This window comes from Pseudophryne corroboree, chromosome 6 (genome assembly GCF_028390025.1).
Source record: "Pseudophryne corroboree isolate aPseCor3 chromosome 6, aPseCor3.hap2, whole genome shotgun sequence".
Taxonomy (NCBI): Eukaryota; Metazoa; Chordata; class Amphibia; order Anura; family Myobatrachidae; genus Pseudophryne; species Pseudophryne corroboree.
In genome coordinates this window covers 532945121-533188913 of record NC_086449.1, presented here as the reverse complement: position 1 = coordinate 533188913, position 243793 = coordinate 532945121, and the positions used below count along the sequence as shown (strand labels likewise).

The following is a 243793-nucleotide window of genomic DNA, read 5'->3' as shown; positions in this document are numbered from 1 at the left end:
ACAGTGAGCATGAGTTGTCCTATCCTGCCACAGATGAGACAGTGAGCATGCGTTGTCCTATCCTGCCACAGGTGAGACCGTGAGTTTGTATTTCCTGCCACAGGTGAGACAGTCAGCAAGCACAGATCCTTGACAAAGTGCGGTAAGCGCATGAAACATGTTTGACGGACACTATAGTGATAACAGCATTATTCCTGCACCAAATTGAGCCACCTGTGACTATAGCAGCACCCTCCAGTGATGTCATCATCCTGCACCCCACCGGACTTGGTGGGAGTGTGTAACAAGCAGTGGACGGCAAACATCAGGCTGAGGAATACCACTGCCACCATAGGGTAAGTCAGTTAGGGACAGACCATCTGCAGGACTGATGTCGCCTTCACTATTCCCAAAAAGGGCTTAAACATAGTTTTTAACCACTATTTTCTTTACAGGTGCCACTTTAACACATTTTAATATCATACAAGCGCTTGAATATTAATTTAATGCACTGTCCTATCCTGTCACAGGTGAAACAGTGAGCACGCGTTGTCCTCTCCTGATGACTGCGCAAGATAGCGCACACATTCTGCAGAAAACACAATATTCTCATTAAATAAAAGTCTGTGAAATCAAGAAGTTATAAACAATTGGAGAAAATGTTAACTAATTTCAGCTATATACAGTGAAAACTAGCTATGACATATCCACTGCAAAGGATGGGTCTAAAGAGAGGAATCTTTCTCCACATAAGTGAAGTGGCAGATGAGATATATATATATATATATATATATATATATATACACATAGATAGATAGAGAGAGAGAGAGAGATGGAGAGAGAGATATATATAGATAGATAGAGAGAGAGAGAGCGCGAGAGATGGATAGAGATAGAGAGAGATATTTTTTATTTCTTTTAATTATTAGTTTGCTTTCATCTTCTTTCCATAATGTGCCACTGCCCAGCACCTAAGAAGTACCACTGAACACACTAACACCTGATTAAAAAGGCAGGATGATGCAGTAAAATGTTACAATGAATGTTTTGCTGTTTTAGTTGACAATTTCAGTGGAGCTAGGGTGTGAATTTTCATGCACAGATGGATATTATTTACTTCAATGCACATCGTCCGGAAAACCTGCTTGCCATACAAAGCAATATAAACCAAATAAAACGATGAAAGCTAAATTTTACAGTTGGTCTTTCATTTAACTCCGTTTAAGGGCGACAGCCCTTGCAATCACTGTAGGATACGGATCTTTAAGTGAAAGTGTCCAATGTTTATCTTTCCATAAACCAATTAATAGGATTATTTTAAATTCAATAAACATTTCTTTTATGGATATTTATGTTCATTCTCCACTTTCTAAAAAGCTATGGATATTGTAATAAAATTCACAGTAGCAATAATTTTATGAGTCACAGTTGCAATCATTTTATGTAGACAAATCTTTCTTTGGTTACCCCACTTTCTTTTGTTAGGGTTGAAATAAGATGGGAACATTGATATCTGCTTAACAAGTGATGAAACAAAACACGCATTTAAGTTTTGATGCCATTTAGTATAGAGAATTATGAGGAATACATTTTGGGTGTACACTCTTAACAGTGGAAAAACATATAAAAAGAGCACACAGATGAAGTATTTGCCACAAAAACTCAATGTATCTGATCAGATAGCACAAATAGATGCATGTTCTGAAACTTAATATTAAGCAAGAAAAGCTTTGGTAGGCTAAATTAATTCAACCTCAGGCTGAGAAACTCAAGAGTCAGAATATTGTTCCAGTGTGGTGCACAGAAATCAACATTTTACAGATCCACCTTCTCATGGTTGTCACTTAAAGACAGAAATGCAGATTTGCAACTTTAAGGCAACATATGAAGGTGCGCATGCCAAGACTGGTGCAAACAGTATACTTCGCAAATGACTGTGAAATCAATTGCCAGCTGGTAAAAAGAATCCACTTGAAGGGCCTTTTAAAATCCATCAATGAAAAAACAATTAAAGGTTTGTGCACAGAGTGTTCAGCTTGGCATGAGGATACGTTCTAGGGCACATAATATATGGTCCCAGTTTTTGCAAAGAATTGCAAACAGTGTCACTGCAAAGAAAGTACACATTATGTGAAAACGACTCTTCATCATTGGAGCTGTGAACTTGGCAATTGTAGATACAAAAACCAGGATGACTGTGATTAAGGCCAGGAGTATATTTATACATTTGCCCAGAAGTACTTTGGCATTCACAGTCTCAGACTGTACAGCTAGTTGTTCTTGCTGATGGAGCTCCAGTTTAGAGACACGGGTCTGACACGATTCCAAAGCTTCCTATGAAATGAAAAAATATATATGTAGTTAAACACATGTAGGTTATTGTGTCCTGATATATTTCAACTGGAAATCAGATCCTCACATCAGTCTTAGAACAGATGAGCACAGATTCCAGTATACTTAACTAAAAGCAGATTAATAGTGGTAAACCATTTATCCTCTGCAGTTATGAACGCATATAAAAATCTATTATAAAATTGGACCACAACCGTAATGACAGGACAGAAGAGGACCAGGAACAAAGGGTAAGTATAACAGGACGGAGGTCAGGGCTGAGAGATGACATGTCAGATGTCAGGTCCATTTATGTTTATAATGAAATGCTGCTTCTTCAGAATGATATATTGCTAAACATAGAAAACAGAGAAATTAGCTGATGCACCCAATTCGCCCATACAAACAACAGCCATGCACTGTTTCTCACTGAGGTCTATACAGCTATAAGGGACCTTGTTCTATTATTTTTTCAGAACCAGCTTCCATGTGAAATAAAAATAGGGCAGTTGGTTTTCTTCTAATAATATTGCCCATTGTTGTTAAATTGTAAGCTAATACGGGGTTTCCCGTTTCTCCATCGAGTCTTATTTATTCATTGCAATTTTTACATTGGTGAAATTTTACTACATTTTAATTGTCCAAAACCATTCACCCAATTCTGCTCATATTGAAAAGGATCCACATTTTTTTTCCATGCTATAAATATCAACAATATTATTGACAAGAAGATAAGCATTGGAACAAGCATTGGTTGTTTTTCCTATAAGCTGCCAAATAGGTCAGTGTGTGCATGCCTCTCCACTGGTATGTAAATAGTGTACAGATTTTTACAGAAAAATAAATAAATGAGGCTATCAACTTGGTTTGTAGAAAAGAATCCAAATAAAATAAATTTTCATCTCAACACTACTGTAAATTGGAATCTTACATTTGTACTCATGCAGATCTTATTCAATCTACTTTGACTTCATTATATTTATTGCATTGTGAATATCTGTCTCAGTCCGCATTGTTGCCAAGAAAACATCTAATAAATATTCTAGAAAAAGCAATCTATGTACGTTATGTCAAAGTCAGAAAAATATCTCTATGCACACTACCATATTTGCACCTCACACAGGTCCGTGCTGGGCATGCGTACGCTCTCCCGTACGTGCGCATACTCACAGTCGCGGGCACCCGCAGGCGCATGGTATGCGTATTTACGGTAGAGTTTATGCGATCATAGCGTGCGACTCAATCATTACATATTTTCACTAATAATGTATTTTGTAGATCATGGTCCCTTTGATAGATTCTGAAAGTTTGGTTAATATAGAATGTTTATGAACAGAGGAATCCCTCTTTGTTTGATACGAAGGGTCAGACAGGAGTAATACAGTGGTGTTTAGTATCCATCGGAAGAATATTTAATTAGAAATATTCCGGTGTTGGTTTGAAGCAGATCAATCGCTCGTGCGAATAGTTATGGACATAAGAAGTTTATGAATATTTACTTTATTTGCACTTTATTACCCATGCGGCGGGAAACCCAGTTTCCCTCCCACCTGAGCAGTTGGAAATAGTCACAACCCACCTGTATGAATCAACCTATGACCTTTTGTTATAATGCGAAGCCGAATTCCTGTGTCCAATGAACAATGAGATTGTAGGGACCATTGAATTGTATTGTGTGTGGGGCATAAATAGGCAGGCCGACCGTATCCAGTGCACTCTCTTCAACGGTTCTCATTGCTGATAATCGGGAGCTGGATATCGAGGCGCATGCGATCGTTTCCCCTTGTGCGTAAGTTTTCTCCGTAATCATATTGTCTTACTGTGAGCCATCTCTCTCTCTCTCTCTCTCGTATTTTCCTTTAATTGTATTGTATTGTATTTCCTGTGTAGTTTATCTGGTTAGTTGGTTTATGTTATATTGTAGTGTATCATTTGTACTGTGATTCTTTTTGCAAATTATAATAGTTATAATACATATAATAGGTTTTGGACCCTAAGCCCAGGTATCTGTGCATTCTTTATAGAGTTAAGTATTCTCTGAGCGTCGGTGACGCTCAAGCAGCTTTGTAGTTAATCAGGTTACACCAGGTTGCACTTACACTCTGTCTCCACACTAAGGTATACTGTGTATCTCAGCGTTAAAAGTATAGATATAAAGGTTTAAACGTTATAAGCGTCTGCACCGCTGGTGATCTCCTCGTGGTCCCGAGCGTACGCTACGCTATAGCGAATCATCACGTTAGTCGGCAGCCAATAGCGTGCCTGCCTGTGATCACTGGGCCGTAAGCGAACGTGACGCTTGAGCGTCTCGACTACGGTTGAGCGATCGCTACACAACTTGCGTACCCTTACGGTACTTCTTACGTAGATAGCGTATAGTGTTCTTAGACCTCTTAAAGTGTTTTATATACGATAAATATTTAGCTTTATCAATTGGCGGCTCGCCCGTCCTTCACATATCTGCACTAGGTAGATCAGCAGACATTATCCCTCAGCAAAGGGCGGGAGGTTGTATCCCTCGTAGTGCTGACAGGATAAGCGTCTGCTTCGCTTAGGTAAAGAGTGCTGAAGGAATCCGGGAACCGGAGGTAAGAACAAAACGCTAGTGTCTTTTAAAACTGTTTATTTTTCTGTCTTGCGTACACACGCACGCACACATATATATATCTGCATTTCTTTTTCATTTTCGTATATCACTCTCCTGTCTGCCAGTTTTATAGTTGATAGAAGTGCAAAAAAAAAGATTTGCCGTTATTTCATAGTTTAAGAGTAAAGGTAATATAGTTAAAAGATAGACAAACACACAGTTTCGCCTGGGAGATAAGGCGAAGTCAGTGTGTTTGTGTGGTAGATGATCAAGGATCATCTACATTGATAAAAGTATAAAATTGTGTTACAGTGGATCTTTGCTTTGCGTATACGTGTCTCTAACAAAGACTTGCGTACGCAATCCAAAGGCCGACGCACGCAGCGTACGTTACGCAACGGAGCGTCCGGTTACGCCCACGTAGCTCAAGTCACGATAAGTTGATTTTTAACGCAAAGCGATAAATAACGCGAGGCGAGAAATAACGCAAGTCTATTTTTGGGTGTCCGAAATTTTAATTAACAGATCCTGCTCCTAATTGGTAACACACCTGATCTGAAGAAAAATTTCTGCGCAGAAATAGAAATAGAAACAAAAGTGTACATGTGATGAGTGAGTGTTTTTACAATTTTTAAAGGTTGAACCACAAGAAAAGTCGAGTACTCGTGAGGTACATGCGTGTAAGTGACGTGCACGGTGGCTAGGGAGGCATCTCTGGTTAAATATACAATTTTGAGCATTAGAGTATAGCAGACCAGGAGGTCATACTGTAACAAGACCAGGAGGTCGTACTGTAACAAGACCAGGAGGTCATAGCAGACCAGGAGGTCCAGGTACAGCCGTTAAGGAAGTCCGCTATACAGTTCACAGGCACAACACCGAAAAGGGTTGGTGCAACACCCATATAGGCCATATAAGCTCTGGCTGAAGGAATTCGCAGTCGTAAGTTTCGATTCCATTGGTCTTTCCGTACATAAGCTTAGTTGTTTGTGTACTAAACGACTGGACTGCACGTAAGTGTGTGCAGTAGTTAGTAATCTGACCTAATACCATTAGAGTAAAGGGGTCACAAACGCTATTTGTACACTCTAACGTGATTTGTGTAATTTTTTTTTATTTTAAGGGAAGTTTGCTGCTCACTCAGGAACTATCCAGCAACCAATAGTTACTGGAAAGAGTAAGTGTTCTTCGGATAACCCTCGCAGGTTCCAGTAAATAGAGGTTCAGGTCGCAGGGGCCCTAGGTCGAGTACGCCAGCACCATATCGGTGTGATCAGGTCGTATTGGTCGGCGTGGGCGAGTGAGTGGGGTACTCGGTAAACCGCCACCGTCAGCCTATTGTTGACATTTGGTTTTTCGTAAAGGGTTGGCTAAATAAAGCAACTCTTTCGAACTATGGGGGCCACTTGTTCAGGTAGGGGGCGATCAACCTCGGTTCGGGTTGATTCAGTGGTCCGACCAATTGGGTCGGCCAGGTACATAATGTGTGAGAAATATGGAAGTCACACAGAAACTTTATGTGATGAATGGGAGAGAATGACTGTACATGACGGGGAGAAATTCCCAAGAGTAGGTAGCTTCAGCTCAGAAGTGTTACAAAATTTAAAGGAGGAGGATATGTCTCATAAAATCAACAAAGACGAATCCAGCATTATGATTATTTACAGTTGTGGCAACAGGAAGGTGAGATACAGAGAGGTTTGGCTCAGGCGGCGGGATCTGGCTCTAACAGAAAACTGATTGCCACGGCCCCACCGCCACCATATATATCAGGAGAGAAGTTGATTGCGGAGAAAGACGCACTAAGGTGTAACACAAAATCACTTAGTAACTGTGTAAATGTTAATGATAATGTTAACCCATTAACCCATGCAAGTATTAACCCGTGCAAGTTGTACCCTGTTTTGAACTTTCCTCAGGAGTATGATCAAGAGGACGAATCGGCAACGATTTCAGCGCTCTCTCTAGCAGCCACCATAGCAGAGACCACAGTAGGCACAGCTCCACCCACGAGATTAGTAAAGGCCCCTAGCGGAGGGATAGGTGAGGTCGTATCAACTGGTAAGTACGGCACCATGCATTATGCTGAGACTATTTCACCACAGCCTGTAGAATCTACACAGAATGAGGTTGTTAGAATTACACCTGTTAGAGTAATAGCAGTGCCAAATGGGAAAACAGACGCATCAGGAGCCACTCCCATTAGGAACATTGCCATGTACACTCCATTTTCCCGAATGGAATTAAGGACCATAGTGTCTGAATTTCCTGACCCTAGAAAAGATTTAGTTGCCAGTCAAAAATACATCAGAGACTTAGGTAACACTGCAGAGCCCAACAATAAAGACTGGCAGATATTGCTGAGAGCATGTTTACCCTCAAATGTCGACGCAACTCAATTTTTAGCTGATTGCGGACTAGATCATGATGTACCTCTTACAGATGTGTACAACCAAGATAATGTGAAAAGAATAAACTTGCAGCTAAAAGTATTTCCCAGCGGTAGCTAAATGGAATAAGATATTCTCCATTAAACAGAAGGAGTCAGAGACAGCTGCAGAGTATTTTCACAGAGCATTATTAGAAATGGCAAAATACACAGGCATAGAGGACATTAAAACAGACACAAACCATCGGGAAGTAGCAGTATCGGTACTGATGGATGGTTTAAAAGAGTCATTGAAGACTAGGGTACAGACCACACAACCATGTTGGCGAGGTCTGTCTGTGGCTACTTTGAGAGAGGCTGCTATTGATCACGATAGAAACATCACCAGACACAGGGAACAACAAGGTGATAAATTAATGTCAGTAAGTATACAGGCTCTGACCACAAGGCAGCCTTTGTTTGTATCACCAAATCCTGTGGGTAAGTCAAGTATGGTTACTTGTTATTCTTGTCATAAACAGGGACACATGGCACGAGATTGTAGAGTAAAGAATCCACGAAACTCATACCAACCCCCTAGACAACGACACGACACACGACATTGGGAGCAAGGTCCGCAGAAACGGAGTTATGAGCCACATACAGGGGAAACAAAAAGATATCCCCCAAACAGAGACTGGCATGCCTCTGGTAGTTCCCAACTATCTCCCTCACAAGTAGTTGCTGCCAGCGGGATTCAGGGAGGTCACCATACCCAATAGGGGTGTGGCCATACCTGTAATCTGCAGCCAGTAAAATTAATTGCCAACCTTGGAAGTGAACCCGAGATCGCAATCAATGTAGCTGGTAAAACTTTAAACTTTCTTGTAGACACAGGGGCGGCCAAGTCAGTGATAAATTCGACAGTGGGCATGAGAACCACTGGTAGGACAATTCCAGCCATGGGAGTAACAGGAGTAGTCCAGCACTACCCTGTTAGCAAACCAGCCGAGATTACAATAGGGCCTTTGCATACCAAGCATTCCTTTTTGCTGGCTGCATCGGCACCAACCAATCTCCTGGGAAGAGACTTACTGTGTAAAATGGGGTGCGTCATTTATTGTACTCCTGAAGGTGTATTCTTGGACATACCTGAGAAACACGCTCAGGAAGTGCGAGACATGTTAGACTCCCCATCAAAATTAATGTCACATACCATTATGACAAATAGGAATCCATCCCAAATAGAAGAGATGACATCTCAGATACCAGAGTCACTTTGGACAAAAGACGGACAAGACACTGGATTAATGGCAAACGTAGCTCCAGTAGTTGTACAAGTAAAAGATGGTAGGATAGCTCCAAAAATCCCACAGTACCCTCTGAAGCCAGAGGTGGAGTTAGGAGTTTACCCAGTAATAGAGCGCTTGCTACAACAGGGCATTCTGGTAAGAACGTCCAGCACTGCTAATAGTCCCATCTTCCCTGTGAAAAAGAGTGGGGGGAGGGGTTACAGACTAGTGCAGGATCTAAGGGGGATTAACAAAATAATTGAGAGTCAGTTCCCCGTAGTGCCAAATCCAGCTGTCATCCTAATGCAAATCCCTCCCACTGCCAAATTTTTCACTGTTATTGACCTCTGCTCCGCTTTCTTTTCGGTACCTCTGCACCCTGACAGCCAATATTTGTTTGCATTCACATACAGAGGAGTCCAATACACGTGGACTCGATTACCCCAAGGTTTCATAGATAGTCCAAGTATATTTTCTCAGGCTTTGCATGATTGTTTACAGTCTTTCCAACCAGACAGTGGATCAGTATTGATACAGTATGTGGACGATTTATTACTGTGTTCAGATTCACTGGAAGCATCTCTGAAGGATACGAAACAGCTCCTGTTTCATCTTTCAGACACAGGACACAAGGTGTCCAAAGACAAGTTACAATTATGCCAAACTAAGGTAAAATATTTGGGACACTGTCTAACACAAGGACTGAGACACCTGACCGCTGATAGAATCCAAGCAATTAGAGACATGACTCTGCCACAAACCCAGCAACAGATCAGAACGTTTTTAGGAATGTGTGGGTATTGCCGTAATTGGATCCCAGGGTTTTCCATTTTGGCGTTACCTTTGCAGGAAATGGTCTCCTCAAACAAACCTGATAGGATTTCGCATACAGACGAGTCCGAAACAGCATTTGAGAGACTCAAACAGTGCCTAACGCAGGCACCAGCACTAGGTATGCCAGACTATGGGAAACCCTTTGAACTATACGGAACAGAAAGTGCTGGTTGCGCGGCAGGTGTACTAACCCAAAAACACGGTGATGCCAGCAGGCCAGTTGCATACTACAGCGCTCAGCTAGACACGGTAGCGCGATCCCTCCCCACATGCTTGCGAAGCGTTGCTGCGATAGCATTGCTAGTGACAAAAAGCGAAGATGTCGTGCTAGGCCACAACCTCACAATCCATACGCCACATTCAGTATCAGCCTTATTGAATTCTGCCCAAACCAGACACGTCTCATCAGCGAGGTTTACAAGATGGGAATTGGCACTAATGGCCCCCGTAAACATCACCATAAGGAGATGCAGTGCATTAAATCCTGCAACGTATCTCCCAGGTGTGCCTGGTCAGGCACAAAGGGTGGAAGGTGAGAGTGATGGGGAAGGAGGATTTAATACAAAGGAAGATACACATGATTGTATGGAATATTTGACCCAAAATTTTACCGCAAGGCCTGACATCAGTGACAACCCACTGGAAGATGCAGAACTCACGTTCTACACAGACGGTAGTTGCCATAGACAGTCAGACTCGGGAGACTTGTGTACTGGATACGCAGTCGTAGATGACCAAGACACCATAGAAGCGGAACCGCTAGGCCCACCTCACTCAGCCCAGGTTGCTGAACTGGTCGCCCTAACCAGAGCATGTGAATTGGCTAAGGGTAAGTCAGCCAATATCTACACCGATTCTACATACGCATTCGGGGTAGTCCATGATTTCGGAGCCCTATGGCGCCTCAGAAATTTCATGACGGCAGCTGGTACACCGGTAGCGCATGCAGCTCACATAAAAAGGCTTCTAACAGCGATACAGGAACCCGACAGAGTGGCTGTTATCAAATGTAAAGCACACACATATAGCCAAGACCCGGTATCACTTGGTAACAGCCGAGCAGACGAAGCTGCTAAGTTAGCAGCTGCTACCCCCATACAGACAGACACCACACAATTGATGGTATTTAATACCATTAACACACAGAAGTTGTGTGAAATGCAAAATTTGTGTTCCACACAGGAAAAGGCAGTCTGGAAGGCAAAGGGATGTGGCCAGGAGTCCTCAGGACTCTGGACGGATGGACATGGTAAACCAGTGGCCCCCAGAGCATATCTTCCATGTCTGGCTGAAGCAGCTCACGGGCTGACTCATCTAGGCAAGGAAGGGATGTGCAAATTGGTAAGAGCCTATTGGTGCGCCCCAGGATTCTCCTCTCATGCGAGTAAAAGAGCAATGTCATGCCTTACTTGTTTGAGAAAGAATATTGGAAAGGCAATACCTACAGAACCATCCCACATCCCACCTGCCGGCGGCCCTTTCCAGGTAATACAAATTGACTTTATACAATTACCCCCTTGTCGGAATTTGAAATATGTACTTGTTTGTATAGATGTTTTCTCAAATTGGGTCGAAGCATTTCCTGCAGCTACAAATACCGCTATGTTTACTGCTAAGAAAATTGTGCAGGAATTTGTATGTAGATATGGTATCCCTAGAATAATCGAAAGTGATAGGGGTACCCATTTTACAGGTGATGTCTTTCAAGGAATGTGTAAGTTGATGGGAATGGATAGCAAGCTGCACACTCCGTACCGTCCACAGGCGAGTGCGAAGGTCGAAAGAGTGAACAGCACTATTAAAAATAAATTGAGTAAAGTGATGGCAGAGACAGGATTGACATGGCCAGAAGCTTTACCCATTGTATTGTATAGTATCAGAACCACTCCCAGGTCCCCTCTTAATCTGTCTCCCTTTGAAATCTTGTTTGGTCGACAACCGCATGTCATGATTAACCCTCAGGATGATTTGAAATGTAACAATGAAGTGACTGTAAAGTACTTGATTAACATGAGTAAACAGTTAAGGAATCAAAATGATAATCTGAAGTTGGTGATTCCTGATCTACCTGATAGTAATTGTCATGACATTGAACCTGGGGATTATGTAATGATACGGAATTTTCTACGCTCAGGTTGCCTTATTGACAGATGGGAAGGACCATACCAGGTCTTATTGACTAGCACTACAGCATTAAAGGTTGCTGAGAGAGAGACTTGGGTCCATTCATCCCACTGCAAGAAGGTTGCTGATCCAGAGAAGTCCCGTGATAAGGACCAGACGGTAGAGGTTGTATCACTGGAGTGTCTGTTCCAGGAGGACTGAGGCGGCACCTGAGCCTTGAAGACCGAGAGCTGTTGTCGACTCCCCACTCCCTTTTATTATTTTCCTCCACTTCCCATCCCCTCTCCCTCAAATTTCTTTTTCCTCCTTCTCATTCTTCTCCGTTTCCTCCTATAAGATGGACTTGCCCCAAGAGACTGTGATCCGGATTTTCCTGTTGACCATGATGTTGACCAGAGCAGTCTGTTCCGGCGAGAGTACCATGGAGGTCGATAGAGGTTCTGGAATGGGTTCTGATGATAAAGATGGAGGCGTAGTTTTCCAGGATCAACCTAACCAACAAGCAAAGGCGAGTATCAGAAAACGATCCGATAGCATTGACCATAGAAGAAATTGTGACGGATTGTTAGCTGAGGAAAACTGTATCTGTAGGCTCTGTAACAATGTCATCGAAGATGGGTGCATTAAGAAATGCCAATCCAGTTTTAATATCCATATGGACCGGCATCCATTGAGTGACTATCACTCCTTAGTGGGTAATGTGTTAAACAAAACAGATTGTTGGGTATGCTCTCAAGTACCTCAAGGTCATAGCAAATCAGGGCTAGTACCATTTCCTTTAACGATAGGGGAGGTACTTGAGTTAAATGGTGGGAGACCGGTGGACAGGAGGTTTAATATCTCCAGCCCTCCTAGTTTGAAGCTCCACCAATACCATGTGGATAGGTCCCTATTATGTTTCAACATCTCCAATCCCAGAAAGCCGGGAAATTGGGAAGTGTCATGGAGTAACCACACCATGACCTTTTCGCATAGAGCAGATAGAATGCCTACAGATACACAGCTTGTACGCCACATAGCCAGTAGAGGAAAATCTTTCCGGTATAGGTACACCTTAGGAAATAGGATTACGAGAGTTGGAGAAGTATCACCAGGATACTGTGCACATATCGTACAACCTGATACGTGTATTAAGCAGATGGAAGAATTAGGGTTAGGAGAGTTCACCTGGAAGGTGTGTAATATGGTTATGTCCTTCTCCGTCCCATATGTTCTCCCCGATGATGCATATTTCATATGCGGGAGAAAGGCGTACAAGTGGCTTGCCCCAAACTCTGAAGGATTGTGTTATATTGGAAAAGTATTGCCTGAAGTAATGACTGTAACACATGATAAAATGAAAGACATACATCGTGGTGCCCAAGCTCCTTATACTCACACCCATTACGAGCACGTTGTTAAAAGGCACCTGATAGAGAAGACAGAGCATCCGGCCTCTGATCTGATAAGTGAATCCACCGGGATTCAATTCTTAATCGCGTTAGATTTCACCCGCACCGCTAGAGGAGTGCTAAATTATAAATACATATCGGCGCTCGCAAATTTGTTAGATAATATCACTGAAATGTATGATGACACGTTTAGATATACTGGAAGGGAACTTCAAGCTTATAAAACAGAACTGGTGCAGCATAGAATGGTTCTTAATTACCTCACAGCAGTGACAGGCGGATATTGTGTTACATTGGCAACACAGTACGGCGTGAAGTGTTGCACGTATATCACGAATAGCACCGAGGATCCGGTCGAGGTCATAGACCAAAAGATGGACGATATTCTCCAATTGAAGTGGGAATTTCGCCGAAAACACAATCTCACTCTTGCTGCTGTAGGTAATGAGCTGACTGGTTGGGTGTCATGGTTGAACCCGCGAAATTGGTTCTCCGGTTTGGGAGACTGGGCTCAAGGAGTCATAATGGATGTTGGGAAGTTTCTCCTATGTATCTTAGGTGTTGTCATATCAATTGGCTTGATATTTAGATGCGGTCAGGCTTTAATGAAGTGCAAACTAGAGATGAGCGCCTGAAATTTTTCGGGTTTTGTGTTTTGGTTTTGGGTTCGGTTCCGCGGCCGTGTTTTGGGTTCGAACGCGTTTTGGCAAAACCTCACCGAATTATTTTTGTCGGATTCGGGTGTGTTTTGGATTCGGGTGTTTTTTTCCAAAAACACTAAAAAACAGCTTAAATCATAGAATTTGGGGGTCATTTTGATCCCAAAGTATTATTAACCTCAAAAACCATAATTTACACTCATTTTCAGTCTATTCTGAATACCTCACACCTCACAATATTATTTTTAGTCCTAAAATTTGCACCGAGGTCGCTGTGTGAGTAAGATAAGCGACCCTAGTGGCCGACACAAACACCGGGCCCATCTAGGAGTGGCACTGCAGTGTCACGCAGGATGTCCCTTCCAAAAAACCCTCCCCAAACAGCACATGACGCAAAGAAAAAAAGAGGCGCAATGAGGTAGCTGTGTGAGTAAGATTAGCGACCCTAGTGGCCGACACAAACACTGGGCCCATCTAGGAGTGGCACTGCAGTGTCACGCAGGATGGCCCTTCCAAAAAACCCTCCCCAAACAGCACATGACGCAAAGAAAAAAAGAGGCGCAATGAGGTAGCTGTGTGAGTAAGATTAGCGACCCTAGTGGCCGACACAAACACCGGGCCTAAAAGGCACCTCAGGTAAACAATGGAGATGGATGGATTGGATACTAGTATACAATTATGGACGGACTGCCACGGTTAGGTGGTATAAAAAAACCACGGTTAGGTGGTATATAATACAATTATGGATGGACGGACTGCCTGCCGAGTGCCGACACAGAGGTAGCCACAGCCGTGAACTACCGCACTGTACACTGGTTGATAAAGAGATAGTAGTATACTCGTAACAACTAGTATGACGACGGTATAAAGAATGAAAAAAAAACCACGGTTAGGTGGTATATATTATAATACAATTATGGTTGGACGGACTGCCTGCCGAGTGCCGACACAGAGGTAGCCACAGCCGTGAACTACCGCACTGTACACTGGTTGATAAAGAGATAGTAGTATACTCGTAACAACTAGTATGACGACGGTATAAAGAATGAAAAAAAAACCACGGTTAGGTGGTATATATTATAATAAGAATTTACTTACCGATAATTCTATTTCTCGGAGTCCGTAGTGGATGCTGGGGTTCCTGAAAGGACCATGGGGAATAGCGGCTCCGCAGGAGACAGGGCACAAAAGTAAAGCTTTTACAGGTCAGGTGGTGTGTACTGGCTCCTCCCCCTATGACCCTCCTCCAGACTCCAGTTAGGTACTGTGCCCGGACGAGCGTACACAATAAGGGAGGCTTTTTGAATCCCGGGTAAGACTCATACCAGCCACACCAATCACACCGTACAACTTGTGATCTAAACCCAGTTAACAGTATGATAACAGAGGAGCCTCTGAAAGATGGCTTCCTAAACAATAACCCGAATTAGTTAACAATAACTATGTACAAGTATTGCAGATAATCCGCACTTGGGATGGGCGCCCAGCATCCACTACGGACTCCGAGAAATAGAATTATCGGTAAGTAAATTCTTATTTTCTCTATCGTCCTAAGTGGATGCTGGGGTTCCTGAAAGGACCATGGGGATTATACCAAAGCTCCCAAACGGGCGGGAGAGTGCGGATGACTCTGCAGCACCGAATGAGAGAACTCCAGGTCCTCCTTTGCCAGGGTATCAAATTTGTAAAAATTTACAAACGTGTTCTCCCCTGACCACGTAGCTGCTCGGCAGAGTTGTAATGCCGAGACCCCTCGGGCAGCCGCCCAAGATGAGCCCACCTTCCTTGCGGAATGGGCCTTAACAGATTTAGGCTGTGGCAGGCCTGCCACAGAATGTACAAGTTGAATTTTGTTACAAATCCAACGAGCAATCGACTGCTTAGAAGCAGGTGCACCCAACTTGTTGGGTGCATACAGTATAAACAGCGAGTCAGATTTTCTGACTCCAGCCGTCCTTTAAATGTATATTTTTAAGGCTCTGACAACGTCCAACAACTTGGAGTCCTTCAAGTCGTCTGTAGCCGCAGGCACTACAATAGGCTGGTTCAGGTGAAACGCTGATACCACCTTAGGGAGAAAATGCGGACGCGTCCGCAGCTCTGCCCTATGTCGAATGGAAAATTAAATAAGGGCTTTTATAAAACAAAGCCGCCAGTTCAGATACTCTCCCGGCCGAAGCCAGGGCCAGTAACAGTCACTTTCCATGTGAGATATTTCAAATCCACATTCTTTAGTGGTTCAAACCACTTGGATTTGAGGAAATCTAAAACTACATTTAGATCCCACGGTGCCACCTTAGGCACCACAGGAGGCTGTATATGCAGTACTCCTTTGATAAAAATCTGGACCTCAGGGACTGAGGCCAATTCTTTTTGGAAGAATATTGATAGGGCCGAAATTTGAACCTTAATAGATCCCAATTTGAGACCCATAGACAATCCTGATTGCAGGAAATGTAGGAAAACGACCCAGTTGAAATTCCTCCATCGGAGCACTCCGCTGCTCGCACCACGCAACATATTTTCGCCAAATACGGCGATAATGCTTCGCGGTGACTTCCTTCCTTGCCTTTATCAAGGGAGGAATGACTTCTTCTGGAATGCCTTTTCCTTTTAGGATCTGGCATTCAAACGCCATGCCGTCAAACGCAGCCGCGGTAAGTCTTGAAAAAGACAAGGACCCTGCTGAAGCAGGTCCCTTCTCAGAAGTAGAGGCCACGGATCGTCCGTGACCATCTCTTGAAGTTCCGGGTACCAAGTCCTTCTTGGCCAATCCGGAGCCACTAGTCTTACTCCTCTTTGCCGTATAATCCTCAATACCTTTGGTATGAGAGGCAGAGGAGGAAACACATATACCGACTGGTACACCCAAGGTGTTACCAGCGCGTCCACAGCTATTGCCTGCGGATCTCTTGACCTGGCGCAATACCTGTCCAGTGTTTTGTTGAGGCGAGACGCCATCATGTCCACCATTGGTTTTACCCAACGGTTTAATAGCATGTGGAAAACTTCTGGATGAAGTCCCCACTCTCCCGGGTGAAGGTCGTGTCTGCTGAGGAAGTCTGCTTCCCAGTTGTCCACGCCCGGGATGAATACTGCTGACAGTGCTATCACGTGATTCTCCGCCCAGCGAAGGATCCTGGCAGCTTCTGCCATTGCCCTCCTGCTTCTTGTGCCGCCCTGTCTGTTTACATGGGCGACTGCCGTGATGTTGTCCGACTGGATCAACACCGGTCTTCCTTGAAGCAGAGGTTCCGCCTGGCTTAGAGCATTGTAGATTGCTCTTAGTTCCAGAATGCTTATGTGAAGAGACTTTTTCAGGCTCGACCACACTCCCTGGAAATTTCTTCCCTGTGTGACTGCTCCCCAGCCTCTCAGGCTGGCATCCGTGGTCACCAGGATCCAATCCTGCATGCCGAATCTGCGGCCCTCCAATAGATGAGCCTCCTGCAACCACCACAGAAGGGATACCCTTGTCCTCGGCGACAGGGTTATCCGCAGGTGCATCTGAAGATGCGACCCTGACCATTTGTCCAACAGATCCCTTTGCATGGAATCTGCCGAAAGGGATTGCTTCGTAAGAAGCTACCATTTTTTCCCAGGACTCTTGTGCATTGATGTACAGACACCTTTCCTGGTTTTAGGAGGTTCCTGACCAGGTCAGATAACTCCTTGGCTTTTTCTTCGGGAAGAAAAACCTTTTTCTGAACTGTGTCCAGAATCATCCCCAGGAACAGCAGACGAGTTGTCGGCATTAATTGGGATTTTGGAATATTCAGAATCCATCCGTGCTGCTTTAGCACCTCTTGAGATAGTGCTAAACCCATCTCTAGCTGTTCTCTGGACCTTGCCCTTATTAGGAGATCGTCCAAGTATGGGATAATTAATACGCCTTTTCTTCGAAGAAGAAATATTATCTCGGCCATTACCTTTGTAAAGACCCGAGGTGCCGTGGACAAACCAAACGGCAGCGTCTGAAACTGATAGTGACAGTTTTGTACAACGAACCTGAGGTACCCCTGGTGTGAGGGGTAATTGGAACGTGGAGATACGCATCCTTGATGTCCAAGGATACCATAAAGTCCCCTTCTTCCAGGTTCGCTATCACTGCTCTGAGTGACTCCATCTTGAACTTGAACTTCTTTATGTACAGGTTCAAGGACTTCAGATTTAGAATAGGCCTTACCGAGCCATCCGGCTTCGGTACCACAAAAAAGAGTGGAATAATACCCCTTCCCTTGTTGTAGAAGAGGTACCTTGACTATCACCTGCTGAGAATACAGCTTGTGAATGGCTTCCAAAACCGTCTCCCTTTCTGAGGGGGACGTTGGTAAAGCAGACTTCAGGAAACGGCGAGGTGGCTCTGTCTCTAATTTCAACCTGTACCCCTGAGATATTATCTGCAGGATCCAGGGATTTACCTGCGAGTGAGCCCACTGCGCGCTGTAATTCTTGAGACGACCGCCTACCGCCCCCGAGTCCGCTTGCGAAGCCCCAGCGTCATGCTGAGGCTTTTGTAGAAGCCGGGGAGGGCTTCTGTTCCTGGGAAGGAGCTGCCTGTTGCTGTTTCTTCCCTCGTCCTCTGCCTCGTGGCAGATATGAATAGCCCTTTGCTCTCTTATTTTTAAAGGAACGAAAGGGCTGCGGTTGAAAGGTCGGTGCCTTTTTCTGTTGGGAAGTGACTTGAGGTAGAAAGGTGGATTTCCCGGCCGTAGCCGTGGCCACCAAATCCGATAGACCGACCCCAAATAACTCCTCTACGCATCGCCTGTCCACTGTCGTGTCCATAAAGCTCTTCTGGCCGAAATGGACATGGCACTTACCCGTGATGCCAGTGTGCAGATATCTCTCTGTGCGTCACGCATATAAAGAAATGCATCCTTTATTTGTTCTAACGACAGTAAAATATTGTCCCTGTCCAGGGTATCAATATTTTCGATCAGGGACTCTGACCAAACTACCCCAGCACTGCACATCCAGGCAGTCGCAATAGCTGGTCGTAGTATAACACCTGCATGTGTGTATATACCTTTTTGGATATTTTCCATCCTCCTATCTGATGGATCTTTAAGTGCGGCCGTCTCAGGAGAGGGTAACGCCACTTGTTTTGATAAGCGTGTTAGCGCTTTGTCCACCCTAGGAGGTGTTTCCCAGCGCTCCCTAACCTCTGGCGGGAAAGGGTATAAAGCCAATAACTTCTTTGAAATTAGCAGTTTTTTATCGGGGCACCCCACGCTTCATCACACACGTCATTTAATTCTTCTGATTCGGTAAAAACTACTGGTAGTTTTTTCACACCCCACATAATACCCTGTTTAGTGGTACCTGTAGTATCAGCTAAATGTAACATCTCCTTTATTGCCAAAATCATATAACGTGTGGCCCTACTGGAAAATACGGTTGATTCGTCACCTTCACCACCGGAATCAGTGCCTGTGTCTGGGTCTGTGTCGACCGACTGAGGCAAGGGGCGTTTTACAGCCCCTGACGGTGTTTGAGGTGCCTGGACAGGCACTAATTGAGTGTCCGGCCGCCTCATGTCGGCAAACGACTGCTTAAGCGAGTTGACGCTATCCCGTAATTCCACAAATAAAGGCATCCATTCTGGTGTCGACCCCCTAGGAGGTGACATCCTCATATTTGGCAATTGCTCCGCCTCCACACCAATAACGTCCTCATACATGTCGACACACACGTACCGACACAGCAGACACACAGGGAATGCTCTATACGAAGACAGGACCCACTAGCCCTTTGGGGAGACAGAGGGAGAGTCTGCCAGCACACACCAAAAAGCGCTATATATGACAGGGATAGCCTTATGATTAAGTGCTCCCTTATAGCTGCTTTTATATTAATATATTGCCATTTATTTTGCCCCCCCTCTCTGTTATACCCTGTTTCTGTAGTGCAGTGCAGGGGAGAGACCTGGGAGCCTTCCTGACCAGCGGAGCTGTGACAGAAAATGGCGCCGTGTGCTGAGGAGATAGGCCCCGCCCCTTTTTCGGCGGGCTCGTCTCCCGCTATTTAGTACATTTAGGCAGGGGTAAATATCTCCATATAGCCTCTGGGGCTATATGTGAGGTATTTTTAGCCTTTTTAAAGGTTTTCATTTGCCTCCCAGGGCGCCCCCCCCCCAGCGCCCTGCACCCTCAGTGACTGCCGTGTGAAGTGTGCTGAGAGGAAAATGGCGCACAGCTGCAGTGCTGTGCGCTACCTTAAGAAGACTGCAGGAGTCTTCAGCCGCCGATTCTGGACCTCTTCTTGCTTCAGCATCTGTGAGGGGGCCGGCGGCGTGGCTCCGGTGACCATCCAGGCTGTACCTGTGATCGTCCCTCTGGAGCTTCATGTCCAGTAGCCAAGAAGCCAATCCATCCTGCACGCAGGTGAGTTCACTTCTTCTTCCCTCTGTCCCTCGTTGCAGTGATCCTGTTGCCAGCAGGAATCACTGTAAAATAAAAAACCTAAGCTAAACTCTCTAAGCAGCTCTTTATGAGAGCCACCTAGAATTGCACCCTTCTCGGCCGGGCACAAAAATCTAACTGGAGTCTGGAGGAGGGTCATAGGGGGAGGAGCCAGTACACACCACCTGACCTGTAAAAGCTTTACTTTTGTGCCCTGTCTCCTGCGGAGCCGCTATTCCCCATGGTCCTTTCAGGAACCCCAGCATCCACTTAGGACGATAGAGAAAATACAATTATGGTTGGACGGACTGCCTGCCGAGTGCCGACACAGAGGTAGCCACAGCCGTGAACTACCGCACTGTACACTGGTTGATAAAGAGATAGTAGTATACTCGTAACAACTAGTATGACGACGGTATAAAGAATGAAAAAAAAACCACGGTTAGGTGGTATATATTATAATACAATTATGGATGGACGGACTGCCTGCCGAGTGCCGACACAGAGGTAGCCACAGCCGTGAACTACCGCACTGTACACTGGTTGATAAAGAGATAGTAGTATACTCGTAACAACTAGTATGACGACGGTATAAAGAATGAAAAAAAAACCACGGTTAGGTGGTATATATTATAATACAATTATGGTTGGACGGACTGCCTGCCGAGTGCCGACACAGAGGTAGCCACAGCCGTGAACTACCGCACTGTACACTGGTTGATAAAGAGATAGTAGTATACTCGTAACAACTAGTATGACGACGGTATAAAGAATGAAAAAAAAACCACGGTTAGGTGGTATATATTATAATACAATTATGGATGGACGGACTGCCTGCCGAGTGCCGACACAGAGGTAGCCACAGCCGTGAACTACCGCACTGTACACTGGTTGATAAAGAGATAGTAGTATACTCGTAACAACTAGTATGACGACGGTATAAAGAATGAAAAAAAAACCACGGTTAGGTGGTATATAATACAATTATGGTTGGACGGACTGCCTGCCGAGTGCCGACACAGAGGTAGCCACAGCCGTGAACTACCGCACTGTACACTGGTTGATAAAGAGATAGTAGTATACTCGTAACAACTAGTATGACGACGGTATAAAGAATGAAAAAAAAAACACGGTTAGGTGGTATATATTATAATACAATTATGGTTGGACGGACTGCCTGCCGAGTGCCGACACAGAGGTAGCCACAGCCGTGAACTACCGCACTGTACACTGGTTGATAAAGAGATAGTAGTATACTCGTAACAACTAGTATGACGACGGTATAAAGAATGAAAAAAAAACCACGGTTAGGTGGTATATATTATAATACAATTATGGATGGACGGACTGCCTGCCGAGTGCCGACACAGAGGTAGCCACAGCCGTGAACTACCGCACTGTACACTGGTTGATAAAGAGATAGTAGTATACTCGTAACAACTAGTATGACGACGGTATAAAGAATGAAAAAAAAACCACGGTTAGGTGGTATATAATACAATTATGGTTGGACGGACTGCCTGCCGAGTGCCGACACAGAGGTAGCCACAGCCGTGAACTACCGCACTGTACACTGGTTGATAAAGAGATAGTAGTATACTCGTAACAACTAGTATGACGACGGTATAAAGAATGAAAAAAAAAACCACGGTTAGGTGGTATATATTATAATACAATTATGGATGGACGGACTGCCTGCCGAGTGCCGACACAGAGGTAGCCACAGCCGTGAACTACCGCACTGTACTGTGTCTGCTGCTAATATAGACTGGTTGATAAAGAGATAGTATACAATACTACTAATATACTGGTGGTCAGGCACTGGTCACCACTAGTCACACTGGCAGTGGCACTCCTGCAGCAAAAGTGTGCACTGTTTAATTTTAATATAATATTATTTATCATGTACTCCTGGCTCCTGCTATAACAACCTGCAGTGCTCCCCAGTCTCCCCCACAATTATAAGCTTTATATACAATACATTGATGTGCAGCACACTGGGCTGAGCAGTGCACACAGACTGAGTCACTGTGTGACTGTGTATCGTTTTTTTCAGGCAGAGAACGGATATATTAAATAAAACAAACAACTGCACTGTCTCTGGTGGTCACTGGTCACTGTGGTCGTCAGTCACTAAACTCTGTCTGCACTCTCTTCTAATCTACAGTATCACAGCAATCTCTCTCTCTCTCTCTCTTCTAAATCTAATCTAAATGGAGAGGACGCCAGCCACGTCCTCTCCCTATCAATCTCAATGCACGTGTGAAAATGGCGGCGACGCGCGGCTCCTTATATAGAATCCGAGTCTCGCGAGAATCCGACAGCGTCATGATGACGTTCGGGCGCGCTCGGGTTAACCGAGCAAGGCGGGAAGATCCGAGTCGCTCGGACCCGTGAAAAAAAAAGTGAAGTTCGTGCGGGTTCGGATTCAAAGAAACCGAACCCGCTCATCTCTAGTGCAAACATCGTACCAGGGTAATGAGTTTGAGGAGTGAGGAAACTGTAATTAACCTGGATTTGATTTATGACCCAATGATAGAAACAATGATGTGATGAAAATGCGATTTCTACGGTCCGTTTCTTTCACCTGTTTTTCTGCTTTTCTCCAAGATAAAAAGATCCCCTTGGACGAGGAAGTTGACGAGACGCTATACAGACAACGGATAGACCAACGAAGAAGTTTTGACCACTTGAGATATGGACATTTGATGAACTTTGCCATGGATCCCCAGTTTCCCTAGAATTCTTAAACTTACGCTAGCCCAACATTTTTTTTGTAAATCTAATGGCATTGACAAAGCTTTTTGCTCACACCTAATGGGCAACACAGCGCAAAGAAGACGACTTTCAACTGATACCGAACAAAACTTCAACCGACAGATGTACATTAACCTGACATAGAATACCACCGCATTTACCGTAATTATGTCTTTTCTTCATTTCTACAACCCTCAGGTAATGACACACATAGTATAGGGAATACAGGCACAGATATCAGCAATCACATATTCCCCCATTCATGTATCATCAACTAAAATGTGCTCCCCATTTTGTTCAAAATCCGAAAAGAGCTCGGTAAAGTTTGACAGCCCATCCACAGACCCGTACCACGGGATAAGAAGGAATTCAAATGTATACTTCGCAATACCTCGAAGCTTGATTTACAACACGTACGGCACGATGATACATGACCCCCCCAAACATGGACTCATACACACATGCTTCTGCTATCTCACTAGGTCATACCCTCTTCCCACCTACTCCTCTCTCCTCCCTTACCCAACCATGGAAATGAATTAACCCCTGACATATATTTTTCTCCTTTTGAAATGTTTTAGAAGGTGGCAGTTATTATTGACTGCCAAAGGGTGGACTGTCAAAGTCAGAAAAATATCTCTATGCACACTACCATATTTGCACCTCACACAGGTCCGTGCTGCGCATGCGTACGCTCTCCCGTACGTGCGCATACTCACAGTCGCGGGCACCCACAGGCGCATGGTATGCGTATTTACGGTAGAGTTTATGCGATCATAGCGTGCGACTCAATCATTACATATTTTCACTAATAATGTATTTTGTAGATCATGGTCCCTTTGATAGATTCTGAAAGTTTGGTTAATATAGAATGTTTATGAACAGAGGAATCCCTCTTTGTTTGATACGAAGGGTCAGACAGGAGTAATACAGTGGTGTTTAGTATCCATCGGAAGAATATTTAATTAGAAATATTCCGGTGTTGGTTTGAAGCAGATCAATCGCTCGTGCGAATAGTTATGGACATAAGAAGTTTATGAACATTTACTTTATTTGCACTTTATTACCCATGCGGCGGGAAACCCAGTTTCCCTCCCACCTGAGCAGTTGGAAATAGTCACAGCCCACCTGTATGAATCAACCTATGACCTTTTGTTATAATGCGAAGCCGAATTCCTGTGTCCAATGAACAATGAGATTGTAGGGACCATTGAATTGTATTGTGTGTGGGGCATAAATAGGCAGGCCGACCGTATCCAGTGCACTCTCTTCAACGGTTCTCATTGCTGATAATCGGGAGCTGGATATCGAGGCGCATGCGATCGTTTCCCCTTGTGCGTAAGTTTTCTCCGTAATCATATTGTCTTACTGTGAGCCATCTCTCTCTCTCTCTATCTCTCTCGTATTTTCCTTTAATTGTATTGTATTGTATTTCCTGTGTAGTTTATCTGGTTAGTTGGTTTATGTTATATTGTAGTGTATCATTTGTACTGTGATTCTTTTTGCAAGTATAATAGTTATAATACATATAATAGGTTTTGGACCCTAAGCCCAGGTATCTGTGCATTCTTTATAGAGTTAAGTATTCTCTGAGCGTCGGTGACGCTCAAGCAGCTTTGTAGTTAATCAGGTTACACCAGGTTGCACTTACACTCTGTCTCCACACTAAGGTATACTGTGTATCTCAGCGTTAAAAGTATAGATATAAAGGTTTAAACGTTGTAAGCGTCTGCACCGCTGGTGATCTCCTCGTGGTCCCGAGCGTACGCTACGCTATAGCGAATCATCACGTTAGTCGGCAGCCAATAGCGTGCCTGCCTGTGATCACTGGGCCGTAAGCGAACGTGACGCTTGAGCGTCTCGACTACGGTTGAGCGATCGCTACACAACTTGCGTACCCTTACGGTACTTCTTACGTAGATAGCGTATAGTGTTCTTAGACCTCTTAAAGTGTTTTATATACGATAAATATTTAGCTTTATCAGTTAATTCATGTGCTCGTTTACCAGGCTAAACTTGGACATCATAGGAAGAGAAAAGACTATCAATTAGTTGGGATTTTAACATTTATATATAAGTGCATTTATTAACATCTACATATATGGGTGTAGTATGGTATGCCGGCTGTCGGGGTCCCAGCACACAGCATACCGGATCCGGAATCTCGACAGCGTGATGAGCACAAATTAGCCCCTTGCGGGCACGGTGAAAGCTATCTATTCTCCCTACAGGGGGGTTGTGGACCCCCAAGAGGGAGAAAAGGTCTAAGTATGCCGGGATTCCCCCGCCAGTATACTGTGCGCCGGGACCCCGACAGCCGGCAAACTGAAGACCACCAACATATATTACCCAACAAAGTTAGGTAACAGCATACTATGTATTGTAACAATTTTTTAATTTACAACAAACATTATTGGCCCCAACTGTGCCCCTAATCGCAGGCCTAAATCCATTCCACAAAAAAAAAAAAACTACAATTGCATTTCTGTACCAGTAGCACATGTGCCAGGGTTTCAATGAGGTCATTGAAATAAATAAATAAATCATTGCAGAAAGTAAATCTCTTGATCTTGTGAACAAAAACAAATAAAAAAAAGTTTACTAAAACTATATATGCACGAAGAAAGCAACTATCAGCATCGACCAATCAGAAGAGGCTTGCTAGCCTTTAGAGACAGTCCTCAGCATCACAACCTATTTGCAACTACCCTCGACAAAACTCAAACGTTATGGCTTTCTGAGGCATGTGTGTGCCTGTTTGCAATTGTGCAAACATGCTCTTACTGTACTCGGCCTATGTTAGTATGCCTCTTCCCTCTCTCTTCAGGTGGAAGCGGGTATACATCATGCAAATCTGCAGAGGCTATTTGCATGCACAAAGCTATTTTACGTACACAAACTGGCATCAGGATCTGAAGAGAAGATTCTGGTACAAAGATCTCATTCTGCATCAGCCCCATAGGAGTAGACTGCAGATCTGGTATAAAGAAATAATTATGGAAAATGCCACATTCTATCTTAGTTAATGAGGACTACAAAAAGTATATTGCTTACAATAAAAGACATACCATAGTTATCGAGGATATATACCCATATACAGCTTGCGTGCAAGGATTTGAAAACAAATTTAAAAAAGAAAGAAAAAAACCCCTACTAGATATTTACATACTGTCACGATGGATCAGGTTAGAGTACCTTACAAATAGCCATTCAACCCTATGCACAACTGTACACCCACATCTGCATTTCTAAACATGGTGGACTGACACAGGGCTTGGTAAATCATGTTAATAGTTTATTTGTAGTGGAAAAGGCATGCCTTGGTAACGCTAAATTCTATTTTATGTGATGTTTAATGGTTCTTTAAAAAATGACAGGTCCCCATCTTAACATACATTTAATAAGATACAGGCTACAAACATTTTATATTATTCATGCAGCCCATCCCATTAAATGTACAATTGCAAGGCGAACAGCTTTAGATTGAGGGTGGTAAGAGTCTTCAAACAGAGAAAAATACCACCACTCCAATACAGAAGCATTCCAAATACACTGTACATTCGCTACATACTAGTTATAGTTATCACTATACCTTTGCTGTTGACCTGACAAAATGGAGGTCATTGGTTGAGCCGATCGGATATCCAGACACATGAACTTTTGATCCGATTTTGATCAATATAAAAATAAAAAAGGCAACACAGCTTGCTATCATTGGAGTAAAAAATAAGCAAACTGGTTACCCAATCCCTTTTTCTGGGCAATGTTACACGTTAAAACGTTATTTTATTCTACAAGTAGATATCCATATTACACTTCTGAAAATTAACAAACTAAGGAATGGTAGCTATATTTCATAGTACACCATTGTCCCATGTAAAGCCATATATATAGCTTAGCATTTAAGTGAGAGTTACCTGAATATCTCTAGATCTTTCATAAGCTTGATAGGCAACCTTTTCTTCAATGCTTGCCAGATCCTGTTTTAAGTTGGTCGTCTCATGCTGGTGTAGGTCAGTCAGATCATTTAGTTGGTCTTCAAGCCTTTCATACCTTTTAAAAAGTAATTGCACATTGATTAAAGGCCTAAAATACAAGCTCCTTTTCAAGACAGGCATGTTTCAGGATCTCATCAGAAGTCATGACATTTGCAATTAAACAAAAAACCATTAAAATCAAACGTTAGAAATAATAGAACAAGTCACAGTGCTACTAAAGTGCACAGAAGTGTGGATCATTAGCTAAACCAGATTTAGGTAGATAGTCAATATGTCAACCCCATATGGTCGATATGCAATAGGTCAACAGGTCGCCTCAAAAAAAGTTGAAAACTTTTTTGGGGGGTATTCATTTTCTATGTTAAAGCACACATGACCTCAATTAGTGTACTGCTTCACTCACCACGCTTCGGGCAAGGTGTCTCGCTCCGCTACCATTGCTCTCGACACAGGTTACTATTCCCAATCTTATAGGCCCTACACACTGGGCGATAATACTCAAAGATATGAACGAGATACCGTTCATATCTTTGAGTGTGGAGGCGCCAGCAATGAACGATGCGCGGCCCCGCACTCGTTCATCACTGGTGCCCCATCGGCTGTGCATGCAGGCCAATATGGCCGATCTCGCCCATATTTGCCTGCACTTCTATGGAGCCGGGTGACGGGGGGGGGGGGGGGGGAGTGAAGAAACTTCACTCCCCCGTCGCTGTCCCACCACCGCAGGGTCGCCCGTCGGCCGTATCCGCCGTCTGGCAGCTCGGCGGCGGATCACTCAGTGTGTAGGGCTTTTTAGTCCACGTGGATGGTAAATGATAAAGAAAAGAAAAAAAAAGTTGAAAAGAAAAAAATACCCCAAACTTGTGTCAACTATACGTGTCGCCCATTTCCATGTCGACCATTTGAACCTGTCAACCTATTGATTGTCGATCATTCGGAACCCAGTGCACAGTACAGTGCATAATTATAAACAATTCTAGCTAACCACGATTACAAAATATTTATACACTTTGAGCAGATATATTTCAGCATCCAGAAATTTAATTTAGGATAATTATCTTAAAATATTTGTCGAAGGGGAAGCAGTGGACAAGTAAGCTAAATCAAAGAATATTTGTATTTCTGCAGCGGGGTACACTGTGTTCCACAGGGAAAACATTGGAGTGTAGAGATGGATCTTGATCCAGGCACCAACAGGTTAAAGCTTTAGCTGTCCTAAGATGCATTGGGGCTTCCTCTATAACCCTGCCTCCAGGCACTCAGTTTTCAGTCGGTGTCTGCAGAAGCAGGTCACTGAACACGTGGGCTGCACTGGGCAGCCCTGAAAAAGCTTTTTCTGACAGAAAATTTCTTCAAAACTGGGCTGTCAGCGCTGTATGTCAGGGTGACACTTCAGCACTGCAGCTCCATCACCTCCCAAGCGGCGTCACATACTCCCGCTGGCTCAGTTCACGGGTACTTGCGGCGGAGACGCTCCGGCTTACGCACACAGTCGCAGACACTCTCCTGGTTCGCGTGGCTGCTACGGGGAGGAGGTAAGAGGGTCCCCCAGGCGGGACCCGCCATTAAATCGCGTTCCGATCGCAGTCTAGGGAGACGGACTGCAACAATGGCGTGGACACTGTGACCGAGCAGGGACCCCACTATATCCACCAGGGCATAGGAGTACAGGTTGGATATACTAATGTCCACTTTTAATAAGACTCCACAGTACCAGGTGGTGAAAGTCCAGCATAGGGGAGCCAGCGCTTGACCTGTAGCTCATCCCCCGGGCCAGGGCACCATCTACTGCTGGTGTTCCCGCCCTGGAGCTGCCTCACACTCTCCCTCACTCCCTAACTGAGACGCTGGGTGCCATTTTCTAAAATAGATGCGACTGGTCTCCAGGACTGTAGGGCAAGGTCTCCTTTGTAAACCCGCCTGTACATCAGCGCCGTGTTTTTACAAACGCTTAAGTATTCTACATGTCGATATTCAGACAGACAGTGTTAGCTAAGAACAAGTATACCTGTGCCAGAATACTATTGTACGAGTATTTGGATATATACATCCGGTCTCAGACAGCGCATTGTTACATATTTTATATACACACATTTTTTTTTATATACACATACATACACACATTATATATATATATATATATATATATATATATATATATATATATATATATATATATATATATACATACACACACTGCTCAAAAAAATAAAGGAAACACTAAAATAAAACATCCTAGATCTGATTGAATGAAATATTCTCATTAAATACTTTGTTCTTTACATAGTTGAATGTGCAGACAACAAAATCACACAAAAATGATCAATGGAAATAAAAATGTATTAACCCATGGAGGTCTGGATTTGGAGTCGCACTCAAAATTAAAGTGGAAAAACACACTACAGGCTGATACAACTTTGATGTAATGTCCTTAAAACAAGTCAAAATGAGGCGCAGTAGTGTGTGTGTGTGGCCTCCACGTGCCTGTATGACCTCCCTACAACGCCTGGGCATACTCCTGATGAGGTGGCGGATGGTCTCCTGAGGGATCTCCTGCCAGACCTGGACTAAAGCATCCGCCAACTCCTGGACAGTCTGTGGTGTCACATATGCTCAGTGAGAACCTGCTTTCATCTGTGAAGAGCACAGGGCGCCAGTGGCAAATTTGCCAATCTTGGTGTTTTCTGGCAAATTCCAAACGTCCTGCACGGTGTTGGGCTGTAAGCACAACCCCCACCTGTGGACGTCGGGCCCACATACCACCCTCATGGAGTCTGTTTCTGATCGTTTGAGTAGACACATGCACATTTGTGGCTTGCTGGAGATCATTTTGCAGGGCTCTGGCAGTGCTCCTCCTATTCCTCCTTGCACAAAGGCGGAGGTAGCGGTACTGCTGCTGGGTTGTTGCCCTCCTACTCTCCTGTCTCCTGGTAGCGCCTCTATGCTCTGGACACTACGCTGACAGACACAGCAAACCTTCTTGCCACAGCTCGCATTGATGTGCCATCCTGGATGAGCTGCACTACCTGAGCCCCTTGTGTGGGTTGTAGACTCTGTCTCATGCTACCACTAGAGTGAAAGCACCGCCCGCCAGATTTCAAAAGTGACCAAAACATCAGGCAGAAAGCATAGGAGCTGAGAAGTAGAACTCCTCCTTTATCGGGGGTGTCTTGCTAATTGCCTATAATTCTCACCTGCTGTCTATTCAATTTGCACAACAGCATGTGAAATTGATTGTCAATCAGTGTTGCTTCCTAAGTGGACAGTTTGATTGCACAGAAGTGTGATTGACTTGGAGTTACATTGTGCTGTTTAAGTGTTCCCTTTATTTTTTTTGAGCTATATATATATATATATATATATATATATATATATATATATATATATATATAATTGGAAGAGAGTGGCACTCTCAGGACTTCATTCAGGTAAAGAAGGACACAAGTTTGTGACCGCTGTGTCCTTCTTTACCTGAATGAAGTCCTGAGAGTGCCACTCTCTTCCAGTGATATCTATGGCCGATTGACCATTTGTGGAGGCACCTGGGCATTTATGTGCTGTTTGTGAGAGTGCCGGTCCCTACACACATACATACATATATATATATAAATGTGGAAAATAATCAGCGGCACTCAGGGTCTCTTCAGTGAAAAAAGCAATGTATTAAAAAATTACTGCATTATCCAACGTTTCGGGACTGACACGTCCCTTTGTCAAAGGGACGTGTCAGTCCCTTGACAAAGGGACGTGTCAGTCCCGAAACGTTGGATATTGCAGTAATTTTTTAATACATTGCTGAAGAGACCCTGAGTGCCGCTGATTATTTTCCACATTTATGCTATTGAATTCAGTTCAGAGGGCACCAGGGCAGCTGACCATCGTTATGGGAGTGCTGGTCCAAGTGGCAGTTGTGTATGTGTATGTATGTGTAAATATATATATATATATATATATATATATATATATATATATATACACACACATACATACACACACACATATATATATATACACATATATATATACACACACCTGTGGATGTCGGGCCCTCATACCACCCTCATGGAGTCTGTTTCTGATCGTTTGAGTAGACACATGCACATTTGTGGCTTGCTGGAGGTCATTTTGCAGGGCTCTGGCAGTGCTCCTCCTGTTCCTCCTTGCACAAAGGCAGAGGTAGCGGTCCTGCTGTTGGGTTGTTGCCCTCCTACACGTCTCCTGATGTACTGGCCTGTCTCCTGGTAGCGCCTCCATGCTCTGGACACTACGCTGACAGACACAGCAAACCTTCTTGCCACAGCTCGCATTGATGTGCCATCCTGGACACACACACACATTATATATATATATATATATATATATATATATATATATACACATATACACACATATATATATATATACACACACACACACACACACTGCTCAAAAAAATAAAGGGAACACTAAAATAACACATCCTAGATCTGAATGAATTAAATATTCTTATTAAATACTTTGTTCTTTACATAGTTGAATGTGCCGACAACAAAATCACACAAAAATTATCAATGGAAATCAAATTTATTAACCCATGGAGGTCTGGATTTGGAGTCACCCTCAAAATGAAAGTGGAAAAACACACTACATGCTGATCCAACTTTGATGTAATGTCCTTAAAACAAGTCAAAATGAGGCTCAGTAGTGTGTGTGGCCTCCACGTGCCTGCATGACCTCCCTGCAACCCACACAAGTGGCTCAGGTAGTGCAGCTCATCCAGGATGGCACATCAATGCGAGCTGTGGCAAGAAGGTTTGCTGTGTCTGTCAGCGTAGTGTCCAGAGCATGGAGGCGCTACCAGGAGACAGGCCAGTACATCAGGAGACGTGTAGGAGGGCAACAACCCAACAGCAGGACCGCTACCTCTGCCTTTGTGCAAGGAGGAACAGGAGGAGCACTGCCAGAGCCCTGCAAAATGACCTCCAGCAAGCCACAAATGTGCATGTGTCTACTCAAACGATCAGAAACAGACTCCATGAGGGTGGTATGAGGGCCCGACATCCACAGGTGGGGGTTGTGCTTACAGCCCAACACCGTGCAGGACGTTTGGCATTTGCCAGAGAACACCAAGATTGGCAAATTTGCCACTGGTGCCCTGTGCTCTTCACAGATGAAAGCAGGTTCTCACTGAGCACATGTGACAGAGTCTGGAGACGCCAAGGAGAACGTTCTGCTGCCTGCAACATCCTCCAGCATGACCGGTTTGGCAGTGGGTCAGTAATGGTGTGGGGTGGCATTTCTTTGGGGGGCCGCACAGCCCTCCATGTGCTCGCCAGAGGTAGCCTGACTGCCATTAGGTACTGAGATGAGATCCTCAGACCCCTTGTGAGACCATATGCTCGTGCGGTTGGCCCTGGGTTCCTCCTAATGCAAGACAATGCTAGACTTCATGTGGCTGGAGTGTGTCAGCAGTTCCTGCAAGACGAAGGCATTGATGCTATGGACTAGCCCGCCCGTTCCCCAGACCTGAATCCAATTGAGCACATCTGGGACATCATGTCTCGCTCCATCCACTAACGCTACGTTGCACCACAGACTGTCCAGGAATTGGCGGATGCTTTAGTCCAGGTCTGGGAGGAGATCCCACAGGAGACCATCTGCCATCTCATCAGGAGCATGCCCAGGCGTTGTAGGGAGGTCATACATGCACGTGGAGGCCACACACACTACTGAGCCTCATTTTGACTTGTTTTAAGGACATTACATCAAAGTTGGATCAGCCTGCAGTGTGTTTTTCCACTTTAATTTTGAGGGTGACTCCAAATCCAGACCTCCATGGGTTAATAAATTTGATTTCCATTGATAATTTTTGTCTGATTTTGCTGTCAGCACATTCAACTATGTAAAGAACAAAGTATTTAATAAGAATATTTCATTCATTCAGATCTAGGATGTTTTATTTTAGTGTTCCCTTTATTTTTTTGAGCAGTATATTTTATATATATATATATATATATATATATATATATATATATATATATATATATATATATATATACACACATTTTTTTTTTGTTATATATAATAACCGGTAAATCTATTTCTCGTAGTCCGTAGTGGATGCTGGGACTCCGTAAGGACCGTGGGGAATAGCGGCTCCGCAGGAGACTGGGCACAACTAAGAAAGCTTTAGGACTAACTGGTGTGCACTGGCTCCTCCCACTATGACCCTCCTCCAGACCTCAGTTAGGATACTGTGCCCGGAAGAGCTGACACAATAAGGAAGGATTTTGAATCCCGGGTAAGACTCATACCAGCCACACCGTATAACTCGTGATATTATACCCAGTTAACAGTATGAACATAACAGAGCCTCTCAACAGATGGCTCAACAATAACCCTTTAGTTAACAATAACTATATACAAGTATTGCAGACAGTCCGCACTTGGGACGGGCGCCCAGCATCCACTACGGACTATGAGAAATAGATTTACCGGTGAGTAAAATCTTATTTTCTCGGACGTCCTAAGTGGATGCTGGGACTCCGTAAGGACCATGGGGATTATACCAAAGCTCCCAAACGGGCGGGAGAGTGCGGATGACTCTGCAGCACCGAATGAGAGAACTCAAGGTCCTCCTCAGCCAGGGTATCAAATTTGTAGAATTTTGCAAACGTGTTTGCCCCTGACCAAGTAGCAGCTCGGCAAAGTTGTAAAGCCGAGACCCCTCGGGCAGCCGCCCAAGAAGAGCCCACTTTCCTCGTGGAATGGGCTTTTACAGATTTAGGCTGCGGCAGGCCAGCCGCAGAATGCGCAAGCTGAATTGTGCTACAAATCCAGCGAGCAATAGTCTGCTTCGAAGCAGGAGCACCCAGTTTGTTGGGTGCATACAGGATAAATAGCGAGTCAGTCTTCCTGACTCCAGCCGTCCTGGAAACATACAATTTCAAGGACCTGACTACGTCCAGTAACTTGGAGTCCTCCAAGTCCCTAGTAGCCGCAGGCACAACAATAGGTTGGTTCAAGTGAAAAGCGGATACCACCTTAGGGAGAAACTGGGGATGAGTCCTCAATTCTGCCCTATCCATATGGAAAATCAAATAGGGGCTTTTACATGACAAAGCCGCCAATTCTGACACTCGCCTAGCCGAAGCCAAGGCCAAAAGCATGACCACTTTCCACGTGAGATATTTTAAATCCACGGTTTTAAGTGGCTCAAACCAATGTGACTTCAGGAAACCCAACACCACGTTGAGGTCCCACGGTGCCACTGGAGGCACAAAAGGAGGCTGAATATGCAGCACTCCCTTAACAAATGTCTGAACTTCAGGCAGTGAAGCCAGTTCTTTTTGGAAGAAAATCAACAGAGTCGAAATCTGGACCTTAATGGAACCCAGTTTTAGGCCCATAGTCACCCCTGACTGTAGGAAGTGCAGAAATCGACCCAGCTGAAATTCCTCCGTTGGGGCCTTCCTGGCCTCACACCACGCAACATATTTTCGCCATATGCGGTGATAATGTTGTACGGTTACATCTTTTCTAGCTTTAATGAGCGTAGGAATGACTTCCTCCGGAATACCTTTTTCTTTTAGGATCCGGTGTTCAACCGCCATGCCGACAAACGCAGCCGCGGTAAGTCTTGGAACAGACAGGGCCCCTGCAGCAGCAGGTCCTGTCTGAGCGGCAGAGGCCATGGGTCATCTGAGATCAATTCTTGAAGTTCCGGGTACCAAGCTCTTCTTGGCCAATCCGGAACAATGAGTATAGTTCTTACTCCTCTTTTCCTTATTATCCTCAGTACCTTGGGTATGAGAGGAAGAGGGGGGAACACATAAACCGACCGGTACACCCACGGTGTCACTAGAGCGTCTACAGCTATCGCCTGAGGGTCCCTTGACCGGGCGCAATATTTTTCGAGCTTTTTGTTTAGGCGGGACGCCATCATGTCCACCTGTGGCATTTCCCAACGGTTTACAATCAGTTGGAAGACTTCTGGATGAAGTCCCCACTCTCCCGGGTGGAGGTCGTGCCTGCTGAGGAAGTCTGCTTCCCAGTTGTCCACTCCCGGAATGAACACTGCTGACAGTGCTAACACGTGACTTTCCGCCCATCGGAGAATCCTTGTGGCTTCTGCCATCGCCATCCTGCTTCTTGTGCCGCCCTGTCGGTTTACATGGGCGACTGCCGTGATGTTGTCTGACTGGATCAGAACCGGCTGGTTTTGAAGCAGGGGTTTTGCCTGACTTAGGGCATTGTAAATGGCCCTCAGTTCCAGAACATTTATGTGTAGGGAAGTCTCCTGACTTGACCAAAGTCCTTAAAAGTTTCTTCCCTGTTTGACTGCCCCCCAGCCTCGAAGGCTGGCATCCGTGGTCACCAGGACCCAGTCCTGTATGCCGAATCTGCGGCCCTCTTGAAGATGAGCACTCTGCAGCCACCACAGCAGAGATACCCTGGTCCTTGGAGACAGGGTTATCAACCGATGCATCTGAAGATGCAACCCGGACCACTTGTCCAACAGGTCCCACTGAAAAGTTCTGGCATGGAACCTGCCGAATGGAATTTCTTCGTAGGAAGCTACCACCTTTCCCAGGACCCGCGTGCAGTGATGCACCGACACCTGTTTTGGTTTCAGGAGGCCTCTGACTAGAGATGACAGCTCCTTGGCTTTCTGCTCTGGGAGAAACACTTTTTTCTGGACTGTGTCCAGAATCATCCCCAGGAACAGTAGACGTGTCGCAGGAACCAGCTGTGACTTTGGAATATTTAGAATCCAACCGTGCTGGTGTAGCACCTCCTGAGATAGTGCTACGCCGACCAACAACTGCTCCCTGGACCTCGCCTTTATCAGGAGATCGTCCAAGTATGGGATAATTAAAACTCCCTTTTTTCGAAGGAGTATCGTCATTTCGGCCATTACCTTGGTAAATACCCTCGGTGCCGTGGACAGGCCGAACGGCAACGTCTGGAATTGGTAATGACAATCATGTACCACAAATCTGAGGTACTCCTGGTGAGGATGGTAAATGGGGACATGCAGGTAAGCATCCTTGATGTCCAGTGATACCATGTAATCCCCCTCTTCCAGGCTTGCAATAACCGCCCTGAGCGATTCCATCTTGAACTTGAATTTTTTTATATATGTGTTCAAGGATTTCAAATTTAAAATGGGTCTCACCGAACCGTCCGGTTTCGGTACCACAAACATTGTGGAATAGTAACCCCGTCCTTGTTGAAGTAGGGGCACCTTGACTATCACCTGCTGGGAATACAGCTTGTGAATTGCCTCTATCACAGCCTCCCTGCCTGAGGGAGTTGTTGGCAAGGCAGATTTGAGGAAACGGCGGGGGGGAAATGTCTCGAATTCCAGCCTGTACCCCTTAGATACCACTTGAAGGATCCAGGGATCTACTTGTGAGCGAGCCCACTGATTGCTGAAGTTTTTGAGACGGGCCCCCACCGTACCTGGCTCCGCCTGTTGAGCCCCAGCGTCATGCGGCGGACTTAGAAGAAGAAGCGGGGGAGGACTTTTGTTCCTGGGAACTGGCTGTATGCTGCAGCTTTTTTCCCCTACCTCTGCCTCTGGGCAGAAAGGACGCGCCTCTACCCCGCCTGCTCTTTTGGGGACGAAAGGACTGTACCTGATAATACGGTGCTTTCTTTGGTTGTGAGGGGACATGTGGTAAAAATGCTGACTTCCCAGCCGTTGCTGTGGACACTAGGTCTGAAAGACCATCCCCGAACAACTCCTCACCCTTATAAGGCAAAACTTCCATGTGCCTTTTAGAATCTGCATCACCTGTCCACTGCCGAGTCCATAACCCTCTCCTGGCAGAAATGGACAGTGCACTTATTTTAGATGCCAGCCGGCAAATATCCCTCTGTGCATCTCTCATGTATAAGACAGCGTCTTTAATATGCTCTATGTTTAGCAATATAGTGTCCCTGTCTAGGGTGTCAATGTTTTCTGACAGGGAATCTGACCACGCAGCTGCAGCACTGCACATCCATGCTGAAGCAATAGCTGGTCTCAGTATAATACCAGTGTGTGTATATATAGCCTTCAGGAGAGCCTCCTGCTTTCTATCAGCAGGTTCCTTTAGGGCGGCCGTATCCGGAGACGGTAGTGCCACCTTTTTTGATAAGCGTGTAAGCGCTTTATCCACCCTAGGGGGTGTTTCCCAACGTGACCTATCCTCTGGCGGGAAAAGGGTACGCCATTAGTAACTTTTTAGAAATTACCAATTTTTTATCTGGGCAAGCCCATGCTACTTCACACACTTCATTTAATTCTTCAGAAGGGGGAAAAACTACTGGTAGTTTTTTCTCTCCAAACATAATACCCTTTTTTGTGGTACCTGGGGTCACATCAGAAATGTGTAAAACATTTTTCATTGCCTCAATCATGTAACGAGTGGCCCTATTGGACATTACATTAGTCTCTTCGTCGTCGACACTGGTATCAGTATCCGTGTCGACATCTGTGTCTGCCATCTGAGGTAGCGGGCGTTTTAGAGCCACTGATGGCCTTTGAGACGTCTGGGCAGGCACGAGCTGAGAAGCCGGCTGTCCCGCATTTGGCATGTCATCAAATTTTTTATGTAAGGAGTTGACACTTTCACGTAATTCCTTCCACAAGTCCATCCACTCAGGTGTCTGCCCCGCAGGGGGTGACAACACATTTATAGGCATCTGCTCCGCCTCCACATAAGCCTCCTCATCAAACATGTCGACACAGCCGTACCGACACACCGCACACACACAGGGAATGCTCTGACAGGAGACAGGACCCCACAAAGCCCTTTGGGGAGACAGAGAGAGAGTATGCCAGCACACACCAGAGCGCTATATAATACAGGGATTAACTAAATTATATCCCCTTATAGCTGCTATATATGTATATTGCTCCTAAATTTAGTGCCCCCCCCTCTCTTTTTTACCCTTCTGTAGTGTAGACTGCAGGGGAGAGCCAGGGAGCTTCCTTCCAGCGGAGCTGTGAGGGAGAAATGGCGCCAGTGTGCTGAGGGAGATAGCTCCGCCCCTTTTTCCGCGGACTTCCCACTTTTTTCAGTAATTCTGGCAGGGGTAATTTATCACATATATAGCCTCTGGGGCTATATATTGTGATGATTTTGCCATGCAAGGTGTTTATATTGCTGCTCAGGGCGCCCCCCCCCCCAGCGCCCTGCACCCATCAGTGACCGCAGTGTGAGGTGTGCATGAGGAGCAATGGCGCACAGCTGCAGTGCTGTGCTCTACCTTGTGGAAGACAGGAGTCTTCTGCCGCCGATTTTCCGGATCACTTCTTGCTTCTGGCTCTGTAAGGGGGCCGGCGGCGCGGCTCCGGGACCGAACATCAAGGCCGGTTCCATGGAGCTAATGGTGTCCAGTAGCCTAAGAAGCCCAAGCTACCACCAGTTAGGTAGGTTCGCTTCTTCTCCCCTTAGTCCCTCGCTGCAGTGAGTCTGTTGCCAGGAGATCTCACTGTAAAATAAAAAACCTAAAATATACTTTCTCTCTAGGAGCTCAGGAGAGCCCCTAGTGTGCATCCAGCTCAGCCGGGCACAAGATTCTAACTGAGGTCTGGAGGAGGGTCATAGTGGGAGGAGCCAGTGCACACCAGTTAGTCCTAAAGCTTTCTTAGTTGTGCCCAGTCTCCTGCGGAGCCGCTATTCCCCATGGTCCTTACGGAGTCCCAGCATCCACTTAGGACGTCAGAGAAATATGTGTTCATATAATAATCCAATGTAATTTTGTCATGAAAATAATTATCTGCATTGCAAACGTGACTATGTGTGCCTGTATCTGCTATGTTATTTCACTACGGTGTATTCCAGATATATCTATCACTGTATACTGTACCCTAGGGGACTAGGTGCGTCTGGGTCAATATATAGTGCGTCACAGTATTTACCTATTACATGTAATCTACTGTGTACTCAGTCACATAAAACTGCTCTCTGCTGCATTTGTGTATAATGTTCAACATGTAGGGCAGTAAATCTGGGAACGCTCCTGCATTCTGCAGAGCATGCGCAACGGATTTACCTGAGGGGTCAGGCAAAACCCTATTCCAGGTCACTCTCGTGTCTCTGGGTCATCTGAGCGGGCTGCTCCCTCCTCCCTATCCAATCATCTCTCTGATATTTTATCTGAAGAGAGGGGGGGGAACATGCTGTCCTGTCAGTCCCAATATTAGGTGTTTCTGACAAATATTTTCATTTGCTAAATGATACCACTGCCCTTGTGGTTACTGGGAAACAAATCCTACTAATCACTGATGAGGATTTCCCTACTGTGGATAAACAAACTGATATGTTCACACGTCAGAGGGTAAATAAAACTCTGTTACCACAATCTGACCATTAAGTGTACATCAGACAAGACCCCTGGTCTAATCCAAGGAAGACATTCCCCCCGTCTACAACGGGCATTAGATAGATATCCTCCCCCTGCAGAGTTATATAACAAGAAGGTAATTCACTGGTAGTGAACTCATGTGTCACCCAATGGGTGTCATCCACTCTGCCTCTCACCACTGTCCCCTCACTGTAGGAACCAACAGATAAGCGTGTGGAGGGATGCCTGAAGTCTATTACTCCCTTACAGGTGTTGTACATAGACCATGATTGCATCCTCTTGGGGCTGCAAAATAGATTGATGACTGGTTCAGGCATTAGAGGAAGAGCTGGCCGAAGATATATCTGACAATGCCAGACATTACCTGTCTCACAATACCACCGCCACCTTTTTCTACACCAGGAGGCGTCCCCTGAGGCGGGTGTGTTGGATGCCAAGGTGTCTAATACGTCTGTCCTGGCTTGCCGTATTCTGTGGTTGAGGTCATGGAAGGTGGATCTGGACTTCAAAAGTCCTCGGAGGTATTCCCCTTTACTGGGGACATCTTATTTGGGGAAGACCTACTTAAAAATTGGGTCTGAATTGGCGGCTACTATGACAACCTTTCTCCCAAATGCTACTCCTTCTGCACAGAAGGCATAAGGTACCACTTTTCCATGCTTTCGGCCTTAAGGGAAAGCAAAGGTCAGGCATGCCCAAGATTGTCTCGTGCTCCCAACAACCACTAAGCCCAAGCCTAACTATCATGGGCTGCTCGTCAGCCTGCTTCTCATGACAAGCCTGCTGCATGATGGGACAGGCCTCCCTCTAGGGCAGGCCTGGCCAACCTGTGGCTCTCCAGCTGTTGTAAAACTACAAGTCCCAGCATGCCCTGCCACACTTTTGCTATTAGGGAATTCTAAAACTCTGTCAGGGCATGCTGGGACTTGTAGTTGCACAACAGCTGGAGAGCCACAGGTTGGCCAGGCCTGCTCTAGGGGATCCCCGGGTGGGGGGCTGACTTCTACGTTTCACCCAGGTCTGGTTAATGACCACTTCAGACGCATGGGTGCGAGAAGTCGTCTCTCACGGGTATGCAGTCTCTTTCAAGAGATGTCCCCCTCGCCTGTTCTGCACAACGGTTATCCCTACAGATCCGTTAAAGGCGCAAGCTCTACAGATGGTTGTGCGTTCCCTACTGGATACAGGAGTGGTAGTGCCAGTAGCTCTGTCCCAGAGTGGCAGAGGATACTACTCGACCCTGTTTCTAGTCCCCAAATCTTTCCGGACTATTCTCAAACTCAAATCACTGAACAAGTTGTGAGTGTGTCCAAGTTCCGTATGTAAACACTGCGCTCAATTGTACTGGCCATGAAACCCAGAGGCTATATGTTATCCCTGGATATACAAGATGCTTACCTGCATATGCCTATTGCCATATCGCATCAGCAATATCTGCAGCTTGCTATTGGCAACCTTCAATATCAATTCCAGGCTCTGCCGTTTGGACTGGCCACGGTCCCTCGGATCTTCACCAAGGTTATGGCCGAGATGACAGTTCATCTCCGTCATCAGGGAGTCAGAATCCTGCTGTATCGGGACTATTTGCCGATACTGGCAAACTGCCATGATGTCCTCCTCGGTCATCTACAACCGACGGTAAACTTCCTACAAGCCCACGGGTGGCTCATCAACTGGAAGAAGTCCTCGCTGGTCCCTGCTCGGAACATGGTGCACCTGGGGGCACTACTGGACACACAGTCAATGGCTGTTTCTGTCGCCAGAGAAGGACCTGAAACTTCAGGACAGAATCAGATACTTCCTTTCTCGCCCAAGAGTGTCGATACACTCAGCGATGCAAATACTAGGCCTCTTGGTGTCGGATTTCGACACGGTAGAGTACGCTCAATTCCATTCCCGCCCTCTACAGAGGTTAATCCTTTCCAAGTGGGATGGCCTGCCTCATTGGATCAGGTCTCACATGATGTCCTTGACTCCAGAGGTTCGTCTGTCGCTGACCTGGTGGCTACAGGAACAGCAGTTGAGCAGGGGCCGTCCCTTCTGGATCCCCAACTGGTTCCTACTGACTACAGACGCCAGTCTGAGGGGTTGGGGCGCGGTGTTGAAGCAACACTCTTTCCAGGGTCGGTGGACCATGGAGGAATCACTCCTCCCGATAAACATTCTTGAATTGCGGGCAGTGTTCAATGCTTAGTCTCTCGCCCTGCCTCTGTTACAGAACAGGCCTGTTCAAGTACGATCAGACAACGCCACCACGGTGGCGTACATAAATCAACATGGCGGCACTCAAAGCCGCATGGCAATGATGGAAGTGTAAAATCTTTCGATGGGCGGAATGCCATCTGCAGGCAATATCGGCAGTGTTCATTCCGGGAGTCCTCAACTGGGAAGGTGATTTCCTCAGTCGTCAGGACGTGCACGCCGGAGAGTCTTTATCAGGAAGTCTTTCAACTCCTAGTGAACAAGTGGGGCCTACCAGATGTAGACCTGATGGCGTCTCGACACAATCACAAAGTTCCGGTCTTCGGATCAAGAACCAAGGATCCTTAAGCAGCGTTCGTGGATGCACTGGCAATTCCATGGAACTTTCGGCTGCCCTACGTGTTCCCGCCAGTGTCACTCCTGCCCAGGGTACTACGGAAGTTCAAACAAGTAGGAGGAATACTACTTCTAGTCACTCCAGCATGGCCCAGACGGCATTGGTTCGCAGAACTGCAGGGTCTATCGATAGAGCATCCTCTTCTCTACTTCCTCAACGCCCAGACCTCCTCGTTCAGGGCCCTTGTGTGTATCCAGACCTGGCCAGACTGGTTTTGACGGCATGGCTCTTGAAGCTTTACTCCTGAAGGCCACAGGATTCTCCGAGGCAGTTATCCAAACTATGCTGAAGGCCCGCAAACCGGCATCTGCGCGGATTTATTAAAGGGTCTGGAATTCTTACTTCATTTGGTGTGCTGCTAAAAATTACAAGGCTTGCGAATTCAGTACTTCCAGTCTTCTGGCTTTTCTGCAACAAGGCCTGGACTTAGGCCTTCGTCTAGCCTCCCTCAAGGTTCATATCCCTGCCTTGTTGGTATGGTTTCACAGAAAAATTGTGTCCATTCTTGACGTTCATACTTTCACGGATTCAGCCTCCCTATGTCCCTCCTGTGGCTCCATGGGATCTGCCTGTTGTTCTGAATGCCCTGCAAGAGTCTCCATTTGAACCTCTTGAGTCAGTGGACCTTAAATGGCTCACGGTCAAGGTCCTGTTCCTACTGTCTATTGCCTCAGCTAGGAGAGTGTCGGACCTAAGTGCTTTGCCCTGTCGTCCACCCTTTCTGATATTTCACCGTGACCGGGCAGTTCTTAGAACTCGCCCTGGTTATTTGCCTAAGGTGGTCTTATCTTTTCACCTTAACCGAGAGATTGTGGCTCTGGCCTTCATCTCTTCTGGTTTGTCCTATAAAGAGCGGTCTTTGAAAGGGGTGGTCTTCAGTATGCCGAATGTCGGGATCCCGGCGCACAGTATACCGGTGCCGGAATCCCGACACCCGGCATACCGACAGCTATTCTCCCTCGTGGGGGTCCACGACTCCCCTGGAGGGAGAATAAAATAGCGTGGTAGCGCGCCCGCAAGGGGCTCCTTAGCGCTCGCCACACTGTTGGTATGCCGGCGGTCGGGCTCCCGGCGCCGGTATGCTGGTCGCGGGAGCCCGAGCGCCGGCATACCATACTACACCCTTTGAAAGTGGTACGGGCTCTCCGTATATATAGAGTACTGCCTCTATCAGGAGGTCAGATTCCCTTTTTGTACTTTTTGGTTTTCACAAACATACCTGGGCTGCAACTAATCAAACCTTGGCCAGATGGAATAGAATGGTGATTGCACAAGCTTATGTAGTGTTCACTCTAGGCTGTTTTAGCAGGGCGCCGCGCCCTGCCCGTTTTTTAACAGGCAAAACCCGCCCTGCCCCTTTTGCGGCGCCCTGCTAGAACAGCCGCCCGCTCCCTGCCCTCCCGGCGTGTATAGATGCCGTGCGCATGCGCGCGGCATCCATTCACGCATTGGGAGAGGGCTGGGGGAAGCCCAGCACCGACGGAGGTACTGGGCACGCCCCCAACAGTGACGTCGCCGGCCACAGACGCTCTATAGTAGCGTCTGTGGGCCGCACCGCCCCCTAAAATGACGGAGGCGTGGCCACGCCCCCTAATTTGCATGGCCGCGCCCCCATTTCGAGCGCCACATGTGCCCCCGGACTCCGGCGCCCTGCCCCATTTCACTCCTAGAGTGAACACTACTTATGCACAGGCTGGATCTCCAGCTCCTGCTGCTATTAAAGCCCATTCTACTCGATCTGTTGGACCCTCTTGGGCGGCCTGCCATGGCGCATCTGCAGAACATTTGTGCACGGCGGCTACATGGTCCCCACTGAACACGTTCATTAGGTTCTATGCCTTTGATACTTCCGCTTCCCAGGATGCTTCCTTTGGATGCCGGGTTCTCAAACCCGCTAAGGAACGTCTCCTCCCTTGAGGAAATGCTTTGGGACATCCGCAATGTTTCCCCTGTGGAACACAGTGTACCCCGCTGCAGAAAAGGAGATTTATGGTAGACTTACCATTGTTAAATCTCTTTCTGCGAGCTAGACTCCTGTCGTGAGAATGTGGTTCTATGTGACTAACATCTGCCTTCTCTTTTACCTGCTCCTGCATTGGACTGGGTAACTAAACTGAGCTCACAGTGCCTGGGGTCGGGGTTATAGAGGAGGCCCATATGTATCTTGGGACAGCTAATGCTTTAACCTGTTGGTGCCTGGATCAAGATCCATCTCTACACCCCAATGTATTCCCTGTGGAACCCAGTGTACCTCGCAGAAAGATTTAACAATGGTAAGTCAACCATAAATCTCCTTATTTACTCCATGTAGAAAAAGTGCCACATTTAATTTATCCATTAAACAGCTATTAGAAAACATGAAGATTTATTTCTTCTGAGAAAATATTTTCTTTGCATATATTTCAGCTAAATACGGCTATTAAAAATGCTGTTGATCCTTAAACAAAAGTACAGCATAGCTTTCAATAGAAGCACAGCAGTATCTTCATTTATAATTTTTGTTTAGTTTCATTTTAATGGGTCCATAAAAAGACATACAATAGACTAACTTATTTTCATCTAAGAATAACACTGACTTAGCAGAACATACTGATCAAAGGGCATAAAGACCTTTTGCTGGCAAAAACTCAGTACGTGTCCCTTTGATATGGATGACTAAAGAGTTATTCTAGTGATGGAGGGGGAGGCAGATTTTATTTATTTTTTAACATATATTACTCCAAAGCCAACATTTGTATCTCTATAGCTCATAAGCTTTTATTATTTTATTATTTATTTATGTATATTACGTGGAATTGGAATCTGAAACCAGGCAATACAGTTCTAGTTCCAAACATGTCCTGGGCCCCCCCTCACATTCTCAGCAGAGCACAGCAGGGATCTCTAGCATGAGAAGAATTACCCCGGCGGCCGAGAATCTCTTAGCTACCATGGTGGTAAAAAATGTTTTTATAAGTTGTGGCACAAAAAAGGAGTGTTATGGTAGACATACCATGGTTAACACTTTCTGCGAGGTACATTGGGTTCCACAGGGAAAACATTGGGGTGTAGCGCGGATCTTGATCCAACAAGGCTAAAGCTTCAGGCTGCCCCAGGATACATTGGGGCCTCCTCTAGAACCCTGACTCCAGGCACTGAATGTGAGGGGCCTCAGTTTCATTAACCAGTCCAATGCAGGAGCAGGCCAAGAGAGAAGGCAGATGTTAGTCATATAGAACCACATTCTACCGACAGGAGAAGGTACAGTACCAGCGGCTAATGCCATACAAACCCATAGAAGCAAGGTGCGTCAGAGTGGGTGCCCTGTGGAACCCAATGTACCTCGCAGAAAGAGTGTTAATCATTGTAAGTCTACCATAACACTCCTTTTCTGCAACACGGTACATTGGTTTCCACAGGAAAAAACATTGGGGATGTCCTAAAGCAGTTCCTCAAGGGAGGAGACGCGCCTTAGCGGATATGAGAATCCGGCGTCCAAAAGAAGCATCCTGGGAGGCAAAACTATCAAAGGCATAGAACCTAAGAAACGTGTTCACTGAGGACCACGCAGCCGCCTTGCAAAATTGTTCTGCGGACGTGCCACGATGGGCCACCCAAGAAGGTTCAACAGACTGAGTAGAATGGGATTTAATAGCAGCAGGAGCTGGGAGTCCAGACTATGCATAAGCTTGTGCAATCACCATTCTAATCCATCTGGCCAAGGTTTGCTTATTCGCAGGCCAGCCACGTTTGTGCAAACCAAACAGGACAAAAAAAGGCATCAGACTTCCTGATAGAGGCAGTCCTCTACACATAGATACGGAGAGCCCTTACCACATCCAAAGACTGCTGTTTGGAAGACAAGTCCGAAGAGATAAAAGGCCCGAACCATAATCTCTTGGTTAAGGTGAAAAGATGACACCACATTAGGCAAATAACCCGGTCGAGTTCTTAGAACTGCCCGGTCACGGTGAAATATCAGAAAGGGTGGATGACAGGACAAAGTGCCCAAGTCCAACACCCGTCTTGCAGAGACAATAGCCAGCAAAAACAGGACCTTGGCCGTGAGACATTTAAGGTCCACTGACTCAAGAGGTTCAAATGGAGACTCTTGCAGGGCATTCAGTACAACAGACAGATCCCATGGAGCCACAGGAAGGACATAGGGTGGCTGAATCCGATGGACACCCTGAGTGAAAGTATGAACATCAAGTAGAGGCACAATTTTTCTCTGAAACCATACAGACAAGGCAGACATGTGAACCTTGAGAGAGGCAGATGAAGACCTAAGTCAAGGCCTCTTTGCAGAAAATCAGAATTCTGGACGTTTTGAATCGATATGCATCATAAATCTTATCAGAACACCAGGTGAAGTAAGAATTCCAGACCCTGTATTAAATCTGGGCAGATGCCAGTTTGCAGGCCTTCAACATAGTTTGAATAACCGCCTCAGAGAATTTGTTGGCCCTCAGGAGTGACACCTCAAGAGCCACGCCATTAAAGCCAATCTGGCCAAGTCTGGGTAGAGACAAGGGCCCTGTACGAGGATGTCTGGGCTCTGAGGAAGTAGTAGGGTATTCTTTGTCGACAGACCCTGTAGGTCTGAGAACCAATGCCATCTGACACGCTGGGGCGACTACAAGTAGTACTCCTTGTTTGAACTTCCGTAGGACCCTGGGCAAGAGTGACACTGGAGGGACGGCCCCTGCTGAATTGCTGGTCCTGGAGCCCCCAGGTTAGCGACAGATGAACCTCCGGAGTCAAAGAAACCAAGAGATCTGATCAGATGAGGTAGGCCATCCCACTTAGAAAGGATTAACCTCTGTAGTGGGCAGGAATGAACTTGAGCGTACTCTACCATGTCAAAGGCCAACACCATTAGGCCAAGTACTTGCATCACCGAGTGTATTGACACTCTGGGGTGACAATGTGAGCATCGTATCCTGTCCTCAAGCTTCAGTACTTTTCTGGAAACAGAAACAGTATCTCACTGTGTGTGTCCATGGGTGCCCCCAGCTGCACCATGCTCTGAGCTGGGACCAGCTAGGGCTCCTTTCATTTGATAAGCCACCTGTGGGCTTGCAGGAAGGTTACCGTCAGTTGCAGATGACTGAGGAGGACTTTGTGGGAATTTGCCAGAATCAGCAGGTCGTCAAAATACGTCAGGATTCTAACTCCCTGGCGATGGAGGTGGGCTGTCATCACGGCCATGACCTTGGTGAAGATCCGAGGAGCCGTAGCCAGTCCCAATTTCAGAGCCCAGAATTGGTAGAAAAGGTTGCCAATAGCAAACTGCAGCAACTGTTGATGCAACATGGCAATAGGAATATGCAGGTGTGCATCCTGTATATCCAGAGATACCACATAGTCTCCGGGTTCCATAGCCAGTACAATTGAGCACAGTGTTTCCATACGGAACGTAGGCATTCTCACAAACTTGTATAAAGATTTGAGATTTAGTATAGGCTGGAAGGACCCATTGCGTTTCGGGACAGAAACAGGGTCAAGTAATAAGCTCTGCCTCTCTGTGCTGAGGTACTGCCACAATCACTCCTGCACTCAGGAGGGAACTCATCACAGTTTGTAGAGTTTGCACCTTCAATGGATCCAAAAGGAGGGCTGTAGTGCTAAACTGGCGAGGGGACGTCTCTTGAACGAGACAGCATACCTGTGAGAAAAAACTTCCCGTTTCCATGCGTCTGAAGTGGTCTTTAACCAGACCTGGGCAACTGCAGAAGTCAGCCTCCCACCCTGGGGTCCCCAAGAGGGAGGCCCGCCCTGTCATGCAGCAGGCTTGTCATGTTTTGAAGCAGGCTAACAGGCCACCCAGGATCACTTTGCCTGGGGCTTTGTGGTTGTGGGAGCACGAGTTTGTCTCGTGTATACCTGACCTTTTGCTTTCCCTTAACGAAAAGTGGATCTTATGCCTTCTGCTCAGGACGGACTAGTAGTGGGGATATAAAAGCCGTCGTAGCGGCTGCAATTCAGACACTATTTTATTTAGGTCTTCCCCCAAACAAATGTCCCCAGTGAAGTGGAGTACCTCCAATGTCTTTTTGGAGTCCAGGTCCACTTTCCACGACCTCAACCACAGCATGCGGCGAGCCAGGACAGACGTGGATGACGCCTTGGCTGCCATTACACCCGTCTCAGGGGACGCTTCCCGAACGTAATAGGTGGCGGTGGTATTGTGAGACAGCTATTGTCTGGCAATGACCAATATATCCTCGGGCAGCTCTTCCTCTAGTGCAGAGGTGGGGAACCTTTTTTCTACCAAGGGCCATTTGGATATGTATAAAATCCTTTGGGGGCCATACAAAAATTATAAACTTAAAAATTAGCCTGCCCCCCAGTAGTTATTCCCCTAGTAGTTAAGCCCCTTAGTGGTACTTGGTGTGCGCGCGCCAAAAAATGGGTGTAGCCAATTAAAATGTGACGTGATACACATATGCCCCCAATAGTGCAGTGCCACATACACATATGCCAGTGTAGTGCCAGATGCACAAATGCCCCTGCAGTGCCAGATGCACAAATGCCCCTGCAGTGCCAGATACACAAATGCCCCCCCCCCCCCCATCATCCCCACCCCACTGTGCTGCTCACCGCTGCTGCTGTGTGTCAGGGGAGGGGAGCAGAGCACAGCAGCAGTGGTGAGCAGCTTCTCAGTGCTCCATCTGGAGGCGGCGTGTGTCAGGGGTCAGGGCAGGGAGACCGCAGCTATGTCAGGCAGCGGCAGCGTGTAGGACCTCAAACCAGCCGCCGGTTCGTGAGCCAATCAGAGCTCGTGGACTGGCAGCGGCGGCTCCTGATTGGCTCACGAACCGGCGGCTAGTTTGAGATCATACCCACCGCTGCCGCCGGACATAGCTGCGCTCTCCTCCCTGCCTGACAGCTGAGACACTCCGCCACTGGACCGAGCGGCGGCGTGTCTCGCTGACATAGAGCACTGGGTGGGCCGGAACAAATGGCTTTGTGAGCCTTATACGGCCCATGGGCCGGAGGTTCCCCACCCCTGCTCTAGTGCCTGAACCCCCACTCTTCTTACAGCCCAGGAGGCTATATTTAGCCCCCTGCAAGGGAGTGTAATATTATAACTAATATATATACACACACACACACACACACACATACATACACACATACATACAAACCGTATATAGGTATAAGTAGGTGGCCATGGGCTAAATGCACCCCACCCTATGAGTGGCAGACACTGCACCCCGCGTCTGGGGTGGTGAGTGCTGTGGTTTTAGATTTGTTGAATTATATATATATATATATATATATATATATATATATATATATATATATATATATATATATATATATATACATACACATACATACATACATATACATACATATACACACACACATACATACATATACACAAAAAAGGATAATTGCGCTATATTCACAGCAGTCCAGTAACTTTTTCTAAAGAGTCCAATGGTTCCAGCTCCTGATCAATCTCTGTATAAATCCTCCGCCGCTTCCTCCAATCCACATCCCCTGACGAAGTCTCCAAGACGAAACATGTTGGAGTGGTAATCGGATGCTGGAATAATCCTTTGTCTGCTGTCCTGATCTGGTGGAGTCCTGAGCAAGGGATCGGTGAATCAGCTGTGGTCGACGGTCGCTCCCCTGGTGCTGTCCGGAAGCACTCGTGTGTGAAACATTGTGCCGCTTGTCTGATACCAAGGTGTATGTATGCAGATGCTGCTGTTAATGAAATACTTTTAACTGCTTACTTATACTCCGCGCTCCTCATTTGTTCTTTTACACACACTATATATATATATATATATATATATATATACACACACATATACACACATACATACATACATACATATATATATATATATATATATATATATATATATATATATATATATATATATACACATATATATACCAATCCAACCCGGCACTCAAAGGGACAGCGACACCTATAAATAACTTGCTGGGGTGCCCTCCATGAGAAAATGAATCCCAATATAACCAGAAAGAAGAGGCGGCACTCCCAGCGTTTTTAAAGTGCAAAAAAATCTTTAGTCAAGAACGACGTTTCGGGGGGTCTCACCCACGTCGTTCTTGACTAAAGATTTTTTTGCACTTTAAAAACGCTGGGAGTGCCGCCTCTTCTTTCTGGTTATATATATATTGCGTTTCCTGAAGACGGGGGTCCGTCCCCCGAAACGTTGAATTAAACACGGGTCGGTTTTCACTAAGTTCTTGAGACTCTGAGTGCCGCCTTCTTTCTTTGGCTGTATTGGGAGTTTTGCTCCTTGAGGAAGGCACCTGAGCATATACCCAGGTGGAGTGAGAGTGCCGGACTGCAGCGAGGAGTATATATATATATATATATATATATATATATATATATATAGTAGCTATTCTTGTGCAACTTGGGAAGCATATTAAATATGGGTACCCATATTTAATATGCTTCCCAAGTTGCACAAGAATAGTGAGAAGCCACCCGGCAGACCGATCGTGTCTGCCAGGGACTCCTTATACTATCAAGTATCCAAATATCTTGATTACTACCTTCAGCCGGTAGTGCAAGATAGAACCACTTATTTAAAAGACACGACCATGTTCTTGCAGAAACTTAAAGATTTTGGTGCCATACCAGAAGATTGCTGGTTGTGCACCATTGATGTCATAAACCTATACACGAGCATCCCTCATGATAGGGGGCTGGAGGCTGTACGAGGCTTAATTACTGATAATATGCTCTATCATGGTCCTGATGTGGAATTTTTCTTGCAACTTTTGAGATTGGTTCTAGAAAGGAATTATTTCATTTTCAATAATGAATTCTTCTTGCAAACCCGGGGTTGTGCGGTGGGAGCTTGTGTCGCACCAACCTATGCGAATGCCTTCATGTTCCTAGTTGAGAATCAATTGTTTTTTGATAGACAGGATTTCGTCCATCTTATACCCCTGTATATGAGATATATAGATGATTTGTTCCTCCTGTGGAGGGGTACTGAGGAGGCATTTATAAACATGATGTTACTGGTTAACACCAGGGACCAGCACATTAAGTTTACCTGGAATATCCAAAAAGAGAGTACACATTTTCTTGATGTAGAAGTGAAAATATGTGGTGAGGATTTCAGTACATCTATTTATCAAAAACCTACTGAGTGCAATAATATGCTTCATGCTTCCAGCCATCACCCCAGCTCACTCAAAAGAGGTCTTCCTTACTCACAATACTTGCGGGTTCACCGCATTTGCAGTGATCCCGCTGATGAAGTGAGTAAGATGGACATAATGACTAAAATATTTCTAGAAAGAGGGTATAGCAATAAAGATTTACAACTAGCTAGAACTAAGGCACTCACAGCACCAAAAGTGAAGGACATTACTTGTCATAAACCCAACAAGATGGATACCACCATGATTTGGGTGAATAATTACACAGTGTCTACCAAGAAAATAGTCAACACTGCCGAAAGGGTTTGGCCAGTAGTACAATCAGTCCCCGATCTTGCAGAATTATCTGACAGGGCCTTACTCCCTTGTTATACAAGGGGAAAGAATATCGGGGATCATGTGGTACATGCCGACATTTCTAATATGTCTACTATATATCCTGAGCATTTTATGAAAAGAAAGCCGGGCAACTACAGGTGCCTGGGTTGTACCACTTGTACTTATTTGGAGACTGGCAATTATATTAGGCACCCACATAATGGAAACCAGATTAAACTAAAACACGTATTCACATGCACTAGCAAATATGTTATCTACTGCATTAGGTGTCCCTGCAGTTTATATTATATAGGCAAGACTGTGTGCCAGTTTAAAGAACGGATGGCACAACACCGTAGTGCCATTAAGCAGATACTAGAGGGTAAGAATGTAGATCAGCCCGTAGCTAAACACTTCAAAGCATGTAATCACAGCCTATCCTCACTCCGTTACATGATGTTGGATCATGTTAAAGAAGATATCAGGGGGGGTGACAGAGGAAGAATCCTCTTGCAGCTTGAAATCAAGTGGATTCATTTACTAAACACTGTCTCTCCGCATGGATTAAATGAAATGATTTCCTTTAACCGTTTCCTGTAAGCATTATGTCCCCAGGACAGTAGTGTTGGTATTAGATCAATAATGTGAAATGTATACTTTAAACATTTGTATTGCTGTATCCATGGTGACGGTTTTTTACTTTCACTTTGCCCCAGTTACCGCACTGGCGCCGCCCGTTAATGATGACGTCAGCAGAAACACGGGACGTGTCTTTGCACGAGATTTTCACTTGGTGTTTCAGTTTCTGTATAAAGGTAAGCTCTTTTTTCTGTATTTCATTCATACCTGACGAAGGTTTATAAAAACCGAAACGTTGTATCATACCCAGGAGTGTCCGGGTCATTTATTTGAGTTAAGTCCGTGAGTGCCGCCTGCAAACAATAATATATATATATATATATATATATATATATATATATATATATATATATATATATCACAATTTCCTATTTTTTGCGCTGGGAAGAAGTAGGCTTCAACCCAATGGTGATACTTTGCTCGTAGGGATCAAAAGATGGAAAACACTAACAAAGTACCTTAGGTGCGACAATATTTATATAGTGTTATTTCACTAAATACCCTTTTAGTACTAATATCAATAACACAATACTTTAAAATGTTTATTCATATAAATGAACAGAGGGATGTAAAACCTTTACATATAAAATTACACACACACACATACATATATATATAAAATTTATATTTAAGGCATCCCTTCACACACTTATCTGTCGGTTCTTTCAGTGAAGTGACAGTGATGATGAGCAGAGTGGACGACACCATGTGGCGGGTGACTTAAGAATCCACTGGCGGTGGAATTTCACACTTGTTACACAACTCTACAGGTAGAGGGTAGCGAGCCAAGGCCTGTTTATGCAGAGGAAATTTCTTTCCTGGATAAGACCAGGGTTCCCATCTGATGTCCATGGTCAGAACTGGGTATTACAGTTTTAACCACCTTCTGCTGTTTAAACTTTTCAGTTTTCTTTGCCACAGTAGTGGAATCCACATCATAAGTGATTTGTAGGATATGCTTAAGAGCAACCACTAAGGCAGGGACATCAATCTGCAAAGGAGAATCCTCATCAGTAACACGATTCAGTGTCTGACAGGACCGTATACCTCCACCCCCCCTCTTTTGATGAAACATCAGAGAGAATTGTGGACTGTGAGGAGAAAGCAGGCCACTTGAAGGACCCAGGGACACAGGAGTGACCTGGGGATGATTTTTATCTTACCATTGACTGATTTTTCTGCAGCTGGTAAGACAGATTTTCCACCCAAAGCGGATAAACAATGGGGACAAATTGTGACTGTAGTTACACAGGTGGGCCCATAGGGGGCACTAGACATTCCAGTAGGTTGTTGAACGCAGCCCAGGTAGGCTCCAATAAATGCAGGAGCTGCGGACTGACTGGGAGATGTATGACAAATAGTACACAGACCATTATACGACACTTCCCCCTCTGGTAAATCCTTGGAGCATGCTCTGCATGATGCAGGAGCTTCCACTGATTTACTGCCCTTTCTGGTAGATATTATGCGAGAATGCAACAAATGAGCAACTTATTACGATAAAGCCAGACATAGTACAATACCTGCGAATAAATCCGGTATTATGTGACCGAGTACACAGTAGAATATACGTATTGGATAAATACTGTGTCGCACTATATTAGTGGACCCAGACGCGCCTTGCCCTTAGGATACAGAATATAGTGAGAGTTATATCTGGGAAACACAGAGTGAAACCACACAGCAGATACAGGCACACAGTCATAGGCAATGCAGAAATTATCACAATAAAGCTGCACTGTATTTAAGCCTGTGATGGGTTGTTTCAGAGTGTGTCAACGTACTTAGATGCTATGCTTCAACCTTGTATTGTTACCAATGAGAAGTACCTATTGGATACTATGGCTTTTCTTACTAAAGTTGCAAACCTTGGGGGAGATTCCTGTCGATTGTGTATTGTGTAGTATTGACATCTCCAGACTGTATACTGTAATTCCTAATGTAGAGGGATTGGCTGCTGTGCGCATATCACTGATAATCCTCTATATACTGGCTCTGATGTGGAGCTGTTCCTAGATTTGTTGGAGATGGTATTTTTAGTTTGATGGTAAAAAAATTTTTTACAGACGTCTGGGTGTGCGATGGGGTCCACTCTTGACCCATCGTACGCCAATACCTATATGTTTTCAGCAGAACAAGAAATACGTTTTGATAATCCGTGTTTTGCAGATCACATTTTATTTTTTGTTAGATACATAGCTGACTTGTTCATTGTTTGGAACAACACTCAGGAGGCATTTGTAGAGGTTATTGAAACAATTCTACTGTACACCCCATCAAATTTACATATAAGACTATTACAGAATGAACTATTTGGATGTCCTGGTGAGAGTCATGGATGGACATTTGATTACTGAATTATACCAGAAACCCACAGATAGGAACACACTTCATTCTGATAGTTTCCATCTCAAACCTTTGAAATTCGGCTTGCCCTACTCGCAATTTTTGCGAGCTGTACGGATATGCAGATATTAATACTGCTAGCCAGCATATTGATGCCATGATTAACAAATTTATTCAATGAGGATACGGTCTTAAATTATTTTTGCAAGTGAAGGAGAAGGCGTTGGGATGTGACAGGCAGGCATTACTCACAGGTAAATCTCCTGGTGGCAAGATTAAGAGTAAATGATTGCCCTGGGTGAACCACTTTAACACACATAGTGGAGTCATTTCGCATACTGCTAAAAGTTTTGGCTCATTATAGACACTGATGCTAAATTGAAATTGCAGGACACGTCCATTATGTCAGCTTACATGTGAGGTCGTAACATCAAAGACTGGGTTATGAAGACTGACATTACAGGCTGGGACAGCCTACAGAGTGAGCAGAATACCTTTTTTAACGCTCCAAAAGGGCTGCTTTAGATGTTTAAATTGCATCACATGTAGAGCACTAATTACAGGTAAATATTTCTGTAATTGAGTGGCAAGAAATATTACATTCAACACAGAGTGACGTGTACCACAAAGTTAATTATTTATTTGATCACATGCCCATGTGGCTACAACTATGTTGGCAAGACTGACCGCACGTTGCGGGAAAGGATTGCTAACGATAGATTGTCCATCAGAAACGCTTTGTCTTCAGGAGTGAGTCATCAACCTGTCGCTCGTCACTTTCTGCAGGCCAAACATAGTTTAGTATGTTTGAAATACATGATCATTGATCATGAGCCATGCAAACTCCGTGGCGGTGACAGATCGCTCACGCTTTTACAAAAAGAATCCAGATGGATTCATGAATTGCAGACTCTTGCCCCTCGAGGGCTTAATGAAACTTTAGGTCTGCACTGCTTTTTATAACTCGTCTCTTCATGGTGATGTCAGTTTGAGAACTAGACTTCGATAAACTATTCACTTCATTATTCTATTTAAATAATTTGTGCATTTATATGTGCCACTTGCTCTTATTGAATCGATTTATGTCACCTGTTGCAATCGGTTGTTACTGCTTTGTTCTCTGTCCTTTTTTCATTTACCCGCTGCAGAATCTGTTTTTAATTTATATATGTGATGTATGTTATTGGTGCTCTGGCATCTTTTAATTTTTGTATATGCACACTACGGATATGCGCTCTGCTGCTCCTGTCTGATTAGGTGTTTTGTTTTGATAGTTGTCCCCGGTTACAAGTCGAGGGGTGGTGACGTCATCAGTGGGCGTCTACAAACGCGGCCCGCACCGGAGCTGATTGCACATGGTGGGATCCTTTATAAGGTATGTGGTTTGTACATGTGTTTGTCTGATGAAGAAGTGAAATAAATACTTTGAAACGTTGCAGTAATTCTGCTCCTGTACGGATGTGTCACAGAGTGCCGCCTCCATCTACGCTGTGTTGGACCTGTTGCTACAAAAGGTACCTAGAAGGGCACCGGGTCAGTAATTGCTCTACTAAGGAGTGCTGCCACAACCTCATGTAATAAACCATATGGTAGTAGTGGTGGTAGTGTTCTCCCTGCACAACTATACCAGGGGTCTCCCGTGTGGCTGCGGCAAGCGCTGCGCCGGGTGGGTCAAACTTTCTCAGTCGTCAGGATGTGCATCCCGGCCAGTGGGGCCTCCATTCAGAAGTGTTTCAACTCCTCGTGAAAAGGTGGGGTCTTCCAGATGTGGCTCTGATGGCGTCTCGACACAATCACAAGGTTCCGGTCTTCGGAGCAAGGACAAGGGATTCTCAAGCAGTGTTCGTGGATGCGCTGGCAATGCCGTGGAGGTTTCGGCTGCCGTACGTGTTCCCTCCAGTGTCACTCCTGCCCAGGGTAATTCGGAAGTTCAAGCAAGAAAAAGGAAATCTGCTTCTCATAGCTCCAGTGTGGCCCAGACGGCACTGGTTCTCAGACCTGCAAGGCCTATCGTCAGAGCGTCCACTTCTACTTCCACAACGCCCAGACCTCCTCGTTCAGGGCCCCTGTGTCTACCAGGACCTAGCCCGGCTGTCTTTGACGGCGTGGCTCTTGAAGCATCCGTCTTAAGAGCTAAGGGTTTTTCTGAAGAGGTCATTAAAACTATGTTGCGGGCCCGGAAACCTGCCTCTACTCGGATTTACCATTGGGTCTGGCATTCCTACTTTGTTTGGTGCGCATCTAACCATTATGAAGCTTCCAAGTTTAGTACAGCCAAACTTTTGGCTTTTCTACAGCAGGGCCTAGATTTAGGCCTGCGTCTGGCCTCCCCCAAGGTTCATATTACTGCCTTGTCGGTGTGGTTTCAGAGAAAAATTGCGACTTTACCTGATGTTCATACTTTCACTCAGGGTGTGTTGCGTATCCAACCTCCCTATGTCCCGCCTGTGGCTCCTTGGGACTTGTCGGTGGTTTTGGAGGCGTTGCAGGAGCCTCCATTTTAACCTTTTGGTTCAAGCTGACCTTAAGTGGCTTTCCCTTAAGGTGGTGTTCTTGCTGGCTATTGCCTCTGCTAGAAGAGTGTCGGATTTGGGTGCCTTGTCTTGTAGTTCCCCATATCTGATTTTTCACCGTGACCAGGCGGTTCTTAGGACTCGTCCCAGATATTTACCCAAGGTGGTTTCTTCGTTCCACCTTAAATCAGGAGATTGTGGTTCCAGCTTTTGTCTCTCCTGATTTGTCTCCCAAAGAGCGGTCTTTGGATGTGGTACGGGCTCTCCGTATCTATGTGAAGAGAACTGCTTCTATTCGAAAGTCTGATTCTCTTTGTTTTATTTGGCTTTCACAAACGTGGCTGGCCTGCTTACAAGGAGACCCTGGCCAGGTGGATTAGAATGGTGATTGTGCATGCTTATGTGAAGGCTGGTCTGTCAGCTCCTGTTCACATTACGGCCCATTCTACTCAGTCTGTTGGACCTTCTTGGGCGGCCCAACGTGGTGCGACCCTTGACCAATTGTGCAAGGCGGCTACGTGGTCCTCCGGGAACACGTTCATAAGGTTCTATGCCTTCGATACTGCCGCTTCCCAGGATGCTTTCTTTGGACGCCGGGTTCTTGTGCCCGCTACAGTGCGTCACCTCCCATAAGGAACTGCTTTAGGACATCCCCATTGTCCAGACTTGTGGCACCCAGTGTACCCCGCAGCAGAAAACGAGTTTTATGGTAAGAACTTACCCTTGTTAAAACTCTTTCTGCGAGGTACACTGGGCTCCACAAGGCGCCCACCCTGACGCACTTAGCTTCTTTGGGTTGATATGGCATTAGCCGCTGACACTTCTCTTGTCGTGAGAGTGTGGTGTATGTGGCTACTAACTGTTGTCGTCTCTTTTCCTGCTACTGCATTGGGCTGGTTAACTAAACTGGGCTGGTTAACTAAACTGGGCTCCTGTGCTGGGAGGCGGGGTTATAGAGGAGACGGCGCTGTGCATTCTGGGAACAGTCAAAGATTTGACCCTGTTGGTGCCTCGGATCAAGATCCTACTCTGGGCGCCGCTGCTGGAACGGGGAGCGTGCTGGTCACAGCTGTTGCAGGCGAGTATGACAACATGGGGGGTATATAAGTGTGTTTTGTGGGTCATGGTGTATGTTGGTGTTGTCCTGAGGAAGGGGCTGAGACCCCGAAAACGTTTGACCACTTTCTGCCAATACAAGCTGCTTTTTTCTTTTATGAAGTCTCCTGAGTGCCTTTATTTGGAGAGGTGTTTGCATTTTGGGAAGTGCACCTGTAGCCATCCTTTGCCTATTTGAGTGCCGACTGACTTGGACTATAATATATATATATATATCCTCACAACATCAATAAATAAAATGATGGGGGTTTAGTTAGTGAACTGGCCAATGCACGGAAGCCTGCAAACCGCTCGCCAAGGTACCCCATCTTCATGCAGGTCCTACACTATCACAAAGTCTCAAAAATTAAAACCTGGCAACTGTATCACACATAATATACTGCACACATGCCCACTAGGTTTAATGTGTATCTGCCATGCATCTTATGGCTTTTAAAGGTACACTAGTCACCTGACACTGGCTGATAAATTACTAAGGAGCAGCTGACAGGTTTAGAACAAGTGAGATTACACAGGGGTGCATGAAAAGGCCTGCGACCACGGTTAATAAGAGTTAACCAAAGATTAACCCTGTAATATACAAACAAATCTAGAAAACCACAGCACTCGCCACCCCAGAAGCGGGGTGCAATATACTCAAGTGAATGTAAAGTCACAGCTCTGTTTACAGGGGGCTTTACATGGGAGACTTTGCCCGGCAATCCCAGAGGCCAGCTACTACTATGCTGTAAGATGGCACCCAGTGTCTGTGTGATAGTGTGATGCAACTCCGGGGCGGGAAACCTGCGAGGAGATGTAGCCCCTCCCCCGGCCACCAAGTCGAGCGCCGGCTCCCCTATGCTGGATTTCCACCTCAGGTACTAGCGAGCCTCATTAAATGGGGTATCAGTACACCCGACCTGTACTCAGACACCGTGGTGGTCTGGTGGGGTTGCTGCTCGGTGAGCAATTTGTTTCTCATGGTCTGAGTGTCCTTCAGGTACTTTTTACTAAGGAGTGGCTTCCGTCTGGCAGCTCTTCCATACAGGCCTGATTGGTGGATTGCTGCAGAGATGGTTGTCCTTCTGGAAGGTTCTCCTCTCTCCACAGAGGAATGCTGTAGCTCTGACAGAGTGACCATTGGGTTCTCGGTCACCTCAATGACTAGGGCCCTTCTCCCCCGATGACTTAGTTTAGACGGCCGGACAGCTCTAGGAAGAGTCCTGGTGGTTCTGAACTTCTTCCATTTACAGATGATGAAGGCTACTGTGCTCACTGCGACCTTCAAAGCAGCAGATATTTTTCTGTACTCTTACCCAGATTTCTGCCTTGAGACAATGCTTTCTCGGAGGTCTACAGACAATTCCTTTGACTTCATGCTTGGTTTGTGCTCAGACATGCACCGTCAAGCGTGGAACCTTATATAGACAGGTGTGTGCCTTTCCAAATCATGTCCAATCAACTGAATTTACCACAGGTGGACTCCAATTAAGCTGGAGGAACATCTCAAGGATGATCAGTGGAAACTTTTTTCACGTTGTCATTATGGGGTATTGTGTGTAGAATTTTGAGGGGAAAAATTAATTTATTCTAGTTTGGAATAAGGCTGTAACATAACAAAATGTGGAAAAAGTGAAGCGCTCTGAAAACTTTCCAGATGCACTGTACGTCCTTCTACATCTCTGCTCCGTGCGCTATAAGTTGCGAAAAGGTCTTAGCCGCAAAGTAATGTAATAGGACACGAGCAGCTTCTGCTGATTAAAATGATATGCTGCATGCCTATATTGTGTGCGACTGTATTTGCATACAAAACGCTATTATACAGTGTTTTCCTGGAAAACCCTGTAACGTGGAATTTCAGATACAGCCGCAATTATACACAGAATATAGGCATGCTGCATATCATTTTAATCAGCAAGGATGTAAGATGACACATCTGTACCCCTGTATGGACACCCACATTCCACCTCTACAGTTGTAGGTGTCGATATTTAATATAATGTATAGTCCTGAGCTACTGTATGTGTAAAGTTAGCCGCTAACTAATTTGGGGCACAGTTGTTATATGCTGATAAAGTGAGCGCTGGGTGTAACACAACAAAGCAAGTAATAATCACACATGGGATTTCAAAATTAGCAATACTTGCTTTTTCGGTTCTTCCATAGGTGTAGCCCTATGGAAGGACTGGAACATCCTTGACAAAGCGCCCTCTAGTAGGCATGAAACGCATTGGACAGAGTGCGGACAGTGCAACACTGCTTCCGCCATCAGAACAAGATCACCAGCTCCAAACATTGCGCTGCCAGAGGAGTCATCTTCAAGCATCGTGGCTACAACACACCGTCGAAGCCGGCAGCCAGGAAAAGGTAAGGAGCAAGTAGGGTAAGGTAGGGACAGCAGGCTTTGGACTATTTTCACTATACCACCAACGATAGTGAACCATAAGTACAGCACGTGCTACTAAAGTACTTCATCCATGCCAGACCGTACCCTTCCTACATCGCTCCTAAATAGAGCTGTAAATATTGCTCATCAAATATTGCTAAATACTATGTGTGATTATTTTAATGTTTTTTCTTATACTTGCCTTGTTGTGTTACACTCAGCGCTCACTTTATCAAGTAAGTGTCGATATGTTCGGAATGCATTTGACCGAGTTTTAATAACTGTCCAAAGTATGGCTAGCTTTATGTAGGCATGTGTAAAGTATAATATAGATGATAGCACACATATGTATAACAAACATGTTTAATTAACTATATATTTCAATATCTTATACACCACTAGTAATGTCTGGCGCTGATCACTAGATACACAAATGTATATATAACTGTGGATAGGTGCATATATCTAGATACACACCCACCTCACATATATACAAACCATTAATATAAAATAAGATAAATGTTTAAAAAAACACACCAATATAATCAACAAAGCAGCGAAGAATAATTGGCTTGTGGATATAGCCAACACAATCCCACCTGGTTTAAACCAGATGTAAGCTAACAAAAATTCTATATCACTCCTCGCGCTAATAGATTAATTAGAGGCAACAGGGCATGAATAACCTCAATTTGTTTATTCTTTTATGATATTATTTAATATCCATGAAATCAATCATAAAAAATACAAAAAAGACATCACACAAATTGACTTAATTAATATGCGCATATATAAAACCCCACTATAAAACCTAATATATCATAATATTAATATTAAGCATAAGAGGTGGATCATATAATTATATTGCTGTACTTGACCACAGTGGATTAATCCGATGTTTGTACAATTGATATTGTCCTTAATTTATTTGATTTCCAAATAGGACAGTCCCGTTAGATGTATTTGAGAATACTTGAACTATATAACTTGTAGTATACTATAGATGCAGTATATTACCAGTCGCTGAAATTGTCCGTATGCTTGCAAAGAGCAAGATTCTTTGTTTCGGGGAGATGTCTTAGATCCTGGAGGATGGAACAACCATGCTGAGCTCGGTGCACTGCACGCACCTGTTGTATCTTGCAGCTCCCGTTCACTGACCACTACTCGTGGCGTCCTCCGTCTCCCGCTATCTTAGCTCCAATAGGCAGTGCCCACACCTTGCAGGCTATGGGGAAGAGACCGTCCGGCTACTGGAGCTCAGCGCACCGCCGGCACCTGTCAGCTGATTGCGCTCCCGTCCTCAAGCCGCCGCATATAGCGTCCTCCTTTCTCCCGACTCTCAGCCTTAGAGCAACAACTGCACATCAACAGGAACCATCAGATAGTATCAACTGGGTCACAATTCGGGCACTTTCTCTGATGCATTTCGCTTCTAACTGAAGCTTCAATTAGAAGCGAAACGCGTCAGAGAAAGTGCCCGAATTGTGACCCAGTTGATACTATCTGATGGTTCCTGTTGATGTGCAGTTGTTGCTCTAAGGCTGAGAGTCGGGAGAAAGGAGGACGCTATATGCGGCGGCTTGAGAACGGGAGCGCAATCAGCTGACAGGTGCCGGCGGTGCGCTGAGCTCCAGTAGCCAGACGGTCTCTTCCCCATAGCCTGCAAGGTGTGGGCACTGCCTATTGGAGCTAAGATAGCGGGAGACGGAGGACGCCACGAGTAGTGGTCAGTGAACGGGAGCTGCAAGATACAACAGGTGCGTGCAGTGCACCGAGCTCAGCATGGTTGTTCCATCCTCCAGGATCTAAGACATCTCCCCGAAACAAAGAATCTTGCTCTTTGCAAGCATACGGACATTTTCAGCGACTGGTAATATACTGCATCTATAGTATACTACAAGTTATATAGTTCAAGTATTATCAAATACATCTAACGGGACTGTCCTATTTGGAAATCAAATAAATTAAGGACAATATCAATTGTACAAACATCGGATTAATCCGCTGTGGTCAAGTACAGCAATATAATTATATGATCCACCTCTTATGCTTAATATTAATATTATGATATATTAGGTTTTATAGTGGGGTTTTATATATGCGCATATTAATTAAGTCAATTTGTGTGATGTCTTTTTTGTATTTTTTATGATTGATTTCATGGATATTAAATAATATCATAAAAGAATAAACAAATTGAGGTTATTCATGCCCTGTTGCCTCTAATTAATCTATTAGCGTGAGGAGTGATATAGGATATTTCAATATCTATACAATATGTAATCATGTGTTGGTGATCGATTAACATTCGCCCAGAAACAACTGAATTCCTCCCTTTGCCTATAAAAAACAAGCGATAACAACGGACATTCTTGTGATAGAACACTATGTACAATTACACCATGTGCAAAATAAACAAAGCACCATAAAAGCCAATCAGCTTACTGGTCATTAAAACTCAAGTACATTACAAATACTGCATGAGAAATGAACCCGTACTGGAAAGATCATGAACCTCTGGGCATGGTCTTCTCAGGTGTGTGCACAGCTTACTCTGCAAAAATACACCTGCAGATATTCTAATTGTGGAACAAAAAAAAGAAGTACTTCTAGTTTTAAATATACAGATTATCAGATGAAATCTGAATTAACAATGAAAATTACACCAGTAAGGATTGTGTTTATAACCCTAAACCGACTTCCATGTCCAATACAAAGCGTATTTATAGCTTTATATGGTATTCAGAAACATGACCAAGTAACTTGCATTTCACAAGTTTCCATCTAAACAAAAAATGTGCTTCCATAGTTTAAATCAATCCGAAAGGAAAACATGTACAAAGATGAAGTCTCTGTATAGTCACTACTATTATGAGTACACCCCCCCCCCCCCACACACACACACCTTCTGAATAAGACTGTCATTTCCATGCTAATGCAATTTCATTTTCTAAAAGTACTTTTGCCTTAATACCCAATGTATCTTGCAATGCTAACATTATAGCAGCTATAAACACTACTGATACTGTATCTTTTTTTCATATTTTCATACAGTGTTGAATTAAAATTAATTTATTCAGGAATTCCTGCCACTCCTCAATGCAATACAAAATGTGCAGAAAAAAAAAAGACCACACTTCTTCATAACATATCTTTTTTAATCTTTACATTAGAAATTAAAATCCACATAGCTGACTACTATGCCTTGGATTTTTAGGATCTAAAAAACGACAATTTTTTTTTTTCAATCCGTGTTTTAGGATTTTATAGGTTTTAAAAATGTCAGTTTAGGAATTCATATGTTGTATGAAGATGAAACAAAACCACGCAACATATCATCATGTTTGAAAGGGTGCGTATTGTGTGACCGGCGGTCAGCATAGTGTCGCAGGCACCCTTTGCAGGCTCGCTGCGGGCCACGAGTGAGAATAGTTCCTGTTGGTCAGCATGCCGACCGTCAGAATTGTGAGGGTGCGGGATGTAGGGGCGTTTGAAACGTTGTGCCTTCGTAACAGATGTGCCCTGTTACCTCCTTGCAGCTTTTGCTCCCGTGATGAGCTATGCCGCAGGAAGTTGCGATCAATTCACAGGTGCAGATTTCCTATAGAAGAGAATGGATCGTGGGTGCAGGCGTAATCTTGTACCCGCGAATCTCAGGACTCGGCAGTCACGTTGCATAAGATACGCAGCAAGGCTGTAACAGGACACATCTGTATATATGAATTACATATGAAAACTTAATTGCACACATATTCACAGTAAATTTTCGAAAGTTTCCGCTTAAGCAACAGAATTTGGTCTTTATAGATTCTATCAGTCAGAATAGGTCATTTTCAGTGGTGGATTTTACCTGTGGGGTGCATAACGGCAGTCCCCACGCCACCCTTAAAATCTGCCACTTCAGTAAGCTCAGCTGAGCCAGTTGCAGTCAGTCACTCTGTGACTGCACTTGCTCAGTGGCTTAACCGTAACTTCCTATTGGAAGTGCTACCTGCCAGTCACCAGCAGGACAGGCAGTCCCATTGGGAGCGGTTTCCTCCCTTTGGGACTGCCAAACCGGGCTGCGAATAGCAGGAAGCTGGCTTCTTGTAGGAAGCCACTCCCTGTCTCATAGTCAGCCCAATCCAGCATCTATGGTCTGCATGTCGTCAGTCCCCGACGGATCAGGCAATGTGTATGCACAGCACACTGCCTGATCCGGCTTTAGATTTATCTGCAGATCAATTGATAGGTGTGTACCCAGCATTACAGTGGTTTCTGTTCCTGAATGAAGGCTCTTCTGTTTGTTTATTCTTTTCAGACATACAAGGGGAAGGGAGAGGGAGGGGTTGCAGACCTCAAATATTCACTGAAAAGTGTTAGGTGGCCCCCCAGCTGAAATAATTGCCCATCCCTGTGCTATGATCTTATAAGGCCAAAACTGAGCTTTCTAGTGTCAAAGTTTTGTGCATCATCTCACAAACACTACTGCGATATGAAGCATGGTAGTGGGAGCATAAGGCTATAGCGTTTCTTCTTCACCAACTGGAAACCTTGCTAAAATAAAGGGGCCCATTTATCAATGAGTTTTAGCTATAAAATACTGCAATAGTCTGAATACTTTAAAGGGTGAAATTCAAATCTTATCCCACTGACAGCCACTAGATGGCGCCCACATGGAGCTATTCAATTTGTAACTCTGTTCGGGTGCGATGGCTGCTGGCGTCTGCATTTCAGCTCATATTCCCCGGGTATAGCAAGCTGAAATACGCAAAAAATTACCTGTTTGGGCACCCAAACTGAAATTTTTGCGATCAAGCCTACCACTTTGGGCGCGATCAGTGTGATAACAGGACTCAATTGAATATCGCCCCAGCAATCTCTCGTCACTTTAGACTTTGGAGATTGGGCGCAATAATCAATTGGATTCCACAGATAGTTTGATGTTGACTTAAGTAGTTCTAGACACATTCTACTGAGCAGTGCTCGTCATCAGTGTCTTACCAGGGCACTAGTGCACCCTGCCGGTTTCACCTTGCCACCCCCACACGTGCCATCATAATGTCACAAAGAGGGTGCTGGGACCAAGGATCTGGGTGCATCCTAAGGATACAACAGGAGGCTCTCCAGACTGCAGTTACAGGCACTCTGCAAGCCAAATACATGCATTATCAGAACAGCAATGGTGACACCTCCACATTAGATAGTATTTGGAGTTCATCACGGGTAAGAAATACTGAATTATACCATTGTGAGGGGGATGAATACTTGAAGAATGCCTGAAGATCACTGACCAAATACTTTAAGAAAAAAGACGCAGCATTTGCATGGAGTGCTACTTCCCCCTAGGGGTGGGCAATAAGTAGTCCAACAGCTGCTGTGGGACTACACATGCCCTGCCACAGTTTTGCTATCAGGTCATTCTAAAACTGTGGCAGAGCATGCTGGGATGTGAAGTTCAACAGCAGATGGCGGGCTACTTATTGCACACCTCTTTTTAGCTGTGCAACTCACAAAGACAAATAGTTAAAAAGTCAATCGAACAATGACTTCATCCTGAAGGGCTGGGTCTATAGTTGGCAGGATGTTTTATTTTTAATTCCATCATTTTCAGATTTGATGGAACAGTGCTGACAGGGCTGCATTTGGAGTAATATTAAGTCGACATTCACAATGTCAACAATGCAATTTTCATCTAAAGGTGCGTACACCGTGGCAGATTTATCTGTCCAATCTGTCTGGTGAGAACATAATCTGGTAATGTATGGGAGCAAAGGACAATCAACCATTTTCTCCCAAACCCTAAATAATGGATTAAAACAATTGTTCGGATAAATGTGTTAAATCCAACTGATTTAATCTATTTGTTTGAACAACCCATTGTCTGTATTCCAGAGGCTGGGAGCAAATGGTCGATGGTCATTTGCTCCCATCCATTTTCAGATTTTTGTTCTCACCAGACAGATTGCACAGATAAATCTGCCAGTGTGTACAAATCTTAACAATCCCTAAACGCAGCCTAACCCTAGACATTCTGGTAATGTCAACATAGTAAATGTCGATATTCAGAACAGGACGACGATAACCTGCATTTGTTTTAACAGCTGCACAGCACATTGGATTAAAAGTGTTCACTATACATCAGAAAATATTCCTTAAAAAAATAAAAATAAAGTATGTGGATGCTGGACTGGATATTCATTAGAACAAACTTTAGACTTTAGCCAAATTGAATTCATAAAAAAAAAAAAAAAAAGAACTAACAAAACCAGTCATACTGCCGAGTAGGCTAATCTAAAATTTGCCTAGTCAATAGTCCAGCCAAAGCAAGTCACATGGAATTAAAAGGCAATACATAATAAAGTGAGCTTTATCTTTAATGTTCCCAATTTACTTTGTCGATAGGAAATAATGATATTGATACACCAGTAATTTGTAGGTCTTAAGGTTCAACTTGCGTTGAGTCACAGTACAAATAAGTCACAGATTATTACTATGTACTTATTGCGGGTCAAAGTAAACATTTCACTACGCAGCCTATTTTTATGACACTATTGGCATTACTGTATATTAAAGGTTGCATATTACTGAGTGGAGTAATATAACTGAATGCTATACAGTATAAACAGGCCTATTATTTCGGTCTTCCACTCCTAAGCAGCAGGTTGCCATGTTAGAAGAGAAGAGCTTATCCAACTTGCAGTCAGTTGAAGTGACACCTCTGCAGTCCTGATATCCAAAGATACTATGTTTTGATATAGGCAGTACTTTATAAACAAGTACAAAATTAAAACACGGTTATAGAATGTTTGTTCAGATTGAATTAATGGTGTAAATTGCTATATAAATCTTAAAGTCTCTAGCAATGGTAGGAACATAAAACCATACCTGTATTGTACCAAAATTAATTCTGCTTAGTTGCAATATATGTAAGAAAGGCTTATAGGTGGCAGTTACCTGTATCTTTCATCTTGTAAGGTTTGTGAAATAATAGCATAGTCTCTCTTAAACTGCACTTTAAGTGTCCCAATGTCTTCAGAGAGCTGAGACTGAGCCTCTCGTAGTTCTCGCAGCTCATCTAGAAACATGGCAAGATCTTGACTATAACCAGTATTTGTCCTTCCTGCATCAAATCCCTGGTTTCCATTGCTGTCTGCAGAACCGGATGTCCCACTAGAACACTCATCATCACTTACATACTTGGGTTTGGCCACTATGGTTGCACTACCACTCAGGTTCCTGGGATTGTTTTCTGGATGAAAATCATCAAGAGAATTTTTGAGATGAGCAATGTTATCAGCGCTTCCAAACTTATTACGAATTAGATTCGCAAACTCCCTTGATTTGTTGAATACAAACATAGGTGGAGTCAAAGATACGCCCGGCATACCCATTTTACAGGCGTCCACTGGTGCGTTCGGCCGAGAACTGATGTTTACATCTTTTAAAGAATGTTGCAGATCTTTCAGATTATCTTTGGAAATATCCTTCGTACTTTTGGTTGTAGCACCATTTTGCTCTATGTCCTTTAACTTTTTATGGTACTGCTCTAGTTTCTTCTGTAGCTGTGCTATCGAGTGAGCAGATTTCTGGTTCTTCTTCTCAAATACCTGTTTAATTCGACCTGCTTGCTGCTTGTCAGCGCTATTCACTAGTTTCAAGTACTCCGCCACATTGCCATCACGGGCACTTTGTTCAATTTTAATCTGCTCAGTGACTTTGAGGATTTTTTGTTTCAATCTGTCAGCAGAGAGTTTATTTTTGTGAAAGTCTAAGATGCCATCCGGTATATCAAAGTTAAGGTTGGTATCGGATCCTCCCCTTCTGATGTTTAGAGGCAAGCTGAGTGTGTTCATATCAGACCTGTCCACCTAGGAAAGAGGAGAGCACAATTTTACTTATGACTTGGAATGAATCCATCTTCAGATTTATTTGCAAATGATAGTATTTATCTTTTTGTGAATTTCATTAAACATTGTGAGGTTTAAGAAGAGATCCCATGCAGATTCTTGGATCGAATTAAAATTAACTCCATTTTATATACTTACTGCTCACTTTTAGAATCTAAAATGAATTGAGGACGTAGACATAAGTATGCAATGTTTATTTGCAAGCAGATGTGACTGGCCATTCTAATTACCATCTGTTTGCTTAACATCATTGACTGATTATATCTAGAGTATACTGGAAGATGGAAATTTATTACATAAAATGCATAGGCGAGTGTGTAACAAAAATCGGACATGCAAACTTCAAAGCAAAATACATTTTTGCCACTAGCACAAATTAATCCTGCACTAATTATATGTGAGTCCCAGGTATAATGATTATGCTTTCCTGAATATTCATTATGCGAGAAATGGGTTAAATCTGTAAAAGTACATTATTCATCAATAGCAGTAGAACGCCATGCAAATTAGTTTCTTCAATGAGATAGCTATAGCACGTACAAAAGGGCTGATTCGGAGCTGGGAATGAAGCAGGAAATGGGACTAATGCGGGCCATACATCAGGCCGCAAATTTGTGCGCAATTGCGAATGAGTTTGTGAAAGCGGTAGGAGTCTCTTATTTCTACGCGGCAGCTTCACTTGCTAACATTAGCAATCCTGTAATCTAGACAATCACACTTGCTAATGCATTAGCGTACAAACAAGAATTAAGCCCTCGGTCTGTTAGATCTGGGAAGAGTGAAACTTCTACATAGCTTACAGTAGACTCAGCAATTTAGAGCCTCTTTAAACTAGAAGCAGCAAAACCATTTGGAGGCTAGTTAGTAACCTTCTGTCTGCGGCCACAACCTACAAAGTCAAAGTTCCACATCTCTGTCCCAAATAATAAATTCACCCTCAGAAACAAAGGATCAATACAAAGCCACAGCCAGCAATTCATTACATTATAACCAAGTGTAGTAATAAAAAAAATAAAAAAATACAAATAGTTCTTTCACCTAACGCATTTTACTTCACTGAGGAGATGTGTATGGTAGTCTTTACCCACTCTCTCTCACACATTATTTAACCCTAATAGAGCACAAGAAGAAAAGAAAAAAAATCAGTGATGTGTACAGTACTATAAAGGCTTTTATAATAAGAATTTACTTACCGATAATTCTATTTCTCATAGTCCGTAGTGGATGCTGGGGACTCCGAAAGGACCATGGGGAATAGCGGCTCCGCAGGAGACTGGGCACAAAAGTAAAAAGCTTTAGGACTACCTGGTGTGCACTGGCTCCTCCCCCTATGACCCTCCTCCAAGCCTCAGTTAGGATACTGTGCCCGGACGAGCGTACACAATAAGGAAGGATTTTGAATCCCGGGTAAGACTCTTACCAGCCACACCAATCACACCGTACAACTTGTGATCTGAACCCAGTTAACAGCATGATAACAGAAGGAGCCTCTGAAAAGATGGCTCACAACAACAATAACCCGATTTTTGTAACAATAACTATGTACAAGTAATGCAGACAATCCGCACTTGGGATGGGCGCCCAGCATCCACTACGGACTATGAGAAATAGAATTATCGGTAAGTAAATTCTTATTTTCTCTAACGTCCTAGTGGATGCTGGGGACTCCGAAAGGACCATGGGGATTATACCAAAGCTCCCAAACGGGCGGGAGAGTGCGGATGACTCTGCAGCACCGAATGAGAGAACTCCAGGTCCTCCTCAGCCAGGGTATCAAATTTGTAGAATTTAGCAAACGTGTTTGCCCCTGACCAAGTAGCTGCTCGGCAAAGTTGTAAAGCCGAGACCCCTCGGGCAGCCGCCCAAGATGAGCCCACTTTCCTTGTGGAATGGGCTTTTACAGATTTTGGCTGTGGCAGGCCTGCCACAGAATGTGCAAGCTGAATTGTACTACAAATCCAACGAGCAATAGTCTGCTTAGAAGCAGGAGCACCCAGCTTGTTGGGTGCATACAGGATAAACAGCGAGTCAGATTTTCTGACTCCAGCCGTCCTGGAAACATATTTTCAGGGCCCTGACTACGTCCAGTAACTTGGAATCCTCCAAGTCCCTAGTAGCCGCAGGCACCACAATAGGCTGGTTTAAGTGAAATGCTGAAACCACCTTAGGGAGAAATTGAGGACGAGTCCTCAATTCTGCCCTGTCCGTATGAAAAATTAGGTAAGGGCTTTTATAGGATAAAGCCGCCAATTCTGAAACATGCCTGGCTGAAGCCAGGGCTAACAGCATTACCACTTTCCATGTGAGATATTTTAAGTCCACAGTGGTGAGTGGTTCAAACCAATGTGATTTTAGGAACCCCAAAACTACATTGAGATCCCAAGGTGCCACTGGAGGCACAAAAGGAGGCTGTATATGCAGTACTCCCTTGACAAACGTCTGAACTTCAGGAACAGAAGCTAGTTCTTTTTGGAAGAATATTGACAGGGCCGAAATTTGAACCTTAATGGACCCTAATTTTAGGCCCATAGACAGTCCTGTTTGCAGGAAATGCAGGAATCGACCCTCTGTAGGGGCCTTCCTGGCCTCGCACCATGCAACATATTTTCGCCAAATACGGTGATAATGTTGTACGGTCACATCCTTCCTGGCTTTGATCAGGGTAGGGATGACTTCATCCGGAATGCCTTTTTCCTTCAGGATCCGGCGTTCAACCGCCATGCCGTCAAACGCAGCCGCGGTAAGTCTTGGAAAAGACATGGTCCCTGCTGGAGCAGGTCCTTTCTTAGAGGTAGAGGCCACGGGTCTTCCGTGAGCATCTCTTGAATTTCTGGGTACCAAGTCCTTCTTGGCCAATCCGGAGCCACGAGTATAGTCTTTACTCCTCTCCTTCTTATGATTCTCGGTACTTTTGGTATGAGAGGAAGAGGAGGGAACACATACACTGACTGGTACACCCACGGTGTTACCAGAGCGTCCACAGCTATTGCCTGAGGGTCCCTTGACCTGGCGCAATATCTGTCCAGTTTTTTGTTGAGGCGGGACGCCATCATGTCCACCTTTGGTTTTTCCCAACGGTTCACAATCATGTGGAAGACTTCTGAGTGAAGTCCCCACTCCCCCGGGTGAAGATCGTGTCTGCTGAGGAAGTCTGCTTCCCAGTTGTCCACTCCCGGAATGAACACTGCTGACAGTGCTATCACATGATTTTCCGCCCAGCGAAGAATCCTTGCCACTTCCGTCATTGCCCTCCTGCTTCTTGTGCCGCCCTGTCTGTTTACGTGGGCGACTGCCGTGATGTTGTCCGACTGGATCAACACCGGCTGACCATGAAGCAGAGGTCTTGCCTGACTTAGGGCATTGTAAATGGCCCTGAGTTCCAGGATATTTATGTGAAGTGACGTTTCCATGCTTGACCACAAGCCCTGGAAATTTCTTCCCTGTGTGACTGCTCCCCAGCCCCTCAGGCTGGCATCCGTGGTCACCAGGACCCAATCCTGAATGCCGAATCTGCGGCCCTCTAGGAGATGAGCACTCTGTAACCACCACAGGAGAGACACCCTTGTCCTTGGAGACAGGGTTATCCGCTGATGCATTTGAAGATGCGATCCGGACCATTTGTCCAGCAGATCCCACTGAAAAATTCTTGCGTGGAATCTGCCGAATGGAATCGCTTCGTAAGAAGCCACCATCTTTCCCAGGACCCTTGTGCATTGATGTACTGACACTTGGCCTGGTCTTAGGAGGTTCCTGACTAGGTCGGATAACTCCCTGGCTTTCTCTTCCGGGAGAAACACCTTTTTCTGTACTGTGTCCAGAATCATTCCTAGGAACAGCAGACGTGTCGTCGGAATCAGCTGCGATTTTGGAATATTTAGAATCCATCCGTGCTGTCGTAGTACTACTTGAGAGAGTGCTACTCCGACCTCTAACTGTTCTCTGGACCTTGCCCTTATCAGGAGATCGTCCAAGTAAGGGATAATTAAGACGCCTTTTCTTCGAAGAAGAATCATCATTTCGGCCATTACCTTGGTAAAGACCCGCGGTGCCGTGGACAATCCAAACGGCAGCGTCTGAAACGGATAGTGACAGTTCTGTACCACAAACCTGAGGTACCCTTGGTGAGAAGGGCAAATTGGGACATGGAGGTAAGCATCCTTGATGTCCAGAGACACCATATAGTCCCCTTCTTCCAGGTTCGCTATCACTGCTCTGAGTGACTCCATCTTGAACTTGAACCTTTTTATGTAAGTGTTCAAGGATTTTAGATTTAAAATGGGTCTCACCGAGCCGTCCGGCTTCGGTACCACAAACAGCGTGGAATAATACCCCTTTCCCTGTTGTAGGAGGGGTACCTTGATTATCACTTGCTGGGAATACAGCTTGTGAATGGCTTCCAATACCGCCTCCCAGTCAAGGGGAGACGTTGGTAAAGCAGACTTCAGGAACCGGCGAGGGGGAGACGTCTCGAATTCCAATTTGTACCCCTGAGATACTACCTGCAGGATCCAGGGGTCCACTTGCGAGTGAGCCCACTGCGCGCTGAAATTCTTGAGACGGGCCCCCACCGTGCCTGAGTCCGCTTGTAAGGCCCCAGCGTCATGCTGAGGACTTGGCAGAAGCGGGGGAGGGCTTTTGTTCGTGGGAAGAGGCTGTCTGCTGCAGTCTTTTTCCCCTTCCTCTGCCCCGGGGCAGATATGAGTGGCCTTTTGCCCGCTTGCCCTTATGGGGACGAAAGGACTGAGCCTGAAAAGACGGTATCTTTTTCTGCTGTGAGGTGACTTGGGGTAAAAAGGTGGATTTCCCAACCGTTGTCGTGGCCACCAGGTCCGATAGACCGACCCCAAATAACTCCTCCCCTTTATACGGCAATACTTCCATATGCCGTTTGGAATCCGCATCACCTGACCACTGTCGCGTCCATAACCCTCTTCTGGCAGAAATGGACATCGCACTTACTCTTGATGCCAGAGTGCAAATATCCCTCTGTGCATCACGCATATATAGAAATGCATCCTTTAAATCATGGGTCTTCAACCTGTGGCCCTCCAGCTGCTGTGGAACTACACATCCCAGAATGCCCTGCCTCAGTTTAGCATGCCTTAATAGCAAAACTGTGGCAGGGCATGCTGGGATGTGTAGTTCCACAGCAGCTGGAGGGCCGCAGGTTGAAGACCCATGCTTTAAATGCTCTATAGTCAATAATATATTGTCCCTGTCCAGGGTATCAATATTTTCAGTCAGGGAATCCGACCAAGCCACCCCAGCACTGCACATCCAGGCTGAGGCGATTGCTGGTCGCAGTATAATACCAGTATGTGTGTATATACTTTTTAGGATATTTTCCAGCTTCCTTCAGCTGGTTCCTTGAGGGCGGCCGTATCAGGAGACGGTAACGCCACTTGTTTTGATAAGCGTGTGAGCGCCTTATCCACTCTAGGGGGTGTTTCCCAACGCGCCCTAACCTCTGGCGGGAAAGGGTATAATGCCAATAATTTTTTAGAAATTAGCAGTTTATCGGGGGAAACCCACGCTTCATCACACACCTCATTTAATTCATCTGATTCAGGAAAAACTACGGGTAGTTTTTTCACACCCCACATAATATCCTTTTTTGTGGTACTTGTAGTATCAGAAATGTTCAAAACCTCCTTCATTGCCGTGATCATGTAACGTGTGGCCCTACTGGAAAATACGTTTGTTTCCTCACCGTCAACACTGGAGTCAGTGTCCGTGTCAGTGTCTGTATCGACCTGAGGTAACGGGCGTTTTATAGCCCCTGACGGTGTTTGAGACGCCTGTACAGGTATTAACTGATTTGCCGGCTGTCTCATGTCGTCAACAGTCTTTTGTAAAGTGCCGACACTATCACGTAATTCTTTCCATAAGACCATCCAGTCAGGTGTCGACTCCCTAGGGGGTGACATCACTAACACAGGCAATTGCTCCGCCTCCACACCATTTTCCTCCTCATACATGTCGACACAGCGTACCGACACACAGCACACACACACAGGGAATGCTCTGATAGAGGACAGGACCCCACTAGCCCTTTGGGGAGACAGAGGGAGAGTTTGCCAGCACACACCAGAGCGCTATATATATACAGGGATAACCTTATATAAGTGTTTTTCCCTAATATAGCTGCTGTATATATTAATATGCCAATTTAGTGCCCCCCCCTCTCTTGTTTTACCCCGTTTCGGTAGTGCAGGACTGCAGGGGAGAGTCAGGGAGCCTTCCTCCAACGGAGCTGTGAGGAAAAAATGGCGCCAGTGTGCTGAGGAGATAGGCTCCGCCCCCTTCTCGGCGGCCTTTCTCCCGCTTTTTAATGGAAAAATTGGCAGGGGTTAAATGCATCCATATAGCCCAGAAGCTATATGTGATGTATTTTTTGCCAAAAAAAGGTTTTTTATTGCGTCTCAGGGCGCCCCCCCCCCCCCCCCAGCGCCCTGCACCCTCAGTGACCGGAGTGTGAAGTGTGCTGAGAGCAATGGCGCACAGCTGCGGTGCTGTGCGCTACCTTATTGAAGACAGGACGTCTTCTGCCGCCGATTTTCCGGACCTCTTCACTCTTCTGGCTCTGTAAGGGGGCCGGCGGCGCGGCTCCGGGACCCATCCATGGCTGGGCCTGTGATCGTCCCTCTGGAGCTAATGTCCAGTAGCCTAAGAAGCCCAATCCACTCTGCACGCAGGTGAGTTCGCTTCTTCTCCCCTTAGTCCCTCGGTGCAGTGAGCCTGTTGCCAGCAGGTCTCACTGAAAATAAAAAACCTACTTTTACACTAAGCAGCTCAGGAGAGCCCCTTAGCCTGCACCCGTCTCGTTCGGGCACAAAAATCTAACTGAGGCTTGGAGGAGGGTCATAGGGGGAGGAGTCAGTGCACACCAGGTAGTCCTAAAGCTTTTTACTTTTGTGCCCAGTCTCCTGCGGAGCCGCTATTCCCCATGGTCCTTTCGGAGTCCCCAGCATCCACTAGGACGTTAGAGAAAATAACAATAATTAATAATCCTAAAATTAGAAAGTCATAAATGTACTGACAATACTATATGATAAAATAAAATTCTAGGATCATGAAAAATTAAAAAACTGGTCTCCTTTCTTCACCAGAGCCTCTAGATGACATGGTGGATTAATCCCATGGTGAACTAGAAGCATCTGCCATAACACTTGGTGTGACATTAAAAAGGGGTGATACTTAGCACAGGACTCATGGAGACCGTGATAAGTAGCAAGCAGGGCTCTTGTTTTGAGCACTGGAAGGTGGGTGAGAATAACCATGCAAAGGAGCATGGCGTGTGAATAAGTAGTTTTCATATATGTGTATAACGGTTATAGGCTGGTATTACACCGGCATTTATAGGGGTCTATTTACTAACTCTTGTAAGCTTGTGAGCAGGGCCTTCCTACCTCTTTGTCTGTATGGTATTACCCAGTTTTGTTCTTACTGTTTTTTCTAATAGAAAAACGCATGGAATATGCGGAGCTATATAAAACACTGATGATAATAATAATAAATAATAATAATCGTCGTCGTCTTGGAGAGAGAGATAAAGTACCAGCTCCTGACTAACTGCCATCTTACAATTCATGTAATTAAAATAGGATTTGAATTACCTACCTGTGAATCCTTTTCTCGTAGTCCGCAGAGGATACTGGGGTTCCATTTAGTACCATGGGGTATAGATGGGTCCACTAGGAGCCATGGGCACTTTAAGAATTTGCTATTGTGGGCTGGCTCCTCCCTCTATGCCCCTCCTACCAGACTCAGTCTAGGAAACTGTGCCCGAGGAGACTGACATACTTTAAGAGTAGGATAGATAAAGATAGTGGCGAGATTCCGAACCAGCACACACAAACCAGAGGAAAGCTAAGCTAACCCAACTTTAAACAGGAACAGCAACAGCTGAACCAACAATACTTAACCAAGTAACAGTGCAGGAAGAATGAAGCACCGCGCGGGTGCCGAGAAAAGGATTTGCCGGTAGGTAATTAAAATCCTATTTTCTCTTACGTCCTAGAGGATACTGGGGTTACATTTAGTACCATGGGGATGTACCAAAGCTCCCAAACCGGGTGGGAGTGCGCTGAGGTTCCTGCAGAACTGATTGGCTTCTGAGGACCTTCAGTTTGGTCAAAGTATCGAACTTGTAGAACTTTGCAAACGTGTTCGAACCAGACCAAGTAGCCGCTCAGCAGAGCTGTAAAGACGAGACACCCCGGGCAGCCACCCACGAAGATCCCATCAACCTAGTAGAGTGGGCCTGTACAGATTTTGGAACCGGCAAACCTGCCGTGGAATAAGCATGCTGGATAGTGAGCCTGATCTAGCGTGCAATTGTCTGCTTTGAAGCAGGACACCCAATTTAATTGGGATCATATAGAACGAATAGCGAGTCTGATTTCTTGTGACGAGCTGTCCTCTTTACGTATTCCTTCAAAACCCTCACAACATCCAAAGACTTTGAAGTAGCGGAAGTGTCGGTGATAACCGGAACCACAATAGGTTGGTTGATGTGAAACGCAGACACCACTTTTGGAAGAAATTGCCGATGAGTTCTGAGTTCAGCTCTGTCCTCATGGAAAATTAAATAGCGGCTCTTGTGAGACAAAGCCCCCAGCTCCGTCACACATCTTGCTGAAGCAAAGGACAACAGTGTGACGGTCTTCCACGCAAGATATTTTACGTCCACTTCCTGTAATGGTTCAAACCAGTCTGATTGGAGGAACTGCAGCACCAAATTGAGATCCCAAGGTGCCTTGGGAGGCACAAAGGGAGGTTGGATGCACAGAACACCTTTCAAAAACATCTGGACCCCAGGGAGAGAAGCCAATTGTTTTTGAAAGAAAATGGACAAGTTCGAAATATGGACTTTTATGGAGTCCAGACGTAGGCCCACATCCACACCTGTCTGCAGAAAAAGAAGGAAACGTCCCAGGTGAAATTCCACCGCAGAACAAGTTCTGCTCTCACACCAAGAGACATATTAATCCCAAATACAGTGGTAATGTTTAGACGTTACCCCCTTCCTGGATTGGATCATAGTCGGGATAACTTTGTTAGGGATCCCTCTTCTGGCTAGAATCAGCCGTTCAACTTCTATGCCGTCAAATGTAGCAGTGTTAGCCTTGATAGATGAACGGGTCCTGTTGCAGAAGATCCTCGCGAAGAGGTAGAGGCCACGGATCTTCCAGGAGCAACTCCAGAAGGTTTGCGAACCAGGCCCTTCTTGGCCAGTCCAGACCAATGAGAATTGCTTGAACGCTTTCTTTTTTTATTCTTTTCAGAATTCTTGGGCTCAGCGGAAGTGGAGGGAACACGTACACCATCTGATAGACCCATGGAGTCAGAGCATCCACTGCCACTGCCTGTGGGTCTCTCGACCTGGAACAATACCGCTTGAGCTTCTTGTTGAGCCGAGAGGCCAGTGTCCACCGACATGTCAAGCACCTGAGCACTTCCGGGTGAAGGCCCCCCTCCCCCGGGTGCAGGTAGTGTCTGCTGAGGAAGTCTGCTTCCCAGTTGTCTACTCCCAGAATGAAGACCGCTGACAATGCCACTGCGTTTTTTTCTGCCCAGAGGAGAATTCCTGACACCTCTGGCATTGCTGCTCTGCTTTTCGTTCCGCCCTGTCGGTTTATGTACGTCCCTGTCATTACATTGTCCGACTGGACCTGAATGGCCCGATCGTGAAGATAAGAGGCCTGCAGAAGGGCGTTGTATATGGCCCTGAGTTCTAGAATGTTGATTGGAAGGATGACTTCCTGACTTGACCATCTTCCTTCAAACTGCACCCCCTGGGTGACTGCTCCCCAACCTCTGAGGCTTGCGTCCGTGGTTAACAGGATCCAGTCCTGAATTCCGAATCTCCGATGAGGTATAAATCTGTAGCCACCACAGAAGGGAGATCCTGGCTCTTGGCGACAGACTGATCCCCTGGTGCATGCGAGGATGCGATCCGGACCATTTGTCCAACAGATCAAGCTGGAAGGGTCTTGCGTGAAACCTTCCGTATTGAAGAGCTTCGTAAGAGGCCACCATTTTCCCCAGAAGGCGAATGCATAGATGCACCGATATCCGGGTTGGCTTCAGGACATCCCAAACCAACGACTGGATTACACTTTCTGCGACTCCATGTCCAGTATCATTCCCAGGAATGGGAGCCTCCGTGTCGGTTCTAGGTGAGATTGTGGAGGGTTCAGAAAACACCCGTGATGCTGGAGAAGTTTGGTTGAGAGACCAATGCTGTCCAGCAACCTCTCCCTGGACGGCGCCTTTATCAGAAGATCGTCCAGGTATGGAATTGTGTTCACTCCCTGCTTGTGGAGTACTAACATCATCTCTGCCATCACTTTGGTGAACACCCTCGGTACTGTGGAGAGACCAAATGGCAGGGCCTGGAACTGGTAGTGACAGTCCTGCAGTAGAAACCGTAGATAAGCCTGATGAGGCGGACAGATCGGAATGTGAAGGTACGCATCCTTGATATCCAGAGACACTAGGAATTCCCACTCCTCCAGACCTGAGATAACCGCTCTCAGAGACTCCATCTTGAACTTGAACTATTAAGAATGGGTTAAAGGACTTGAGGTTCAGGATTGGCCATACCGACTCGTCCAGTTTCAGTACAACGAACAAGTTGGAATAGTACCCCTTGTTGTGCAAATGAGGTGGAACTGGAACAATGACTTGAGTCTGTACCAGTTTTTGGATGGCCTGCTGTAAAGTTATACTTGCCTCTTGTGTAGCTGGTAATCCTGATTTGAAGAATCTGTGAGGTGGGAGCTCTTGGAACTCCAGTCTGTAGCCCTGAGAAATCAGATCTACGACCCAGGGATCCCGGCACAAACTTAACCAGATGTGACTAAAGAATTTTAGTCGGGCTCCCACCTGACAGTCCTCCAGGCATCGCGGTCCACCGTCATGCTGAAGGCTTTGGGGAAGCAGAGCCTAAGCTCCGTTCCCGAGCACCTGCAGTTGCTGGTTTTCGTGGTTTACCTCTTGTGCCTCTGTATTTTCCCTTCAATTTGGCTGTCCGAAAGGACTGTAAATTTGAAGCTGAATAAGCTTTTCTGGCTGAGGGAGAAGCGGGAGGAAGATACGTAGACTTACCCGCAGTAGCTTTGGAGATCCATTTGTCTAGTTAGTCTCCAAACAAGGTCTCTCCTGTGAATGGTAGGCCTTCCACGCCTTTCCTGGAGTCCGCATCAGCAGTCCACTGGTGTAGCCACAAGCCCCTGCGTGCTCACACTGCCATAGTGGTGGTGTGTTCATTAAGCAAACCAATCTTTTTTATGGTTTCCACCATAAAGTTCGCAGAGTCCTGTATATGCTGCAGGAGTAAAACATCCCCCCCTAGACAAGGAATCTAACCCCTCAATTAGGTTACCTGACCATTTAGCAATGGCTTTTGTGATCCACGCACATGCTATAGTGGGTCTCTGGGCCACCCTAGCAGCTTTGTACAATGGGGGTAATTCCAAGTTGATCGCAGCAGGAAATTTTGTAGCAGTTGGGCAAAACCATGTGCACTGCAGGGGAGGCAGATATAACATGTGCAGAAAGAGTTAGATTTGGGTGGGTTATTTTATTTCTGTGCAGGGTAATACTGGCTGCTTTATTTTTACACTGCAAATTAGATTGCAGATTGAACTCACCACACCCAAATCTATCTCTCTCTGCACATGTTATATCTGCCTCCTCTGCAGTGCACATGGTTTTGCCCAACTGCTAAAAAAAATTCCTGCTGCGATCAACTTGGAATTACCCCCAATGATTTGAGTGTAGTCTTAATTTTACGATCAGCCGTGTCTTTTAGGGAGGTAGCACCAGGGACAGGCAATACAATTTTCCAAGACAGCCTAGAGCAGGCATGTCCAAACTGCGGCCCTCCAGCTGTTGTGAAACTACATATACCAGCATGCCTTGACACAGTTTTGGGGTCAGAGAATGCAAAAGCTGTGTCAGGGCATGCTGGGATGTGTAGTTTCTCAACAGCTGGAGGGCCGCAGTTTGGACAGGCCTGGCCTAGAGACTGATGCGTACACTATCAGTGGATTTTCCATTTTTTTCCTATCCGCCAGAGGAAAAGGAAAAGATGAGAGCAGCCATTTAGGGATTTGAAATTTCTTACCAGGATTAACCCACGGTTCTTCAAATAGGGTATTCAATTCCTTTGACGCAGGAAAAGTGACTGAGGATTTCTTTTTTACATTAAAATAAGATTCCTCACACTCCTCTGACACCTTATCAGTAATTTGCAGAACCTCTCTGATAGCCTCTATAAGAGCCTCAATTCCCTGTGATAGTGTAGCATCCCCCTCCACCCCCACTACAAATCCAGCTCACCCTCCTCCATTTCTGACCCGTCAGAGTCAGACTGCAGGATATGGGCCAGAGATCATTTTTGCGGAGAAATGGAAGGGGATTGAGACATCTCTCTCATTGTGGGATAGCTTTGTAGAAATATTTGAGATCATTCCCTTAATGGAATTAACCCATTCTGGTGCACTGCCCTGAGTACCCAGTAGTAAGCCACCTGGTGAAGAGGAGCACTTTGCTGTACAAAAAACACAATCTTTGCCTGACATAGCGTAAATGTGACAACACACAGGAAAAGGTTAAGCACAATTAACCCACAAAGAGCTCTTCAGGGAGACACAGTTATTTGAAGCCAGCCCCCACCGCGCCCTTATCGCTAATGCCAAGCTTAGCCAGGTCGCAGACTAAGTAACCTTATAGGGGACCTAGTACACTAATAATCACTGTCCCCCCTCTCCCTCCCCCCTGCTATGACCCCCTGGTACCGCTGAGGTAATCTGGAATCTCTCCGGAGGAGCTACGCATCCCTGTCAGTCAGCGTCTGTGTCCACTGCAGAGGGAAAATGGAGCTAGTGAGCTGCTGGATCGGCTCATAGTGAAGGCCCCGCCCCTTCAATGGCACGCAGTCTTCCTGCTTTTTTTATACTGGCTGAGGTAATTTGGTGCTTAAAAATGGAGAGAATTCCGATTAAAGGCTGTTTTTTGCCAGTGTGGGTAATGTGTACATTGTACTGAGACGCAGCTGTGTACTGTGTCTGGAGACGCATTCCGCCCCAGTTAGAAGCTGTGCGTCTCCGTACCATCATGCCGCCGCCATAATGGTCGGCGACCTGCTAGCCGGGATGCCGGCTTAGTACTTACCACTCTTCATTCTTCTGGCTGTTAGGGGTGGCGGCGTGCTGCGTGAGTGTACGCTTGCTGTGGTGGGGTTTGCGAATAGTTTCCTCAGAAGCTCAGTGTCCTGTTAGCAGGGAACGGGACCATTAACCCTTCTAGGTTGGGCCATTTACCCCCCTAAGTCCCACGAAGCAGGCAGGCTTGTGCCAACCAGCCCTGCCTGAAAATAAACAAAAAATAAATGCAGAAAACTTTTCAGGAGCTTTGCTCCTCCGGGAACATTTTCTAAACGGAGTCTGGTAGGAGTGGCATAGAGGGAGGAGCCAGACCACACTATCAAATTCTTAAAGTGCCCAAGGCTCCTAGTGGACCCATCTATACCCCATGGTACTAAATGGAACCCCAGTATCCTCTAGGACATAAGAGAAATAATTTTACCTTAAGAAAATAGGATTTTAATACCTACCGGTAAATCCTTTTCTCCTAGTCCGTAGAGGATGCTGGGGTCACATCAAGAACCATGGGGTATAGACGGGATCCGCAGGAGACATGGGCACTCCCAAGACTTTCAAAGGGTGTGAACTGGCTCCTCCCTCTATGCCCCTCCCCCAGACCCCAGTTATAGGAACTGTGCCCAGGGAGACGGACATTTCGAGGAAAAGGATTTATTGTTAAACTAAGGTGAGATACATACCAGCTCACACCTCAAGCACGCCGTACAACATGGCATTCAACATAACGCAAGTAAACGGCATGAACAACGTCAGCAACAGGCTGACTAAAAACGTCACACAACATGTGTTGAAACGTAACAAAAAACTGCAGATACAGTACGCACTGGGACGGGCGCCCAGCATCCTCTACAGACTAAGAGAAAAGGATTTACCGGTAGGTATTAAAATCCTATTTTCTCATACGTCCTAGAGGATGCTGGGGTCACATCAAGAACCATGGGGTTATACCAAAGCTCTAGAACGGGCGGGAGAGTGCGGATGACTCTGCAGCACCGATTCACCAAACATGAGGTCCTCATCAGCCAGGGTATCAAACTTGTAGAACTTCGCAAAGGTGTTTGAACCCGGCCAAGTAGCCGCTCGGCAAAGTTGTAATGCCGAGACCCCCCGGGCAGCCGACCAGGACGAGCCCATCTTTCTGGAAGAATGGGCCTTCACCAATTTCGGTAACGGCAATCCAGCCGTAGAATGAGCATGCTGAATCGTATGACAGATCCAGTGCGCAATAGTCTGCTTGGAAGCAGGAGCCCCAATCTTGTTGTGAGCATACAGGACAAACAGAGCCTCCGTTTTCCTAAACTGAGCCGTTCTGGCGACATAAATTTTCAAAGCTCTGACTACATCGAGAAACTTCGATTCCAGCAAGGCGTCAGTAGCCACTGGCACCACAATAGGTTGGTTCAAGTGGAACGACGAAACCACTTTCGGCAGAAATTGCTGACGAGTCCTCAACTCTGGTCTATCTTCATGGAAGATCAAATAAGGGCTTTTGTGAGACAAGGCCGCTAATTCAGACACCCGCCTTGCGGATGCCAAGGCCAACAGAATGACGACTTTCCAAGTGAGGAATTTCAACTCTACCTTCTGTAAAAGGTTCAAACCAATGAGATTGAAGGAATTGCAACACCACGTTAAGATCCCACGGTGCCACTGGGGGCACAAAGGGAGGTTGGATGTGCAACACGCCTTTCACAAAAGTCTGAACTTCTGGAAGGGAAGCCAATTGTTTTTGGAAGAAAACCGAAAATGCTGAAATTTGTACTTTAATTGAGCCCAACTTTAGGCCCGCATCCACACCAGCTTGTAGAAAATGGAGAAAACATCCTAACTGAAATTCTTCCGTAGGAGCCTTCCTGGATTCACACCAAGACACGTATTTTCTTCAAATACGGTGGTAATGTTTAGACGTTACTCCTTTCTTGGCCTGAATAAGAGTGGGGATGACTTCCTTGGGAATACCCTTTCAGGCTAGGATTCTGCGTTCAACCGCCAAGCCGTCAAACGAAGTCGCGGTAAGTCTTGGAACACGCATGGCCCCTGCTGTAACAGATCCTCCCTCAGAGGAAGAGGCCAGGGATTTCCTATAAGTAATTCCTGAAGATCTGGATACCAAGCCCTCCTTGGCCAGTCTGGAACAATGAGGATCGCTTGAACCTTTGTTCTTCTTATGATCTTTATTACTTTTGGAACGAGTGGAAGCAGAGGAAACGCATACACCGATTGAAACACCCACGGTGTCACTAGGGCGTCCACTGCTACTGCTTGAGGGTCTCTCGACCTGAAACAATCTCTCTGAAGTTTCTTGTTGAGGTGAGACGCCATCATGTCTATTTGAGGAATTCCCCAAAGACTTGTCACTTCTGCAAAGACCTCTTGATGAAGACCCCAATCTCCTGGATGGAGATCGTGTCTGCTGAGGAAGTCTGCTTCCCAGTTGTCCACTCCTGGAATGAAGATCGCTGACAGAGCGCTTGTATGCCTTTCCGCCCAGTGGAGAACCTTTGTGGCCTCTGCCATTGCCGCTCTGCTCTTTGTTCCGCCCTGGCGGTTTATGTACGCTACTGCTGTTATGTTGTCCGACTGAATCAAGACGGGCCGATTGCGAAGAAGATGTTCCGCTTGCAAAAGGTTGTTGTAAATGGCCCTCAACTATTGAAACATTTATGTGTAGACAAATTTTCTGGCTTGACCATCTTTCCAGGAAGCTTTCCCCCCCTGTGTGACTGCCCCCCAGCCTCGGAGATTCGCATCCGTGGTCACCAAGATCCAGTCCTGGATCCCGAACCTGCGTCCCTCTAGGAGGTGAGAGCTGTGCAGCCACCACAGGAGTGAGATTCTGGTCTTGGAAGACAGGATTATCTTTCGGTGCATGTGCAGATGGGACCCGGACCACTTGTCCAACAGGTCCCACTGAAACACTCGGGCATGGAATCTGCCAAACTGAATGGCCTCGTAGGCCACCACCATCTTCCCCAGCAACCGAGTGCATTGATGGATCGATACTTTTGGTGGTTTCAGAATTTGTATGACCATGTTCTGAATTTCCAGAGCCTTTTCCACTGGAAGAAAAACTCTCTGTAATTCTGTGTCCAGAATCATTCCCAAAAACGACAGCCATCTCGTCAGAACCAACTGTGATTTTGGAAAGTTTAGGAGCCAACCATGTTGCTGCAGAATTGTCAGGGAGAGCGTAATGTTCTGCAGTAATTAGTCCCTGGATCTCGCCTCTATCAGGAGATTGTCCAAGTACGGGGTAATTGTGACTCCTTACTTGCGCAGGAGAACCATCATGTCGGCCATAACTTTGGTGAAAATCCTCGGAGCCGTGGACAGACCAAACGGCAACGTCTGAAATTGGTAATGACAATCCTGAACTGCAAACCTCAGGTAAGCCTGATGTGGAGGATAAATGGGAACATGTAAGTAGGCATCCTTTATGTCTACCGACACCATAAAATCCCCCTCCTCCAGACTGGAGATCACTGCCCAGAGAGATTCCATCTTGAATTTGAATTTTCTTAGGTAGAAATTTAGGGATTTGAGGTTCAGGATTGGTCTGACTGAGCAGTCTGGCTTCGGGACCACGAACAGGCTCGAATAAAAGCCTTCTCCCTGTTGTGACGGGGGAACCCAGACATAGGGGTCGATTCTATTCGGCAACTAATGAATAGTGCCGGGAATTAGCTCCCGACGCTATTCAATTCAGCAACTAATTACCTGCAATTGTCGGGAATTCTTCTCTCATCCCCGGGGGATGAGAAGAGAAACCCGACAAAAGTGCTGCCTCGCGGCCGGCGCGAGGCTGTTTCTGTCGGGAATCAGCCTCGCGCCGGGGAGTTAAGTCGGAGAATGCCCGTTCTCCCGACAATTCAACCTGTTTTGTCGGCGAGAACGGGCCATCGCCGACGTAACTAGTTGCTGAATTGAATAGCGTCGGGAGCTAATTCCCGGCGCTATTCATTAGTTGCCGAATAGAATCGACCCCAATGACTTTATTGTGACACAATTTTTGTATTGCGGCGCATACCACCTTCCTGTCCGGAAGAGAAGCTGGAAAGGCAGATTCGAAAAATCGGTGAGGGGGAATGTCTTGAAACTCCAGTTTGTACCCCATGGACACTATTTCTAAAACCCATGGGTCCAGGGCCGAACGAGCCCAGAACTGACTGAAGAGCTTTAGACGTGCCCCCACCGGTGCGGACTCCCGCAGAGGAACCCCAGCGTCATGCGGTGGATTTGGCAGAAGCCGGGGAGGACTTCTGCTCCTGGGAACCGGCCACGGCCGGTGATCGTTTACCTTTTCCCTTTCCTCTAGTAGCAAGGAAGGAAGACCCTCGGCCTTTTCTGTATTTATTGGGCCGCAAGGACTGCATCTGATAGTGGTGTGCTTTCTTTTGTGATGCAGGCACATAAGGTAAAAATGATGACTTACCCGCGGTAGCCGTAGATACCAAATCAGCGAGGCAGTCACCAAACAATACACCACCTTTATACGGTAGAGACTCCATAGCTTTCTTAGAATCAGCATTCCATTGATGAAGCCACAATGCTCTCCTAGCTGAGACTGCAATGGCATTGGCCCTTGATCCCAAGAGGCCAATATCCCTCGCAGCTTCCTTTAGGTAGACTGCAGCGTCCCTGATATAACCTAGTGTCAAAAGAATGCTATCCCTATACAGGGTATCTATTTCAGATGACAAGTTATCTGCCCATTTTTCGATAGCGCTACTCACCCACGCAGATGCAATGGCTGGTCTGAGTAGCGTACCTGTGGTGACATAAATGGATTTCAATGTATTTTCCTGCCTACGATCCACAGGATCCTTTAGGGCTGCCATGTCAGGGGACGGAAGAGCCACCTTTTTGGACAGCCGTGATAGAGCTTTGTACACAATGGGGGGGTGACTCCCATTTTTCCCTATCCCCAGAGGGAAATGGATACGCCACTGGAATCCTTTTGGGAAGCTGAAACTTTGTCAGGATTTTCCCAAACCTTTTCACAAAGCGTGTTCAGTTCATGAGAGGGAGGAAACGTTACCTCAGGTTTCTTTCCTTTATACATACAGACCCTAGTATCAGGAACAGTAGGGGCCTCAGTGATATGCAATACGTCTTTTATTGCCACAATCATGTACTGAACGCTCTGCCAGTTTTGGATCTAATCTGGCATCACTTAAGTCAACACTTGAGTCAGTGTCCGTGTCGGTATCCGTGTCTGCCAGCTGGGCAAATGAACGTTTTTGTGACCCAGAGGGGGTCTGGACTTATTCCATGCCTGGTTCTGAGACTCAGATTTATCTAATCTCTTATTTATCAGAGCCACATTAGCATTCAAAGCACCCAAAAAATTCACCCAATCAGGTGTCGGTAGTGCCGACAGGGTCACTCCCCCAGCCGTTTGTGTTCCTAACAGTCTCCTCCTGGGAAGAGCACTACGCCTCAGACATGCCGACACACATGCACCCAACACACACAGACACACTGGGCCTATAGGGGACAGACCCACAGTAAAGCCTGTCAGAGGGACACAGAGGGAGTTATTGCCAGCTCACACCCCAGCGCTCAATCCCAGTCTGAAACACCACTGAAAATGGTTTTATAATTAACATAATGCACCAAAATAACTGTGCCCCCCCCCCTTTTTTTACCCTGATACTTATGCAGCAGTGTGGGGAAGGACCAGCGTCTCTGCAGCCTTGTGTAGAGAAAATGGCGCCGGGCTGTGTGCTGTGAGGGCTAAGCTCCGCTCCCGTAATGGCACGCTTCAGACCCGCTCTTTGCAAATAAATTTTTATATTGGCGGGGGTACGGACAGTGCCCTGGCACTATGTCCGCTCTTGCCAGTTACTTATAGAGGTCATATATGCTGCCCAGGGCGCCGCCCCCCCCCCCCCCCCCCCCGCGCCCTGCACCCTGTAGTGCCACTGTGTGTGGGAGAATGGCGTGCAGAGTGCGAGCACTGCGGTACCTCAGAAGCCGTCACTGAAGTCTTCTTTTCTTCTTCTACTCACCTGTCTTCTGATTTCTGGCTCTGCAAGGTGGGGTGACGGCAGGCTCTAGGAACGAGCATCTAGACGTACCTAGCGATCAGACCCTCAGGAGCTAATGGTGTCCTGTAGCCAAAGAAGCAGAGCCTTTAAACTCACAGAAGTAGGTCTGACTTCTCTCCCCTAAGTCCCACGAAGCAGGGAGACTGTTGCCAGCAGTGCTCCCTGAAAATAAAAAACCTAACATAAGTATTTTTCAGAGAAACTCAGTAGAGCTCCCCAGAGTGCATCCAGTCTCACTGGGCACAGATTCTAAACTGGGGTCTGGAGGAGGGGCATAGAGGGAGGAGCCAGTTCACACCCTTTGAAAGTCTTAAAGTGCCCATGTCTCCTGCGGATCCTGTCTATACCCCATGGTTCTTGATGTGACCCCAGCATCCTCTAGGACGTATGAGAAATATAGGGGCCCATTTATCAACGAGTGATAAAAATGATGATAAATGGTCCTCCAGCCAATCAACTCCCAACTGTAATTTTTCAAATGCATGACAGGAGCTGAACACATGACATAGGTGGATTCGCTGGAGCACCATTTATCATCCACAAGGAGTTTTATTACTAAATTGATGACACCCCTCCCCCCAGACTACAAAGTTAACAAACTGTTACACCAAGTAAAAAAAAAATAAGAATTTACTTACCGATAATTCTATTTCTCGTAGTCCGTAGTGGATGCTGGGAACTCCGTAAGGACCATGGGGAATAGCGGCTCCGCAGGAGACTGGGCACAAAAGTAAAGCTTTAGGACTACCTGGTGTGCACTGGCTCCTCCCCCTATGACCCTCCTCCAAGCCTCAGTTAGGATACTGTGCCCGGACGAGCGTACACAATAAGGAAGGATTTATGAATCCCGGGTAAGACTCATACCAGCCACACCAATCACACCGTACAACCTGTGATCTGAACCCAGTTAACAGCATGATAACAGGGGAGCCTCTGGATAGATGGCTCACAACAACAATAACCCGATTTAGTTAACAATAACTATGTACAAGTATTGCAGACAATCCGCACTTGGGATGGGCGCCCAGCATCCACTACGGACTACGAGAAATAGAATTATCGGTAAGTAAATTCTTATTTTCTCTGACGTCCTAGTGGATGCTGGGAACTCCGTAAGGACCATGGGGATTATACCAAAGCTCCCAAACGGGCGGGAGAGTGCGGATGACTCTGCAGCACCGAATGAGAGAACTCCAGGTCCTCCTCAGCCAGGGTATCAAATTTGTAGAATTTAGCAAACGTATTTGCCCCTGACCAAATAGCTGCTCGGCAAAGTTGTAAAGCCGAGACCCCTCGGGCAGCCGCCCAAGATGAGCCCACCTTCCTTGTGGAATGGGCTTTTACAGATTTTGGCTGTGGCAGGCCTGCCACAGAATGTGCAAGCTGAATTGTATTACAAATCCAACGAGCAATATTCTGCTTAGAAGCAGGAGCCTCCAGCTTGTTGGGTGCATACAGGATAAACAGCGAGTCAGATTTTCTGACTCCAGCCGTCCTGGAAACATATTTTCAGGGCCCTGACTATGTTCATCAACTTGGAGTCCTCCAAGTCACTAGTAGCCGCAGGTACCACAATAGGTTGGTCCAGATGAAACGCTGAAACCACCTTAGGGAGAAAATGAGGACGAGTCCTCAATTCCGCCCTGTCTGAATGGAAGATCAGATAAGGGCTTTTACAGGATAAAGCCGCCAATTCTGACACGCGCCTGGCCTAGGCCAGGGCCAACAGCATGACCACTTTCCATGTGAGATATTTTAACTCCACCGATTCAAGTGGTTCAAACCATTGTGACTTTAGGAACCCCAAAACTACATTGAGATCCCAAGGTGCCACTGGAGGCACAAAAGGAGGCTGTATATGCAGTACCCCTTTTACAAACGTCTGAACTTCAGGAACTGAAGCTAGTTCTTTCTGGAAGAAAATTGACAGGGCCGAAATTTGAACCTTAATGGACCCCAATTTTAGGCCCATAGACACTCCTGTTTGCAGGAAATGCAGGAATCGACCTAGTTGAAATTCCTCCATCGGGGCCTTACTGGCCTCGCACCACGCAACATATTTTCGCCTAATGCGGTGATAATGCTTTGCGGTTACATCCTTCCTGGCTTTGATCAGGGTAGGGATGACTTCATCCGGAATGCCTTTTTCCTTCAGGATCCGGCGTTCAACCGCCCTACCGTCAAACGCAGCCGCGGTAAGTCTTGGAATAGATAGGGTCCTTGATGGAGCAGGTCCCTTCTTAGAGGTAGAGGCCACGGGTCCTCCGTGCGCATCTCTTGAAGTTCCGGGTACCAAGTCCTTCTTGGCCAATCCGGAGCCACGAGTATAGTTCTTACTCCCCTCCGTCTTATAATTCTCAATACTTTTGGTAAGAGAGGAAGAGGAGGGAACCCATACACTGACTGGTACACCCACGGTGTTACCAGAGCGTCCACAGCTATTGCCTGAGGGTCCCTTGACCTGGCGCAATACCTGTCTAATTTTTTGTTTAGGCGGGACGCCATCATCATGTCCACCTTTGGTTTTTCCCAACGGTTTACAATCATGTGGAAGACTTCTGCTGAGGAAGTCTGTTTCCCAGTTGTCCACTCCCGGAATGAACACTGCTGACAATGCTATCACATGATTTTCCGCCCAGCGAAAAATCCTTGCAGCTTCTCTACGTGGGCGACTGCCATGATGTTGTCCGACTGGATCAGCACCGGCTGACCTTGAAGTAGAGGTCTTGCTTGGCTTAGGGCATTGTAAATGGCCCTTAGCTCCAAGATATTTATGTGAAGTGATGTCTCCAGGCTTGACCACAAGCCCTGGAAATTTCTTCCCTGTGTGACTGCTCCCCAGCCTCGCAGGCTGGCATCCGTGGTCACCAGGACCCAGTCCTGAATGCCGAATCTACGCCCTCTAGAAGATGAGCACTCTGCAACCACCACAGGAGAGACACCCTTGTCTTTGGTGACAGGGTTATCCGCTGATGCATCTGAAGATGCGATCCGGACCACTTTTCCAGCAGGTCCCACTGGAAAGTTCTTGCGTGGAATCTGCCGAATGGAATTGCTTCGTAGGAAGCCACCATTTTTCCCAGGACCCTTGTGCACTGCTGCACTGACACTTGGCCTGGTTTTAGGAGGTTTCTGACTAGTTCGGATAACTCCCTGGCTTTCTCCTCCTGGAGAAACACCTTTTTCTGGACTGTGTCCAGGATCATCCTTAGGAATAGAAGATGTGTCGTCGGGATCAGCTGCGATATTGGAATATTAAGAATCCAACCGTGCTGCCGCAACACTACTTGAGATAGTGCTACCCCGACTACCAACCGTTCCCTGGATCTTGCCCTTATCCGGAGATCGTCCAAGTAAGGGATAATTAAAACTCCCTTCCTTCGAAGGAGTATCATCATTTCGGCCATTACTTTGGTAAAGACCCGGGGTGCCGTGGACAAACCAAACGGCAGCGTCTGAAACTGATAGTGACAGTTCTGTACCACAAACCTGAGGTACTTTTGGTGAGAAGGGTAAATTGGGACACGGAGATAAGCATCCTTGATGTCCAGAGACACCATATAATCCCCTTCTTCCAGGTTTGCCATCACCGCTCTGAGTGACTCCATCTTGAATTTGAACCTTTGTATGTAAGTGTTCAAGGATTTCAGATTTAAATTAGGTCTCACCGAGCCGTCCGGCTTCGGTACCACAAACAGCGTGGAATAATACCCCTTTCCCTGTTGTAGGAGGGGTACCTTGATTATCACCTGCTGGGAATACAGCTTGTGAATGGCTTCCCATACCGCCTCCCTGTCGGAGGGAGACGTCGGTAAAGCAGACTTTAGGAAAACGGCGAAGGGGAGACGTCTCGAATTCCAATTTGTACCCCTGAGATACCACCTGAAGGATCCAGGGGTCCCCTGTGAGTGAGCCCACTGCACGCTGAAATTTTTGAGACGGGCCCCCACCGTGCCCGAGTCCGCTTGTAAAGCCCCAGCGTCATGCAGAGGACTTGGCAGAAAACGGGAGAGGGCTTCTGTTCCTGGGAACTGGCTGTTTGCTGCAGCCTTTTTCCTCTCCCTCTGCCACGGGGCAGAAATGAGGAGCCTTTTGCCCGCTTGCCCTTATGGGGCCCAAAGGACTGCGCCTGATAATACGGCGTCTTCTTATGTTGAGAGGCTACCTGGGGTAAAAATGTGGATTTTCCAGCCGTTGCCGTGGCCACCAGGTCTGTTAGACCTACCCCAAATAACTCCTCCCTTTTATAAGGCGATACTTCCATATGCCTTTTGGAATTAGCATCACCTGACCACTGTCTTGTCCATAACCCTCTTCTGGCAGAAATGGACAGCGCACTTACTCTTGATGCCAGTCGGCAAATATCCCTCTGTGCATCACGCATATATAGAAATGCATCTTTTAAATGCTCTATAGTCAGTAATATACTGTCCCTATCTAGGGTATCAATATTGTCAGTCAGGGAATCCGACCAAGCCACCCCAGCACTGCACATCCAGGCTGAGGCAATTGCTGGTCGCAGTATCACACCCGTGTGAGTGTATATACATTTTAGGATATTTTACTGCTTTCTGTCAGCAGGTTCCTTAAGGGCGGCCGTATCCGGGGACGGTAGTGCCACCTGTTTAGACAAGCGTGTGAGCGCTTTATTCACCCTAGGGGGTGTTTCCCAACGTGCCCTATCCTCTGGCGGGAAGGGGTATGATGCTAATAACTTTTTAGGAATTAACAGTTTTTATCGGGGGAAACCCACACATCATCACACACTTCATTTAATTCCTCAGATGCAGGAAAAACTACAGGCAGTTTTTTCTCACCCAACATAATACCCTTTTTAGTGGTACTGGTATTATCAGAAATGTGTAAACACATTTTCCATAGCTTCAATCATGTAACGTGTGGCCCTACTGGAAGTCACATTCGTCTCTTAATCGTCGACACTGGAGTCAGTATCCGTGTCGGCGTCTGTATCTGCCATCTGCGGTAACGGGCGTTTTAGAGCCCCTGATGACTTTTGAGACACCTGGACAGGCACAGGCTGAGTCGCCGGCTGTCTCATGTCATCAATCTTTTGTAAAGAGCTGACTCGCATAATTCCTTCCAAAAGCTCATCCACTCAGATGTCGACTCCCTAGGGGGTGACATCTCTGTTACAGGCAATTTCTCCGCCTCATTTTCCTCCTCATACATGTCGACACAACGTACCGACACACAGCGAATGCTCTGATAGAGGACAGGACCCCAGTAGCCCTTTGGGGAGACAGAGGGAGAGTATGCCAGCACACACCAGAGCGCTATATATATATATATATATATATATATATATATATATACACATATATATACACACACACACACACACGGATAACCTTATATAAGTGTTTTTCCCCTTATAGCTGCTGTATTGTTATACTGCGCCTAATTAGTGCCCCCCTCTCTTTTTTAACCCCTTTCTGTAGTGTAGTAACTGCAGGGGAGAGCCAGGGAGCTTCCCTCCAACGGAGCTGAGAGAGAAAATGGCGCCAGTGTGCTGAGGAGATAGGCTCCGCCCCCTTCTCGGCGGCCTTTTCTCCCGTTTTTCTGTGGAATCTGGCAGGGGTTAAAATTCATCCATATAGCCCTGGGGGCTATATGTGATGTATTTTCGCCAGCCAAGGTGTTTTTATTGCTGCTCAGGGCGCCCCCCCCTAGCGCCCTGCACCCTCAGTGACCGAAGTGTGAAGTGTGCTGAGGAGCAATGGCGCACAGCTGCAGTGCTGTGCGCTACCTTGGTGAAGACAGGATGTCTTCTGCCGACGATTTTCCGGACCTCTTCTTGCTTCTGGCTCTGTAAGGGGGCCGGCGGCGCGGCTCTGGGACAGAGCTCCGAGGCTGGGCCTGTGTTCGGTCCCTCTGGAGCTAATGGTGTCCAGTAGCCTAAGAAGCCCAATCCACTCTGCACGCAGGTGAGTTCGCTTCTTCTCCCCTTAGTCCCTCGATGCAGTGAGCCTGTTGCCAGCAGGTCTCACTGAAAATAAAAAACCTAAAACTAAACTTCCACTAAGAAGCTCAGGAGAGCCCCTAGTGTGCACCCTTCTCGGCGGGGCACAAAAATCTAACGGAGGCTTGGAGGAGGGTCATAGGGGGAGGAGCCAGTGCACACCAGGTAGTCCTAAAGCTTTACTTTTGTGCCCAGTCTCCTGCGGAGCCGCTATTCCCCATGGTCCTTACGGAGTTCCCAGCATCCACTAGGACGTCAGAGAAAAGTATATATATATTTTTATTTATAGGACACAACAAAGGATCTGCTGCATGTTACAGACAAAAATAGATTACAATAACAGGATGTAAGTGACAATTATGCCTATACAATGTGTATACTTGCACATTCATAACACAACAGTCCTGCTGGCTGAAACCTGTACCTTAATAGAAAGTAGTATCAGGCAGATTGACTCAGTACCTCTGTAAGCATGGGAGAGGAGATAAAGGCAAAAGTAAAGGAAGAGAACATGCAGGTAGAAGAGAGAGTTGCTTGTTAGAGTACCTAAATCTCCTCCAAAGATGGGTGACACAGGAGAGGAATCCCCGTGCTAGGACAGAAATAAAAGATTAGGCTGACTGCTTGCCTGAAGCTTTGCAGAGTGGTGGAGAATCTTATAAGGAGAGGGGGTGAGAAACATTCATGAAAATGCTCCCAACATTATTCTGAGCTTTTGCTTCCAGAAACAAGTGTGACACAGTTCTTCCCTATTGCTTTATGCAATGTTTATTCAGTAGACTAACATCTATGCATGCGGCTGTGAGATGTAAACACCTACATCATAATCACATTCACTCAACAAGACCAGACAGGAATTGTAACGTCAAAGGTCACAAAAACAGTATCAGAACACACTGCACTTAGATACACAACCTCAGCAGCAAACAAGCATGAATGGGAGTCGCACGCAGCAGTGTCTACTAGTGGTCATCAGTCTGCGACTTTATGCAAATGCTGCTACGAGCGCCTTTTGCGTGGCCAAATGAATCGCCCACTTCTAGCATCCGTGCTTGCTGTAACACAGATTGGTGTGTCCTTATACACCACCACTGTAACATGCACCAGTACTATGGCAGGTGCAGTTTCTCCATGGCCTTCTATGTCTGCGGTTGTGTCCACTGCCCACCACTTTTCCACATTTGATACCATCCATCGCGATGGCAGCAGCAACTCTGTGTGTGCACTGTGTAACACATGAGCCGTAGAACTTTACAAAAATGTACAGATACAGTTGCACATATCGCTCAAGTACATGAACATCAGCATTGTGTGCAGCTCGGAACCAGGCCCAAAGTGTGTCTGCAAATGATTTGTAAATGTTGGCAACTCTAGTGCGATGCCAGCATTACTACAGATTGTGACGCAGGAGGTAACGGCTGTACAAAGCAGGTACTGTGAGGCAGGTAATACAATTCCTGTGCTACTATCACACAAGTCTCACATTCTGGGCCTAGTTCAGTTTCCTGACTGACAAATTCCCTGGTTTGTATTCAGCAGGGTCTAACGTGCTATATCGCGTGACTGCTCATATTACCTCATGGAAAAATGTACATACTAACAATAATGTGTAATACTGTTTCCAATAACATAGCATAATCTGGGTTTTGTGAGCCCTTTAGAAAAAAAAAAGAAAAAAGACCTTTTTGTATAAAAACATGTTTTGACAGCAGCATTTACAAATGTATTTTCTCTCTTAAAAGGTAAATTCCAGTTCACCTAGACACAAATCTTACAGTGACTTGCTTCACAGACCGCTCACAGAATTAAACATGTTCTGGGCCTACACCTTATTTGTAACTGGTGTTTGACATATCAGTGTACACCTGGTAAGTCTACATAGTCGTGCCTTGCCACCTTACTAATTATAGCTTACACAGTGTACACCTGGTAAGTCTACATAGTCGTGCCTTGCCACCTTACTAATTATAGCTTACAGATAAATACTAGATGCTACTGTCAACAGCAACATCTTAAAGGATCTGAAAATAACAGTTTGAATAGAGTATTTGATGCACTAAGAAATACCATATATCTACGTGTAATGGGCCCTACTCGCTTGTCGACCCACCGCAGATACGGCCGGCAGGCAACCTGGCGGCGGGGGGGGGGGGGGGGAGATGATGGGGGGAGTGAAGTTTCTTCACTACCCCCGTCACCTGGCTCCATAGCAGTGCATGCAAATATGAACGAGTTTGACCATACTGGCCTGCATGCATAAGCGATGGGGCACCAACGACGAACGAGCGCAGGTCCTCGCATCGTTCATCGTTGGTGCCTACACACTGAAAGATATGAACGAGTTTTCGTTCATTAATGAACGAGAACGTTCATATCGTTCAGTGTTGTCTGCCAGTGTGTAGGGCCCATAACAATATATTTTTAAGGGCTGTTCCAGAGGTGGGGGTGCAACAGTACAAAATTCGAATAAGGGAGCCACTCCAACTGCCAATAAGTCCAGGCTGCGATGTTTGGCAGCATTTGGACAGGGAGGCACTTGGTGTGGCACCCCTATTTGAATTTTGCATTGCGCTGCAGTCCCCTCTGGATCAGCCACTGGACACTATCATAAATATACCTCACTTGTTTCTGTACTTACAACAATGTATCCTTTATCCAATCTGCATCTTCCTACTAACTGTTTGTAACATCACATACTCCTATTAGTTTTTGAGCAGTGTGACTCAAGACAAACTTCGCATGTGAAAACATTCAGATATATTATTTGTTCACAGATACCCACTCACGCCATCCCTAAGGTAAGCGCAGGTAGCACACAGACCTATAATAAGTTAGCACGCACCGGGAACGGACAACCTATTGCCACCAGCAGTTACCACAGCATCAGGTCAGGATAGCAGGGTTGCGCAGAACACCCAACCCCCAAGACAATGATCTGGCTCTCCATAGGCTTTTAACAGGACCTAAGTCAGATGAACTGGATAAATTGCACAGTTACTAAGGCCCTTCCTGGGTGATGGCCCTAGTAGCTACCCTGGTCACTGGACCCAGGTTACTTTTCAGGGACCCTTTTCCACTGAGCTGCGACTTGGCAATAAAATGGGTTACTATAGCAGGGGAGAAGGGGTATTAGCACACATCTCATGCTGCTGGATATGTCCTCTCATGAGCTTTTAAACAGAAAACTGCCTGTCAAAAGTGACAAACTAGAGTAAGGGCCTGCAAAACAGTGGACGAATATCCAAATGTGGCTCTAGTATTTTCTAAACTAAAAACAATTTCCTGCAAAAAACATTTTTTTATTGTGAATTGGTGTCCCAGACATGGCTACTTTATCAGAGTCACACAGTACATTGTTAGCAGTGGATGCAGTCAAAATGCCAGCAGTCAGGATCCCGGTGTTCAGGAGACAGACGCCAGGATCCCGACAGCCGGCATACCGACACCCACCCCTAATTTGTACTCCGTTGGTGGGTCCATGCCACCAATCGAGTGTGAATAGTACCACCAGGCCCGCAGCAAGGCGTACGCAGCTAGCCCGCAAGGGGACTCGCTACATCGCTGCTGGTTTTCCGGCAGCCGGGATGCCGCTGTCTGTATACTGACAGCCGTTATCCTGTCTGCCGGTATATCATGCCGGGCCCCGTTAGCAGTTAGTATGTTCTTCATTATGGGAAGCGGCTATATAAAAATTAGCCAAGATTTCTGCTGTTAAAAAATAATGGGAAGTTAAACCATTCATGCTGATCTTAACAATTGTTCTTAAAAGCAACAAATTTATAACCAAAACACCTGCATTTATATTATGTGAAAATACAGAGAAAGTGTGTGCTACTACTAATTATTTCTACTACTTTTATTCTACTACTACTTATTCTACTAAGAAGTCACCCATTTTAACACACAAAACCAACCCATATAAAAAGATCTTTGTAAACCAAGCTGAAAGACACAAGTAGACTGAACTATATGCAGTAAAAGCTTTTGCATTTCACTAGACTGAAAAGTACATAATTATGGGTAGTCAGACAAAAGATGCTGATAAAACTATTAAAGACTTAGGGAGTCTATTTATTAACATTTTTACTAAAATAATGTGAAAAAGGTTTTTTTTCACACCCTTTTCACATTATTTTAGTATCGCCTGAATGTACTAAAGGGCATTTGGAACAGTTGTCATGAAAAACTGCTCCAAACCCTTTAATTCCCTTTTTTTTTCAGTAATCCACATCGCATTTCCCATACTTATAATGGGAAATGTGATGTGGCTAAATTTACAAAAAAAATAAAAAAAAATAAGAATTTACTTACCGATAATTCTATTTCTCATAGTCCGTAGTGGATGCTGGGACTTCCGTAAGGACCATGGGGAATAGCGGCTCCGCAGGAGACTGGGCACAAAAGTAAAAGCTTTAGACTAGCTGGTGTGCACTGGCTCCTCCCCCTATGACCCTCCTCCAAGCCTCAGTTAGGATACTGTGCCCGGACGAGCGTACATAATAAGGAAGGATTTTGAATCCCGGGTAAGACTCATACCAGCCATACCAATCACACTGTACAACCTGTGATCTGAACCCAGTTAACAGTATGATAAACGTAGGAGCCTCTGAAAAGATGGCTCACAATAAACAACCCGATTTTTTTGTAACAATAACTATATACAAGTATTGCAGACAATCCGCACTTGGGATGGGCGCCCAGCATCCACTACGGACTATGAGAAATAGAATTATCGGTAAGTAAATTCTTATTTTCTCTGACGTCCTAGTGGATGCTGGGACTTCCGTAAGGACCATGGGGATTATACCAAAGCTCCCAAACGGGCGGGAGAGTGCGGATGACTCTGCAGCACCGAATGAGAGAACTCCAGGTCCTCCTCAGCCAGGGTATCGAATTTGTAAAATATTGCAAACGTGTTTGCCCCTGACCAAGTAGCTGCTCGGCAAAGTTGTAAAGCAGAGACCCCTCGGGCAGCCGCCCAAGATGAGCCCACTTTCCTTGTGGAATGGGCTTTAACAGATTTTGGCTGTGGCAGTCCTGCCACAGAATGTGCAAGCTGAATTGTACTACAAATCCAACGAGCAATCGTCTGCTTAGAAGCAGGAGCACCCAGCTTGTTGGGTGCATACAGGATAAACAGCGAGTCAGATTTTCTGACTCCAGCCGTCCTGGAAACATATATTTTCAGGGCCCTGACTACGTCCAACAACTTGGAGTCCTCCAAGTCCCTAGTAGCCGCAGGCACCACAATAGGTTGGTTCATGTGAAACGCTGAAACCACCTTAGGAAGAAATTGAGGACGAGTCCTCAATTCTGCCATGTCTGAATGAAAAATTAGGTAAGGGCTTTTATATGACAAAGCCGCCAATTCTGAGACACGCCTGGCTGACGCCAGAGCTAACAGCATGACCACCTTCCATGTGAGATATTTTAATTCCACAGTGGTGAGTGGTTCAAACCAATGTGATTTTAGGAACCCTAAAACTACATTGAGATCCCAAGGTGCCACTGGTGGCACAAAAGGAGGCTGTATATGCAGTACCCCCTTGACAAACGTCTGAACTTCAGGCACTGAAGCCAGTTCTTTCTGGAAGATCGACAGGGCCGAAATTTGAACCTTAATGGATCCTAATTTTAGGCCCATAGACAGTCCTGCTTGCAGGAAATGCAGGAAACGACCCAGTTGAAATTCCTCTGTGGGGGCCTTCTTGGCCTCACACCACGCAACATATTTTCGCCAAATGCGGTGATAATGTTTCGCGGTTACATCCTTCCTGGCTTTGATCAGGGTAGGGATGACTTCATCTGGAATGCCTTTTTCCATCAGGATCCGGCGTTCAACCGCCATGCCGTCAAACGCAGCCGCGGTAAGTCTTGGAACAGACAAGGTCCCTGCTGGAGCAGGTCCTTTCTTAGAGGTAGAGGCCACGGGTCCTCCGTGAGCATCTCTTGCAGTTCCGGGTACCAAGTTCTTCTTGGCCAATCCGGAGCCACGAGTATAGTTCTTACTCCTCTCTTCTTATGATTCTCAGTACTTTGGGTATGAGAGGCAGAGGAGGGAACACATACACCGACTGGTACACCCACGGTGTTACCAGAGCGTCCACCGCTATTGCCTGAGGGTCCCTTGACCTGGCGCAATATCTGTCCAGTTTTTTGTTGAGACGGGACGCCATCATGTCCACCTTTGGTTTTTCCCAACGGTTTACAATCACTTGAAAAGACTTCTGGGTGAAGTCCCCACTCCCCCGGGTGGAGGTCGTGTCTGCTGAGGAAGTCTGCTTCCCAGTTGTCCACTCCCGGAATGAACACTGCTGACAGTGCCACCACATGATTTTCCGCCCAGCGAAGAATCCTTGCAGCTTCTGCCATTGCCCTCCTGCTTCTTGTGCCGCCCTGTCTGTTGACGTGGGCGACTGCCGTGATGTTGTCCGATTGGATCAATACCGACTGACCCTGAAGCAGAGACCTTGCTTGACTTAGGGCATTGTAAATGGCCCTTAGTTCCAGGATATTTATGTGAAGAGACGTTTCCATGCTTGACCACAAGCCCTGGAAATTTCTTCCCTGTGTGACTGCTCCCCAGCCTCTCAGGCTGGCATCGGTGGTCACCAGCATCCAATCCTGAATGCCGAATCTGCGGCCCTCTAGAAGATGAGCACTCTGTAACCACCACAGGAGAGACACCCTTGTCCTTGGAGATAGGGTTATCCGCTGATGCATCTGAAGATGCGATCCGGACCATTTGTCCAGCAGATCCCACTGAAAAGTTCTTGCATGGAATCTTCCGAATGGAATCGCTTCGTAAGAAGCCACCATTTTTCCCAGGACTCTCGTGCATTGATGCACTGACACTTGGCCTGGTTTTAGGAGTTTCCTGACTAGCTCGGATAACTCCTTGGCCTTCTCCTCCGGGAGAAACACCTTTTTCTGGACTGTGTCCAGAATCATCCCCAGGAACAGTAGACGTGTTGTTGGAATCAGCTGTGATTTTGGGATATTTAGGATCCACCCGTGCTGACGTAGCACTACCTGAGATAGTGCTACTCCGACCTCTAACTGTTCCCTGGGCCTTGCCCTTATCAGGAGATCGTCCAAGTAAGGGATAATTACCCCTATCCACACTCAGCTCAGGTGAAATCTTCCAGGTGTTCCTTGGTCCCCGCTGCACCCTCCGCCTACAGCATCCGACATCAGCGGCTTCAGCGCACACGCCGCCACGACCGGGTTGTGAGAGAGACGGTCCATTCCTTTCCGCTGCACAGCGTATATGGGCATTGCAGGACATTGAAGCCGAGGACGCTCGGCTCTTACCAGCCCATTTTGGAAAGGTATTGAATATCATTTTCAACTGAGGGACTTTTAATTCATTAGGATCCTACCAACACACCTGGTATTTATCAATTATCTAACAAGTGAATCACGGAACTTTTCACCCCAATAAGCTGAGTTATTACAATATACCACTAGTCCACGTCTAGTGATTGTTCTTATATATATTTATATATATTATTCACCGGTTATTTGATAATTAATCTTTTTATATGTTTTATTAATAAACATTGTTATTTTTTACGTTGGCTCTCTGTACATTATGTTCCGTTCCTGATATTCAGCGCAGCCGTTTGTTCTTTTTCTGGGATAATTAAGACGCCTTTTCTTCGAAGAAGAATCATCATTTCGGCCATTACCTTGGTAAAGACCCGTGGTGCCGTGGACAATCCAAACGGCAGCGTCTGAAACTGATAATGACAGTTTTGTACCACAAACCTGAGGTACCCTTGGTGAGAAGGGTAGATTGGGACATGGAGATAAGCATCTTTGATGTCTAGAGATACCATATAGTCCCCTTCTTCCAGGTTCGCTATCACTGCTCTGAGTGACTCCATCTTGAATTTGAACCTTTTTATGTAAGTGTTCAAGGATTTTAGATTTAAAATTGGTCTCACCGAGCCGTCCGGCTTCGGTACCACAAACAGCGTGGAATAATACCCCTTTCCCTGTTGTAGGAGGGGTACCTTGATTATCACCTGCTGGGAATACAGCTTGTGAATAGCTTCCACTACCGCCTCCCTGTCGGAGGGAGACGTTGGTAGAGCAGACTTCAGGAACCGGCGAGGGGGAGACGTCTCGAATTCCAATTTGTACCCCTGTGATACTACCTGCAGGATCCAGGGGTCCACTTGCGAGTGAGCCCACTGCGCGCTGAAATTCTTGAGACGGCCCCCCACCGTGCCTGAGTCCGCTTGTAGAGCCCCAGCGTCATGCTGAAGACTTGGCAGAAGCGGGGGAGGGCTTCTGCTCCTGGGAAGAGGCTGCCTGGTGCAGTCTTTTTCCCCTTCCTCTGCCCCGGGGCAGAAATGAGTGGCCTTTTGCCCGCTTGCCCTTATGGGGACGAAAGGACTGAGTTTGAAAAGACGGTGTCTTTTTCTGCTGAGAGGTGACCTGGGGTAAAAAGGTGGATTTTCCAGCCGTTGCCGTGGCCACCAGGTCCGATAGACCGACCCCAAATAACTCCTCCCCTTTATATGGCAATACTTCCATATGTCGTTTGGAATCCGCATCACCTGACCACTGTCGCGTCCATAACGCTCTTCTGGCAGAAATGGACATCGCACTTACTCTTGATGCCAGGGTGCAAACATCCCTCTGTGCATCTCGCATATATAGTAATGCATCCTTTAAATGCTCTATAGTTAATAATATACTGTCCCTATCCAGGGTATCAATATTTTCAGTCAGGGAATCCGACCAAGCCACTCCAGTGCTGCACATCCAGGCTGAGGCGATTGCTGGTCGCAGTATAACACCAGTATGTGTGTATATACCTTTTAGGATATTTTCCAGCCTTCTATCAGCTGGTTCCTTGAGGGCGGCCGTATCGGGAGACGGTAACGCCACTTGTTTTGATAAGCGTGTGAGCGCCTTATCTACCCTAGGAGGTGTTTCCCAACGTGCCCTAACCTCTGGCGGGAAAGGGTATAGTGCCAATAATTTATTAGAAATCAGCAGTTTATCGGGGGAAAACCACGCTTTATCACACACCTCATTTAATTAATCTGATTCAGGAAAAACTACTGGTAGTTTTTTCACACCCCACATAATACCCTTTTTTGTGGTACTTGTAGTGTCAGAAATATTCAATGCCTCCTTCATTGCCGTGATCATGTAACGTGTGGCCCTACTGGACATTACGTTTGTCTCCTCACCGTCGACACTGGATTCAGTATCCGTGTCTGGGTCTGTGTCGACCATCTGAGTTAACGGGCGTTTTAGCGCCCCTGACTGTGTCTGAGACGCCTGAACAGGCACTAATTGATTTAAACTTTTACTTCTAAGCAGCTCAGGAGAGCCACCTAGCATGCACCCTTCTCGTTCGGGCACAAAAATCTAACTGAGGCTTGGAGGAGGGTCATAGGGGAGGAGCCAGTGCACACCAGCTAGTCTAAAGCTTTTACTTTTGTGCCCAGTCTCCTGCGGAGCCGCTATTCCCCATGGTCCTTACGGAAGTCCCAGCATCCACTAGGACGTCAGAGAAATATATATAATAATGTGAAAAAATACCGCAGTGTGCCCTGTGATTATCTCGCCAGCTCAGGCAGGCGAGATCACAGGGCCCCTAGCAGAGAAAGCCGTGCGGGACCCGGCTCCAGTGATCAGCTGGGGGTCGACCGGGCAGCGGCGGTGGTAGCAGCAATGTCGGCGGGGGCGGCGCATGCGCAGCAAGTTACTGGGGTATTTTTTCCGAAAAATACCCGGATGATGCTGCAGAGTGTCATCGCAGGGCCAGAGCTTGACCACAAGCTCTGTCCCTGCATGCAATAATTGATACATCCGTGCGATGTAAGCAATTATCACAGTGCGAGTTTGGGCGATTTTATCACCTGTCATCTGCATCCTGGATGCGGATGGTGATAAATAGGCCCCTTAAAGAGTTATCAAACACAAAATTATGTCAGGCTGTAGGAGTGTAACAGCCTCTTGACAACTGCTGAGACTAGAGCAGCAAAAACAAGGTTTCATTTACACAGATTTCTCAGATCACCGAGTGACAAACAAGGGCTATAATAAAAACATTCAAAACAAAAGCATCTTGGCTCTATTTTTAAAGGTGACTTGGGAATCACCAGATAAAGCAGTAACACAAGACAAGACATCTAATTGAGCAGGCCATTTAAAAAAAAAAAAAACAAACACAATTTATCAAGGATATTTCAAACCAAACTGGTTGTTCCCTTCAGGATAAAGCCAGTATTCATTGTACATTTGGTACCGGTTGTGAAATTCATTAGGAGTGATACACAGATACTGGGAGCTTATCTACAACACAACACAGTATTGGAGGCAGTCTAAATAAATCTAAATAATAGCTGTACCTTAAAACCATTAAAATGTAAATGAAGTAGAGAGAACATGGCCTCCAGTGATAATTCTTCAAGCACTACATTACTCCATGTCCCGCAAAGTCAGTGGAAAACACAGATTAATTAGCACTACAATAATTATCCAACTGGTTTAGACAAAAATACATATTTATATCTTTCATGGAAAAGAAAAAGTATCCATAAGCCATAGTTGAGGGACCCATCACGGGGCAGATTCAATTGTTTTGGGTGTCCCATCTAAACTGGAATTTTAGATGCCTAAACAACTATCACACTTCAATTGTGTTTGAGCGCCTATGCATAGCGCACATATTGCGCCCAGACAGGGTTTACCCGCCTAAAATGACTAAACCAGTCTAAACTCCTGTTTGCATGCCCAAGGTGCCCAGTTTACACACATTTTTTCTCGCACCTCAGGAGTCTACAAGAAAATAAATGTGTCCTTCATGGCCACTAGGTGCCCAAACAGCAGAACAATTGAATTGCTGCTGCTGGGTGCCCTCTAGTGGTGGCCGCAGAAAAAAAACATTTGAATAGGCCCCAATAATGATATCCGGTAATTGCACCAGTTTATGTAGACCTAAATCAACTACTGATGTATAATAGGGATCCTATCTGTTACTCCTGTGACCTCACTTTCGATCGGGCATCTTGACACAAGTGCCAAACCTCGTCCAATAAAAACTACCAACATGTGTTGCCAAATTAATGTGAGATCCCATCACTCTGGCTGATCACCTTCTCCTGCAAAGCCATTTAATTTCACACGTAAATAAGGTTTAAAGTCTAAGCCAGTTCTATGATTAAAAAAAACATTCCAGCAGTAAAGTACCATAAGATGGTTTTATCAGCGGGAAATGCTTTTTGTTTTTCTGCTATTTTATTTTTGCAAAAAAAATAAAAAATACAATGCTGTCTCCATCTTTTGTAAGAACCAAGCTGTGCAGTATTACAGATTTTGCCAATATTTTAAGTTTCCACCAGAATGGAATATAAATGTTCGGTAAACAATGACAGAGTGTTGTACCCTGATTGTTACTAGAACTGGGCATCGAGCTGCAGCAGGAGCACCAACAGATTAAACCTGTGTGTGATAAGTAAAACTTGTACTACACAACTTAAGGTTTTCAATTTGTGCCATGCTGTTCAATGAGCTTTATAGTAATATTTCCATCTCCAAAATATTCCCAGTTTGGACCAAATCAAACACAATAAAAAAGGCGACAGTAGTAATCCATTTTCTATAAAAATAGATTTATTCAAGACTAAGGGGGATATCCTATTAGCCCCGGTAAAACATCTGATGCGAAAAACGTATGTTTTTTGCGATTTTTACACTGATTTTTTATTTTTTTTTCCATAGGCTAGCCAGAATGATCGATTGTAAAAAAAAAAAAAAAAAATGCCCTTTCTCCCGAACACACACAGGTTCAGTAAAACCTATGTCTTTTCTGTAGAAACTGACCCGTTTTCGCACGAAAACAGGGCAGTTTCTGGGGATTTGGTTTTGCAAAACCAAATATCCAATGACTGGTAAAACCTGTACCGCCCCCATCCTCCTGCTGACGACGCGGATGCTGTGTGGCCGCTGACTGAGGGAAGCCGCCGGGTGACTGCTGCTGCTGGGGATCTGTGTGCAGCGTCGCGATGACGCGGGTGCTGTGTGGTCGCTGGCTGGGGGAAGCCGCCGGATGACAGCTGCTGGGGGTGTGCGTTTGGCACCGTGCCTGTGTGTCTCACGGGCAGTCGGCGGCGGCGCGCTGCACCGGGAGCAGTCAGGAGCCGGCACCCGGTGCAGTGTCAAGTAACCCCCGATAAGCCACCGCTCGTGCTGGCTAATCGGGGGTAATAGGATAGCCCCCGGCGGGACAATTAGCCCCGGTAAATTACCGGGGCCAATTGGATATCCCCCTTAATATTATACAGTAAATATAAATGTAAAGTGTCATTGTATATTGAAAATATTTCAAACATTTTAATATATTAAATTAGCACAAAAGTAAAAAACCATTACAAAATAAAAAAATAAAAAGAAGCAGCAGCCAGACTTATTTCCAAGGTTCATTTAAAAACACTAAGTATGTACATGTTGGTATAAAGCTTAGATAAAGCACATCCACAAACATTGTTATAGAACATTTCCTCTTATTATGTAACCAGACAAATGATAATAAATTCCTGACGCCAACCGAGTAAAAGAATGCTCACAAGATTGTGACTGCACAGTGCACTCATCTAACATCAATAAAACCTTAAGGCTTGCGCCTTCCGGTCATACAGTACAAGGAGATCTTTTAAACACAGGAAAGTCTATTAAACAACATAATTCACGTGAACACCACATAATTGAAAAACAGAACATAATGTATTCTCTTTACGACTCAAGATAGGTTTTTTTGGCAAAAATATCTAAAAGAGGTCGATTCCTTTTAACTATACGAGATAAACACAACATCACAATAAATGTTGTTACACACTGTAACATAGAAACATAGAATTTGACGGCAGATAAGAACCACTTGGCCCATCTAGTCTACCCCTTTTTATTTATCCTTTAGGTAATCTCAACCCTTTTTGAACCTTAATTCTTTGTACGGATATTCATATGCTTATCCCAAGAATGTTTTAAATTACTCTACAGTCTTAGCTTCTACCACCTCTGATGGGAGGCTACTCCACTTATCCACTACCCTTTCTGTGAAGAAATGTTTCCTTAAGTTTCCCCTGAACCTGCCTGCCTCCCTCCAGTTTCAGTGTCCTCGAGTTCTAATACTTCTCTTCCTTTGAAGAATGTTTCCCTCCTGAACTTTAAAACCCTTGGTATATTTGAAAGTTTCTATCATGTCCCCCCTTTCCCTTCTCTCTGCAACAATCTGCAAAAAAAAAAAAAAAAAAAAAACACTAAAAGCCATTTATATGTTAAATCGCTGTGTGCTTTATTACTTATTCCCTTAACAGATATTGAATGCAAAATTAATAATTATTATTTTTATAGCGCTTTTCTCTAGCAGGACTCAAAGAGGCTTTACATATGTTAAAAACGTGTTACACTGTACAAAGGATTCCGAATTACTGCAAATAGAAACCCACACAAATAATTAAAACCATAAAACCAAGAGAACACAATAAGCATAGTGCCGGATTGGTTGTTGAGACAATGGCTAACACCCAATTTGTGGCAATAGTAAACCACAGTTAATTCTTTTGCAGCATACACGCAATTCAATTGTGGCGCATGCCCCCTTCTGGGCATGTATACAAATGGGTATCTATTGGAGCGATACAATAGTTGCTCTAATCAGACACCCATTATCTGTTGGCAGACAATTTTTTTCCTTGCTGCCTATGTAAGTATAAGAAGAAGAAAAAAAAAAAAAAAAAAAGTGTGAAAAGTCCGTAGTTTGGGCATCCAAAGAGTTCAAACCCGGACTTTAGGTGCCCAAACAAGAACTCTGGATGGGATTAGCCGCTTTTTTTTGGCTAAGCCCTGCCAGCGCATTAAATGCTAATGAGTGTCTTATCGAACCAACAATTAAACAGCTCTGATAGAGGGTTGGAATTGAAATGCCGGCGTTCGGGATGCTTGAAGTCACAATATAGACCGCAGCATGTTAAGTATACTTACCTTCCCCCAATGGCCACCTAACCCTAACTTCTAGCAGCCTAAACCTAACCCACCCCCCCCTCCCTGCAGCCTAACCCTAACCATCTATGGTGGTTTATAAACATAACCCCCCTCCCCGCAGTCTAAACCTAACACACACACACACACACACACACACACAGTTCGGTTTACCTTTGTGACGGACCGGGACACACACGGTTGGAGTCTCTGTGTTCGGGATTTCGGCGCTGGGCTTGTGACCCTATTCAGTATGCCGCTGTAGTGTCGGTATTTCGACTGCTGGAATCCCGACAGACAGGATCCTAACCGGATTCACCAATAGAAGCCCATCCATATAGACGCCCAATAGGGCGCACGCGCCACAACTGAACCACACCCATAATGAATGTATGCAAGTATACTAATTATTTCTTATTTTGTTTCTAGATATCCAAAACAGGTCCAAAGTTGTGTCCGGAGAGCCGGCAATGATCGTGTTTGCTCTGAAATTAAATTGTTGGCCCCTCAATGAACGGAACTGTAGGGAGTCCTTCAGTCCTTTTCATGCCTATAACCATTGTTGTGTGGGCAAGGTGGTAGTTTTCTTCCTGGCCACTAGAAGACTGCCAATTGAAGAACACAAAACAATTACAGAATTGCATCTACCTCAATTGACAGAGACCAGTCAGTCACACAATCAGGATCACCACTCCTGCCAACACATAAATATTTAATTTATACCACATATGCTATCATATGAAAGCCCCACATTTTCTAATGTGCATCACTGGCATCTAACTAACCATACAGAACATGGTGTACATGACACGTAATTACAGAGTATCAATTTTAAACTTACTCAGAGGTGAATTGATCAGTTTCACGGTGCTGAGCATGGTAGCATCAGGTGCTGTGCTTGGTATGGAAGTATTTGGAGTGGTAATTGTTATATAATCAATTCCCCTCTAGAGCAGCTCAATGGTCCTGGTGAGTAAAGGGCAGCGAGTATAATAAAAGGAAAAGGTGGTAAAAATAGGATTTTAATACCTACCGGTAAAGCCTTTTCTCTTAGTCCGTAGAGGATGCTTCAAGAACCATGGGTTATAGACGGGATCCGCAGGAGACATGGGCACACTATAAGGCTTTGAATGGGTGTATACTGGCTCCTCCCTCTATGCCCCTCCTCCAGACTCCAGTTATAGGAACTGTGCCCAGGGAGACGGACATTGAGGAAAAGGATTTATTTAATTATTTTAAACTAAGGTGTGATACATACCAGCTCACACCACTAACACGCCGTACAACATGGCATTCAACAACAACACATGCAACGGCATGACCAACAACAGTCACAGAGTGACTAAACTTAACACAACATGAGCGTAACTACAAGCAAACTGCAGATACAGCCCGCACAGGGACGGGCGCCCAGCATCCTCTACGGACTAAGAGAAAAGGATTTACCGGTAGGTATTAAAATCCTATTTTCTCATACGTCCTAGAGGATGCTGGGGATGCTTCAAGAACCATGGGGTTTATACCAAAGCTCTAGAACGGGCGGGAGAGTGCGGATGCCTCTGCAGCACCGATTGACCAAACATGAGGTCCTCCTCAGCCAGGGTATCAAACTTGTAAAACTTCGCAAAGGTGTTTGAACCCGACCAAGTAGCAGCTCGGCAAAGTTGTAACGCCGAGACTCCCCGGGTAGCCGCCCAGGATGAGCCCACCTTCCTGGTAGAATAGGCATTCACCGATTTTGGCAACGGCAATCCTGCCGTAGAATGAGCCTGCTGAATCGTATTACAAATCAAGTGCGCAATAGTCTGCTTAGAAGCAGGAGCCCCAATCTTGTTGGGAGCCCACAGGACAAACAGAGCCTCTCTCTTCCTAAACTGCGCCGTTCTGGCGACATAGATCTTCAAAGCTCTGACCACATCGAGAGACTTTGACTCCGCCAAGGCGTCAGTAGCCACTGGCACCACAATTGGCTGGTTAACATGAAATGATGAAACCCCTTTGGGCAGAAATTGCTGACGAGTTCTCAACTCCGCTCTATCAGCATGGAAAATCAAATAGGGGCTTTTGTGAGACAAAGCCGCCAACTCAGACACTCGCCTTGCAGACGCCAAGGCCAACAACATGACCACTTTCCAAGTAAGGAATTTTAACTCAACCTTGCGCAAAGGTTCAAACCAATGTGATTGCAAGAATTGCAACACCACATTAAGGTCCCATGTTGCCACTGGGGCACAAAGGGAGGTTGGATGTGCAGCACGCCTTTCACGAAGGTCTGGACTTCTGGAAGGGAGGCCAATTCTTTTTTTAAAAAGATCGATAAGGCCGAAATCTTTACTTTAATAGAGGCTAACTTTAGGCCCGCATCCACACCCGCTTGTAGGAAATGGAGCAACCGCCCCAGGTGAAATTCTTCCGTAGGAGTCTTCTTGGATTCACACCAAGACACATATTTTCTCCAAATACGGTGGTAATGCTTTGCGGTTACTTCTTTCCTAGCCTGAAGAAGTGTATGAAAGGATTTGGCGCTCAACCGCCACGCCGTCAAACGCAGTCGCGGTAAGTCCTGATACACGCACGGCCCCTGTTGTAACAGGTCCTCGCGAAGAGGAAGAGGCCAGGGATCTTCTATGAGTAAATCCTGAAGATCTGGATACCAGGCCCTTTTTGGCCAATCTGGAACAATGAGGATCGCCTGAACCCTTGTTCTTATAATTTTTATCACCTTCGGAATGAGTGGAAGTGGAGGGAACACATAGACCAACTGAAACACCCACGGTGTCACTAGGGCATCCACCGCTATCGCCTGAGGGTCCCTTGACCTGGAACAATATTTCTGAAGTTTATTGTTGAGGCGGGACGCCATCATGTCCACTTGAGGAACTCCACAACGACTTGTCACTTCTGCAAAGACCTCTTGATGAAGACCCCACTCTCCTGGATGGAGATCGTGTCTGCTGAGGAAGTCTGCTTCCCAGTTGTCCACTCCTGGAATGAAGACCGCTGCCAGAGTGCTGGCATGTCTTTCCGCCCAGCGAAGAATCTTCGTGGCCTCAGCCATCGCCGCTTTGCTCTTTGTACCGCCCTGGCAGTTTACGCCACCGCTGTCACGTTGTCTGACTGAATCAAGACCGGCAGACCTCGCGGAAGATGTTCTGCTTGCAGTATGCAGCTGTGGAAGGCTCTTCATTCCAGAATGTTTGTGTGTAGACATGCTTCCTGACTTGACCACTTTCCCGAAAGTTTCTTCCCTGTGTGACTGCTCCCCAGCCTCGGAGGCTTGCATCCGTGGTCACCAGGATCCAATCCTGAATCCCGAATCTGCATCCCCTCCAGAAGGTGAGAACTGTGCAACCACCACAGAAGGGAAATTCTGGTCCTGGGAGATAGAATTATTTTCCGGTGCATGTCCAGGTGAGACCCGGACTACTGGTCCAGCAGGTTCCACTGAAACACCCTGGCATGTCACCTGCCATACAGAATGGCCTCGTAGGCCGCCACCATCTTCCCCAGCAACCGAGTGCAGTGAAGAACTGACACCGTTGCCGGTTTCAGAATCTGTTTTACCATGTTCTGCATTTCCAAAGCATTTTCCACTGGAATAAAAACTCTGTAATTCTGTATCCAGAATCATACCGAGGAACGACAGCCTTGTCGTTGGATCCAACTGTGATTTTGGCAGATTTAGGAGCCAACCGTGTTGTTGCAGAATAGTCCGTGAAAGGGCAACATTCTTCAACAATTGCTCCTTGGACCTTGCCTTTATGAGGAGATCATCCAAGTACGGGATAATTGCGATTCCCTGCTTGCGCAGGAGAACCATCATTTCCGCCATAACTTTGGTGAAAATCCTCGGAGCCGTGGACAGCCCAAACGGCAACGTCTGAAATTGGTAATGACAATCCTGTATAGCAAATCTCAGGTAAGCCTGATGTGGAGGATATATGGGGACATGTAAGTAGGCATCTTTTATGTTGACCGACACCATAAAATCCCCCTCATCCAGACTGGAGATCCCTGCCCGTAGGGACTCCATCTTGAACTTGAATTTTTCAGAAAGAAATTCAGGGATTTTAGGTTTAGAATTGGCCTGACTGAGCCCCCCCGGCTTCGGGACCACAAACAGGCTCGAATAAAACCCTTCCCCCTGCTGAGACGGGGGTACCGTGACAATTACTTGATTTTGACACAACTTTAGTATTGCAGCACTTACTATCTCCCTGTCCGGAAGAGAAGCTGGTAAGGCCGATTTGAAAAATTGGTGAGGGGGCACGTCTTGAAACTCTAACTTGTACCTTTGGGATACTATGTCTACTATCCAAGGATCCAGGTCCGAGTGCACCCAGACCTGACTGAAAAGCCTGAGACGTGCCCCCACTGGTGCGGACTCCCGCAACGGAGCCCCAGCGTCATGCGGTGGATTTGGTAGAAGCCGGAGAGAACTTCTGCTCCTGGGAACTTGCCACAGCCTGTGACCTTTTTCCTCTTCCTCTGCCCCTCACAGCAAGGAAGGAGGACCCACGTCCTTTTTTAAATTTGTTGGGCCGAAAGGACTGCATCTGATAGTGAGGCGATTTCTTCTGCTGTGCAGGAACATAAGGTAAAAAATACGACTTACCCGCTGTAGCGTAGAGAGCACGTCAGTGAGTCCGTCACCAAACAAGACCTTACCGTTAAACGGTAAAGACTCAATCGCCTTCTTAGAATCCGCATCAGCATTCCATTGATGAATCCACAATGCTCTCCTGGCAGAGACTGCCATGGCATTGGCCCTTGATCCCAAAAGGCCAATATCCCTTACTGCTTCTTTTAAATACGCTGCAGCGTCCTTGATATGACCCAAGGTCAAAAGCACACTATCCCTGTCTAGGGAATCTACCTCCGATGACAAGTTTTCCGCCCACTTTTCAATAGCGCTATTCACCCATGCCGCAGCAACAGGGGGTCTGAGTATCGACCCTGTATTGACATAAATGAACTACAGGGTATTTTCCTGCTTACGATCCGCAGGATCCTTCGGGGCTGCCGTGTCAGGGGACGGAAGTGCTACCTTTTTGGATAAACGCAACAAAGCTTTATCTACCGTGGGAATTGACTCCCAGCTGTCCCTGTCCCCAGAGGGAAACGGATAAGCTATTGGAATTCTTTTGGGAACATGTACCCTTTTGTCGGGATTTTCCCAAGCTTTTTCAAAAAGTGCATTCAGTTCATGAGAGGAAGGAAACGTTACCGTAGGTTTCTTGCCTTTAAATATACAGACCCTCGTATCAGGAACAGCAGGGTCCTCAGTGATATGTAATACGTCTTTTATCGCCACAATCATATACTGAATACTCTTAGCCAGTTTTGGATGTAATCTGGCATCACTATAGTCGACACTGGAATCAGAGTCCGTGTCGGTATCCGTATCTGCTATTTGGGCAAATGCACGTTTCTGCGACCCCAAAGGGGTCTGGACCTGTGACAAAGCATCCTCCATGGATTTCCTCCATGTCTGGTTCTTAGACTCAGATTTATCAAACTTCTTAGCCAATTTAGTCACATTCGTATTTAAAACACTCAGGATATTGACCCAATCATCCGTCGGCGGTCCCGACACTGTCACTCTCACAAAACTGTCAGTCCCCACGCCGGGCTCCTCCTGGGAAGAGCATTCAGCCTCAGACATGTCGACATGTCAGCTCACACCCAGCTCACAGTTCTGCCAGCTCACACCCAGCGCCTATCCCGGTTCTGAAGTCAGCAATAATACTGGCCAGACCTGCTAGCGCGTTTACAATATATATAATTCACCGATTATGAGTGCCCCCCCCCCATTTTGCACCCTGTTACTTGACAGCAGTGTGGAGGATCAGGGCCAGCGTCTCTGCAGCCTTCTGTGAAGAGAAAAAATGGCGCTGGTGAGAGCTATGCGGCTAAGCCCCGCCTCCCAACATGGCACGCTTAGGTCCCGCTTGAAAAATCTTTATACTGGCGGGGGTCCCTAACAAGTGCCTGCGGCACTGTTATATTGCTTGCCAATGTATTTGCGGCCCCCCATGCTGCCCATGGCGCCCCCCTGCGCCCTGCAGTGCAGTGAACTGTGTGGGAGCGCGGTACCTCAAGCCGTCTTCTGCCGTCACTGAAGTCTTCTGATCTTCACATACTCACCTGGCTTCTATCATCAGGCTTTGTGAGGGGGGCGACGGCACGGCTCCGGGAACAAACAGCTAGGTGTACCATAGTGATCGAACCCTCTGGAGCTAATAGTGTCCAGTAGCCTAAGAGCCCCTGAACTCTAAAGAAGTAGGTCTGCTTCTCTCCCCTCACTCCCACGCTGCAGGGAGCCTGTAGCCAGCAGGTCTCCCTGAAAATAAAAAACCTAAATAAAGTCTCTCTCTGAGAAACTCAGGAGAGCTCCTCAGTGTGCCTCCAGTCTCGCTGGGCACAGATTCTAACTTGAGTCTGGAGGAGGGGCATAGAGGGAGGAGCCAGTTCACACCAATTCAAAGTCTTATAGTGTGCCCATGTCTCCTGCGGATCCAGTCTATACCCCATGGTTCTTGAAGCATCCCCAGTATCCTCTAGGACGTAAAAAAATTATGATAATTAGAGTGGGTTAATGAATAATGAAAGGATGATACTTGGAAGTTTAAAGCAACAACAACATTCGTTAATTTGATCATGGAGGATGTAGGGTTAAATATGGATGGATGAATATTCCACTGCAGCTGGTTTGTATATACTCTATGGATAAGTACGGTGTATGCATCATGCATCCACAATTCACAGTAATACTGTGCAAGAGAAGACTTCTGGCACAATTACACTACAAAGCCAGGCTTCCCTTCTTCCATCTATCGGTATTCACCGTCAGCCCCTATACTGAAATCAGCCTAGCATACTTGACTTAAAATTGAAGTATTTTATTGTATTTCATTTTATTTTAGGATCCATCATCACGCTCACCAGGCCCTGTACAGAGGATTACCCCAAAACCTCAGTAGGACAGTCCAAGACTGATTAATATCATATCTAGTTTACTAACATAGTGCACGTATGACATAATTCATAGAGTTCACTCTAGATGTGGGGTGCTGATCAGTGAGGAGTATATTTTCATTTTATAGGAAAAAATATTAGATGTAACTTATTGCTACAGCAGCGATAAATCATGTATGAAATTTTGCCTTTCAAAATTAAAATATGCCCTCCTCACTGATCATAGCCCCGCATCTAGAGTGAACTCTAATTCATCTACATTATGGGGATAATTCAAATGATGCCAATAGCGGGCATTATTTTGGATTTTGTTTCACCTGACATTTTTACGCGGCCGCGAGAACACATGGATCCAGGAACTTATCCTGGGATCCAGTGTTTTTGCACAGAAACTGGTACATTTTTCCTGCAAAAGTAAAAAAAAAAAAAAAGACTTCTCACTAAAAAATTAACTGCGGCTAATTGAATTCTCCCCTATATGTTACTATAGCATTCATGAATTGGTGCATTAAAGATGTGGTGGCAACCTGGAACCCCCTAAAACGTAGTTTTAGGCCATACAGGTTTTGGATATAGGACAATACTTTTATTTATTGTAACTTAATAACTTTTCATAATAACTTCTAGGTGTTTTGTAGAGAATAAAATAATGAATTTGGTAAACATGCCACATAAACGTGCGTTTCAAGCTTGCCAATCAAACTGTACTGAGGGTAAATAAAGCAAAGCACTGTATAGTCTGTACCTTGTACATATGATCTCCATCTACCAGTGTGCCTCCAACGGAGACTTATTTTTCGTAAGCGCCAAAAGTTTCCAAACATTTTTTTCACATTATATACACCTCATTGTGTCTGAACTGTTGCATTACAGAAAAAAAGATTCTTGGTGGAAAATCAATTATACAATACGGTTTGTAGTTGTGGTGCCTTAGAAATGAAAAAGCATGTTCCCAGTAATTATATCAGTCGAATCACTCTGAGCAAAAATAGCACATAGCTTAGCAACAAATTGGAAATCTCTACAGAGAAAGACCGTTCGAAAGCACTTTGTAAAATAAAACACACACAGTAAGCAGAACATATACTGACAATATCATTTAACACACTCCACATAAAAGCAGTCTTCAAAAGTCAGAAATGCAATCTATAAAATAAAGTGTTTATTAATTTGCATACTTATTGTGGGGACTAATTTTACTATAATTTCAAAATAATGTACATTGCAGTAAATGCTTCAGATAAAGTCCATGTATACAGCCAAATTCCTGTATCTTCTGATCTTTGATTCAATTACTATTGTTGAGACATCATATAGCATGAAAAAAGCACCAAAAGCAGTCGTCTCTGTGTAGCCCATACAGGTTACCAAATCACGGATTGGTTTTTTTATGTTGACCTTACATACTGCAACATCAAGTAACTGACCCAAATTGCAGAGTACGTAAGACCATAAAACAAGCCCAATATTAGTCTAACAGAAACTAATTATTAGGCATTTTGAAAAACACAGCCAGAACATAACGGCTATTGGTCAGTCTATGGCTATGTTACTAATACAATTATCTGGGCAGTCCACCAGATATCGACAGATCGACCAGATAATTGTACTGTCTACGTGCACAACCGAGAAGAAATATTCAATGGTTGGATATGCCTAATCCTCAAGCATGTCCATCTGATGCAATATGTTTATAGCTACAAGTTAGCCGCATTGGAGGTACACAAATATTGGAGCAGATTTATCAAAGCTTGGAGAGAGTTAAAGTAGAGGGAGCTATAGCAGCAATCAACCAGCTGCTGTCATTTTTCAAACAGGAGCCTGTAACATGACCGTTAAAAGCCGATTGGTTAGTTTTTTTTCTCACCACACTTTCATAAATCGGCCCCATTGCGTGGCCATACACTGACATATCAGTGTATGCCCATGATATCTGCTGGGGTGTCAGGCTGTCCGATAACATGTCTGTCAGTCTAACAGGAATTGTATCAGACCATGTATGCCCATCATATGCAGCCCTACTGAAACCAGGGATGATATGGCTGCTATGACTGACTGGAAGAACCACCAAATCTTATCCAATACAGCAATCCCTGGGATTGGCCTCTGTGGAGCAAGTATTAGGGGGTGGAGCTTTTCATTTTTGCCTTGCATATTTATGTTTTAGTGAAAGGATTTTTTGAAAAAGTAGCAGGAAATGTGGATAATTACTACAGCAATAACTTGTACTGCACTTTGTTTTCCAAATATCTACTGGTGGCAAACTTAAATAAACTTTCCTGTGACCATGTAATATAATCTTTTTAGTTTACTGTACAAAAGAACACACACAAAACAGAAAAAACAAATGTGACGCATGACACTTTATGACAAATGTACAAAACATTACATTTGTTGCAGTCACTGGTTTAGTTTTGAGATGTTAAGGAAATCTGTGACTCCATAAGATGTACTAGCAATGACTGAGGAATCTCCATATCCTGCAAAAGTTACCAATGACCTGAAAATCAACTTGGCATTTAAGTCTGAATCTTTAAGACAAAAGATAGTCTCCGTGCCAAGGGAAGTAAACTTCCGATGTTCCATATTTAAGAGTGCCAAATGGGCTGCGTCAGAGATTAAATTTTCCTGGTCGCGGTTCACAAAATATATTCCCAGAATGTCCTTGAAAACTGCAATGTGTATATATATATATATATATATTCCAATTAATTAAAATAAAAACCTAGAACTTCCTTAGTCCCATTTTCCAACGTCTCCATTTTTAGGCCACCATCTCCTGCAAAGCAATTTCATTTTGTGAGTAAATACGTTTTTAAGTCTAAGCCAGTAACTTTATAAAAACATACTACTTTTAAAAGAACCATGGTGAGGTTTTATCAGTGGGAATTTTTTCTGTTTTTCTGTTATTTTACTTTTTCAACAAAAAATAAAAAATGAATATAGAAGCTGCCTCCAGCTTCTCTAAAATCCAAGCTGTGCAGTATTAGAGACTTTACAAATGTTTTACGTTTCCACCAGAATGGAATATAAATGTTCCGTAAACAATGACAGAGCGTTGCACCCCCATAATGGTTTCTAGAACTGGGCATCAAGCTTTAGCAGGAGCACCAACAGACCTCCGCCTCCTTCTTTACCCAACCATGCATATGAAGAATGCACAGGGCTGGGGGGGGCGTGGCCTAGCGGGACATGGAGTAGCAGCTCAGCGTGAGTGCTCTCCGCTCTCATCAATCCGTTTGAAACATCCTGTGGGGTCCCCCCGAGCCCAACTTACCCTATCTGGTGGGGGAAGAGGCCGGGCGGCTGTGGAGCTGTAGCGGGCCGCCGGACGAGTGCTAACCGCTGGGGATCTGAGCGCCGCGTCTCCTCTCCCCTGGCCTCCTAAGATGGCGCCGTGACTTCCGGTCCCAGCTCTCCAGCACGCCCTTACAGAGTGCGCTGCGCGGGACCCGCTCACATGGGGGACTGCTGCTTTGGCCTGCCGGACCCTGCTCACCACTCTCCTACACAGACCCAGCGCTGCTGAGAGCTGTGACACCCGCGACCCCCCCCTCTCCTCCCCTGTGCTGCCTGTGTGCAACAGGGCCTGGGGCTGCCTGGGTGAACTACATAATATAGGGGTCGTGTTCCATCTCTCTGGATCCCTGCTGTACACTCCTCTGGATCTGCTCTGGACTGCTATATGGTCCTATGAGGTGCTGTGATTGTGTCCTCCTGCTTCAAGTGTGCACACATTAATATTATCCTGGGCTTTACAATCTCTGTGCAGCTGCTGGATCTTCACTGAGCTACCGATCCGGATTTATTCCAATATATCTAAAAATGGTGAAGAATCACCACAAATCTGCTGCAGCCCGGCTTGCCCAGTACTCGCATACTCCTGGAAGGCATGCAGTGACGCCGGCTGGGGGTGGGGATACCCCTCCACCGGTATCCCCCAGTCAATCATCCTCCTCTGGAGATGCTTCTGATGATGTGCTGCAAAAAGTGTTGGAAGCCCTGGCGGCTAGCGAATCCCGTCTCTCTGACAAAATAGGCCAGGTGCAGGCTGACCTGACCATAATCCATCATGATATCCAAAAAGTGAGAGAACGGGTCGGGGAAGTCGAGACCCGAACATCTACGCTGGAAGATAAGATCTCACCGCTTAGCTCCCGTGTTACTGCCATTGATGGTCAGCTGTCTGATATAAAAGGCAAGATGCTAGATATGGAAGGCAGACTGAGGAGGAATAATGTCCGCTTTGTGGGGCTCCCGGAGAAGGAGGAGGGTAATGCCCCGGAGCAATTCATTGAATCTTGGTTGAAAAATTATTTTGGGGCTGACTCCTTTACGCCTTTCTTCACAGTTGAACGGGCTCACAGAATCCCTTTCAGGCCGCTGCCACCGGGTGCGCCACCGCGCACACATAGCGAAATTTCTCCACTACAGAGATCGGGATGCTGTTCTCTCTCTGGCGCGCACTAAGGGTCCCCTGTTGTGGAACGGCTCCAAATCTCAGTGTTTCCTGACTTTGCGCTGGAGGTGCAAAAGGACCGTGCACAATTTGTTCCGATTAAAAGACGTCTCAGGGAACTTAATCTACAGTATGCAATGCTTTTTCCTTCTAGGGTGGTGGCAGAGTGAGAAACAAAATTCTTTGCTACACCTCGGGACGCTGCCCTGTGGCTGGATCGCTGGGCCCCGGCCAGGCGGGCGCTTGCTGCTGATCCTTAATGTCTGATATATCCTTATGTTTAGGCTGGTGTTTCTTGCTGATATCCACATTGCAGTATGTTACCCGGATAATGCTACGTTGCCTCTGCTAATGTTTATTTTTTCATTTCACTGATGTTTATATCTAGGGCTCGGGGTGGGGTCCCCACACTCTTAGGTGGGGGTGGGGGACCTACGCCCTTGTCTTTGGTCATTTAATTCATTGCCCTTTTATGTTGGTATAGTTTGTTTTTTCTTTGTTAAGGGGAATAGTTTATTGGGATAAGGTATGCCTCAGTTCGGGTGGGTATACAGGGAGGGGGGGCAGGACGGGAGGGATTGTATTTTGTTATTTGTTTTTTTTTTTTTTTTGTTTTTTTGTATGTGTTGCAGACGCTATGGGTTCTTTGATTTTTTGGACGTCATCTAGTGTTGGTGTTGCTGGCCTGTCGGGGATACGCGGGACCGATCATATATTTTGTTTTGTCTTGACTTATGGCCTCTAATCAACTTAAATTTCTATCCTGGAATGTCCGGGGGCTGAACGATAAAGTCAAACGTTCACTAGTGCTTCGTCACTTTAAACAATATGATGCGGATATTATTTGCCTCATGGAGACCCATCTGGTGGGGGCAAAAGGCCTGGCTCTTAAGAAACCATGGGTGGGCTGGGCATACCACTCCACCCATACGTCGCATTCGCGGGGTGTGTCAATTCTAGTCCGAAGGTCGGTCCCGTTTGTCCTTGATCAGGTCCAATTGGACCAGTGGGGCAGATATGTTTTTCTAAAATGTCAAGTGTATTCTATGTCTTTGCTTATCATGGCTGTTTATATACCGCCCCCCTATTCCCCAGAGGTTCTCAGAAAGGCAGCAGAGTTTATTTCGCTATATCCGAATGTTGCTATAGTTTGTCTTGGGGACTTCAATAACGTCATCGACCATGCTTTAGATAGAACTAGACGGTCTCCGGATGCTCCTGTGGTGTGCAGGAGGGACTTTGCGCTGCTGGTGGACAGTCTGGGCCTGGTCGATGCGTGGAGAGTCCGCCATCCTGGCATACGACAGTATACATGCTTTTCTCCTACCTACTTATCCTTCTCCAGGATAGATTTGGCCCTCACCTCTAAAGGCCTGATACCAAGGTTGATTGATGTTCAGTATGCTACCAGGGGCATATCAGATCATTCCCCGGTAAATTCTCTGTTTAGACATGGGAGATGTTAGGGGGGCACGGTTTTGGAGGTTTAATTCCTTTTGGCTGACTCAGATGGGCACCGGTGCGGAGCTGGTGGAGATGTGGGAGGCCTTCTTGCTGGAAAATCAGGGCTCGGTGTCTAACATAGTTTTATAGGATGCCTTTAAGGCATATGTCCGTGGCACCCTGATCAAGACAGTGGCTGTCTTAAAATCTGGTTATGCCCAGAATGAACGTGACTTTGAGGCAGGATGTAGGAGGCTGGAGCTTCAGTATATGGCCGATGGTCTTGACACTACGAGGGAGAGGTGGTTGCTTGCGCAGGCTGAATGGCGTGACTGCTTGGCTGATAAGGTTAAGTACCGTCTACTTTATGCCCAACACACATACTATGCAACGGGTGACAGGCCTGGTAGCTTTATGGCAACATTGGTGGGTGCGGACAGGGCATCTAATACTGTGCCTGTAATTTGTACCAATGATAATGTGACTCATTTTAATACTCCAGATATTGTGGGGGACTTAGTACATTACTATAGACGACTGTATAGCTCTGGGCTTACCCACACAGTGACGGAAATAGAGATGTATTTAGCCGATATTCCATTACCCACGCTGTCCCAGGACGCTACAACGTTTTTGGACTCCCCCTTAACGCTGACTGAGGTGGAATCTGCTGTTAACTCTTTTCCTGGAGGGAAGACCCCGGGTCTTGCTGGAATGCCCTTGGAACTTTATAAAAAACACCTAACTTTTTATGGCCCTAAACTCCTTGATATATATAATAATTTATTTGTGCAGGGTAGGTTGCCTGACTCTATGGAAGAAGCCCTAATTATAGTACTTCTTAAACCGGACAAAGACCCAACACGAGTCGAATCTTATCGTCCAATTTCCTAGTTAACAACTGACGTTAAGATCTTAGCTAAAATACTGGCGACAAGGCTCAACGCTGTGACTCTACAATTGATACATGAGGACCAATCAGGGTTCATGCCGGGCCGGTCCACTTTACCTAATCTACGTAGACTCTATACGCACCTCCAGGCCCCTTATGAGGGGTCCCACTCCTCAGCTATTGTTTCTCTGGACGCTGCTAAGGCGTTTGATTCAGTGGAGTGGGGCTTCTTGTGGGGGACATTGGACCGATTTGGTATTGGACCCATTTTTAAAAAATGGGTTCAGCTGCTTTACTCTGCACCCAAGGCTAGGGTTTCTGTTAACGGTCACATATCCTCCTCTTTCTCTCTACAAAGAGGGACGAGACAGGGTTGTCCGTTGTCCCCGATCCTATTTGCTTTGGCCATAGAGCCTTTGGCCTGTATTTAGTGTTCACTCTAGGCTGTTTTAGCAGAGCGCAGCGCCCTGCCCTTTTTTTAGCAGGCAAAACCCGCCCTGCCCCTTTTGCGGCGCCCTGCTAGAACAGCCGCCCGCTTCCTGCCCTCCCGGCGTGTATAGATGCCGTGCGCATGCGCGCGGCATCCATTCACGCATTGGGAGAGGGCTGGGGGAAGCCCAGCACCGACTGAGGTGCTGGGCACGCCCCCAACAGTTACGTCGCCGGCCACAGACGCTCTCTATAGTAGCGTCTGTGGGCCGCACCGCCCCCTAAAATGACATAGACGTGACCACGCCCCCTAATTTGCGTGGCCAGGCCCCCGTTTCGGGCGCGCGCACATGTGCCCCCGGAGTCCGGCGCCCTGCCCCTTTTCACTCCTAGAGTGAACACTAGTACTGTTAGATCCCCCTCGCGGGTGGCGGGCTTCCGGTTGGGTGGTAGGACAGACAAAATTGCTCTTTGTGCAGATGATATTCTGTTGTTTGTATCCGATTACCACTATGCCTCATATCTTGTAAGCAATTGACACTTTTGGGGGATTCTCCGGTTTGTCCATTAAATGGGACAAGTCCTGTGTCCTTCCGCATAGAGGCCCCTGTCCTGCCTGCCCCCCCGGGGACCTGCCGCTTCGCTGGGTTGACTCTTTTAAATACCTGGGGGTATGGATCACCAACCAGTCCTCGCAATTTATTTATCTGAATATACGTCCACAAATGGACTATCTACGGTCTCGTGTTAGAGTGTGGAGTAAACTGCCACTCACTGTCACGGGTAGGATAAACCTCATTAAAATGGTTGTATTACCTAAAATGCTGTATGTCCTCTAACATTCCCCTGTTTATCTCCCCCAGAGATTTGGTATCATAGATGGTCTCGTCATCACTGGTATGGTCCAACCGTAGAGCTCGGATTAAATTAGATACTCTAACTAGACCTAGGGACTCGGGTGGTCTGGCCCTTCCTAAAATTAGATTCTATTATTTAGCGGCTCAGTTATTCCACCTAATTCCTTGGATCTCCGACTCGTCTGGAGATTTACTAATCTCTACTGTATTACTAGCATCTGGACTCAATTTGTCACCCCTGCAGCTCCTACTTTGTGATAATGTTGCACTCCTTAAGATGCCGTTGGCTAAACAAGCGAGCATGGTATGGAGGCAGGTTCATTCTATGTTGGGGGGGGGGGGGATGGGATGGGAGTGCACTGGCTCCTCCCTCTATGCCCCTCCTCCAGACCTCCGTTAAAGAACTGTGCCCAGAGGAGACGGACAGTACGAGGAAAGGATTTTTGTTAATCTAAGGGCAAGATACATACCAGCCCACACCATCCACACCGTACAACTGGGAACATACGAACCAGTTAACAGTATAAAACAAAACAGCATCAGCCAGAGACTAACCAAAACTGTAACATAACCCTTATGTAAGCAATAACTATATACAAGTCTTGCAGAATTTAGTCCGCACTGGGACGGGCGCCCAGCATCCTCTACGGACTAGGAGAAAAAGATTTACCGGTAGGTTTAAAATCTTATTTTCTCTTACGTCCTAGAGAAGGTCAATAAAATGCTATCCCTATCTAGGGTGTCAATGTCAGATGACAAGTTATCTGCCCATGCTGCTATTGCGCTACATACCCATGCCAACGCTACTGCCGGTCTGAGCAAGGCCCCCGTATGTGTATAAATTGATTGTAAGGTAGTCTCCTGTCTGCGATCAGCAGGATCCTTGAGGGCTGCCGTGTCTGGAGACGGTAGCGCCACTTTTTTGGACAAGCGCGTCAAAGCCTCGTCCACCCTGGGCGAGGATTCCCACCGTAACCGGTCCTGTGCGGGGAAAGGATACGCCATAAGAATTCTCTTGGGAATCTGCAGTTTCTTGTCTGGAGTTTCCCAAGCTTTTTCAAATAAAGCGTTCAGATCATGAGATGGGGGAAAGGTTACCTCAGGTTTCTTCTCCTTAAACATGCAAACCCTCGTGTCAGGCACCGAGGGTCCTCTGTGATATGCAAAACATCTTTTATTGCAATAATCATATAATAAACACTTTTGGCCACCCTTGGGTGTAACCTCACATCATCGTAGTCGACACTGGAGTCAGAATCCGTGTCGGTATCAGGGTCTGCTACCAGGGACAGGGGACGTTTATGAGACCCTGAAGGGCCTTGTGACACAGTCAAAGCCATGGATTGACTCCCTGCTTTTTCTCTGGACTCTGCTTTGTCCAATCTTTTATGTAATAAAGACACATTTGCATTTAAAACATTCCACATATCCATCCAATCAGGCGTCGACTGTGCCGACGGAGACACCACAATCATCTGCTCTACCTCCTCCTTAGACGAGCCTTCCGCTTCAGACATGCCAACGTACACATATACAGTCCCCCAATAAGGCCCTTTGGAGAGACAGAGAGAGTATGCCAGCGCCACTGGACACTGGGACAAAATCCCAGACTGTACAGCGCTTTTATATATCAATAATACACTCGCTGCACCAAATAAATGTGCCCCACCCCTCCTTTTTGCACTCTGTACTTGTGTTCAGCGGGGGAGAGTCCGGGGAGCAGCGTGCTGTGGAGAAAATGGAGCTGGTTAGTGCTGGAGGATCAAGCTCCGCCCCCCCCTCAACGGCGGGCTTCGGTCCCGCTCAAATGCTTTATACTGGCGGGGTTTATTTAATATTCTGCCTCCGCAGTATATATATATGTAAGCCAGTGTCCCTTGAAGTTTATTATTGCTGCCCAGGGCGCCCCCCCTGCGCCCAGCACCCATACAGTGCAGTCAGTGTGTGTGAATGTGGGAGCAATGGTGCGCAGCGTTACCGCTACGCGGTACCTCAGTGAAGATCTGAAGTCTTCTGCCGCTTTTGAAGTCTTCTTTCTTCTTATACTCACCCGGCTTCTATCTTCCGGCTCTGTGAGGAGGATGGCGGCGCGGCTCTGGGACGAACAGCGAGGATGAGACCTGCGTTCCAACCCTCTGGAGCTAATGGTGTCCAGTAGCCCAAGAAGCAGAGCCTATCATTTAAGTAGGTCTGCTTCTCTCTCCTCAGTCCCACGATGCAGGGAGCCTGTTGCCAGCAGTGCTCCCTGAAAATAAAAAAAACTATTTTTCAGAGAAACTCAGTAGAGCTCCCCTGCAGTGCATCCAGTCTCCTCTGGCCACAGGATCTAACTGGGGTCTGGAGGAGGGGCATAGAGGGAAGAGCCAGTGCACACCCATCTAAAGTCTTTAGAGTGCCCATGTCTCCTGCGGAGCCCGTGTATACCCCATGGTCCTTACGGAGTCCCCAGCATCCTCTAGGACAGAGCTGGCCAAACCAGTCCTCGAGATCTACCAACAGTTCACTTTTTGCAGATCACCTAGATGGTGCTCAGGTGGAGTCATTACTAATTAAGATGTGCTGCATTCATTCCTAACTGACAATTCTACAGATCTCCAGGAGCCCTGAAAACATGAACTGTTGGTAGATCTCAAGGACCGGTTTGGCCAGCCCTGCTCTAGGACGTAAGAGAAACATTTGTTCATATTACACAGAGTCTATATCACTCCCACCAGGCTTGTTAACATAGGGGGGCGGAGTGACTCTAGGTGCCCGAAGTGCGCCTCTCCGGACGGTACCTTCTAGCATTTATTGTGAGCTTTCCCGGTGGTGCAGGACTTTTGGCGGGCGGTGACACGGTTGGTGGCCTCTACGGGACTCCCCCTTGATGTGTTTACCCCCCTTGTGTGTATCCTTGGGATTATAGATGAGGTGATATTGGATGCAAAGATATATTCTTAACTTATGCGCTTTGGTCAGAGTATTGATAGCACGCTCATGGATGGCGACTACGGGTTCTGATATTAATAAATGGATCCCGTTAGTGAACTCGGTTGTGTCCCATGAAAAGTTGGTTTATATTTCTAGGAAAGCCCCGAATAAATTTTACAAGATATGGGATAGGTGGTTATCATCTCCACTCTACCAGGGGACTTGTGTCTCTGCCCCGCATTGATATCTGGTCACTTAATGTAACAATATTGTATGAACAAATGAAAAGAAGTCAAGACAACCGTTATGTATAACTTGTAGCTGTTTGCAACTTTATGTATGTCTGTCGATGCATACAACATTCGCCGACTCTTATCTGTATACACATAGTGCATACTTATGTACTCCATGTTTTGGTTTGTCTGTCTGGAAAAATCAATAAAAACGTATTGAACTAAAAAAAAAAAAAAAAAGAAGAAGAAGAATGCACAGGGCTGTCACAAGCCCTAAGGGAGCTCTAGTTGCAACATCATTTGCCCCCCTCCCCATTTAATGTGGTGGTGACCTAACACATACTGTAGTAGAGGCAGCTTGTGTCACATGTCAGTGTCACGGTCTAGAATAACCTAAAGGAAGTGTCTAGAGTATTTACTTGTAGCACATTAAAAACGGTAAACCAATATCACCATTAGGTCATGCAGAATGATTTTTCATAATCGTGACATGGCAAATCAAAATAATCCTTCTATAAATCCATGGATCATGATGAAAACATTTAATAGCTGGCAACTATTTAACAATATATTGCCAACCAATAGAAGATGGCTTTTGCATAACGTATTGCAAAAATGACAGCCAATAGACTAGTGTGCCCCCCTTTTGCCCTACCCATACATGCTTTAAATATCTGGCAACTAGCAAATATTTTTATCGTGAGCCATGGATTAACAAAATAATTTTAATTTACCATGTGCATCGATGATGCATTTGTAGCCGAACCTATACAGTCTAAACATTAATAGGCAGTAGTCTTAGGGACACCCCAGATACAAGGTGTCAATAATATTAGTGCCAGTGTGTACAGTGCATGCTGACATACACTATGCGATACGCTCCATGAGCAATATCACATAGTGTCGTCCCCCCCATCCTTCCAGACCGCCGACATAGATCACACACACACTACGCAATATTGCAAGCGATATCACACAGGGACATTATGCCACATCCGTCCCGAACATCCAGCTTCTGACAATATAGTCAGAGTGAGCTGCATGTACAGCCGACAGTGCATCGCTCGTAGCATACACAATAGGCGATATTGTAAACCATATCGCTCAGGAGGGTAAAAATGAGCAATATGGTTTAGAAAATAGTTTCAACAGGTGACAACGAACAATAAAAAGCTTCTACATGTCCACTTAAAAAAAATATATATATATTTTTTTTTAATGACAATTTGGTCAAAACTCGCACCAAAAAGCAATAGAATACTACATTCATAATTGCTGCAAACAGTTTCTCAAAGACCAAATAAAAAACATTTCAGTTTCAATTGCAGCTAAATTTCCTGCCGTTCTGGAACTTCTGAATCAGTAGGGCAGATAATTACAGATTATTAGCATTTTTCTCTTCTTTATTACCAAATAGCCTCTGTTTCTCCTCAAGATAATCATTAAAACATGTGTGTGAATGTTATCTGGTCAAAGAAAGAAGCGTGACATCAGCCGCGCTATGTAAGCCCTAGATAACTGTGAGCCATGTAAGTGTACAGTTAGGTCAAAAATGGTCTCATCCTAAAGGATAAGACTGAAGTTATAACTTGCAAATACCAAGTATGTTTGTATGACCAAGTATGTTTGTATGAGACCTAAACTCTCGCGTACACTGGTTATTTGGACTTAGGTTTTTCGCTATAAAAACATTTAAAAAAGAAAAGAAAAAAAAACTATGCTAAGGGGAAAGCTAGAAACTATTCTGCCTTCAGGACATTTCACATTCACAAAAAACATTACGACAGCCAAAATGAGAAAAAACTAATTTTACACTGCGCCTAGATTAGCTGTGCAACATATGCGATCATTCTTTTGAAATAACTAAGAAAATAAATGAAACCTCACCTTCAAACCCAAAAAATAAAAACCTTTACATCTGCAGATGGCTGAGCCAGCATGCAGCAGATTCATCTTGGCCCCAATCTAACAGAAAGCCTACTCAGTGCTTGTGCCTTATAACATCAAGTTAGCAAGGGAAAAAAAAAAAAAAAAAAAATGAAAGTATTTGCCAAGTAAAATAAAATATTTCAAAAGTATTACTATTGTAAATGGTAACCATAGCAAAGATACAAGTTTTCCTTATGGGAAGAAAAAAATAAAAATTAATTCCTTTGTTTATTTGGCAAGTGCACAGTGTGGACAAAAGTGACGGGACACATGGCAAATAGATCAAGGAGATTTTATTGATGACATTACTTTGTTAGTCCACCACGTGCAGTGATTACTGCAGACACCCTTCTTGGCAAACTGTCCACAAGTTCCAGCAGGCGGTATGTTTTGCCATACCAACTTAAGTACAGTGACCAACTGCACTACTGAAGGTCAAGTCGGTCTAGAACGAACCAGTCATTTCAAATTCGTCCCAGATATTCTCAGTGGGGTTAAGATCTGTACGCTGAGCTGACCAGTCAATCCGGGTTACCGAATTTTCTGTATACTAGTCCAGCGTCACCTTGGAAATTTAACAGGTGGCATTGACGCCTTGATAAAAACATTTGTTGTTGCCGTAAAACTGCCACAATGTAGGGAGCACAAAGTTATCAAGTGCATCTCTATACTTCTCAGAGTTAATGTAACCACGCATTACAACTAGTGGGCCCATGGCAAACCAGCTGAAACAGCTCCACTGCATAACACCACCACCTCCATGCTTTACTGCAGGTACTCTACATTCTGGCATCAGATGTTCTCCTGCCAATCACCAAACCCAAACATATCCATCTGATGTGAAAAGTGTAAATCGTGATTTATCACTCCATAACACTCTCCACCATTGTTCCAAGGTCTAGTTTTTGCTCTCTTTACACAGTCATAAGCGCTGGGCTGCATTCTTCTTTGTGATTAGAGGTTTATGAGCAACTGCTCGCCCATAATATCCAAGTGCACAGGCCTCCCTACAAAGTGTTCTTGTCGAAACCAGCACATTAGTGGCTATTCGGAACTGGTGTGCAATGGTAGGCTTCTCACACTTATACCTCTGATCGAGCAGCCTACCATGATCCCCTTTTCAAATCTGGTTAGCGCTTTCCGGCAGAACATTTAATTAGAAATGATCTAATCTGTGCACCTCTACCCAGCTGGAGTTGCTCTGGAGGGACTGCTATTCACAGGCAGCGTGTCTGGAGGCAGGAAAATGGCGCTGAATGTGGCTGGGTCTGCTCTGAGGAGAAGCTCCGCCCCCTTAATGACGCCGTCTTCCTGCTTTTCCAAGATTATACTGGCCTGAGGATTTTCTGCTGGCTGAGAGCAAAGGACCCAGACAGGCTTTCTGGTCAGTGTAGGGCTAAGGCGCCGGCTCAGGGCGCCCCCACAGCGCCGTACCATGTACCGCTGAGCCCCCGGGGCACAGTCAGTGCTGCGCTCCCTACCCTGTAGCCGCCATCTTCACATCGGCTCCTCGTTTGCCAGGGGGCCGATAACTCACTCGCCACACTTCAGCTCTGCAAGGGGGTGGCGCAATGCTGCCGGGGTGAGCATTCCCCTGCAGCGGGGAGCGATCTAGGCTCAGACCCCGCAGGGCGGACACTACTTCCCCCCTTAGTCCCACGAAGCAGGGAGGCTGTTGCCAGCAGCCTCCCTGTAAAATAACACTCTAAAATAAACTTTACTAGAGAAACTCTGGAGAGCTCCCCTAGCTGTGACCAGCTCCTCCGGGCACATTTTCTAAACTGAGTCTGGTAGGAGTGGCATAGAGGGAGGAGCCAGTCCACACTGTTAAACTCTTAAAAGTGCCAATGGCTCCCGGTGGACCAATCTATACCCCATAGTACTAATATGGACCCCAGTATCCTCTAGGACGCAAGAGAAAGTAGGATATACAGAGAAACTGGTTTTACCAGCAGACTTCAGAACGGGGTTCATTCAATTTGCCAGCAGTCGCCGGGATTCCGACAGCTGGGATATCATACTAAACACTAACAGCAGCAAATAAAGCTGGAAGTATTTTACAGCAAAAGCACATACACAAAATGGGTCCAAAAAGAAGCAACTTCAAACAGAAGTATATACACCAGCAGTTACCAATGCGTAGACATGGCTTTTCAAGGTTAGTAACTACAATGTCCAATTACCAAATATAACACTGCAATACAGTATCTGGAAAAGGACATTAATAAATGTGAAAGTGTCATAAACCATATGACATACAATATATTAATCTTCCTCTTTAAAAAGAAACCGATGGAACAAATTAAAAATAATGCAATGCAAATATCAATTTAATAATGCAATTAGATGACTTCATATAGCAGCCATACTATAGCACATTCCAGGCGCACCCTGCTAGGAGCATGATCAGTACCCATGAGAGAAATGCCTCCGAACAGACGCATACAGATGTGTCCTCATACAGAATGTCCTGTGCGCCATATGACACAGGACGTCTGGAACGCTTCTTGTGCTGCAAACGGTTTCCTAAATTTTGTTACTTTTTTTTCAATTTACGTCTAGTGTGCTTGGCACTCAGGATTACTTTGTCACAGAGGAATTAGTATAAAGTTGCAGATTAAGCATAATGGTGTATGGCTCGGATCACTCAATCAAACATGTTTTTTGCCTGTTTAACTTGGATTGTGTACCTTATCCTCAACTTTGCATCTTACTTCCCTTATAGTGTACTAGGGATTAGTGTTTTGGTGCGGATAAGTACCAAAGTCCATGGCACGATAAACAGGGCTATTTGGCACGATTTGAGAATAGGTGTATGTGGGCACACAGGTATGTGCCTGTGCCCAGGTTATATTCAGTCGCAATTACATGAAAACACTCTTACTGCATTTGACCTATGCTTTCACGTCCCTTCTCTCTCCTTTTCCAATTAAGCATAAAGATAGAGCACATAGAAGGCTGTGACCTGTGGGTTCACTGGCGAAGAACAGGGGGCACGTTAGACTCCGCCCTTCGTTCATGCTAGTGCTGATCCAAACTGGTGGCAGAATCATCCTCTTATGCCTGAAGTGGGTGTCCAGACAAAATGCTCCCCATGATCCTTTCTGATGTATGGAAACCTGTCTGTTAATACTCAGTCTCTCTCAATTACTATGTAATTTTTCTCCAATTGCAAAGCTCTAATAATATGCTGGTGCTATATAAATATGCATTACTGCGTCACAGGTCATGGGTTTGGTTACAGCAACGATCCTAATCTGTGTAGAATTTGGATGTTCTCTCCATGTTTGCCTGAGTTTCATTCGGGTGTTCCAGTCTCCTCCCACACTCTAAACACGTAAGATACTTGGGGGGACATGTACTAAGCAGTGATAAAAGTGGAGGTGAGCCAGTGGAGAAGTTGCCCATGGCAACCAATCAGCATTGACATAACATTTATAATTTGCATACTATAAAAGTATACAGAGCAGCTGATTGGTTGCCATGGCCAACTTCTCCACTGGCTCACTTTTCCACTTTTATCACTGCTTCGTACATGTCCCCCTTGATTTCTGTGTTTCCATGTGGCAGGGACTATGCACTATAAATTCCAGTTGGGCAGGGACTGATGTATATTAATATTCTGTGTAAGCAATGCATAACCTATAGTACATAAGTGTTAATGAGTGGGGAGATTTGCATACAAGATGCACACCCAGCTTTAGGATCTTAGTATACTAGATGTTTTAGTACAAGATGCACAGAAAATAAACCTGACAGATTTGGAGTTCAACAGGATATCATCATCACATTTTGGCTAGGAACCCAGCTTAAACGTGGCTCTATTTACATAGCAAAGACTGTTCATTAAAACATTGCATATATTGACCTTAATAGTAAAAGGAATTGCTAAAAAAAAAAAAAAATTATGTAACCATCTAATCTGCCAAAACCAGTACCATATAGTAACTAATCTGTATGTGCAAATATAGTATAAAAAAAAAAAGAAGAATCAGCTTACTAAAGAAAAAAAAAAACCCACAACACTCCTTTCAACCACAACAGAAGTGAGTTTTTTTTGTTTTTTTTGCACCTATCACAAATTTTGATTGGAAAACAAAATCTATGAATTTATATAATCGCCAATTCCCCTCTGCTGGAAATAATACACTACTTGCTATGAAGATGCCCAAGTAATTAAATGCATTCCAGAAATTCAGTTTTGTCTCCAGCATCAATTAAACATTAGTCATTTAGATTCACGATTCTGGTTTATGATGCAGACTACTCACACAGCAGCATATCACAGACAAATGTGGGAATTTTTTTAACATACAGATTTTAAAACAGAATATAAAAAAAGAGTATCTTTTCTATGCTGTTGTGGATACTTCGCAGTAGGAATTGCATCTCTGATATTACTGTCAGCATGCCTAGGGCTATGTGTTAGGGGGTGCATCAGAGATAATGAAGCCTCAGGTAACAGAGTCCCAGAGAATCACAGACGCCTCCTGTAACTACATAATAGGGGAGAGGAGACTGAAGCCTGCAATAACTGCACACAGGGTTCTAATACACATAGTATAAACCACCTGTAACAGTATATCTAGATAAAGCAGTGAGGAGCGTCAAGCTGATGCCAAAGCAGAAAACATGGGTGTTAACCACCATCCCCACAGTTTATTTCCCATGCAAAGCCAGCCAAAAAAATAAGAATTTACTTACCGATAATTCTATTTCTCGGAGTCCGTAGTGGATGCTGGGGTTCCTGAAAGGACCATGGGGAATAGCGGCTCCGCAGGAGACAGGGCGCAAAAAGTAAAGCTTTAGGATCAGGTGGTGTGCACTGGCTCCTCCCCCTATGACCCTCCTCCAAGCCTCAGTTAGGATACTGTGCCCGGACGAGCGTACACAATAAGGAAGGATTTATGAATCCCGGGTAAGACTCATACCAGCCACACCAATCACACTGTACAACCTGTGATCTGAACCCAGTTAACAGTATGATAACAGCGGAGCCTCTGAAAGATGGCTCACAACAATAATAACCCGATTTTTGTAACTATGTACAAGTATTGCAGATAATCCGCACTTGGGATGGGCGCCCAGCATCCACTACGGACTCCGAGAAATAGAATTATCGGTAAGTAAATTCTTATTTTCTCTATCGTCCTAGTGGATGCTGGGGTTCCTGAAAGGACCATGGGGATTATACCAAAGCTCCCAAACGGGCGGGAGAGTGCGGATGACTCTGCAGCACCGAATGAGAGAACTCCAGGTCCTCCTTAGCCAGGTTATCAAATTTGTAGGATTTTACAAACGTGTTTGCCCCTGACTAAATAGCCGCTCGGCAAAGTTGTAAAGCCGAGACCCCTCGGGCAGCCGCCCAAGATGAGCCCACCTTCCTTGTGGAATGGGCATTTACATATTTTGGCTGTGGCAGGCCTGCCACAGAATGTGCAAGCTGAATTGTATTACACATCCAACTAGCAAAAGTCTGCTTAGAAGCAAGAGCACCCAGTTTGTTGGGTGCATACAGGATAACAGCAAGTCAGTTTTCCTGACTCCAGCCGTCCTGGAACCTATATTTTCAGGGCCCTGACCACATCTAGCAACTTGGAGTCCTCCAAGTCCCTAGTAGGCGCAAGACACCACAATAAGCTGGTTCAGGTGAAACACTGACACCACCTTAGGGAGAGAACTGGGGACGAGTCCGCAGCTCTGCCCTGTCCGAATGGACAAACAGATATGGGCTTTTTTGAGAAAAAAACCACCAATTTGACACTCGCCTGGTCCAGGCCAGGTCCAAGAGCATGTTCACTTTTCATGTGAGATGCTTCAAATCCACAGATTTGACTGGTTTTAAACCAATGTGTTTTGAGGAATCCCAGAACTACGTTGAGATCCCACAGTGCCACTGGAGGCACAAAAGGGGGTTGTATATGCAATACTCCCTTGACAAACTTCTGGACTTCAGGAACTGAAGCCAATTCTTTCTGGAAGAAAAATCGACAGGGCCGAAATTTGAACCTTAATGGACCCCAATTTGAGGCCCATAGACACTCCTGTTTGCAGGAAATGCAGGAATCGACCGAGTTGAAATTTCTTCGTGGGGCCTTCCTGGCCTCACACCACGCAACATATTTTCGCTACATGTGGTGATAATGTTGTGCGGTCACCTCCTTTCTGGCTTTGACCAGGGTAGGAATGACCTCTTCCTGAATGCCTTTTCCCTTAGGATCCGGCGTTCCACCGCCATGCCGTCAAACGCAGCTGCGGTAAGTCTTGGAACAGACATGGTACTTGCTGAAACAAGTCCCTTCTTAGCGGCAGAGGCCATAAGTCCTCTGTGAGCATCTCTTGAAGTTCCGGGTACCAAGTCCTTCTTGGCCAATCCGGAGCCATGAGTATAGTTCTTACTCCTCTACGTCTTATAATTCTCAGTACCTTAGGTATGAAAAGCAGAGGATGGAACACATACACCGACTGGTACACCCACGGTGTTACCAGAACGTCCACAGCTATTGCCTGAGGGTCTCTTAACCTGGCGCAATACCTGTCCCGTTTTTTGTTCAGACGGGACGCCATCATGTCCACCTTTGGTAATTCCCAACGGTTTACAATCATGTGGAAAACTTCCCCATGAAGTTCCCACTCTGCCGGGTGGAGGTCGTGCCTACTGAGGAAGTCTGCTTCCCAGTTTCCATTCCCGGAATGAAACACTGCTGACAGTGCTATCACATGATTTTCCGCCCAGCGAAAAGTCCTTGCAGTTTTTGCCACTGCCCTCCTGCTTCTTGTGCCGCCCTGTCTATTTACGTGGGCGACTGCCGTGATGTTTTATCCCACTGGATCAATACCGGCTGACCTTGAAGCAGAGGTCTTGCTAAGCTTAGAGCATTATAAATTTACCCTTAGCTATATTTATGTGGAGAAAAGTCTCCAGACTTGATCACACTCCCTGGAAATTTTTTTCCTTGTGTGACTGCTCCCCAGCCTCTCGGGCTGGCCTCCGTGGTCACCAACATCCAAAACTGAATGCCGAATCTGCGGCCCTCTAGAAGATGAGCACTCTGTAACCACCACAGGAGAGACACCCTTGTCCTTGGATATAGGGTTATCCGCTGATGCATCTGAAGATGCGATCCGGACCATTTGTCCAGCAGATCCCACTGAAAAGTTCCTGCATGAAATCTGCCGACTGGAATTGCTTCGAAGGAAGTCACCATTTTTTTTACCATGGCCCTTGTGCAATGATGCACTGATTTTAGGAGGTTCCTGACTAGCTCGGATAACTCCCTGGCTTTCTCTTCCGGGAGAAACACCTTTTTCTGGACTGTGTCCAGAATCATCCCTAAGCACAGGAGACTTGTTGTCGGGATCAGCTGCGATTTTGGAATATTTAGAATCCACCCCTGCTGTTGTAACAGTATCCGAGATAGTGCTACTCCGACCTCCAACTGTTCCCTGGACTTTGCCCTTATCAGGAGATCGTCCAAGTAAGGGATAATTAAGACGCCTTTTCTTCGAAGAAGAACCATCATTTCGGCCATTACCTTGGTAAAGACCCGGGGTGCCGTGGACAATCCAAACGGCAGCGTCTGAAACTGATAGTGACAGTTCTGTACCACGAACCTGAGGTATCCTTAGTGATAAGGGCAAATTTGGGACATGGAGGTAAGCATCCCTGATGTCTCGGGACACCATATAGTCCCCTTCTTCCCGGTTCGTTATCACTGCTCTGAGTGACTCCATCTTGATTTGAACCTTTGTAAGTGTTCAAATTTTTTTAGATTTAGAATAGGTCTCACCTAGCCTTCTGGCTTCAGTACCACAATATAGTGTGGAATAATACCCCTTTTCTTGTTGTAGGAGGGGTAATTTAATTATCACCTGCTGGGAATACAGCTCGTGAATTGTTTCCCATACTGCCTCCTTGTCGGAGGGAGACCTTGGTAAAGCAGACTTCAGGAGCCTGCGAAGGGGAAACGTCTCGACATTCCAATCTGTACCCCTGGGATACTACTTGTAGGATCCAGGGGTCCTGTACGGTCTCAGCGTCATGCTGAGAGCTTGTCAGAAGCGGTGGAACGCTTCTGTTCCTGGGAATGGGCTGCCTGCTGCAGTCTTCTTCCCTTTCCTCTATCCCTGGGCAGATATGACTCTTATAGGGACGAAAGGACTGAAGCTGAAAAGACGGTGTCTTTTTCTGCAGAGATGTGACTTAGGGTAAAAAACTGTGGATTTTCCAGCAGTTGCCCTGGCCACCAGGTCCGATGGACCGACCCCAAATAACTCCTCTTCCTTTATACGGCAATACACCTTTGTGCCGTTTGGAATCTGCATCACCTGACCACTGTCGTGTCCATAAACATCTTCTGGCAGATATGGACATCGCACTTACTCTTGATGCCAGAGTGCAAATATCCCTCTGTGCATCTCGCATATATAGAAATGCATCCTTTAAATGCTCTATAGTCAATAAAATACTGTCCCTGTCAAGGGTATCAATATTTTTAGTCAGGGAATCCGACCAAGCCACCCCAGCTCTGCACATCCAGGCTGAGGCGATCGCTGGTCGCAGTATAACACCAGTATGTGTGTATATATACTTTTTATGATATTTTCCAGCCTCCTGTCAGCTGGCTCCTTGAGGACGGCCCTATCTATAGACGGTACCGCCACTTGTTCTGATAAGCGTGTGAGCGCCTTATCCACCCTAAGGGGTGTTTCCCAACGCGCCCTAACTTCTGGCGGGAAAGGTTATACCGCCCATATTTTCTATCGGGGGGAACCCACGCATCATCACACACTTCATTTAATTTATCTGATTCAGGAAAAACTACGGTAGTTTTTTCACATCCCACATAATACCCTCTTTTGTGGTACTTGTAGTATCAGAAATATGTAACACCTCCTTCATTGCCCTTAACGTGTGGCCCTAATAAGGAATACGTTTGTTTATTCACCGTCGACACTGGATTCAGTGTCCCTGTCTGTGTCGACCGACTAAAGTAAACGGGCGTTTTAAAACCCCTGACGGTGTTTTTGAGACGTCTGGACCGGTACTAAATTGTTTGTCGGCCGTCTCATGTCGTCAACCGACCTTGCCGCGTGTTGACATTATCACGTAATTCCCTAAATAAGCCATCCATTCCGGTGTCGACTCCCTAGAGAGTGACATCACCATTACAGGCAATTGCTCCGCCTCCTCACCAACATCGTCCTCATACATGTCGACACACACGTACCGACACACAGCACACACACAGGGAATGCTCTGATAGAGGACAGGACCTACTAGCCCTTTGGAGAGAGACAGAGGGAGAGTTTGCCAGCACACACCAAAAACGCTATAATTATATAGGGACAACCTGATATAAGTGTTTTCCCTTATAGCATCTTTTTTATATATTTCTAACGCCAAATTAGTGCCCCCCCTCTCTGTTTTAACCCTGTTTCTGTAGTGCAGTGCAGGGGAGAGCCTGGGAGCCTTCCCTCCAGCCTTTCTGTGAGGGAAAATGGCGCTGTGTGCTGAGGAGATAGGCCCCGCCCCTTTTTCGGCGGCCTCGTCTCCCGCTCTTAACGGATTCTGGCAGGGGTTAAATATCTCCATATAGCCCCCGGAGGCTATATGTGAGGTATTTTTAGCCAAAAATAGGTTTTCATTGCCTCCCAGGGCGCCCCCCTTCCAGCGCCCTGCACCCTCAGTGACTGCCGTGTGAAGTGTGCTGAGAGGAAATGGCGCACAGCTGCAGTGCTGTGCGCTACCTTAAGAAGACTGAGGAGTCTTCATGCCGCCGATTCTGGACCTTCTTCTTGTTTCAGCATCTGCAAGGGGGCCGGCGGCGAGGCTCCGGTGACCATCCAGGCTGTACCTGTGATCGTCCCTCTGGAGCTAATGTCCAGTAGCCAAAGAAGCCAATCCATCCTGCACGCAGGTGAGTTCACTTCTTCTCCCCTAAGTCCCTCGTTGCAGTGATCCTGTTGCCAGCAGGACTCACTGTAAAATAAAAAAACCTAAGCTAAACTTTTCTAAGCAGCTCTTTAGGAGAGCCACCTAGATTGCACCCTTCTCGGCCGGGCACAAAAATCTAACTGAGGCTTGGAGGAGGGTCATAGGGGGAGGAGCCAGTGCACACCACCTGATCCTAAAGCTTTACTTTTTGTGCCCTGTCTCCTGCGGAGCCGCTATTCCCCATGGTCCTTTCAGGAACCCCAGCATCCACTAGGACGATAGAGAAATTTAATTTCTTATTTTAAATATTATATAATATAATGACCCGGATGTGAGCAAGCCATGACTGCGGGCGAAACGCGTCTTCAACTGCCTCCGATACTGCCGCTGCACCTGCACCGCCGGGACCAACAGACCTCTTAGTCCCCCCCACCCCCACAACCCTTGCCGCTAACACAGCTACCCTTTGCTGCCGTAACTGCGACCGCACGTGTACAGTGGGGATCGCGGGACCTCCAGATCCCTGCTGTTCTCATGGCCGCTGCTGCATAGACCTGCTGGGACACTTAAATACACTCCTTAATTTTCGAATGGTTATTCAAATACACTGCATTGAGCATATATAGTAACCATTCTAACATTATTACAGGGGTATGGCCAATTAACCTCTTATTTTAATCTGGTTATTGATCAGAATGGTACCTGGCCTTTATACTTAAAACCTTACAAGTGGACGGCCTACCAATCTTACAGTGTATTTCAAAGGTTGTGACCCATTTAAGTAATCAATTCTTTTGGCAGATTTCTTATACTCAATACTGTATCAAGACACAAGCAATCTATGGTGGTTGTCATTAGTTACAAGTGCAATCTGGAGTCAATTGAACTAATGTCCATCTATAATACCTATGAGTAAGGTTTCAGATTGGTCTGTTGCATCTTTTTTGTCTCATCTCTAATTCTTCCTTTGGGTATAGTACCTTTGGGCAGTATTGTATTATATTATAGCACTTATTGGCAGTAATACAATGATCTAAAACTGCTCATTAAAGATTACATCTGTTGATATCTATTCAAGACCCTCTATCCCCCCAGATCTATGAATGATCTTTAATGTGACATCTTTTTTTCTGCCTGGTTTCCTTTTCCTTTTTTCTAAACATAAATTTTTCCATATTTTTCTATAAATTTCTATGTGGACTCTCACCAGCGATTCAGAGCAATATCAGTGTCAGGGACACTTTTGCTTCTATTTACCTCTGTAACGCTGGCAGCAGATGCACCTGTTGTTGCACTATAATCTTTCTAGGTGATCTCTCATCAGTGATCCAAGAGTGGCTGCTATATTTAAGCATCTACTATCATACCACCCTATCAACGCCCGATACCGTCCGATCTCGGAAGCTAAGCAGTGGTGGGCTTGGTCAGTAGTTGGATGGGAGACCACCAGGGAATACCAAGTGTAGTACATGAACATCAGGTTCGAACAAACTCCGTGCCTAACACTGACAGCAGAATTACCACTTAATGTAACTTGCTTCCTCCTGTACATGTATCTGAACTATAAGCTGGCAATTTACCAAGACTTTGTACGTGCTCTCAGGATGCAACGGCCAGTGTCCCTAAAAACATTGGTAATTTATCTTACCCACTGAAAGGCTTTACCCTTCCGCTGCGGCAGTTCTTAGCCAATCATGTTATGTTAGCCCCCTTTTTGTGTTCTGTCCAATTAGTTATTGACTTTGGATATACACGCCCTAAATCCTTTCTTTTATATACTTTTACTAAACAAACAATAAACAGTGTGAATCTTTACTACGTGTGTTTTGCATGTGACTTGTAGCATAAGGTTTACACTCACGGACGTCTAAGAGACGATCACATCGAGGGTTAAGGAAAAGAGGAGCAATCCTTACAAGTGGGGGCTCGTCCGGGATTCAGTTGGTCGTCCCCGGACGGTAAGATAGAGAATTTATTGTCTGTCTTTGCCATACGGGATTGCGGTCATACACTGAAGCTGAATCCGTGTCAGTGTTCTGGGAACACGTGACCAAACATCTTTAATGTCTGGGACTTAAAGATACGTCTGAGAAGTGACCAGGGGTCTAAGCGCAATTCTCCAAAGACGTTAGTATCTGGGATACTTAAAATAGACCTGGGAGTCTATACATAACGTAGATTTTACCTCGATTTGATTGTCTATTATGTTATGGCCATAACAGATATTAGAGTATAAGTTTCATGTATTCAACTTGACGGGTGGTAAGTGCACGTCTGTTGAATACCCTTATAACTTTCTTGCTTCCTATCACAATACGCTGCATTTCCAAGTCCCTGTACGAGTGGTGAGTAAACGTACAGATTATTACTATCGATTGCTTGTTAAAGTACTATGCATATGATATTGTGATATTGTCAATAACTAATTAACTGGTTAGCTGATGCATGCATAGAAAGTTGTTGGAAATTGTGTTTTTACTATGGGCTCTGGTCAGAGTAAGAAAACTGTATACCCCCCTCCCCTACCCGAAGAGACATGTAAAGAATACGTGGCCCGTAATTCTACCTCTGATTATTATTTGATTGATCCCTGGGTGGATAATTTAGCAGGGTGGACAGAGAAAGCAGGACAGGACCCATTTCCACGGGAAGGCAGTAATTACCCTTTCTACATGGATATGATTAAGGGTCTTTGTTTAGGGGACAGGGAAGCCTGGCCGTGGTATGATCATGATCCACAATGGGATATGACATATATGCGGGCCGGGGGTGAGCAGTGGCTGACCATAGCGCCCTATTGGTATGATAAATCCATCAATAAGAAACAAAGGAGGATTAAAATTATCAGTTCCCAACAGCATAGAAAGGAGGAAGTGAGAAGCTGTAAATCTTTGAAAACCCTATCGCCTCCCCCTTACATTCCAATATATCCTGCTCTTACAGACACAGATCTCTTAGCAGCAGTAACCCTTTCACAACAGATGAGATCGCCTCCACCTCCACTGCTAGAAAATGCGTCCACTAGCTCTATTCCTAACGCACCAGTAACCCAGAGTTTAGATAATAGTGTAATAACCTCCCAGCCCACATCCCTTAAACAACCAGCCACCCGCCGCACAGCCGATTCCACTATCGCTGCCGAGGGCTCCTTCTCCCCCCATGTCACTCGAGGAGGAACTGAATTCTCTGACGGCGGTGAAGCTTCTTCCACCACCGTTGCCCTCCACTTACCCTTTATGACAGTGGGAGACCAAATGCTAACAAAACCCATTGAAATAGAAGATTTAGACAGGATAGTAAAACACTGTCCCAAGCCCACCATTACCCCCGATGGCTGTATATCTTATTTGCGCAAAGCTTGCAAAGGACGCAGCTATACACAAGAAGATATGAGGCTGATTATAGATGGTGTAATCGACCACTATAATGGATGGGATTGGACAAAGGTCCCTACCATCCACACACCTGCTGCACAAACTAGTGCCGCTACCTACACCCTCAACACACAGACGGGTATCGAGAATATGTGGAAGGAAATTGATGCACATATGAAGGAAGTCTTTAAATCCCGTGCTTCGTTGCCTGTCGCTGTAGCTTGTAAACAGAAACCTTCGGAGTCTGTTACTGAGTTTTGGAAAAGGTTTAAGGACTGCTGGACAGATGACGCTGGCTTACCTTTGCTTAACTCGGAAAGCTTACTCATTTCCACCTTCATTACCAACCTTCTACCTTCTGTCATAGTTTCTGTTAAGCAAAGCGTCTCTTCCTGGACTTCTGATAGTACGAAAGATTTTGAAAAACATCTATATGAGAAAGAGGCTGCAGGGTGTTTTGATGTAAAGAAACCTGCACCCACTCATAACTATCAGAACTCCAGACGCTTTGACAGACAGAACCAACCCCGCAGTCAGGGAAGATTCCAAAGACCCCAACATAAATCACCTACAGGAGACATGGCCGGCAAACGGCACACCTCCTGTTACAACTGTGGCCAGGATGGTCACTGGGCAAGAGATTGCCCCCAGCCCCCTCAGACACCTCGACAGCCTGCTCTGAATCCTGCCCCCCAACAACACCCCCGCCCACGCCATGACAACCCTCTCTCTGATCATGTACGTTTCAGAGTTGACTGGCAAGACCCCGCGCACTGACGGGGCCCGGAGGAGGGTATCCCAGCCTTTATTCAACTCACCCGTCATTGGAAAGATTCACCTCTGCTGCCACTTATTATAAATGGAAGTAAAATTCCCTTTTTAGTGGACAGCGGTGCAACAACCAGTGTTTTGTGTTCTGACCTATATGATGGTGATTTGGAAAAGACTGCTCCTTCAATGGGAATCAATGGGATACCCACCGATGCCTACCTAACCAAGGCCCTCTCTGTCTCCACAACAAAGGGGTTGCGCATGGGCAACCATAGGTTCACAGTCATACCTGAGTGCCCCATCAACCTACTAGGTAGGGACCTGCTTAGCAAACTTTCCATCTCTATTCTGCCCTCACCTACTGGTACTGGGTTGGATATTGAATCCCCTCATTTTCCAATTTGGGAAATGACTACCAACATGCCTGACCTAGCTCAAGTAAACCCCGCTCTTTGGTCAGAAGGTCCATATGACACTGGCCTAATCTCGTGCACACCATATAAGGCCAATCTCAAACCCGGCTCACAACCTGTTTATCAAAAGCAATATCCCCTCTCACCAGAAAAGATAGAAGGTCTCCGCCCCATGGTACAGCAATTCTTACAACAGGGTATTCTCAGACATATTGTATCACCATACTGTACTCCTGTGAACCCTGTTGCCAAAGCTGATGGCAGTATAAGATTTGTACAGGATCTCAGAGCGATCAATCAGTTAATTGTCCCAATTGCACCAATTGTTCCAGATGTAAACTCACTCATTTCTGCAATCCCTGCAGATGCTGCGTTCTTCTCTGTAATTGATTTGAAGAATGCCTTTTTCAGCATACCTGTAGATTCACAGACACAATTACTTTTTGCCTTTTCTTTTGAGGGTAAACAACTTACCTGGTGCAGATTACCCATGGGCTATATTGACTCACCCATTGTCTATAGCATTGTACTCCAGGCCACATTGAGGCCCTGGCAACCTCACCATGGTTCAGTCCTGCTACAGTATGCAGATGATCTGCTGCTCTGTAGTCAAACTGAGGAGGCCTGCCGAGAGGATGGTGTTTCATTACTAAACTGGCTTTGTGAATGTGGACACAAGGTGTCCAAAACAAAAATGCAATGGTGTAAAAAGCATGTTGATTACTTAGGTTTTGTGCTCACTCAGGGAGAGAGGAAAATCAGTCCACAACGCATACAGTCTGTATTGGGCCTGGTCACCCCAACTACCCAGAAGGAACTACTGTCCTTCCTGGGTATGGTAAATTACTGCAGACAGTGGATATCTGATTGCTCCTATTATGATAACATTTTGAGACAAGCCACACTGAAGGACAAACCTAAAACTGTACAATGGTCACAAGAAATGTTAACTGCATATGAAAGTTTAAAATGTATGTTGATGAAAAGTCCGGCACTTGGCCTCCCCAATTATGTACTACCTTTCCATCTATATGCAAGGGACAATTGTAAAACCATGGCGGGGGTGCTCACACAGTTTCATGGAGGGAAGTTGCGCCCTGTGGCATTTTTTTCCAAAGTCATGCCAGTGTCTGTGCAAGGTATGCCTGCCTGCCTTAGGGCTCTGGCAGCCTGTGCTATGGTTGCAGAAATGGCCACTACCCTCACTTTAGGCCACACCACAGTACTCCACACCACACATGATGTCCTGGCAATACTTAAAGGCTTACACACACAGCACATGTCTGCTCAACGCCTTAGTGGATATGAAGTACTTCTTTTGGGCAACCCTACACTTACCATCAAGTACACTGCCAGTTCTTCTGGCCCTACACCCGTTCTCAATGCCCTTTTAGGCTTGAAAGGTCCCGAGGATGAACCACCCGACCTACATGACTGTGCTGCTTCCATTGAAGCTGAAACTTCTCCCAGACTTGACATGTCTCCCGTTCCCATACCAGGCGCAGACATAATTTTTGTTGACGGCTCCTGCAGTAGGCCCAATGACAATACATACCAAGCTGGTTATGCCATTGTCACCCTCCCTGACACTGTATTGGAAGCCCTACCAATACCTTATCAGTCCGCGCAAGCTGCAGAACTCATTGCACTCACTAGAGCATGTCAGCTCTACCAAAACAAGCCTGTTACCATCTACACTGACTCCAGATACGCCCACGGTGTTGTTTATGACCATGGGGTCATTTGGCAACGCCGTGGCTTTCTCGGGGCAGATGGTAAGGGTATCTTGCATGCGCAGCTCATCTCTGATCTGTTACATGCCATTACCCTCCCTTCTGACATTGCCATTATCCACTGCAAGGCACATACTGGCGGCAAGGATAATATCTCCCTTGGCAACGCCCTTGCAGACACTACTGCTGCTAAACAAGCGGCCCTACAGCCTACTGCCCATTCTCACATGGCAGTCATGGCCCCTCCCTCCCTTGACAACGTCCATCTGCTCACTCAACTTCAAGCTGCTGCGACTAATACTGATCTCTCCGACTGGACTTACCCAATTCTGCAGAAAAATCCTAAATCAGGATTAATCTGCAAAGAGGGGAAACCCTGTATACCCCAGTCCAGTGCCCCTTTGCTCATTGCCCATTACCATGGTGTTGGTCACCATAGTAAAGCCACAACACTCCTCCTACTAACCAAGGATTTTTATGTTACTGAGGCCAAAACACTTGTGGACCAATATGTTAGCAGATGCATCACCTGCCTCAGGAAAAACCCTAACAACCCTAATAAAGCGAAACACCAGCATCTTGAATACCCCACCACCCCTTTTACACACTTACAAATTGATTTTACCCATATCCCTGGCATAGGCAAACAAGAATATGCCCTGGTCATTGTAGATATGTTCTCTCGCTGGCCAGAAGTATTCCCAACTAAGTCAGAGGATGCTAAGACAGTAGCTAGAATCCTAACACAGGAAATCATCCCGAGATGGGGATGCCCATTGCAGATAAATAGCGACAAAGGCACAGCCTTTACAGCCAAAGTCACACAGGCCCTAGTGAAGGCCTTGCAAATAGAATGGAAGTTTCACATCCCGTACCACCCGCAGAGTTCAGGGGTCGTAGAAAGAATGAATAGGACCCTCAAAGACAAACTAAGGAAGGCCACAGGAGGTACCTTCCACAAATGGAAGCAAGTCCTCCCTATCATCCTAGCCGAAATTAGGATGACCCCACAGAAAACCCTAGGGTACTCCCCTTTTGAGATATTGATGGGTAGGCCTTTTCCCACCCCATGGGCAAAAAAACCGTTGATAATACAGGAAGGAGATCTAGAACTTATAAGGGAAGAGTATGTCAGGGCCCTCATAACCAAACTTGATGAGATTGAACATGATGTTGTTTGTAAAAATCCTTTGAACCCACAGGAACCAACACATCCTTTCAAAGTTGGAGACAGAGTCGTGGTAAAAGTACTCCCAAAGAACAAGACTCCGGGAGACTTCACCTATGGTCCAGAGACAGAAGTCGTTGCTGTAACCCGAACCGCAGTCCTGACAGAAGAGAGTCCCACCTGGATCCATGCTTCCCGAGTAAAGAAAATTCCTAGACCAGACCTAGAGGAGGAAACAGGTGATTCCAGTGAGGTACGAACAGGGGCGGACAGCCCTGACCTCCCACCTAGCGAAGACAGAAGACCAGAGGAGGATGAAGAAAATGCCCCCTATCTTTACCCTGGGGACTACCTTGATAGCCCTACTGGCCCTCATTCACCTCACAACATGTGAAGTTGACATTACACACACCGACGGGGTTCCCACCTTATGGTATAATTCCTCCAACACACACGTAGCCACCTATGTCCTAGACTATTTTATGTTCCCCAAGCTTGCTGACAACAAACATTTCATACAGCAAAAAAGGAAATCAGGGATGTCCGAAACAGTTTATATCTGTGTTACTGATTCCTGGTGGGGATATAACTGTGATTCCTGGGGATCCGTGGGGTGGAACACGGGACTTGATTGGGGGTACAGACCATCAGACGCCTTAAACAGATGGAGTCAACCTGATGGAATACCCCTACTCAAGAGACTGTCTATCTTTAAGATGGAAGAAGGCCCGAATGCATACAGGTTTAGACTAAACATCCAACACCCTAGCAGAGCAGATAATGGTACCTATGTAGTTGGGATATGGTGGAAAACAGGGTACTTTAGCGCAAGACAGATCTTTTATTTATGGGATATGTTTAAACATCCAGCATACCGGTCCAGAGTCTCTCGCCAAGGTAAACCTTTAAGGCCTCATATTGCTACCTTTAAGGATATGGTAGCCATTAATAACCCCACTTTTGAAGACGTCCTAGCCATTGAAACCGGTTTCTCTGACATTAATTTCTGGCTAGAATGGATGAAGTATAATGCTGCAAAACATAATATGAGCAATTGTTACGTATGTGGCAAATCTAGGCCCCACTTAGGTACAGTACCTTTAAACATTCCTTTAGATCAAGAAGGATGCTTCTTTAGCCTATACAATGATACTAAAAATAATGATAGTCGGTGTGAAATGTGGAAGAAGGAATATCCTATATTATTAAAAATCCTAATCCCGGAAGTACCATAACCATATACCCCGGGAATTATACCTGTTATGTATCCAACACCACCAAAGGAAGGGATTTAAAACCTTTCCCACCAGGGTATTGCGCAGAAAGAAGGACAACTGTCCTAGTTAATCAAACCAGATCATTAGGCGACATCTACTATATATGCGGGGATATGAAACTTAGGATCAAATTGGATACGCCCTGGCATGGTGAGTGTGCCCTGGCCAAAGTCATAATGCCACTTCTAATGATCACCGAAGACCACCCCACTCCTTCCTCTAATTCCCCTACCCTTCGGAAGAAAAGGGCACTCCCAGGAGGTAGTTTTGACCCCCATGTATACATTGATGCTATAGGGGTCCCAAGAGGGGTTCCAAATAAGTTCAAAGCTAGAGACGAGGTAGCTGCAGGATTTGAATCTTTATTCCCTATAGTGACTGTAAACAAAAATGTAGCGTGGATTAACTATATATATTATAACCAACAAAGATTTGTTAATGATACCAAAGAGGCCCTTCTGGGAATATCTGAGCAACTAGAAGCTACTTCCCATATGACCTTCCAAAATAGGATGGCTCTGGATATGATGCTAGCAGAAAAAGGTGGTACATGCGTTTACATTAACAAAGCCGAAGGATGTTGTACCTATATCCCTGATAACACGGGGCCTAACGGTAAAGTAACATTAGCCATACAGAAACTAGAGTCATTATCAAAGGAACTCAAAAGGAACTCAGGTGTTGATAATCCATGGAGCCAATACTTCGGATGGGTTGAAAACTGGAAGCAGGCCCTTATACAAATAGGTATATTTATACTTATTACCCTTATTCTTGTTACCACTATTGTTTACTGTATTATCCCGTGCTGTAAGAAGCTCACCTCCAAAAGGTATCGATAATGCCATAATGTACAATGGTGCCCTGTCCCATACTACTGAAACTGAGGTACCCGGCCCTGAGTCATACGCCCAGTATCTAGTCCACTGGCGTGCAGAGAGACGTAAGCTTTGCAAGAATCATATAGTATAACAATAATGATTCTAAGAGGGGATTGAAAGGTTTAAAGCTCGTCTCTGCTTCAATGTCATAGAATTGCTTGTGTTATAGAACTTAATGTTCCAGCACATTTTTTGCTACTGTCTTTGTCTGTTATCTTTTTATACCGTGTGAATAACTCTTTCTATTTGGGTACACACTTGCCCATATATGCATACCCTTCCGCTGCGGCAGTTCTTAGCCAATCATGTTATGTTAGCCCCCTTTTTGTGTTCTGTCCAATTAGTTATTGACTTTGGATATACACGCCCTAAATCCTTTCTTTTATATACTTTTACTAAACAAACAATAAACAGTGTGAATCTTTACTACGTGTGTTTTGCATGTGACTTGTAGCATAAGGTTTACACTCACGGACGTCTAAGAGACGATCACATCGAGGGTTAAGGAAAAGAGGAGCAATCCTTACACCCACTATCCGAGGAGTTATTTTAGGGACCTGATATTTTCAATTTTCAATTTTAACATTTAGGAGTCATTGTTATATGTTGTTTTGTGTGTGTGTGGATACATCAGATTTATTTTAAAGAACCTAATAAAATGTGTTTAACTCACATAATTACTCTGACAACGTTGTCCTAATCTAAGAGTGCACCCAAAGAGTCTTCTTCTTTCTTTACTAGTGTTTGATAAAATTATACTCTTTGACTCAGAGTGCACCACCAGTGTGATGACATATAGGGCAATACATTGGTATCTCTAAACTGGTTTTGTAAATATCATCATCTTTATCCTTTTTGACTGGTGCTGAATCATCCTGCTGCCATTTCCAGTTATTAAAAACCTGTATACCTGTAAAGCCTTGTACAGTTTATCTTTATAAACTATTATTGTACTGAAATATTATCATCATTTATTTATATGGCGCAACAACTGTTCCGCAGTGCCTAACAAACTACATAAACAAATGAGCAAAACAAGAAAACAATGACTTACAGTACAATACGATGTAGGGTAAGTGCATGGTATATTAACATTGCTGCATCAGGGGACAGAGGGTTAGGTGCCACTGGAGTGGAAAATAGTCAAAAATAGAGAAAAACACATGAGGGTAGATGGACCTGCTCATGAGAGCTAACATTCTGTAGGAGAGGGGCAGACAGACAAGGGTGACATAGATGGGGTAGAAGTGCTAGTTATATATTAGGTACTTATTGTTCACATACATTTATTTGCCCTCAGTAAAATATTAAACTCCATTATTGTAGATGGATTACTAGATTTTACACTTCTCATCCAGTTATAGTTACATCACACACCCATTGCAATATTAATGCCTATTATGAAGGTTACCACTTACTATAAACACTGGGAGAAAACTCCCCCCGATATTAAAGGTCCATACACACTTAACGATATAATGAGCGACGTCGCTCATTTTCCCCCTCCTTGAGCGACGTCGCTCATTATATCGTTAAGTGTGTATGCCGCCAGCGACGATCGATGCGCGGCCCCGCGGGTCGGCAACGATCGTCGCTGTCGGTAGGGCATGCATGAAGGATGTGGACTGCCGTCCACGACCTTCATGCAGGGCTGGCGGGGGCGTGACGTCACTGAGCGATATGAGCGGTCATATCGCTTAGTGCGTACAGCCGGCCGCCGACTGGCCGGCCCGGGAGGGGGAGACGTTAGACGATGTCGCTCACAGAGCGACATCGTCTAATGTGTATGGGCCTTAACGGTTATAATAGCAGCCAGTTTGTTTGCAACTTTTACTTCCTTTGACAGATGGTATTTCAGTCTGACAAGACGACAGAACCAATCAATACTATAAATATAACCACATTATCCCTTTTACACACTGTCATACTATTGACCCAGCAGTAAGCAACACACTTTGCTATATATTATCACTCTGATGCAACCCTAAATAAATTGTTATAAAAGGTTTCCGCTATTACGGTTTTCATGGAGGATGCATAGATAACCACATATATTCTCGGTCACTAATTTACTTATCTTACATCAAACAATGTAATATTGAATGATTTAACCATAACACTCTAATTGTAGATGGTATATCTGGTATTATACAGTGAATAGAATAGTGGAGTTTACTGTTTATTATAATCTAACAAGCTTATTAATATTCAATGTGATCGCAGGAATGTAACACCGAAAAAAATACGAGAATCAAAGAATAGGATTGGATTACATAATAGTGATGCAATCAGAGGGGGCGTGATACTACTGTAGGTAATGATACAGCTAACAGCAACAGGCAGTCTATACGTGGAAAGAATTCTGCATACAGAAATCCACTAGTCGCGGGGTTACAGCGTGGGTAATGTAATAGCTCCAAGTACTCATCCCTGGAGCTATATACCCTCCCTCGCTTCTGATTGAATTCCCCCTATGTATCATTTTCGGTCACTAACATAGTAAAAAAAAAAAAGGAAGCATCAACAGGGTAGTAAGGCGGAAAGCTGGCCACTATGAAAGCATGAAAATGTTCCAAACCTTTCCGGTGTTATAACACATTTGCACAGGGGGTTCCAGATGATAGACAATAGGCCGACACCATATAAATCGACATGCATTAGATTGGAAGGATCAAAAAAGAGCAACATGGAAAAGGTAGACCGTACAAAAGGTCAACAGGTTGAAAAGGTCAACATGACAATGGTCGACACGATTTTATTTTTTTGAGGGGTGTGGTGGTCATGTATTTTAAACTTTGGCTTGATTTAGTGTCATCCGGAATAGTAACCTGTGGTGAACGCAGTGGTAGCAGTGCAAGCCCCCAAGCCCCCATGCCCGAAGCGTGGCAAGCCTGCAAGGGTACAGGTTTCCACTAATTGGGATCACAAATGGTTAAAGATGCACAATGACAATAAAAAATTATGTCAATATTTTGTATCTGTCCTGTGCAGAGGTGTGACTTAAAAGATACAGTCAATAGGTCGACAGGGCCAAAGGGCCGACTTGGAAAAGGCCAACAGATACAAACAGTTGACATGGAAATGATCTACAAAAGTGTTTCTTTAATTTTGTGTGTCATTTTGTATCGTTAATCGGATTCAGTATGATATGCTGGCTGTCAAGATCCCAGCTTGCAGGAGATTGACGGCGGGATCGTGACATTCGGAACACAGACAGAGTGTAGTGTGTCCGCTCACCACACTATGGTTCCCCCTCAGGATTCCGACTGCCACAGTTTCACTGGGTGTCGGGATTCTAGCGTCAGTATCCGGACAGTCGTGATACCAACAGCCAGCAAATTGAATGCCTCCCCTTTAATCATGTGTTCCCAATTAGTGGAAACAAGTACCCTTGCGGGCTCACTTCGCTCACCACGTGTCAGGCAAGGTGGTTCACTCTGCTACCACTGCGGTCACTGCAAATTACCATTCCCAATCGTATTCCACACAGATAGTAAATAAAGCAAACGTTGAAAAACCATGAACCACCCCCCACAAAAGAAAAAAAAAAGTGTCAACCACTGCCGTCAATCTTCTGTACCATCTACCTTTTCCATGTTGACCTTTTGTCCCTGTCAACATTTTAATCCACACCCCTGCACAGGACTCTTCCTTTACAGAAAATCAATGTTAAAATACAGTAATCAACATAATTACAGTAATAAACTTTCTAGTTAACCATTATTTCAAATAGTAACATTGAGCTTAATACTTAGATACAGTCATTAAATCCCTACCAGTGTAACAATGACAATAAATCAATATCACTTGGCCCATATATATTTTTAACAAAAAACAAGTAGTAAAAAAAAAAGAAAATGAGAAAATGCCTGTAATGTGCCGCCGTTTTGTAGACCTGTGTGTTCTACGTCTTAATAAATAATCTTAAGTGTCCCTTTTAGGCCATGTAAAATGTTGCAAGGAATGAGTAATGTACTACGTGTATTATTAAGTCTGTATCAGTAACTGCTGAGGTGAGAAATAAAGCATGGCACTTGTGTATTTTTGGAAGATGTGATTCAGTCTATCATCTGAATATATGCCAAGTTATCCAGAACATAATATCCTCGAGTCATCAGAAATAATATGCTGTTAATAGTCTTTCCATACTTTGTGGAGATGAACACCCATTGTGCAGTGTGTGAATGAGAACTAAAACCACCTTGCATATTCCCACAAAGCAGCATAATAGAGACATCACAGCTGAGTGACAGTAATCATCAAAAAGAATATAAAACTGATATAGACTTGTAAACCATAGGTTCACATGCAAATGAGTCAATTGGGACCTGTGCCATCCTCTTTTACTTGGGTGCTCCATGCACCTATATGTTCGAGCCTGCGGGTAGGCAGCAGTAATTGCATCCTAGCTACAGCTCATCCATCTCTACTTGGTGAATCTCCCATTATAGTGCAAACCTGCCCATGTAATCTGGCTCTAGTGTAGAATTTGGAGTGTAAGAAACATGTAACTCCTTCATTATTCTTCTAATCATCACCACCACCACTTTGGTTCAGTCCCCACAAAATTATATAAAGTAGTGCAAGCCTAATGGGGGAGACTGAAATTGTGTGTGAGTGTGTGGGGGGGATGTATCTGCCTGGCTGTATCAGCATGACACCTGCTGGACTATTACAGCTGCAGGATCTCGCTTAAAAGTGTTTTCTACCCCATAGGGAAGCGTGCACTTTTGAGCTAAAAGAGGTGCAAATCGGGACAGGCAAAGGGTGTGACTCAGGCTTCCATTGCCGCCATTTAAAAGTGGCAGCAACGGCAATTTACCCACAATTGAATTCACATGTATCTTGCACACATGCCCTACATCAGGCTTGTCCAACCCGCGGCCCGCGGGCCGCATGCGGCCCAAGTCGGCTAGTAATGCGGCCCAGGAGCTGCGCTGCAGCAGAGGGTTTTTTTGTTTTTTTTCCCGAGTACGGACACCACATGTGAGGCTGATCCGGCCCCAGCAAGTTGTCAGCACATCCTGATTGGATTGCTGCTGCTGGGACCAGCACCAGCTCACGCCCTCTCCGCTGTCAGTCACAGTGTAGCCCTCCTCCGCTGCATAGCGGCACACGTGACTGAGCAGCGCGAGAGTAGAGGAGCCCAGCAGAGAAGTTGGTTGTACAAGAACACGTGGAGCGGCGGACGGAGACGGAGGCAGCGCTGCAGGAACGGTAAGTATGTGTCTGTGCGTGTGTGTTTTTTTTTTACAGCTACAAGGGGCACAGTACATGGGCGCAGCTACAAGGGGCACAATACAAGGGGGCAGCTACAGTGCCACAACTACAAGGGGCACAGTACAAGGGGGCAGCTACAAGGGGGCAGCTACAGGGCCACAACTACAAGAGGCACAGTACAAGGGGGCATCTACAAGGGGGCAGCTACAGGGCCACAACTACAAGGGGCACAACTACAAGGGGCACAGTACAAGGGTGCAGCTACAGGGCAACAACTACAAGGGGCACAACTAGAAGGGGCACAGTACAAGGGGCACAGCTGCAGGGGCACAACTACAAGGGGCACAGTACAAGGGGGCAGCTACAAGGGGGCAGCTACAGGGCCACAACTACAAGAGGCACAGTACAAGGGGGCATCTACAAGGGGGCAGCTACAGGGCCACAACTACAAGGGGCACAACTACAAGGGGCACAGTACAAGGGTGCAGCTACAGGGCAACAACTACAAGGGGCACAACTAGAAGGGGCACAGTACAAGGGGCACAGCTGCAGGGGCACAACTACAAGGGGCACAGTAAAAGGGGGCAGCTACAAGGGACACAGTACAAGGGGTCAGCTACAGGGGCACAACTACAAGGGGCGCAGCTACAGGGGCACAACTACAAGGGGCACAGCTGCAGGGGCACAACTACAAGGGGCACAGTAAAAGGGGGCAGCTACAAGGGACACAGTACAAGGGGTCAGCTACAGGGGCACAACTACAAGGGGCGCAGCTACAAGGGCACAACTACAAGGGGCGCAGCTACAGGGGCGCAGCTACAAGGGGCGCAGCTACAGGGGCGCAGCTACAAGGGGCGCAGCTACAGGGGCACAACTACAAGGGGCGCAGCTACAGGGGCGCAGCTACAGGGGCACAGCTACAAGGGGCGCAGCTACACGGGCACAGCTACAAGGGGCACAGTACAAGGGGCACAGTACAAGGGGCGCAGCTACAGGGGCACAGCTACAAGGGGCACAGTACAAGGGGCGCAGCTACAGGGGCACAACTACAAGGGACGCAGATACAGGGGCACAGCTACAAGGGGCGCAGCTACAGGGGCACAACTACAAGGGACGCAGCTACAGGGGCACAGCTACAAGTAAGTTTAATATGTTAACTATGTTTTCTATGGTTTTTTGGGATGATCAGGTATCGTTACTGTTATTTTATTTTATGTGCGGCCCAATCTAAATTTTCATCTTCTAATGTGGCCCAGGGAAGGTGAAAGGTTGGACACCCCTGCCCTACATAGACCCACTGCATTCATAAAACATCCCTCCCTGTTCAATGCAATGAGGGGATTACACTGGATTTGCAATTAAGCCTGAGGCCACACAGTGGTCAGTGGTGGAAATTGTGAGTGGTGGGCCCACATGCAAAAATATAATTTGGTTGCCTCTCCTCCACCCCAACCCAAGTTTGCAACATGTCACACAGCAGTGGATGACAAGGAGAGGCAGGGGGAGGCAGACGGTTTCAAAAGTAAGACAAGAAGAGGCAGAGGGCAACAGCAGAATGCAGGGGGAGGCAGAGGGCAACAGGGGGTGGCACTGAGTGACAGGGGGAGTCAGTGGATGACAGGGGCACAAGCACACTGTCCTGCACGGTGATGAGAACAGGGGACATGTACCTTGGTAAGGGCAGGAAAACAGCAGCCTCTGCTCTGTCTGACAATGGCCCCCCACCCCTTGTGTTTTCCTCAGTTTGGCACTCAGTCAGGCAGACTCTGACAGTGCCAGTTACACCAGTTGTGCGCAGTCTTTAATTCACATACAGCAGTGAATCAGAACATTTTTTACAGCTATCTGTTGATTAGAGACAGTATGTGGCTGTGACCACCGGCACTGATAGGTGACAGGATTCCTCTATCAGTCTGGCACACACAAGGTCAACCCTTCCTATCTGAGGTAAGGGGCAGGTCCCTCAGGCATTGGGGCACACCCTGGTCTCTCCACTGGGCCATTCATCCGGCATTGCTAAAAATGGGGGGGCCAGGGGATAACTCATTGCTGGTCTGGGCATCAGTGGGCCCCTTAGTCCTTGTAATCCTTGGGGGCCCAGGATGTGTTAGTAACTGTCTCACCTATATAAGCAAAGTTGCTGTGAGCTTTAGACCAGATAGCATACCTACAGTTTAACACTAATTTTTGAGCGATACAGTAGGATCTGCAGTATAGTAAGGTCCCTTGCCGGGGGCTGCAGGCTTAAATGCATTGATAAATACATGAACTAAAACTCCACTGTTTATTATTGCTAGTTAATATAGTGAGTGCAGAGCCCCCGTGATTTCTATTTAAACAGTGTGGTCACATCGTGTTGCACCCCAAATCTTGCTCGTGTGCCCTCCTGGGGTGCGGCAACCCCATGTATATATACATATATATTTATTTATTTTTATTATTTTCACACACACACACACACACCGAAACCTAGCAATTCACATGTACAGTGTGAGTTCCCCACTACAAGTGGTGTACTACAAGGCAATGCTTTACTGTTCCTTATACAACTTCTAAAATAAAACTTCTAGAAATAAAATGACTATCAAATTATACTATATTTAAGATTACAGCATACTGTATGTAAATAAGCTGGAGAGTTCTCACTATTTGAAGCTTACCATATACTTTGTGAAGGGGTCAACAGCATTGCGGCCGAGCAGATCTATGTAGTGTGTGGCTGCACACTGCATGTATCTGCTTGATTATATATACAGTGTGTGTGTGTTTCGGAAGGAGCATTCCCCGCGAGGCATGCACCTTATGTCCCTACTGGAAAAATGGTGTGTGTGTGTGTGGGGGGGGGTCTAATTCTCCTTCTGGCACAGGGCACCAAAAAGTCTAGTTACTGCTCCGCAGTAATGTATCTCTATACATTTTTACCATCAATGCTATCATCTTTATTTTACAGCGTAAACATTTTAAAGCTCCAAGACAGTTCTAGAATAGACAGTAGTTTATCTTTTGGCTTCATTTGTTTGAGTAGCTGTTCTTAACATCAGACTATACATTGTATGGTAGGGGTTTAGGCAGATAAGCATCTCAAAGTATTTCAGTTAAACTGTTAACCCATGAGTAGAATGATATATTGTGTGTTTTTTGGGCTGGCAGTGTAACCCCTTCACTGCCAAGCCTATTGTGTCACTTTTTTGGCTGGTCACATTCAAACATCAACATTAATGATTATTAATGCTATACCCACAAAAATTCTTTTTTTTTTTTTTTTGTTGGAAGACTTTCAATTTCCAGAAAATAACATTTGTCTTTGTTGTACGAGGAGAAAGAAGCAATCTACCCAAAATAGGCAAAATAGCGCTCTTCTTCTGAAACGGCAAGAAAGTAAATTAAAAGCAAATAAGGGTTTTTTTCTAACCACCACCATTAAGAAAAAAAAAAAAAAAAAAGAAGAAGTGGATTTTGTTTCAGCATTTATTCACTTTTACAAAATAGCAAGACGATTGATGCTGCATGTGGGCATTTAAAGTAAAACACTGCACTTGAAAGTTAATTAAAAAAAAATGCATTAAGTGTTTGAATGAAAAGTATAGCACAGTATGTGTTGGATTTATATGGCAGCAAAACAAGGCAGAGTATCTTTAAAAGATGGGTATTTCAATCTACTAATACTTTTCTCTAACGTCCTAAGTGGATGCTGGGGACTCCGTAAGGACCATGGGGAATAGCGGCTCCGCAGGAGACTGGGCACAAAAGTAAAAGCTTTAGGACTACCTGGTGTGCACTGGCTCCTCCCCCTATGACCCTCCTCCAAGCCTCAGTTAGATTTTTGTGCCCGAACGAGAAGGGTGCACACTAGGTGGCTCTCCTGAGCTGCTTAGTGAAAAGTTTAGTTTTAGGTTTTTTATTTTCAGTGAGACCTGCTGGCAACAGGCTCACTGCACCGAGGGACTAAGGGGAGAAGAAGCGAACTCACCTGCGTGCAGAGTGGATTGGGCTTCTTAGGCTACTGGACATTAGCTCCAGAGGGACGATCACAGGCCCAGCCATGGATGGGTCCCAGAGCCGCGCCGCCGGCCCCCTTAGAGCCAGAAGACTGAAGAGGTCCGGAAAACCGGCGGCAGAAGACGTCCTGTCTTCAATAAGGTAGCGCACAGCACCGCAGCTGTGCGCCATTGCTCTCAGCACACTTCACACTCCGGTCACTGAGGGTGCAGGGCGCTGGGGGGGGGCGCCCTGAGACGCAATAAAAACACCTTAGATGGCTAAAAATACATCACATATAGCTCCTGGGCTATATGGATGCATTTAACCCCTGCCATTTTTTCCTTAAAAAAGCGGGAGAAAGGCTGCCGAGAAGGGGGCGGAGCCTATCTCCTCAGCACACAAGCGCCATTTTCCCTCACAGCTCCGTTGGAGGGAAGCTCCCTGGCTCTCCCCTGCAGTCCTGCACTACAGAAACAGGGTAAAACAAGAGAGGGGGGGCACTAAATTTGGCAGATTAATAATACAGCAGCTATATAAGGGAAAAACACTTATATAAGGTTATCCCTGTATATATATATATATATATATATATATATATAGCGCTCTGGTGTGTGCTGGCAAACTCCCTTTGTCTCCCCAAAGGGCTAGTGGGGTCCTGTCCTCTATCAGAGCATTCCCTGTGTGTGTGCTGTGTGTCGGTACGTTGTGTCGACATGTATGAGGAGGAAAATGGTATGGAGGCGGAGCAATTGCCTGTAATAGTGATGTCACCCCCTAGGGAGTCGACACCTGACTGGATGGTCGTATGGAAGGAATTACGTGATAGCGTCAGCACTTTACAAAAGACTGTTGACGACATGAGACAGCCGGAAAAACAGTTATTACCTGTCCAGGAGTCTCAAACACCGTCAGGGGCTCTAAAGCGCCCGTTACCTCAGATGGTCGACACAGACCCAGACACGGACACTGACTCCAGTGTCGACGGTGAGGAAACAAACGTATTTTCCAGTAGGGCCACACGTTACATGATCACGGCAATGAAGGAGGTTTTGAACATTTCTGATACTACAAGTACCACAAAAAAGGGTATTATGTGGGGAGTGAAAAAACTACCCGTAGTTTTTCCTGAATCAGACGAATTAAATGAGGTGTGTGATGAAGCGTGGGTTTCCCCCGATAAAAAACTGCTAATTTCTAAAAAATTATTGTCATTATACCCTTTCCCACCAGAGGTTAGGGCGCGTTGGGAAACACCCCCTAGGGTAGATAAGGCGCTCACACGCTTATCAAAACAAGTGGCGTTACCGTCTCCGGATACGGCCGCCCTCAAGGAGCCAGCTGATAGGAAGCTGGAAAATATCCTAAAAAGTATATACACACATACTGGTGTTATACTGAGACCAGCAATCGCCTCAGCCTGGATGTGCAGTGCTGGGGTGGCTTGGTCGGATTCCCTGACTGAAAATATTGATACCCTGGACAGGGACAGTATATTATTGACTATAGAGCATTTAAAGGATGCATTTCTATATATGCGAAATGCACAGAGGGATATTTGCACTCTGGCATCAAGAGTAAGTGCGCTGTCCATTTCTGCCAGAAGAGGGTTATGGACGCGACAGTGGTCAGATGATGCGGATTCCAAACGGCATATGGAAGTATTGCCGTATAAAGGGGAGGAGTTATTTGGGGTCGGTCTATCGGACCTGGTGGCCACGGCAACGGCTGGGAAATCCACTTTTTTGCCCCAGGTCACCTCTCAGCAGAAAAAGACACCGTCTTTTCAGGCTCAATCCTTTCGTCCCCATAAGGGCAAGCTGGCAAAAGGCCACTCATATCTGCCCCGGGGCAGAGGAAGGGGAAAAAGACTGCAGCAGGCAGCCTCTTCCCAGGAACAGAAGCCCTCCCCCGCTTCTGCCAAGTCCTCAGCATGACGCTGGGGCCTTACAAGCGGACTCAGGTACGGTGGGGGGTCGTCTCAAGAATTTCAGCGCGCAGTGGGCTCATTCGCAAGTGGATCCCTGGATCCTGCAGGTAGTATCTCAGGAGTACAAATTGGAATTCGAGACGTCTCCCCCTCGCCGGTTCCTGAAGTCTGCTTTACCAACGTCTCCCTCCGACAGGGAGGCGGTATTGTAAGCCATTCACAAGCTGTATTCCCAGCAGGTGATAATCAAGGTACCCCTCCTACAACAGGGAAAGGGGTATTATTCCACGCTGTTTGTGGTACCGAAGCCGGACAGCTCGGTGAGACCTATTTTAAATCTGAAATCCTTGAACACTTACATACAAAGGTTCAAATTCAAGATGGAGTCACTCAGAGCAGTGATAGCGAACCTGGAAGAAGGGGACTATATGGTGTCTCTGGACATCAAGGATGCTTACCTCCATGTCATAATTTGCCCTTCTCACCAAGGGTACCTCACCTCAGGTTTGTGGTACAGAACTGTCACTATCAGTTTCAGACGCTGCCGTTTGGATTGTCCACGGCACCCCGGGTCTTTACCAAGGTAATGGCCGAAATGATGATTCTTCTTCGAAGAAAAGGCGTCTTAATTATCCCTTACTTGGACGATCTCCTGATAAGGGCAAGGTCCAGGGAACAGTTAGAGGTCGGAGTAGCACTATCTCAAGTAGTGCTACGACAGCACGGGTGGATTCTAAATATTCCAAAATCGCAGCCGATTCCGACGACACGTCTGCTGTTCCTAGGGATGATTCTGGACACAGTCCAGAAAAAGGTGTTTCTCCCGGAGGAGAAAGCCAGGGAGTTATCCGAGCTAGTCAGGAACCTCCTAAAACCAGGCCAAGTGTCAGTGCATCAATGCACAAGGGTCCGGGGAAAAATGGTGGCTTCTTACGAAGCGATTCCATTCGGCAGATTCCACGCAAGAACTTTTCAGTGGGATCTGCTGGACAAATGGTCCGGATCGCATCTTCAGATGCATCAGCGGATAACCCTGTCTCCAAGGACAAGGGTGTCTCTCCTGTGGTGGTTGCAGAGTGCTCATCTTCTAGAGGGCCGCAGATTCGGCATTCAGGACTGGGTCCTGGTGACAACGGATGCCAGCCTGAGAGGCTGGGGAGCAGTCACACAGGGAAGAAATTTCCAGGGCTTGTGGTCAAGCCTGGAGACATCACTTCACATAAATATCCTGGCGCTAAGAGCCATCTGCAATGCTCTGAGCCTAGCAAGACCTCTGCTTCAAGGTCAGCCGGTGCTGATCCAGTCGGACAACATCACGGCAGTCGCCCACGTAAACAGACAGGGCGGCACAAGAAGCAGGAGGGCAATGGCAGAAGTTGCAAGGATTCTTCGCTGGGCAGAAAATCATGTGATAGCACTGTCAGCAGTGTTCATTCCGGGTGTGGACAACTGGGAAGCAGACTTCCTCAGCAGACACGACCTCCACCCGGGGGAGTAGGGACTTCACCCAGAAGTCTTCCACATGATTGTGAACCGTTGGGAAAAACCAAAAGGTGGACATGATGGCGTCCCGCCTCAACAAAAAACTAGACAGATATTGCGCCAGGTCAAGGGACCCTCAGGCAATAGCTGTGGACGCTCTGGTAACACCATGGGTGTACCAGTCAGTGTATGTGTTCCCTCCTCTGCCTCTCATACCCAAGGTACTGAGGATCATAAGAAGGAGAGGAGTAAGGACTATACTCGTGGCTCCGGATTGGCCAAGAAGGACTTGAAACCCGGAACTTCAAGAGATGCTCACAGAGGACCCGTGGCCTCTACCTCTAAGAAAGGACCTGCTCCAGCAGGGACCCTGTCTCTTCTAAGACTTACCGCGGCTGCGTTTGACGGCATGGCGGTTGAACGCCGGATCCTGAAGGAATAAGGCATTCCGGATGAAGTCATCCCTACCCTGATCAAAGCCAGGAAGGATGTAACCGTACAACATTATCACCGTATTTGGCGTAAATATGTTGCGTGGTGCGAGGCCAGGAAGGCCCCTACAGAGGAATTTCAACTGGGTCGTTTCCTGCATTTCCTACAAACAGGACTGTCTATGGGCCTAAAATTAGGGTCCATTAAGGTTCAGATTTCGGCCCTGTCGATTTTCTTCCAAAAAGAACTGGCTTCAGTTCCTGAAGTACAGACGTTTGTCAAGGGGGTAACTGCATATACAACCTCCTTTTGTGCCTCCAGTGGCACCTTGGGATCTAAATGTAGTTTTGGGATTCCTAAAATCACATTGGTTTTAACCACTTTCCACTGTGGACTTAAAATATCTCACATGGAAGGTGGTAATGCTGTTAGCCCTGGCTTCAGCCAGGCGGGTCTCAGAATTGGCGGCTTTATCCTATAAAAGCCCTTACCTAATTTTTCATACGGACAGGGCAGAATTGAGGACTCGTCCTCAATTTCTCCCTAAGGTGGTTTCAGCATTTCACTTGAACCAGCCTATTGTGGTGCCTGCGGCTACTAGGGACTTGGAGGACTCCACGTTGCTGGACGTAGTCAGGGCCCTGAAAATATAGGTTTCCAGGACGGCTGGAGTCAGAAAATCTGACTCGCTATTTATCCTGTATGCACCCAACAAGCTGGGTGCTCCTGCTTCTAAGCAGACTATTGCTCGCTGGATTTGTAGTACAATTCAGCTTGCACATTCTGTGGCAGGCCTGCCACAGCCAAAATCTGTAAATGCCCATTCCACATGGAAGGTGGGCTCATCTTGGGCGGCTGCCCGAGGGGTCTCGGCTTTACAACTTTGCCGAGCAGCTACTTGGTCAGGGGCAAACACGTTTGCTAAATTCTACAAATTTGATACCCTGGCTGAGGAGGACCTTGAGTTCTCTCATTCGGTGCTGCAGAGTCATCCGCACTCTCCCGCCCGTTTGGGAGCTATGGTATAATCCCCATGGTCCTTACGGAGTCCCCAGCATCCACTTAGGACGTTAGAGAAAATAAGAATTTACTTACCGAAAATTCTATTTCTCATAGTCCGTAGTGGATGCTGGGCGCCCATCCCAAGTGCGGATTGTCTGCAATACTTGTACATAGTTATTGTTACAAAAATCGGGTTATTATTGTTGTGAGCCATCTTTTCAGAGGCTCCTCTGTTATCATGCTGTTAACTGGGTTCAGATCACAGGTTGTACGGTGTGATTGGTGTGGCTGGTATGAGTCTTACCCGGGATTCAATATCCTTCCTTATTGTGTACGCTCGTCCGGGCACAGTATCCTGAGGCTTAAAGGAGGGTCATAGGGGGAGGAGCCAGTGCACACCAGGTAGTCCTAAAGCTTTTACTTTTGTGCCCAGTCTCCTGCGGAGCCGCTATTCCCCATGGTCCTTACGGAGTCCCCAGCATCCACTACGGACTATGAGAAATAGAATTATCGGTAAGTAAATTCTTATTTTTGTAATATATGGTGTTATTGTCTACTGACCAAGCAATAGCTACTAAGGAGGCATGTCATTTGAAAGCAGAGACCGCCCTCTTTCAAACAAGAGTGCCCCCGAGTGTGTAGGTGCCAGTTTGGGAGAAGATCATTCACAAAGTGCCCTAGCCTTCCACCAGATATACAGTGCATCCGGAAAGTATTCACAGTGCTTCACTTTTTCCACATTTTGTTATGTTACAGCCTTATTTAAAAAAAGAATAAATTCACTTTTTTCCCTCAAAATTCTACACACAATACCCCATAATGAGAACGTGAAAAAAATAAGAATTTACTTACCGATAATTCTATTTCTCGGAGTCCGTAGTGGATGCTGGGGTTCCTGAAAGGACCATGGGGAATAGCGGCTCCGCAGGAGACAGGGCACAAAAAGTAAAGCTTTAGGATCAGGTGGTGTGCACTGGCTCCTCCCCCTATGACCCTCCTCCAAGCCTCAGTTAGGATACTGTGCCCGGACGAGCGTACACAATAAGGAAGGATTTATGAATCCCGGGTAAGACTCATACCAGCCACACCAATCACACTGTACAACCTGTGATCTGAACCCAGTTAACAGTATGATAACAGCGGAGCCTCTGAAAGATGGCTCACAACAATAATAACCCGATTTTTGTAACTATGTACAAGTATTGCAGATAATCCGCACTTGGGATGGGCGCCCAGCATCCACTACGGACTCCGAGAAATAGAATTATCGGTAAGTAAATTCTTATTTTCTCTATCGTCCTAGTGGATGCTGGGGTTCCTGAAAGGACCATGGGGATTATACCAAAGCTCCCAAACGGGCGGGAGAGTGCGGATGACTCTGCAGCACCGAATGAGAGAACTCCAGGTCCTCCTTAGCCAGGTTATCAAATTTGTAGGATTTTACAAACGTGTTTGCCCCTGACTAAATAGCCGCTCGGCAAAGTTGTAAAGCAGAGACCCCTCGGGCAGCCGCCCAAGATGAGCCCACCTTCCTTGTGGAATGGGCATTTACATATTTTGGCTGTGGCAGGCCTGCCACAGAATGTGCAAGCTGAATTGTATTACACATCCAACTAGCAAAAGTCTGCTTAGAAGCAAGAGCACCCAGTTTGTTGGGTGCATACAGGATAACAGCAAGTCAGTTTTCCTGACTCCAGCCGTCCTGGAACCTATATTTTCAGGGCCCTGACCACATCTAGCAACTTGGAGTCCTCCAAGTCCCTAGTAGGCGCAAGACACCACAATAAGCTGGTTCAGGTGAAACACTGACACCACCTTAGGGAGAGAACTGGGGACGAGTCCGCAGCTCTGCCCTGTCCGAATGGACAAACAGATATGGGCTTTTTTGAGAAAAAACCACCAATTTGACACTCGCCTGGTCCAGGCCAGGTCCAAGAGCATGTTCACTTTTCATGTGAGATGCTTCAAATCCACAGATTTGACTGGTTTTAAACCAATGTGTTTTGAGGAATCCCAGAACTACGTTGAGATCCCACAGTGCCACTGGAGGCACAAAAGGGGGTTGTATATGCAATACTCCCTTGACAAACTTCTGGACTTCAGGAACTGAAGCCAATTCTTTCTGGAAGAAAAATCGACAGGGCCGAAATTTGAACCTTAATGGACCCCAATTTGAGGCCCATAGACACTCCTGTTTGCAGGAAATGCAGGAATCGACCGAGTTGAAATTTCTTCGTGGGGCCTTCCTGGCCTCACACCACGCAACATATTTTCGCCACATGTGGTGATAATGTTGTGCGGTCACCTCCTTTCTGGCTTTGACCAGGGTAGGAATGACCTCTTCCTGAATGCCTTTTCCCTTAGGATCCGGCGTTCCACCGCCATGCCGTCAAACGCAGCTGCGGTAAGTCTTGGAACAGACATGGTACTTGCTGAAACAAGTCCCTTCTTAGCGGCAGAGGCCATAAGTCCTCTGTGAGCATCTCTTGAAGTTCCGGGTACCAAGTCCTTCTTGGCCAATCCGGAGCCATGAGTATAGTTCTTACTCCTCTACGTCTTATAATTCTCAGTACCTTAGGTATGAAAAGCAGAGGATGGAACACATACACCGACTGGTACACCCACGGTGTTACCAGAACGTCCACAGCTATTGCCTGAGGGTCTCTTAACCTGGCGCAATACCTGTCCCGTTTTTTGTTCAGACGGGACGCCATCATGTCCACCTTTGGTAATTCCCAACGGTTTACAATCATGTGGAAAACTTCCCCATGAAGTTCCCACTCTGCCGGGTGGAGGTCGTGCCTACTGAGGAAGTCTGCTTCCCAGTTTCCATTCCCGGAATGAAACACTGCTGACAGTGCTATCACATGATTTTCCGCCCAGCGAAAAGTCCTTGCAGTTTTTGCCACTGCCCTCCTGCTTCTTGTGCCGCCCTGTCTATTTACGTGGGCGACTGCCGTGATGTTTTATCCCACTGGATCAATACCGGCTGACCTTGAAGCAGAGGTCTTGCTAAGCTTAGAGCATTATAACTTTACCCTTAGCTATATTTATGTGGAGAAAAGTCTCCAGACTTGATCACACTCCCTGGAAATTTTTTCCTTGTGCGACTGCTCCCCAGCCTCTCGGGCTGGCCTCCGTGGTCACCAACATCCAAAACTGAATGCCGAATCTGCGGCCCTCTAGAAGATGAGCACTCTGTAACCACCACAGGAGAGACACCCTTGTCCTTGGATATAGGGTTATCCGCTGATGCATCTGAAGATGCGATCCGGACCATTTGTCCAGCAGATCCCACTGAAAAGTTCTTGCATGAAATCTGCCGACTGGAATTGCTTCGAAGGAAGTCACCATTTTTTTTACCATGGCCCTTGTGCAATGATGCACTGATTTTAGGAGGTTCCTGACTAGCTCGGATAACTCCCTGGCTTTCTCTTCCGGGAGAAACACCTTTTTCTGGACTGTGTCCAGAATCATCCCTAAGCACAGGAGACTTGTTGTCGGGATCAGCTGCGATTTTGGAATATTTAGAATCCACCCCTGCTGTTGTAACAGTATCCGAGATAGTGCTACTCCGACCTACAACTGTTCCCTGGACTTTGCCCTTATCAAGAGATCGTCCAAGTAAGGGATAATTAAGACGCCTTTTCTTCGAAGAAGAACCATCATTTCGGCCATTACCTTGGTAAAGACCCGGGGTGCCGTGGACAATCCAAACGGCAGCGTCTGAAACTGATAGTGACAGTTCTGTACCACGAACCTGAGGTACCCTTAGTGATAAGGGCAAATTTGGGACATGGAGGTAAGCATCCCTGATGTCTCGGGACACCATATAGTCCCCTTCTTCCCGGTTCGTTATCACTGCTCTGAGTGACTCCATCTTGATTTGAACCTTTGTAAGTGTTCAAATTTTTTTAGATTTAGAATAGGTCTCACCTGGTCACGTCCCATCTCACATAGGAAGCAATGGGTCGAACTGGAGTCATCTTCTACCAGCCTTAACCTACAAGTAGTGCCCTGGCTCCCTAGATTTAATCGCTCATCACATCCCACTGTGGGACCTACTTTGGCTTTATGGCGGACGCTTCGCTATAAGATGGGAATCTCGTCAAAACAAACATCCCTTATGCCTATCTTCGACAACCCGCTATTCCCCCCGGGTAGGTCCACTGGGATTGCTTCTAGATGGGAGGGGGCAGGTGTGACCAGAGTGGGTCACTTGCTGGCTCACGGTAAACTCAAAACGTTCTCCGAAGTACGGAGAGCGGGCGACATTCCTTCTAAAGACTATTGGTTTTACCTTCAGGTACACCATTTTGTTACCTCGAAAAGAGAGACAATAGACTTGTATAAAACTCTCACGCCTTTTGAGTCCATGTGCGACCGGGAGACAGCCCCCACACATGTAGTGTCCGGAATCTATAAGATCCTCCAACAAGGTTCCTTTCCTACTGTCCCCTCTTTTTGTGACGCATGGGATAGAGACTTCATGCACCGGGGAATCAAGATCCACTGGGACACACACTGCAAGGTCATGGCACAATGCTCCACTAGTTTAGACGTTGTGGAAACGCAATACAAATTACTAACAAGATGGTATAGATGCCCGTCCCTTCTGCATAAATTCTACCCCGCAGTTTCCCCTTTGTGCTGGCGATGTGGTAGGGATACGGGCTCACTGATACATATATGGTGGGATTGTCTGTCGATTGCCCCTTTTTGGAATACGATTATGGACCTATCCACAAAGATTTTGGGTGGCCCTGTCCCGCCGGAACCGGACTTTTGGCTACTATCGCATTCAGATATACCCCTTTCCCGTTACAAGAAATCCCTCCTTAAACACTTAAATAACGCAGCAAGAGCTGTACTCCCGGTGCATTGGAAATCCACTAACCCACCGACAATATGGGAGTGGTTCCAACGCATTGACTTCTATATGCATATGGAGGATGTTTATTCTGCCGCCTTGGACAAATATTCAGATTACATAGCTACCTGGCTCCCTTGGATTGAATTCAAGACCACTAACACCTATGCTGACTATGCGCCCTGACCATACATTGAGGACGGGGGTCCTTAAGGCCCCCGCTTTGGCTTCTATATTTGCCACATATGTGACCTACTTACTCCCCTCCCCACTCTGCTTCCCCCCTCTCCCCTTTCTTCCCTTTGTCCTCCTCTTTATCTATTTGTTTCCAAATGTTTACTACCTCACAACTTCTATAAAAGCTATGTTATTAAGCGATATAGATATGAGGTTGTTTTTGACTCCAGATTTTGTACAATATACCAAACGTGGCACAGTTTAAGAAAAGACAGACGAAACTGTTGATTCCTTTTAACTGTAAACATTTATTGTTATATATAACTACAGTTGATAAGACATGAGACTGCTGACCACATTCTATTCTATTCTATGATATGTATGTTAACATATTTGGAAAATGTTTTATATTATAAAATTAAAAATAAAGAATTTAAAAAAAAAAGAATAGGTCTCACCTAGCCTTCTGGCTTCAGTACCACAATATAGTGTGGAATAATACCCCTTTTCTTGTTGTAGGAGGGGTAATTTAATTATCACCTGCTGGGAATACAGCTCGTGAATTGTTTCCCATACTGCCTCCTTGTCGGAGGGAGACCTTGGTAAAGCAGACTTCAGGAGCCTGCGAAGGGGAAACGTCTCGACATTCCAATCTGTACCCCTGGGATACTACTTGTAGGATCCAGGGGTCCTGTACGGTCTCAGCGTCATGCTGAGAGCTTGTCAGAAGCGGTGGAACGCTTCTGTTCCTGGGAATGGGCTGCCTGCTGCAGTCTTCTTCCCTTTCCTCTATCCCTGGGCAGATATGACTCTTATAGGGACGAAAGGACTGAGGCTGAAAAGACGGTGTCTTTTTCTGCAGAGATGTGACTTAGGGTAAAAAACGGTGGATTTTCCAGCAGTTGCCGTGGCCACCAGGTCCGATGGACCGACCCCAAATAACTCCTCTTCCTTTATACGGCAATACACCTTTGTGCCGTTTGGAATCTGCATCACCTGACCACTGTCGTGTCCATAAACATCTTCTGGCAGATATGGACATCGCACTTACTCTTGATGCCAGAGTGCAAATATCCCTCTGTGCATCTCGCATATATAGAAATGCATCCTTTAAATGCTCTATAGTCAATAAAATACTGTCCCTGTCAAGGGTATCAATATTTTTAGTCAGGGAATCCGACCAAGCCACCCCAGCTCTGCACATCCAGGCTGAGGCGATCGCTGGTCGCAGTATAACACCAGTATGTGTGTATATACTTTTTATGATATTTTCTAGCCTCCTGTCAGCTGGCTCCTTGATAAGCGTGTGAGCGCCTTATCCACCCTAAGGGGTGTTTCCCAACGCGCCCTAACTTCTCATCACACACTTCATTTAATTTATCTGATTCAGGAAAAACTACGGTAGTTTTTTCACATCCCACATAATACCCTCTTTTGTGGTACTTGTAGTATCAGAAATATGTAACACCTCCTTCATTGCCCTGAACGTGTGGCCCTAATAAGGAATACGTTTGTTTATTCACCGTCGACACTGGATTCAGTGTCCCTGTCTGTGTCTGTGTCGACCGACTAAAGTAAAACGGGCGTTTTAAAACCCCTGACGGTGTTTTTGAGACGTCTGGACCGGTACTAATTGTTTGTCGGCCGTCTCATGTCGTCAACCGACCTTGCCGCATGTTGACATTATCACGTAATTCCCTAAATAAGCCATCCATTCCGGTGTCGACTCCCTAGAGAGTGACATCACCATTACAGGCAATTGCTCCGCCTCCTCACCAACATCGTCCTCATACATGTCGACACACACGTACCGACACACAGCACACACACAGGGAATGCTCTGATTAGAGGACAGGACCTACTAGCCCTTTGGAGAGACAGAGGGAGAGTTTGCCAGCACACACCAAAAACGCTATAATTATATAGGGACAACCTTATATAAGTGTTTTCCCTTATAGCATCTTTTTTATATATTTCTAACGCCAAATTAGTGCCCCCCCTCTCTGTTTTAACCCTGTTTCTGTAGTGCAGTGCAGGGGAGAGCCTGGGAGCCTTCCCTCCAGCCTTTCTGTGAGGGAAAATGGCGCTGTGTGCTGAGGAGATAGGCCCCGCCCCTTTTTCGGCGGCCTCGTCTCCCGCTCTTAACGGATTCTGGCAGGGGTTAAATATCTCCATATAGCCCCCGGAGGCTATATGTGAGGTATTTTTAGCCAAAAATAGGTTTTCATTGCCTCCCAGGGCGCCCCCCTTCCAGCGCCCTGCACCCTCAGTGACTGCCGTGTGAAGTGTGCTGAGAGGAAATGGCGCACAGCTGCAGTGCTGTGCGCTACCTTAAGAAGACTGAGGAGTCTTCATGCCGCCGATTCTGGACCTTCTTCTTGTTTCAGCATCTGCAAGGGGGCCGGCGGCGAGGCTCCGGTGACCATCCAGGCTGTACCTGTGATCGTCCCTCTGGAGCTAATGTCCAGTAGCCAAAGAAGCCAATCCATCCTGCACGCAGGTGAGTTCACTTCTTCTCCCCTAAGTCCCTCGTTGCAGTGATCCTGTTGCCAGCAGGACTCACTGTAAAATAAAAAACCTAAGCTAAACTTTTCTAAGCAGCTCTTTAGGAGAGCCACCTAGATTGCACCCTTCTCGGCCGGGCACAAAAATCTAACTGAGGCTTGGAGGAGGGTCATAGGGGGAGGAGCCAGTGCACACCACCTGATCCTAAAGCTTTACTTTTTGTGCCCTGTCTCCTGCGGAGCCGCTATTCCCCATGGTCCTTTCAGGAACCCCAGCATCCACTAGGACGATAGAGAAATATTTTTTGAGATTTGCAAATTTATTAAAAATAAAAAACTAAGACAATCACATGTACATAAGTATTCACAGCCTTTGCTCATTACTTTGTTGATGCACCTCTGGCAGCAATTACAGCCTCAAGTCTTTTTGAGTATGATGTCACAAGCATGGCACACCTATCTTTGGGCAGTTTTCGCCCATTCCTCTTTGCAGCACGTCTCAAGTTCCATCAGGTTGGATGGGAAGGGTCGGTGCGCAGCCATTTTCAGATCTCTCTAGAGATGTTCAATAAGATTCAAGTCTGGGCTCTGGCTGGGCCACTCAAGGGTATTCACAGAGTTGTCCTGGAGCCACTCCTTTGATATCTTGGCTGTGTGCTTAGAGTCCTTGTCCTGCTGAAATATGAACCGTTGCCCCTGACTGAGGTCAAGAGCACTTTGGAGCAGGTTTTCATCCAAAATGTCTCTGTACAATGCTGCATTCATCTTTCCCTCTATCTTGACTAGTCTCCCAGTTCCTGGTACTGAAAAACATCCCCACAGCATGATGCTGCCACCACCATGCTTTACCGTAGGGATGGTAATGAGCGATGCCTGGTTTCCTCCAAACATGACGCCTGGCAATCAAGCCAAAGTGTTCAATCTTTGGCTCATCAGGCCAGAGAATTTTGTTTCTCATGGTCAGAGAATCCTTCAGGCGCGTTTTGGCAAACTCCAGGCAGTCTGCCATGTGATTTTTACTAAGGAGTGGCTTCCGTCTGGCAGCTCTACCATACAGGCCCGATTGGTGGATTGCTACAGAGATGGTTGTGCTTCTGGAAGATTCTCCTCTTCCCACAGAGGAATGCTGTAGTCCTGAAAGAGTGACCATCAGGTTCTTGATCACCTCCCTGACTAGGACCCTTCTCCCCAGATACCTCAGTTTAGTCGGCCGGCCAGCTCTAGTAAGAGTCCTGGTGGTTCCAAACTTCTTCCATTTACAGATGATGGAGGCCACTGTGCTCATTGGGACCTTTAAAGCAGCAGATATTTTTCTGTACTCTTCCCCAGATTTGCGCCTTGAGACAATGCCGTCTCAGAGGTCTACAGACAATTCCTTTGACTTCATGCTTGGTTTGTGCTCAGACATGCACCGTCAAGAGTGGGAACTTACATAGACAGGTGTGTGCCTTTCCAAATCATGTCCAATCAACTGAATTTACCACAGGTGGACTACAATTAAGCTGTAGGAACATCTCAAGGATGATCAGTGGAAACAGGATGTACCCGAGCTCAATTTTGAGCTTCATGGCAAAGGCTGTGAATACTTATGTACATGTGATTGCTTAGTTTAATTTTAATACATTTGCAAAAATCTCAAAAAACTTTTCACACGTTGTCGTTATGGGGTATTGTGTGTAGAATTTGGAGGACAAAAATGAATTTATTCCATTTTAGAATAAGGCTGTAACATGACAAAATGTGGAAAAAGTGAAGCGCTGTGAATACTTTCCGGGTGCACTGTAGCAGTATTTCTGCAGTGCAGGTTGATATAATGTGGCTTTCCCAGGTGATCAGACAATAAACACCACGTGACCACATAAACTAAAAGAAGGTACTCTCCACTTTTGAATACGGGTCCCCCTGAATGTAAAGAAGGCAGGATGAAAGAAACCTTCTCTCATTCCTGGACTTTATAATTATTTTTGCAATGTAGGGGTGTTTTCTGGTGATCTCCAGTAATTAACTTCTCAGGGCTCATTTAGTTTGAAAGAGCGGATTCTCTGTAAAATAAACAAAGCCTTTAGACTGTTGGTGCCAGGATGTGGGAGATAACAATTGTAACGCTCGCTTCTATTTCCTGGCATTTAAAGATTTCTCCAATGTATTGCCTTATTATCCAAGATGTGTAGAGAGAACAGCAGCTACATTAGTTGCCTCACAAAAGTTGTAGTTAACACACTTTATTGCAGGGGAAAGGAAATGGGAAGTTCTACTATTGAACAATGTATTGCTCAAAGGGGTTACATACAAAAGCCTGGCGTTTCGGATGCCGGTAGTCAATATACTGACCATGGCATCCAGTCACTGAAATCTCGATGCCGACGGAGTAAAGGTACCTAAACCCCCTAACCCTCCCTCCCCACAGCCTAACCCTTCTCCCGACGCAGCGTAACTTAATCCTGACTGCATCCCACACAAAGACTACTGTACATAACTAGTAGGATTCGCCACTTTTGGCCTTAAATATTATATACCAGCATTACCCCAAACACCACCATACCAGGGCCGGCTGTACCGCTAGACAGCTGCCTAGGGCACCAGCATTTGGAGGGCATCGCTGAGCCTGCCACTGCCTAGAGCACTGACATTTGAGGCCTGGGATCACAAAATGAAGGATGTTTCTGAGTGAGTCCAGCTTGTTGTGCTTAATGCAGCTGTAGAACTTATAAAACGCTGCCTCCACACTTTCCCCTGAGGGGCTGGGAGATAGGGGTTGCGGTGTGTGCGGGTGGGTGTTGACGTTTTGCCTAGGGTGCCAAGAAAGCTTGCACCGGCCCTGCCCATTATAGTGCACGACTTAAAGGATATCCCATACTAGTCACTTTATTTTGAAGGGCAAATGGTTGTGATGCTTCACTAGAGCTTTGTGAATTTTTGTGGCCACAAATGTGTAGCACAGTATTATCTGTAAAGCTGAAATCAGTCCTACTCATCAGGCCTTTTCAGTGCCCCTCACAACTCTTCACCTGCAATTACACCACCCCACATACATCTTTGATGACAGTGACCCTAACAATTACCCAGTGACCCATACATTATACACAGCAGTTTCTTGCGGCTGGCGATGCGTGCCGTCGAACGGGGCGCCTGCTGCAGCTCTTTGGTGGCTCCTGGTACTCCCACTCATTAACTACTCCACTCAGAGGGTGGAGTTTTGCATAATGATGCGTTTGCGTCATGATGCGAAACTCCACCCCAAAGCGGAATAGTCATGAGGAGGAGGAGCCAGGACACTAGGACAGACTGAGCAACGGAAGTGCGGGCAGGAGGGACATGCTGGTGGGTAGCCGGGCGGGCACTGTAAACACTCCAAAGAGCACTACGCAGCCCTGGCAACTAGCATTACACTGTGTAATGCCAGTTGCCAGGGCTGTGCAATGCTAGTTGCCAGGGCTGTGTAAATTTACACAGCCCTGGCAACTGGCATTACACCCGTCCCAGAGCATGAAACCCATGGCAACCAGCATAACACACAGCACGTGAAACCCTTAGCAACGAGCAGGTAATTTAAAAGTAATTAGAAGCTTTACTGTAGGGCATAATGTATCAAGGGCATTGCGGTGTGTGGCATAATATGGTGCGGGGGGCATTACTGTGTGGGACTTAATAAAGTGTTTTTTTTTTCCTGCGGTGGCAGTGATCTGCAGGGTCAAAAACTGGGGTGTAAGGTAGTCTTTTCAGGCGAAACTACGCCCATTATAGTGAGGCCATGCCCCCTTGCCAGGAACGCACGTGCCGTAGGCGTGCATAAATTTGTATCATATCTATGGGGGGGGGGGGGGGGGCCGCACATTTTTAAATCTCACAATTGGCTAGAAACAGCCCCAATTATACAGTACCCAGTCACCCTACGTAATTATACAATTAGAATCCCTTCAAAATCAGCAGGACCTAATATTAAACTACATTGTCAGTGCCATTTTATTACACCAATATTACCCGAATATTATAGAAAAATGTCTGCAATATCAGTTATAACAGCACAGTGCTCACACATTGACTGTACGGGTTGGGTATGCGTGACTAGCGGTCAGCATACCTCCGCCAGTATCCAGGCAGCGGAATGCCGGCAGGGGGGGTGTCGAGCGCAATAGGCCCCTTGCGGGCTCTGTGGCGACTGTTCTATTCCCACATATAGGTGTCGTGGACACCCACGAGTGGGAATAGTCCCTGCTAGTCGGCATGCTGACTGTTGGGATTCTCAGGGAGCGGGATGTAGGGGGAGGTGTTGTGACCGGCGGTCCCCTGACTGCTGGTCACATAACTACATCCCGACAGTACCAGTAGTGGCGATATACTGACCAAGTAGGACAGTTTAGCACATATGGAGACCACACATTAGAGGTGGATAATGAGTGAGGAAAGGAAGGCCCTATTTTGCTATGATTGCAAGTCTGATATTGAGCAATGATTCTCTTTCATCATGGTAACATGTGGGCACCAGAAAGCTTTCTGTGGTCCTGCTATCCCTCCGATGGCCTGCACACGCAAAGTGCACCCAGCTTGCCTCAAGCTGCAGAATCACGCACAGCACTGATGCATGGCAGTAGAACCAGCCACAGGGGAGTCCCAGCTTTTGCCCTGCTCAATGGCCAAGAACATCTGCCAGAGATCTCTGGGATCAGTGCTTATTACATTTATTCAGTCTTGAGATTAGGCAGCATCTGGACACCGTTGTCTGGAGGAATCCTGGACAGATTGTCCGCAACAGGCTGGTTTCACCCCTGTGAGAGACTGGGGATCACTCCGTGCACATGTATGGCTCACCGACCCCTAAAGGACGTCCTGCTGCTGAAATTGCCACACTGTTGTCTCCTTTATCTGGGGATATGCAGGAAAGCTGGGTTTGCCTTAGCAGGAAGACACAAATACAACCCCCCTGTCTATATCCAGACAGAGAAGGCAGCATATAGTGATATACCATGGTATATAAGCCGGCGCTTAAGTCCTAACCTGCTTTGACAACTTAAGCAGCTTCTAAAAAAGGGGTAGTTAGTCCCTTTATACAAGATTATTATATATATATATATATATTTCTCTGACGTCCTAAGTGGATGCTGGGGACTCCGTCAGGACCATGGGGATTAGCGGCTCCGCAGGAGACAGGGCACAAAATTAAAAGTTTGACCACTAGGTGGTGTGCACTGGCTCCTCCCCCTATGACCCTCCTCCAAGCCTCAGTTAGATTTTTGTGCCCGGCCGAGAAGGGTGCAATCTAGGTGGCTCTCCTAAAGAGCTGCTTAGAATAAAAGTTTGTTAGGTTTTTTATTTTCAGTGAGTCCTGCTGGCAACAGGCTCACTGCAACGCGGGACTAAGGGGAGAAGAAGCGAACTCACCTGCGTGCAGGATGGATTGGCTTCTTAGGCTACTGGACACTAGCTCCAGAGGGACGATCACAGGTACAGCCTGGATGGGTCACCGGAGCCGCGCCGCCGGCCCCCTTACAGATGCTGAAGAGAAGAGGTCCAGAAATCGGCGGCTGAAGACTTCCCAGTCTTCTTAAGGTAGCGCACAGCACTGCAGCTGTGCGCCATTGCTCTCAGCACACTTCACACCGCGGTCACTGAGGGTGCAGGGCGCTGGGGGGGGGCGCCCTGGGCAGCAATGTAATTACCTTTACTGGCTAAAAATACATCACATATAGCCCCTGGGCTATATGGATGTATTTAACCCCTGCCAGGATTACAGAAAAAACCGGGAGAAGAGCCCGCCGTGAAGGGGGCGGGGCCTATCTCCTCAGCACACAGCGCCATTTTTCCCACACAGATCCGCTGGTGGGAAGGCTCCCAGGCTCTCCCCTGCACTGCACTACAGAAACAGGGTTAAAACAGAGAGGGGGGGCATTTTTTGGCGATATTATATATTAAGCTGCTATAAGGGAAAACACTTACTATAAGGTTGTCCCTGTATAATTATAGCGCTTTGGTGTGTGCTGGCAAACTCTCCCTCTGTCTCCCCAAAGGGCTAGTGGGGTCCTGTCCTCTATCAGAGCATTCCCTGTGTGTGTGCTGTGTGTCGGTACGTGTGTGTCGACAGGTATGAGGACGATGTTGGTGTGGAGGCGGAGCAATTGCCTGTAATGGGATGTCACCCCTTAGGGAGTCGACACCGGAATGGATGGCTTTATTTATGGAATTACGTGATAGTGTCAACACGCTACAAGGTCGGTTGACGATATGAGACGGCCGGCAAACCAATTAGTACCTGTCCAGGCGTCTCAAACACCGTCAGGGGCTTTAAAACGCCCATTACCTCAGTCGGTCGACAGACACGGACACTGACTCCAGTGTCGACGGTGAAGAAACGTATTTTCCAGTAGGGCCACACGTTACATAATCACGGCAATGAAGGAGGCGTTACATATTTCTGATACTACAAGTACCACAAAAATGAGTATTATGTGGGGTGTTAATAAACTACCTGTAGTTTTTCCTGAATCAGATGAATTGATTGAAGTGTGTGATGAAGCGTGGGTTACCCCCGATAGGAAGTTGCTAATTTCAGAGAAGTTATTGGCATTATACCCTTTCCCGCCAGAGGTTAGGGTGCGCTGGGAAACACCCTCTAGGGTAGATAAGGCGCTCACACGCTTATCAAAACAAGTGGCGTTACCGTCTCCTGATACGGCCGCCCTCAAAGATCCAGCTGATAGGAGGCTGGAAAATACTCTAAAAAGTATATACACACATACTGATGTTATACTGCGACCAGCAATCGCCCCAGCATGGATGTGCAGTGCTGGGGGGGTTTGGTCGGAATCTCTGACTGGAAATATTGATACCCTGAATAGCGACAATATTTTATTGACTATAGAGCATTTAAAGGATGCATTTTCTTTATATGCGAGATGCACAGAGGGATATTTGCACTCTGGCATCAAGGGTAAGTGCGCTGTCCATTTCTGCCAGAAGAAGTTTATGGACGCGACAGTGGTCAGGTGATGCGGATTCCAAGCGGCATATGGAAGTTTGCCGTATAAAGGGGAGGAATTATTTGGGGTCGGTCTATCGGACTTGGTGGCCACGGCAACAGCCGGAAAATCCACCTTTTTTACCTCAGGTCACCTCCCAACAGAAAAAGACACCGTCTTTTCAGCCTCAGTCCTTTCGTTCTCATAAGAACAAGCGGGCAAAAGGCCATTCATATCTGCCTGAGGCAAAGGAAAGGGTAAGAGACTGCAGCAAGCAGCTCCTTCCCAGGAGCAGAAGCACTCCCCCGCTTCTGAAAAGTCCTCAGCATGTCGCTGGGGCCTTACAAGCGGACTCAGGTCCGGTGGGGGGGTCGTCTCAAGAATTTCAGTGCGCAGTGGGCTCACTCGCAAGTCGACCCCTGGATCCTGCAGGTAGTATCACAGGGGTACAGATTGGAATTCGAGACGTCTCTTCCTCGCAGATTCCTGAAGTCTGCTTTACCAACATCTCCCTCCGACAGGGAGACGGTGTTGGAAGCTATTCACAAGCTGTATTCCCAGCAAGTAATAGTCAAGGTACCCCTACTACAACAAGGAAAGGGGTATTATTCCACGCTGTTTGTGGTACCGAAGCCGGACGGCTCGGTGAGACCTATTCTAAGTCTGAAATCTTTTGAACACTTACATACAAAGGTTCAAGTTCAAGATGAAATCACTCAGAGCAGTGATAGCGAATCTGGAAGAAGGGGACTTTATGGTGTCCTTGGACATCAAGGATGCTTACCTCCATGTCCCAATTTGCCCTTCAAACCAAGGGTACCTCAGGTTCGTGGTACAAAACTGTCACTATCAGTTTCAGACGTTGCCGTTTGGATTGTCCACGGCACCCCGGGTCTTTACCAAGGTAATGGCCGAAATGATGATTCTTCTTCGAAGAAAAGGCGTATTAATTATCCCTTACTTGGACGATCTCCTGATAAGGGCAAGATCCAGAGAACAGTTAGAGGCCGGTGTAGCACTAACCCAAGTAGTGCTGCAACAGCACGGGTGGATTCTAAATTTTCCAAAATCCCAGCTGAGCCCGACGACACGTCTGCTGTTCCTAGGGATGATTCTGGACACAGTTCAGAAAAAGGTTTTTCTCCCGGAGGAGAAAGCCAGGGAGTTATCCGAGCTAGTCAGGAACCTCCTAAAACCAGGAAAAGTGTCAGTGCATCAATGCACAAAAGTCCTGGGTAAATGGTGGCTTCTTACGAAGCGATTCCATTCGGCAGATTCCACGCAAGAACCTTTCAGTGGGATCTGCTGGACAAATGGTCCGGATCGCATCTTCAGATGCATCAGCGGATAGCCCCGTCTCCAAGGACAAGGGGGTCTCTTCTGTGGTGGTTGCAGAGTGCTCACCTTTTTGGAGGGCCGCAGATTCGGCATTCAGGACTGGGTCCTGGTGACCACGAATGCCAGCCTGAGAGGCTGGGGAGCAGTCACACAGGGAAGAAATTTCCAGGGAGTGTGGTCAAGCCTGGAGACTTCACTTCACATAAATATACTGGAGCTAAGGGCAATTTACAATGCTCTAAGCCTGGCAAGACCTCTGCTTCAGGGTCAGCCGGTGTTGATCCAGTAGGGCAACACCACGGCAGTCGCCCACGTAAACAGACAGGGCGACACAAGAAGCAGGAGGGCAATGGCAGAAGCTGCAAGGATTTTTCACTGGGCAGAAAATCATGTGATAGCACTGTCGGCAGTGTTCATTCCGGGAGTGGACAACTGGGAAGCAGACTTCCTCAGCAGACACGATCACCACCCGGGAGAGTGGGGACTTCATCCAGAAGTCTTCCACATGATTGTGAACCGTTGGGAAAAACCAAAAGGTGGACATGATGGCGTCCCGCCTCAACAAAAAACTGGACAGGTATTGCGCCAGGTCAAGAGACCCTCAGGCAATAGCTGTGGACGCGTTGGTAACACCATTGGTGTACCAGTCAATGTATGTGTTCCCCCCTCTGCCTCTCATACCCAAGGTACTGAGAATTATAAGGCGAAGGGGAGTAAGAACGATACTCGTGGCTCCGGATTTGCCAAGAAAGACTTGGTACCCGGAACTTCAAGAGATGCGCACGGAGGATCCGTGCACTCTACCTCTAGACTTACCGCGGCTGCGTTTGACGGCATGGCGGTTGAACGCCGGATCCTGAAGGAGAGGGCTCCGACGGAGGAATTTCAACTGGGTCGATTCCTACATTTCCTGCAAACAGGATTGTCTATGGGCCTCAAATTGGGGTCCATTAAGGTTCAAATTTCGGCCCTGTCGATTTTCTTCCAGAAAGAATTGGCTTCAGTTCCTGAAGTCCAAGCTTTTGTCAAAGGAGTACTACATATACAGCCCCGGTTGTGCCTCCAGTGGCACTGTGGGATCTCAATGTAGTTTTGGGATTCCTCAAATCCCATTGGTTAAAGCCACTCAAATCGGTGGATTTGAAATATCTTACATGGAAAGTGACCATGCTACTGGCCCTGGCTTCGGCCAGGAGAGTGTCAGAATTGGCGGCTTTTTCGTACAAAAGCCATATCTGATTTTCCATTGGGACAGGGCAGAACTGCGGACGCGTCCTCAGTTTCTCCCTAAGGTGGTATCAGCGTTTCACCTGAACCAACCTATTGTGGTGCCTGCGGCTTCTAGCGACTTGGAGGACTCCAAGTTGTTCGACGTTGTCAGAGCCTTAAAAATATATATATATATTTCAAGGACGGTTGGAGTCAGAAAGTCTGACTCGCTGTTTATACTGTATGCACCCAACAAGCTGGGTGTTCCTGCGTCTAAGCAGACGATTGCTCGTTGGATTTGTAGCACAATTCAACTTGCGCATTCTGTGGCAGGCCTGCCACAGCCAAAATCTGTAAATGCCCACTCCACAAGGAAGGTGGGCTCACCTTGGGCGGCTGCCCGAGGGGTCTCGGCATTACAACGCTGCCGAGCAGCTACGTGGTCAGGGGAGAACACGTTTGTAAAATTCTACAAATTTGATACCCTGGCTAAGGAGGACCTTGAGTTCTCTCATTCGGTGCTGCAGAGTCATCCGCACTCTCCCGCCCGTTTGGGAGCTTTGGTATAATCCCCATGGTCCTGACGGAGTCCCCAGCATCCACTTAGGACGTCAGAGAAAATAAGAATTTACTTACTGATAATTCTATTTCTCGTAGTCCGTAGTGGATGCTGGGCGCCCATCCCAAGTGCGGATTGTCTGCAATACTTGTACATAGTTATTGTTACAAAAATCGGGTTATTATTGTTGGAAGCCATCTTTTCAGAGGCTCCTCTGTTATCATGCTGTTAACTGGGTTCAGATCTCAAGTTGTACAGTGTGATTGGTGTGGCTGGTATGAGTCTTACCCGGGATTCAAAATCCTTCCTTATTGTGTACGCTCGTCCGGGCACAGTATCCTAACTGAGGCTTGGAGGAGGGTCATAGGGGGAGGAGCCAGTGCACACCACCTAGTGGTCAAACTTTTAATTTTGTGCCCTGTCTCCTGCGGAGCCGCTAATCCCCATGGTCCTGACGGAGTCCCCAGCATCCACTACGAGAAATAGAATTATCGGTAAGTAAATTCTTATATATATATATATATATATATATATATATATATATACACACACACATACACATACATACATACACCGTAAATAGCAGCGCTAATTGATGAATGTTCGTATACACAATATTAATAATTAGATATCAGATTTAATTAGGTATAAATTTACTTAATAAAATCTCACAAAATATAAAACCTCACATATAGGGTATTTAAAACAGCACAAATGCAATTCCTCCATTCCCGATTTAATACCTCCTTGTCCGTTTTGCTAAACAGTCCCGGTTTGTTATACGTGTCCGAGGGTGTAAGTACCTAAGTCGCTGGAGGGTTTTTTGCACTGGGTTGATTTTAGTCCATAGTCCTCACCATAGCTGTGACAAAAATTGATACAGTCCACGGAACCGGTATATGTACTCCGAAGAATAAACGTCCAATTGCAGGAGGTTGGTCCGGAGAGTGCTGAATATAGTCCCCAATGAGTTAAGTGGCAACCTTACGCGTTTCACTGCTTTAGGCAGCTTTTTCAAAGGTGACTGGATGGTAACTTTTCTGTCCTTATATACCACTTAGCTCAATATGGCCGCTAATTACCAGGTGACATTCATCAACATTAAATAAATCTAATTCATGATGTAATATACAAAATAGTTTATAGGAGGCAGACACATTAATACTATAACATTAAAAAACAAAACTTGGATCATTTTCCAAAAGGTTTTGGTTTTTTTTTGTGGCAGATTTAGTTTACAATTAACTTCCTCCTCCGATCATATGACCCAATTCGGCCACTAAAAATACAAAGGAAGGACCGTTGCTAAGCAGCAAAAATAGTAATACAACCATCTACTATTCATAACTTCACTCTTATTTTATAAATGGGGTTTGTAGTCAACCTATTTCATATTCAATAAGCGAACCCCTTAAAGTACATTGATTCGTTATATATAGATGAAAAACATTGATTTATAAGATACAAACTTTTCTATTACGGGCACCTGATCGACCACATGACCACCCGTCATATTCAGTGACGGCCTACCCGGAGTGTTCTGATCACGTGATCCGTCACCTGACCTTCAGTTGCCAGGCATCATGACACCGATTGCCGGAAACACTCCGGTCACGTATTATAGTCATCCGACTACTGGTTACACCAATAGCCAGAGATGTTCCGATCATATGTTAAAGTTTCGTGACAACTAGTTGCCAGGCAACATTACGCCAACTGTACACAATGTTCAGATCACGTATTCGAATCACTTGGCCGCTAGTTACCAGGTCATGTAATGCCAGTTGCCACAGGGCATATATCTTTAAACACAGATATCCAATATACGTTATATAGACACACTATCATGTGCTTGGCCATTACTACTTAGAATTACATGATCAGACCGGAGACCTTCAACTAATGTTAGTGTATGTTTTAATTAATATTTTAATTATTTAATTAAACCCCAGACTCAAACATTTACTTATAACGCGTCACTGGTTGGTAGAGATACATAATACTAAATATTAGCAGATATACACAATACAAAAAAAGGAAAAGATGGTAACAGATAGAAATACTAAGTGACATATAATAACTGCTCAGTGTATCCCTCAATCTGAAACACAATTAGCGAACAATAATAATTCCAATGTTATTAACGATATATATTTCTCTATCATATATTGTTTGTCACAGCACATTAGGTTAAGATGATCCTAATCCATACTTTAGGAGGCAGCATGGCGAGAAAAAAAAATGCTGTCTCCGGGCTCTGGAGGTCACTTCCACCTTGTCTGGAGTCCAGCATGAGATCGGTGAGGCACCACAATTAAGGGCAGTGCACATTTTACCACTAGTCTATTAAAATTGGGCAGGGCATGTCCCCCAGCAAAAAAAGCCTAGCTGGAACACTTCTTAGCAGGAAAGAGGTTCATAGACAGATTTATGAGTGATTCTCCAGAGCACTGGTAATGCCAGAAAGAAAGTAAAATAGAACATTGTATACATTTTTTTTTTCTATAATTCCACATACAGTTATCATTTAGTGCAAGATCTCCAGTTATTCCCATATACAAGTCAGATCCACCAAACGGTAACTTCAGAGGCCCCATAGAATTCTCTTTAGAGAGACTGGGCATGATAAGAATTATTTACTTACCGGTAATTCTATTTCTCGTAGTCCGTAGTGGATGCTGGGGACTCCGTAAGGACCATGGGGAATAGCGGACTGGGCACTCTAAAGAAAGATTTAGTACCATCTGGTGTGCACTGGCTCCTCACTCTATGCCCCTCCTCCAGACCTCAGTTAAGGAAACTGTGCCCGGAAGAGCTGACATTACAAGGAAAGGATTTTGGAATCCCGGGTAAGACTCATACCAGCCACACCAATCACACCGTATACCTTGTGATAAAACTTACCCAGTTAACAGTATGAATAACCAACAGAGCATCAACCAATGGATGCCAACATAACATAACCCTTTATTAAGCAATAACTATATACACATATTGCAGAAAGTCCGCACTTGGGACGGGCGCCCAGCATCCACTACGGACTACGAGAAATAGAATTACCGTTAAGTAAATTCTTATTTTCTCTAACGTCCTAGTGGATGCTGGGGACTCCGTAAGGACCATGGGGATTATACCAAAGCTCCCAAACGGGCGGGATAGTGCGGATGACTCTGCAGCACCGAATGAGAGAACTCCAAGTCCTCTTTAGCCAGAGTATCAAATTTGTAGAATTTTACAAACGTGTTCTCCCCTGACCACGTAGCTGCTCGGCAAAGTTGTAAAGCCGAGACCCCTCGGGCAGCCGCCCAAGATGAGCCCACCTTCCTTGTGGAGTGGGCTTTAACAGTTTTAGGCTGTGGCAGGCCTGCCACAGAATGTGCAAGTTGGATTGTGCTACAGATCCAACGAGCAATCGTCTGCTTAGACGCAGGAGCACCCATCTTGTTGGGTGCATACAAGATAAACAACGAGTCAGATTTTCTGACTCCAGCTGTCCTTGAAATATATATTTTCAATGCTCTGACAACGTCCAGTAACTTGGAGTCCTCCAAGTCGCTAGTAGCCGCAGGCACCACAATAGGCTGGTTCAAGTGAAAAGCCGAAACCACCTTAGGGAGAAAATGAGGACGTGTCCGCAGTTCTGCCCTGTCCGAATGGAAAATCAGATATGGGCTTTTGTACGATAAAGCCGCCAACTCTGAAACTCTCCTGGCTGAAGCCAGGGCCAGTAGCATGGTTACTTTCCATGTAAGATACTTCAAATCTACCGATTTGAGAGGCTCAAACCAATGAGATTTGAGAAAATCCAAAACTACGTTTAGATCCCACAGTGCCACTGGAGGCACAATTGGGGGCTGTATATGTAGTACACCCTTGACAAAAGTTTGTACTTCAGGCACTGAAGCCAATTCTTTCTGGAAGAAAATTGATAAGGCCGAAATTTGAACTTTAATAGACCCCAATTTTAGGCCCATAGACAATCCTGCCTGCAGGAAATGTAGGAATCGACCCAATTGAAATTCTTCCGTTGGGGCCTTCTTGGCTTCACACCACGCAACATATTTTCTCCAAATGCGGTGATAATGTTGTGCGGTCACTTCCTTCCTAGCTTTAATCAAGGTAGGAATAACTTCCTCTGGAATGCCCTTTTCTTTTAGAATCCGGCGTTCAACCGCCATGCCGTCAAACGCAGTCGCGGTAAGTCTTGGAACATACAAGGTCCCTGCTGAAGCAGATCCCTTCTTAGAGGTAGAGGCCACGGATCTTCCGTGAGCATCTCTTGAAGTTCCGGGTACCAAGTTCTTCTTGGCCAATCCGGAGCCACTAGTATTGTTCTTACTCCCCTTTTCCGTATAATTCTCAGTACCTTTGGTATGAGAGGCAGAGGAGGGAACACATACACTGACTGGTACACCCACGGTGTTACCAGAGCGTCCACAGCTATTGCCTGAGGGTCTCTTGACCTGGCGCAATATCTGTCCAGTTTTTTGTTGAGGCGAGACGCCATCATGTCCGCCTTTGGTTTTTCCCAATGGTTCACAATCATGTGGAAAACTTCCGGATGAAGTCCCCACTCTCCCGGGTGAAGGTCGTGTCTGCTGAGGAAGTCTGCTTCCCAGTTGTCCACTCCCGGGATGAACACTGCTGACAGTGCTATGACATGATTTTCCGCCCAGCGAAGAATCCTTGCAGCTTCTGTCATTGCTCTTCTGCTTCTCGTGCCGCCTTGTCTGTTTACGTGGGCGACTGCCGTGATGTTGTCCGACTGGATCAACACCGGCTGACCCTGAAGCAGCGGTTTCGCCAGGCTTAGAGCATTGTAGATCGCTCTTAGCTCCAGTATATTTATGTGAAGAGACTTCTCCAGGTTTGACCATACACCCTGGAAGTTTCTTCCCTGTGTGACTGCTCCCCAGCCTCGTAGGCTGGCATCCGTAGTCACCAGGACCCAGTCCTGTATGCCGAACCTGCGGCCCTCTAACAGATGGGCACTCTGCAACCACCACAGGAGAGACAACCTTGTTCTTGGTGACAGTGTTATCCGCTGATGCATGTGCAGATGCGATCCGGACCATTTGTCCAGCAGATCCCACTGAAATATTCGTGCGTGGAATCTGCCGAATGGAATTGCTTCGTAAGAAGCCACCATCTTTCCCAGGACTCTTGTGCATTGATGTACTGACACATTTCCTGGTTTTAGGAGGTTCCTGACAAGTTCGGATAACTCCCTCGCTTTCTCCTCCGGGAGAAACACCTTTTTCTGAACAGTGTCCAGAATCATTCCCAGGAACAGCAGACGTGTTGTCGGTGTCAATTGAGATTTTGGAAGATTCAGAATCCACCCGTGTTGTTGAAGCACTACTTGGGTTAGTGCTACCCCGACTTCCAGCTGTTCTCTGGACCTTGCCCTTATCAGGAGATCGTCCAAGTAAGGGATAATTAATACGCCTTTTCTTCGTAGAAGAACCATCATTTCGGTCATTACCTTGGTAAAGACCCGAGGTGCCGTGGACAAACCAAACGGCAGCGTTTGAAACTGATAATGACAGTCTTGTATCACGAACCTGAGATACCCTTGGTGTGAGGGGTAAATTGGGACATGCAGATAAGCATCTTTTATGTCCAGGGACACCATGAAGTCCCCTTCTTCCAGATTCGCTATCACTGCTCTTAGTGACTCCATCTTGAACTTGAATTTCTGTATGTACAGGTTCAAGGATTTCAGATTTAGAATAGGTCTTACCGAACCGTCCGGCTTCGGTACCACAAATAGTGTGGAATAATACCCCTTTCCCTGTTGTAGGAGGGGTACCTTGATTATCACCTGCTGAGAATACAGCTTGTGAATGGCTTCCAATACCGTCGCCCTTTCTAAGGGAGGCGTTGGTAAAGCAGACTTTAGGAACCGGCGAGGGGGAGACCTTTCGAATTCCAACATGTAACCCTGAGATACTATCTGCAGGATCCACGGGTCCACCTGTGAGCGAGCCCACTGATTGCTGAAAATCTTTAGTCGACCCCCCACCGCTCCTGAGTCCGCTAGTAAAGCCCCAGCGTCATGCTGATGGCTTTGTAGAACCCGGGGCGGGCTTCTGTTCCTGGGCAGGGGCTGCTTGCTGCCCTCTCTTACCCTTTCCTCTGCCTCGGGGCAGATAAGACTGTCCTTTTGCCCGCTTGTTTTTATAGGAGCGAAAGGACTGCGGCTGAAAAGACGGTGTCTTTTTCTGTTGGGAGGGAGTCTGAGGTAAAAAAGTGGATTTGCCGGCAGTTGCCGTGGCCACCAGATCCGATAGACCGACCCCAAATAATTCCTCTCCTTAATATGGCAATACTTCCATATGCCTTTTGGAATCCGCATCACCTGACCACTGTCGCGTCCATAAACTTCTTCTGGCAGATATGGACATCGCATTTACTCTCGATGCCAGAGTGCAAATATCCCTCTGAGCATCTCGCATATAAAGAAACGCATCCTTTAATTGCTCTAAAGTCAATAAAATACTGTCCCTATCCAGGGTATCAATATTTTCAGTCAGGGAATCCAACCACACTACCCCAGCACTGCACATCCAGGCTGAGGCTATTGCTGGTCGGAGTATAACACCAGTATGTGTGTATATACTCTTCAGTGTAGTTTCCAGCCTCCTATCTGCTGGATCCTTGAGGGCGGCCGTATCAGGAGACGGCAACGCCACTTGTTTTGATAAACGTGTGAGCGCTTTATCCACCCTAGGGGGTGTTTCCCAGCGCGCCCTAACCTCTGGTGGGAAAGGGTATAATGCCAATAACTTCTTTGAAATTAGCAGTTTTCTATCGGGGTTAACCCACGCTTCATCACACACGTCATTCAATTCCTCTGATTCTGGAAAAGCTACAGGTAGTTTTTTCACCCCCCACATAATACCCCTTTTTGAGGTACCTGCAGTATCAGAGATCTGCAAAGCCTCCTTCATTGCCGTGATCATATAACGTGTGGCCCTATTGGAAAATACGTTTGTTTCTTCACCGTCGACACTAGATTCATCTGTGTCGGTACCTGTGTCGACTGACTGAGGTAAGGGACGTTTTACAGCCCCTGACGGTGTCTGAGACGCCTGAGCAGGTACCAACTGGTTTTCCGGCCGTCTCATTTCGTCAACTGACTTTTGTAATGTACTAACATTATCACGTAATTCCATAATTAAAGCCATCCATTCCGGTGTCGACTCCCTAGGGGGTGACATCACCATTACCGGCAATTGCTCCGCCTCCATACCAACATCGTCCTCATACATGTCGACACACACGTACCGACACACAGCAGACACACAGGGAATGCTCTTATCGAAGACAGGACCCCACTAGCCCTTTGGGGAGACAGAGGGAGAGTTTGCCAGCACACACCAAAAGCGCTATAAAATGTATATAAACAACCCTAAAAGGTGTTGTTTCTGTTATATGCGCTTTAAATATATAAATATCGCCAAAATATGCCCCCCTTCTCTTTGTTACCCTGTTTCTGTAGTGCAGTGCAGGGGAGAGTCCTGGGAGCCTTCCTCACAGCGGAGCTGAGCAGGAAAATGGCGCTGTGTGCTGAGGAGAATAAGCCCCGCCCCCTTTTCGGCGGGCTTTTCTCCCGGGTTTTGAGATATCTGGCCTGGGTTAAATACATACATATAGCCTCAATGGCTATATGTGATGTATTCTTTGCCATAAAAAGGTATTAAATATTGCTGCCCAGGGCGCCCCCAGCAGCGCCCTGCACCCTCCGTGACCGTTCAGTGTGAAGTGTGTAGCAACAATGGCGCACAGCTGCAGTGCTGTGCGCTACCTTCATGAAGGCTGAAGAGCCTTCTGCCGCCTGTTTCCGGACCCACGATCTTCAGCATCTGTAAGGGGGATCGGCGGCGCGGCTCCGGGACGAACCCCAGGGTGACCTGTGTTCCGACTCCCTCTGGAGCTATGTCCAGTAGCCCAAGACTCCAATCCATCCTGCACGCAGGCGAGTTGAAAATCTCTCCCCTAAGTCCCTCGATGCAGTGAGCCTGTTGCCAGCAGGACTCACTGAAAATAAAAAACCTAAAAACTTTTTCTAAGCAGCTCTTTAGGAGAGCCACCTAGATTGCACCCTGCTCGGACGGGCACAAAAACCTAACTGAGGCTTGGAGGAGGGTCATAGGGGGAGGAGCCAGTACACACCATGTGATCCTAAAAGCTTGCTTTTGTGCCCTGTCTCCTGCGGAGCCGCTATTCCCCATGGTCCTGACGGAGTCCCCAGCATCCACTAGGACGTTAGAGAAATATAGATATATATATAGATATATAGATATATATTACATATATACACATACTAGGGACTCAATTTCTGCTGATAAGGTACCTGTCCACGCCGCCACAGCGCTATAAACCCATGCCGACACAATCGCCGGTCTGAATAGTGTACCAAAATGTGCACGCTATCTGCAGGATCCCCGAGAATAGCTAGGGCTACCTTTTGGGCAAACGCGACACCCTAGGGGAAGATTCCCATCACATCCTGGCCCTAGTGGGGAAAGGATACTGCCTGAGAATTCTTTGTGGAAAGCTGCAGTCTCTTGTCTGGAGATTCCCGCTCTTTTTCCTCATGAGAGGAAGGAAATTTACCTCAGCTTTCTTTCCCTTAAAATGTGTACCCTTGTGTCAGGGACAGATGAGTCATCAGTGATATGCAAATCATCTTTATTACAATAATCATATATTGAATACTTTTCTGCCATTTTGGCTGTAACTTTGCATTATCGTAGTCGACACTGGAGTCAAACTCCGTGTCGATATCAGTGTCTATTATTTTGGATAGTGAGCATTGTGAGACTCTGAAGGTCTCTGCGCCATAGGGACAGACATGGGTAGATTTCCTGTCTGTTCTCTAATCTTTTGTGCAATAAATTCACCTTAGCACTTACACATATCCAAACAGGTGTCGGCGTTGTCGACGGAGACACCCTCAAACACATATTAGCTCCATCTCCTCCTTAGGGGAGCCTTTTACCTCAGACATGTCGACACACACGTACCGACACACCCAGGGGATGCTCTATTTGAATATAGTTCCCCCACAAGGCCCTTTGGAGAGACAGAGAGAGAGTATGCCAGCACACACCCCAGCGCTATATGACCCAGGAATCACACAGTAACGTAGTGTTAACCCAGTGGCTGCTGTATATATTGTTTTTACGCCAAATTTATGTGCCCCCCCCCTCTCTTTTCACCCTCTTCTATCGTGCTTCTGCAGGGGAGAGTCTGGGGAGCTTCCTCTCAGCGGAGCTGTGGAGAGAAAATGGCGCTGGCGAGTGATGAGGAAGAAGCCCCGCCCCCTCAGCGGCGGGCTTCTGTCCCGCTATTTTGTATAAAATAATGGCGGGGGCTCATGCATATATACAGTGCCCAACTGTATATATGCCCACTTTGCCAAGAGGTCTCTAATTGCTGCCCAGGGCGCCCCCCCCCCCCCTGCACCCTACAGTGATCGGAGTGTGTGGGTGTAATGTGGGAGCAATGGCGCACAGCTGCAGTGCTGTGCGCTACCTCATATGATGATTGGAGTCTTCTGCCGCCGCTTTTGACGTCTTCTTGCTTCACACGCCGGCTTCTGGCTCTGGGGACGGCGGCGCGGCTCCGGGATCGGACGACCAAGGGTGTGTTCCTGTGTTCGATCCCTCTGGAGCTAATGGTGTCCAGTAGCCTAAGAAGCATGACCTATCCGCAGTTAGTAGGTCTGCTTCTCTCCCCTCAGTCCCACGTAGCAGAGAGCCTGTTGCCAGCAGATCTCTCTGAAAATAAAAAATCCTAACAAAATACTTTCTTATTAGCAAGCTCAGGAGAGCGCACTAAAGTGCACCCAGCTCGTCCGGGCACAGATTCTAACTGAGGTCTGGAGGAGGGACATAGAGGGAGGAGCCAGTGTACACCAGTATTCCTAATTCTTTCTTAAAGTGCCCTGTCTCCTGCGGAGCCCGTCTATTCCCCATGGTCCTTACGGAGTCCCCAGCATCCACTAGGACGTTAGAGAAACAAAGTATTACTGTGGTTATCATTGAGGAATGAACACATTACTTTGTATAAAGGATATGATGCTAGGTGAAAAAAAGGCAGTCCCTGTAATAGTAAGTAGTACTGTAGTATTTTTGGGGTGTAGTAGGGTCTGCCGGCAGCCAGCATACAGGCGCCGAAATCTCGACAGCTGGGCGAGCGCAAATGACCCCCTTGCGGGCTCGCTGCGCTGGCCACGCTGCGGGCACAGTGGCACGCTACACTATATATTCTCCCTCCAGGGGGGTCATGGACCCCCAAGAGGGAGAAAAGGTGTCGGTATGCCGGCGCCAGTATACTGTGTGTCGGGATTCCGACAGCCAGCAAACTGAAGACCGCCCGCTTTTTTGTGTACTTCTAAAGAACCAATCATATTACGCAGAAGTGTTAGAGAATACATAATCATTCACATCATTCCCTGCCCCAAGTGATCTACTGTACCAGTATGTGTTTGGACTATAGGAGGAAATCGGATCACCCAGAGGAAACCCACTCAAGTATGAGGAGAACATATTTACTCCATACAAACAGAGCCCATGTCAGATTCGTACCCATTAATCCAGCGCTGTGAAGCAGCAATGGTAGCCACTGTGCTGTCCTATGGTCATTAGTATTTATAGGACTGCTGTTTTGTCCTGCTGGTTGTTTCTTGTGCTTCTAATAGCGTGGCCTCATTATTGTTCTCTCACATCACTTGAAATGAGTGTTGCAGCACAAAATTCTAATTAGCCACCACCAGCAGCCAATTATACACCGTATGTATCTACAAAAACACTCCTCGACCGCTCTCATGCCCTGGGCCTCGGAGAGCACAGAAAATATAAACACAAAGGAACTGAGAAAGACAGACATTTCTAGCAGTGTTACCACCATACTATGGGGATTGTTCATAAATGCATATAGCTCAGGCTTTCACAAAACATGCCACACCACAATAAACTCAATATTTAAGTTTTAGGGTGTATGTGATTGCAGCTTTATTTAGACGAGGAAAAGAAATGTGTGCTAGCTCTAATGGATCCAAATAACTGCTCACTTTGCCAGATTTGTGACAATGACAACTATTGTCTGGAAAACAAGAGAGCTGTCAGATTTATAAAGCAAGCTGCCTACAGAGAACGAAAATAAGAAGTTGTGGATAGCTATTTCACAGTCACTCGCTCCTGTGCATTCTGTTTTTCAGCACACATTGTTGGGGATACGGTTGTTACGTCGACACAGCTTAGGTCGTCAGTCATTAGGTCGACATTACTTTTTCACATTTTTTTTTTCATTTTTTGGACTTTCATACTTGACGATCCACGTGGACTACAATTGGGAACGGTACCTTGCCCGAAGCATGGCGAGCAAAGCGAGCCATGCGAGGGGACACGGTGCACTAATTGGGGTTCCCCATCACTTTATGAAGAGAACGACACCAAAAAAAAGTCCAAAAACCCATGTCGACCTTTTGGCCTATCGACCTAATGCATGTCGACCCATACCCCATTGTTGGAGAGAGCTGTCTGCTGACCCTCCCAGGACATATAAAAAAAAAGTAATTGTTCTTCCCTAAAGGAGGCCACTACCAGGCTAGCTTAACCCTTTCTAAACTATAGAAGGCTTTCACATACATGGTCAGATCAATCTTCATAGTTTTGATACCTCTTAGTTTCACTTGTAGTTATTGTTATTATTGCTTTCAATTTGAAATAAAATTATAATTTTTGGAACAATCACACAGAAGCAAAAATTTATTTGAATGTTTCAAAATGGTTTTCATCGTACTTTTAAGTATTTAGAACCCCAAAATATTACCTTGAAATATATTTAAAAATAAAGGATCAAATTTGCAATTTTTATTTAAGCTATTTTGGAGTTACAGCAACAGAGCTGAGATGTTTTATCTTTTCATCTTGTAAAATGTAAACCAGGACGGAGACTCTAATAGGTGTGCAATTTGTATTACAAATAGATGGAATGTCTTGAGTGGCATAGCAGGAACCCTCACCCAGGCCGACTAGGAGAACATTCCTAGTGAAGTCACAGGGATTTCTTACGACAATGCAGTTGTTTTAAATATCACAGGGCCAATGACCAAACTAAGCATTGCTGCCATCTGCGACTCATTTTGCATTAAGAGGAAATGGAAAGTGATAAATAGGACTACTATCCACTTATATAACCAAATCTGGCAATATCTTACTCTGCAGATCGTGGCGGAAGCTTAAACATACAGGTAAGAACTTCAAAGTGTTTTGAAGATACTCAATGATCCAAATCACACTTTAGTAGCTAATTAAAAAAGAATTACACTTGTTTAGAGCCACAGATCCCATACCATCATGCTTACATGGCCGGAAATACTGCGATGCATGTGCCAAGATTTACTGCTCAAACCTGTTCTATTTGCAAATTGAGGACTTATGTAACCAATGCTATAAGAGGGTCCTGCATACATTTGCATATATTGCTGAAAATCTCACAAACATACATGTTTTAGAATCCAAAATCACAAGCTTTTCCATGATCCTAATGACTGCATGAAGTTTTTGGCACATTTGTAAGTGCTTGTCTGAATGAGCCTTTACTCCAGTTTGAAGCAGTGCAAATAACTGTCATTTCAATAGTCCATGCAAATTTGTAAATGCTGTAAATGGGACTATTACAGATATAAAAAGCATGGCTCTGAGCCAATTCCAATAAAAAAAAAAAAAAAAAAAAAATTATATATATATATATATATATATATATATATATATATATATATATATATATATATATATATTTTTTTTTTTTTAAACATTACAATTTATTAGTATCACATAAAAAGCAGGGTTCATATTATGACATTCCATAGTTGAACATTTATGTCAAAATGTCTGTGTATTGACAATAGATATATAGGACACTCCCCATAATACTGCGGTATGGAAGTTTCCTATATACCAGCCACTTCCACAATGGTGAATTTTTGTACAGCAAACATTCTGTAATGTTTTACAAAGAACATGGGGCCTATTTATCACCATCCACATCCAGGGGCAGAGAAAGCTGGGCAAATACCTACCTATCGCAGTGCTGCCCTGTGAACTCGCCAGCCTGAGCTGGCGAGATTATCACAGGGCACACTGCAGTATGTTTTGCACATTTTTTTTTTGTAAATTTGGGCACATCACATTTCCCATTATAAGTATGGGAAATGCGATGTGGGTTACTAAAAAAAAAAAAAAAAAAAAGTGAATGAAAGGGTTTAGAGCAGTTTTTGATGAAAACTGCTCCAAATGCCCTTTAATACATTCAGGTGATACTAAAATAATGTGAAACGGGTGTGAAAACACCCTTTTTCACATTATTAAAGTAAAAATAATGTTAATCAATAGACCCCATAGTCACTTACAGGAGCTTTTATTTGGCAAATACAGTAGCACCAAGTAAAGTACTTCTTAACAAATGCAAAATGATGTAAGACAGTATTCTATGGACAGATACAGACTGGCTGACAAGACCTGAACAAACATCAATGTGGGAACTGGAATGACCTGGGTGGTGCAGTGATAACAGATACCAGACAATCTCCAATGTAGCACAGGAAAGGCTAGCAAGTTCCTGGAAAATATAACCCGGCAGATCTGCCTTTGCAGTCTCACGCCAAGACAATAACCCTTCACTGTGCTAACACTATTCATAATAAACCCAAATACACTTCGCAGCTGGTATATATACAGAATAAAACTCTTAAGGTGGGTACACACTAGTAGATATATCTGCAGATCAATTGATCTGCAGATATATCTATGTACGGATCGGGCAGTGTGCTGTGCATACACACTGCCCGATCCGTCGGGGGACTGACGTCATGAACTGGGCGGGCGCCCGCCCAGTTCACCTGTCAATCACCGTCGGCCGACCGCCCCGTACACACACAGCGACGCGCCAATATATCGTTAGATATATTGGCCGTCGGCTGCGCGATACGTCTGACGGAGTTCACAGACGTATCGCCCGTACACACTGGCCGACGGTCCCGCGATGTATCGGCCGTTCAAGAGAACGGCCGATATATCGACCAGTGTGTATGGGCCTTTAGTGTGTACACACGGTGAGATAAATCTGTAACATTTTTGACTATATAGTCAAAATCTTATGAAAAGTTAGTGCATATCTCATGGTGCTAGGCAGCTTGCGATACAGATTCGATCCCGATGCGCGCTCCCGTGGGGTCGGTATCGTAAGGCTAGATAAACTGTGCAGGCAAGTCAATCTTGACTATCTAGTGTACTATCTAGTATAAAGTATAGTCAAAATTGGCACTTAGTCAAAATCGTACATAGACAAAATCTCAAGCACAGATAGTCAAAATCTGTACAATCTGTGCTATCTGGGCTCTGGGGGAGTTCAAGGGAAATCGAATAATCAAAATCGAACATAGCAGGGATCTTTCCGTGTGTACATTACATGGTGTGTACACACAGTGAGATCTTTTCTTTCGATTTTGACTATCAAAATCGCAAGAAAAGTTAGTCAAAATCTGTGCTATCTGGGCTCCACGGAGTTCAAGGAAAACCGCAAGTGAAAATCGGGCATAGCAAGGATCTCACCGTGTGTACACACCTTTAGAATTAAGAATGGAAAATAAGACGTACAGGTGGCTCTGGCTCGTGTGAAAAAGAGACTTTACAACAAGAATAAATAATAAATAAATCCAGGTAATATAGTCGCAGCACTAAGCACAGATGGAATATTAAAAGCCTTTTAACCTCTATTAGTACATGGCATCTTCCAGTTAAGGAAACAGAACTCATGTTAAGCACAGATAACAATAGGCAATATATTAATATCCTGCTGACATTTGTTACATCAGATAGAATAACACTCTCATATGTAATAAAGCAGTAATGAAACGTATTCACCTGCACAGAATATTATTCTAATTACAGAACCAGTGTATGGAGAACACCATTAGAGAAACTACACAGTAAGTACAGTCACCATTTATTACAGACAATTAATGTGCAGAATGAGTCATGAAACTATTATTAATAGTCTGCTCCCACGAAAGACAGATAGAATATTATAGAATAGATATAGAACTGGACATAAAGTTCTACCCTTCTCCAGCGGTGTCTGTCACCTAGGTGAGCACTGCCAGCATGACTTGTATAGACTTGTCAAGTATTTTAAACACAACCACTGTGTGCCTACAGTGAGACACAGCGGGCATAAGATGCTAGCAGTACCCTCCCGTCACCATCATTAGCCAGCTACACAGCAGCGAGGAACTGCTCACACACACCGATACATTACATACTGCACACACACACTGATACATTACATACTGCACACACAGATTCCCTCTCTCTACAGAGAATGCGTGAGCTGCAACTTCCCACCCTGTACACATACCCTACATATAGATACAGTGTATCCACTGTAAATGGCGCCTAGGAATGAATGCGCCCTCCAGGAGGAGCAGCTGATAGCAGCGCAGGGTAACACATGTTCCCCATGGGGAAGGGAGGGAGCGGGTGGGGGGTATAGGTATATGGATGCAATGCTAGTGTCAGGTCACATAATTACACAATGATGGAATGAGCAGTGGAAGGGAGTATATGGCAACCCAGCTGATGGTGTACTAATGATCCCAGCATAAAGGGTGTAGGGCATGCTGGGACCAGTGATTCTACACCAGCTGGAGAGCCACAGGTTGCCTGCCCGGTCAGTGAGTCCCATGGCTCTGGTCCCTTACCCGTGTCTTTATTCTCTGGTGCCTCTCCGGGTCAGAGTAGGTCCTGTCCACGGCTATCCCTGTGTCGCTACCCGGCATGTCTGCTGCTCAGATCCTAGCTGACGCCACACTAAATAGTCCGACGCCGGCCCCGAAGCGGGGAGAGGGAACCTGCTAGCGCCGCGGCCACGCTGCCTGCAGCCTGCTGCTGGCACATACTACACACGGCTAGCAGCGGCGGCTGCGTGCGGGGATCCCGTGCCCAGTGACTGCTGCACTGAGGTTACTGAGTCCAGTCCTAGCTATGCTGCTGCTGGTCACTGGTGTGTGTGCTGCTGGTTTGATGGGCGTGTCTGTGTCTCTGTGTAACAAGGCGGAGCTCAGGCACACCGCCTTTCTCGGCACACCCCTTCACTGCCGGGGGCAAAACAAACACCTGTGGATTGCGTAGCAATGCGCGGCTTCTGCCTGCCTGAGGCGTATGAGGACTCACCCAGCACAGCGAGAGAGGACGACGACGAATTGCTTCCATTGCGCTGGAGCACTACATTGCCTCTAAGATTGGCAGATCACAGTACTGTAGGTGCATTTGCGGAGACGTCAACTGATTTGGGGAGACGTTTGCGTCAACTGATTTGGGGAGGGTAGATGCTAGAATCAAGTGGGCTAAGGGACCTTTTCCGTCAGGAGGAGGAGCCACGGCACAAGGGGGAGGAGCTAGGCCAGCGGGATAGTGCCTCTACTATCCACGCCACCAACTATTACCTTTAGTAATCAGGTGGCGAGCGTAGCGGAGCGAGCCACCGAGCCCACGAGGGTACTTTCCGGGTACCCTGTTCGCCCATAGCTCCTCCCCCTGGTGATGAGTCTCCTCCCCATGGTACGTCAGAAGGTCCCTTCTCCCACTCCGGTATAGAATCAACCATTTGGGGAGGGTAGATGCTAGAATCAAGTGGCCTAAAGGACCTATGATGCCAGGGGGAGGAGCTAGGCTCCTCCCCCTGGTGATGTTTCTCCTCCCCATGGTGACATCAGAGGTCCCTTACCCAACTTGGATTTAGAACTAACCATTTGGAGAGTGGGGCAGAGTCAGGACCCTTCTTGCTCAGTGGGAAATAGTGCGTGCCACCACATTGTGGATCGTTATTATGGGAATTAGGGGTCTATTTACTAAGCCTTGGATGGAGATAAACTCGCTGGAGGTAAAGTACCAGCCAATCAGCTCCTGTCATTTTTCAAACACAGCCTGTGACATGGCAGGAGCCGAATGGCTGGTACTTTATCTCCATCCAAGGCTTAGTAAATAGACCCCTTGGTTACATGCTGGCGGGGAGAGGGGAAAGATGTAGGGCTGGTCCATGTTGGGCATGCAGCTATAATTCTCATTGTAAATAAAAATGTGATCATTGTATCTGATTAAAGTTGTTGGGGATCAGGGGGTAAATTTACTAAGCAGCGACTTTAGCCAGCTGCTGCTTCGCTGCGTTTGAAAACTGCAATTACAGTAAAAGCGGAATGTAGTAGCTTAAATTATCATTGTTCGCTCTTGTTGTCTCCGATCTTGCTTCCTCTTTGCCCGTAGTCACCTCTTTACTCACCTCTTTTGGTTCTTTTGCTGGTTATAGAATTAATTTTCATAAATCAGAACTGATGCCCTTGCGTGGTCTTACTGCGCTAGCCCCACAGGACCCAACTTTTACCCAATTTTGTATCACTACTTCTCATTTTTTAATACGTGGGCATATAGCCAGATTAAGGGGGGGATGCAGGGCATACTGTACCCCGGGCCCCCCTTTGCAGGGCCGGCTCCAGGCCTACTAGCACCCTGAGCGAAAACATGTAAAAGCGCCCCCCCCCCCCCCATGCGCGCGCTCCAGGAAAAGTGGGCGTGGCCTCTTGGAGAGTGGGCGTGGCCTCATAACTTCATATTATTAGACTAAATAAATATGTTTTCACACCCCCTCTACGCACACAATTAGCAGCCTTACACATAACAGCCACAGTAGTGTTCCTTACACACAATGTCTCCAGTATAGTGCCAGATAGACATAATATGCCCCCCAGCAGTGGCAGCTACACACAATATGCCCCCCTAGCAGTGCCAGTTACACGATAGTGTTCACTTTTTAGGGCAGGGAGGGCACATTTTTAAGTTAGGAGGGCAAAATGACGTACATACTGTAATGCTTGGTGCTCATCTACCTACATGGCAAACTATGGACAGTGCGCGCCGAAGGCGGGCAGCAAAAATTTAGGGGTGTTGCTTCGTGGGGAAGGTGCGTGGCTACATAATAGTGGCAATTCGCATTACACAACACAGTAGTGCAGTTAATACAAACTGCACCAGGTAGAACCTCCTAGACACTTTGCGCCAGGCAGAGCACGTTAGACACTTTGCGCCAGGCAGAGCACGTTAGACACTTTGCGCCAGGCAGAGCACGTTAGACACATTGCCTAGCCACAGACGCCTAGCGAGAACACTATAGGATATGCTCCCCAGCCGTGCCAGCTACACATGACATGCCCCCCAGCAATGCCAGATACATAAATGGCCACACAGTGCCAGATATGTAGATACAGAAAAGGCCACACAGTGCTAGATAAATGCCCCCACAGTGCTAGATAAATGCCCCCACAGTGCCAGATAAATGCCCCCACAGTGCCAGATAAATGTCCCCACAGTGCCAGACAAATGCCCCCACAGTGCCAGACAAATGCCCCCACAGTGCCATCCATAAATGCCCCCACAGTGCCATCCATAAATGCCCCCACAGTGCCATCCATAAATGCCCCCACAGTGCCATCCATAAATGCCCCCAGTGCCAGATAAATGCCCCCACAGTGCCAGATAAATGCCCCCACAGTGCTAGCCATAAATGCCCCCACAGTGCCATCCATAAATGCCCCCAGTGCCAGATAAATGCCCCCAGTGCCAGATAAATGTCCCCACAGTGCCAGATAAATGCCCCCACAGTGCCAGCCATAAATGCCCCCACAGTGCCATCCATAAATGCCCCCACAGTGCCATCCATAAATGCCCCCAGTGCCAGATAAATGTCCCCACAGTGCCAGCCATAAATGCCCCCACAGTGCCAGCCATAAATGCCGCCACAGTGCCAGCCATAAATGCCCCCACAGTGCCAGCCATAAATGCCGCCACAGTGCCAGCCATAAATGCCCCCACAGTGCCAGCCATAAATGCCCCCACAGTGCCAGCCATAAATGCCCCCAGTGCCATCCATAAATGCCCCCAGTGCCAGATAAATGCCCCCAGTGCCAGATAAATGTCCCCACAGTGCCAGATAAATGCCCCCACAGTGCCAGCCATAAATGCCCCCACAGTGCCAGCCATAAATGCCCCCACAGTGCCATCCATAAATGCCCCCACAGTGCCATCCATAAATGCCCCCAGTGCCAGATAAATGTCCCCACAGTGCCAGCCATAAATGTCCCCACAGTGCCAGATAAATGTCCCCACAGTGACAGATAAATGCCCCCACAGTGCCAGCCATAAATGCCCCCACAGTGCCAGCCATAAATGCCCCCACAGTGCCAGCCATAAATGCCCCCACAGTGCCAGCCATAAATGCCCCCACAGCGCCATCCATCCTTAAATGATTCACCCCCCCCCATACCTGCGGCGTTGGAGGGGGAGTACTGCTGTCCGGGTCCAGGTCCGGGTGCGGGCGGCCGGGTGCGGGGTCGGGGGGAGGGCGGCCAGCCAGGAAGCGTCCAAGGCGCTTGTGTGCGCTGCACGGCGCCGGCGTTTGACGTTAGATACCGGCGCCGCTAGCACACAAGCGCCTGCAGTCACCAGGGCCGGCTTCATGTTCGAATATGGCGGCGCCCATTAAGGGTGGCGCCCTGCGCGGCCGCTCTATTCGAACATGCCTAGAGCCGGCCCTGCCCCTTTGTCAGGGGTCCCCCTGGCCAGAGTACACTGACATCACTAGCTTTCCCTCTTAAGCAGCAGCAGAACCAGCAGCCAGAATGCAAGCAGGACAGTATGCAGTGGAGGCAGAGACAAAGGAATATCATGTTTCTTGAGCTACCAACGGAGCTTCCTAACCAGAGGATAAATAGGAGGGTGGAGAGAGCTGTAAGTGACACAGGGTTCCCAGCTTCTCCTCCTCCCCACCTGGGTGTCTGAGTCCTGTGTAAACTGTTATGCAACTAAACCATTTGGGTCTAGAGATAGACAAACACAGAGAGTCCTCCTGAGTCCTGTCCCAGTGTGTAAGTTGTACAGAGACTGCTGCTATTCTTGAATGTGACAAGATAAATTCTTTTATTTTTCTATGTGTATTTTAAGGTTAAGTTGTTTTTGTTCCACTACAAGAAAAGTTTATTAAATAGTTGTCTTTCAATTAGGTCGAGCTATAAACAGTACCGAGGCATTATTAAACTATTCGTTAAAACTAATATACACCATTGGTTTAAGTTTAATATATACAATCTATACTTCCCACCATAACCCATTCCAGGAGGGACAAAATGCTCTCTACCTGGACTTCTTAATTTATTGCAATCAACACCTTTCTTATCAATTAAATAGTTCAACACAGGTGACGGCAATCATATATTAAGCGGGAAGTCCAGGTAGAGAGCATTTTGTCCCTCCTGGAATGGGACATATTGGGAGGTATGCACAATTTAATATACATCCCCCACCTTCATTCGGGACCCCCCTGTCTTAAGTGCCCTGGGCACCCCCAAGGCTTAATCCGGCCCTGCCTGGGCATGGTTATTCCACTGAAATTGCCGTCTCTATATGGTTTAAATGTCACTCCTATTATTGCACGGATCGCCACTTTGCTGGATACCTGAAAAATGTTGCCTCTTTCTATGATGGGTCGTATATCTCTCATTTTCCCAAAGCTATCTTACCCAATTCAAATGTTCAAGGAAAAGTACGGATTTGGGATACAGCACAGGACTGAGTGATATTTAGGAAAATAATATGTTACTGAATCAAGTTTCCGAGAAAACCGACAGGTAGAGTTTAATCTCGTATCTATCACTATCTACCAATGGTACGCAGCCTTTTGGGTAGATCCAATAGTGATTGTCAGTGGTGCTTCCATAGGTCAATAGGCATAATTGAATATGAGAGTAAAGAAAAAAGAAGTAACCTTTGTTGGGAGCACTCAATCTCGGAAACACAATTGAATAATAAACAATTTGGTCTATACCGTGATGTAATAATGTGTGAATTAAAACATAGCTTTTAATGAAAAGATCTTTACTATAAACACACAGACAAGATCAAAAGATGATAGATAGATAGATAGATAGATAGATAGATAGATAGATAGATAGATAGATAGATATAGCTAAATTAGTCGTGAACCACAGAGTAATCTGTTTCTGTGATTTTTTTGATGAAGTCGTCCATTAATTGCATGTATGCTAAACATATATCCAAGTTTATGCAGGATCAACCTTTTGCTAGTGTGGTACAAGAAGTTACCTACAACACCTGGTATTCCCTGGTGGTCTCCCAATTGAGTACTAACCAGGCCCAACACTGTATTGCTTCCAAGATCAGATGAGATTGGGCATATACAGTATAGTGTGGTAGTAGGTTGCATGTAACCATGCGTTCAAGGTGTCGCTGTTATAAGGGATATAAAAAATAGTAACCAGAAAAATGTTATAATCAGTGATCCTCACTTCACTGATTAGAGCAAAGCCCTTATGAGGTTACTAATATGACCGTCATTTCACCAGTTTGTAGCCCTAGATTAGGGATATACAAGGGTTTAAATCATTTGGTCAGTGCAGGTTTGACTTAAAAAGCTTGTGCCCCCATCTACGCTAACATCTTCCTTGGATGGTGGGAGCGGAAATTTGTGTTCTGTGACCAAAATGACACCTTTACCTCCAACATCATCATGTGGGTAAGATACATTGATGATATGGGAAGGTGATAAACAAATATTACTTCTTTTCATCGAGCATTTAAACAACAATTAACTCAACATTCACTTAACCCACCATATCAGTCAAGAGGAACTTCCATTTTTGGATGTTTTGATCTATAAAGACAAAAATGAGCTTTCCACTATATTTGTGTATATATTGTACACTGGAAGGCAAGGCTTCCTTCCTCTGTATTGGCACTCCTCCCATTCACCCTCAGGTGTTTTAATTAGCTGGGTTTCTGCATTTCAGATCACACATTGATAAGGCCCTATTTAGATGTAAGTCCTGTATAAATTTATAGAATGTGATAGTATTAGGGATGTTAGGGACCCATGTGATGAAGTCACCTGGCCGCGGTACATGGGCCCGCATATTTGCGCAAATGTGTGCTAAGAACTTCAATTATACTCCATGTTAATTGTGAGGGTTTATTTACATTATTTTTTACTATCAGTGTTCTTAGTGCTAAGAGTGTGCATCTGCAGCTCTCTGCTTCCAACATTGGTAAGTTCATTGAGCAGAATATTTTTTTTTTTTTTATTATTTTTAGTGACACTGGCAATTATGTTTTCCTATATGTAAAGTGTGCATGTTTTATTTGTTTGTTTTCATATAGCAGCGACAGGATTATTTCTCCTGTTTGTGTGCAGTACTAGCTTTTTATATTACAGGTTGAGTATCCCATATCCAAATATCCAAAATACGGAATATTCCGAAATACAGGCTTTTTTGAGTGAGAGTGAGATAGTGAAACTTTTGTTTTTTGATGGCTCAATGTATACAAACTTTGTTTAATACACACAGTTATTAAAAATATTGTATTAAATGACCTTCAGACTGTGTATATAAGGTGTATATGAAGCATAAATGAATTGTGTGAATGTAGACACACTTTGTTTAATGCACAAAGTTATAAAAAATATTGGCTAAAATGACCTTCAGGCTGTGCGTATAAGGTATATATGTAACATAAATGCATTCTGTGCTTAGATTTAGGTCCCATCACCATGATATCTCATTATGGTATGCAATTATTCCAAAATACTGAAAAATCCGATATCCAAAATACCTCTGGTCCCAAGCATTTTGGATAAGGGATACTCAACCTGTACTACTACAGCACCCCCATCTCCTTCCCCAAATGTGTATGTATCTATGACCCTCCTCTTTTTGCCTATTTGTGTGTTTATCTGTGTCTCCTCTTTGTGTGTGTGTGTGTGTGTGTGTGTGTGTGTGTGTGTGTGTGTGTGTGTGTGTGTGTGTGTGTGTGTGTGTGTGTGTGTGCCTATCCCTTTCTCCCTCTAAGGGGGGAATGCAATTAAGTGCAATATGTATTTATAAGTGAAAAATAGGACTATTCTGTATTATTTTTAACAATTTTTTTTTTTGAGCAATTCAATTAGTGCCCTTTGAGGCCAAAAATGATCAATTGTAGGGTGAAAACACATAGAATACATGATAAGTTCAATGACCTATGTGTTTTTGCTGCCGCGATTGCGATTAAAAGCTTATTATCAGGCATTATTTGTTCGGAGCCTGCTGAGGTCCCCCCCAAAAAATTGCCTGATTACAGCTGCCAACTGCTGTGCTTCATTGCTAATTGGATAGCCCCAAGGGATCAAACATACCCCTTTTCCACTAGCTTTTTTAAACACGGGTAAATGCGCGGGGGCGCGCATTTACCCGTGTTTTTCCCTAGTGGAAACGGGTTCCCCGGCAAATTCCCGGATCAAGTGATCCGGGAATCCTACCCTGGTAGCTAGCCGGGTTGAACACGTGTTCAACCCGGCTAGCTGTCTAGTGTGAATGGGAGCCGTGTCGAGGCGACAAGGCTCCCGTTCACAGTGCATAGGGAGGGCGGCGCTGGGAGATCATGTGATCTCCCAGCGCCGCCCCTGCCGCGTCACTAGCGCATCACCAACCCGGCAATTGCCGGGTTGGTGAGCTCTGTCTGCAGGGGGCTGTAGCGCGGGTCGCAGCCGTGTCAGGCCACACGGCTGCGACCCGTGCTTCGCTAGTGGAAAAGGGGTATTAGCCTGCAATCCTTTATTTCTCCTTGTTTGTATGTCTTTATGACTTCTTTTACCTCATATCTATCCCTACACCTTCTATCGTTATCCCCCACCACTCATTTTTCCCTGACACATTTTTTCCTACAGAGTAGGTAGAAAGGTAGCAAATGATTTTAAAATATATAACTATGACTGATTTTAACATTTTGTTACTTCCTCTTTAACATAAATAGACAAACAGAATTCCCCATCTCCACTAATGCGTATCCTCTGTAGTCATTTACTACAGCATACAAAAGCTAAAAGGAATTGCTAAAATAGTTCTATTCAAAATAATATATATACACACAGACAAACACATGTATGTATCCAACAATAAAATATACTGTAAATATTGGTGCGTCTGTAAATTTGTGCTGAGATAAGTTCAGTATAAAACCATCACATGCTCCCCTGACACTGATGTAATGCTAGATAAAGCATTTTAACCATGTGGGCATCATAACTTTGAATAAACTAGTAAAGAGGAATGCTTAAAGTTATAATGCCGTATAGTTAAAATGCTTTAACCACTTAACTGATGATTTTCCCCTTCAAAACCATTCATAACACTGTTTAAAAAAAATAATTAAATAGTTTAAAAAGTATTTTTTCAAATATTTAAATATTATATTATGCACAACTCCAGAATGGATCTCTTCATCAAAAACTGGGGGACACAGAGGGGTGGCGTGGTCGCATGGGATCTGACCATGCCAGTTAAATGGTTAAGTGGCAATTCAACAGTGTTGTGAAACTGGTACCAGTATTCTAGTCTCTGCACTTATGGGACTAATTCTGATAGAATTAGCCCCATTAGGTCAACATAATGGGGCTAATTCTGATTTGGGAATAAGGTGAATATTTACTAAGCAGTGATAAGAGAGGAGAAGTGAGCCAGTGGAGAAATTTCCCCATCAACCAATCAGCAGCTCTGTATCATTTTATAGTATGCAAATTATAGATGTTACTTCAGTGCTGATTGGTTGCCATGGACACTTCTCCACTGGCTCACTTCTCTGCTCTTAACACTGCTTAGTAAATGTACCCCTAAGGCACAAAAAAAAGTACTGTACAGTGACTTTGACTCATGGTAAAACCCTGTTGCACTGCAGGTGGAGTAGTTGTAAAACGTCCTGAAATATTTAGATTCAGGAGGGGTGTGTCCAAACTCAAAGTTAAATTGCAGTTTAAAAATAAAGCTGTCCAGCATTTGTTGGTTACATGCGAGGCAGCCATTATTTACCCTACATGCAAAAGTAATATATGGATTTCCCTTCCTTGCAGCCAGGGGCGTATCTATAGAGGAGGAGGCCCGTGTGCAGGCTCTGTCAGGGCCCCCTCCTCTCTAGCTGGCGGGACCCTAGTGCTGTCCCAGAGTCTAGAGCGCATGCGCAGATCTCAGGGAAAATGGAGCGGCGGCCATTTTTCCAGTGGTTTTCCTACTGCACATGCGCAAAACACCGGGAAAAGGGCACAGCGCCATTTTCCCAGTGATTCCTGCAGTGCTGCTGCTTCACCATGGGACTGCAGAGGGTAAGTATTACAAATAATGGATGCAGGGTGTGCGGTGTGGGCCTCCCTGGACCCAGGGGGGCACATGTGCACCGCACTCACTGCACTGATTATAAACACGCTAGTGCTTGCAGTGCAATGGTTGCATGGTTTTTCCACAGATCAGAGTTAAGGGGGGTACTGACGGGGGAGATGTGCGCTGAGGGATCTTAACACAGACCGCTCAGCACACATCTCTTCCCCCGCTCAGCACAGTGCGATGTGCTGAGCGAGGGGACGGATGGATGGGGGGCCACTCACTTCACACAGTTGTGAAGTGAGCAACCCGCCAGAGTTAAGGGGGGTACTCACGGAGCGATCGCTGCTTAAAATCTAAGCAATCTGACTAGATTGCTTAGATATTAAGCAGCGATCTCTCCGTGTGTACCCCTCACAGCGATAGTGATGCGCAGCCCCGTGCATCGCTATCGATGGTGCTAGATTGGACTGCATGCAGGCCAATCTAGCAGGTCGCTCACTTCACCCGCTGGGTGAAACGAGCGCCCCCCCCATCTCCCACCACATGCTCAGCACACATCTCTCCCCAAATCGCCCCGTGAATACGGCCCATAAGCCTGCATGCAAGCTCAATCTAGCACCGGCGATAGCATTGCGTGGGGCCGCGCATCGCTATTGCTGGGGGTATACACACGGCAGATCCATGCTTAAAATCTAAGCAATCTAGTCAGATTGCTTAGATTTTAAACACGGATCTCTCTTTACTGTTTGTTTGTTTGTTTTTTTGCTTTGCTCTCAACTCAGAATCTGCCTTATCTCTGTAAGATTGAAACTACAGAAACTGTTTACATTCTTTCCAAGTTGTTCTGCCCTGAGCATATCACCAGACCAGAGGTTCTCAAAGCAAACAGTCAGTGTGGTTTTCTGCTTCTCTCTTATTAAACACATTCAATCAAGTGAATTGGTAACAAGGAAATATAGGTATTTGATTTCCTAAATCTAATTGCCTTTTCAGATCTGTCATCCAAAATGCGCTGCTGCATAACAGGATTTACAAATTTAGTGAAACACAAGCGGGATCTCAATAACCAATGATAATGGCTTGTAATAAGCACAGTAATCACAGGGATTTATTAAGAAAGTAATGTTACATAGTGTCAGAACTAAAAACAAAGGATAAAAAATGTTTCTTGCAATAAGTGGTATACACTATGGGTAACATTGCAATTACATATAATGAGTGATCTGCTGCAAAACATATGGTATATTTGTCACTTCACAAGGACAAACACGTGATACATATTGGGGGTCATTCCGAGTTGTTCACTCGTTGCCGATTTTCGCAACGGAGCGATTAAGGAGAAAATGCGCATGCGCATGGTACGCAGTACACATGCGCTAAGTATTTTAGCTCAAAACTGAATAGATTGACTCACGTCCGAACGAAGAATTTCCATTGTTGAAGTGATCGGAGTGTGATTGACAGGAAGTGGGTGTTTCTGGGCGGAAACTGGACGTTTTCTGGGAGTGTGCGGAAAAACACAGGAGTGCCAGGATAAAACGCGGGAGTATCTGGAGAAACGGGGGAGTGGCTGGCCGAACGCAGGGCGTGTTTGTGACGTCATACCAGGGACGAAACGGGCTGAGCTGATCGCAGTGTAGGAGTAAGTCTCGAGCTACTCAGAAACTGCTAAGAATTTTCTATTCGCAATTCTGCTAATCTTTCGTTTGCAATTCTGCTAAGCTAAGATACACTCCCAGAGGGCGGCGGCCTAGCGTGTGCAATGCTACTAAAAGCAGCTAGCGAGCGAACAACTCAGAATGACCCCCTTTGTGTGGATATAAGGTGATAATTGTTAAACAGATACAGGGCAATAACTACAGAGGAGAAAAAAAAGTTACAAAACTTGCTTCAACTTGCAGATGACTAATATTGTATACATTGCAAGAATCTATAGATAAGGTAATGTTGCCAAACTGGAATATACTAGCAACAAACTGTAGGTGACTTGAGTCATGGACCTCACCGTGATACAGTATATGGTGTTAAAGTATGTCTATATATAAATAGCTGCAGGCAAATACTGAAGAGGTTGAGTGGGGATATGTAATCTTTTAGTACAGCAGAGGCATGTTCTCATGAGGTAAGGTGTGTACTCACGGAGAGATATGGCTCAGCGATGTTGACTACATAGTTAAAATCGCTAAGAAAGTTAGTGCATATCGCTCTGTGTGCACATAGTGAGCAATAGTGATGCGCGTCCCTGCCAGGTCGCTATCGCTATGAAAAATAGACTGGGCAGGCAAGGCAATTTCGACTATGTCGCTGGAAAAGTGAAGACATCCCTCTATTTAAATGAGTTAGTCAGAATCGCCGATAGCCAAAATCGCTTGCACACGTAGTCAAAATCGCTGGTAAAGTTAGTCAAAATCTCCTACTGTCAGTTCAAGGGAAAACGCTCAGTCAAAATCACTCATAGTCAAAATCTCTCCGAAAGTGCATACACACTGCACAGCAATGATCGCTGACATCGCTGGGATGAAAATCGCTCAGTGCATAAACACTGAGCTATTTTCCCCACTGCCCAGCGATGTCAGCGGGTGTGAACAGTTTTCCATAGCAGGACTCTATGGAAAGCCGTCCACCCCGCCGTTCATCTGGTGATACCAGCAGATGAACGGCGGCCGCCGGCGATGAAGCGTGGGCGCGCATCAGCGCTCATCGCCAGGGCATACACACTGGGCGGTTTTGAGCTGAAAGCAACTCAAAACACCAAAAGTGACCTGCTTTCAGCTCAAAATCGCCCAGTGTGTATGGGCCGTAAGAACCAATATAATTAGACATGGCTAGATTCCCATATAAGCCTCTTTAGGGGCTCCTTTTAGGATGCTTTCCTTGTGATACTGTGGAACTGGTGCAAAGTTAAACAATAATGAAAACAAGCAGCACAATATTCAGTTATTCCTGATTGGCACATTGATACATCCAGCTGATAGTAATTAATGCATTATTGGGGAAGCATTGCAGAATGCCCCTGGTGAAGGCTATTGCTTGTCACTGTCTGCCTTCACTAGCAGACAGACATTGATAATCGGGCAAAAGCTGTAAATCTTGCACATACTTCTTGTATTTGAAGGATATAGGGTATTGAACCTTTGATAAATAGATATCTAAAGCTGCAATTGTACAAAAAAAACCCATACTGAAATAATCTATTTTTTACACATATTACTAGGGGTTGTATAGTATGTTAACTCATACCATTTATATTTGTTTATTTTACATTTGGGTTGATTTGTTGCTATGCTTTGACTATGGAGTTAAATAACTTTTTATATTATATTTATATGACAAAGGGGTCTATGTATCATGCTTTTTCCCCCCCATAAAATTATGCAGAAACTGAAGTTTGTGGCTATGTACTAATAGCATAATGTAACAGATTTCACAGAAATCTCTTGCAGAATGCTAATTAGCGCTACAGATCGCAGTCCCCATTATTATCAATGGGGACTACAATCTGACCCCTATGTACTATACCCTGAAAAGCAAAGCTTTTTTAGATTTTGGCCATATAAGTTTACACCATCTTCAGATAGTGTAAACTCATTTTAGCCTATGGAGGCATAGGGGTATATTCAATTAGAGTTGGAAACTGCTGTCTTGTCGGAAAGAAGGCAGTTTCCGACTGGAATAGGTCAGAAGGGGTTCCGACCTATTCAATCCAACCTCATTTTTTCCGACAAGTTGGGAACTCCGACTTGTAGGAAGACTGTCGGAATACACGCGGATTGGCGGCTTCAGACGCCGAGCCGCATGTGTTGTCGGAAGCGGGGTCAAACCCAACAGGTTTTAGCCCACTTTCCGACAATGTCAATCCGACTTTGGCGGCATTAAATAGAGGGGACAGCAATTGAATATACCCCATAGTAGCAGGAGAGAGATTTTTCGATCTCCCTCCGCAGCCTCAGTCTGGTTCCGATCCCAGAAGCTGACATTGGGGGTAATTCCAAGTTGATCGCAGCAGGATTTTTGATAGCAATTGGGCAAAACCATGTGCACTGCAGGGGGGACAGATATAACATGTGCAGATAGAGTTAGATTTGGGTGGGTTATTTTATTTCTGTGCAGGGTAAATACTGGCTGCTTTATTTTTACACTGCAAATTAGATTGCAGATTGAACACACCACACCCAAATCTAACTTTCTCTGCACATGTTATATCTGCCTCCCCTGCAGTGCACATGGTTTTGCCCAATTGCTATCAAAAATCCTGCTGCGATCAACTTGGAATTACCCCCATTGTTTGCATTCGCAGTGTCAGATTCCCCCGTAGAAGTTTTTTGCAAATATGAAAAACTTCTCCAAAATGCAGGAAGTAACTCAAAGGCACAGCGGTTATCGCTCCCGCTGTCCTTGTGGGTTTCCCTATGAAAATAGCGAGGATATTTTCATTAAAAATTAAAATATCAACCCCAATACAGAGTGTGAATAATGCCAGCAGTTCCGCAAATATTAATACATATCCCCATAAGCCAGTGTTTTATATTCATGACTGGTGATATAGCGTTAAATATTTATTCAGCTTTGTAAGGAGCTGAGTGTTCTAATGCTCAGAGGTGCATAGAACACATGACAAATTGCCCCATTCTTGAAAATTGTACTTAAATAATACGTCTGGTTTAATGAGGTCATTGAGAATTGAAACCATGGCAAGAAGAATGTTATGGGTCATTAGGTTGACAAGATTTAGGTCGACCACTATTGGTCAACATACATTATGTCGACATGGTCAAAAGGTCGACATGTACTAGGTCGACATGGAAAAAGGTCGAAATGAGTTTTTTTGTGTTTTTTTGGTGTCGTTTTCTTTGTAAAGTGATGGGGAACCCCAATAAGTGCACCATGTCGCTTCACTTGCCATGCTTCGGGCAAGGTGCTTTGCTGCGCTCGGCACAGGTTACCGTTCCCATTCGTAGTCCAGGTGGATCGTGACGTATGATAAAGTTAAAAAAATTGGGGGGGTGGGGGGGGGAATGAAAAACTCATGTCGACATTGTTCAGGTCGACCTAATAACCATATCGACCCTTTGTGCATGTCGACCAATAGTGGTCGACCCAATGATTGTCGACCTACGTCTTGTCGACCTAATGACTGTAAGCCATTAGAAGATTACAGATAGGAGATAATTTAAGTGCAGTATAACCGTTTACAAGCACAATTTTAGTTGTGCTTGTTGTGATATCCGAAACCTAATTAACTATATTGTGTGCTTGTAGACACTTTTTTTTATTTCTCCATACGTACAATTCAAACAGGGAAAAGGAGAAGATCTGGCACTACTTTAGCTGCATTTTATCAAGGTGCTTACACCCACATACAAACAGTTGTCCGAGTACTGCACCTTCTACCATATACATCATTAACTTAGGTCTCACCTTGCACCTCAATTTACGCAACGTTCATGTTAGACGAGCAAAATGGTGGCATTTTAGTAATGCTGTATATACGTACTTTTTCATACTCGCTGCCGAGATATCTGCGGGGGGAAGTATGTCTATGCGGGAGTTGTGGTGGCATGGCACTATGATTACCATCATCGTGGCCTTGCCTCCATGACATAATGCCACTAATAGCCAGGATTATCACATTGCATCATCATGAATTTGCCTTCAATGGAGTAGTGGCAGGATCTAGGAGAGTAAAGTTGTCTACTCCCTGACATCTGTGAGTCTCACAGACATTCTGGGAGAGTTGGAAGGTATGAGCATAGCCACAGATGTTTGCAAAGGCGAGGGAATAGTTTTATAAGTACTTCTTGCAAAGTGCAGAGCATTGGGAACAGAGCATGTACAGATATCCTTGTTATGACCATGATTTTTAAAATTAGAGATGTGCACCGGAAATTTTTCGGGTTTTGGTTTTGGATTCGGTTCCGCGGCCGTGTTTTTTTTGATTCGGACGCGTTTTGCCAAAACCTCCCTGAAATGTTTTTGTCGGATTCGGGTGTGTTTTGGATTCGGGTGTTTTTTTACAAAAAATCCTCAAAAACAGCTTAAATCATAGAATTTGGGGGTCATTTTGATCCCATAGTATTATTAACCTCAATAACCATAATTTACACTCATTTTCAGTCTACTTTGAACACCTCACAATATTATTTTTAGTCCTAAAATTTGCACCGAGGTCGCTGGATGGCTAAGCTAAGCGACACAAGTGGCCGACACAAACACCTGGCCCATCTAGTAGTGGCACTGCAGTGTCGGGCAGGATGGCACTTCAAAAAAATAGTCCCCAAACAGCACATGATGCAAAGAAAAAAAGAGGCGCACCAAGGTTGCTGTGTGACTAAGCTAAGCGACACAAGTAGCCGACACAAACACCTGGCCCATCTAGGAGTGGCACTGCAGTGTCAGACAGGATGGCACTTCAAAAAAATAGTCCCCAAACAGCACATGATGCAAAGAAAAAAAGAGGCGCAATGAGGTAGCTGTGTGACTAAGCTAAGCGACCCAAGTGGCCGACACAAACACCTGGCCCATCTAGGAGTGGCACTGCAGTTTTCTAACAAGAGGATGAGTGCTTCCATCCTCATGTGAAGCTGAACCACTAGCCATGAACATAGGCCAGGGCCTCAGCCGTTCCTTGCCACTCCGTGTCGTAAATGGCATATTGGCAAGTTTACGCTTCTCATCAGGCGCTTTCAATTTTTATTTTTGGGTCATTTTACTGAACTTTTGTTTTTTGGATTTTACATGCTCTCTACTATGACATTGGGCATCGGCCTTGGCAGACGACGTTGATGGCATTTCATCGTCTCGGCCATGACTAGTGGCAGCAGCTTCAGCACGAGGTGGAAGTGGATCTTGATCTTTCCCTATTTTAACCTCCACATTTTTGTTCTCCATTTTTTAATGTGTGGAATTATATGCCAGTATCAATAGCAATGGCCTACTACTATATATATACTGCGCACAACTGAAATGCACCACAGGTATGGATGGATAGTATACTTGACGACACAGAGGTAGGTAGAGCAGTGGCCTTCCGTACCGTACTGCTATATATACTGGTGGTCACTGTCGGCAAACTGCAAAACTAAAATGCACCACAGGTATAGAATCTAGATGGATAGTATACTTGACGACACAGAGGTAGGTAGAGCAGTGGCCTTCCGTACCGTACTGCTATATATACTGGTGGTCACTGTCCGCAAACTGCAAAACTAAAATGCACCACAGGTATAGAATCTAGATGGATAGTATACTTGACGACACAGAGGTAGGTAGAGCAGTGGCCTTCTGTACCGTACTGCTATATATACTGGTGGTCACTGTCAGCAAACTGCAAAACTAAAATGCACCACAGGTATAGAATCTAGATGGATAGTATACTTGACGACACAGAGGTAGGTAGAGCAGTGGCCTTCCGTACCGTACTGCTATATATACTGGTGGTCACTGGTCAGCAAAACTCTGCACTGTACTCCTCCTATATAATATACTGGTGGTTTGCAGTACCCACAATAAAGCAGTGTGAGCACAGATATATGCAGTACACTGAGCACAGATATGGAGCGTTTTTCAGGCAGACAACATATACTGGTGGTCACTGGTCAGCAAAACTCTGCACTGTACTCCTCCTATATAATATACTGGTGGTCTGCAGTACCCACAATAAAGCAGTGTGAGCACATATATATGCAGCACACTGAGCACAGATATGGAGTGTTTTTCAGGCAGAGAAGGGATAAAACTGGTGGTCACTGATCAGCAAAACTCTGCACTGTACTCCTCCTATATAATACAGCTGCTCCCCAGTCCCCACAATTAAGCAATAAGCACAAACGGAGAGGACGCCAGCCACGTCCTCTCCCTAACATTTCCAATGCACGAGTGAAAATGGCGGCGACGCGCGGCTCCTTATATAGAATCCGAATCTCGCGAAAATCCGACAGCGGGATGATGATGTTCGGGCGCACTCTGATTAACCGAGCCATACGGGAGAATCCGAGTATGCCTCGGACCCGTGTAAAATGGGTGAAGTTCGGGGGGTCCGGTTTCCGAGAAACCGAACCCGCTCATCACTAATTAAAATGAAAGAAGTGGAGAGGTTACATTTTAGAGTAATTACTAGTTCTGTGGTGGGGAGCACAGGCATTTCCACTCTGCAAAAAGTCTTTGGGTCTTATACAATATTTTCAATTTGTTTTGTATTTTGCATTTCTATGTTACAGAGAAGCAGAATTTATGGTGCGCTTCCAAGATACATAATAAAAGCTTCACACACAAAAGTGACTAAAAGAGTCCCAATGTCGCCTCACAAAACTAAATTAAGTCATTAAACAAAGGAAAATCATTCACATGTGCAGGGCCGTAACTAGGGGGGGGGGGGGGGGGCACTAGCGCCCCGGGTGCAGGATTTGAGGTGGCGCCAAGCAGTTACAGAGGAGCAGGGTTTTATTTTTACTGGCAGTGCTGTTCTGCTCCAGTGAGACAGCAGACAGCTCCCAGGGCAATGTATCTGCCCGCAGCTGGCTCCCGACGCTGTGCGGGTGAGCTCCAGTACCTGGGATCTCTCCTATGTTGGCTACTGTCTTAAACTCTATTCTTTGCCATGCAGTGATGTGACTAGCGTGCGGTGCACCGTACAAGCTATAGAAGCGCACTGTGCTCCCAGTTAGCAGTATCAACCTCCGCTTTGCCTCCCAGATGGGGGGATTTGGTGTAGTTTATAGGGTGGTGTAGAGCAGTGATGTAGTGTACCATATAGGCAGTGCCGTAACTAGACATTTTAGCACTGTGTGCAAGAAACAGTTCGGTGCCCCCCCATAGGCCCGTGGCTTCATGGGGAAGGGGCGTGGCTACAAAATTATGCCAATTCATATTACGCTGCACAGTAGTCTCCATTATTCAAATTACACAAACAGTAGTGCCACTTACACACCCATTGGCTTCACATGAAAAATAACAAAATAACCTCCAGTGGGTGATGAGTGGCGGTGCTATCGGCGGTGACTGTGATGTTTCACAGGCAGTAGGGGGTGTTCTATCTTTATGACCACATCCTCCAATGGGGAGAAGGGGGGTACAGGACTGTTTGGGAAGAGGGTTAGTGAGATGGGGGGGAGGGAGAAAACTAAACTGGAGAAGAGCGGTTATTAGGATGAATGAGGGGGGGGGGGGTCACCGTGACTGGACTGGATCTCAGGGGTGCTAGGTGAGGGGGCAGTGAGATGGGGAAGTGGAATGGTTGGGGAGGGAAGGGGAAAGACTCTGAGCTGGCAGGGTGGGAGACACTGGGACATAGGGGTGTCAGTAATATGGTAGGGGACACTGAGCTGGAAAAGAGGGAGGCAATGGGATGAGTGGGGAGGGGCAGTGAGGTGGGGGTGGGCTGGGGTAGAAGGAACATTGGTATGGGGGGATTGGATAACTGACCTGTAGACAGCCTGCTTGCCCACTCCACCATAGTGCATACTGGCCCCACAGTTCATGCGAATGATAAGTCTTACTGTATATCCAGTATAGTATAATTGAAGAATAAGTAGCAGTGTTGTACATACGGTCACCTGTGGAGATGTTGCTGAGCACTGACGCCTAATGACAGCCTGCCCCCAGCTCTCCTTCCCAGGTAACAACAACTCACTTTTTTGAGCTTAACTCTCTAATTCTCTTCCACACCCGCTTCCCTGAGTTCATCTCCCCCATCTTGCTCCGGGGTGCTGCTGCTGCCGGCCAGGCAGAGCCGGATTAAGGGGGGGGTCACAGGGGGTACATTACCCTGGGCCCCCCTGCTGCTAGGGGCCCCACAGTTCAGTGTGCAGCTGCAGTGCAAAGTGCACCGCAAGCTGCATAAAGTCCAAAGAAAGCAGAGGGAGAGGGCAGAGGGGTGGAATCTGAGCCGGGGGGCGGGGCTACACGGCACTGCTTTCAGTTTCACTGCAGGCAGCATGTGAGAGGAGGGAGGAGAGAAGGCAGCATGTGAGAGGAGGGAGGAGACAAGCCAGGAGGAGCAGCTACAGACATGTGCCCACGGCCCACCCAATCAGTGTGTGATAGTGAGGTAAGAGGGAGGAGAGGAGCACTCTACAGTATATGTATAATATGGGTATAAGTGTGATTGATTGTGGTAGGTGTATATGTCTCTGACTGTGTGTGCCAAATGTATATATGTGCATAAGTGTGTGACTATGTGAATGTATGTGTCTGTGTGAATGTATGTGTATAAGTGTGTAACTGTCAGTGTGTAACAGTATATATGCATGTGTATACGTGTGAGACTGTACGTATGCTTATGTGTTTATATATACTGTGTATATATATATATATATATATATATATATATATAATGTATATGTGTGTGTGTGTATATATATATATATATATATATATTGTGTGTATGTACATACATGAGTATGAACCCATGCATTTCCTGCCAACCATCACGTTTTGGTGTGACCGTCCTGTTTTTCGGAAACTGTCCCACCTGTGGGCTGGAGAAAAGGTAGGGAGAGATAGCTCCCACCTGCTGTGTGCATGATGCTGGGGGCAGCACAGCGGCTGGTTAAGTGATGTCATGCCCCCTGCGTGAAGTGAATTTTTTGCGTGACGTGTGTCCATGCTCCTTGTTTATGTACACGCAGAAGGCTTGTGCACTATGGTGGTCTTTCCGAGTTCGCTCGCTAGCAGTTTTTAGCAGCCGTGCAAACGCTATGGGAGTGTATTTTAGCTTAGCAGAAGTGCGAACGAAAGGATCGCAGAGCGGCTACAAAATTTTTATGTGCACTTTTAGAGTAGCTCAAAACCTACTCAGCGCTTGTGATGACTTCAGACTGTTCAGTTCCTGTTTTGACGTCACAAACACGCCCTGCATTCGCCCAGCCACGCCTGCGTTTTTCCTGGCACGCCTGCGTTTTTCTGAACACTCCCTGAAAACGGTCAGTTGACACCCAGAAACGCCCACTTCATGTCAATCACTCTGTGGCCAGCAGTGCGACTGAAAAGCTTTGCTAGACCCTGTGTGAAACTACTTTGTTTGTTGTAATAGTACGATGCGCGTGCGTATTGCGCCGCATACGCAGAAGTGCCGTTTTGTTGCCTCATCTCTGCACAGCGAACGAATGCAGCTAGCGAACAACTCGGAATGACCACCTATGGCTCTTATTGAGATGTGGATGAGTAGCGGTTCATGCAGCAAAGTACCGATGTTCAGTACTTTGTGCATGGACCAGACCCGTACTACATGTGCGCAGTACGGGCAGAGCCGAAACTAGGGGGGGGCTAGGGGGGCATGTGACCTGGGCGCCAGACTGGAGAGGGCGCCGGGACTGTCACTTAATCCCCCCTAACGCCCCCTCCCTATGCGGCAGCGATAGCTTGGAGCCGGCGGAGCTCGAGCTCCAGACTCTGCTAGCTGCGCCTAGCCAGGCAGGCACACGAACCGCATAGCAGAGATGACACTGAAAATAAACTACATCTCCCAGCAGCCCTTGCTGCCGGGAGCTGTACTTTACTTTCAGTTTCATCTCTGCAGCGTGCTGTGATCAGCACTGCAGAGCCACATCAAGAGGGGGCAAAGGGGACAAATTACTAACCCCCCTCCCACCCCCCACCCCACTGCTAGTGCCTTTAATCAAGTCTGCAGCCACTGCTGCAGTGAACAAGAAATACAGATTTCTGAAAAGGGGGCGGGGCTAAACGGCACTGTACACACAGTGCCATGCCAGCCAGCAACAGCATGGGAGAGAGGAGGGGAGAAGAGCAGCACAGCCTAAACAGTGAGTACTGTATATAACTCAGGGAAGGAGCACTGTATGTGTGTGACTGCTATATGTGTGTATGAATGTGTGCATGTGTGTGATTGTATGTGAATAGGTGTGTGACTACATATATGTATGGGTGTGGTATGCGTGACCGGGCATACCGACGCTGGTATCCCGGGAGCGGAATGCCTGTCGGGGGGAAGGGGGGGTTGTAAGCGCAGCAAGTCCCTTTGCGGGCTCGCTGCGCTCGCCACGCTGGGGTGGGAGTGGTCCCTGTTGGTCGGCATGCCGACCGTCGGGATTGTGAGGGGGCGGGATATAGGGGGAGGCACTGTAACCGGCGGTCACATAACTACATCCCATCTGTATGTGTGCTTGTGTGTCACTCTATATATGTGTCACTCAGTATACATGTTTGTACCGGTGTGTGATTATATGTATATATTATATGTATGTATGTATGTATGTATGTGAGTGAATGTATGTGTGTGTGACAGTCAGGGCCGGTGCAAGGTTTCTCGGCACCCTAGGCAAAACTTCAGCCTCCCTCCCTCTCCCTGCCCCCCCTCCCCCCCCACCACCGTGGGCACCACAGGAAAAAAATAAAACACATTGGCATCCACAGGAATAATTTATAACAAATACATTGGCCCCTTTCAGGAAAAAAAACAAAAAACCCCACTTAGGCCTGACAGGAAAAAAAACCACAATGCTCCCCAGTACATAATTTGCATTTACCCCTTTATTATTGACAGAACAGCAAATTAATGTCCTCCTGCTAAGTACAAAGGGAAAATGTGATGGCTTCTCCAACATGTGTGCAAGGCCCTATCTTAAAGTATCAAAACTATTGTTATTGTTTACTTAGATAGTGCCACTAATTTGCACAGCGCTGTACAGAGAACATTAGAATTTGTATCTCTCCCTGTTCCACTGGAATGAGAGTGATATTCCCTAAAATATAAACACACACAGACAAATCCACATAACCTTCCCATAGGTTATTGGAGTGTGGGAGGAAACAGGAATACCCAGAGGAAACCCACACAAACATAAAAAGAACATGCAAACTCCACACATTCAGGCCATGACCAGGAATTGAACTCATGACCTGAGTGCTGTGAGGCGGTAATGCTTACCCTATGCCACTGTCCCGCGGATTGGATTATATTGTATAAAAATGTTGCAGGCTGTATAGAGAATACACCCTATAGCAGGTTGGGACAGGGATCCTGCCGCTTAGAATTCCAACACCTCGTTGGAAAGTATGCTAATCCTTTCCCCTCCCCTTCCTGCAGTCTAATACCCCTTTTCCACTTACGAGCACGGGTCGCAGCCGGGAGCCTGACACGGGAGCTGCCCCCTGCTGCGACCCGTGCTCGGCCCCTTTCCCATCAGCAGTCACAACCCGGCATATGCCGGGTTGGTGACGCTTCTAGTGACGCGGCAGGGGCGGCGCAGGGAGATCACATGATCTCCCAGCGCCGCCCTTCCATACAGTGTAAACGGGAGCTGTGTCGCATCGACACGGCTCCCGTTTACACTACAACCCTACCCGGATCATTCCCGTGTCCTACCCAGGTAAATAGCCGGGTAGGATTCACGGGTCACTTGATCCGGGTTTACCCTTTTCCACTTGCAGAAAACACGGGTAAATGCGCGCCCCTGTGCATTTACCCGTGTTTTTTGAGCTAGTGGAAAAGGGGTATAACTCTAACTTCCCCCCTGCACCCTAACTCTAACCCTCCCCCTGGTGCCTAACCCTATCCCCCTCCTCCAACCCCCTACAGCCTAACTGTAACCCTCCCCAGCACACTTACATTCAGTATGCTGACTCTTGGGATTCCGGCATCAGGATTCTGAGCGTTGTCGGGCAGCACGTTTTTTTAGTGTGTGCAGTTAGATTTCAGTACTAATATATGGCAAATAAATAGAACACAACAAACTGACAAATACGTTTTCTGAGCAACAGGTACGGATGTCTTGTTCAGCCATACACTATATATCTGGTGATAAACTATGTTGGTTCATTAACAAACAGTTTTTATTTGCAAATGTATGGAAATGTGCCCCCCCCTCCCCTCCAGCCAATGTGGAAATACGAGTCCCTGCATATCCTGCTAAAAAGAAGCAGGTCACACTGGGAAATGTAGTTTCACATTAGCTACAGGTTACGGGTGTAGTATGGTATGCTGGCGGCCAGGCTCCCGGCGACCAGCATACCGACGCCAGGATCCTGACCGCCAGCATACTGACAGCGTGGCGAGTGCAAATGAACCCCTTGCGGGCTCGGTGCGCTCGCCACGCTGCAGGCACGGATTCTCCCTCCAGGGGGGTTGTGGACCCCCAAGAGGGAGAAAAAGTGTCGGTATGCCGGCACCGGGATCCCGACAGCCGGCAAACTGAAGACCACCCACAGGTGACACATGAAAAAAAAACTCCACTACCTACTTGCAAGGAGGAGAAACCGTCAGATGGAGAAGCAATCAGTCAGCATCCATCAGAGCCTATGGACCTACAGGTGTTCCGAAGCTCTGTAGGACAAAGTAAAAAAAAAGTCTGTAGTAGGATCACGTGCTGGTGCTAGTCCCACAGTGACAGTGGGAGCAGGCTGCAGACACATAAACCACTGGACCACTAGGGCACTTCCTGTAGATGAGGCGACAAAGGACATACTGAAGACACACACACACTCATACTGAGACACACACACACACACACACACACACACACACACACACAGTGATACTGAGACACACACACACACACACACACACTGACACTCATACTGAGGCAGAGGCACACACATTCATACTGGGCACACACACACACACACACACACTGACACTTATACTGAGGCAGAGGCACACACACTCATACTGAGGCGCACACACACACACACACACACACACACACACTCATACTGAGGCAGAGGCACACATACACTCATACTGAGACTGAGACACACTCACACTGAGGCAGAGGCGCACACACACACTGACACTCATACTGAGGCAAAGACACACACACACACACACACACACACACACTCATACTGAGACAGAGGCACACACACTCATACTGAGACACACATACATACATACATACATACATACATACATACATACATACATACATACACACACAGACACACACAGTGATACTGAGACACACACACACTGACACTTATACTGAGGCAGAGGCACACACACTCATACTGAGGCACACACACACACACACACACACACACACTGACACTCATACTGAGGCAGAGGCACACATACACTCATACTGAGACTGAGACACACTCACACTGAGGCAGAGGCACACACACACTGACACTCGTACTGAGGCACACACACACACACACACTGACACTCATACTGAGACAGAGGCACACACACTCATACTGAGGCAGAGGCACACACACACACTCATACTGAGACACACACAGTGACAGAGAGACACACACAGTGATACTGAGACACACGCTGACACACACAGTGACAGAGACACACACACACACACTCATACTGAGACACACACACACAGTTATACTGAGTCAAAGGCACACGTACACTCACATTGAGGCACACAACACACACTCACACTGAGGCACACACACACACACACACACTCATACTGAGGCACACACTGATATTGAGAGACACACACACACACTGACACATACTGAGGCAGAGGCACACACACACTCATACTGAGACACACACAGTGACAGAGAGACACACACACTCACTCATACTGAGACACACACAGTGATACTGAGACACACATTGACACTTATACTGAGACTGAGACACATTCACACTGACACTCATACTGAGGCAGAGGCACACACACTCACACTCATACTGACACACACAGTGATACTGAGACACGCACAGTGATACTGAGACACACTGACACCCATACTGAGGCAGAGGCACACACACACTCAAACTGAGACACTCACACTGACACTCATACTGAGGTACACACACCATACTTGCCGACACTCCCGCATTCTGCGGGAGGCTCCCGTTTCCCCGGCCAGTCTACCGCTGCCCTGGAAAGTGCCTTCAATCCCCCGGAATCCTCCAGCCCCATGTAAAATCCGGGTTGTGCATGTGTGACCCCTGGGTCCTGACGCGACGGGGGCGGAGCTTGATACGGCCATACACTGCGGCGCAGGATGCGTAGCCGCACACCAATGCCTACAAGCGGTGATCTCCCTCCCGCTCACCAGTGCAGGCAGGGCAGGCATGGAGACCACATAGGTCGGCAGCGCCGGCGGCAGCAGCAGCATCAGCGGATCCCCATCTCCCCCTGCCCCTGCACATTGGGAGCAGCGGGCAGTGAGATATCTGGGAAGGGGAGTGACAGGCCAGGCACGGAGAACCGCTCTGGCAGGAAGACTGAGCTAGGAGGTGGCTGAGAACTTGGACGAGAGGCTGGAGATGGAGTGCCTGGTCCCAAGGTGAGTGTATGGTTCTACCCACAGCGTGTGTGCATAGTTTGGAATTGGCCCCTGTGTAACTGTAGGCTGGCACTTACCTATGTATGTATGTGTGTGTGTGTGTAGGGTGGCACTGACCCCTGTTTGTATGAGTGTGTGTGTGTGTGTGTAGGGTGGCACTGACGTGTGTGTGTGTTGGCACTGACCCGTGTATGTGTGTGTGTAGGGTGGCACTGACGTGTGTGTGTGTGTGTAGGGTGGCACTGACGTGTGTGTGTGTGTGTAGGGTGGCACTGACGTGTGTGTGTGTGTGTGTGTGTAGGGTGGCACTGACGTGTGTGTGTAGGGTGGCACTGACGTGTGTGTGTGTGTGTGTGTGTGTGTGTGTGTGTAGGGTGGCACTGACATGTGTGTGTAGGGTGGCACTGACCTGTGTGTGTGTGTGTGTGTGTGTAGGGTGGCACTGACCCATGTGTGTGTAGGGTAGCACTGACCTGTGTGTGTGTGTAGGGTGACACTGACTTATGTGTGTGTGTGTGTAGGGTGGCACTGACCCGTTTGTGAAGGGTGGCACTGACCCATGTGTGTGTGTGTGTGTGTAAGTTGGCACTGATCCGTGTGTGTGTGTAGGGTGGCACTGACCAGTGTGTGTGTACGGAGGCACTGACGTGTGTGTGGGGTGGCACTGACCCGTGTGTGTGTGTGTGTGTGTGTGTGTGTGTGTGTAGGGTGGCAATGACTCCTGTGTGCAACTGCAGGACAGCACTCAGAGCGGCAGTAGACACGCCCATAGGTGGAGCTAGACACGCCCCTTCAGCGTCTTGCCATGCACCCTCTCATACAGTATAGAATCTCCCTGAAACTGGTTTCCGAAAGTAGGCAAGTATGACACACACTCATACTGAGACACACACTGACACTCATACTGAGTCAGAGGCACACGTACACTTACATTGAGGCACACAAACACACACTCACACTGAGACACACACACACACACACTCATACTGAGGCACACACTGATATTGAGAGACACACATACTGAGGCAGAGGCACCCACAGACTCATACTGAGACACACATACACACACTTATACTGAGAGACACACACACACAGTAGCACAGTAGTAACCTCTCCAGGCAGCTCAGATCACGGGAGCCAGTCTCCGAAAGAGTAGGCATGACAGGCAGCAGAGCCACAGAGAGACCACGGAGAACCTAGCATACTCGGGGGCGTGGCCTAATCACGGAGGTGTGGCCACGCCCCTTTAAAAAAAAAAAGAACTATCAAGCTGCAATCTATGGAGCTGCCCGGTAGAGAGGGAACACGGGACTGGCCGAGGGGGAAACCACCTCTCTGCTCACACTGCATTGCGGAGCGGTGGTGAATGAAAGTAAATCACTGGTGGATCCCGGAACACAGGGTAGTGTATAGTTCATCAGCTGCCTGTCAGTCCGCTTAGCAGCGTTGCAGGACTACCCGCAGCGCTGCTATGTGTGTCTATGACACCGGGTGCCCTGCTGCTGCTATTGCGTGGGGGCTACGTGGCAGAGGGAGGGGGGGGGGGCTCCTGGCAGCCTCAGCGTACCGCCCCCTCAAGTCCAGGCGCCCATAGGCAGCTGCCTAAAGCTGCCTAATGGAAGCGCCGGCCCTGGTGACAGTATGTATTTTGTATTGGTGTGTGATTTTATGTATGTATTAATATATGGGTTATTATTTTATTTCTCCTTCATCCATAGCCCAAATAAATAAAAAAAATGAAAATAAAAAATGCTGAGCTATCCCCTTTGCCCTTATGAAGTTGATATATATATATGAATGCGAGGGGGGCGCTAAGTTAATGGCTCGCCCCGGGTGCCAAAACTCCTAGTTTCGGCCCTGCCCATGCCCTAGTCCGACACTGACTAGTGGTAGACAGATTAGGGATGAGTAGGAATTGGTACAAGGGTAGGCTAAAAACTAGGCTGGAGCTAGCAGAGCCGTAAATATATAAACGTTTTGGGGTAAGGTTACCCTATCATCAGGATCAAACATCATGAAACGTTGATGAGATGAATTCAATTGCACCACGATTTGCACGATCATAGCAGTCTCCAGAGTGCCGCCGTGAGTAAGTCTCTTTGTATGTATGGGCTGTAAGACCTAATGTCTGTTTAACATATGGTGTCTATCGACTGTCTAACTAGACACTGTCAATCAACCGGATACCCTAGTGGGAGGGCACCGGATCAATTACATTGGTGTTTACCATATACAGTGCATCCGAAAGTATTCACAGCGCTTTACATTTTGTTATTATGCAGCCTTCTTCCCAACTGGAATAAACTCATTTTTTCCCCTCAAAATTCTACACACAATACTCCATAATGACAACATGAAAAAAGTTTGAGATTTTTGCAAATGTATTAAAAATAAAAAACTAAGAAATCACATGTACATAAGTATTCACAGCCTTTACTCAATACTTTGTTGATGCACCTTTGGCAACAATTACAGTCTCAAGTCTTTTTGAATATGATGCCACAAGCTTGGCACACCTATCTTTGGGCAGTTTTTGCCTACTCCTCTTTGCAACACCACTCAAGCTCCATCAGGTTGGTTGGGAAGCGTCTGTGCACAGCCATTTTCAGATCTCTCAGATTCAAGTCTGGGCTCTGGCTGGGCCACTCAAGGACATTCACAGAGTTGTCCTGAAGCCACTCCTTCAATATCTTGGCTGTGTGCTTAGGGTCCTTGTCCTGCTGAAAGATGAACCGTCACCCCAGTCTGAGGTCAAGAGTGCTCTGGAGCAGGTTTGTATTCAGGATGTCTCTGTACATTGCTGCATTCATCTTTTCCTCTATCCTGACTAGTCTCCCAGTTCCTGCCACTGAAAAACATCCCCACAGCATGATGCTGCCACCACCATGCTTTACCATAGGGTTGGTATTGGCCTGGTGATGAGCGGTGCCTGGTTTCCTTCAAACATGACGCCTGGCATTCACGCCAAAGAGTTCAATCTTTGTGTCATCAGACCAGAGAATTTTGTTTCTCATGGTCTGAGAGTCCTTCAGTTGCATTTTGGCAGACTCTAGGTGGGTTGCCATGTGCTTCTTACTAAGGAGTGGCTTCCATCTGGCCACTCTACCATACAGGCCTGATTGGTAGATTGCTGCAGAGATGGTTGTCCTTCTGGAATGTTCTCCTTTCTCCACAGAGTAATGCTGTAGCTCTGACAGAGGGACCATCGGGTTCTTGGTCACCTCCCTGACTAGGGCTCTTCTTCCCTGATCACTCATTTTAGATGGCCGGCCAGCTCTAGGAAGAGTCCTGGTGGTTCAGAACTTCTTCCATTTACAGATGGAGGCCACTGTGCTCATTGGGACCTTCAAAGCAGCAGATATTTTTCTGTACCCTTCCCCAGATTTGTGCCTCATACTGTCTGAGGTCTACAGACAATTCCTTTGACTTCATGCTTGGTTTGTGCTCAGACATGCGCTGTCAAGGGGATCAGTACATAATCCCGCTGGACGGGATCCCGTCGGTCGAAATACCGATGCCAGAATCCCGACCGCACAATCCCGACAGGGGTGGCGAGCAGAACGCGGGCACGGTGCCTCGCTACGCTCGGCACACTATTATATTCTCCCTCTATGGGTGTCGTGGACACCCACGGAGGGAGAATATGTCGGGATTGTGGCGGTCGGGATTCCGACGTCGGTATTTCGACCGCCGGGATCCCGTCCAGCGGGATGTTGACCGCCTCCCCTGTCAAGTGTGGGACCTTATATAGACAGGTGTGTGCCGTTCCAAATCATGTCCAATCAACTGAATTTACCACAGGTGGAAACCAATTAAGCTGTAGGAACATCTCAAGGATGATCAGTGGAAGCAGGATTCACCTGAGCTCAATTTTGAGCTTCATGGCAAAGGCTGTGAATACTTATGTACATGTGATTTTTATATTTTTATTTTTGATACATTAGCAAAAATCTCAAAAAAATGTTTTTCAGATTGTCAATATGGGGTATTGTGTGTAGAATTTTGAGGGAAAAAAATGAATTTATTCCATTTTGGAATAAGGCTGTAACATAACAAAATGTGGAAAAAAAACTCTTTATACCACATTTGTGCACTTAACTTAAGAGCTCGCTGATGGTTAGTTACAATTCAATTTCAATATACTGCTATACCCAGGATTCAAACCTATAACCTGTTGCATTCCAGTCAAACACCCTACACATTGGTCTATTTCATCCTGCATAAAAACTATGAGATTCCTAAAATATGAACTTACTTGTGCTTTGTTAAAAATAATCAGCATTGCAATTGAGCAGATCTATGTAGTGTACAACCACACATCCAATCCCTTGCAGCCACACACTTTGTATATCTGCTTAGCTGCAATGCTGATCATTTTTCCCAAAGTACATGGTAAGCTTCAAATAGAATTCTCAAGCTTAGAAGTGCTGCCAACAGCTCCCCCTACCCTGCAGCGCTATGTGTGGTGCACACTTCGTACACACCTAGTAAAGGCCCTGGGAGCTAGATTTATGACCTAATATTCTGGAAAATGACTGCAGTTTAAATAAGCCAACCAATTCTATTTCTAGGCCAAAAGCAGGACCAGCTGTATTGGCATGCAGTTGAACCACTTAACAGGTTAATATTTTTTCCAAATACCCATTTAGAAATGGTCAGATTTTTTTATGATTGAATTAGTTGAAGAAGATCTATTTAAAAAATATGCAACACGATTGTTTTTTAAATGACATTTTTTTGACCATCATTGACCAATATATCAGACCATCGATAACTAGCACACGCAGGGGGGTTTCTGAGTACCCAGAAACCCCCCTGCCTACCTATCTATCGCCACAGCCGCTCCAGTGATCGCCCCCAGCCCCCCGCACCTATCCATAGCGGCAGCCGCATCACTGTCCCACCCCATTGCCACAGCCGCAACCCTGTCGGTCTCCCCTGTGTACCCGAGCTCCGCATGTGAATGTGAGGGCGGAGTGGGAGACTCAGGCAGAAGCCAACAGCGTAACGGGATTGGGAAAGGAAGGGAGCAGTTTGCCGGGTATCGCTACCGGATGGTACCTGAGAGGCAGACTGACTAGAGTCGCATGGCGGGAGAGGGGTGAGACACCGGTACCCGCACACCAGCAGGAGCCCGGCGGTAGGAGACCATAACGCCCCACACAAGCAGATGGAGCTGCTGCTTATGCTGCGCTGAAGGTCAATGGTGAAAGTGCATTAAACTGGCTGCAGGGAATCCAGGGGAAAGGGGCACAGTGTCTGGGAGAGAATATGGGGGACGTGACACACTGACTGGGACAGGACACCGGGTGAGGTTGGGGGAGTGTGTGCCACTGACTGGGACAGATCACAGAGGGGGAGTGACACAATAACGGACAGGACACAGGGTAAGGGTGGGGTAGTGTGTGACACTGGCTGGGACAGAACACAGAGGGGGGATGCGACACATTAACTGGGACAGGACTAGTGATGGCCATCGGTGGGGTGTCCACCGATTGTTTCCATCGATGATACCATCTACGATAACCATCAATGGTACACAAACCATCCACAATAACCATCGATGGTTTGCACCACACGATGGCCACCACTGAAAGGTGCTGGCTGGTCCACAGACCAATAAAAAAACAGGGGTGGGGCTTAGTGGGTGTCAGGGGGCGGAGCTATTCTCTGTGTCTCAGCACCACATTACAAAAAAAAGTATTTGGCTATACCTTTCCATCGATGGAGGGAAACCATCTGGTTCTCACCACAGATGGCAAAAGTATTCTACTGTACATCGGCCATAAACCATCGATGATTTTGAATCATCGATAATTGATGGCCGTCCCTAGGCAGGACAAAGGGTGAGCGTAGGGAAGTGTGTGATACTGACTAGGACAGAACACAGATGGGGGTGACCCAGTAACACGGACATAGCACGGGGTGGAGGGGGGTGGCGCAGTGATTGGGACAGGGCAGAGAGGAGATGTGTGACACAATGACAGAACACAGAGCGGGGTGGCGACAGTGAATGGGACAGAACACGGGGGTGACCCAGTAACTGGGACAGAACACTTGGGAGTGTGACACTGTCTGGGATAGATCACAGGGGGGATGACCATGTGACTGGGGCAAAACACAGAGGGGGGTGACGCAGTGAATGGGACAGTAGACAGAGGAGAGATGTGACACAGTGACAGAATACAGAGGGGGGGGGGTGACAGTAACTGGGACAGAACACAGGGAAGAAAGTGGCTGGGAGACAACACATCATCAAGCATATGGAAACCCCCTTTAAAAATTCTGCGTTTGCCCCTGTCGATGATCTGAACATCGTGACCAAAGTGGTTTTACATTTTCCTCTCTTCAGCCGACAGATGTACACAGGCAAGGTAAGGGCTGATTCTTTTACATTTCCCTCATGGCTGCTAATCACTGAAGCTGCTGGGTGGGGTGTGCCATCCGGCTACCTGATCAGTCGTAACTAGTTGTATGGAAGGCACTGAGGGAGGGAACAAGGAAGCAGAGGAGCCCGGAGGTCCCTGTGAGATTGGCAGTTGCTCGATGATTATCTTCCAATAGCCGCAGAGTGGGCGTTTCTGCCTGGTCGCATCAGATGCAACCATGTCAGGGAAAGCCCAGCATGGCAAGTGGTTAATAAACCTAGTCATGTGTCAGTGCTCCCAGGACTGGCCCGCTAAAGGTGTTCTGATGTGGGCTTCTTATTGGCTACACATGGATGCCGCCATCAGGCACTCCTGACAACGAAAACCTGTGACCACCACTTCTTCGCACAGCAGATAACTGCATATAACTGTCTCAGGACAGTTACAGGTAAAGCGTCTGACTATGGGACAGACCCTGATGGTACCCTAGTGATAGACATGGTACAAGGCAATTTGGAGACACTAGTGGAACACAACACAATAATCTGTTGTACAAACTACCAGCTGAGTACATGGTAAATGAAAACTTTAAGTGATAATAGAATTATTTATTTATTCCACAACCATTCCCTACAGATTACATAGTTCATTCTCAGGAAAAGGCAGATAGGGAAGTGAAAGGGGACATAAATGAGGCAATAATAAACATAAAGTAAATTTACATGCAAAAGTGCAAAGTATGGTATTGCAATGTCACGCACATTGGGGGTGATTCAGTGATTCAGAGCTGATCGTAGATGTGCTAAAAATAACACATCTACGATCACAATCTCTGACATGCAGGGGGACACCCAGCACAGGGCAAGTCCGCCCCGCATGTCAAGCCTTAATCCCTGCAGAGGTGCGAAAGCATCGTACGGCAGCCATGCCTTCACACCCGGCGAGTAGCTCCTGCCTACGCCGCTTAGCTGCAGAGGCAGATGGCTATCTGCCATGTTTGGGTCGCAGCGGCTGTGTGTGATGTCACGCAACCGCCGCAGCCCGCCCCAGCAACGGTCCGGACACACCTGCGTTGTCCGGACCGCGCCCACCTAACACCACCGACATGCCCCCCAACTCCGCCTTCACGCCCGCCTCTGCCATGCTTTCGCATCTCACTGTGTGCGCACGCGCAGTGTGGATACTGCCCGTGCACACACCACATAGGTGTTCAGACTACGATCGCTGCCGTTGCAGGGATCAGGTCTGAATTAGGTCCATATTTTCAAGCAAATGGGATACACATGTATTTTCAGGACAAAATAGTTGGCTGTATTGAGACTGTTACTTGCACAGTACAGATTACATGATTGCTACTAGGTATGCAATCATAGGCATGCGCAGCTAATTTTATTAGGGGGTGCACCCCCAGAGGGGCATGTCTAGCACCGCCTTTTGGGCGTATCTAGCACCACCTTTTGGGCGTGTCTACTGTCTAGCATCACCCAGGGACATGTCTAAAACTATTTTACATTCTCTCAGTAAAATCACATGGTTTAATCTAATTTCTCCCTAATAATAAAGTAGATATAATACACCCCAGAGAAAAAAAATTAAACATAATGGTGCAACCACCAGGCAGTACTGACGGTCCACTACGACATAACCCTGAGTGCTAGCTACACCCTATCACTGCTTACACTTCCCCAATATATCCCTGACCGAGTGCGGGAACTAGAGAGTGGTGTGCCTAGGTGCATATGCAATCCCCTCCCCACCCCACACACACCCCCCAGCACTACACCCTAATTTTGAGTGGGTCACTCTGAAAAGTACAGGAGATTTATTGAGCCAAATGGGAGGCGATCACGAGACCGCCTGTCGGAATACCGGCGCCACAGGCTTTTCTCCCTCTGTGGGTGTCCACGACACTCACAGAGGGAGAATAGATCCTGCGGCGAGCGCAGTGAGCCTCCGTACCCGCAGCGTGGCCAGTGCAGTGAGCCCGCAAGGGGCCTTCTAGCGTGGCGATCCCGGCGAGCCTGCAAGGGGCTTTCTAGCGCTCGCTCCGCTGCCAGCATACTGGTGGCCGGAATCCCGCTGTCGGGATCATGACAGCCAGGATCCTGGCCGCCTGTAAGAGGTATGTATTCCAGGATGAACATTTCCATTTTAATATAAAACAAGTTTATAATTTTACACTTGTGCAATCAGAGCCACATTTGCCCCTTTCTTTGCCATCAGACTAATCCTCCGCAGGACACCAGCATTTGTCACAAATGTCCCCATGCTCACCAGTCACTGACAGTAGTGCCCCTTATTCACATTACGCGACACAGCATGAGCCAAAATTCACATTATGCCACACAGCATGAACCAATATTCACATTACGTCACACAGCATGAGTAAAAATTCACATTACACCAAATAGTATAAGCCGAAATTCACATTACGTCACACAGCATGAGTAAAAATTCACATTACGCCAAACAGTATAAGCCGAAATACACATTATGTCACACAGTATGAGCCAAAATTCATATTACGCCACACAGTGAGAGACAAAATTCACATTATGCCGCACAGTATGAGCCAAAATTAACTTTATGACATACAGTATGAGCTGAAATTAACGTTACACCACACAGTATTAGCCAAAACTCACATTATGTCACACAGTATGACCCGGAATTCACATTATGGCACACAGTATGCCCCCAGCAGTGCCAGATACACATAATACCCCCCATAGTGCTCACAGTTATTATAAAAGTATAACACATTATTAATAATAAATATTTTGAGGGATATAAATAATCCATAGTAATAAAAAAATCCAAATTTAACATATATTAAACAGAGATGTCTCAGTGACACAGACAGATAGCGTGTCTTACCCTCTCTGCTGAGTGCTGAACTGTCTCAGGGTTGCTCAGCTGTGTCCTCTGCTCCGGCGGCGGCTCCGAATCCTCCTGAGAGGAACGCTGCCTGGGCTGGGCATGTAATGTTCGCGTGGCTGGTGGCGGCAGTTGCAGGACAGTGAGGACACTGCACAGGGGCAGTTGCAGGATTGTTATGGGGAGGGGGGTCCCGTACACACACACACTTATATATATATAGAGGTATTTTGGATATCGGATTTTTCCGTATTTTGGAATAATTGCATACCATATTGAGATATCATGGTGATGGGACCTAAATCTAAGCACATAATGCATTTATGTTACATATACACCTTAAACACACAGCCGGAAGGTAATTTTAGCCAATATTTTATATAACTGTGCATTAAACAAAGTGTGTCTACATTCACACAATTCATTTATGTTTCATATACACCTTATACACACAGCCTGAAGGTCATTTAATACAATATTATTAATAACTTTGTGTATTAAACAAAGTTTGTGTACATTGAGCCATCAAAAAACAAAGGTTTCACTATCTCACTCTCACTCAAAAAAGTCCGTATTTCGGAATATTCCGTATTTCGGAATATTTGGATATGGGATACTCAACCTGTGTGTGTGTGTGTGTGTGTGTGTGTGTGTGTGTGTATATATATATATATATATATATATATATACACACACACAATACATACACATAGGAGACTCATATAATAGTATACATACACATACATGATATACTAACATACACAGTACACAACATGCATATACAGTAGACACACATATCTTTCCCCAAAAAATAAAACACAGCCACCATAATTGCTGCCAGCCCCTGCCAGGTCAGTGAGAGTCCGTCTGGCCAGCATCTTTAATTAAAGCCGCCCGTGTACCGATCCCCCCCACCGGACCCGCCACTACCGCCGGCACTCCAGACATGCATCTAATTCTTGCAGACAGGAGAGGAGACGCTGCAATCCGTCCAGCCCCATGAGAAGGGAAATACCTGAGGACCCCCCAGCATTCGCGTAGCCGCTGGAGGAGACTGGTGAGCACGGGCGGAAGGCAGAACTTGAACTTCAATCACCCCCTCTGCGCTGCTGGGCAGCCTCTAGTGACAGCAGCATGTGCGCGGCGACAGGCAGCAAGCGCAGCAGCCCAGTTGGTCAGTGCAGCAGGCGTGGAGTGCGGGGGGGGGGGCGGACATTAGGGGGTGCCTGTGCGCACCAGGCACCCCCCATGCGCACGCCTATGTATGCAACAACATTCATAAAACATTTCATTTTGCAGGTATGCTGTCATATAGTCGACATTCAAATGTTCAAAATTTCTCCACTTTATCTCTCCCAAAGGTTTAAAAAGATTTCCGCTTTAGTCAGAATACAGTAAGGGCTTGTTTATGCAAATGCAGAACAAACTAAATATTTACACTTCATAGGGGTTTAGTATGCAGTGTGCAAATGGCCCAGGACTGAAGATGCTGGTATAGTGTACCTCCACTGCCAGGGCTCTGGCTTGTGGCCCCAAACACACTTGGCACCGCGAGGCAAAGGCTTCAGTTGCCTCCTAGAGTTCTTACACTGAATTTAGCATTAGAAATGTGGAAAATGAAAACGTTTCAATCTGCAAGCTAGATTAGACCTTTTAAAAATGTTAACTATGTTAAACTATAATGTCCTTTAATAAACCTTTCATTGTTAAACATTTATTGTTGCAATCCAAATGTATCAAATTGATGTGGCCAGACAGAATTTTCTTTTTATTTACATTGAGGGGACTGACTTTTATGGCTATTAGTTGATATTGCAGCAATCTCTGGAATATTGGAGAATGGTCTATCATAAGGAATATTTGACAATCTAAACACAACATAGAGCTTCTCCCTTATATTTGTCATGAAAATAAAGATCTCTAGACTGCTACGCTAAAACCGCCCCTCCATTTAGAGATACACAGGTAGCTTGGAGAAATACAAAGAGTCAATTAGTCACTGCCTTATTTGCCACCCAATACGACCCTGATTTCATACAGCATTTGAACAATCAAAAGAATATGTGTATTGGGAAAGTATACACTGTAACATGATTTCACCATACCGGGATGTAGTCAGCATCCTGACAAGGTGTCGGTGGTCACAATATCCACAGCAGCACCCCGACTGTCATTCTGCTGGTAAGTATTAGGGTAACCTGCAGGGGGGGTTAGGGTTAGACTGCAGGAGGGAGGGGGGGGTTAGGGTAAGGCTGGAGGGCGGGGGGGGGGGGGGCGGGTAAGGTTAGCCTGCGGAAGAGGTGGGTTAGGACAGGGGAGGATTTAGGGGTGAGGGCACTCCTAGGCAAAACAGTAGCGGCCGCCCTAAGCCCAATTTTATTATTTTTATTGTTTGGATATAAGCACTCATTTGATGATAGACAGTTTAATAGAATAATATTACAAAAAATCCACTAAGTATGATATTTTATTATTTTTAATTATGTGTAGTACATAGGGGATAATTCCAAGTTGATCGCAGCAGGATTTTTGTTAGCAATTGGGCAAAACCATGTGCACTGCAGGGGGGGGGCAGATATAACATGTGCAGAGAGAGTTAGATTTGGGTGGGGTGTGTTCAATCTGCAATCTAATTTGCAGTGTAAAAATAAAGCAGCCAGTATTTACCCTGCACAGAAATAAAATAACCCACCCAAATCTAACTCTCTCTGCACATGTTATATCTGCCTCCCCTGCAGTGCACATGGTTTTGCCCAATTGCTATCAAAAATCCTGCTGCGATCAACTTGGAATTACCCCCATAGTTACTAAGTGGGACAACTTACAGGGGCAGTATGTGCATGTCCTACCCGTTTATACTCCATTCAAGATGTCATATGGTACAGTACAGTAGAAATACATATATACAGATCAGTGCCATAACTAAACATTTTAGCGCTGTGTGCAAGAAACAGCATCAGCGCTCCCCCATATTTAAAATAGGGCCAGTGCGCGCAGCAAAATAACAGGGGTGTAGCTTCATGAGGAAGGGAACGTGGCCACAAAATATTACCAATTCATATTACGCTGTACAGTAGTCTCCATTATTCAAATTACGCAGCACAGTAGCGCCACTTACACACATTACACCAGGTAGAGCCTTATTTTACACATTACTCCAGATAGAGCCGCATTTTACACATTACTCCAGGTAGAGCCCATCACACATTATGCCAGGCAGAGCCCCCTTTTACACATTACACAAGGTAGAGTGCCCTTTTACACATTTCGGCAGCCTGTCCTCTACACACACACAGCCTGTTTCCCCATTGCGCGCGCACACACACACACACACACACACCCTGTCCCCTGCACGCACACACACACACACATGACAGCAGCGCAGCTGATTGCTGGCTGGAGGGTGCCAGGAGGGCCGTTGAGTTGGCAGATTGCAGCAGTTTAGTGTGGGGCAGAAGAAGACCTGAAGGCAAGCCCATTTACCCCAACCACCAGTCCTTATTATTTGGCCTTTCAAGACACTGCAATACCTGCATCAGGGAGCATTATCTCACTGCACCAGAATTACTCTGAAGGCAAGCTAGACTGTAAAACCCACATCAGGAGCCTTGCCTCACTTCATCAGCATCTCTGAGGGCTTCAATGTATTGATGTTCTTAGTCCTTGTAGCTCATCAATTGTCAAGTGGTGGAGACAGAGGCTGAATTGAGCAAAAGAGGCATAATAGCCAGTACACTAGGTTGCATTGAAGGGACATTAAGCAGGTGGTACTGTAACTGACCTCACATTATCTAGTCAGTACATACACCTGCACCATGAGCAGGAGCCTCTTTCTCCACCAGTGTGCTGCAGCTTTCACCTCCCAAATAGAGCAAGCGGGATCAGCACCTCACAGGGACTAAATTTTAGAGTGAGAGTGAGCAAAGCACATATACTACTCCAGATTACCATCTGCAAACTATCTAGCCAACGACCTTGTGACAACCTCCTCCCCCCACATACACACTCAACCTGTCCCCTACACACACACAGTCTGTTCCCCCAATGCACACACACAGCCTGGCCCCCCCCCACACACTCAGCCTGTCCCATACACGCACAGTCTGTCCCCCCACACACACACCCACACACACTCAGACTGTCCCACACACGCACTACCTCTCCCCTGTTCCCACTGTGTTACCTCCAGAAGAGCCTAGGGACGCAGTTACGCAGACACTACAGACCACAGGCAAAGTCAGGGGCGTGGCCTAATCACAGACCCGTGGCCATGCCCCCTTTGAGGGAAAACCAATACAGCCATCACCAATAGAAGGCTTGGCAGGGGAGGTGCTGCTGTACAGGACCGGAAAAGTGCAAACTCACCCGGAGTCCCGATCCAACGCTGATGGGCGCTGCAGTTGCTGAAACTTCCATGGACACACCGAGCAGCATGGACCAGCAGGTGTTGCCGGCGGTCCTGTGCCCTCAGAGCACATGTGCTGTGTGCCAGGCACCGCCGGCACACAACTAGTTACGGACCTGATACAGATGTTGCCATGCTCATCTTTGCTGCAACACGGCTTGCTGCATGGCATGTAAGACTACAACTATTTGCAGTCGGCTGCAAATAGTCGCAGCCTGGCACATCATGTAGCATGCCGTGATACAACATGCCACATCACAGTAAGATGAGCATGGCTACATTGGTATATATGTTTTGTCATGATCTTAATGTTTATTATCGAAGAGAGCTTTAGCAGGCTTTGCCAGCATTCTCAGCTCTGTCAGTATACCAAATTACGCATCGCAATCGGAGGTTGCATGTAAACAAACTTCGTTTGTTGCGAATATTACTTCAGAAATGATTTTCACAATGTTCTATTGTTTTGAAAATGAAGTGAAGATTGTGAAATTTTACATACGCCTGTGAATTTGTTTTTGTTTTCATTTAGAAAGGTGTTAGCTGTTGTACAATTTTATATTTCATTCCACATATTATCTTCCTTAATATATTGTGTTTTTTTCTGGTACACATGAAGTTGAAATAATAAAATGCCACCAAAGAAAAGAGCTAGATATGGTGGAAGCAGGGACGTGCAGTCAGGGGAGGCAGGGGAGGCAGTGCCTCCCCTGTCATTAATGAGTAAAATAATACAAAGAAGATACTTCTGACACATAAGTATCTTCTTTATTATTTTACTTATCATTAATGTGTGCATAATTAGTTTGGGAGGCACCGTTCGTGGTGCCTCCCGTAGTGATTGGGAAAAGATATGGGAGCGGGGGGCGGGCGCGGGCGGGGCCTAGCAATGGGCAGGAATTGCCCATTGAAATTGCATGGGAAAGCGGCACCATTAGAGGTGCCGCTTTCCTACAGGGACGTGCTTTCAACCTATGAAAGCACGTCCCTGTGAGTGAGGCCACAGTGATTGGCCAGCGGATCCGTCACTGGATCCGCTGTCAATCACTGTGTGTGTGGCGGCGGAGGTGCAGGCCGCGGAGGTGCTGGCGGTGGAGATGCGGGCGGCGGTAGCGGCGGCAGGACGCGGCAGTACGGACAGTTCTGCAGAGTTTGGCAGCGGAAGCGGTACCCATTTCAAAAATGGCGCCTCAGCGTCATTTTTGAAATTCAAGATGGCCGCCGCGAGCCAATCATGGCTCGCCTCATCATCACCCCGCCCCCTCCGCTGACTTATATAAGTCAGCGCGAGACAGCAGCTATCAGTCCGACGGCAGAGGAGGAGCTGAGAAGAGCTCCTGAAGACCGAAGACGCCGTGGAAGTCCTGGATGGGCGGCGGCTATGCAAAAGAGCTTAGCAGCCGCCGCCCACCAGGTGAAGACGCTGGAAGTCCTGGGAAGGCGGCGGCCATGCAAAAGAGCTTAAAGGCCGCCGCCTCCCAGGTGAAGATGCCGGAGGAAGACGCCAGAAGCCCTGGGGAGGTGGCGCCCCCCCAGGTGAAGACGCCAGAAGCCCTGGGAAGGCGGCGGCCACGCAAAAGAGCTTAAAGGCCGCCGCCCCCAGGTGAAGACCCTGTTTAATAAAGGTTTTTTTAAAGTACGTGTAGTGTGTTTTTTTTATATTTTCTTTACAGGTGGACTACAGGTGCCAGCGGGCCCTTTATGTTCAGGCATGCTGGCACTTGTGGTTCTCCAAGTGCCAGCATGCTGGGACCTGTAGGCCACCTGTAAAGAACAATATTACTATTATTTACAGGTGGACTACAGGTGCCAGTGGGCCATTTATGTCCAGGCATGCTGGCACTTGTGGTTCTCCAAGTGCCAGCATGCTGGGGCAGGCTTGCTGGGACCTGTAGGCCACCTGTAAAGAACAGTATTAGCATACAATGAACCCCGCACCCACCGCCACCAGGGGTGCGGGGCATAGCAGCTCAGGAGGGGGGATCCCATTTTCATTTTTTGGGGGCCCCACTTTCCGAGGAATTCCAGCCCTGGGCTGACTGGTTTGGGGGGTGTTTAATGGCATGGCAGGGGGACCCCACACTGAGTGTCTCCCCTGCTATGGCATTACCCCCACTGGCTGGTTCTGCCTGGTGCTGGTTTTAGCGGTGTGGGGGGACTGCACTTTTTCTTTCCGGGGGGGGGGGGGTGTTTAGCTGCAGTGCCTCCCCAGCCCCTGACCTCACCGCACGTCACTGGGTGGAAGTAAAAACAATTCCACAAGGAATAAAATGTTAGCGGCAAATAAACAATCTTCTCGGATAGTGGAATCTCAAGAACAGAGATTTAGAGGACTGGAACGTGATCGCGCAGCTCATGCTGTTGACAGAGCTAAAGAATCTGAGCAAGAGAGAAATGCAAGGCTGGAAGCTGAAAGAACAAGACAATGCTGTGAGATCTACCAGTTTAGAATTACAAGGTGCAGCTTTTCTTTATAATCCAGTAAGTGCAGCGGCTATTTCAGAAAGGTTTGTCATTGGAAGGATGGAACATGCCTGCCCTCATTCTGGTGTCCTGAAGTGGAGTGGCGAAACTAAAGGCATGTGTTGCTGCAATGGACATTTTGCATGCTTTTTTATACTATGTTATTTATACTGTGAGTTTATTTAAATTGATTTTTGTAAACAAACATTCTTAAAATCCCGGGCAACACCGGGCACTCCAGCTAGTGTATATATATATATATATATATACACACACACACACACACACACACACACACACACACACACACACACACACACAGGGATCCACTGCACTCGCCATTCCCAGGAGAGGGGTGCACTCACGTACTCCCCACCCCTAGGTTGGGGTGCGGTGTGCTGTGACCACCTAACTCAAATATACATATACAGAGAACCCTGCACTCTCCTTAGCAGCTTCATTCACCTTCATGCTTTAGTATACATCTGAATAGAGTAACAATGGGGTTTTGGTTTATGAATTGTACAATGCATGTAAGCTTGCGGCCCACTCCACGGGACCCCAGCTGCTGTTTAGGTGTGTTGGTGACTGTCTCACTTTGAAAGCCAGAAGTCAGTTGGCAGGTGAGCTTTAAACCAGGTAAGCACACTTATGTAGTTGTGTTGGTGACTGTCTTACCTTTTAAAAGCCATAAGTGTGGCAGGTAAGCTTTAAACCAGGTAAGCACATTTTCCCTATGAGACAGCAGTAGCCAGGCCCCTAAAAATCTATGTGAAAGTTTATGTGATAGAGTAGGAGTTGCGGTGAAATGGGGTCCCGTGGAGTGGGCCGCAAGCTTACATGCATTGTACAATTCATAAACCAAAACCCCATTGTTTATTTATTAAGATGTATACTAAAGCATCAAGGTTAATGAAGCTGCTAAGGAGAGTGCCGGGTTCTCTGTATATATATATATATATATATATATATATATATATATATATATACTATAATATAAGTGGCTCTACACAACAGATAGGTCATGAGCAGCAGGCCTCACTCTACAGGTATCCCGCCATTCAGGTCCCCCATCCTCTATAATAATTTGCAGCTGGTTTTTTCGTGCATGGTATGTCATGAATTGAGATCATAATTCAGGAATGTTGCAAAGACATAGTTCATACAAGAAATGTAAAGGAATTTAGGGAATGAAAATGGAGTAGCATAACCACATACTGTATGCCAAAACAATTCTAAGAAACCAAGGAGGACACTTAAAATCAAATAATTTACGAACTCAGTTAAGTTTTATTTTATTTTGGATCATTGACACCATAACTAATCCCCACTGAAATGCTAGAAAACAGCCTGCACACATTATGCAGAGCTATTGCTAATGCTAATCTATTTCATTGATGAACAAAACAGATAATATGTGACTGCACTAATGATCAACTTAGATAGAGCTTTGGCAGGCAAATGTATTTTGCAAGTAAATAATTAGAGAGGTATTTGGCTACAGACATACAGTACATGACCTTAGATTTTGTCCCTATGTTTGTATCGGGTAGTATTGAGGGTTTAAAAACCATGGTGTTCTGTCATTGTTCTGTCATTAATTGACGCTTATTGCAGGTATTACTTTTCTATGTGATCACTCTTTGCATTGGCTATATGTACTTTCACATAATGTCATGTTTAAATTGGAATTCGAATCAAGCTTATACTGTACCATTTCTTTTCATCTTTGTTTCATGCAGTGCCTTACAGAGTTCATGTCACATTACTAATGTTGTCTTAACATGTTCTTATATTTTATATAACAGCTCAAAATGCTTTATCGACAGCTGATTTTCAGAGTTCACACCTACAGTATAATCAACCAAGGCACTGTGAGATCTGACAAAGCTTACACTGATATACATGTAATTCATGAAGAATTACTTCCATATAGGTAAATTTGCCACATCATTATATAGTACAAACAGATAAGGTAGTTAGCGCTAATTTATAACCATAAATATTAAACCATAGGTTAAAACTGTAAATATATACACTGTATATCTGTATGTAATAAACCTTGACAATTACTTTCATATCCCCTTTATAATTTGAAAGAACTTTTTTATTTAACTATTTCTGTGATACCAGTACAGGTAAGATCATGATTATGTGGATTACACCTTTTAATTGTTGATTATAAGGGAAGGTCAGGAAGAGCATCAAAATATTGGTCTGATCTTTATTAGGCATTATAAAATTTGAGGAATACTGCCAGAGATGGGCTTCTCTCATCTACACAGCATTGTTTTATAGGTGCACCTGCAATGGCTAAATGGAAACTCCAATAACAGGTGGAAGCTGTGGTGCACCATTTCTTGACCAGGTCCAGGCAGGGAGCATGAACAGTCTAGCTATGACAGATACTCACACTGTCTGAGTCACTTGCAACCTGGGCAACAAATGCATATGGAAACCACAGGTTGATATGACAAGCTTGGCAAGGTTACCGGACTGGCCCACAGGCCCAATAGTTACATCATCAGGGACAATAGTGCCATTTATGAGTACAATGGGCGCCAGATGGTGAGTATCCCTGATGTCCTGCTCTGCAGGGATTAAAGTGGGTTGGAACTGCGTATTTGAAGGTGAAACACTCCAGCCCACCTTGCCCGGCCATGGGAATTTTGCACAGGCAGCTCTGCCTCCTCGCTGAGCGAAATGGATGGGGCGGGTATGCAGGTAGGCAGCAATAGAATGTCACTGACTCCCTTAGCCTGCCTCCCCCAGGCCCCCTCCAATGGCGCTGGGCTGCGGTAGAAATTAGACCACGAGGAGAGGAGTCGGCGGCTCACTGAGAGGAGACAGGACCTGCGTGGACACCGATAAGAGACACCAGTGACACATGAGGCAAGGGGGGAGGGGCATTTATTATGTATAGAAGGGGCACTACTGTGTAGCATAACATGAATATGGGGCAGTACCAGGGACGTGCAGTCAGGGGAGGCAGTGCCTCCCCTGTCATAATGATTACAATAATACAAAGAAGATACTAAACACTACCTTGTAGTATTTTAATCATTTTTAAACTGACACTGCAGCAAAATCTCTATGGGAGGCAGCGAGAGCGCTGCCTCCCAGTGACAATAATAAAGTGTCTGAAGAGGGGGTCGGGCAGGGGGCGGGGCCAAATCGCGGGCTGGAAAAGCCCATTGAAATACTAGTGGAAAGCGGCACCACCACAATTGCCTCATTGACAGGGGCTGTGCCTTTAGCTCACATCAAGGCACACCCCTGTCAATAATTGGACAGCGGCAGGGGGTGGGCTAGAACGAACGGCAGCTCTCCTCCCACCACTTCCTAGTTTGATGCACATCACAGCAGCAGCCAACGGACAGCATAATCATTCAAAAGAGTTGTTCACTCTGCACAATCCTGCACTGAAGTGGCTTGGCTTAGTTCACGTCCTTTCCCTTATCTTTATTTCTCTAACGTCCTAGTGGATGCTGGGGACTCCGTAAGGACCATGGGGAATAGACGGGCTCCACAGGAGACAGGGCACTTTAAGAAAGAATTAGGAATACTGGTGTGCACTGGCTCCTCCCTCTATGTCCCTCCTCCAGACCTCAGTTAGAATCTGTGCCCGGACAGAGCTGGGTGCACTTTAGTGAGCTCTCCTGAGCTTGCTAAGAAGAAAGTATTTTGTTAGGATTTTTTATTTTCAGAGAGATCTGCTGGCAACAGACTCTCTGCTACGTGGGACTGAGGGGAGAGAAGCAGACCTACTAACTGCGGATAGGTCGTGCTTCTTAGGCTACTGGACACCATTAGCTCCAGAGGGATCGAACACAGGAACGCACCCTTGGTCGTCCGATCCCAGAACCGCGCCGCCGTCCCCCTCGCAGAGCCAGAAGCCAAAAGTCGGCGTGAGAAGCAAGAAGACTTCGAAAGCGGCGGCAGAAGACTCCAGTCTTCATATGAGGTAGCGCACAGCACTGCAGCTGTGCACCATTGCTCCCACATTACACCCACACACTCCGGTCACTGTAGGGTGCAGGGGGGGGGGGGGGAGGGGCGCCCTGGGCAGCAATTAGAGACCTCTTGGCAAAGTGGCATATATACAGTTGGGCACTGTATATATGCATAGGCCCCCGCCATTATTTTACACAAAATCGTGGGACAGAAGCCCGCCGCTGAGGGGGCGGGGCTTCTTCCTCAGCACTCACCAGCGCCATTTTCTCTCCACAGCTCCGCTGAGAGGAAGCTCCCCAGGCTCTCCCCTGCAGAAACACGATAGAAGAGGGTGTAAAAGAGAGGGAGGGTACATAAATTTGGCGTAAAAACAAGCAGCTACTGGGTTAACACTACGTTACTGTGTGATTCCTGGGTCATATAGCGCTGGGGTGTGTGCTGGCATACTCTCTCTCTGTCTCTCCAAAGGGCCTTGTGGGGGAACTGTCTTCAAATAGAGCATCCCCTGTGTGTGTGGTGTGTCGGTACGTGTGTGTCGACATGTCTGAGGTAAAAGGCTCCCCTAAGGAGGAGATGGAGCTAATATGTGTGTGAGAGTGTCTCCGTCGACAACGCCAACACCTGTTTGGATATGTGTAAGTGCTAAGGTGAATTTATTGCACAAAAGATTAGAGAACAGACAGGAAATCTACCCATGTCTGTCCCTATGGCGCAGAGCCCTTTAGAGTCTCACAATGTGCACTATCCAAAATAATAGACAGAGTTTGACTCCAGTGTCGACTACGATAATGCAAAGTTACAGCCAAAATGGCAGAAAAGTATTCAATATATGATTATTGTAATAAAGATGATTTGCATATCACTGATGACTCATCTGTCCCTGACACAAGGGTACACATTTTAAGGGGAAGAAAGCTGAGGTAAATTTCCCTCCTCTCATGAGTAAAAAGAGCGGGAATCTCCAGACAAGAGACTGCAGCTTCCCACAAAGAATTCTCAGGCAGTATCCTTTCCCCACTAGGGCCAGGATGTGATGGGAATCTTCCCTTAGGGTGTCACGTTTGCCCAAAAGGTAGCCCTAGCTATTCTCAGGGATCCTGCAGATAGCGTGCACATTTTGGTACACTACTCAGACCGGCGATTGTGTCGGCATGGGTTTATAGCGCTGTGGCGGTGTGGACAGGTACCTTATCAGCAGAAATTGAAACCCTAGTATGTATGTATGTATGTATATATATATATATATATATATATATATATATTAATGATGCTGTCTTAAAAGATATATATCATAAAACATGCCCAAAGAGACATGAGTATACTGGGTCCTAGAGGCAAAGCTATGTCGATTTCTGCTTGACATATCCTGTAGAATATGCAATGGACAGATGATGCCAACTTAAGTGGCATATGGAAGGCTGAGGATTGTGTGGAGAAGGGTTCTGGGACCTGGTCTCCACAGCTATAGCTGGTAATTCTGATATTTTGCCTTATATTCCTGCACAGCCTAGGAAAGCGCGACATTATCAAATGCAGCCTTTCGAACAAAGAAACAAGAAAGTCCGAGGTGCGTCCTTTCTTGCCTGATGCGGGGGCAGAGGAAACCAGCTGCACAACACAGCTAGTTCCCAGGAACAGAAGTCCTCCCCGGCCTCTACGTAAATCCACCGCATATCTCTGGGGCTCCACAAGCGGAGCTAGGCCCGGTGGGGGCACGCTTTCGTAAGTTCAGCCACAAGTGGGTTCACTCCCTGTTAGATCCCTGGGCAATAGATATTGTGTCTCAGGGATACAAGCTGGACTTTGAGAAGATGCCTCCTCACTAACAACCCTGCCGGCTTCCCCCCCCCCCCCCCCCCCCCCCCCCCCCCCCCCCCCCGCGAGAGGGAAACAAGGTTAACTGCAATTCACAAATTGTATCTTCAACAGGTGGTGGTCAAGGTTCCCCTCCTTCAACAAGGAGGGGGTTATTATTCGACCATGTTGTAGTCCCGAAACCAGATGGTTCGGTCAGACCCATATTGAATTTAAAATCCCTGAACATATACTTGAAAAGTTCAAGATGGAATCGCTCAGAGCGGTCATCGCAAGGGAGGGGGATTTTATGGTGTCTCTGGACATAAAGGATGCTTACCTTCATGTCCCCGTTTATCCACCTCATCAGGAGTACCTCAGATTTGTGGTACAGGATTGTCATTACCAATTCCAGACGTTGCCGTTTGGTCTGTCCACGGCACCGAGAATATTTACCAAGGGAATGGCAGTAATGATGGTGCTCCTGAGAAAGCAAGGAGTCACAATTATCCCATACTTGGACGATCTCCTCATAAAGGCGAGGTCCAGAGAGCAGTTGCTGATTAGTGTAGCACGCTCTCGGGAAGTGTTACAACAGCACGGCTGGATTCTGAATATTCCAAAGTCGCAGCTGATTCCTACGACGCGTCTGCCCTTCCTGGGCATGATTCTGGACACAGACCAGAAGAAGGTTTTTCTCCCGACGGAGAAGGCTCAGGAACTCATGACACTGGTCAGAGACCTCTTAAAACCAAAACAGGTGTCAGTGCCTCACTGCACGAGAGTCCTGGGAAAGATGGTGGCGTCATACGAGGCCATTCCCTTCGGCAGGTTCCATGCGAGGACCTTTTCAATGGGATCTGTTGGACAAGTGGTCCGGATCGCATCTACAGATGCATCGGCTGATCACCCTATCCCCCAGGGCGTCTCTTCTGTGGTGGCTACAGAGTACTCACCTTCTCGAGGGCCGCAGGTTCGGCAGTCAGGACTGGGTCCTGGTGACCACGGATGCAAGCCTCCGAGGGTGGGGGGCAGTCACTCAGGGATGAAGTTTCCAAGGGCTGTGGTCAAGTCAGGAGACTTGCCTTCACATCAATATCCTGGAACTAAGGGCCATATACAACGCCCTAAGTCAAGCGGAGACCCTGCTTCGCAACCAATCGGTGCTGATTCAATCAGACAACATCACCGCAGGGGCTCATGTAAACCGCCAAGGCGGCACAAGGAGCAGGGTTGCGATGGCGGAAGCCACCAGAATTCTTCGATGGGCGGAGAATCACGTACGAGCACTGTCAGCAGTGTTCATTCCGGGAGTGGACAACTGGGAAGCAGACTTCCTGAGCAGGCACGACCTCCACCCGGGAGAGTGGGGACTTCATCAAGAAGTCTTCGCGCAGATTGTAGGTTGGTGGGAACTGCCACAGGTGGACATGATGGCATCCCGCCTCAACAAAAAGCTACAGAGGTATTGCGCCAGGTCAAGAGACCCTCAGGCGATAGCTGTAGACGCACTGGTGACACCGTGGATGTTCCAGTCGGTTTTATGTGTTTCCTCCTCTTCCTCTCATACCCAAGGTGCTGAGAATCGTAAGAAAAAGAGGAGTGAGAACAATACTCATTGTTCCGGATTGGCCAAGAAGGACTTGGTATCCAGAGCTGCAAGAAATGCTCGCAGAGGACCCATGGCCTCTGCCTCTAGGGCAGGATCTGTTGTAGCAGGGACCTTGTCTATTCCAAGACTTACCGCGGCTGCGTTTGACGGCATGGCGGTTGTACGCCGGATCCTAGTAGAAAAAGGGATTCCGGATGAGGTTATTCCTACGCTACTAAAGGCTAGGAAGGACGTGACGGCTAAACATTATCACTGTATACGGAGAAAATATGTTGCTTGGTGTGAGACCA

At 46.2% G+C, this 243793-nt stretch overlaps 1 protein-coding gene and 2 pseudogenes across 3 annotated transcripts; 1 reads left to right on the top strand and 2 right to left on the bottom strand.

The window, feature by feature from the left end:
* Positions 1 to 1523: 1523 nt before the first annotated feature.
* On the bottom strand, positions 1524 to 229367 carry TMCC3 (transmembrane and coiled-coil domain family 3). 3 transcript variants are annotated; one of them, XM_063927611.1, is made up of 4 exons: positions 229279 to 229367; positions 67049 to 67962; positions 26644 to 26779; positions 1524 to 2313 (listed from the first exon to the last, which is right to left on the bottom strand). In XM_063927611.1, the coding sequence occupies exons 2-4, from the start codon at positions 67945 to 67947 to the stop codon at positions 2011 to 2013; spliced, it is 1338 nt and encodes a 445-aa protein (XP_063783681.1). In that variant the 5' UTR covers positions 67948 to 67962; positions 229279 to 229367; the 3' UTR covers positions 1524 to 2010. The 3 variants fall into 3 exon arrangements, with proteins under 3 accessions (XP_063783681.1, XP_063783680.1, XP_063783679.1); XM_063927610.1 differs by lacking the exon at positions 229279 to 229367 and adding an exon at positions 194796 to 194897; XM_063927609.1 differs by lacking the exon at positions 229279 to 229367 and adding an exon at positions 194324 to 194702.
* LOC134936863 (5S ribosomal RNA) lies at positions 138631 to 138749 on the top strand (annotated as a pseudogene).
* LOC134939182 (5S ribosomal RNA) lies at positions 199770 to 199888 on the bottom strand (annotated as a pseudogene).
* Positions 229368 to 243793: the final 14426 nt, after the last annotated feature.

Bases quoted from the DNA above. Each gene is read 5' to 3' on its own strand.
- TMCC3 (XM_063927609.1), bottom strand. From the start codon at position 194,401: ATGCCGGGTAGCGACACAGGGATAGCCGTGGACAGGACCTACTCTGAC. The intron at 67,963-194,323 runs GTAAGGGACCAG...CCTCTTTCCTAG, and splicing joins ACCAGAGAATAAAGACACGG to GTGGACAGGTCTGATATGAA. The intron at 2,314-26,643 runs GTAACTCTCACT...TTCATTTCATAG, and splicing joins AAAGATCTAGAGATATTCAG to GAAGCTTTGGAATCGTGTCA.